At 43.9% G+C, this 278,095-nt stretch overlaps 1 protein-coding gene, 3 long non-coding RNA genes and 1 other non-coding gene across 18 annotated transcripts; 3 read left to right on the top strand and 2 right to left on the bottom strand.

The window, feature by feature from the left end:
• The first annotated feature begins 87,336 nt into the window (after positions 1-87,336).
• Positions 87,337-215,991, top strand: MRTFB (myocardin related transcription factor B). 11 transcript variants are annotated; one of them, XM_045047723.1, is made up of 16 exons: positions 87,337-87,552; positions 93,803-93,865; positions 152,176-152,241; positions 154,276-154,331; positions 155,503-155,578; positions 159,205-159,366; positions 161,353-161,531; positions 173,935-174,069; positions 176,778-177,025; positions 182,214-182,346; positions 183,293-184,189; positions 186,006-186,149; positions 188,738-188,896; positions 189,220-189,357; positions 207,779-207,839; positions 210,273-215,991. In XM_045047723.1, exons 1-16 carry the CDS (start codon positions 87,399-87,401, stop codon positions 210,803-210,805), a joined length of 3,204 nt encoding a protein of 1,067 aa, XP_044903658.1. In that variant the 5' UTR covers positions 87,337-87,398; the 3' UTR covers positions 210,806-215,991. The 11 variants fall into 11 exon arrangements, with proteins under 11 accessions (XP_044903658.1, XP_019676491.1, XP_019676494.1 ...); XM_019820932.3 differs by having other exon boundaries at positions 183,293-184,339; XM_019820935.3 differs by having other exon boundaries at positions 173,932-174,069.
• LOC109495275 lies at positions 124,594-132,769 on the bottom strand. Its single transcript, XR_002150603.3, has 2 exons — positions 132,153-132,769; positions 124,594-125,034 (listed from the first exon to the last, which is right to left on the bottom strand). It is a non-coding gene; the product is annotated as an uncharacterized LOC109495275 (long non-coding RNA).
• Positions 215,992-244,013: 28,022 nt separating the features above from the next.
• On the top strand, positions 244,014-244,085 carry TRNAT-CGU. Its single transcript has one exon. It is a non-coding gene; the product is annotated as a tRNA-Thr (tRNA).
• A 2,265-nt stretch (positions 244,086-246,350) lies between these two features.
• LOC109495055 lies at positions 246,351-249,406 on the bottom strand. Its single transcript, XR_002738924.2, has 3 exons — positions 248,889-249,406; positions 247,106-247,190; positions 246,351-246,807 (listed from the first exon to the last, which is right to left on the bottom strand). It is a non-coding gene; the product is annotated as an uncharacterized LOC109495055 (long non-coding RNA).
• A 10,322-nt stretch (positions 249,407-259,728) lies between these two features.
• On the top strand, positions 259,729-276,370 carry LOC102900900. 4 transcript variants are annotated; one of them, XR_006591084.1, is made up of 3 exons: positions 271,803-272,515; positions 274,357-275,448; positions 275,853-276,370. It is a non-coding gene; the product is annotated as an uncharacterized LOC102900900 (long non-coding RNA). The 4 variants fall into 4 exon arrangements; XR_006591082.1 differs by lacking the exon at positions 271,803-272,515 and adding an exon at positions 259,729-260,029 and having other exon boundaries at positions 274,357-276,370; XR_006591083.1 differs by lacking the exon at positions 271,803-272,515 and adding an exon at positions 268,990-271,796 and having other exon boundaries at positions 274,357-276,370.
• The last annotated feature ends 1,725 nt before the right edge of the window (positions 276,371-278,095 follow it).

The following is a 278,095-nucleotide window of genomic DNA, read 5'->3' as shown; positions in this document are numbered from 1 at the left end:
ACACTCACGGACACGCGCACAGATGCAGAGGCACGCCAGTCCCGAGCGTGCGGTAGAGCTCGGCCGGGGGCCGGGGTTCTGGAAGGGACTTCCAACACAGACAACTTACAAACGGTCGTCAGGTATCTTGGGAGTCCCCTTGCACATCGTCCCCTCCGTCCTTGCTTTTACTTTCCCTCCCAAGTATTCTTCTCCACTAGTTTTCCCTCTCTGGACAGTTCGTTACTTCTCAACTCTCGAATTGCAAACCGCTTTGGACGTGGCGCGCAGGGGCCTCTCCTCTCAGGAGTGTGCTCTGCTGAGAAACAGTCCTCCCCTTTGGGCTCTTCCTCTCACGGCGGGTTTTGCCAGGGGAGAAGAACAGCACAGACATTGATTTCCCCGCCGCTGTGACTTAAGCCACGCGCCTTCACACGACCTTAAAATCCTGGTGAGGTGTCTGGGTCCCTCCAGGCTGTTCACGGAAATACCATAAACTTGGTGGCTCCCAAACAACCCGCATTTATTTCTCCCGCTTCTGGAGGCGGGGAAACCCAAGGTCAAGGCGCCGCCGGCAGATCCGGTGTCCGGAGGGAACCACTTCCGGGTTCGGAGTCGGCCATCTTCTCTCTGTGTCCTCACGTGGCGGAAGGGGCGAGGGAGCCCGTGGGGGTCCTTTTAGAAGGGCACTGATTCCACTCCTGGGAATGGAGTGTCATGGGAATGGAGTGTCATGACCGAACCACCTCCCAAAGACCCCACCTCCTAACACTTTCACCTTGGGGGTTAGGTTTCAATGTATGAATTGGGGGGGGGGCGGAGAGGGGGCACAAACATTGAGACCACAGCCCATGATTACACCCCATTTGTTATTGCCGTTCAGAGAGGGTTTGTAGGTAATGGTGACGGTTTCATTCATCCCTACCCAGTAGGGTAGGATTTGGGGGAGGACCCTGTGACACAGGATGGGTGGCAGAGGTGGTGGTGTCTACTGTGGATTTAGGATTTCCTTTGAAGTCAAAGGATGACCTAGTATTCTTGGTGATCTGTGCCCCATCTCTTCTAACACGCCAAGATCTTTCCTGGTTCCAGGCTTTGCCCGTCTTTTTCTCTCTGCTTGGGGCTCTTCTTCTCCTGTTCTTGGTAGGTTCAGCTCCTTATTCCTTAGGTGTCAGTCATGGAGTCATTACCTTAGAAATGCTTTTCCCAGACCCCCCTGACTGACTTCCTTCACAGCATTTGGCACAGCTTGCCGTTACTTTCTTTCTTTCTTTTTCTTTCTTTCTTTCTTTCTTTTTTTTTTTTTTTTGTACTTATCTGGAGTCTGCTCTCCTCCCCTAGGGAGTAAGCTCTCTGAGGTTGGGAATCTTGTCTTGTTGTCAAATGAAACTCCCCCTCAAATCTCTCCCCCAAGAAACAGCTCTTTTTTTTTTTTTAATTTTTTTAAACGTTTATTTATTTTTGAGAGACAGATCATAAGTGGCACAGGGACAGAGAAAGAGGGAGACACAGAATCCGAAGCAGGCTCCAGGCTCCAGGCTGTTGGCACAGAGCCCGATGCGGGGATTGAACCCACAACCCGTGAGATCATGACCTGAGCTGAAGTTGGATACCCAACCCACTGAGTCACCCAGACACCCCCTCCCCCGCCCCTTTTTTTTTTTAATTTTTGAAACAGATAGCTCTTAAGGGCCTTTCTTTCTTTCTTTCTTTCTTTCTTTCTTTCTTTCTTTCAGTGTTTATTTATTTTGAGAGAGGGAGTGCAGGGAAGGGCAGAAAGAGAGGGAAAGGGAGAATCCCAAACAGGCTCCACATCGTCAGCACAGAGCCTGATGTGAGGCTTGATCTCACAAACTGTGAGATCATGACCTGAGCCGAAATCAGGAGTCAGACACTTCACTGACTGAGCTACCCAGAAGCCCCCAAAACTTTTTATTTTCAAACAATTTTAGACTTATGGAAATTTTCAAGAACAGCAGGGTATTCCCCTATACCCTTCACCCAGCACCTCCGAATGTTAGTATCTTTTAAACTATAGCATTATTATCGAAACTAAGAAATTAACATGGGTACAATATTATTAATTAACCTATAGACTTTGTTCAGATTTCACTAGTTTTTTCCTCTGAGGTCCTATTTCTGTCCAGGGTCTCCCACCGCAGTCATGTCTCTTTAGTCCCCTCCAGTCTGTGACAATTCCTTAGGCTTTCCTCATCTCTTATGACTTTGACACTTTTTATTTTGTTTTATTTTGTTTTGCTTTGTTTTGTTTTGTGTGTATAGTTAACATGCAGTGTTATGTTAGTGTCATGACTTTAACACTTTAAAGAAAATGCATGCCAAGTACTTTGTAGGATGTCCCTCAGTTTGGGTGCATCTGATGTTTTCTTCCGTATATGACAGGGGTTACGAGTTCTGGGTGAGGATGCCACAGAGGTGAAGTGCCCTTTTTGTCAAACTGTATCAGGCGTACATAAAAACATAACTTAGTACTAGTGACGTTAACCTCAATCGCTTGATTCATGTGGTGTTTGTAGGATTTCTTCGCCGTGAGGTTACTAGCGTTCCCGTTATAATTAATAAACATCTTGGAAGGGATACTTCAAGATTACCCTGTTTCTCCTCAAACTTTGGCCTACTTAAATTTTAGCATCCCGTGGGTGGATCTTACTGTAGCAATTATTTCCTGTGCTTTTCTCATGGTGATTTTTTATTTATTTCCTTCCTTCACTCTCCATTTATTGTCATTCTTCTTTAAGGAGACCCCCTCCCATCCTGCCTTCCTCCCTTCCATATTTCCTTCCTTCCATCAATATGACCTCAAGGGTATTTATTTCCCTTCAAGGTTTATAATCCAATACTACTGGCTTTTGTTGTTTTTGTTGCTTAAATTGCTTTCTGGCACTGCATGGTGTTCCTGGCTCATCTTGTATTTTCCTTGCCCCGGCTCTGGAAGCAACCGCTTCTGCCCAGAGCCCTGGTTCCTTTGATTGGAGTATGGTGCTTAGAAACTAAGATACGAGTGTTAAGGGTGCTCACTGCTACTGAGGCATCCTTGCTTCTAGGACCTCTCAGTGTTCAGAGCCTGGAAATATGTGTATCGGTCCGTGCAAATACACACCTCTGTATTTATATCTTTATCTGTCTATTTATTTAAAAACTTCAGTTTATAACCAGACTACTGATTTCAACTCATCACCACAGCCTCTCTCTATCTTTGTATTTTTCTTTATTCGCAACTTTTTTTTTTCGTTCGAGGGCTGATCCTTCAATCTGGATAAATGGTAAAACATGCTTCCGTCCCATCCCTTCCTCCCTCCTTTCTCCCCTGGGAACGACTGACATGAGAACACAGCCCTGAATGCCGAAAGCTGCTGTCGGAAGCGAGACGGAAGAGAACCCAGCAGATTTCACGGTCCTTCTTAGTGCAAAAAGCACTAATTACATAGTTAATATTTTACGGGCAGTGGGGTGCATGAGGTCAGCCCAGGCTCTGGAATGTAAGCTTATTGTTCCAGCCAAATGAGTCAGCTGAAATGAGAATACAAATTTGTTTGAGCAGCTATCTGTCAACAAAGTCTTGGGGAGCTGGCGAGGAGGAAGGAAGTTTTCCTGTTTTCCGCTCTAGCCCTCTAGAGAAAAATCTCACCTAGTGGTCCTCTTACCTTGACCGCTGCCCTGGCTGCAAGCATCTTGCCTCTTGTGGCTGCCTTCTTATCGCCTCCTTGATCTCGGCCCTTCCTGCTCCCAACATGTGAGCTTCTCTCTTTTCCTCTGACTTCCCGTCTTTCTTTCCCTCTTCACAGAACTTGTCGCCTTTCGCCTGAAAGGGGATCCTAGCAGAAACCTTGCGTGGCCGGCCGGGTCCGCAGAAACTCTTCGGTCGGAAAAACCTAGCTGACCTCTTCCCTGATTTTGCCGTCGGAGGTTTGGTTTTTATTCGGTCGCTTCCCTGCTCTTGTAACACTTCGGGTGTGGGGGGATTTTGTTTCTCCCTTCCTTTCCATACCAGCTTGGACAGTTGTTCAGCATGAAACCTCAGGAATGTTTTCTTCAAAACCCGACTTCTGCCCACTATGCTCCGGATGTATGAAAGATAAGGAAGGAAGGCAGGGGTTGTTTACTCTCATGGCATAAGGAGCATTTATGATCGGAAACTCAAAAGCCTGCCTCTTTTAGCTCTCCCTGGGAAGAAAGAAGTAAGCCCGTTTCAGGTGTTCTTATTGTTATGATTAGTTTTAGTGTTATCGGTGCTTCCAGAAGTCCACAGGCCTATTTGACTGGGATCCTGCCACTCCCGTAGCAAGGGGTGGGGGCCAGCTTCACAGTGGCTGGGCCAACCAGGAATGAACCCAGAGTGTCCCAGAGCCGGAGGAAGGCAAGTCCGTGAGGGAGGGAGTCTCAGGAGAGCCTGTATTTTCTTAGCTGTATCCACGCAGCCTGGATAGAAAGGTATTGACAGCCACCAACTTCCTGAGGTTGGCCAACTTCCCCGGGGGGAACTAGGGATGCTAAACCGTTGTGGGCACTGAACCATCAATGAAGACAATGAAGAACTCATTTCGAGAATTCCAAGAATACTCTCCATTCTTGGAGGAATGCTTAGCACAGGCGCTCAGGGTTGGCGGGAAGGGAGGGAAAATGTGGTGAGTAATTATATTAATAATGACAGCTATGGGGGCATGCTCAGTAGCGGTAGGAGGTAATAATAAGAAGGAGACAGTGACAGTAATGGTAACAGTGATGAAGGTGGCTGGAATTTAATTCGGTTCTTGTAGTTCACTGAATTCTCACAACAGCTGTGTGAGGCAGGTACTGTGATTCGTCCCCTTTGACGTCTAAGAGACTGAGGCTCAGAAGGGATTCACTATGGTGCTTGTGGTCACAAAGCTACAAAGCGGCAGGGGCTGGATTAGAATCCCGAACGTGCTTTCGAAAATGCTTTGCTGGTAGTCTTTTTGGGAGGGTCTCTCTCGTCAGCTGTAGGGCTTTGGTTTTGGTGAGCCCTGTAATAAGGTGGCTATGGCTGATGTTTTAGCACAGGTCCCTCCCCACCTCCACAGTGCGAGACAGATGGCCCAGAGAAAGGAAGCCAAGGCCCCACCCTCCACAAGGCTGCAATCTAAGGGAGGAGACACATGCCAGGCTGTTTGTAGGCCCACGCTGTGGGGAATGGCCACAGCCGCTAGGATGGGGTCATCAAACTGCGTGTCTGAAGGCTTGGCTGGTGTTTGGAGGCATGGTGGTAGGCGTGGAGGGAAGGCATGCCAGGCAGAGGGACCGGCATGAGTCAAAGCACAGAGGTGTGAGATAGCAGTCTGTGTGGCCCTCGGTGGTAGGGACCCTGTCCCACTCTCCCATCACATGATGAGCCAGTAGCAAGGCAAAGACCTCAGGCTTGCCAGTGCATCAGAATCGCCCGGAAGCCCCACCTAACTGCAGAGGCCCGGGCTCCACCCCAGACATCTTGAGCCAGAATCTTCAGGACCGCAGCCTGACCTTTCTTGAGTGTCTAGCTGGGGCTTGGACCATGGCAGGTGAATAAATGAGCCAATGGCCACACCGTATGCATCAGTCACGATAGGCTAGCGCACGCGAGGACAACCATCCACCCCCAATCCGCAGTGGCTTCCAACTGTAAAGTTTTGGGTTTTGCTCACATTATATGGCCCCAGTGGATTGGCGGGGGGGGGGGGGGGGCTCTGCTCAACAGAGCAGACATATAATCCCTCTGAAAACACTCTTTGGCCAGGACTCGTCACATGACCCTACCAGGAAGTACCCATCTTGCAGGAGCCCGGAAGGTGGGAAGCCAGAAGTCACCGGTGAATGGCACAGCTGACTGCCAGACTCTATGAAGCTGGCATCATTAACTTCATTTTCATTTCAAAGTGAGACTTCACAAGCTTGCTCAAGGCCAGAGAGAGGAGCTGGATTTGAGTTTTTATTTTTTTATTTCCTGCTAAAGGCTATATATATACACACACACACACACACACACACACACACACACACATACATGTATATATACACACATATATGTTGGAGTGTTATATATAACATTCCAAGCTAAAGTAATATCCCATGTATATATACACACACATATATATATATATATATACACATCCCAAGTGTATATATATATATATATATATACATCCCAAGTATATATATATATATATATATACACATCCCAAGTAATATATATATATATATATATATATATATATATATACATACACACACACACACACACACACACACACACATATATATATTAGTATATTAGCCAGGAATATATATTAGAAATATAAATATATATTTAGCCAGGAAGCACATATATCTATGTGGTAATGAGGGTGGATGGGTGCATGATATTAAACTTAGTGGTTAAAAATCTGGATCCTCCAGAACTTCAGCTCTGTCTTACCAGCTGTAGGATCTGGGCAAGGATCAGAACCACTTTGCGCCCATGAAAGAGATAGTTAAAGGATGTTAAGGGTTGAAGGAAGGATGTGTCTCTTGGAATAAAGTGTTCGGAATCGTGTAGCGCTTGCCTGAGTGGGATTGTAACTGCACAGGGGTGGGAGGGATAGATGTTAAAAGTCGCTCAGGACTTGGGATGGCTCCTGACACAGCCAGGGAAGAGGTATGCCCGTTCCCCATAAGCTGCTCCTCTCCTCCTTGCCCCAGTGTGAATGTTTGGGCTGTGGGGAACAGAGAAGCCAACTCAGGTTGATTTAACCACACGCTTTAGCTCAGGGAAGGGGACATCCAGGGCCTTGTAAGTCTGGGGTCGGTCCAGCAGCTTGGTGATGTAGTCAAGGACCCAAGATCTTTGGCGTCTCTGTTCCTCTGCCCTGTAAGTCCTACTTATCCACCCTAGCTGTGGGGAGAGCCATGGGTGGCAATGGAAAGCAGGGAGAGTGAACTGGCTTCCTGATGCTTTCTCACTGCTCACTGCTGCCCTAGTGTGTCTCTTTCCAAGTCTCTTTGGCTCCACTTGGCTTTGGCTTGTGAGGGGTCAGCGTTCCTGGTGGGAACACTGGCTGGTTTAAGCAGAAAGGGGAACGTAATAAAGGAAGTTAGGTATCCCACAGAATCATAGCAAGGGCGGGAGAAAAGACATTGAGGCTAAGCTTCTAGGAAAAATGCCCCAAACCACACTGCAGGCCTGGCCCCAGGAGCTAACGCTGTCACCACAACTACCACTGCCGTCAGCTTCTCCATCGGGAGTCCAACCCTGCAGCTGCCCTGCCCAAACCTGGCTGCTTTGGCCATCAGTCACTTGAACAGAACCGAAGCTCATGAGCGGATTCCATCTCACGTGATGCATCTGGCCACCCGGGCCTGCGTCATATCCCCTGTCCTAATTGCAGGGAGGCAGGAGATTTGCATCCTGCTTCCACTCTGGGGTGCCAGGGCTTATAATACAGATTGGCTAGCGATATGACAGCTGTGTCACTACAGTCTGCCCATCCTTGACCAAGCACTGGGTGGGGGTCAGGGCAGGGTGATAGGATTCCATAAAGAGTTTGAATTGACCAACGGGGCAGGATGTGTATGTGGGGACCAATGTCATAGCTCACCACACTCTTCCACCTCCACTTGGGTTCTCTCCTCTCCATTGTCCCCATGTGCTCACAGTATGTACAGGTCCGGGATGCCTCCTAAATCCCCAGTCCCCCCCTGCCTTCCCAGCTACCAACACTTACCTACCTACTCTTTGCTGATCCATGCTGTCCCTGTCTCTGGAATGATTTCCCCTCTCCTTACCTCGTTCACTCGGATAGATCCTTGAGAACTCCATTCAAGCCAGTTCTTTCCTATCCTTCCATCCATCCTGCCTTTTCTCCTTTTTCTTTCTTTCTTTCTTTCTTTCTTTCTTTCTTTCTTTCTTTCTTTCTTTCTTTCTTTCTTTCTTTCCTCCTTCCTTCCTCCTTCTCTCTGTCTCTCTCTTTCTTTCTTTCTTTCTTTTTCTTTCTTTCTTTCTTTCTTTCTTTCTTTCTTTCTTTCTTCTTCTTTGTTTCTCACTTTCTTTCCTCTTTCCTTCCTCCCTCCCTCTCTCCCTTTCTTCCTCTTTCTTTTTTTCTTTCTTTCCTCTTCCTTCCCTCCTTCCTCTTTCTTTCTCTCTTTCTTTCCTCTTTCCTCCTTTCTTCCTCCTTCCCTCCCTCTCTCCCTTTCTTTCTTTCTTTCTTTCTTTCTTTCTTTCTTTCTTTCTTTCTTTCTTTCTTTCTTCCTCTTTCTTTCTCTCTTTCTTTCCTCTTTCCTCCTTCCTTCCTTCCTCCTTCCTTCCCTCTCTCCCTTCCTTCCTTCCTCTCTTTCTTTTTCTTTCTTTCCTTCTTCCTTCCTTCATCCCTCCCTCCCTCCCTCTCTCCCTTCCTTCCTTCCTTCTTCTTTCTTTCTTTCTTTCTTTCTTTCTTTCTTTCTTTCTTTCTTTCTTTCTTTCCTCTTTCTTCCTTCTTCTTTCTTTCTTTCTTCTCTTCTTTTGGTCATTTGCTCTTCTTTCTCATTCTATTTATCACACAATGTTTCAACACCTATTGGTTGAATTATTTAATTAAAACCTGTCTCTTCCTCTATGCCATCGATGTGACATGGGCATGGGCTGTGCCTGTCTTGCTGACAGCTACTAACACAGTAACTGATACTTAAGTGCTTAATACATTTTTATCAAATGAATGAGCATTAAATAAATCGCATTATAAAATTTCTCCTGGCTCAAAAGGCATTTTATTTTTTTTAAGTTTTATTTATTTATTTCCACCATTTTGAGAGAGACAGAGAGAGTGCAAGTGGGGAAAGGGCAGAGAGGAAAAGAGAGTATCCCAAGCAGGCTTTCACCACCAGCATGGAGCCGGATGCAGGGCCCGAACTCATAAAACCATGAGATCATGACCTGAGCTGAAAGCAACAGTCAGACACTTAACAGAGTGAGCCACCCAGGTGCTCTCAAAAGGCGTTTTAATAGTGCTTTTTGAAAATTATACCTCAGAGGTGTGCATATTAGAATCACCCCAGGGTTTTTTAAAAAAAAATGTTTGTTTATTTTTGAGAGAGACAGAGGGCGAGTGGGAAAGGGGCAGAGAGAGAGAGAGAGAGGGAGACACAGAATCCGAAGCAGGCTCCAGGCTATGAGCTGTCAGCACAGAGCCCGATGCGGGGCTTGAACCCACAGACTGTGAGATCATTACCTGAGCTGAAGTCAGATTTCTTTTTGTTTTTGCCAACAACTTAAAAATATTTGGGTAGCTTTTCCTAATGAGGGAACCTGTTATAAGACTGGCCCCCAGCCCCCCAGGAAACAGGGAAGAGAGAGCACATCAGAGCTTCAGAAAAGTCTGGTTTCTTTCCACCATCAAGAGGAAGTGTGGGGGTAATTTTGTCCATTAAAGAGCATTTATTGTTGCTAGAAACTAATTTTCTTCCCATGCCTGAGCAAATAAGGTCATATCCTCCATCTCGATTGGGAGTTTATATTGGGAAATGGGGAAAGAATAAAACATCACAGATATGGCACCTATGGTAATAATAGCTACAATTTGCTGAGAGCTTAATCTGTGCAAGGTACTTTTCTACGTGCTTCGTATATAACTTGGCTAGTCCTCCCAACAACCTCTTTATATCCTTTTTTTTTTAACTTTTAAAGTTATTTATTTATTTGAGAGAGAGAGAGAACACGAGCAGGGGAGGGGCAGAGAGAGAAAGAGAGAGGGAAAGAGAGCATCCCAAGCAGGCTCTGCACTGTCAGCACAGAGCCCAGTGCAGGGCTCAAACTCACAAGCCATGAGATCATGGCCTGAGCTGAAACCAAGAGTTGGACGCTTAACAGCCCAAGCCACCCGGGCGCCCCTATATCCTTATTTTAGATGAGAATATTCTATCTCACACAGTATCTTCTACTGGAGCCCTGAGCTCAGGAGATTTCTAGGTTTTTAGCTTCGTGAGAATGCAGGCATTTGGGGGTCATGAAGAATGTTGTTAGTCATGGAGGCCAAAGTTTGTGGGTCTGGGGACAGACCCACCTAAGGTACAACCCCAGCCCTCCCACTTACTAACTGTATATCCTTGGGCAGTTTCACTCCCCTCTTAGCTCCTTGATTTTTTTATCTACAGTGGGGACCAACCATACCTTCCACATGGGGTTTGGGGGAGGACTAAATGAGTTAATGAATGGATAGTCCCTGGAGCAGGACTTGGCACCTTGTAGCTTCCCAGGAGGCGATTTCCCTGCCTTTCTCACTTCTTCCTCCATCAGGTGGATTGGGTTATTTGGGCACACGGAGGGGCACCCATAACATCTGGCCTGTAGAGAATGGCATTGTTGCTAGAGTGGGTGGACAGGCTTGGAGAATGGGCAGGCCAATGTTTGCCAATGTGGATGTGACTGTCAGGTCGGCTGGGTAAGCCCGTGTGGCCCCTTATGCGACGTGCAGGAGCTTCTAGAACCTCCAAGGCTCTTGCTTTCCCAGCAGCCTGCTGGCCCAGATAAGCCAGCCTGTGTTCACTCACGGGACTTTGGTTCAAGGCAGTACTGGGTTCTGGACTCGGGATTAGGTTTACATCTTGTCTCACTACGGAGCCTCAGGCCAGTTTCTCCATTTCCCCAGTCTCCATTTTCCTAGGACTTAACTTGGAAGAATATTGGTGGCGCCCTTGAAATGTCCTCAATAAATCCTAGCCCCTTTGCTTTAGAAACAATTATACGTGAAGAGTTTACCCCTAGGAAAGAGACACACCTTTCTCTGTGCCCCCTAACATCATGTACATTCTAGGCCTGTGTCCTGTGTCCCACTCCACGGTGCTCTCTACAATCAAAATGCCACCAGTCTAAAAAGGAGACCACTGAATATAAGAATATAAATAGTCACATAGTTTTCAGGGCCCTATACTGAGTCTGGCACGGGGAGGCCTTAGGGAGTTCGTGTAATGAGAAGAAGCATTTTCTGGATAGCAGCTCAAAGATTGTAGCAACTGGCCACCTAGGAGCGCCCCTCTCCCCTTGGTGAACCCGGGGAGGTAAGTAAAGACCGGGCGATGAGATTCGTCGCCCTCAGCCAAAGGATGGCCAAGGCCAGCGCCTGGGTTTGTCACGGAGGCAGAAAAATAGGGCTTTGGCTTGGGTGTCAGGCTCCTCGCAGTGTGAGCTGGCGCTAGTCACTTAGTCGTTTTTTCCTCTCTGGAGTGGGGAGGATGGTAATGCCCACTTCGTGGGGTTGTTGTGAGAACCCATGGGGACTTGCATAAGTACCCGGGGCACAGTAAGCACCCCAAGACCGGTGGTTAGGATTACTGCTGTCGCCGTGGTCGAGACTCTGCAAAAGCTCGCAGGTCCAGGGCCCCGGGCATGCGCATGCGCAAGCGCACCAGGCCGGCCAGGTGAGGGGAGTCGACCGTCGCGCACCTGGCTTTTAACCCTTCGCGGTCACGGACCTAGGGGAACGGCTGCAGGAGCCGGGGCGGGGGATCGCGAGCACTGCTACGCCTGACCCCCGCGGCAGGGGGCGGCTTCTGGAGAGCCGCGCCGTGTCGGTTCCAGGCCGGGGTCCGCGCTTGCGGCGCGGCGCCGCGGGGAGGGCGGGGGAGCGCCGAAGGGAGCGAAGTCTCGCGAGATCGTGCGCGGTGGCGGCAGCGGCGGCGGCGGCGGCGGCGGCCCTGGAGGTGAGCTGCGGCCGGCAGTGGCGGCCGTTGGGGACTGAGAAGGGGGTGAGAGCGGCGGAGGCCGAGGCCGGGCGGGGGAGCGGGCCCGGCGAGCGGCCCGCGTCCTGGGCGGCCGCTACGGGGTGCCCGGCGGCCGCAGCGGAGCCGCCCGGTCCGCGCCGTCCCGGGACTCGCGCGGGCGAGGCGGGGCGGGGCGGCCGGGCCGGGGCCGCGGAGCCGCCAGGGCCAGTCCCCTTCGCAGCCGGTCCCCGCGCTCGGGTGCGACCCCGGGGCCCGCCTCGGTGCCCTCCGGCGGCGGGGTTGACGCCAGGACGCGGTGCCGCTGGCCGCGGCAGCACGATTTATTGAGCGTTTACAGTATGCCGGGCACTTAACTTGCGCTGCTCCGCGCCGGGGCTGCACAGCGAGGCGAAGCGCCCTGCCCAGAGTCACCCTGCGGGAAGCGCCGGAGTGGGGGGTTCACACCCAGACACACCGATTCCAGCCCCCACGTCCCGTCCTTGCCTCCCATCCTTGTCTCCACCCCCACTCTCAGGGTTTTAGGGCTTGAAGTCTTCCTGGGGTCCGAGTTGGGCTGCAGTAGGTGTGTGGAGCCCCCCACCCCCACCCCCCGGAACTGGCTGCAGCATGGTATAGCAGTGTCTTGGGAGAGGGTCTTTGGTTTTGGTCATATTCCCAGAAGGGTCCCTGACCCCCAGATGGTCAAGAACTCATGTATGGCCCTGCACGACCCCAGAAGAGGTCTTAGAGCAGCGAGTATGTGCCAGGGATGGGTTGTCAGGCTGAATGGAAGTGGACTTTTGGAGCCCAGGGCTTGCTGTAAGCAAAGGAAACTTTGAAGTTTGATTGCCGATGAGCACATGATTACAGTCTTCGGAAGCTGTGGTGCTCTCAGCCTTGTTAGAACCAAGACCCCTCCCCTTTGCAGCACACTTTCGCAAAGCCCGCTTTACCTCCCTACCGTGAAACTCATCAACGGTGTAACCTACCTGCACACGTAGTTGAACATCACTGTGATGCCCCGATTTAAGTGTAAGGGAGAAATAAAAGAACCATCTATGACACACATTGCCGTTATCGTTTACATCTCGCACACACTGCTGTGCTGGAAGAGAGCTTGTACCGGGTGCTTGCAGCTGCTTCCAGTGAAGATGTTTAGATTGAACAGCAGTAAAAATATCAGGGGCGATTTCACACAAGAAAAGGAAAGAGGGAAGCTATAGATGGAGCCTGGCATGGGCGGGGAAGGGGTGGCGGGTAGACACCTAAGTGTTGGGATAACCTGTTTATGATAATAAAGGGAGAAAGAGCCTAGGTTGCAGTAAGGATAACGTGTCAAGGTAAATTACAGATTCAGCCAACACGCAAATAATATTTATATAAGCCCTCCATGGATGCTGTGTTTTCAGTCCACACTGAATGGCACCTTTTGTGTCACAAGCTTTGAGGCACGGTGCTGGATTCCTGCCGCTTATCACTGATAACGAATAAAATATTAGATCGAAATTTTTCGATTCAGTGCTGATATCGCATTAGTTAATATGCTCAGTATTGTGACCTTGTAACTATATGTTAGCAGTGTGTGATGTCAGGCTATGGCCACTAATTTCAGACATATTTTATCTCAACTTTTCTCATTTTAGCTACCTTCTCCTAAATCACTGGGGTTTCCCCATAATTCCTTATTCAAAACTTTTCGGTAGTATGTTCTAAAGTAATGCCTGTTTATAGTGATTAATCTGGCTGGACATTTAAAAGATTTTCAGGGCCAGGATGGATTTCCATTATCTGTTGCATGCATTGTGTGAAGTCAGTCCAGCATCCTGGTCCCCAAATATTAAATGCCAGTGGTGTCCCCCAGTTACTTCTATATCTAAACATGTCTCTTAAGGGACACTAACAACCCCACCCTGAGATCCACTCTAAACAGCAGTCCATGATCTACTCAGTTATAACAGGAAAGGGGGCAGATTTTAACTGACAACTTTTGTGGGGAAAAAAATTTTCCCCCTATTCTTTCTGAGGCATCTGACGTATCAGAAGGGCAGGCTCTTGGCTAGTAACGCTCTCATTGATTATTCTAGAATCTCAGACGGGAGAGAGGTTCATACCTATATCCCTTTGCCTAAAAACTTGCTTTATTTAATTGTGATTCTTGTTAGAAATGCTGACACCAAACACCTGAATCAGTGAGCAGTGTGAGGTAGGATGGATTTGGGAAGTGACAATGACAATGTGTAGAATAACTAAAGAGGTCTGAGTTAAAGTAAAATATAAATTGGTGTAACCACTTACTAAATAACTTTTTTCTTGCTAATATCCATAATAGAGAATTTAGAAGATGTAGGTGGATTCAGAGGTGCAAATTCAAAGGTGTAGAATGTCCTGTAATCACATAGGTCCTCAGTCCTCCGAGTGTGATTTGTTAGAAACTGTCTTTTCGTTTGAAGCTGTTCATCTTGTTGTCAGGAGGAAAATGCAACTGAGTCACAGAGTTCAAGTCAGAGTCACATATAGCTACAGTGTAACACCGTACATTTCTTCAACTCTTGTTAACTCTGCAAAACCAATTTATTTTTCTTATTGTTGAATGGAGAAGATGCTGTACGATGCATATTGTTCATTGCTTCTTACTTTTGAAAGGTGGAAACAAACATGTAAGTAAAGGCTCTTGTCAGAATAGGATGATAATGTATTTCAAATTGACTAGAGATAGATAAATTGAATACTTACAGATGGGAAAATCCTCCAGATTGAGAGTAATTAACTTTTATTACTTTGAGCAAGCCGTATCATGTTGCAGGGTAAAAAGAGGTCATCCCTCTTTTTTTTTTTTTCCTCACTACTTTTTTTTATCACTACTTAAAAAAAATATATGTACAAAAATGGAACAAATAATATGAATTGCATAGATATTGAAATTTCCACTTTTTAGGTGTAGGGATACATTGTTGAATGGGCAAAAATCATGCCTTTGTAGATGAAAAAGAGTGACTTACTATGCACATATCTTTGGGTTTTATAATTAAGCTATTTCATTATTTTTTAAGATGCATCTCTAAAATGAAATGGTATCTTAAAATTGGCATGTCATGATTTGGCAACTTTTCTTAGTGGCACATGAAATAATAGTATGTCTCAGAATTGATGGTGTCTTCCTTCAGTGACATAGGGAATGTGTACAAATTTCAGCACCTTGATTAATGTTTAACGCCGAAAAATTTACCCAAGCATGACTTGCAAAATGAAAGGACACATTTCTAGATACTTCCATCTGAACTAGAATCCTTTACTCAGAAGATTCCTATTTAAAAAAAAAAAAAAAAGTACCCCCCCCATGTAATGCAAATGAAAAATCAGTACTTATAAATATAAGAACAACTTTTCTTAAAAATTTTTAAATGTTTATTTTTGAGAGAGAGACAGAGACAGAGACATAGCATGAGTGGGGGAGGGGCAGAGAGAGAGGGAGACACAGACTCCCAAGCAGGCTCCAGTCCAATGCGGGACTCAAACCCATGAACCATGAGATCATGACCTGAGCCAAAGTTGGAGGCTCAACCGACTGAGCCACCCAGGTGTCCCCAGAACAAATTTATATAAGATTTTTAGAAAGAAACATGCTGGGTGATTTTTCATGGAGAGCCGATGGTGTGGTTAATGGATTTGCGGTAAAGTTAATCAGACAGTGTAACCCAACAGATATAAGAATATGGTTTTGTTTTGTTTTTGTTTTTTTCCATTTTGGAATGGTCATAAGTACACTCATAATTGACAGTTTCTTCGGATGGGACATCCTTAAAGTGGATTTCAACAGTTCATAGTTATTATTGTCTTAATAAGAAATATTTTTGAAAATATATTTACTCCACGTTAGGTACAGCTTTTTTATGGGAGGCTGCACGGTTTCTCTTAGCCAGAAATCCTGTGTAAGGACTTTTTCCATCTGATGTTGAGGGCAGGTTCCATAGGACCCTCAGTCACAATGAAGTCTGCTTGCCTCTCTCCTCCCCCAGGTGGACCTCACCTATTCTAAGTGTGGTTCTCCAAACCAGCAGCATCCTGGAGCTTGTTTGAAATGCAGACTCTGGGGCCCGTCCTAGACCCTACTGAACTGGGATCTTCCTTTTAACAAAATCCTACTCCAAGTGATGCACATGAATGTGTGGGAAGCGCTGGACCAGATCAGTTGCTCTCAGACTTGGGTGTACATTATAGGAATTGCTATGTTCGTCCACTACTCCCAGGGTTTTCCTGTTCAGTAACTCGGTGCCGGGGCCGGGGCCTTCTCCCCAGGTTCTTAGGTGATGCTGATGCTGATGGGCCAGGGCCATACTATGAGAACCATTAGACGAAGGCATCCTTTTCATTGCCCCTTCCTTTTCTCTCCTTTGTAACTCCTCGCCCCTTTAAATAGCTCTTTTTATGGATTATTATAATTGTAGGCTTCAGACTGGTTGGAGAAAAAGATTACGTTGTCTTTTATAGCTTTTAGTGATGGCCACACTAAAATTGCTTGTCGATATCTAATTTCAGAGAAAATTCTCTTTTTTAATGCTTGTTGGGTTTTGACTCTGGCTAATGAGTAGTTCTCTTTCTCTTCTATGAGTTACCCTTAAAAAAAAAAAAAAACAGGTAGATACAATCTATTTTATTTATTTATTTATTTATTTATTTATTTTAATGTTTATTTTTAAGAGAGAGTGCGTGTGAGAGAGTCGGGTTGAGGCAGAGAGAGAGAGGGAGACGGAGAATACCAAGCAGGCTTTGCTCTAACAGCATGAGGCTATCAGCTCAGGGCTTGAACTCAAAAACCATGAGATCATGACCTGAGCCAAAAACCAAGTTGAATGCTTAACCGACTGAGCCACCCATGTGCCCCAGGTTACACTTGTAATGCTTTAAAATTATTTTTGTATAGGTAAAATATTCGTGTAGTTCAAAAATTAAAACAGCTTATTTGGAGGAGTCTGGTTTCCAACTCTTGTGGTCTAATCTGTCCTCTCTTCCCATAAATAACCTCTTTTATTTGTATCGTTACAGATCTTCCTTTGTGTAGACACAAGCAAATACCAGCAGAGTATACATACCTCCTTCTTTGTATATAAAATATAGCATACCTTGTAAATTATTCAGCCCCTTGCTTTTTGGCCAGTTCACATACCTTTGGGATCTTTCCATATTAATGTGTAGAAAACACTTCATTAATAGCTTCAGAATATTCCAGTGTATGCCTGTGCCGTAGTTTATTGAACTAGCCCCTGTGCATCAACTGTTGATGCCTATTTGAGTTTTGTTCAGCCCCTTAACCATCACAATGTCATGGTGAATAAACTTGTACACATTTCGCATATGTGAGGTATATTTGTGGGATATCTTTCCAAAGTGAGACTACTGGTTCGTTGAGCAATGCATTGATAATTTTGATAAATTCTGCCCTTCTTTAGGGTTGTACATTTTGAACTCCTGCAAGTAATGCATTTATGGTACCCGTTCCTCCAGGGGCTCTCCAGCAGTGTTTCCCAACCTTTAGATTTGTATTATTCTGATACGTGAAATATGATAACACTGTAGTCTTAATGTGCCTTACTTTGATTATGAATAAGGCTGAGCATCTTTTCATATGCTTAAAGGCAATTTCTATTTCCTTTTCTATGAACTACCTGTTCATACCCTTGGTAATTTTTCTTTTGGGTTGCCTTTTTCTTACCGGTTTCTAGGAATGTATAAATCAGAGAGATTAGCCCTTTGGGACATGAGTTGCGCTTTCCCCCAGTTTATTTGTTTTTTAATTTATGTCCATAGATTTTGGCATAGAGAAAGGTTAAAAGATTTTTCTTTAAATTTTAGGTAGTTTTTTCTAATCTTTTACGGTGTCTGGATTTTGCGTCACAGAAAGGCCGCCAAGAATTTGAAATTTGTTCGTGTTTTCCTTCAGTGCTTGTATGATTTCATTTTTACTCCTTTTTTTAAAATGTTTATTTATTTACTTTTGTGAGAGAGAATGCACGCAAGTCAGGGAAGGGGCAGAGAGAGAAAGGGAAACAGAGAATCTGAAGCAGGTCCCAGAGACTCCTAGCTGTCAGTGCAGAGCCTGAAGGGGGTGGGGGGAGTGTGTCGAACTCACAACCGGTGAGATCATGACCTGAGCCAAAGTTGCACGCTTAACTGACTGAGCCACCCAGGTCACCTCATTTTTACTCTTAAATCTTTGATATACAGTATATGGGATTTATTCTGGTGTTCAGGGATGGTATATAGATTAAACTTTATCTTTTTTCATGTAGCTGCCAGCTATCTTTACCCATTTGTTTCAGAATACAATAAATACACCGTTATTGTATTTAGAACTTCCATGTGTATTGGGGCCCATCTGTGGACTCCCTGTTCTATTCCATTAGTCTTTGTATTCAGACACCAGTTCACGTTATTGGTTTTATAAACTGTTTTAGTTTCCCCCGTTGCCCTTCATTTTCCTGGAAATTCTTGCTTTTTCACTTTTCCATGTTAACTTTATAATCATTTTGTCTAGTTCCAGAAAAAAAAAAGCTTTAAAAAATTGAGATCATGTTAAAATTATAAACTAATTTTATGGAGAGAATTTGTATGTCCTTGATATTGAATTTTCCCATCCAAGAACCTTGTGTAGTTTTTTCATTTGTTTGGTTTTACTTTTGAGTCCTTCTGGAGCATTTAAAATTTTTTCTTACATACGTTTTGCCAATTTTTTTAAAATTTATTTTACGTATTTTACCTTTTGTGTTGCTTTTGTGAGATCTTCTCTTTATCTTTTCTAAGTGGTTTTGCCTGTATGTATGGAGGTTGTTTTTCTGTATGAGTACAGAAATTGACAGACCCTGAAGTTACAAGTAGTTTTTAAGAGACTTCAAATTCTGCAAATTCCCTTGTACATTTTCGCCCAAGAGAAAGAAAGCTTTGAAGGTCAAGCTTGCAGTTGAAATCCGTGTCTGCATTTATTAGCCCTTGGACTTGAGGAGGTCTGTTTGACTTCTCTCAGCCTCACTTCCTGAACCTGTACAAGGAAGCATTCTATGTAAGGATGTTGGAGGAATTAAACAAGAACGCAAGAGACTCATCACTTACTGCTGCTTCCACCACCAAGGCCAACATGGGTTGAGGCCACTGGGTTTTTTCTTTTTCCCACTCTTACCCCTTTCATCATTGAAAGAGGAAAAAAAGAAACCATGGAGAAAAACAGTAAAGTGTTGGGATTGAAGTTAAAAGTAAGCTCTGATTCAATGCCAACGGGATAATCAGTGTGCTTGAGATAGGAAACAAACCCAGCTCCGCACTTGAGGCCCCTCCTACTTTCTGGCATTACTACTTACTGCCCTGTAGATGCACCCTGACAGCAAGGCTACTTAGCTTTCCCTGAAGGCCCTGTGTATCCTGTAACACCATCCCTTCCACCCAGAATGTTCTGCTACCTGTGTCTGCCGGTTCGGATACGTACTGCCCCTCAGCCAGTGAAGAACAGTATCCGTCTCCTTGTGCAGTTCATCTGCCCTATAGCTTGGCCTGTGATCGACTGGAAACCGAAGAGAGAAACCATATCTGTCCATTCATCCAAAGATGCCCACAAAATACCTGGCAAAGGATGGACACTCAGGTATTTGTTAAATAAGTGAATGAATAATTGACTTTGATCTTTCTTTAGCCTTATAGTATCTGGGTAACTCTTATACTCTATACTGTAAGCCCCTTGAGAACAAGGATTATATCATCTCTTAATAACAACAGTAATAATGGTGGTGAGAGGCAAACAGACTTATTATGTAAGAACATATAATAGTAAAAACAGGGACACCTGGGTGGCTCAGTCGCTTAAGCGTCTAACTTTGGTTCAGGTCATGATCTCATGGTCTGTCAGTTTGAGCCCCGTGTCAGGCTCTGTGCTGACAGCTCGGAGCCTGAAGCCTGTTTCAGATTCTGTGTCTCCCTCTCTCTCTGCTCCTTCCCGCGCGTGCTGTGTCTCTGTCTCTCAAAAATAAATAATAAGCGTTAAAAAAAAGAGTAAAAACCCAAATTAACATTTATTGAACATTTATTATGTTCCAGGAACTGTTGTACAGTCCCTCATGTGGATTATCTCCTATAATCCTCAGCAGTCCTAGAATTGGGTGCTATTTATCTCTGTTCAGGAACCAGGGCTCATGAGCTAGGAAGTGCTACAGCTGAGATTCAAATACAGACGTTCCGAGTCTAGCAGCCCAACCCTTAACCTTTTACAGTGTTCTCCACCTGTTTGTTGAGTATGCCATTTATAGGTTCTTGAACAATTTAGGAAAAGTTACTTAATCACACTTGCAACATGCCGTTTTCCTTCCCAGCCATCCCATTTTAGTAACTTCTGTTTTGTTCTTTCCAATTTATCTCAGACTTCATGCTTTCCAGGAGGCTTTCTCTGACTGCCCCTGCCAGGCATGTAGTAGGTGGTCAGGAAAAAGTAATTTTTACTTTCTCCGCAACCCCCCCCCCCCCCCCCCCCCCCCGGCCGCAGGTTCACAGTAAAGGTGCTAAGAAAGAGGATGTAAGACAGGAAGATAATTAAATATTTTTACTGAGGTAAGTTTTTTATGATTTAATTTTTTTCAAAAGGAAACCTCCCCCTCCTCCAACCTCCCAGCCTCCCTCCCCCCTCCCCAGCACCTTTTTTTTTTTTAATTTCTCTCCACAGCCTGCTTTCAAGGGAGATAGTGGCACACAGAAATGCCTGCCATTAATATTTTGCTGAACGTACTTTAAGAAATGTATCAGTGGATTTAGAAGTACTCGTATACAAATCATTAAATAAATTGGTTTACGCTGTAGATGGTAGTCTTTTTTTAATGCAACAATGTAGTTTATATCATTCTCTACCCACGAGTTGTACAAGGCGTGCATAACCATACATGATGATTATACTGTGTGATATTTCATTGTTGGGAGGCGCCATACTTTAATCATTCCTTTGATGACCATTTAGACCGTTTCTAGCGGATAGTGGTATGTTGATCAGCCTTGTACTCACATCGCTGTGTCCTTGTTCATTTGTCTCCCCGGAGGTATAAGTGCTGAGTCAGACATGACGCACATTTTCAGCGTTGGTCCATTTGGCCAAACTACCCTCTGTAAAGACTACCAGTTGATCACCTGCCCTCCAGCCCCGCAGAGTTGATGAGAGTCCTGTTTTCCATACGCCTGCCCACACCGAGTTCTGTTAACCTTTTTAATCTTCGCCAATCCAATAGGAGAAAAAAATAGTATCTTTGAGATAGCAAGGTTTTGACCTAAATAAGCCTTTTATGTTTTCAAAGACCTCTTTCATCTGATACTCTCACTTACATGAAGAATTTCTTTACATGAGAACAGACCTGTGATTCTCCTGTGTGAGTGAGACACTCTCTTGGACTTGAATATGAGGAAAATGTTCAAATATGTTGAGTCCTTTGTTTTTAGTTCTGTTTCCCTGATTACCTCATTACAAATATTTTTCAATTATTGGCAACTAACTAATTGTTTTGGATACTGGACGTTTTCCTCTGTAGGGAGCAGTACTTTGTTTTTTATTCATTCATAGTGGAGCTTGAAGAAGCTTTAAAAACTGACTCGTTAACATCTTTCAAACACAGATCCCAGTTGCAGACTAGCATAGAGAATGTGATTCGCAAACTTGGGGGACAGTGGAATCTGTATTGAACTTGTCAGTTACACGAATACTTGTTCAACAGTAAACCTGTGAATATCGATGCGGAGTCTCATCTGTCCAGAGTATTTTGTCAGTTTCTGATGTGAATGTGAGCTCTGATTTTATGTTTGTTTTAGATTTTATTTCAATCAAATGAGAGTTCTTAAGGAAGGTCTCCCATGAAACAGACCCCAGCCATGTCATTGTCCTACTGTTTGTTCTTTGTATAAAAAGCGTATTAAAATTCATCTTTTTTTCTTATGTATAAAATGGATCTTCTTATAATATAGATTGTGTTTCATGTGGGTCCTTTTCTTTTCATTCCAAGTTAACATTATTGAGGCTGCAGCCAAGTGTGTTTTATCTACCAGCTTATAACTGGCAACTAATGTGACACCTGGCACATATGTGGCAGACGCTCAAGTTGTTTTTGAGGGAATTAATGATTGGTGTGTATTGGCATCGTTGAGTTAGAACTAAGATGTAAGTGAGGAGTCCCTTAGGTTTTAATGAAGACATTTAATTCCTTGGAGAAGAAAGCTAGTGTCTGTGACTCTTAAATGCACCTAAATCTAGACATGCATAATTATAGTGACACTTACTACAGTAACATTTTGTGACATTTTGTTTGGACTGTTGGTTTGGATTATATCCCATTTCGTTGTTGTTGTTGTTGTTGTTGTTGTTGTTGTTGCTGTTAAGGCCATAGTAAGTATCTAAACTAGGTAAGATGCTAGATCTTAATTCAAGAATCCTATGATGTTTGGTATTATAGACATGGGATGATTTTTCAGTTGTTATTTGTAGACAAGGCTAAAGAGAATACCCCAGAATATATTTTAAATTATGATGGAGAGGGGCACTGGGTGGCTTAGTCGATTAAGTGTCCGACTTCAGCTTAGGTCATGATGTCACAATTCGTGAGTTTGAGCCCCGCGTCGGGCTCTGTGCTGACAGCTCAGAACCTGGAGCCTGCTTCGGATTCTCTGTCTCCCTCCCTCTCCGCCCCTCCCCCACTTGGGCTTGTCTCTCTCTTTCCAAAAAAAAATAAAAGATTAAAAAAATTAAAAAAAAAAACTATGATGGAAAGACATTGAGTTATATTTTAATTGTGTGGTTCAGCATTTGTTAAAAATAGAAGTAGAGAAACAGATTGCCAGCCATTGAGAAGACTGTATAAATCTTTGTCCAGTATCCTGCCTTTTAAGCTTTTCTGACTCCTAAACTAGTTCTTCACGGCCAAAATAAACACAGCAGATGGAACAAGCATTTAATAGATTTAAGCAGTGTTGGGGACTTTTGTTTCATACATTTTGTTTCCACTGGATTATGGGGTTTTAGAGAATGCATGAGCTAGTTTTAATTAGCATTTTAGCAGCAGTTATTTGCATGTAAAAAATTTTAAATCGATTAAATAACCCCCTAGCAATTTTTATTTGTACTTTAATTTCCTTAGCAACCCCTTACTAAATGAATAGTCCAAAGTGAAATCTAGGCAGACCTGAAAGGACATTATTGAGTCTTCATTAGTGGGGTCGAAATTGATGAGATTTCCTGGAGTTTTTCCTTGGATATTTTAGTGTGGCTAATGGTATAACCTTGTAATTGTCTTCTGAAATCACCAAAGTTCTGGGTTCTTGAAACTTTTTCTGTGGTAGTATAGGAATTTGCTTACATGGTAGCTTTCATTTCACTGAGGAGCTAATTTCTGTAATTGCATGCTTTAAAACCTTAAATCTAAAAATACTCCTGAAAAGTGAGGAATTACCAGTAGTACTTAAACCAAAGTCTTAATTAGAATTAAGACTTTATCTTTTATTTCTGCTCTTAGCTGTATTTGTAAAAATTGTTCTGCATTTCAACAGATTTTAAGACATTCTTGTGTATTAATGGGTTGGATTTTGTGCATTTGTAACAATTTCCTATTTTAGGCGTACCGCTTAAAGTTTAGACTGGCAGTATAAGTGGCTTTTTGATTGGAAAGTTGGAAAGAGGAGAAGTTCTGTCTTCATGTCCGGAATTTGTGGTGGTAGACTATTCACATGAAATGGTTTCATGGTCAGGGTGAGGGTATGGAAGAGTGGAAAGCGATTTTTCAGTGCTTCTGTGCGGCTGAATCCCTAGTAAGCACCCTGGGCTTACTTCTGCAGTGTGCATACCTGAGTTGGTCTCTCACAAAGGCATTATTATCACCCCAGAGAGGCAGAGAGCAGTGGAGAGCGGTAGCTTTGGGCTTCAAGTTCCACGATGAGCACAGGGCTTAGAGAAACTCCCTCGGGGAATCTCCAGCCTCTGAACGGTCCATCCTCCTCCAGAAGTCTTCCTTGCTAACGCCGGAAGGTTGGCCTCGTGTTGGGCTTGATAGAAATTTGTCTGGAGCGGGGCAGAGGGAGTCTGACTCTTGTCTGTTACTGCAGGGTCCAGAGACTCTCTTTAAATAGACTTCCAGCACGAGAGTATGGCTAGTCCTGTCCTACCGGTGTGGTGACCAGTACGGGAGCTACACGCACGCTTCGTGCCTTTGTGCCCGTTTGGTTTGTTCAGAGAGGATGCCCACTTCGTGGCGAGGGTCGTGTTTGTGTTTGTTAAACCCACTAAGTTTTGTTTTAAGTAGATTTTGGTCTGTTCTAATGTGACAAAGTTTTTCAATCTGAATGTTCTAGCAGCCATCACTCAAACATTAATTGCTGTCACTGGGAAAGGATATCCTCCTACATCTTTTCTGGAGTGCTTGAAACCATCCCACTTCCTTTTTCTTTTACCTTAAGAACTGATTACTGCCACTTGGGAATTATAATCAGATGGCGTCAATCTTTACAGAAAGGTTACCAATTATTGCACTGAAAAATAGGCATTTCTCCCTAATAGTACGTGTTTCTCTTGGTATGTCTCACTCGGTTCAGTACTTTTAAATACCTTTTAGGTGAATGAATGCTTTGTGCCATGCCCTGATTTAATACATTTAAAGCAGACGTTATTGATGGCTTTCTTCCTTTCAGTTCTGTGGAAGGGGGTAATTTATTTAATATGAAATCTTCACAGGATCTTTTGGTTGTTTAGGTGTCCTCAGGGTAGAAAAGGATGGCTGATGTCAGTTACTTATACTGTGATAGAAGCTCTAAAATGAGCATTTGCTGTGAAGAGTTGAGAGCGGTAGGGATTGGCATACTGAGCATTGGCCGTTCTCACGTTTTGACCTTAACAACACTCGGAGGATAGATATAATCACCCGGTTTTAGAGCACAGAATGCCTTCATTATGAAAGTTGTCCTTGGGCACTCAGCTAGTGTGTTAAAAAACAAAGCAAAACAATGACTTGAATTCATACGTCTCTGGCTCCAAAGTGTGCTCTCTTCTTCTCTGCACTAGCAGAGAAAGGGGTCTCAGAGTTGTTGGAGTGCTTCATCATTGTAGATAATTGTTATGTTGGACAGAGCGAAGAGGAGGCTACTTTATCACCACCATCGCCATCCTCTTTATTTTGAATGTTCTTCAGCATCAACGGATGAAGTTAGGAGCCTGCCAGGGTGTCTGGCTCGCTGTGTTCAATACAACATAGGCTTGTTTAATTTAGCAGTGCTTGGAGATGAAAGGTTCATGACGGCCAAGTACAAACAGACCTTCTGTGGGATGTTAATTTTGTTACAGGAGGGAATGCTTGTTTTTCATTTTTTCATGAGTTAAAAAGGACTTGGACTTGTTTAAATCTGTGTAATCAAAGGGAAGCAAGCAGTGCTGCTGAACTTTTTTTGTTGTTGTTGTTCAGTCTTTGCTAATTCCGTTTCGTACCTGCCAGCAGATTGCAAATTGTGTGCTGTTTTGTTCTTTCCTCTTTTTCCTTTGGATTGGATTTTATAGTTGGTCGCTGTGGGGATCTAGTGGTAGGAAAATAAATCATTTCCTCCTCTGGACAGATTGTGTGTTTTTTACAACAGGTTATCCTTAGCAGGCAGAGTGGTTCAGCCAGGCCTTTGCACAGAGGTGTCACTATATGATTTTGTGCAGTCACTTTTTCTAACAGTAGCTCTATTGACATATAATTCACATAACATACATTTCAGCCCGTACGTTTAAGGCACACGGTTTCGTGGACTTTAGTATACCTAGAGCTGTGCACCGATCCTCCCTCTCTAATTCCAGAACACTTTGATCACCCCAGAAGGAATGCCCATCCCCGTTGGCAGTCTCTCATCATTCTTCCCGCCTTCCAGCCCCTGGCAACCACGGAGCTGCTTTCTCTGCGGATTTGCCTGTTTGGGATTTGTCATAGGAATGGAGTCCTACATTATGTGGCCTTTCTTGCTGGCTTCTTTCACTTAGCATGTTTTTGAGGTTCACCTATGCTGTAGCATGCATCAGAATTGTATTCTGTTGTGTAATTACATAATATTCTATTGCATAGATATGCCATATTTTGTTTATTCATCCAGTGATGGGCATTTGGGTGTTTTCCATGTTTTGGTTGTTAGGAATAATTGCCGTGACCATTCATGTACAAGTTTTTGGGCAGATGTATGTTTTCATTTCTTTTGGTTATAGACCTAGGAGTAGAGTTGTTGGGTCTTATGATAACTCTATGTTCAACTCTTTTCCAAGCTGTTTTCCAAAGTGGCTGCACCATTTTACATTCTTACCGGCTGTATTGATTCCAAATATTGGCAGGATTCCAAATTCTTCACATCCTGGCCCGTATTTGTCATTTTCTCGTTGTTGTTGTTGTTGTTGTTGTTGTTGTTGTTGTTGTTGTTTTCACAGTAGGCATCCCAAAGAGTGTGACGTGGTATCTTGTAGTTGTGGTTTGCATTGCCTTAATGACTGATGATGCTGAACATCTTTTCATGTGCTTGTTGGCCACATGTGTATCTTTTTTTTAGAGAAATGCCTATTCAGATTCTTTTCCCATTGAAATAATCAGGTTGTCTTTATTGTTGAGTTGTAAGAGTTCTTTATGTATTCTGGATACACACACGCACACTCACGTGTCCTTATCAAAAATACAAATTGTACAATTTTCCTCCCATTCTGTGAATTGTCTTTTCACTTTCTTATTCTTTGAGGCAAAAAGTTTTACATTTGGATGAAATCCAATTTATTTATTTATTTTAATAAGTTATTTATTTTAATAAATTAATTATTTTGGTTGCTTGTGTGGTCTTCTCTCTGAAATTTTCTAGAAGTTAAAAAGTCATAACTTATTTCTAGACCTCTCCCGTGTAAAACATCGGTGCAAAATTAAGTGGCTCACCAGTTAACTGTGTATAGTGAGTCAGAGACATTAAACATCAAGTGTTCTCAAATTCCGTGTGAGAAGACCAAATTTCCTAGCCTAATACCAAAGTGCTCCCCCCTTTTTAATTAGAAAATTGCCTTTCAGGGTTCTGTATAGCTCAGAATGGGCACATCATTCTGTGAATGTTTATAAGTGTGTCATATGCACTGAGGACTTGACTGAATTGGGGGAGCCAGAGGTAAATGGAATGTGGCTCCGTCCTCCAGGAACAAGCACACAGGTGCCGTGTGAGGAGTGTTCACAGCGGACAGTGAAAGAATACAGAAAGGAGGAGGGAGGACCTCCCTCTGTCTGGGTGAGGATGGGTCTTGGAGGAGTAGACACTTGAGCTCCACCTGCAAAGATGGTTCGGCGGTGAGGACTTTCCTCTTAGGGTTGCTTGGTGCTGTGCGTGCCGTGTGCCCCAGTGCCAGACATTGTGCAGCAGCCATGTTTACGATTATCGACCTGATGAGATATAGATGTACATGTGATGCCTTAATGACTGGAACTGAACCTGAAGAAAACGACTTTTCTCTAATGTCTTCAGATTTTCAAAGTTTTCAGAAATGTCCTACTTACCAATTAGTTCAGCATGGTGTGTGTGTGTGTGTGTGTGTGCGCGTGTGTGTGTGTGTGTCTTTGTCTCTTTGTCTAAGCTGAAGCCCACATAGTTCCACATAATCAGCGTAAAATATGAGGGGAGGGAGTAATAGTTGGCTTGGCTGTAGAGGAAATTGATTATAGAGAGTTGGATGTATCCTTTGAGGAATTTCGATTTTGTCCATGTTAAGGAGAGCCATTGACGTGTCCAGCACAGGGAAGGTGATACGATCACGCTGGTGACTGTACTGGGAATGCTGGATGCAAAGGGTAGGACTGGGGACAGAAGACCCCATTAAGCTGTTAAGCGGGTCCAGGTGGGAGTTTATGGGGACCTGAACGAGGGCATTCTTGGCAGAGTTGGGTAAGTCACAGGGTGGAAATGTTTAGAAGCTCTTAGGAATCCTGGCTACAGGTAACAGAAACCATGCTCACACTATATTAATTAGAAGATTCCTGGAGAAGGTCCAAAAGGAATGAAATGCTGTAGAAGCCAGGACAACCTCAGGGGCCTGAAGGGTTGGAAGTGGCACTCATTATCACAGGGACTCTTGCCCCCCTGTGTCTCTTGCCTCCAGCTTCTCCACAGGACGGGGGCCATCTTCACACTCTTCAACTAAAAGGAAAAAAGAACTTCTCCCTCTCAGATTTAGTTGTTAAAATCCCAGGGGCTCTCTTGGCCTTGGGTTTTGTGCCTTTATCAGAAGGGGTCTCTGTTGAAACTTTTACCACCATCACATTGGAATTTCCCAGAAGAAGTAGGGAAAGGCTATGCTGGGCAGAGCCAATCATGTACATCAACTCTGGAAATACAGGCAGGACCCAGAGATTGGGAAGGAAGATCTGAACAGGAAGGGTGGGTCAAGAATGCTTCCCAAATGTGTGGCTTTGGTAACCTGTGAAGACACCATTTCTATCCTATAATAAGGGCTCAGTTCAGTTTTAGACTAGCTTCGACTGGTCCATAGGGCTAATCCCAACTTGTATGTTATGTATTTTTGTGATTATTTGATTGGTGTGGCCTTCACAATTAGAAGCCCCGTGAAGACAGGACTGTCTCTTTTCTTTGCTATGATTCTCCAGAGCTTACTATAATGTGCTTGGCATGTAGTAGGCATTCAGCAAGTATCTACATGAATGAATGCATTCACGTGAACAAGTCCAGCAGGCAGCTGGATGGACAGCTTGGATCTCAGATGAGGACAGGGAATACAGATTTGGGGGTATCAGTGTAGGGCTGGATTGTAGACGAGCCGTGAGAGTTATCCTTATTGGCTAAGGGACTTTTATGAAAGTTCAGATACTTTGTAGACCTGTAATTTCCATGTCCGCATAATGATATTGTGCCTTTTTTTTTTCCTTTGCCCTGCCTAGTATTTAATGCCAGTAATTTCTACTGATAACCCTACCAATGATTTTTTTCCAAATTCCAAGATAGATTAGAATTAGATTTGTGATAGATCAGGAAATAAAGGTGATAAAGATGGAGATTCCATTTCCTTTTAAGAATAACTGACTCATAGGATGAAACCTTGGATATGATTTCAGATCACTCCTGTAAACTCTCACAAAAGATGTTTATAAAACACTTGGAACAATACAGATTGTACTAAGAAAATGTGCTTTGATCAACTCGAGATACAAAGCAGGGAACTTAATAAATCAAGTCCCATTTGTGAATGGAAAAGGACTCGAAGTTCACCTTAAAAGTAAGAATTCGGTTCACATCAAGACTTTAAATTTTATATTCTGGATAGCAGATGTTAACTTAGTTTCCTCTTCTGTATAAAAATAAAATGAATTGCAGATTTCAAATCTTGGCATCTTGAAATCTGACTCCTGATTCCTATCTCTTAATAACCATTGGAACACTAGGCTAAAAATGGAATTTGACTTTGGTTTTTTACCCTTTAATTTTGAGATGAGTATGCTTCCACAACTCTGTCTTCCCTCTGTATTCAGGAAAACCATGCCACTGTAGCTTGAATATGTCGTATTTTTTATTATTTAAATATTAGAAAAACATAGGCATGTTTATATAAAATAGTAATATTATGTTCACACTTGGGAGAGGTGGTTTGTTTCATTTTAAGGCATAAATACATTGTATTACTTTTGTAGGCTGAACACCCTCTTAGCACCCTGCCATATGAGAAGATACTATAGTAAGTTGCATATATTTTTAAGTATCTTTATTTTCTAGATTCCTCTTCCCCACACCTGCCTCAGTAGAGAGAGGAGCATTTTTACTTACTTAATTTTTCATTAAAGAACTTTGACTAAATTCACCATACAACGAATGCATGCCAGTGTCTCTCTTTTTTTTTTTTTAAAGCTTATTTATTTTGAGAGAGAGAGAGAGAGAGAGAGAGAGAGAGAGAGAGAGAGAGCGAGCGAGCAGGGGAGGGGCAGAGAGGGAGGGAGAGAGAGAATCCCAAGCAGGCTCTGTGCTGTGAGCTCAGAGCCCAGCACAGAGCTTGATCCTGTGAACTGTGAGATCGTGACCTGAGCCGAAATCAGGAGTCAGATGCTTAACTGGCTTAGCCACCCAGGCACCCCAGGCCAGTGTCTTTTAAGCAAAGTTGTAATTTAATAGAGTATTTCTAAGAGCTCACATTGAGTAGCTTATAGCATCTCGGTTTTTAAAATTACTGTAGTGTGCATATATACATATGTATGTGTGTGTGTGTGTGTGTATGCATATATATACACACACACACATATATACACACACATATATATATATACACAAACACACATATATATGTGTATGTATATATGTATATATATGTATGTTTATGTATATATATACATAACTCAGATGATTTTCTTTTGGCTTATAGATTAATGCTTATTATTTCACATTAGAGTTTCAACAAATACCTAATATGCTAAGAATTCGTGTATTTTGAATTTTACCAAAACTGTTCAAAGGCTGGGAAAGAAATGTTTTGGATTTTAATGATAATGAGATCAATATTATAGGTTTAATTTCCTGCATAAGTTATTAACTGCATCGAAAGTTATTAATTACATGGAAAAAAATCTCTGTATTGAGACCATAGATCCCTGCAAATTGTATAACCCTTTTGAAATCAGTTTATAGAGCCGAAATGAAAGAATGTTGATTTCTGGAGGCACCCCTTACCACCTCCTGGAGAAAAAAAATGGTTAAAATGCATCTGATATAGTACAGCTTATTCTGTATTCTGAAATGATTTTATTCTTTATGAGGTAGTTAGCTTCCTTCTTTACTAATGAATTCTTGGAAGGTAGCATCATTCAGAATAGAAAAGCTCACAGCCTAGATGTCCAGCAGAGAGTAAGCAGCTCTTACAGACAGTGGCAAACGGGAGACCCTGCAGAGAGAGGCCTGCATCCCTCATGCTGTTGTCTCTGGGCTTGTGAGGCTCACTCCTCTACTGCATCCCCTAAAATGACAACATCACTTTCCCAGACACAGGATTTCCACTCTTTTAATTTTGGCTTTTCTGATCACTGATAAATATAATTCAACAGGTAGCATTAAATAATGGGGGTGGGGTGGATGCAAATGTCCTGTTTCTACCTAGATTCAGTGTAACGAGGGGACAAATTTGAGTTATGGAAGGTGTAAAACAATTGAAATGCCCTTCTCAGCAGATGGGTGTAGGGTTTAGGCTGATAAGGTGCCTCGCAGTTGTAAATAATCTGTGAAGTGATTCTAAGTAATTTATATGTATTGTGTATGTAAATAGACTTTTCTAATGTGCTTCAGCTGTAGCTTCTGTCGTTTAAGTAGAGAAGTCTTGCTTATTATTTTTCTACTGAATCGTAATGCAGAAGCTATTCAGTCAGCTCTTGCTCCTGTGTCAGTGAAGTCTGAACTTCAGTAAGTTTTACTCAACATCTCAAAGGTAGCAAAATCGTAAACAAATTCTGTAAGGGTGGGAGTATGTGTTTCGCAGACTTCTTTTATGAATGTATTATCCATGAAACCCCGATGATAAAATAGGTTATTTTCAGAGGGCTGTGGAAGGCTGGACGAGTGCCTCACAGGCACTCCAGGATCACCATTTGAAATCACTGTTCCATGCTGTCATTAATGAAATGTTGAATCCTAGGAGGAAGGAGGGATGAATTACTCATTTATGCGTCTTATTTGTTATAACGTTATACTGTATCACTTGCTCGCATGATAAACACCAATAGGATTTGAAATCAGGATTGTTGTGAATATTTAACACCACGTTACACGTCGTCAGAAGCAATAATCACACTCCTTGTGGGGCTGGTCCGTCGTGGTACAACAGTCTTGTCTTCTGACAAAAGAGACCTGCCTGCCTTTGCAAGATTATGGAGCCAAGGGTAACGAGAGCCAAAGCGTGGAGGACAAACCGGCACCTGCACCTCGCCCATTCGCAGCGAAGTTTCTTTTCCTTGTTAGGGCGTCCAGTCCAATACGGCTTGATGGGTAGGAGTCCGCATCCTCAGGCAAGTGTGGTCCTGCTGGGAGCCTCGCCTGGGAGACTTGCTCCTCAAGGGGGAAAGACCTTCGAGCTGGTAGTATTAGGAATTAGCTCTGTGACATGGAGCAAGCACTTAAGGCTCCTCACCCTGCACCTCGCTGTAAAGTGCTCCAGCCGAGCACTGTTGGGAGGGCGCGTGGAGATGGGGCATGATGGGACGTGTTCCTCCAAGAGGAAATGTGATAATAGGGCAGCCGTTGACGGTGGAGCTGTCCTGCAAAAACACACATTTGGTCAACAGGTGTCATTTCCACCTTTTATTGAAAGTAGGTATGTAGGTACTGGAAGAGCCCTTGATGGGGACCTGTTGTTACTGACCAGCACTTGAATGTGTCTGCTTTTGGGTGCTTCTTACAATTTTACCTAAAATGGAACCATTTTGTGCTTAAAATCCTGAAAAACAAAAACCAGAAGGTGAAATGACCAAATACTGGTTTGTTTTTTCATCTTTTGTTTTAATGGTTACTGCTTCTCTGTGGGAATGAGAATATTTACAAACTATGCTCGCAGAACCTGGTCTGGAATGCTATGATAACAGAGTGTTTGGGAGATTAGCAGTGTTTAATGTGGATATAAATCTGGGTATGATGTGTTTAGGACATGTGACAAGGAATCATTATGTCAGTCAAAATTCACTAAAAGCTTATCATTTAGTAAAATTGTTCCTTTGAGAATAAAAACATGACAGTTCAGAGGCAACCTGAAAATTTTGGGAAAGGAATAACAGTTTCTAAGGGAAGGTGAAGCATAATGTCATCAACAATTATCCCTAACAAGGGATATTCGTTGATTTTATGGCCCTTGCATGAGTTTATTGGATAAGCTTGAAAGAGAAGTACCACTGCAGGGGGGAAAAAGAGAGTGAAAGGTTTTCAAATGGATAGCCTTGATAAGCTGTAAAATATCCTGTATTTGTGGCAGGAGATGTGGACCCATTGAGTTGTATTTGTGATGAGTAAATGAGTTTACATCTTCTGTCAGCTGCAATTACCATCCTTGCTGCAGCTAGCTTAGAATTCTCTATAATTGACTGTAGAGTATACACTATTGTATAGTGTGTGTGTTGTCTTTGATGTGAGCAGTTAGAGAATTTACTTAAAGGTTTCTAGTTATGATTTTAGTTTAAATCACTTTGGATCTGTTTACCTAAGTTTTATTATTATTGAGGAATAATTGACATACAGTGTTGTATTAGCTTCAGGGGTACAGCCTATTGATTGAGCAATTCACTGCATTACTCAGGACTCACCAGAGAAGTGTAGTCACCATGTGTCCTCATACAGTATTATTGGCCATATTCCCTATGCTGTCCTTTTTATCTCCGTGACTTATTTTACGACTGGAAGCTTGTCTCTCTTAATCCCTTGCCCCTATTTCACCATCCCCTACCTCCCTCCTCCCTGGCAAGCACCAGTTCTCTTTATTTAAGAGGCTGTTTTGTTCGTTTGTTTTTAGATTCTGCATGTAAGTGAAATCATATGGTATTTGTCTTCCTCTGTCTCTAAGTTTTTCGCATCTTTTTTATTTCCAAGCAGGCAGGACCTCTTATAGCTGACAGGCTCTGCTCTTCCAGCTATGTGTGAGAGTACTTTGTGCATATTTGTCTTGAATTCACTTAGGTTTCAAGAGATACCTTTATCTGGATTTCTAAACTGTCAGTGTACAACTCTTTAATAATCTTATCACTAGCATTTATTATCTTAACTTTGTGTTAGAAGGATCAGCCTGTTTCTGTCGATTTTCTTTAGTTGTGTTATTTAAATGCATTGACTTACCGAGCATTTCCAGGGTAGGTACAGAATGGGTTTGTAATTTGGTACTGACCATTCTGCATGAAATCCAGCACTTAAAACGATGCCAGACAGAGTACATGTGCAGTAAATGCCAATTTGAATTCATGAATTGCTCTAGGGTGGCTCGTGGTTATAATATTTTCACTATTAAGTGAGCAACATTCTGTACTGGTAGTTGAGCTAAACATTCAGGCTTCATTTGAAGCCAGTAAACAGACCACTGTGCAATCCAGGGAGACCAGTTGGTTCACTTTTCCATCCAATAGTAATTTGCTTTTACAGTGCTGTTTATATAGAGGAAAGGTCAAAGGAAAGCAGTTAAATCAGTTGCTTTGCTACAGTGAAAGAGGTTTAGTATGCCGATGAAAAAAGGACAATTCAAAATGGGTATTATAAAGTTTAGGCAGTTACTTTCCCCCCATCTTTATGGAGGCATAATTGACACAAATAAATGGCACAGGTTCAAAGGGTACAGTGCCATCACTCCTGACACGTTTGCATCTTTGAAACCATCGTCACAATGAGGATAATGGGAATGTCCGTAACTACAAAAGTATCTTTGTATCCCTTTGGAACTCTACCCTCACACCTTTTCGCCCCTGTCTCCAGGCAACCACTGATCTGCTTTCTGTCACTATGGATTAGTTTGTCTATCGTGGGCTTTTATAGAAGTGGATTTTTCTTAGGATGTCTTCTTTCACTCAGCATAATCGTGCTGAGATTTGTTCATATTGTTGAGTGTATCAGTAGTTTATGCCTTTTTTATCGCTGAGGGATGCAGATACTCTGCAATTTATATATCTCTTCACTGTCGATGGCCATTTGGGTCTTTCCAATTTCTGGCTATTACAAATAAAACCTATCTGAACATTTTATATGCAAGTCTTTGTATGGACATACGCTTTCTTTCCCCTTAGGCATGTACCTAGCCGTGGGATGGCTGGATCATATGGTAGGTATATGTTTAACTTCTTAAGAACTGCCAAATTATTTTTCATGTTGTTGTGTCCTTTGACATTCCTTGCCGACATTGCATGGCAGTTCCATTTGCTCCACATCTCTGTCAGTAGTTGGTGTGGTCAGTCTTTTTAATTTTAGCCATTCTAATAAGCATGTCGTGGTTTCTTATTGTGCTTTTAATTTGCATTTTCCAGATGACTAATGCGTTGAGCATATTTTCCGGTGCTTATTTGCCATTTTTCTGTGAAATGCCAAATCTTTTACTCATTTATTGGATTGTATGTTTTCTTATTATTGAGTTTTGAGAGTTCTTCTTATATTCAAATCTTTTACTCATTTATTGGATTGTATGTTTTCTTATTATTGAGTTTTGAGAGTTCTTATATTCTGGGTATGGATTCTTTTTCAGATATATCATCTGTTAATATTTTCTTTCAGTCTGACTTGTCTTTTAATTCTGTTAACAATGCCTTTCAAAGAGCAGATGTTTTTGGTTTTTGTGAAGTTCAGTTTATCAGTTTGTTCTTTTATGGGTTATGCTTTTGGTATCCTATTTAAAAAATCTTTACCTAACCCTAGGTCATCAAGATTATCTTGTAGGTGTCTTATAGTTTTAGATTTTACATTTAGATATCTGATCCATTTTGACTTAATTTTTGCATGCGGTGCAAGGTGCAGATCAGAGTTCATGCTGTCTGCGTGTGGATGTCTCGTTGGTCTAGCACCGTTTGTTGAACTGACCACTCTCTTTCCTGAATTGCCTTTGCACCTTTTCCAAAATCAGTTGGTTGTCCATAAGTGTTGTGTCCATTTGAGACCCTCTGTTCCATTGATCTATTTGTCTCCCTTTACGCTAGTCTCACACTGTATTACTATGGCTTTATAATAAGTCTTGAAATTTGGTATTGTCATTCCTCCAACTTTTCCTCAGAGTTGTTTTGACTCTTCAGATTTTTTGCGTATGCATATGAAGTTTGGAATCACCTTAGCAGTTTATACAAAACAGCCTGCCCAGGTTTTGTTTGGGATTGTACTGAATCTGTATTATCAGTTTGGAGACAATTGACTTTTTAACAATACCGGGTCTTCCAACCTATGAACATGTTATTTCTCTGTTTGTTTAGGTCTTTAATTTTTCTCAGCAACATTTTAAAGTACAGAACTTGCACATCTTTTGTCAAGTTTTATCCCCAAGTATTTCATATTTGTGGCGTTATTTATTGTAAGTGGTGGTCTTAAAAATTTCAACATAAAATTGTTCATTACTAGGATAGAAATACAGTTTTGTATATGAATTCAGTTTTGTATATAAACCTTACATCCTGCAACTTTGTTAAACTCACTTATCCTGGCTTTTTTGTGAAGTCCATTGGCTTTTTTCACATAAAGAATGTCGTATTTGAATGAAGACAGTTTCATTTTTTCTTTTCTAGTATGAATGCCTTTTGTTTCTTTTTCTTGTCTTACTGCACTAATCGGAACCTCTAGTATAATATTAGATAGAAGAGGTGAGAGCGGACATCCTTGTCTCAGCAGTCATTCAGTCTTTCACCATCAAGTGTGATGTTAGCGGTAATTTTTTGTGGATTCCCTTTATCAGGTTGAGGAAATTCTCTTCTAAGTTTGCTAAGTTTTTTTTTTTTTTTTAAATCAGGAATGGTTTTTGGATTTTGTTAGATACTTTCCTGGCTTTATTGGGATGATCACATGGCTTTAATTTATTAGTTTGCTAATATGGTAAATTACATTGAGTATATTTCGAACAGTAAACCAGCCTTACATTCTTGGGATAAACCCCACTTGGTCATGATATATTATCCTTCCTTTGTATTGTTGAATTTGATTTGCTAAGATTTTGTTTAGAATTTTTACATGTGTGTTCATGAGGGATGTAATAGCTTCTTGTAATGTGTTTGTCTGGCTTTAGTGCCAAGTTGATGCTGGTCTCATAAAAGAAGTTGGGAAGTATTTCCTCCTGTTCAGTTTTCAGAAAGAATTTGTGTAGAGTTGGTACTGTTTTTTCCTTAATTGTTAGAATTCACCAATAAAGCCATCTAGATCCAGACTTTTCTTTGAGGGAAGATTTTAAAGTACAAAATCAGTTATTTAAAATAGATCTGTGGCTATTCCAGGTATTTATGTCTTTTTGAGTGCGTTTTGGTACTTTGTATCTTTCACAGACTTCATTTCACGTGCATTGTTGAATTTACTGCCATAAAGTTTTTCATAATAGTTCCTTATTATTGTCTTCATGTCTATGGGATCTGTATGGTGATGTCACCTCTCTTGAACTAATACTGGCGATTTGTATCTTCTCTTTTTTCCTGAGCTGTTCAGCTGGAAGTTTCTCAATTTTTTTTCCACCCTCTCAAAGAACCAACTTTTGGTTTCCTTCATTTTTATTTTTTTGAAAATTTCATTGATTTTCTGCTCTGCTCTTCATTATTTCCTTTCTTCTGCTTACTCTGTGTGTGTTTGTAACTTTAATTAGTTTTTCTTTTGTTAAATTTTTCTAATTTTATACAGTATGGTTCCATTAAGGTCTTCCTTTAAACGTTCCTCCCCAAGGCAGTGAAGATATCAAGGCTCTGAGAAGTTAAGAGAGTCAACAGTGAATATGCAGAGCCTTGTATCTGTTATCTTACAGGGTCATAAATGCTGTGACACAGGCAAGTAAGAGTGCAAAGAGATTTAGCCTGTAAAGAGTGGGATAAGAGGGCCTTTTTGGAGAATTTGATGACTTAGTCATCTTACTTTGTTGAAGTCTAAGATAAAATTTATGACATCAGGGCGCCTGGGTAGCTCATTCGGTTAAGCGTCCGACTTCGGCTCAGGCCATGATATCACGGTCCGTGAGTTTGAGCCCCACGTCTGGCTCTGTGCTGACGGCCCATAGCCTGGAGCCTGCTTCAGATTCTGTGTCTCCATCTCTCTCTGACCCTCCCTTGTTCATGCTGTCTGCCTCTCTCTGTCTCAAAAATAAATAAGCATTAAAAAAAAATTAAAAAAAAAATAAAATTGATGACATCAAATCCAAAGTAGTAGTTCCTAAAATTTATTTTGCGTTGGTTGCAGACCTCCTCCTTGGTTGCTTTATTCAGAAAAATGAGTTAGAATATTCTAGGAGAAGTCTGCGTATAGCAAATGTTCCCTTGGGTTTAATTGACAAACCTGCTTTTTGTTTCTATTAAGACTGTTGGCAGTGGTCATGGTAACGAGCTGTAACAGTAGCGGCAGGTGTTGCTGACAAGATTACTGTTGAATAGGAGGAAAATCTGGCGGCAGGAAGTGGGGGCATTGTTATAAAGATATCAATATCTCGCTGCAAACTTAGTCTCATTGAGGAGTATTTCTTCTTTAACACATTATAACTTTAAATAAAAAACTTTAAACAGAATTTGAGAGTTTTTATCATTAAAAAGCTTAATTGTATAATTATTTTATAAATGGAGTGAAGCCAGCATATTGTAATAATATCTTCTCAGTGTCCATATAAGGTTGAATCTGAATCAAGGTACTGTATTTAGGATATTGAAAAATATGTAATAGCTGTTTGCTGGGGCAGCAGTAGCATGGCTGGTGGTCAACTATAGGGAAGAAACAGAAGGGAAAGAAATGGAGTTATTTTCAAATGGCCATGAGGGCAGAGAGTTATTATGTGCATTATTTTAGTTTCTCTTACAAGGAGAGGGTGGGCACTGTGAACCTGAGCATTTTAAAATAATTTATGGTTGAAAGAGCAAGCTATTCCTTTAACAGTTTGTTTCTCAAAATTAGTTTTTTAGAGGAGAAAACAGCGATGAGATTAACAGCGATGAGTAAGGGTGCCCAGACTTTGAGTCAGAAAAACTGGATTCTAATCCTGCCTCCCTACTTTATACTCTGTAACTGGGACCGTAGCCTGAAGACACTTTTCCTCTGGTTGTGGTTTAAATGAGAAAATATATGAGTTAGCACTTAGTAAATGTTTAAAACTCTTTGACAAGGGAACCGTTTTTCCTTTCTCAATGACTCAAGGAAATAATTAAGAGTCACATGGACATAAGAATCTACTTAGAGTTTTTGTTTTCCAGAGTGACTCCAACCTCATCATCCACTTCATCTGTTTTTAGGATATATATATATATATATATATATATATATATATATATATATATGTGTGTGTGTGTGTGTATGTATATATATATATTTCTAATTAAACAAATGCACCTGATTTTCATACATTTATAATTGCTTTAAAACCTGTTAAAACTTGGTGGCTCAGGAGTTAAGTGTCGACTTCAGCTCGGGTCATGATCCCATGGCTAGTGGGTTCAAGCCCTGTGTCGGGCTCTGTGCTGACAGCTCAGAGCCTGGAGCCTGCTTTGGATTCTGTGTCTCCCTCTCTCTTTGCCCCTCCCCCACTCGTGTGTGTGTGTGTGTGTGTGTGTGTGTGTGTGTGCGCGCGCGCGCGCTCTCTCTCTCCCTCCCTCCCTCTCCTATCCTCCCTCTCCCCTCCCTCAAAGATAAATAAACACTAAAAATTTTTTTTTAACCTGTTAGCGCTTCTGTTTGGTCTCAAACTTTGTAACAAGGTGTCCAACAAACAATATGTGCAAAAACAAGTGTTGCTTCTTGTCATTACAAGTTTTCGTGTTTATAAAACATTCCCACAGCATGCATGTGTGCAATTTTTCCTCTCGTGATACGTACTCCGGAATGTCCATTTTCTTCAGGTTAAAGGAAGATAGTGAGGTGGAGATTATTCGGTGATAAAAAGTATTGGAGTAGAGGGATCATTTGCATATCCCTCTGTTTGCTGGAATGCCTCTGCCCTCCTTCCCCACCTTCCTATCCTTTCCCTATCTATTCTCTTAAGATTTAGCTTCTTTGCCAATCCTCCTGCCCAGTTGTGTTAAAGACCCCCTCCCTTTTCCCATAACACCTTGCTCTCATCTAATGTTCCTTACCACACTATGTTGTGACTGTATGGTTTCTTGTCTGTCTTCCTAACAAACCTTAAAGGCAGGGAATTGGTCTTATTCATCTCTGTTTCCCAGCGCCCAGCAGAACTCCTGACTTAAAAGGTGCTCGGGGAAGGGTACCTGGGTGGCTCAGTGGGTTAAGCCTCTGACTTCAGCTCACATCATTAATCTCAGTTCGTGAGTTCAAGCCTTGTGTCAGGCTCTGTGCTGACAGCACTAAGCCTGGAGCCTGCTTTGAGTTCTGAGTCTCCCTCTCTCTCTACCCCTCCCCTGCTTGCTTTCTCTCTCTCAGAAATAAATAAACATTAAAAAAAAAAGTGCTCAGGGAGATGGCGTTATATAGGAAACATTGAGTTTGATGCATAATGTTCAGAGAGTAAGGATATACTGTTTATCTAATAAATGTATTCATATCCCCTTCTCTTCTCTCATCTCTCTCTTTGAATCTTTCCCTCTTCGTCTTCGTCTCTCTTTTTCCACTCCGGGAACATTTGAGCGAGAAGAATGAGCTGAGGTGTTTTCTTAGTGTTATTGACAGCCTTTGTGGTATTACCTTGTGCTTATTAGGTCCACGGACTTGTTTGGATCCCTGGGATACCTCCATGGAGTCCCATTTTCACCGCTGCGATCAGAATGGGATGTCACTGTGATGTAGCTACCCTTTTACGTTAGGTACACAGGCCAGTTGGCTACAAACACAGTCCGCTTTTAATGCCTTCACAAAGCCAGTCCAGCAGAGCCACAGCAAATTAGGTGCTGAAATTGAAATTATTGGAACTGAAGGAGCACTTTTAAAGAGGCGACTGGCCCCTGCTTCGTCTTTCTGTACTGTAGGGTACTACACAGAATTAAAGCTGTGCTGAGTCAGTCGTGTGGTACTGAACCTCCCTGTGGGCTAAGTTCTGCCTGGTTTCTGGATGCTGAGGCACAGAGACTACGATATGCTACTGGAAAAAAAAATAACAAAATTACCTGATGATGTTACGTATTCATACATAGTGTACCTGATGAATGGATGACCATTTCTTTTCAAAGGGTGCTCTTGAGCCAGAATAAAAAAAAAAAAAAAAAAAAAAAAAACTGACAAGCACAAATTACAAGTGAACTCTGACGTGGTATGTAGCATGGAGAATGTTGGGGTGTGAGGTCCTGAACCATAGTTCAGCCCAAAAGACTGAACATTACTTATTCAGGTGGGAGGGACCTATAAAAGGATAAATTGTTTGAATGTGTGGGCCAAGTTTATTTGCTCATTCTTCTCACCATTTTTTAGAGTTTCTGATAGAGACTTCTGGAAGCCAGGTGACCTGGTCTCCTAAGTTACTGCTGAAATTCATGTTCCTCGGATGCTGCTCAAAAGCAGCAGAAACAGTCATGAGTAAACATGATAAATGAGGCTCATGCAGTGGATTGATGTCTGTGTATTCTGCACTCACCAGGACAGCGCGGTGAATTTCTGTTCGTGTATTCCTGCAGCTGAATCTTGCCTTTTAAGCGTATCAGTGAGTCTCCGCATTATCGGAGGCCTTCATTATCTAAATTGTTGAGCTTTCACCCATAAAGCGGAGCATCCTATTTGTCATAAAAAAACAAAACCAAAAAATGAGTATTGTTTCTGTTAATATACCATTATTTCCGGGAGTAAAATCTGAGAAGGACGGGCTTTTCAACGTAAGCTTTGAAAGATACTAAATTTCGGATAAGATCTTTTCCGTTAGGGTTTAATAACTCCCCTTCCCTAGATAGCTTTTCCAGGTAGGATGTGTGGTCATCATCTATGTTTCTTTGGCATCTGTAGTAAAGAAATAGGAGTGTATAGTTAGTAGAGTTAGCCTATCCATGAGGTATATTTACATTTCTGCTTTGTTACCCTTACAAGAACTTAGGGCCGTCAGGGTACCACCAGTCGTTTTTAGAGGTCTAATACTTAGGGGTGGAGGGAGCGGCTGGAAGGAAGGAAGGGAACCAACCAAGTATTAAGGGGGGGAAAAAAGTGAACAAATGCCCAGAACTTGAAATTTAATATCCTGGAAATCAGCAAACTTTCAGAAAGCACGCAGCCATTATAATGAAAGATGAAAAGTCGAGTTCATTTTACCTTGCCTTTGAGTTAAAATTACTGAACTGATAGAGGTCTTGAGTTGTTTTATGTCACCCCCTTGCCTAACTTGGGCCATGTTTTACATTCGCCCGTAGAAGTCTCTCCTCTAATCTCTTCTAGAATTGTCCATGACATCTTTTATAAAAGGTCAACTGTCAGAAAGAAGTGATGTTTACTTTAAAAATAGAGTGTCACAATTTATATCTTTTGGTCTGTCAGAGTCTGAAATACAGCTATGGCCCTCATTAGATGTATTGTTCTCTTACAGACACTTTCAATTTGGGAAGTAATAAGATGCTGTCTCTTTATTAATGGAGGTGACAGTCTAGTTATGTTAGAAAAAAATAAGTTTTGATTTATTGTTAATGGTGAAGTTAGAGTGTTCTTAGAAGTTACAGAGAGTTAAATGCTGTCATTCTGTCTCTTCCTGCTAAGAACAAAAGCAAATGATTGTGAAGTATTTCAGTGCGTTGAACCTGAAGTTAGAGCCTGCCTTTCTCAGTATTGTAAGAAGCACTTTGCCGAGTTGCTATGGAGACAGATTTAAATTATTGAGTTGAAAGTTATGATGTTGATCTTGATACAGATCTTCTGTGAGACATAGGCGTTGCAAACTAAAAATTGTAAAGCTACTCTTACAACTATTTCGAAGACCAACAGTGACCGTGCACTTGTTGTGCGGTAGATGGTGTGCTAGAGACCTGGGTGCCCAGATGGAAAGACAAGGTTCTCTGCCGCCAGGAGCTCAGATTCTCCTGGGGAAATAATCAGACACAGGGACCAGATCAGGGCCGCTGGTAGAATGTGGACGTGTGCGAGGTGCCGTGGGAGCACTGCAGGAGCTGGGCGATGCTTGAGCGGACTTTCAGTGTGTGCGAGATTTGTCTGACAGACAGGGAGGTGGGACAGAGGTGTTGTGCCCACAAAGGAAACTGCATGGGTTTGGGCTCAGAGATGAAAAGGTATTTTAAAGCAGTTCTTTTAAATCGCTTTACATCTTCTTAGCCATACTGTTAGGAAATATTTGGGGGATGCTAAATATTTGAATTCATGAGCCATTTGAATGTTCTCTGCAGTCAGTCTGCCGACTGCCCCAGTTCACAGTGTAACTGAGGTGTTGGACATCTCCAAACATCATGAGGATTAAATGAGAGACTGTCTTGTGGAGGGTGTAGCTCAGAGTCTGACATTTAGTAAAGCTTGTAAGGAAACGTGCGTTGCTTTTTTAACGGCATCAATATTATCATTGCTCATTCCAGATTTCTGGTTATTTTGGATGCTTTTGTAACAGTGAGGGTAGTCTGTTTGTAAAACATTTCCCATGCTTGCTGGATTGCAAATCTTGTGTGTAACGCCCTGTTGCATGCCTACTGTGTGCTCAGCATTGGCTAGGACCCAGTGTAGAGAAGTACACGTGGCTCCTGCCCTCAGGCAGCTCCTGCCTTTGCCGAGAATGTAAGGGGACAGATAGGAAGTGAAGGGTACTGTATGGCTGTCATGCAGTTGTTCAGTATGTTATTTAAAGTTGTGTCATGTTTTCCGGTGGGTGTAGGGCACCAGGGACAGAGATGGCAGAGCCAGCGGTGCCGAAGACGCAGGGAAAAAACGGACCTGAGAACTTCAGGCAGTGGTCTGGCTGTGTGTAGGAGGGAAGCAGTTGCCCGCGGTGTGCCTCTGGGCTGCCACCGGGAGTCTCTTCCATTCACATCTAGGTAATTGACATGCCGTCGTTCTGTAGGGTCACTAGGAGAGGTCAACCACATATCTGTCTTTTTCCTTTCACGTTGAAGGGATTTATTATATCCTTCCCCGATAGTAGTTTTCATCAGATATGAGGAATAAGCACCAGGCACAGAGTGGGAGGTAGGCATGGTTGGGGGCAGGGCTAGGAGGTGAACGTACTAGAAAATAGACTTCATTTCGGTCTCTGACAACTCGCCAACAAAAAGTTCAGTAACAAATACTGAAGGACTGCCCCGTGCCAATTACTGTGCTGGAAACCAAGGATAAACACAGAGACGAGCAGATGACCTTCCTCACCCTGCTGACCTGAGACCCTAGTGGACGCATGAAAAGATAGAGTGAACCAGTGAATAAGGTGCACGTGGGGTGGCGGTCACCGGCCAGGAGGGTGCAGAAGGGCCGGGGGCAGTACGGCACAGGGTGCTCCAGGGAGAGGACATGGTAAGGGTTATTGGGAACTGTGAAGGCGCACCTTCCTTCGTCGTCTTTTCCAGGTGTCTGATGCCAGGTAGGGACAGGGAACCCTGAGCGCTCGTTCCAGACATTGGCCACCACAGCTTCTCCTCCAGGCACCCCTCTCCTTGGCGGAGTTTGGGCCGTAGCAGTGGACTGTGGTGCTGGCCGTGTTGGAGCTTCCTGTGAGTCGGGCTGCTGTCCGCCTGGCTTTGGTCTCCTAGACAGGGGCCGTATGCTTCCGCGGGGCCGTGGATTTGTGAACCAGCTGCTAGGTCGGCTGCTGGATGCTGTGGGATCAGGGCAGGTTAAATAACATCCAGGAAATTGTTCTAGAGCTTTCTACATCTGTGTTGCTCTTTCCTGAGTGGCCCAGGGGAATGACGTTCTCTCCCGCACTTGAATCTCGAATGCGTGAATAAGACGAAGCGCCAGCATGCAGGCAAGAATACGGGGAGAACAAGAGGCTGGATTTTGTTATGAGCTTCCGTTCGTTTAACAACCCTTGGTAGGAAACTTCTAAATGCATGGTAGTAACATACTGAATTATGCGTGCAGAGAACCCAGAGTGACGAACAGCAGAAGCTGCTTTCTGGCGGTGCACGTGTTAGCTGTTGAAACCCGTGTGTGAGGGGTGACCGTGGAAGCCGACTGCCGGGCCTGTGGCTGTGCTGTGGCACAGAGGCCCGCGAGAGCCTGCCCCGAGAAGGCGTCTTCTCTCTCCCCTCGGATCCCAGGTTCCGGGGGCATTCGAATTCTGTTTTTAAACAGAATACTCAATTATCTCTGCTTCACTTAGAGACTGAAAAGCTGTGTTTAATAATAAATGTGGAGTGTGTGTGTGTGTGTGTGTGTGTGTGTGCGCGCGCGCGTGCGCCCGTGTCTGTGTTTATGTGTTTGAATCAAAACAGTTTCACAACAACGGTCGCATCCCCTGCACTGACAAAGAAAACCTTTCCCCCGTCATCTCTACTAAATGCAATAGCTTGATATTTGGGATTTTTAAAGCTGAAAGTCTTAATGCCTGTCATTCAGTGAGAGAAAATGTGAGCTCCTTATAGTAATCCGAAAATTGTATAATCCACTTTAAGATTTGTACCACATTTCTATTTATTCATCTCTTTTCCTGTTCTTTGCTTGATTTAAATATCTAAATTACTGGAAGAAATTGTTTGCTCTTTAAGGGATTTGAGGCTTAACTATCTAAAGGCTTGATTATAATTTCTTCATTGTTTCTTAGCAATTACTATAAAAATACAACATTATTTTCATACAGGAAGCTGAAAATGCAGGCTGTTCTAAAGGAAGCTGTTGTGTAGTTCCTTCCTTTCCAAACTTTGAGCCCAATGCTTTTCCTCACCCCAAGTTCAAGGGCTTAGTTTACGTGTGTGAAAATAAACTGAACACTTAGTCACAAAGGAGAATCTTGAGGCTGCAAAGCAAACAGAGGTTCAGTATAAGCTTTTGAGGTGCTCACAGCATGTGGTAAAAAATAATAAATTTCAGAGTGGATAGTATGAGGAAATAAAGGTGGAAGAAAACAAACTGAGGGGTCAAGTTCAGCACCTAAATTGTGTACCTTTTAATCGCATTACTGTCGTTTCTGTGGGGGCTGGTCTTTGAAAACTGTTCTTTGAAAACACAGAATTGTCAGTTTTTTCCAAGGAAGGATTTGGCAGATTTTATAATTTTTTCTTCAAAAAAATTTTTTTGTCATTGCAGCTCTTTGAAATAGCAAGAAGAGAAAAAAAAAATAATACTAAATTCCTCTGTGATAAAATTATTCCGGATTGTCTACTGACTTCATTCAGGTAGCTGTTAATAAGTTCAAGTAGTTCAGGATAGTCCGCTCCAAATATCTCTTTCAATATGGATGGCTTGCTGAAGTCTGTGTTAGCTTGTTGAAGTCTTTTTTTTTTTTTGACACTGACAGAGGAAATGAGACAAGTAAGTTGTCCGTATTTATTTAGTGTAAATAATTGTGCTTGTTTCCCATAAGACACTGGAAGCTATACTCATGTTAACCTCTGTCGAGGCTCAAAGTTCACCGGGAAATTACCTAGAAACTTCTGTCTTGCTAATCAACATCGTCTGGGAAAAAGAAAATGTAGAAGCCTTGCTAGTAATATTATGGATGACTTTTTGTTATCAGCGGAGGTCTGTGAGCTGCCACTGTGAAGAATACCAAGCACCACTGCAGTCTTTGCCAGGAAAGCATACGCACGGTTTAAGATTGCCGACACAGAAGGGGCGAACGGTATCCGAACTTCTGTCACCGAGTAGGAACAGGAGGGGAGAAGGAAACAATAAGGGTCAATAGTTTGCCCTTTAGTTTCCAAATCACGTTAATGATCCCTGGAGTAGGGTTATGTCGTGTTTACTGTCTCACCTTGGTACTTGGTAGAAACTGCAAAACCATCCAAAGACGTGACACAGTCTGAGCTGGGCAAGCCATGCAAGGGCAAGGCAGGCTCATCTTCAGGAACGTCCTGGGGTAGAGTCAGCCCAGCAGCTATCTGCCTGATGGTCAGGAGCTGACTCTCCTGGATCAGGTAAGTGCGGAGGCCACGGTCGGCCACAGGCGGCCGCTTCCATCGGGCGAATTGCATCAGCAGTGGTGGGGCCCCCAGGGGTTTCAGTGGGCAAATCGGAAGCGCAGCATTGTTTCTAGGGGAGGCAGCAAGGTGGAGTAGACGGAGGCAGGGGTCAGGGCTCCAGTTCCAGCCCTTGGCAACTTGCTTGGAGGCTTTGGACAAATCATTGCGCTTTTTTAGGCTCTGCTTCCTCATGTGTAAAGTGAGGGGGCTGAATCACATGGTCTCAGAGGCCCTGGCCCCGTTCGGCCTCTGAGTGCAGTGACCTTAACGAGGTCACCAGTGGAGCACCGTTCCTTCCATCCCCAAGCGCTCGTACCCCTCTCTCATGGGACTCGGGCTGCCGTGTATCCACGGTGTGCTGTCAGTCACCAGGTGCTGTCTGCTTCTTCCTGGGAAATGCCTTTGTTTTTTGCTTTTTTTTTTTAAGTTTATGTATTTATTGAGAGAGAGAGAGAGAGCGAATCCCAAGTCCACTCGTTGTTGTCAGTGCAGAGCCCCATGTAAGGGCTCGAACCCACGAACCTGTGAGATCATGACCGGAGCCAAAACCAAGAGTCAGACGCTTAAGTGACTGAACCACCCAGGCGCCCCAAAGGGAAATGCCTTTTGTCTTTTCTTCCTTCTCACCGCCTCTGCATTTGACCGGACTCTCAGTATACTTGTCAGGATGATTGCCTCACCCTCTTGCCTTCCACCCTCCCTGCCCCCAACCCCCTCATCCTGTTCCTGTTTTCAGTGCGAGTCCCTCCTTTCCCGTCCCATCCTGTGCGGAGTCTCATCTCCCTTAAACACTGTTTCCATCAGGAGTGTTTCCCTGTTCAGAAATGATCAGCCTGCACTGTGATCTGTCCCACCCTCCCCATCTACCTTTGTTTTCTGTCACTCTCCAGCACACCCTGCTGTGTGGTGAGACCAGTTTATAGCTGTTTTCGCGCATCTTCCATATTCCTTCCTGCTCATGTCATTTGTTGATGTTGGTTCTTTTATCTGGAATACCTTTTTCTCTTCATAACCTGTACATGTAACAAATTCAAGAGGCAGGAAGGGTAGGATGACTGAATAAAGCTCTGTAGGTTGGGGCCGAAAGAAGTAGCGAGAGAGGTGGGGTTAGCCGGACAACAAAGAGAAGAGCGTTTGTGAGCCAAGAGGAAAGGACAGTCGATGTTAAACGCGCAGGGGGTTTGAACCCTAGAGAAAGGAAGTTGTGAAGAAGCTCGCTCACATCAAGTGACCTTTGCCCTCGATAAAACAGAAGCCACGTTCAGCTGCTCAGTGTGAAGGGGTGTTGCCGGGAACCTAAAGAAAGTAGGGATCCTCACGTGCTGCGGGCTCTGGCATTGGCATTAAGCAGCGGTGAGTAAAGGATTTACTGAGGAGCATTGGGAGTCCACCTGAAATGAACTAACCTGCGGGCGTCGGGGACAGAATCCTCTCTGTTTTCAGACTGTGTCCAGCAGTGCTTGGCCTTAGGGATCTGGATGGGGGAGCGGAGTTAAATACTGGTATCGGTGAAGCGGCCGTCTCCCCTCCGCCGCCCCTGCCCGGTTCCAGGCTGGCAGAGAGGAGTGAGGGCAGAGGAGGGCTGGGTAACCCAAGACGGGCCGTGCACGGTCATTCGCTGGCCTGCTCTGCTGCTCTCTCCTTTCCTCCATCCTCCCTCCACTGTCGTTCCCTCACTCTCACTGCATGGCCTGGCTCCCGCCCACTGGGAACGTAGAAGCAACCAGAAGGCAGCTTCTGCCAAACGCTGCCGCCCAGCAGAACCTGTGCCCTGCGCTCAGCTTTCCCTCCCCCACCCCCCGCAGGCCCCGTCTGCGGCGCCCCTTCTGTGCTGGATACCAGCCCCTCTCACCTACTCAGGAGCTGTCCTCTGCTCTTGAAGTCTTTGGACTTACTTCCACGCCATCAGCTGTTCCCTGGGCAGGGGCAGAGTGGGATTTCATATAATCGTCATCGACCGTCTGCCAAGCAGGCACAAAGCAGCAGTGCAGTTGAAGGGACTGGCTGTTAAGTGGAAGAGGGAAGTGACCATATCAAGGAATGACGGACAGTAAAAGGGTGGTAGGATCAGTGGCGTGGACGCCCCGGGAGGGTGAATGGATTGTCGGATCCAGGTTATGGGCGAAAGTGAGCTGGAAATCTAGGAGGTGGTGGTCGGAGGGTACGTGCATGAAAGTGATGACCGAGGAGTATTCTTGGTTTGGCAGGCGGTCATGGGGGTGAGGGGTGTTGGATAGCAGCCACAGGAGTGGGGGCGGTCTGATGACAGGACGTTCGAAGCCAGGGGCCTCTGGGGAGGTGGGGGAGTGATGGTGGATAGCAGGGATGATACCTACCCCCTCTCCAAGTCCAGTAGCTCGAGGGCTGTGGGGCGGAGAAGTACCCTGATGGGGCTTCAGGGGAAGCAAGGTGAGAGCGAGCCAGGGTTTCTCTCCACTGCGGCCTGTGCTTCACGCAGCAGCCAGAGGGGTCAGTCTGTAGCAGAAGTCTGACTGTTTCTGTCCCCCATCGTACTCCGGGTACTCTTTGTTTTTTAAATTAGTTTATTTATTTTGAGAGACAGCAAGCACAGGGTAGTGGCAGAAAGAGAGGGAGAGAGAGAATCCCAAACAGGCACGAACCGTGAGATCATGGCCTGAGCCTAAAAAAAGAGTCAGACTCATGGGGGCGCCTATGCGGTGAAGCATCCGACTTTGGCTGAGGTCACGATCTCCCAGTTTGCGAGTTGGAGCCTCGCGTCGGGCTCTGTGCTGACAGCTCAGAGCCTGGAGCCTGCTTCCGATTCTGTGTCTCCCTGACTCTCTGCCCCTCCCCCGCTCACACAATGTGTGTGTCTCTCAAAAATAAACATAAAAAAAAATTAAAAAAAAAAAAAAAGAGACACATAACTAACTGATCCACCCAGGCGCCCCCACGAGTATTCTTTACAGCTTGATCCCTCACCTCCTTCAGGGTTAGGGTTATTCAGGTGTCTTCCTCCCAGGGATTTTCTGGCCACCCTCTCTGAAATGGGGCTTCTCTTGCCAAGTACTAACATCCCCATTCTCTGCCTTTCTGTTTGTCTCTATAGTACTTATCACTCTTTGACGGTATACATTTTATTTCCTTATTCGTGTATTTGTGAGTTATTATGTCTTAATTTTTAAGTGCTGTGTTCCCCCCATACCCAGAACAGAACTTGGCAAAAGGCAAGTATTTGGTGAATATTAGTTGAAGGTAGAATTGGTGGAGGGAGAGAGGGAGGGAGTGCAGGTGGGCTGAACAAAGAGGTACAAGGGACATCAAGAACGAGGAGACAGTGTCGTCGCAGAGTTCGGGTTCTAGGGTGCGTCTGGCATGGGATTGTTTCGTGGGGGGTTGGAGAGGATGGGAAGGTTCCCGTTGTCGAGGAAGCTGAATTTCTGGGACCCTGGAAAGCGAGAGGGAAGTCCAACTTCTCCAGCCGACGGCAAGGGCTCATGCAGAGAGGAGAGTCCACACGAGGCCCAGTCGCTGAGGCCTTCAGGAGGGGCTGCGTGGTCAGTACGGGACTCTAGCAGAGGCTGAGGAGGAGAGGAGTTAACACAAGACAGAAAGAAAGAAAAGCCTATTCACAGAGAAACTAAGTAACACCTGTGAGGTTGTGAGGCGCCTCCCCGTGCAGCAGGCTTCATTTCCCCCAGATTCTCCTGGGTGTACTGAGTTAGCTGAGAGTTCTTTTGGTTTGGAAGGTCTCTTGAATTACAGGATAAAAAGTATTACACAGATAGAACTAAAATGGCTAACGCTAGTTCTTTAAAAAAAATTTTTTTTAAAACTTTTATTCATTTTTGAGAGACAGAGTGTGAGTGGGGGAGGGGGAGAGAGAGAGGGAGACACAGAATCCAAAGCAGGCTCCAGGCTCTGAGCTGTCAGCACAGAGCCGGACGAGGAGCTCGACGTGGAGCTCGAACTCACAAACCGTGCGGTCATGACCTGAGCTGAAGTCGGATGTTTAACCGACTGAGCCACCCAGGCGCCCAACTAACACTAGTTTTTAAAAGTCTGCTACTCTGGCGTGGGATGACAAGGGCCTCTGAATAAACATGGTGGCCGTGAATGGCTGGTTCCTTGGGGTCGTTGGGGTAGAACACTAGCGTTTGCTTTTCTGGCTGTCATAGGTTCAAAATACAGAGTATGATTTACACGGGTATATTTGTGGTTGGAAACTTTAATGTGCCCAAGTCGTCTCCATTGACATCCGAATATCTCAGTTACGTTTCTGGTAAATTTAGGATTTTCTTATACCCTGCCAGAGACCATAGTGCTTTACAAGGTTGGCAGCATACTGCTGACCTAATTTACCATTCCGACTCACTCTCAGTGTTCTCAGTGTTTCAGTACACAACTATTTATTTTGTCCACTTGAAGTGCATTTTAGGTGTACTTTATTACATTCGAAGGGTCGTCTTCCCCTCACTCACATAAGCATAAAATAAGTGTTTGAGTATTTTAAAAACACTTCTCACATTTGTTTGGTGTTTTTTTTTAAGTGCAAAGTACCTTCAGAACATGAGCAAGCGTCGTCCCATTTCCAGGAGGATGAATAGACGATATCTCGTGTCCAGCCTGCACTGGAGGCTGTGTTCCTCCGTGTTTCTGCTGGCTCGGGCCTTCTCTGGCTTTCCCCTCCCACCCTTAGTTTTCAACCACTGTTTTCTCCTCTTGTCTGGTTTACTTCAGTTCAACTTCTTCCTCTCTTTCTAGTACCTTCAGATCAAAATTTCTAACTATACATTAGGTCTCCGTTTCAGTATCACTTTCTCAAAGAGGTCTTTCTAGAGTCTTCCCTTCCGACTTCGTTGGGTCCCTGTGCTGCATGTTGTCATCATTATGCTTTCCCATCCTAACTTCTTACACCTGGTTGTAATTACATGTGTCATCTCCTTGTGCCCTGGTAAAATTCATAACCTCTGAGGGACCACGTCTGTCTCACGAAGTGTTAGATGCTGAGCACCTAGAATACACAGTCCCTGGGACACAGATACGTGTGGAGGGAAGGAGGGAACGAATGAGAGCGGGACCCAGGCTCGCCCTCCTCGCCACTGCCGCTGTGCCCAGTGACCACCTGGCACAAGTACAAAGGGGTACCTCAGGCTCTTGCAACTCCTAACTGGCTTTACTTGGAATTACTCTACTAAGGTGAAGGTCTGGTTCACTGTGACTGAGTGTACCTACTCTGCCTTCTGTGTGGCGGTCCTGGGGAGGATGGAGAATGACGAAGTCAACAGATAAATTTTGGTGAAATGATTTTAGTTCTTTCCCTATATCCTGCTGCTGTGTCTGTTAGGATCGTATGCCAAAGTTCTAGGTTTTTAAGGGAAAGTTACATAAAATAAATCATGTGGTATGTATATATGTGGTATCTGGAAGTGTCATGCTGTTGATAGTAAGGGTAGTGACTTAGAAAAATGTTCTGCACAAATAATCATCCAGAAAACTGCTTTGCCCAGTTCACTGGAGTTTGGCAACGGTTTACTTGGCACCTTGTGTAAGTCCACGGTCCCTGATCGTAAACCCTGGGGCCCAGCTGCATTCTGGAATACGGACTTCTTTGAATCTTAAAAAGTTAATATGCTACCCAATGAGGTCTGGGACATCACCCCATAATCAAGCATTTGTCCTGTCTTGAAATATTCACATTAAATAGGATAAGTGTGCTATTAATAGCCTCAAGTAAGTTCAGGTTCTGGGTTTGCTGCCACATAATTCTGGTTAGGCTAGGCCACAGATGAATTGTGTAAAAACTTTAAGGTTTTGGAGTCTGGGGGCTTGGAATTACTCGGCAGAGAACTGGAGTGGTGCTTAATACCTGAGCGTCTCTTGAATGGCTCCCCTCCGTTCCAAGGGGCAGCGTTAGGTCAGGCCACGACCGTTGTCTGGATGTCAGGAGCTCCCTCCCACTCAGTTCCTTAGCAGTCCTTTGTCCTAAAACAAGCTTGTTCGTGTCACTCCTCTGTGTAAATTCTTTCGGTGGCTTCTTACTGCCTTAAAGATAACGTCTGTGTTTTGTTTTTTTTTTAATTTTTTTTTTCAATGTTTGTTTATTTTTGGGACAGAGAGAGACAGAGCATGAACGGGGGAGGGGCAGAGAGAGAGGGAGACACAGATTCGGAAACAGGTTCCAGGCTCCGAGCCATCAGCCCAGAGCCCGACGCGGGGCTCGCGAGCCATCAGCCCAGAGCCCGACGCGGGGCTCGAACTCACGGACCGCAAGATGGTGACCTGGCTGAAGTCGGACGCTTAACCGACTGCGCCACCCAGGCGCCCCACGTCTGTGTTTCTTAAGCCATCACACAAGCCCGTTATGATCGGGCCGGCCACCTCTCCAGCCCCGGAGCCCCTCCCACTTTCCGCCGTACAGATGTGTTCCTCCGTTCAGTAGTCCCGCTTGGCCGCCGGCTGTGCCTTCTGTCTGGAATGGCCCCTTTACCCTGCCTTCGTCTCCACATCCCTTTCGAACTCATCTGGTTTTCAGGTTTTGAATTAGATGTCACTTCCGAGGGCACCTTTGCACCCCTGATTCTAGATTAGATGCTGCACCTCGTATTTGGACGGCATTTTATCCTCTTCTGGCATTGTGGTGTGATTACGTTGCTCATTGTCCAGAGCAAGTTCCTCAACCTCAGCACTCTTGACGTTGTTTCTTTGCTTATCCAATGACCTGGTGTTTACCACTCTCCTACACCTCTGACATTTGACTTCCTTGGCTTCTGGCTTTTGACCCCTGACATTTGCCCTGCTTTAGCAGTCAACTTCTACACGGTTCTAAACATCTCCCCCAGGTTTTCCTGCCTTGGCATTGCTGACATTTGGCTGTGGGAGACTGTCGCTGCAAGAGTCATCATAGAATGCTTAGCCGCATCCCTGGACCCTACGTGCTAGATGGCAGTAGCACACCTCCTGTCCTGCTGCATTGTGACAACCAAACATGTCTCCAGACATTGTTCCCTGGGTGACACAGTCACCCTTGGTTGTGCTCCACTGGTCTAGAAGGAAAACTCTTGGTGGCAGAGGCTATGCTTATGTGGGTCTTAATGCCCCTAGCTTGGCACACATAGATCCCCTTAAAAGTATTGAATTGAATTGATGAATAGGGTAGGGGGGAGGGTACTGTACAAGGAAGGAGGTGGATAAACGATGGGCACATGAAGAAAAAGGCTCAGCTCTGTCACGATGTGGAGCATGATGTGTGTGAGTTTATACACGGTGGGTTCAGACTCTGTTCCGCCTGTTTCTCTGTCACTCCTTTCACCTCCTGGGCCATCCCCAAGGGACTGCTTTCCTGCCTTAGAGCTACAGGCACAGAATCTCCTGATTGCTCAGAGGCTGCCTTAGAATCAGCCAGAGAGCATTTGTTCAAGCACCAACGAAGTCAGGGGCACAGATAAGAATCAGAAGCAGTCCTTGCCCTTGAGTTGCGCCAGCCTAGTGAGAACGACACTCGGCTGGTTTCTGTCTCCGTCCGGAACGCCCCTCCATCCTTTCCTTCCTGGCATTTGCGTATGCCTCCTATGCAACCTAGGTTAAACTGGGCCATTCTATTATATGGGCCCAGAGCACCTGTTCTTTTCCTTCATAACGTTCCCACAATTTTCATTGTATAGTTTTTTCCATGTTTATTTAACGTTCCTGTTCCTTGAGGCTAACCTCTGTGGAGGAAGAGACAGTGTATGTTTCTCCAGGTCCTGGCACAGGAACTGGCACATTGTAGGCATTTAATGCATAATTTATAGACAAGTGAGAATGCATCTAGTAGGCCCTCCAAGAACCCAAAAGAGCAAGAAAATACAGGGTTGGTTTTGGGAGTAAGATAGGAGAAGAAATTGGACTAGAAGTATCTGGGTTGACTTTCTGGGGGAAAAAAAATATATGTATACATATAGAAGGCAAGAAAAAAGAAAAGCTGTCCATAACCATAGGCTTGATGTTAGGAGACAGCCACTTTGTAGACGTCAGCCTCTGCTGCCTTTTCTTTTTTTTTTAATTTTTTTTTTCAACGTTTATTTATTTTTGGGACAGAGAGAGACAGAGCATGAACGGGGCAGGGGCAGAGAGAGAGGGAGACACAGAATCGGAAACAGGCTCCAGGCTCCGAGCCATCAGCCCAGAGCGTGACGCGGGGCTCGAACTCATGGACCGCGAGATCGTGACCTGGCTGAAGTCGGACACTTAACTGACTGCGCCACCCAGGCGCCCCTGCTGCCTTTTCTTTAAAATTCAGGTTCCTTGAAGCTTTGAAATATATGAATTTAGAAAAATATGGAGAATAATATAATCTCTGCTTAGCTTAAGTGGAATCTTAACATTTTGCTACCTTTGCTTTACGTTAAAGTGATACAAAACGTCTTGCAAATAGTTGACGCCCCCTCTGTAGCCCTGCCAGATGCTTCCCCCCCCCCACCCTCTTCCTTTTGCAGAAGAACCATCATCCTGAAGTGAGAGTGTGTTACTCCCTTACATGGGTTTCGATACATGCGTGTATATTTATAAACAGTGTATTTACTCTGTGCATCTTGAACTTTGTGCAGTATGGTATCATAGTCTGTGTATATTTCTGCAACTTGTTCATTTTAACTGTTGTGTGTGAGATATATCTGTACAGATGTGTGTAGCAATAATTCCTGTCATTCGCTACTGTTAACCATTTTTGCTTCTGGTATTCTAGGATTATGATAGTTTGTTCATTTGCTGTCAGTGGAAGTTTTGGTTATTTCCATGCTTTGCTATTAAACAGTGTTGCTATGAGCATGTGGTACTGTCTTCTTGTGCATGTTTAACATCTTCTTTAGAGTTTCCTAGAGGTAGAATTGCTGGTCCATAGGGCATGTGCATCCTTGACTTCACGAAATGTGGCCAAATCATTCTCCAGAGCAGGTGTACCAAGTACAGCTCCTGATAACAATGTCTGAGAGTTACTCGTGTTCCATATCCTTGCCAAGCCTTGGTATTGTCAAATTTCCGGTTTTTTTTTTGTTTTTTTTTTTTGTTTTTGCTAATTTGTAGTACATTTTTTTGTTTTCTAGTGTGAGCATCTTTTCTCTATGTTTATTGGGCTATTTCAGTTTCCTCTTCAGCGAGTTGTTTTTCTTCTGTGTGTTTTCCTATTGGATTGCTTCCCCCGCTTATGTATCTTTAGTTCTTTATATATTCTGGCTACTTATCTTTTGTTGATATTTTGCATTTCAAGTATGTTCTCCCAGTGGCTTATCTTTTATGATGTGCTTTGTTGTGTGCAAGTTTGCATTTTAATCAAGTCACATTTATTAGTCTGTTCATTTATGGTTGGCTTTTTGCATCATGTTTAATAAATCCCACCGTACTCTGAGTACTTTGGGGTCATAAAGAGATCCTACCATATTTTCTTGTAAAAGTTTGTTCTGCTCTTTAGCATGAGTCTAATCCACATGGAATTTATTTGTGTGTGTGGTATGAGATAGGGAATAATTTTCCATGTGAATAAACCAGTGGCACGAACCAGCATCTCTGATTGCATAGTCCCATCTTTTTCTCCACTGATATGTGTTGCCACTTTGTCTTGTATTCAGATTGCTCAATGTGCAAGAGTTCTGCTCCACTGTTCTACAGTATATTCTTGTGTCATTTTATACCATCTTAATTACTGGGACTTTGTATATTTTTGTATTATGCAAAGCCCCATGGTAGGAACCTTGGACACATGGTTGTGATTGGACTTAGGGTCCGGCAGTAGAGTAGCAGGTAGCTACCTAGGAAGGAAGGTGGATGTGATACTGTGCAGGGTTTTCAGGAGAACTTTGAGGGCCCAGATTAGATCTGCCCTTAGACCCAGTGGGTGAGTGGATGCTGCTGGGGACAGCAGGAGGGACTGGGACTGTAATCTTTCAGCAGCAGTCGGTGGTTTTTTTTGGAGGGGACAGAGGGTCTCAAAATGTTATTTGTGCATTTCCCATAAACGTATATGTGCCTTATGTTTTTCTGGACTTTAACTTTTCTTTAGGAAAGTGTTATTTTCTTAAAACCCCACCAGATGATCCAAACTTCTATTACATGAGAAAGTCTTTAGAAACTGTTGTTTTGGTGTTACAGCTTTCATTTGAAAACTGGTTCTTAGGGGCGCCTGGGTGGCGCAGTCGGTTAAGCGTCCGACTTCAGCTCAGGTCACGATCTTGCGGTCCGTGAGTTCGAGCCCCGCGTCGGGCTCTGGGCTGATGGCTCAGAGCCTGGAGCCTGTTTCCGATTCTGTGTCTCCCTCTCTCTGCCCCTCCCCTGTTCATGCTCTGTCTCTCTCCCAAAAATAAATAAATGTTAAAAAAAAAATTAAAAAAAAAAAGAAAACTGGTTCTTAGCATTGCCATTTTCTTTTACAGTTAATGTGGCACTTTTTCTTTGTTAACTTTTGGCTTTATTTTTTCTTCTCTACTTTGTACTGAATTGAATCAGAAAAAAATGAATACTATTTTTAAATGCTATCATTCTTTTGAAGAAAAGCTTCAATTTAAAATGTTGGTCTAAAGTGTAAGAGGTTTCTCTCAACTGTGCTTGCTTTACTAAGAATGAGTAACATGACCTTTTTTTTTTTTTAGATTTTAGAGAATAAGAGCGATGTCACGACGTTCCAAATATATGTTGTTGTCTTCCTTATTTTGGTGGCATCTGAACTCTTGTTAAGTAGTTAACTGACTTAGTAACAATCAACGAACTTTGAGAAATTGGCAGCATCCAGATCATTAAGCCCTTATGAACTCCCTTTTGAACTTCCTTCTGTGCTGTTTGAAAAAGAACTATTAGAGAGATGCAGAATGGGACAGCGGGACCAAAACCCTGTGTGTTTCTTTTTCAGATTGGAAATGTCTTTATTCTCCTTGCGGACTCCAAAAGTATAACACGCTCACTATAAAAAGTTTACACGATACCAAAGGGTACAGAGCAGCACTACCCAGGAGATGTCTGTGTAGTGCCAGAGACGCTCTGTTCCGTGCTGCCAGGGTGGTGGCCATTACCACATGTGGTTGTTGAGCCCTTGAAATGTGACTAGGATGATTGCAGAACTGAATTTTTAATTTAATTTAATTTAAGTCTAAGCAGACATCTGTGGCCCGTGGCTCCTGCCTCAGGCGCTCAGAGCAATAACCATTGTGATTAAGTCCCTGTGTGTCTGTGGGTCTCTGTGTCTGCCCTCCCGTTTCTTCTCTTCTTTGTCTCTTGCCCCGTCTCTCTTCCTCTCACCACCTCCCTCTTTCTTTAGCCTGCCTCGCACAGACTGTCCTTGCCTTCTCTTGCCTGCCAGCCTCCCTGCTCCTCTCTGTACCTGCCCCAGTCTCTTCGCCCGGTCTTCCCATGTGTCGTCTGTATACGCGATCCTTGCTGTTCACTAGAGCCAAGTTTTCCTGCTTAAATCTGTGTCATGGACTTTTTCCCCTCTGAGTATACCAAGGTCTGTCTTTTTCCCTCACTTACACCAGCATTTCAGTGAAATGCACGTACCAGTATTTATTTAACCTACTGATGGGCAATGGGTTGTTCTCATTTTTCTCTATAAATATTTGTTTGTAACTACTGTACTTTCTCCTGTTATAGTTTTTCCTGTATGTTCTTTGAGTACTTTGCTGTTGTGCATAGGGCTGGATTGTTCAAAACTGTGAAATTTGTCCTTTGTTTTGTTCTGCGGTACCTGTTGGATTTGCCTTAGCACTTCAAATAAAGACACCCCCCTCCCCCCCCCACCCCCCGCCGGCCCCAGACCACTTGCCTGCAGCTTCAAAGACCATACTAAGGTTCATAGCCTTTAATAGTGCGATACGCTGGGAAGAAAGCGACTTGGAACGTTACACTGACCTGAGCGTCTGCCCACCGTTGCCTGTCTCAGAGAAGTCGGCTGGGGGCAACTGCCTTTACCCTCCTTGAGCCATCTTGGCAAGGGGGCATGTCACGGCGGCACCAGCCCCCCTTCTGCCCAGCCCGTCCAGAAAGGCCATCACTGCCCACTGCCTCATGGTCAGAATTCCACTGGGGATAAATCCTTGCGGATCCAGGTCTCTCTGGGATTCACAAGGAAATCTTAATGGTTTAACGGAAAGCTTGGCCCAGCAGACAGTGGTCATGTCAGCCAGAGGCTTCTTTTTGGAAAGGAGGCCTCAGAGAGGGGGCAGTGGCAGCATGGATGGCTGAGGGTGAGCAGAAGCCCTCCCTGGCTAACAACTCACTTCTGTCCGGTTGGCTTTTTTTTTTTTCACCATATCCCAGAATTTTCTAAAAATATTCTGTTGCCACAAATAAAAGATAAAAACTCTTAAGTCTTTTAAAAATAACTTGTTTAATGAAATTCCATGTAATAGTTACTTTTATTTGGCAAATGGGTTTTATGCACTAAATCTGTTTCAGAAGGTTTATAATATGCTGAGGTCATTTCCAAGTGAGGATCCAAGTTCTGTGTTCCAAGTGATGATTAAAGATTTTTTTTAATCTTTATCTGAAAAATATTTTTCTTAAGGACAATGATGTGTTTATAGGAAATAATTAAAGTAATGTTGATTGAAAAACAAAGGGCTTGTGGCACACAGCAATCTGAGCTGCCTTCCCCTTCAGTAGTCAGTCATTTCCAGTACAGATGTTGTAACCCTAAATAATTACTTTCAAGGACTAAATTCAAAATCCTGAACTTCTCTGCCTACTTTAAGAAAACACCAAAGAGGTAACAATGTTACAAGGAATAAAAAGGTACCCAGAGACCTTTTACTGATAGTACTTAAAAAAAAAAAAAACAAAAAAAACAAAAAACAACTTTTGGATTCTTGTAATCCATTGAGATTAGTTTGGGTACCTAGATGTCAGAAGTGATGTAAGAACAATGCCTTTTCTTTAAAAATGAGCTTGTTCTTTTCTTTCAGAAAACTTTAGTTTATACATATAGCCGTGTTCTACTGCCAGATCTCTAGAAACGGAAAACCTGTTAAGTCTCCCAAATGTCAGAGAAGACAATACGACGTATACATGTTGATTTCAACTTCTGTTCGTTTTAGAGCCCATAAGCCTGTGTTAGGGAGATTTGAAAACCCTCTTATCATTTATTCATCAGAATATTTCTGTGTGTCTGCACAGTTGGTAGGAATAAACTTTTTTTGGAAGTTTGAAGTATAATTAGAAAGTTACGACAAGCTAGAAATGAAGTTTAGCATGAGGTTTTTACCAAATTCAGATAAGGATTGCGATACTCTTTATGTTACTTCATGTACTAGGGAAGCAGGAGTGTGGTAGACAAAATCATACCGCCAGTTGCTAATGTTTATTGACTACATCCTGTGTGCTCACAGCCCTGCTGTGCACCTGACATCTCTAATATCTCCACTTCCAATCCTGTACAGTAAGTCTTTGTCACTTCCGTTTATACCTCAAGATCCAGTGGCTTTGAAAGTTCTTGCCCACCAGTTAGACAATCCCAGAGCTGGAACTGGAACCCAAGCAGCCCAACAAAGAGAGAAGAAAGCCTTCACTAATGCAGGTCTTATGTGACAAGATCACGTGAAATATGGACTGAATTTGGTGACAGTGAGGTGAATACACCGGCTAGGATACAGCTGTAACTAAAGATGAAGCCAGTGAGCGATTACTGAATGCCTACTCAGTCAGTGCCAAGCATGGCTCCAAGCACGCAACATATATTGTCCCACATACGTTGAAGGGTAATTTGCACCCTTCAAGGGAGATAATATTTACAGCCATTTTACAAAGAGGCTTAGGGAGTTTAGGTAACTTGCCCTTAGTTTTCCTTCTTGTAACTCGTGCATTTGAAACGGTGTGGAGTAATGGATTAGCATCAGGTTAAGAAAGATTTCTATTACTTTATTGCAAGGATTGCCTTAGCTCTGTTCAGCTCAATATTTTCATCATTGACTCAGATGAAGATGCAAAAGACAAATTTCACAGGACACAAAGAGAGTATATGCGTATATTGGAGGATGAAACAGTATTCAGTGAGTTCTATTTGTTATGTTTCCTTTAAAAGAATTTTTTTTTAACATTGATTTATTTTGGAGAGACAGAACATGAGCAGTGGAGGGGCAGAGAGAGAGGGAGACACAGAATCGGAAACAGGCTCCAGGCTCCGAGCCATCAGCCCAGAGCCCGACGCGGGGCTCGAACTCACGGACCGCAAGATCGTGACCTGAGCTGAAGTCGGACGCTTAACCGACTGCGCCACCAGGCGCCCCTGAAAGAATTTTCTTTAACATTGATTTATTTTGGAGAGACAGGGAGAGACAGAACATGAGCAGCGGAGGGGCAGAGAGAGAGGGAGACGCAGAATTGGAACCAGGCTCCAGGCTCCGAGCTCTCGGCACAAAACCCGATGTGGGGCTCGAACCCATGAACTATGAAATCATGAGCTGAGCTGAAGTCAGACGCTTAACCCACTGAGCCACGCAGGTGCCCCTGTTATGTTCCTTTTTAAACGTAAGTGATCTGTCCACATGTTCAGGGACGGTAGTAACACGATACTAAATCTGCTCTCCCTCCGCCAGCAGCCACTCCGTCGCACCACCCGCTCACTCACACAGGGGAGAAGTGCTCTACTGCTTTCTCATGTCTGCATCTAGAGTTTCATTTTAGCAAAAATGGATATATTTATGTTCTTCTTCTTTTTTTCTAGTTTTCTGTCTGACATCTTTCCCTATCACTGTCACCTGGAGAGCTTTCTCATTCTTTCTTATTATATGAAAAATATTACAGTATTATTATATTTAAAATAATCTTTTATAATATCATTTTTAAAACTTTATTTTTAATATACCTGTGGTAATAGTCACTGCTTTGGGCATACGTTTCTAGTTTCTGACCAACATAGAGTCGTGTAACCACAGTCAAGATCTGTAACCATTCCGGGGTGCCGGGATGGCTCGGGTGGCTAAGCGCCAACTTTGGCTGAGGTCATGATCTCTCAGTTCTGGGTTCGAGCCCCACATCGGGCTCCGTGCTGACAGCCCAGAGCCTGGAGCCTGCTTGGGATTCTGTGTCTCCTTCTCTCTCTCTGCCCCTCCCCTGCTCACACTCTGTCTCTTTATCTCCAAAATAAAGAAACATGACAACAATTTCAAAAAAGATATATAACCGTTCTATAGATTTCCCCAACATTTCCTTGGCTTCCCTTTTATTATCAGCCCCACCCCTGGCAGCCGCTGGTGCTTTCGCTTTTCCACAAAACTGGCTTCCCGGTAAGTGAAGCCCTCAAGGATGGTTTCCTTTCCTGTCGCAGCGTGCATTGGTGATGCAGCCATACCGTCGCAGGTATCAGGAATCAGCCCTGTTACTGACCACTGGTGTTCCCTTGTATGGATGCACCACGGCTTCCTCTTGCATTCGAATCAAAGGACATTTGAGTTTCCAGTTTTTGACAATTAGGAGTAACGCTGCTATAAACATTTACCTACAGATGATATTATTTTTCACAAGTAGCATCATTGAGGTGTCATTTCTGTATCCTAGCTTTCACTTATTTGAAAGTGTAGGGGCGCCTGGGTGGCGCAGTCGGTTAAGCGTCCGACTTCAGCCAGGTCACAATCTCGCGGTCTGTGAGTTCGAGCCCCGCGTCAGGCTCTGGGCTGATGGCTCGGAGCCTGGAGCCTGTTTCCGATTCTGTGTCTCCCTCTCTCTCTGCCCCTCCCCCGTTCATGCTCTGTCTCTCTCTGTCCCAAAAATAAATAAAAAACGTTGAAAAACAAATAAATAAAAGTGTAAACTTCAGTGGTTTATAGTGAATTTACAGAGCCAGGCAGCCATCACTGCATTCTACTTTTACAACATGTTCATCACCCCAAAAAGAAGCCTTACGCCCATCCCATGTACATGTAATTTCGATTCCTACCTCAACCTCAGAAAACCATTGTTTTCTTCCTAGATAGATTTGCTTTTTCTGGAAATCTCACATAAATGGAATCATACCATATGTGGTCTTCTTTCAGTGAGCATAATTTTTTTTTTGTTTCATCCATGTCGTATCATATTTCTTTTTTGTTGCTGAATAATATTCCACTAGGATATACCACTTTTTGCTAATTGATTCACTAGTTGATGATCATTTAAATTGTTGACAGTTTGGGGCTATTATGAATAATGCTGCTGTCAACATGTGTTTGTAAGTCTTTGTGCAGATCCAGGTTTTCCTTTTCCTTTGAAAAGACATCTGGGAGTGGAATTGCTGGACCATAGGGTAAAATTACATTTAACACTTCAGAAAATACCAAACCACTTTCCAAAGTAGTCGTATCATTTTACATTCTCACCAGCAGTGTGTCACGTCTCTTCTCAAGCACACATAGTGACAGAATTGTTCAAACTCAACAGTAAAGAAGACAAATGACCCAACTTTTACATGGGCATTTCTCCAAAGAAGATACATACGTAGCCAATAAAAACACATAAAGATGCTCAATATCATTAGTCATTAGGGAAATGCAGATCAGAACAACAGTGAGATCCCACTGCATATCCACTGGGATAACTGTGACAAAAAAAAAAAAAAAAAGAAAGAAAGAAAGAAAAAAGAAAAGAAAAGAAAGAAAGAGAAAGAAAGAAAAGATTTAGACAAATTGGAACCGTTCTCTTTTGCTGGTGGGAATGGAAGATGATGCATGCAGACTTGTGGACAGCAGGTGGATAGTTAGTTCTTCAAACAGTTAAGCACACAGTTACTCTGTGGTATTCCCGCTCCTATGTATATGCCCAGGAGAACTGAAAACATGTTCACACAAAACTTGAACATGGTGTTCATAGCAACATTATTCATAACGGCCAAAAGGTGGAAATATTCAAAGTCCATCATCACTGATGAGAGGATAAACAAAATATGGTAGATCCATATAGTGGAATATTATTTACCCATCAAAAGGAATGGAATGTGGACACCTGGTACAGCCCGGATGAATCTTGAAAACATTATGTTAGGTGAGAGGAGCTACACACCAAGTCCACACATTCTGTTTATCTGAAATGTCTAGAACAGGCAAATCCTTAGAGACAGAAAGTAGATGAGTGGTGGCTGGGGGAAGGGAGGCGAGGAAGTAATTGCTGATGGGCATGGGATTTAAATGTGGTGAAAATGCTCTAGAATTAGTGATGGCTGGATACCTTGTGAATATACTAAAAATCACTGAACTGCCCACTTTGGAACAGTGAATTTCATGGCAGGTGAATTATATCGCAATTAACAAAAAAGACTCCTTATCTATAACCATTGTAAAACTAATAAAATTTTGGCAGATGTTTGAAATTGCTGATTGATGATATGTGCCAACGTGTGTTTAAGGCAGAGAAGAATTCACAAGTATTTTGAAGGACTATGATACAAGGAGAATAGATTTCATATTTAATCATGGCATTAGAAACTTATTTATAGTGGTACTAGCTGCTAAGGTGCTCTTACAATTCTCTGAATATGAACTTTTATTTGGCATGTACTCTGAATGCTTGTCTCAAAGTATAGTCTGACCATATTTTGCATAAAGTGAGATGGTAATGAAATAATATCTCAGTAGTAATTTGTATTAACAGACTCCAGAAAACATAGACCCAGGTTTCCAATTTGAGATGCCTTTTGGTAGCAACGTAAATCTTTAATATTCTTTCTGGTAGAACCTCTCTTTATCCATTCTCTACTTGTCCAGTTTGCTGGTTTACCAACCTTTTCTAGTCCGTTTGTCTTGGGACGTAAGAGGTGACAATAAAGTCTGGTGATACATTTCTGTTCTCACTAGTTAAGTTCTATGCTAACCACAAGTCAGCTGTGTTTACTCCCAAAGCTGTTGATGCCAATAGCACAATAGCAGTAGTAATCATAATTATATAGTTCAACTAAATATTATATAAACTGATGAAATATGAGTGCAAAAAAAGTTAAATGTTTGGAAACACAAAGTCATGTTACTGAATGCTGTTGAATTGGGTGTGAATGAGAAGCTAAAAAAATTGGGTTAAAAGTTGTAAAAATGTGGAAGCCTTCTATGCTTCAAATCCTTTCAATTTGGGTTCCACTCTAAAGCAATCGAAACTTGAAATCGTAGACAGTCGTGGCTTATGCCAGACAGCTGATACATGTGCAAAGAGAAGGCCTTGACCCTGTGGTGGAAGACTGGCAAAATGAAAGGCCACATATGCCCTTTGATTTGAAAGAGAACGTGTGAAGATTTATGTGGATCACGTTTAAGGACCCTTTAAAAAAGTTTTTTTTTCAGTAGAGACACAACGTTACGTCACTTCGAGGTGTGCAACGTAGTGATTCAACAAGTCTGTACTCTGTACAACTCTCTGTGCGCCACAAGCGTAGCTCTCCTGTCACCGCACAATGCGCCACCACCGAAGCGTCGACTGTATTTCCCTCTCTGTGCCCTTCATCCCCATGACTTACTCATTCTAGAACTGGAAGCCTGTCCTTCCCACGCCCTTCCACCCATTTGGACCAGCCCCCCACTCCTCTTCCTTCCGGCAACCATTGGTTTGTCCTCTGTGTTGATAGGTAATGACTCCTCTTTTACCTGAGTTTTTCAATTTACCACCTACCCACCTCACAACCACCTGCCTGGTTGCCTCAGGCAAGAGAACTGGGTTATGAATGAGGGGACTCGTGGCCCCGCCTGGTGCTTAACTAGTCCCGATACCTTAGACAAGTAAACTAAACTTCAGGCTTTGTTTTCGTAGTTAGCGATACTTTTGAATTTAGTAAAATATCCGTGTTTAAGTTTAAATTCTGCTGATTCCTACCATCACAAAGAGTGAAGAGCTAGGAAAAAAAAAAGAGAGAGAGAGACTTCCCTCTTCTTGGTGCTCTTTTCTCCCCTTCCCCTTTCTTTTTCTTCCACCTTCCCTCTCTGCCTTACCGAACCTAGAAGTAGGAGTCCAGTATATTTTTTTTCTGTTAAATAAAACATTTGTTTAATCTGTTTACAAATATTTAGTTTGTAGCATGTAAACCTACCGTGCTAATTTATGATCCAACAAAATCAGAGTGCTAATTTATGATTCAACAAAATTAGAGTTTGTTTTTAACCCAGTGTTTGCTAAATATGGAAATCATCTCAGTTTAAAATTAATCTTCCAATCAGTTCTTATTCTCTGAGAATCATTCATTTTGAATAAACTTGGAAAGTGAAGTTGTTCAAACTGAAAAAAAAACATGAATTTTGGTCATTTTGCTTGAAGAACAAATAATATTTTCTAGCTCTTCATGTCTTTTTATGTAGTAATTTAAAAGCCACATGTGTTTTAGACTTATGCTAATTCAAATTTTTATTTATAAATGGATGGCAATGAATATTTCAGAAACGCTGTTCATTTAAGTATTAGTTATAGTACTTAAGAATGCATTATCTTGGAGGGTGTTAAGTATGCAGTTTGCTCCATGTTTTATGGTCAGTTGAAGCAAATCTATAGTAAACATGTCAAAAAATAAATCACATTGGCTCGTGTAGAACTTTCACAGCCACTTCAAGCATAGGAAACAGTTCTATAACTTTTCCGATACAGTGTATTGTCAGTATTTGGTATATTTATAGTACCTTTTTTGCTAGGTGTTTAGTGGCTACACATAAAAATCCAACTGCTACAAATAAAAACCATGCCTAGAGGTTGTTTATTTGAAAGAATTGTAGGCTGATGTCAAAAACATGTCCTATTTATGTGCAGTACATCTACGACTCTAGACTTCATTTTCTTCTGGTCTGGAGTTAATTCCACTCACACTCTCAGTGTTTGCTGTAAACTGGAACAATAAGAGGAGAGTGTTTCCTTCATCTGCCACAAAGTAGGCGTGTTGTGCTTTCTCCTGGTAAGTATCAATGTTGTGGTATCATTGCCTGATTGACAAGGTCTTTGCCTCCAGGAGCTAGGGGGCTTATGCCTAGGTTGTCACTAGAACCCCAATGCCCAGCACAGGGCCTGATGTTCTGGGCCCTCGGTATGTATTTTTTTTTTTTTTTTTTTATGTTCATTTATTTTTGAGAGACAGCGAGCAAGCCTGGGAGGGGCAGAGAGAGGGAGACAGAGGATCCCAGGCGGGCTCTGCGCTGACAGCGGGGCCCAATGCAGGGCTCGACCTTGTGAACTGTGAGATCACAACCTCAGCTGAAGTCCGACGCTCAAGAGACTGACCCCCCTTCAGTATGTCTGTTAAAGATTTGTACACGTGGCTCTTCTCACAGCGACATCTCCCTCGTCCTCGCCATTCCCCCCGCCCCAACAGTAGAGTGTCTCCCAGTTATTTGCTCTAATTTATTTGCATTTTGGCACATAAACGTCACGTTACTGGGGAAGGAATATGGCCTCTGAAATTGAAATCTTGGTCTAGTTGACATTAGTCCCTCAGGTATGCTTCATATTGCCAAGCTTTGATATTCTCATCTGTGAAAGGAGAACACTGCCTGCCTACAGAGTGGTCATTAGGATAACATTAAGGAAAGCAAAGAACAGATTTCGTGCCAAGCTGAGCAGAAATGTAAATATTCTTCCATTTTCTTCTTTTCACCTGTCATTTTTAAATAAGGGAACAGGATCCCCAAGAAGTGAAGTGATTTGCCTACAATTCAGTAGCTATCTCTTTAGACACACCATTTCCCCTTCCCCCCGGGTTCCCTCCTAAAGGCCTGTGTTTCTCAGCGTGAGCGCTCTGCTTCACCACTACTCACCCCTGCCTTTTGATGACACCACCAGCTTTCCTGCCTGCCCGAATCTGGACGTCTCAGCCACCCTCAACTCTTTTTATTCTCCTTTACCTTTCAAATGAGCCCATCACCAAGCCTGGACGTTTTACCTCTTACATATTTTTTGAACTTCTTCCCTGTTCTGCATTTCCACTGCCTTAACTTGGTTCCTCCCCATTTCAGCCTGAGATTTTATCAGTAAGCAGCCTCTGCCAGAATTATCTTTCTAAAATACAAATCGGATTGGGGCGCCTGGGTGGCTCGGTCGGTTAAGCTTCCGACTTCGGCTCAGGTCATGATCTCAGGTCCGTGAGTTCGAGCCCCGCGTCAGGCTCTGTGCTGACGGCTCAGAGCCTGGAGCCTGTTTCAGATTCTGTGTTTCCCTCTCTCTCTGCCCCTCCCCTGTTCATGCTCTGTCTCTCTCTGTCTCAAAAATAAATAAACGTTAAAAAAAAAATACAAATCGGATCGTATCACTGTCCTTTACGGTGCACACTCCTTCACAGTTGTGCTCTAACTAGCCACACCAGCCTGACCTCCTGTCACCACGACACGCCCTCTCTGTCCTGCACCATCAAGCTGTGCGCTTAGGCGAGAACTGTTCCAGCCGCAGTGCTCTGACCGCTGAGAAAACATCGGTGCCTGCAAACTCCTGTTCATCCTTGAAGACTTTGCTCTCTTGCCCGGCTGCAGTTGCACATTGGATTCTTCAGTTTCTTGCAGCACCTTCTACCTACTTAGAGTCTCATTTTAGGAATTCGCTCCTGGTGTCCCTTCCCATTCACTGAGCAAATGATTTCTTCTCTCTTTAAAGGGTTCCCCTAGATCAGTGACTCTCCACCCTGGCTGTACATTAGAGTCACTCTATTGAAGACCACTTACATCAAAATCTCTGGAGAGCCTTCCCTTGTACCCCATCCACCCAGGATTTTCCTTTTTTTCTTTTTTCTTTTTTTTTTTTTAATTCCTCAAGGGACTATCATATTGTGAGGAAGGTTGAGAAGTACTTCACTAGACATCATATCTAAGGTACCTTTCAAGTAAAATACTCTTAGTCTAGAACTTAAACAGTCTTTTTACATATAAGAGCATTCAAGTAATCAAACCACAGATTAGAAAACACATACAGAAACAAAAATAATTCATGGTAAGAGTCAGTGAGAGTAATATGTTGTGAAATACTATTTGTATAGAAACTCATTTTCTGGTTCTATCCTAATTGTTAAACCTGAATACAGACAAATAGGGTAAAATGTTTCTTTCTGTAATTTTCCCCTAATTATAAAACAGGGAGGTGAATGTTATTTATATAAAAATGTAAACAGATTTGACTGAATTCTTGGTATCCTTAAGAAATTTCATTTAGAAGATAATACAGAAACAGCAATATATTATTAAGGAAGTATTTTCTTATATGCGCTTGGTGAGAGTGTGTTCTTAAATTATTAAATAAATTTTAAACCCTAACATTAGGTTTTTAACAGATTGCCATCAGGAACTTTGGAGGAAGAATAGATAACAAGATAATCTTGTGCTGATATCACTAATTTACCCAACCCCAAATAAGATTGTTTCTCAAAAGTGCATTTGATTTGAAATTTTCAACTTGTTTGATCATAGGACTTCATAGTAAATAATGCTTCTAACGTAGGGAATTTGTGTGTGTGATTAACTTTGTCTTTGAATTTCTTGATTCAAGTTTTATCTTGTTTGAATTTAGAAATTTATTTTTCCTGGCTGTTTGCCAGGTGTTTTCCTAATGTTTGTAATTCAGGGATGCTTTAAAGGGCAGGGATGACAGTTATGCTGTTGCTGAATCATTTCTGGTTGAGTATATTTGAATATTCTGTCTGCATTTGGTTGGTTATATATTAAACTTCTTAATTTTGATATTGATATTCTTTGGACTCCTTTATTATTTACTTCCTTTCTTATAGCATTGATTATAAAATCAATACACACTTTATTTACTAATAGTTCATGTGAGTTAGTCATTGGGAACAATAAGGTACAGTAGGAAAAGTTTCGGCTTTGGACTTCACTCTTTTTTTTTTTTTTTTTAATTTTTTTTCAACGTTTATTTATTTTTGGGACAGAGAGAGACAGAGCATGAACGGGCAAGGGGCAGAGAGAGAGGGAGACACAGAATCGGAAACAGGCTCCAGGCTCTGAGCCATCAGCCCAGAGCCCGACGCGGGGCTCAAACTCACGGACCGCGAGATCGTGACCTGGCTGAAGTCGGACGCCCAACCGACTGCGCCACCCAGGCGCCCCTGGACTTCACTCTTTTTAGAACAGATGTTAGCATTGGTTTTGAGACTACCTTAGCCCAAGAGCCCAGCATCTTTTAAAATACAAGATTATTATTGATGTTATCTTGACTTCATTCAGGAAAAAAGATAGCAGTGAATCAATAGATGAACAAGAGGTCTCTTGGTTTTTGAGTTTTTGTTTTTTGTTTATTTTGTTTTCTGTCTCTGGTAGAGTATCTGACAATGAAATGGTTTGTTTTTGAGAGCAGAAGCCACATCCCAGGTTGATCTTACTAGTGTTGTGTTGTGCTTTTTTTTTTTTTTATGAAGTTTATTGTCAAATTGGTTTCCATACAACACCCAGTGCTCATCCCAACAGTTGCCCTCCTCAATATCCGTCACCCACCCACCTGTCCCTCCCACCCCCCCATAAACCCTCAGTTTGTTCTCAGTTTTTACGAATCTCTTATGTTTTGGCATCCTCCCTCTCTAACCATTTTTTTTCTTCCCCTCCCCTGTGGTCTTCTGTTAAGTTTCTCAGGTTCCGCATAGGAGTGGAAACATATGAAATCTGTCCTTCTCTGTATAACTTATTTCACTTAGCATAACACTCTCGAGTTCCATCCATGTTGCTACAAAAGGCCATATTTCGTTCTTTCTCATTGCCATGTAGTATTCCATTGTGTATATAAACCACAATTTCTTTATCCATTCGTCAGTTGATGGGCATTTAGGCTCTTTCCATAATTTAGCTATTGTTGAGAGTGCTGCTGTAAACATTGGGGTACAAGTGCCCCTATGCATCAGCACTCCTGTATCCCTTGGGTAAATTCCTAGCAGTGCTACTGCTGGGTCATAGGGTAGGTCTATTTTTAATTTTTTGAGGAATCTCCACACTGTTTTCCAGAGCGGCTACACCAGTTTGCATTCCCACCAATGGTGCAAGAGGGTTCCCATTTCTCCACATCCTCTCCAGCGTCTATAGTCTCCTGTTTTGTTCATTTTAGCCACTCTGACTGGCGTGAGGTGATATCTGAGTGTGGTTTTGATGTGTATTTCCCTGATGAGGAGCGATACTGAACATCTTTTCATGTGCCTGTTGGCCATCTGGATGTCTTCTTTAGAGAAGTGTCTATTCATGTTTTCTGCCCATTTCTTCACTGGATTATTTGTTTTTTGGGTGTGAAGTGTGGTGAGCTCTTTATAGATTTGGGATACTAGCCCTTTGTCCGATATGTCATTTGCAGATATCTTTTCCCATTCCGTTGGTTGCCTTTTAGTTTTTTTTTTTTTTCAACGTTTATTTTTTTTTGGGGACAGAGAGAGACAGAGCATGAACGGGGGAGGGGCAGAGAGAGAGGGAGACACAGAATCGGAAACAGGCTCCAGGCTCTGAGCCATCAGCCCAGAGCCTGACGCGGGGCTCGAACTCACGGACCGCGAGATCGTGACCTGGCTGAAGTTGGACGCTTAACCGACTGCGCCACCCAGGCGCCCCTGGTTGCATTTTAGTTTTGTTGGTTGTTTCCTTTGCAGTGCAGAAGCTTTTTATCTTCATGAGGTCCCAATAGTTCGTTTTTGCTTTTAATTCCATTGCCCTTGGGGATGTGTCAAGTAAGAAATTGCTGCGGCTGAGGTCACAGAGGTTTTTCCCTGCTTTCTCCTCTAGGATATTGATGGTTTCCTGTCTCACATTCAGGTCCTTTATCCATTTTGAGTTTGTTTTTGTGAATGGTGTAAGAATGTGGTCTAGTTTCATCCTTCTGCAAGTTGCTGTCCAGTTCTCCCAGCACCATTTGTTAAAGAGACTGTCTTTTTTCCATTGGATGTTCTGTCCTGCTTTGTCAAAGATTAGTTGGCCATACGTTTGTGGGTCTAGTTCTGCAGTTTCTATTTTATTCCATTGGTGTATGTGTCTGTTTTTGTGCCAATACCATGCTGTCTTGATGATTACAGCTTTGTAGTAGAGGCTGGGATTGTGATGCTTCCCGCTTTGGTCTTCTTCAAAATTACTTTGGCTATTCGGGGCCTTTTGTGGTTCCGTACAAATTTTAGGATTGCTTGCTCTGGCTTCGAGAAGAATGCTGGTGCAATTTTGAGTGGGATTGCATTGAATGTGTAGATAGCTTTGGGTAGTACTGACATTTTGACAATATTTATTCTTCCAACCCATGAGCACGGAATGTTTTTCCATTTCTTTATATCTTCTTCAATTTCCTTCATAAGCTTTCTATAGTTTTCAGCATACAGATCTTTTACATCTTTGGTCAGGTTTATTCCTAGGTATTTTATGATTCTTGGTGCAATTGTGAATGGGATCAGTTTCTTTGTCTTTCTGTTGCTTCATTATTAGTGTATAAGAATGCAACTGATTTCTGTACGTTGATTTTGTATCCTGCGATTTTGCTGAATTCATGTCTCAGTTCTAGCAGACTTTTGGTGGAGTCTATCAGGTTTTCCATGTATAATATCGTGTCATCTGCAAAAAGTGAAAGCTTAACTTCATCTTTGCCAATTTTGATGCTTTTGATTTCCTTTTGTTGTCTGTTTGCTGATGCTAGAACTTCCAACACTATGTGAACAGCGGTGAGAGTGGACATCCCTGTCGTGTTCCTGATCTCAGGGAGAAGGCTGTCAGTTTTTCCCCATTGAGGATGATATTAGCTGTGGGCTTTTCATAAATGGCTTTTATGATGTTTAAGTATGTTCCTTCTATCCCGACTTTCTCAAGGGTTTTTATTAAGAAAGGATGCTGAATTTTGTCAAATGCTTTTTCTGCATTGATTGACAGGATCATGTGGTTCTTATCTTTTCTTTTATTAATGCAATGTATCACATTGATTGATTTGCGAATGTTGAACCAGCCCTGCATCCCAGGAATGAGTCCCACTTGATCATGGTGAATAATTCTTTTTATATGCTGTTGAATTCGATTTGCTAGTATCTTATTGAGAATTTTTGCATCCATATTCATCAGGGATATTGGCCTGTAGTTCTCTTTTTTTACTGGGTCTCTGTCTGGTTTAGGAATCAAAGTAATGCTGGCTTCATAGAATGAGTCTGGAAGTTTTCCTTCCCTTTCTATTTTTTGGAATAGCTTGAGAAGGATAGGTATTATCTCTGCTTTAAACGTCTGGTAGAACTCCCCTGGGAAGCCATCTGGTCCTGGACTCTTATTTGTTGGGAGATTTTTGATAACCGATTCAATTTCTTTGCTGGTTATGGGTCCGTTCAAGCTTTCTATTTCTTCCTGTTTGAGTTTTGGAAGTGTGTGGTTGTTTAGGAATTTGTCCTTTTCTTCCAGGTTGTCCAGTTTGTTGGCATATAGTTTTTCCTAGTATTCCCTGATAATTGCTTGTATCTCTGAGGGATTGGTTGTAATAATTCCATTTTCATTCATGATTTTATCTATTTGGGTCATCTCCCTTTTCTTTTTGAGAAACCTGGCTAAAGGTTTATCAATTTGTTTATTTTTTCAAAAAACCAACTCTTGGTTTCATTGATCTGCTCTACAGTTTTTATAGATTCTATATTGTTTATTTCTGCTCTGATCTTTATTATTTCTCTTCTTCTGCTGGATTTGGGGTGTCTTTGCTGTTCTTCTTCTATTTCCTTAGATTTTTGTATTTGGGATTTTTCTTGTTTCTTGAGATAGGCCTGGATTGCAATGTATTTTCCTCTCAGGACTGCCTTTGCTGCATCCCAAAGCGTTTGGATTGTTGTATTTTCATTTTCATTTGTTTCCATATATTTTTAAATTTCTTCTCTAATTGCCTGGTTGACCCATTCATTCTTTACTAGGGTGTTCTTTAACCTCCATGCTTTTGGAGGTTTTCCAGACTTTTTCTTGTGGTTGATTTCAAGCTTCTTCGCAGTGTGGTCTGAAAGTATGCATGGTATGATCTCAATTCTTGTATCCTTATGAAGGGCTGTTTTGTGACCCAGTATGTGATCTATCTTAGAGAAGGTTCCATGTGCACTCGAGAAGAAAGTATATTCTGTTGCTTTGGGATGCAGAGTTCTAAATATATCTATCAAGTCCATCTGATCCAATGTATCATTCAGGGCCCTTATTTCTTTATTGGTCCTGTGTCTCGATGATCTATCCAATGTTGTAAGTGGAGTATTAAAGTCCCCTGCAATTACCACATTCTTAACAATAAGATTGCTTTTGTTTGTGATTGTTTTATATATTTGGGAGCTCCCATATTCGGTGCATAGATATTTATAATTGTTAGCTCTTCCTGATGGATAGATCCTGTAATTATTATATAATGTCCTTCTTCATCTCTTGTTACAGCCTTTAATTTGAAGTCTAGTTTGTCTGATATAAGTATGGCTACTCCAGCTTTCTTTTGAGTTCCAGTAGCATGATAGATGGTTCTCCATCCCCTCACTCTCAATCTGAAGGTGTCCTCAGGTCTAAAATGAGTCTCTTGTAGACAGCAAATAGATGGGTCTTGTTTTTTTATCCATTCTGATACCCTCTGTCTTTTGGTTGGAGCATTTAGTTCATTTACATTCAGTGTTATTATTGAAAGATACTGGTTTAGAGTCATTGTGATGTCTCTAGGTTTCATGCTTGCAGTGATGTCTCTGGTACTTTGTCTCATAGGATCCCCCTTAGGATCTCTTGTAGGGCTGGTTTAGTGGTGATGAATTCCTTCAGTTTTTGTTTTTTTGGGAAGACCTTTATCTCTCCTTCTATTCTAAATGACAGACTTGCTGGATAAAGGATTCTCGGCTGCATATTTTTTCTGTTCATCACATTGAAGATTTCCTGCCATTCCTTTCTGGCCTGCCAAGTTTCAGTAGACACATAGTCACGAGTCTTATCAGTCTCCCTTTGTATGTTAAAGCATGTCTATCCCTAGCTGCTTTCAGAATTCTCTCTTTATTCTTGTATTTTGCCAGTTTCACTATGATATGTCGTGCTGAAGATCAATTCAAGTTACACCTGAAGGGAGTTCTCTGTGTCTCTTGGATTTCAGTGCCTTTTTCCTTCCCCAGATCAGGGAAGTTCTCCGCTATTATTTCTTCAAGTACACCTTCAGCACCTTTCCCTTTCTCTTCCTCCTCTGGAATCCTAATTATGCGTACATTATTTCGTTTAATTATGTCACTTAGTTCTCTAAGTCTCCCCTCATACTCCTGGATTTTTTCTCTCTCTTTTTCTCAGCTTCTTCTTTTTCCATAATTTTATCTTCTAATTCACCTCTTCTCTCCTCTGCCTCTTCAATCCGAGCTGTGGTCGCCTCCATTTTATTTTGTAGCTCATTTATAGCATTTTTTTAGCTCCTCCTAACTGTTTCTTAGTCCCTTGATCTCTGTAGTAATAGATTCTCTGCTGTCCTCTATACTTTTTTCAAGCCCAGCGATTAATTTCATGACTGTTATTTTAAATTCATTTTCTGCTATATTGCCTAAATCGTTTTTGATCAGATCGTTAGCTGTCGCTACTTCCTGGAGTTTCTTTTGAGGAGAATTCCTCCGTTTCATCATTTTGGATAGTCCCTGGAATGGCAGGGAACTGCAGGGGTCTTTCTGTGTGCTGTCTAGAGTAACTTGCGTTGGTGGGCGGGGCCGCAGTCAGACCTGTTGTCTGTCCCCAGCCCACCACTGGGGCCACAGTCCGACTGGTGTGTACCTTATCTTCCCCTCTCCCAGGGGCAGGACTCACTGTGGAGTGGTGTGGCCTCTGTCTGGGCTACTTGCACACTGCCAGGCTTGTGGTGCTGCTTCAATGGGATCTGGCGTATTAGCCAAGGTGGATCCGCAAGGTGCACAGGGGTGGGAGGGGTAGGCTCAGCTGGCTTTGCCTTAGGTGGTCTGCTTTGGGAGTGGCCCTGCAGCACCGGGAGGGAGGCAGACCCTTCAGAGGGATGGATCCGTAGAAGCACAGCGTTGTGTGTTTGCGCCATGCAAGCAAGTTCCGTGATGGGAACTGGTTCCTTTTGGGATTTTGGCTAGGGGACGGGCAAGGGAGAAGGCCCTTCCCAGCGCCTTTGTTCCCCACCAAGCTGAGCTCTGTCCTCTGGGGCTCAACAACTCTCCCTCCTGCTCTCCGAGCAGAGCTGTTGACTTATAACATTCCAGATGTTAAGTCCCACTGGCTGTCAGAACACACTCCATCCGGCCCCTCTGCTTTTGCAAGTCAGACTCGGGGGCTCTGCCTTGCCGGGCTGGCTGCCCCTCCATCACCCCCGCTCCCTCCTGCCAGTCTGTGTAGGGCGCACGGCCTCTCCACCCTTCCTACCCTCTTCCGTGGGCCTCTCGTCTACGCTTGGCTCCGGAGAGTCCGTTCTGCTCCTCTTCTGGTGGTTATCTGGGTAAATTAGGCAGATGTGGGTGGAACCTAAGCAATCAGCAGGACGTGGTGAGCCCAGCGTCCTCCTATGCCACCATCTTCTCCGGGGTTATCTGTTGTGTTGTGCTTTGACCTGGTGCCAGATAATTGTTGGGTTAGTTTCATTTTGGAATGAAGTTCCACTATAATATGGGTATTAACTCCATATTCATTCATTCTGTCAGTTATAGACACATTAATCTTTTATCACACTTTCTCTAGTTAGAGCTAAATGAGAGCTTTACTTTCACAACTAAATTATGACCCAGTGAAAGAATCCATTCTAATGCTGTTTCTTTAACATCTCAGAGACTTCTGGACGGAGAATGCTTTTTTATGTTTGATGTTAGATTTCAGTTTCAAAAGAAAATTAAGCAGTTAAGTGGATATTGGGTGACAGCTTACAAATTTGGTAGTAGGTTGTGGGAATAGTCTATACTCCATCAAAAATTTTCATGGATATTAACTTAACAATTTTTGAACACTTATTCTTCTCCTTTTGCTACATTTTCTAAAGATTTTTCTTAGCTTATAATTTTCTTAATTTGGAGGCATGTGTGGGAGTTTAAGGTGATCATAATGTCAAGGAATAATAGGTTGAAAAAAATTCTTCCACATGAAGAAAAAATAATATTGCATGAAAATATTTTAAAATCTTGTGCCTAAAGGATCCTCCAAATCATTAGCACTAATGTTCAGAGTTTGTACTTCTTGCCCTTATAAGGACAGTATGTTACCCCAGTATCTTCGAATTAGTTTACTGTGAACATATTTTATTTTATATGAATAAATAATTTGAAATGAAATTCATAGTGTTGAAAGAAACTTGGGAGCCGTGTTTTAATATTCTGTAGTGAAACAAGTCATTTTCAATGCAAATGTACCTACCTAACACATCTTTTTGGAGGTTTATTTTATTTGATGTTTATGTAGCCTTTTCAGCCTTCTCAGGCTTCTTGTTTGCATGATCTGCCTTTTTCTAGCTACTTACCTCCATCCTATTTATATTTTCGTATTTAAAGTATGTCACTTATAGGCATATGTTTTTACACTTTTATAATCCATTCTGTCAGTCTCTGTCTTTTATTCATAATGTTTAGTCCATGTACATTTAATATAACTGTTGATAACATAGGATTTTGTTCTACTATTTTACTATTCTTGTTTGTCCCATCTCTCTCTCTCTCTCTCTCTCTCTCTCTCTCCCTCTCTCTCTTTCTCTTTTTTCCCCTCTACTACTTCTGTTTAGGATAATTGAGTATTTTGGGAATTCCTTTTTAATTTCCCTATTCGCATATTTTTATGGTTGCTCTGGGAATTACCATAAATAACCTTAACTTCTCAGGTTACTTCAAGTTAAAATTGTACATCTTTCTTATAATGTATAGAAATGTAATAATGTTGTCATAGTTATCCTTCCCCATCTTTTGTGCTATCATTGTCATATACAGTAAAACCTTGGATTACAAGTAACTTGTTCTGAGAGTGTTGTGCAAGATGAGCAAACATAATAAATTTTAACTTGATAAACCACAGTGTCTTGCATTTCGAGTTGTATATGATGCTGAACATCACATGATCACAACTGGGCCAGTGGTTCTTGAAATATGCTTTGATATATGAGTGCTTTGGATTACATGTTTCCAAAACAAATTATGCTTGCAAACCGAGGTTTTACTGTATGGTACAAATACATACATTATAGTTCCCATAACATAGTGTTATATAAATGCTACTTTGATTAGTAATAGTTAAGAAAGCAAGAGGAAAAACTAGTCTTAGGTTTTTATCTACATGTTTACTATTTCTAATGCTTTTCATTCCTCAGATCCAAGTTTCTATCTGGCATCACTTTCCTAAGGCCTGAAGAAATTCTTAGCATTTCTTGTAGTGTGTGTTTGCTGACAATTTTGCCTTTATTATTAAAGGATATTTTTGTTGGATATGGAATTCTGGATGGACAGTTGTAGACTCTGGATTCTGTGAGGTTCCATCTTAACAATATTGTTTTATTTTAGCAATTAACTTTGGTGAACTTATTTTTGCAAACTCCCTTTCCTGTGGTGAGCAGCAACTGAAATCTCAATTCTGTTGTTTGTTTGTTTGTTTGTTTTTTATTTGTTTTTTTCCTTAGCTGGACTTTTGGGAGTCTGTCTGCATGTGCATCATTTAGGGGTCACCCAGAGACTTGAGCAGAGTTTATACACAGGATTTAGGGACTTCTCTTTTGAGGCTCTTTCTTTTTGGGGAACTAAATACAGAGTCAAGAAGTAGATCCACATATACATGGTCAGTTGATTTGCAGTAAAGGTGCAAAGGCAATTTAGTGGAGAAAAGATAACCTTTTCAACAAATGGTATTTGAACAGTCATATATCTTTATGCCAAGAACAAAAAACTTTGATTCATATCTCATAGCATATACAAAAATTAATTCAGAATGAATTGTAGACTTTAAAACAGAAAACTATGAAATGTCTATAAGAAAACATAGGCGATAATCTTTGTAACCTTGGATTAATCATAGGTTTCTTGGCAACAACACTAAAACACTAAAACATGATTCAGAAAAGAAAAAAATGATAGGTCAGACTTAATCAAATTAAAAAAAATTGCTTTTTACAAACCACTGTTAAGAAAATAAAACAATAAGCTGTAGACTGGGAGAAAATATTTGCAAATCACATATCCAATAAAAGACTTTTGTCCAGAATATATAAAGAGCTCTCAAAACAATAATAAGAAAATAAGCCACCTCATTTTAAAAATGAACAAAAGATGGGGCATCTGGGTGGCTCATTCAGTTAAGCGTCCAACTCTTGATTTTAGCTCAGGTCATGGTCTTATGATTTATGAGTTCAAGTCCCCCATTGGGCTCCATGTTGACAGTACAGAGCCTGCTTGTGATTCTCTCTCTCTGTCCCTTCCCTGTGTGTTCTCTCTCTCTCTCTCTTTCTCAAAATATATAAATAAGTTTTTTTTTAATGAACAAAATATTTAATCAGATACTTAACCAAAGAAGATATGCAGATGGCAAATAAACACATTAAAAGATGCTCAACATCACTAGGGAAATACAAATGAAAACCACACTGATAAAGAGGGTTCAAGATGGTAGCATAGGAAGATTCTAAACTTCCCTCTTCGCACAGACACAACAGATTTACGTGTGGAGTAATTTTCCTCTGAAAAGGACCTGAGAATAAGATAGACAGTGGCCTGTACAACAAAAGGTAAAAGAGACGCATCAACAAGGGAAGGAGAGGCAGTCAGACAGGGTGACCTCACCGCAGGAGGGATTTCCTCAAATATGGAATACTCCCTCAAAGAATTGAAGGATTGTGCCTCACACTGGATATGCCAACCCTGGGAACTAGTACCAGAAAGATGAGCCCCCAAAATGTCTGTGTTTGAAAATCAATGGGAATTAAGACCAGGAGAATCATAGAACTATAGGGAATGGAGATCCCTTTCTTAAAGGGCTTGTATACAAACCCATTCACTCTGAGATCCAGCACAAGAGCAACAGGTTGAAAAGCATCTAGACCTTAAATGAGGGACACCCCTTTACTAATTTAAAAGCAGCTGTTGGGGGCGCCTGGTGGCGCAGTCGGTTAAGCGTCTGACTTCAGCCAGGTCACGATCTCGCGGTCTGGGAGTTCGAGCCCCGCGTCAGGCTCTGGGCTGATGGCTCAGAGCCTGGAGCCTGTTTCCGATTCTGTGTCTCCCTCTCTCTCTGCCCCTCCCCTGTTCATGCTCTGTCTCTCTCTGTCCCAAAAATAAATAAACGTTGAAAAAAAATTAAAAAATAATAATAATAAAAATAAAAGCAGCTGTTGGAGAGGCAGGAATTTGCAGGAACTTTATCTGGGGACAGAAGTACTGGTAGATGCCATTTTTGTAATCTCATCCTAACTTGCTGGTGACTGAGCTGACTGGTGCTATTTTTGGTGCCCTCTCTCTAGCTTCCTAGCACCAGAGGGTGTGCTCTTCGCCACCCCATGTTGTAACTGGCCTGGGCAAGTGCCCCGTGCCCCACCCACCCTGCTCAGCATCTTAGCAGCAACAGGATTGGGTGAGCTCCCTGAGCCCCCACCCACCTCACACAATGACCAAAGCCACAACCAGGAAGAACAAGCAACTCAAACCCCTCTTTCCCTGTGCAGTGCTAGGACCACAATTGGGACAACCAGGGCAACCAGGCCGGGTGAGTGCCCTGAGCCCCACCCTTCACACACAGCAGCCACATCCCTAAAACAATGGCAGGCACTCACAACCCATGCAAGAGACACACACAGAGTGCCTGATTCTGGTAGCCAGGGGAGATTGTGCATCTGGGCCACACAGGAAAGCTCCTGCACAAGACCAATCTTTGAGTACTCAGGAAGGTAACTGTTTGGCTTAATGCGTATAGACAGAGAGACAGGCAAAATAAGGAAACAGAGGGATATGTTCCAAACCAAAGAACAAGGCAAATCCCCAGAAAGAGACCTTAATAGAACAGAGATAGAGATAAGTAACCTGCCTGAGAAAGAGTTCAAAGTAATGGTCATAGAGATGCTCACTGATCTCAGAAGAGGGTATGAACACAGAGAAAACGTCAACAAATAAATAGAAAATACAAGAAACTACCAAACAGAAGTTATAGTAGAACTGAAAAAATATACCAGAGTTGTTCAACATCAGAGTAGGTGAAATAGAAGTACGACTGTGTGAACTGGAAGACAAAGCGTTGGAAAACATCCAGACAGAGCAGCAAAATTAAGAAAAGAATTTTAAAAAGTGAGGATACCTTAATGGATCTCTGAGACAACCTCATGCCTACTAACATTCACACTATAAGGGTTCTAGAGGGAGAAGAAAAAGACTAAACAAATTATTTGAAGAAATAATGGGTGAAAACGTCCTTAATCTGGGGATGGAAACAAATAGCTAGGTCCAGGAATTCCACAGGGTTCCAGGTAAGATGAAACCAAAAAGAAAAATAACTGGCGCACATTATAATTAACGTGGTAAAAGTTAAGGATAGAGAGAACCTTAAAGACAGCAAGAGAAAAAGCAACATCTTACATCCAAGGGAAACCCCATAAGGCTATCAGCAGATTTTTCACCAGAAACTTGACAGGCCCTAAGCGAGTGACATGAGACATTCAAAGTACTGAAAAGAAAAAACTGCCAACCAAGAAGGAGCGATTGGGAGTATTGCAGAAAAGGGAAATCTAAAGGAATTCATCACCACTAAACCAAGCTTGTAGGAAATGTTAAAGGGACTTCTCTAAATTCTGAAGCAAAGTCACTAATTAATAATAAGAAAATGTATAAAAGTAAAAATCCTACCAGAAAAGGTAAATAAATAATAAAGGTAGTAGATCAGCCACTTAGAAAAGCAAGTATGAAAGGTAAAAGACAACAGTGTAATTAAAATTACAATAATTAGTTAAGGAATATGTAAAATAAAAATGTAAAATGTGATATCAAATATATAAAACATGGAGTGCGAACTAAAATTACAAAGCTTTGGAATGCAATTAAAATTAAGTTATTATCAACTTAAGAGAGACTGCGTATACATAAGATGTGTGTAAATCTTGTAACCACAAAGAAGAAACATAAATACACAAAAGGATAAAGGAATAGAACCACATAAAGAAAATAAAGCACAGGGAGGAGGGAGAGAAGACAAAAAGAACAGAGAGGAACTTCAGAAACAACCAGAAAACAATGAACAAAATGACAGTAAGAACATACTTAGTAATAATTGCTTTAAATGTAAGTGGTCTGAATGCACCAGTCAAAAGACATAGGGTGGCTGAATGGATAAGAAAGAACAGGAATTTTCTATATATTGCCAATAGGAGACTCGCTTCAAATGTAAAGACGTACACAGACTGAAAATAAAGGATTACAAAAAGATGTATACCATGCAAATGGAAATGAAATGGAGTAGCTATAGTTATATCAGACAAAACAGACTTTAAAACAAAGACTGTAAGAAAAGACAAAGAAGGGTATCACATAGTGATAAAGAAGTAAATCCAACAAGAGGATATTACATTTGTAAAAATGTATGGACCCAATATAGGAGGACCTAAATATATAAATCAAATATTAACAGAAATAAAAGAAGAAATAGCAATACAGTAATAGTAGAGAACTTTATTTTTTTCTTTTTAATTTTTTATTTTATTTCTAGTTAAAATGCAGTGTTGTATTAGTTCAGGTATACAATATAGTGATGCAGCAATTCCATACATCACTCAGTGCTCATCACAAATGCATTCTGTAATCAGTAGTAGGGGTCTTTAATACCTCTTTTATCAGTGGATAGATCATCCAGACAGAAAAGCATTAAGGAAAAAGTGGCCCTGAGTGACGCATTAGACCAGATGGGCTTAATAGATACATGCAAAACATTCCTTCCAAAACCTAAATACACATTCTTTTGAAGTACACATGGAACATTCTCCAGGATAGATCACATGTTAAGCTACAAAACAAGTCTCAGTAAAGTTAAGAAGATTGAAATCCTATCAAGTATCTTTTCCAACCACAGTGGCATGAAACTAGAAGTCAGTTATGTGAAGAAAACTGGAAAAAAACCACAAACACATGGAGACTAAACAACATGCTGTTAGATAACCAATAGGTCAATGAGGAAATCAAAAAAATACCTGTAGACAAATGAAAATGGGAACACAGTATTCCAAACTCTTTGGGGTGCAGCAAAAACAGTTCTAAGAGGGACTTTTATAGTGATACAAGCCTACCTCAAGAAACAAGAAAGGGGCGCCTGGGTGGCTCAGTCGGTTGAGCGTCCGACTTCAGCTCAGGTCACGATCTTGTGGTCCGTGAGTTTGAGCCCCGCATCAGGCTCTGGGCCATCAGCCCAGAGCCTGGAGCCTGCTTCCGATTCTGTGTCTCCCTCTCTCTCTGCCCCTCCCCCGTTCATGCTCTGTCTCTCTCTGTCTCAAAAATAAATAAATGTTAAAAAAAAAGTTTTTTTAAAAGAAACAAGAAAAATATCAAATAAACAATCTAACTTTACATTTAAAGGAACTAGAAAACGAAGCCCAAAGTTAATAGAAGGAAGGAAATAATACTGATCAGAGTGATAGTGGGGGAATGAAATACATCCACACGCGTGTGAAAAGTTTAATGAAACTAAGAGCTAGTTCTTTGAAAAGATAAACAAAATCAACAAACCTTTAGCCAGACTCCTCAAGAAAAAATAGAGGATGGCCCGAATAAATAAAATCAGAAATGAAAAAGAAGAAATTACAACCTATACCACAGAAATACTAGGGATCATAAGTAAATACTGTGTACAGTTATATGCTGACAGATTAGTCTAGAAGAAATGGATAAATTCCTGGAAACATGGAGTCTTCTAAGATTGAATCATGAAGATACAGAAAATCTGAATAGACCAGTTATTAAAATGAAATTTGAATCAGTAATCAAAACACTACAAACAAACAAAAGTCCAAGTGCAGATGGCTTCACAGGTGAATTCTACCAAACATTTAAACTATCCCAGAAATTATAATGAAAAATTGAAGATGAAATACTTCCAAATTTATTTTACAAGGCCAGCATTACTCTGATACCAAAACCAGACAAAGACACCATCATAAAAAAGAAAATTACAGGCCAACACCCCTAATAAACACAGATGCCAAAATTATCAGCAAAATATTAGCAAACTGAACTCATCAAAAACATTGAAAGAGATCATACACTGGAATCAAATGGAATTCATTCCAGGGATATAAAGATGGTTTAACATCTGCAAATTAATCAACATGATACAACACATTAATAAAATGAAGAATAAAAATTATATAATCTCAGGGCGCCTGGATGGCTCAGTCAGTTAAACGTCCACCTCTTGATTTCGGCTCAGGTCATGATCTCATGATTCGTGGGAGTGAGCCTCACATTGGGCTCTGCACTCACAGCACAGACTTTGCTTGGGTTTCTCTTTCTGCTCTTCCCCTGCTTGTGCTAGCACTCTCTCTCTCTCTCTCAGAATAAATAAATAAACATTAAAAATATATATTATCATCTCAATAGGTACAGCAAAAATATTTGACAAAATTCAATATCCATTTATGATAAAAACTCTCTAGTGGGTAGGGAGGGCCTGTACTCAATAAAGGTCATTTATGACAAACAGCTAACTCAGTGGATGAAAAGATGCAAAGTTTTTCTCTAAGATCAGAAACGAGACAAGGATTCCCACTCTTGACAGTTTTATCCATCGGAGTATTCAAAATCCTAGCCACAGCCATCAGACAAGAAAAAGAAATAAAAACATCCAAATTGGAAAAGAAGAAGTAAAGCTGTTACTATTTGCAGGCAACATGATACCATATACAGAAAACCTTAAAGAGTCCACCAAAAACCTACTAGAGCTAATAAATGAATTCAGTAAAGTTACAGGATACAAAATTAATACACAGAAATTTGTTGCATTTCTGCATACTAGTAATGAATTGTTGGAAAGAGAAATTAAGACAATCTCAATTACACTTGCATCAAAAACAATAAAATACCGAGAAATAAATTTAACCAAGAAAGTGAAAGACCTATATTCTGAAAACTATAAAACACTGATGAAAGAAATTGAAGCTAACATAAATAAATGAAAAGATATGCTGTGCTTTTGGGTTGGTAGAGTTAATGTTTTTTTACAGAAGTGGAACAAATCCTAAAATTTGCACAGAAGCACAAAAGACCCAAAATAGCCAAAGCAGGCTTGGGAAAGAAGAACAAAGTTTGAGGTATCATGCTCTGAAATTTGAAACTGTACTGAAAAGCTATAGTAATCAAAACAATATGGTACTTGCACGAAAACAGACACATAGATCAGTGGAACAGAATGGAGAGCCCAGAAATAAACCCACACCTATGAGGTCAAGTAACTTATGACAAATGAGGCAAGAACATACAATGGGGAGACGACCATCTTTTCAATAAGTGGTGTTAGGAAAATTGGACAGCTACATGCAAAAGAATGAAATTGTGGACTGCTTTCTTACACCATGCACAAAAATAAACTCAAAATGGATTAAGACCTGAAACCTTAAAACTCCTAGACAAAGCAAAGGCAGTAAGACATCATTCTTAGCAATGTTTTTTTGGATACGTCTCCTCAAGCACGGGTATCAAAACCAGAAATAAACAACTGGGACCACATCAGCTAAAAAGCTTTGGCAGGGTGAAGGAAACCATTAACAAAATGAAAATGCAGCCTACTGAATGCAAGAAGATGATTGCAAACCATATATCTGATAAGGAGTTGATATCCAAAATACATCAACAACCATATGTCACAAATCATAACAACAACAGCAAAACAACCCAATTAAAAAACCGACAGAGGACTTGAATAGATATTTTTCCAAAGACAGCATACAGATGGCCAACAAGCACATGAAAACATGCTGAACATCACTAATCATCACAGATACGTAAATCAAAAGCAGTGAGGTGCTACCTCATACCAGTCAGAATGGCTATTATGAAAAAGACAAGAAATAACACGTGTTGCTGAGGATGTGAGGAAAAGGAAACCCTTGTGCGCTCTTAGTAGGAATGTAAATTAGTGCAGCCACTATGGAAACAATTTGGAGGTTCCTCAAAAAATTATAAATAGAATTACTATGTGATCTAGGAATTCCACTTCTGGCTATTTGAAGAAAACGAAAAGAACAGTTCAAAAAGCTGTACTACCTTTATGCTTATTTACAATAGCCAGGACATAGATGTAACCCAAGTGTCCATCAATAGATAATAAATGGACAGAGAAGCTGTGGCGGGTGTGTGTGTGTGTGTGTGTGTGTGTGTGTGTGTACACAGTGGAATATTACTGGAATATTACACACACTGTAATATTACTCAGCTACAAAAAGAATGAAATCTTGCCATTTGTGACAACATGGTTGGACTTCGAGGATATCATGCTAAGTGAAATAAGTCAGAGAAAAGCAAGCACTGTATGATTTGACTTATATGGGAAATCTAAAAAAACCAAAATGAACAAACAAAACAGAAACAGACTCATAGATAAAAAGAGCAAACTGGTGGTTGGGAGAGGGAACCGACAAAATAGGTGAAGGGAATTAAGAGGTAAAGAATTATAAAATAAGTCTCATGTCGTATACAGCACAGGAGATATAGTCAGTAATATCGTAATGATTTTGTATGGTGACAGATGGTATCTAGACCTATTATGGTGATCGTTTTGCGATATATAAAAATATCAGGGCACCTGTGTGGCTCAGTCTGATTCTTGACTTTGGCTCAGGTCGTGATCTCACAGTTGGTGGGTTTGAGCTCCGTGTTGGGCCCTGTTTATTAAAAAAGGACCGGAGCACTTGGATGCCTCAGTCGGTTAAGCATCTGACTCTGATTTCAGCTCAGGTCATGATCTCATGGTTTGTGAGATTGATCCGTGCATTGGGCTCTGTGCTGACAGTGGGGAACCTGCTCCAGATTCTCTCTCTGCCTCTATCTCTGCGCCTCCCGCACTCACTCTTCCTCTGTCTCTTCTCTCAGAATAAATAAACATAAAAAAATAAAATAAAAATATCAAATCACTATCTTATTCACCTGAAACTAATATAATATCTCAAGTATAATTTAATAAAACAAATAAATGAGACCACACTAAGTTACCATTTCACACCCACTAAAATAATTAAAATTAAAAAGATTGACCATAAGTGTTGGTGAGGTTGTAGAACACCTGGAATTCTCATTCACTGCTAATAAGAATGGTGGAACCACTTTGGAAAATCCTTTGTTCGTTTCTTTAAAATTTAAACACGCCGTTGCCTTATGGTCCACTTACTCCTAGGTATTTACCCAAGAGAAGTGAAAGCTTATATTCCTATATATACTTGGACAAGAATGTTCATAGCATTTTTATTTCTGACAAAAGCTGGAAACAACTCAGATGTCCATCAGGAGGCGAAGGCATCAACGAACTGTGGTCCAGAATGTTGCTAAGCAGATAGCAGTCTTATGAAATGCTTCTCCCCTGCCCCATGTGGACCGCCATCCTTTTAGCTTTTGGCTTTCTGTAACCGTTTTCTTGTTGCCCACTGTTCAGCTCCTAAGCCTGTGTCACGTATTTATGGTGTGGTTATGTCTTTGGTATTTCTCTTGCTGATTTCTGTGTCAATCAGAATGGACCAGTTATGCTGTGATAATAAATAGTCCTAAATCCCAGTGGCTTGAAGTAAAGGTTGGTTTCTTTGTCGTGAACTGCATGTGCATTTTGGTGCAGCTAAGAGTTCTATTCCCTGCCGAGGGAGGAGCCCTCCTCCGAGACATTGCTGGTTGCTGTGAATGTTGACTTAATGTAAAGTTTTAATTCGTAGGAGTTAAGACATATTTTCAAGCTAGACTGCTTTTTTGTCCCATCATCATTAGTTGACTTTTATCTTATTGTAGGGTGCATTAAAATCTTTAATGACATCAGTAACTGTAACTTTTAATCCACAGCACAAAAAATTAAAATACTTTTCAACTTGTATTTACCTGGTAAATGCTATTTTTAGTCTTTTATTCCTGTGTGTTGGACAAAGAACCAAGATCCAGAGAGAGTAAACGAATTGGCACTTGCTACACAGCAGTGAAGCTGAACTAGAACCCAGGGTTTCCATTTTAATATTTTTGTGTAAATTGAGCAAAATAAATGTACTACCTACTTACACGTTTTTAATTTGACAGTCTCTTCAGCAGGCCGCATTTAAGAGAGGTCTCGTACACCTTTTGCCGGTGGCTGGAGCACGATGGATCCCCCAGGGGCACTGGACGCGGAGGATGAAGTGGGGCCATTAGCCCATCTTGCCCCAAGTCCTCAAAGCGAAGCTGTTGCCCATGAATTCCAGGAGCTGTCCCTGCAGCCCAGCCAGCACCTGCCCCCGCTGAACGAGAGGAAGAACGGTGAGCTCTTCAGCATGTGTGGTGGGAGCTGGATTTAAAGATTCACCCCTTCATGAGTCCAATTGATTCCTGTTTGGTAGTAATTTTTCTTTTTCTTTTCCTTTTTTCTTTTTTTTTTGTCAGTTACCCTGGGCAGGCTGTCATGGCGGGGAGAGCCTTGTGGGTTATTGGCTGGTTTTGAGTAACAGGCAGAATTTCACTTTCCAACCAGTTCTTTCCTTTATTTCCCCAATAAGTGTCTGGTAGCAGTATTCTCCTTGGAAACAAGCTTTAGATTCAACCGTTTTAGTACCAGCAGATTTCATGCTAGAAGATACTGGAGAGTAGCTTCCTGCGCTGATCCTAGGGAAGGTTGACTGTGGATTTGACTAGATTCTCCTCCCATTTTTCCCGTCTCCAGTGTGTTGCACCTTAATTTCAAGATTGATAAAATTTAAGCTATCCTAATGATTACTAAGAAAGCAAGAATTTTTTGTTGGAGTGTTTTTCTATTAATCGTTACAGGATATAACCATATTGTCATTCTCTGCCTATCGTTGTATACAAAATGAGTATTTTCTATCCATTTGGTATCTGTTCAGGAAATTTTCATTGATCACAAAGGCTTCCCATCCTCTCTGGAAAACATAATACTGTCCATTTTTAATGTAAATGAGTAAGGATAGATGATAGACACTTATTTTTAATACTTAAAACATAAAAACTAACAAAATGTTAAAATTTATAAACATATCAAGCACTTATATTAAAAGGGCCACATTAAGAATTACAGCTGAATTTCTTATGCTTTCCACCGTTCTGATGAGTTTTACATTTACAAATAATAGTTTTTAAAAATTGTAGATTTAAAAGCCTGAGGAAATAAAACCGTTCCCTTGTAAAACACTTCCTAGTGTACCTGGTTACTGTTTTTCTGGGTTCTGAGTCCTAACCAGGCCTTTTCATTATTGGCCTCACCTTCTTCAGGAAAGTGGAGAAAAGATGTATGTTATGATTCTTAGTTCTTTAGTACATGTGTTTGGAGTGTATTTGTTCTCCCTTCAAATAAGGCTTCTGGTACTTGTTCTTGGGCATAACCCTTGTCCGCTGTGAGTGGTGAAAAGCAGCATTCTGGCTCAGGTGCTGTCAGGCCCTTCAGGAGGCTGTCGTAGAGCAGTGGCTTTAGAATCTTCCATTTTTCTTAGACAGTGGCTTGGAGAGTATGACCACATTTACTGAAGCATGACCAAATGCGATCAGGTTCACACTGCACATTTGGGCCTGTATAGTGTTCAGATTCTTACCCTCAAAAAATGAGTTGCACTGGTATGAAATTGCAATAACACACAATTAGTCAGGAAAATGGTAGGGAAATGTATCGGGCAAATCTGTACTTCGTGATCGGCTTGACACAGCGCACCATGTTCTCTTGCAAGAATGTTGCCTTGAATATGTATGCCTGAATGTAAGCTAAGCCCAAATATTAAGTAGCCTCCCCTTATAAACTTTTGGGAAGTGGCGTAAATGGTAAGAATTTTAATTTTTTAATTTAGTTACATGTCCATAATTAAAATCACATTTTTATGATGCAGTGCAATAATATAGGATTCCTTCATTCACACTAATATTTCATAGAACCATCTGGCTCAGACTCTATCCATGAATCTTTGGGGGAAATGCTTTTTTTTTTCCTCATCATCAGCAGAACCCCTTGGCATCATGCACCTAGTGCTAAAATCCACAGTGCGTCTTCACTACTGTCTCTTTCGTCTGAGTTACAGCAGCTTTTGAGTATATGTATGACCTGATACCACAGATTTTCTGTCTAAACCACAAGTACCATTGACAAAATGGTGTGTGTGTGTGTGTGTGGTGTATTGTCATATACTCATAATCTCTATAGCATAATCACTCTTGTGATTTGTGATTGGTTATAACATTTTATGGGGCTGCAGTTCCTGTTTTAGAATGTAATTATCTGTTTTCTGTGAGTACGTAACGTATTCACTGGCTTAAAATGTACAGGGTACCAATGGGTACACAGTGAAAAGAAAGTCACTTCCCAGTCTTTCCCCTGAGCTACATGATTCCTTTCCTGGAGTTCACTATTGTCATTTGTATCCTTTCTGACAGAATTGTATTTGACTACTTTTTTAAAATGAGTTTTTGAAACTGTTCTTTGCAACGACACTTAGTACTTCCGATTTTAAGGTTATAACCTAGGAATAATTAATGTGTTGGCCTTCTCCGCCCCCTCCTCCCCCCGTTTATGATTCTACTAAGATATTTTTATAAACATCCTAAAACTAGCTTTAAATGAAGTTAATTTTTAAGCAAATGTTTTCCTCAAGTACTTTTTTTGTTCAATATTGAGTAAATGAAAGAATATCTTATGAAATGCTATGTAAAGACTCAAATAGCAGACAGTCTCTTCTTTTTTTTTTTTAATATGAAATTTATTGTCAAATTGGTTTCCATACAAAACCCAGTGCTCATCCCAACAGGTGCCCTCCTCAGTGCCCATCACCCACTTTCCCCTCCCTCCCACCCCCCAATCTCTTCTTTTTTAATAAATGACTTCAGGCAGTTAAAAAGCTTACCTTATATTCAGGCATATACTCTAATGTCAGGCTTATGATATATTAGCTTGATTTACATATATATTCCAAGGCATACATGGAATCCTTTGTATAGCTATCAGAAATCTACATTTTTGATAGTTATATGAGTCAAGTGGAATCACATCAAGCAATTATGGAATTAGAAGAAGCATAACTTTCTTACCCTACTGAATTTTTCATGTTTATGCTTCATTTTTAAGTCTTCTTAATGCCCTGTTTAGATTATATCATATACAAAATGTGAATCTTAGCCTCGAAATTAATTAATACAAAAAACTCTTCAGAGTATTATGAAATAGTCCGATTTAGGTATTTTCTTGTGATTGTGTTTCATTGTTAGCCCTAAGCATTTGAATTTCACTTGTTTGAATTATTTCCCTTTCTAGTTGCGGGGAAAATGAAGACACTTCAGTTTGGATCAGTGTGTAGAAGGATCATGTCACCAAATAGTTTATAAATAAACTTAATGAGAGAGAAGTTGACATCTAAGTAATGACTCCAGGATCCTCCCTTAGTTTTGACTGATACTTATGTTGGCAATGTAGTGGCATAGCAGAACATTGCTACTACTGTAGCACATGTGAAAGATAAGCTGGGGCTGTTCTTTACCCCTGAACATGTGGCCGGTGGCACCTCCAAAGTAAGACCACCAATTAGGCCATTAATTCTTCCCAAGAAGTGAGTTCTTCCTAAAAGAAATGTGGATATACAGAAGACATAAATGACAGACTTTTACTGAAACAGCACACACACAGAGGACTTGAGCTTTGTTTTGATGTTTTACACAGTATTAACGTTCCTTCAGATGGTAAACACTGGCAGTAAAGGGGAAATCAGTCCGAGGGACAGTTAGTTGTTTTTTATTGTTCACGTGGGAAAAGCTCAGATGCTGTAAGTTGAATACAGCTTCGTAAAGGCAGGGAAAGGCGAAGTAGATGGAACCGACACGCCTCCAAGAGCTCCAGCCCTCTGTGTTGTGCCCGCACTAGGGGAGACCACAGCAGGAAGGCTTTGGTTCCCGAGGTCATTTGCAAGACCGAGAAGTGTGCTGGTTGGTGAATGTAAGCTTTTGAGTCACTCCCAGCATTGACGATAAAGCAGATAAATTGACATAGATTCCCCTTTTGCACAACAGTTTGGTATTTTAACACTTGGGACAGCTCTGAAAATGAGGCACAGTCCAGTCGTGTTCACATGGCCACAGGTAACACCCCAGGCCGGCTGTCAGTAGTATGGAGTAGGTGGAAAAATAGTGTCTGCTACTTTCTCTTCCGTTTATTAGCAGACTTTTTGAAACTGTATTGACTTGGGAACAGCGTGTTTTAGGCCTCAGTGAAAAGGAGACTTTGTCATTCTTATTTTAAACTTTGACGCTTCTAGTTACCGTACTCGGGTTTTTGATTTCATGGTCCCATTTTGAATTTTTTTCCCTAAGATTTTCCATCCATTAAATTTATCACAATGGACAGTTTTAGACCATCTCTTGTTCTGCTCTTGAATGATTATACTAAAGAGAAAATAGTCCATTCAAAAGTTTGTTGCACACGAGGGAACACAAGGTAGTTCTTTGCATTAGATTCAATACAGGTATCAATACATTTGCACACAGATAACTTTGCCTTGCCGTGGAACTCGGCTAAAGAAAATTGCTTGCCTTGTACTATAGAAAATAAGTGGTATTTGTTCAAAGCTGATCTTTTCTTCATGCAACATTTCCTCATTCCTCATTAACCTGTTAGGTTTACTGTCACTCTAGGTGTTTGGAAATGCACAAAGGTGGTAAGCATTTGTCTGGACCAGAACCCTGTTCCTTAAGAGTATACATGAGATGGGGTGGCCATCTGGAGATTGGTGAGGAAAAGGGAGAATATTTCTATTTTTCTCTGGAGCAGACAGCCAGACATAAGATTCTCAGAGTGTCGTAAGTGGGAAGGAAATAAATAGATGCTAAATAACCAAAACATGTAACTCTAGGATTCTTGCTTTCCCTTTCTTTAACTGGAGGTAATCGAAACAAGTAAGATTCTGTAAAATTCTCTTGTCCTTGGCTTTACTGTTAACATCTTTAGGACCTTAAATATTTAAAATTCTGAGTGATATTAATAAACAGTCTGATACATTTAGATAATTTCCTTTTCTGCTTTGGATGTTACTTAAGAGTATTTAGACTGAGAACAGAAATAGGTATAATTTCCTTAATTAATTTTCCTTAGTTTCTAATAGATTTCTGAGATTAGCCTTTACAGGTAAATACTTAACACAGTTATAAAGTTTAAAAGCCAATTGTGAGCCCCCTGACCACTGTAAAAGAAATTCTTGATTAATTAAGGTGGTTTTCGTATGTTTTGTCTATGACAATGTCTTGAACCTTTCACCATGAAAACAAAGTCATATAAGTAGCTTAAAGGTGAGGTACTCTCTTTCGCAATGCTCTTTACAAAGTCTCCTATTAAACAGCATGCTTTGTTTCACAGTGTAAATGAGCACCTATAACCCTGTCCGTCACCTTTTTTTCTACTCTGGGCTTCTTGTTACTGAGGACTTAGCTGGCTTTAGCGCATTGCCTAACACACCCAAGCAGTGTGCGGGTGGAGGGAGGGGGCTGGGCCTTAATCTCACACACGCCCATCTGCAGCTGGCAGGGTCAGAGCATTACCAGAGGCCTACTGAGTCATTGCTGACCGGGTGGATGAAGCTTACGGTTTCAGAAGTGCATCAGCAAGATGGCAGGCCCCAGTTCAGCACGAGCGAAGCCCCACTTTGAGTTATTTATCCAGTCTTTATATTGTGTCCTCTTGCAAACATGCCCTTTGAGTGTTGACAGTTAATGTATTTATTAAAAGTAAGATTTAGAACTTAATAGTAATTATCAGTTTAATCTAGCATTATCTTAAAATTATTAAAATGTTTGCCTGAAATTTTTATAAGGATTTTCTAAAGTTACGAGAGTCCTAAAAGTGCATTGTTTCATATATAGATTATTTGAGATAATTTTCATAAAACTAGAGTCTACCATATGACTTATATTAAGCACTGGATCAGCAAATAAACTGACACTAATTTATTAAGAAACGGGCTTTCCTGTCCGTCAGAGGGTAATTTTAATTACCTATACAATGTAAAAGATTAGTTAATAAAGATTACTCAACTACAGTACCCTAGTTACTTAGACCTTTCAGGGTACTTGGAATTAAATAGTTGGTTTATAATCAGACCCTGTGCGAGGCCAAAAGACTTCATTAAAATTAAGTAGGGGCTCTTTGTGCCTGTGTGCTCCCCCTAAGCCAACTACAGTGTGACCTCTTTTAGCTAAAAAGGAAGAGAGAGGATAGATACTGGATACCTGCTGTCTACTGTGACTCTTTTGAAAGAGCTGTTAAGTATAGGGAATAGAGTGGGGAAAAGTGGTCGTGATTTTTTTTCAGCCTTTGTTATTTTATTTTAAGATATCAGTAATAAAGCACTTTTGAGACAGAAACCAGCAAGACAAATATGTTGGAATACCAGACATATTGGAATTTTCTCCTTGGGTTTTAGTTAATTATCACCCTGACTAATTAGCAAATATCATACCCAGTGTTTTTCTAACTCCTTTAAATTAACCCCTGCTGTTGGCTACCCTCACCTGCTGCCCTCACTGTTATTAACAGGAAGTGTAGTCTTTTGGGAGTCAGGACTCCAGTGTCCTCTGCTGACTCAGTCTGTGAGCATGGGTAAGTCTCAGAAGCGCTCTGTGTCACGGTGTGCCCGTTGTAGTACCTGTATGGTAGCTTTCAGCCCATGTGTCCTTCTCTGGCTGCCCTTCCTCATTGCATCATGTGCTCTTATATCTCATTGTCACTCTTGCCTGTGCTGTTCATTGGGCAGCAGAACCAGGAAGAATGGAAGATGACTTCCGTCTCAGCAGGTGGAATTTTCCATAGATACAAGTTAATGATGTCGCTGTGTATCCCATTCCTCAAGGTGTATTATTAAGCATACATGCCAGCTCGCCCAATTAGTCAGACTTTCCCCCATATTGAGAAATTGACTCAATTGTGTTGTCCTAAAAAAAATTTTTTTTAATCTAATTTAGGACATGCAGTATCTTCCTATTCATGGTATTTAAGGGTTGGCAGGTATGTGTTAACATTTTTATAGTAAGCATCAGACTATCCAAAGACAATTTTTTAGCTTTGTTTAAAGTCCAAATTATTCATGTTCTATTCTGGTCATCTTTGTGGTTGTTTGCATCAGGGAAATGCTAATAGTTGGGTGTCTGTTTCACAAAACTTAAATTTTTGATACATGATCTCTATGTTTAATGAAGATATAACAAGAAAAGCAGAAAGTCTGATCAACAACTTGCCTTTGGTTCTTGTGGGCTAGTTAAAAAAGTAACATACTAGAATTTGTCAGTACTGTCTGAAGATTTGAGGTTCATAGCTTCAAGATAAGAAACCCTCTTTGACAGAAGTCATGATCCCAACATAGCAGTGAGGAAGTGTGTTGACTGACCGTTTAACGAAAGCACCAGCATGCAGTATATGCAAGGGAAAGTTTGTCATACGGGATACTCAGCTCTCCAAAATAGCCTAAAAGTCAGCATTTCAGGAGTGGAAGTAGGGACTCTTTTACTATTAGAAAACATTTACTGAATGACCACTGTGTCTCCTACCCTAGAATAGTTCTTAGATTTTAATCCTCTAGTACAACGTTGGCAGTTCACAGCGTAGTGTAGTGTATCCTCATAAAACTGTTGGACACGTAGATCTTTGAAAGCCGTATCTTCAACTATATACAGAAAAGTAACTCGGTGATGATTCTTGCAGATAACAGAGAGGAAGAAGAACCTAGTTTTAAGGAAGAGGGCTGTGAAAAAATAAAAAGTAAAGAGGGCTGTGGAGCCAAGCATAGAGCCCGCTCTCTTGTACTTGCTGTGTGGTGTCAGACACAAAGTCTGTGTCTTTCGTCCGTGAATAGGAATCATGTTAGATGTACCTCATAAATCGCTTCAAATACTAGAGCTCTTGTACAAACTGGCGTGTACATGGGACATCATAAAATACAGTACATGGTATAGGTACCCAGCACTGCCTGCCTGACGTAAAAATACCACGAAAGAGGAAGTATGCATGGTGGTTAAGAGCACCAACTCTGGAGCCAGCCTGTCTGAGCCTAGATCCTGGCCACACCACCACTGGCTGTGTGAACTTAGGCAAATTAGTTATCCTCCCCTTGCCTCGGTCTCCTCATTTGCACAATGGGGACCCTACTATGACCTGCTTCACAGAGTTTCTAGGAAGATTAAATGAGTTCATGTAAGTGAAGTGTTTAGAACAACAAGGGCAAGTAAGTAGCACTTCACAACTGTTTGTTATTGTTACGTATGTTTTGAGCATGTAGTACAGTTGGTCCTTCAACAACATGGGTTTGAACTGCACAGGTCCCCACATAGGCAGGCGGTTTCTGGTAGCTAGTATAGTGCCGTAAGTGTATTTTCTCCTCTTCGTGATTTTCTCAATCACATTTTTTCCTCTAGATTTATTGTAAGAGTACGGCATGTAACACATATAACATATGAATGTGTGTTACCTGTTGATGTCTTAGGTCAACGGTAGGCCCTTAAGTTTTGGGGGAGTCGAACGTTATTTGTGAATTTTCAACTGCCATGCTGTATTCCACTTCATATTAAGTGAATATAGTTTTCAGGATTCCACCATGGGTTTGTTTTTTTTTTGTTTTTTTGGTTTTTTTTTTATAGCTTTTAGTGTCTCTTTCAATAGTCCCAGTCATTTCTGTGCCCGTTTTCCACAAGTATGTCTTTTTAAAGATACCAAAATGACATGCAGTTTCTTAATGTCTCTCCATGCACCTTCACAACACTTGAAGAGCAGCTTATCTGATGAGAGCTCAGAGGGCAAGTGCAGTAGGCACTGATTTCCCATGGAGTTTGTCTGTCTTGTTGGTACTGCCAGTTCCCACAATCCTAGCATTCCCTGGGCATCAGTCAGTGTCTGCAAGGAATGATTTTCAAATATTAAAGCATGTGAAAAGACAAACAGGCCAAAACTCAGAGCTCTCTAGGGACCATGACCTCCAAAACAGACTCCGTTCTGACATTTTCACAGGCTGCTTGAAGGAATTCCAGCAGGGCCATTCCAGTTGGTAAACTCCTAAACAAACCCTCTGTCATCAAGGACTGATTTATAGATCTTTCTCCTTCTTATGTACTTACTCTGAAGAGATTAGGATAGTAGATATGGTTGCTCAGACGCTTTTAAGGCATTTGATGTATATGATAAGTATTATACAGAAGACTTGTGGTATTTTGAGGTAGTAAAACAGTCATTTGTTTAAAGAGATTTCTTGCTCTGAGTTGACTTTTAAATTTTTTCTTTTTCCTTTTGATTCCTGGAAATCTATGTTGTAATCACATCTCGCAACTAATTTTTTTTCATTAAGAACCCAATTATTTAGCAAAGAAATTGACTAAATTCGGGAATGACCTTTTAAAAAATAAACATGTATGTATACAATGACATGTTTCATAATGACCTTTGGCATATGTGCGAACAAACAGTTTTAGTGTTGTAGAATATTCTTCTGTGAAATCTTGGTGTGATGGCAGTTGTTTAGATGATGCTTTAAGGTCATTTAGAAGGGGGGCGGGTCTAGAAGTTTTTCAACTAATCTGAATTCTCTTAAATATTCTATTGTGTAGTATTATACACTTCTTACAAAAAGCAACGTAGTGCAAAAAATAAATGAGAGGGCCAGAAGCCAAGAGATTTAGAGTCTGAGCAACCTAAGGAAATGGGTAGTTGGGATTTATTTGGTTTACAGTTGGCCTTAAATGCTACCAGCCTCATGGTTCTCCAATCTGGAGCCTGTATGAAATTCCAGGGCAGAACAGCGTTCTGCATTTGAAGGGTCAGGTTTGTTGGAGGTGGTGGGGGGCGGGGGTTGTGTGGTTTGTTTCCTTCTTTGCATGTTTCTTTCTATTGAGTTAATCCTTTGGGTGAAAGTACAAAGTTTTCAGTATTTAACAAATGAATCCTACACAATGAGAACTTTGTTGTAATTTGGTATCTGATTATGGTGTAGGATTGTAATATGTTTTAAACAAATTTTAAAATGGGACGCAGGAAATAATTGGTATATGATTTCAACCAAGCCTCTTAATATTAGTGGTACAAATAAACCTCATTTTTATCACATTATAGGAAGCTTTTAGAAACCCAGCATATTTTAGAGGTCTCCTTGGTAAAAGAAAATGGAAACAAAAGCGACGTAACAAGGTGCTTAGTAACTGGTCACAGGTAGTTACTGAATGTACTAAAGTATTTTGTGGCTCTTGACTGATGTATAAAATGTATATGATGAAAAAGATCTATGTGCTTATATTACTGTTTTTCTCAAGCCGAGAATAACAAAGTGATATTTAACTAGACATACTCTTAATATGACAAAGTAGTACTTTTCTAATATATTTTTCTAACATGGATGTTTCTGTCTCTCACTGTCAGTTTCAGTTAGGTAGTCTCTTCATCTTTCAAAACAATGGAACTTGATTCAATAACTTGCTGATAAACTAGTGAAATTTCTGCCTGTATAATTGTGTGCTTGTTTGCTTGCGTGTAGAGTTAGAGTAGCTGCTTGATTGCTTGCTGAATGCTTTTTGAACCCTCAACAGAAACAAAGTTTACAACCTTCAAGAATTTGAAGATTTTATTTGGACACCCAAGTATAATTTGGAGGATTTTCCAGATAAAAGAATTTACACTTAAACCAAGCAGATTGAGCAAGGATTGAAAAAAATTGAAATTTAAAGAAATCCAAGAACTTAGTCCTAAACTGTGAATTTCAGAATCCAGTGGGTTTAGACATAATTTGGTTTTTGTTCTATTACATTGAAACTATGTAACATGTGCTCTGTCATAAAAATGTATACATCTCTTAAGTGACCAGGAATGTTTCATGTATCCTTGAGGGCGAAATGTTCTGTAAATGTCAGGTCCTGTTGGTTTGTAAGATTGTTCAAGTCATATATCCTTACTGATTTTCTTACCTCTTGTTCTGTCAGTTGCCCAGAGAGGTATGTTGAAAACCCCAACTAATATTGTGGAATTGTTTATTTTTCCTTTCAGTAATGTTTTCCTTTTCATATTTTGAGGGTCTATTATGTGTTCTTGTTGGATTGATCCCTTTATATTATGAAATACCTGCATCCTTAGTAATGATCCTTTTCCCAAAGTCTACTTTGGTACTAATATAGGCCCCCTGAGTTTCTTACGGATTGCACGATACATCTTTACCCAGCTTTTACCTTTAACTCATCTGCACCTTTAGATTTAAAGTAGATTTCTTTCAGATAGCATAGAGCTGGATCTTTCTTTTTTTAGTCTAGTCTGACAGTCTCTGTCTTTCAGTTGCAGTGTTTAGATAGATTACATTCAAGGTCATTATTGATTTATGTGGCATATTAGTTATCTATAGCTGTGGAACAAAGTACTTCATATCTGAGCAACTTAACACAAGACGCATTGATTATCTCCTAGTTTGTTTAGGTCAGGAATTCAGGCACAGTTTAGCTGGATACCTCTGTCTCTCATAAGCCTGCAGTCAGGTGTCAGCCAAGGCTGGGGTTTCATCTGAAGGTTCCACTGGTGAAGGATCTGCTTGTAACCTTAGTTATATTGTTGTTGGCAAGATTCAGTTCATTGAGGACTATTGGACCAAGGGCCTCAGTTCCTCTCTGGATGCTGGATGCTGCCTGGAGCCTTGTTCTTTGCCACATGGGCCTCTCCTGTATGGCATCTTACTTTCTCAAAGCCAGTAAGAGAGATGTGTGCTAGCAAGACTAAAGTGATCTTTTTTTTTCCCCCCCAACATTTTCTCAACATTGTCCTATTCTTTTGTTTAGAAGCAGATTACTCAAGGGGAAAGGATTATAGAAGACCATAAATACCAGAAGGCAGGGATCATTAGAGGCCACCTGCCACAATTGAATTTAAAATCTATTATTTTGCTATATATTGTATTTGTCTAGTCAGTTCACTCTTCCTTTATTCCTTTTTTTTTTTGCCTTTAAAAAATTTTTTTTTAGTATTTTGTGTATTATTATTTTTACAACATCCTATTAGCTTTACTTTTTTTTCAAATGTTCACTGATCTTTTCGAATGAAGGTCTAATATGCTGCTAATCCTATCCAATAAAACGTTAATCTTAATTTATTTTTATCTCTGGAAGTTCCATTTTGTTCTTTTTTACATTGTCTTTTTCTCTCATCATTATATTCATGTTTTCCTTTAAATACTTGTACATAGTGGGGCACCTGGGTGGCTCAGTCGGTTAAGCGTCTGACTTTTGGTTTTGGCTCAGGTCATGATCTGACGGTTTCATGAGTTCATGCCCCTAATGGGGCTCTGCACTGGCAGGACGAAGCCTGTTTGGAATTCATATTCTCCCTCCCTCTCTCTCTCTCTCTCTCTCTCTCTCTCTCTCTCTCTCTGCCCCTTTGCCCCTCCCCCACTCGCACTGTCTCTGTCTCTCTCGAAATGAAGAAGCTTAAAGATTTTAAATACTTATACATAGTTATGGCTGTTAATTCTATTTTTTCAGTAATTTTTGAGTCTGTTTTTACTGAGAAATTTTCCTACCTCTTAGCACAGAGTCCGGTAATCCTTTCATTGGGTGGAACGTTGTGAGTACTACACTGCTGAGTGGCTGCATTTTGCGTTGTCTTCCTTAAGTGCTGGGACTTTGCTCTGGTAAGAGTGCTGAGCTTTCGGGTCACTCTCAAGGCCTTTTTAAAGCATTGTTAGGAAAGATGTAAGGTAGCATTCCCACCAGGGATGGTGCGTTGACTATCAGGCCTTGACCCCCTTTGGGATCTCTGCCAAATGCCCCCGTAAATGCCCCAGGGAGATCGTGTCGCTCAGGCTCGTTTTGAGCTCGAACACCCCAACCTTGTGTGCACTTTGACACATGTTGAGCATACGGCTCCCGGTCGTTGCTTGCCCGGCCCTGTGTAGCTGTGCGCCCTGCTCATCCAGCTCAGGCCTCAGCCAAGACTCAGGGCGCTCCTGTGCAGCTCGCTCTCCGGAGCTGTTGCTCGGCACGGGTCCCTCCCGTTCGGAAATCTGCACGGCGGCTCCCAGCTGTCTCAACTTCCCCTTCAGCTCTCCTCTCTGGCTCGTCGATTCCACAAGCCTGACCAGCTCTGTTTGAGGGCTGTGCCCCCGGTCTGGAAGTCACCTGCAGGCCGAAAGCTCTGGCGGCTGTAAGACTCACTGCCGTCGTTGCCTTTACCATAGGAGGAGTTCTGTACGGCCTGTGTCCCAGTGTAGGAGAGAGTTCTGTCCAGTTGTGTGGTTTCCTGCGGTGACAGGTGAAGGGCAGTGCGCGTTCTTCCAGCACAGCTGCAAACCGGAGTCTGGACCTGGGGACGCGGCACAAGGCCCATGCTTTTCCACGAAGACGTGTTCCTCTCCGAACGCCTGCACCTTGGCCTTCTGACAGGGCCGCAGCCGTGCCGCTCTGCGTTAGGAGCCCCCCCAGACACTCAGACGGTGCTGGGCACGCGGGCTGCTCCCCTCTTGTGGGTCGCTGAATGAAGGAAACCAAATTGTGGATTAAAGGCCGAGGCTGATCGTTAGTGGGGTTCCCACGCCAACCAGCTTTCCAGCTTTTGTTGTGGGCGCAGAATGGCGAGCAAGATTATGGGGAAAGGTGCCATGCTAGGCCTTCTTGGCTCGCTCAGAGCCAGCGGCATAGGTACTCGGGGGTTCATGGGGCCATCGGGCTTCGACCGCAAGGAGGGAAGGATTCGCGGGTTGGCAGAAGCCATCCTTCGTTAATAAAGACATGATTACATATTACTTTCTCTGCACAGGAATGTTGAAGTTAAGAAAACTTCTCCTTGCATCAGTATTTGAATTTGACTCAGTTTGGCAAAAGAGTCAGCCTATAGAAGATTTAGAAAATACAACTAAAGATGACATTTTTCTTCTTACGTGTGAATTAATGGGAATTTTCTCCTCAAGAACTTCTCGGTTATATCGAATGGCAAAGCACAGAATTAAGTGGTCCTCATGGTAATTCACCGTGAGTGCAGCCCACCCTCCTCTTCACTTGTCCCACCAAGAAAAGAGAGCCTGTGCAGAGGGAAAACACCCTGCAGAGAATTATATCCAGTTATCTACACACACTACTGTCACCTGCTTGCTTTTCTGTGGTGTGCTTTCTTCGTAATGCACGTGTGCTGCTTGGATGCCAAGGAAGGAGAAAACCTTTTTTAAAAAATATGCCACATTATGTAATGGGAAGTATTAGAGTAATTTGTAGCTCATGATTATGTTATGGTATTGGGGGTTCCCCCTTAGAATCAGATTCTACTCTGGGGTACCTGGGTGGCTCAGTCGGTTAAGCGTCCGACTTCGGCTCAGGTCATGATCTCACGGTCTGTGAGTTTGAGCCCCACGTCGGGCTCTGTGCTGACAGCTCAGAGCCTGCAGTCTGCTTCACATTCTGTGCCTCCCTCTCTCTCTGCCCTAACTCACTCGCATTCTGTCTCTGTCTCTCTCAAAAATAAATAAACATCAAAAAAAAATTAAAAAAAAAAATCAGATTCTACTTAGAATCAGATTCTGCTCGGAGCTGGGTTGAATGTTCACAGCACATCACAGATTCTCATCCTTTGTGGACAGAGCTTTAAAGGAGAATTTATGTTGATAAAGAGTTGTGCGTGCTATAATCGAAGTGAAGTCGAATATTACTGGGGTCACCTGAGGATCACAGAAACGCGATTTGATCAGTCTCCGTAATCTGGGTCCCATGGTCTATACTCCTGCTTCAACCTGAAGCCCAGAGGTCAAAAGCTGCCACCTTGGTTCACACGGCCACCCTGGCTGTCCCTGTGTGCCCTCATGTGGTTGTCTTACAGTTGCTGAGAAGCCCAAGTGGGTTAGGAGAGAAAGAACAGATACCCGGGGTGTCACTAGTCATGGGCGGGGTGAAGGAGGCTTGTGTGTCAGAGCTGGCCCCCGAGACCCAGAAGAACAGAGCCCGGGGCAGGTCTGCAGCTCCACTAAGTGGCCATCAGGACTGGTTCTCAGTCTTGTTTCGTCCAGGTGATACATAAACAATAAGATGTGGAAACCCAAAAAATAAGACACCATTGAATAAATGAAATGTGAAAAGACTATTTCTGAAAATTAGAATCATCAATATATACTCAAACTGTGCATTTTAGAATATATTTGTTTTTTGTCAAATGTTTCATATATACAATTCCATTTGATTAGCCCAAATGTTTGAAAACATATTCGAATTATGTGTGAGTGGTCTCAGTACGCGAATGCAGAATCTTTTCCAATAGAATTTTTATTTTTAAGCTCTATGCTTTTTATAAGGTGCTGTTCCTGCCTTTGCTTTTTTAAGGATTATAATCATGTAAATTAAATACATAACACTTATATTCTGACCTTCTTAGCTACTCTGTCTTCTCACAAAAACAAAACAGTTCATTTTTTACTTCCTTCTATGCTATGATGAATCAATGTATGTTTTTTAAAAATCCACCTGCAAATAAGGCACCGTGTTAGGTTTTTCTGTGTGTTTCTGCCTATGATTACATTCTTCCCTGTTGTCTGTACCATAGGCCTGGAACCCAACCTGGCAAATAGCCAAGTTAAAATACTAAATTCTACCAGTAGAGAGAGGGTTTCTTCCTGAAATAGGTCAAGGCATTTTACCTTATGAGGTGGGTTTCAGGTGTTTTCATTTTATAGGACTATAAACTGAAAGAGAGATTAAATAATGCAAGGACAAGCAGCTAAAAAGGAACAGAGTGAAGTTTTAAAGATACAGTTGGTTCTTAGGCTACCTCTCCAGTTATAAAGGGTACTGTTAGAACAGGAAAGATACCTTTATTTTGACTCTCTTTCTTCTAAATAAAATGTATTTCTAAAATAGACTATTCCAACTTTTATATACAGAAAATAGTTGCAAAGGTATAAATATAATCACATATAAAGCTAAAATTCTAATTAGGATTTTACTTCAGTGGAATAGTGCCCTTTAAAAGCCTGTTGGAGATTAAGTCCTTGTGCAGTCGCCGTCACCCTCTCGGCGTGTGCCGGACAGCCCCGTTGGAGTTTACCCAGCACGAGTGATGGGTGTGGAGGGAGTTTGTGCCCACGGTCCCTCCCACAGATAGGGGCCCCGGGACGTGGTCAGCCCCCTCTTCCACATCACAGCTCACCGCACCCTCTTGTCAGACGCTTGCGTGCTAGGAGCCAGCCACACAACCGGGCACCGTGGTCACCCGGAGCAGAGACCTCGGGCAGTTTTGTGTGTGTCTCTTCATTCCTGCCTCGTGCTTTTGAAGGTACTCAGCTGAATGAATGAAGAAATGTTCAAGATTCCTCTAGTGGTAGATGCCCAACTAGTCATTTTGTTGTTTTTAACCTTCTAAACAAATGTATTTTCGGATTTACCAATAAGATTGAGAGCCTGATAATAGAGCGTGCTGTTCGTGGCAATTTATGTCATATTAAACTGTATGACATTTAAAGACTAGAATAAAAATCTCCTTTTACTCATTCTGTAAATCAATTGTATCTTTGCTGTGGAAAAATATAAAGGGACATTTTTCTGATTTCCTATAGTAGATAATAATCTTTCTACATGTTCTTTTTAACTTCTAAACTTAGAGCAGTTTATCAACTCTTTATTTAAGAACAGTGTATGGTAAGTTGGAGGCATGCCCGAACGTGTCAGTATGACGTGCATCTTCTAACAGTACGTATTTTCTCTTGTGTACTGCATTTGTTAAAAACTTAACATCGATACAGCGTATACTTAATATATTCCCCATATTCATATTTCTCCACTTCTCCCAGTAATGAACGTCCTTTATTGTTTTTTTAAACCAGGATCTAATCTTGTATCATTTTGTGCATTTAGCTGTCATAACCCCTTAATCCCCCCTAATCTAGAACACTTTCTCTGCTTTTTCAAGACTTAATTTTTTCAGAGCAGTTTGAGGTTCACAACAGAAGTGAGAGGAAGGTACAGTGATTTCCCATATGCCCCACACATGCATAGCCTCCCCCATGACGAACGTCACTCACCAGAAGGATTTTACCAAGGCTGACCCTCCATGGACACAGCATAATCACCAAACGTCCATCGTTTACCTTAGGGTTGATTCTTACTGTATATTTCCTGGGTTTGGACAAAAGTATCACGCCATGCATTCACCTTATAATATCACACACAGTATTTTCACAGCCCTGAATGTCCTCTGTGCTCTGTCTATTCATGTCTTCATGCCCGCCCAACCCCCAGCCTTGCAACCACTGATCTTTTTATTATCTCCATAGTTTGCCTTTCCCATAATGCCATATAATTAGAATCATACAATAGGTAGCATTTTCAGACTGGCTTCTTTCACTTAATAATATGTATTTAAATGTTCCTCCGTGTCTTTCCACGGCTCGATAGCTCATTTCCTTTTAGTGCTGAGTAATATTCCGTTGTCTGGGTATACCTCACTTTGTTTATCCATTCAGTAGTTGACCTACTGAAGGACATCTCAGTTGCTTCCAAATTTTGGCATTTATGGTGAAGGCTGCTGTAAACATTTGTGTGCAGGTTTTCGTGTAAACGTAAGTTTTCAATTCCTCAGGGTAAAAACCAAAGAGCATAATTGTTGGAATGTATGGTAAGAGTATATTTAGGTTCATAAGAAGCCACCAAACTATTTTCCAAAGTGGCTATACCATTTTGCATTCATGACCACTTTTTGTTTTTTTTAATGTTTCACAGACTTGGCATTTTTTAAAAGTTGAGGCCATTTATTTTGCAGAATGACCCTCAGGTTGAATTTGTCTGTTTAGGTCCTTCCAATCAGCTCAAGTTACACATTTCAGTGGGAATATTACATAGGTAAAATTATGTCCTCAGTGAATCACATCAGAAGATACATGACATTTGTTCCATTACTGTGATGCTCATTTTGATCACTTGTTTAAGGTAGTGTTCACCTTCTACTTCTCCTATGTAAATGCCCTGTTTCCTTTTTGTAAATATTATCAGTTACAGTATGATTAGTTATAAAGTAGTATGTGAGATAGTACCTTGAGACTTTCTGTTCTCTTTCACAAGCATCTTTCACCCATGCTTTTAATGACAATTTTTGTTTAAATAAATTATTATAAAGGTACTTGATGGTTTTCTAATTCTGACATTCCTTTTCTATTAGCTGGCATTCTTCTAGAACCTTCTTTTCTAAGGGAAGTATCACTATGGACTCATAGATTATTTTGTATATTGGGAAAGGTATTATCCATTTCTGTCATCATTCCTGATACACACATTGTCCCAAATTTGGCCAATGAGAGCCTTGTTCATGGGGCTTTTGTGTCCCTTTGACCCATCCCCCTTAATTTTTGAGCCCTTACCTACTTCCTGGAAAAGAATATTTCAGGATCTCCTTATACTTTCATGCCCCAGTCCTGAAATTAGCCCTTTCTCTAAGGATCCCTCGTTCCTTTTATTAAGGTATAGTTTTTAGAAACCAAGATCTGAGAGCTAAGCACATTCATTGTTACTTGGGTGTCGTTGCTTCTTAGCCTTTTCAGTGGACGGAGCTAGCACATTTTTTTTCCCCTTTTAATCATTAGTTACAGCTGGAGAAGCCATGCAGTCTGAAGAATATGAATGAAACCAGAGGATTTACATTTCCACATATCAAGACCTGCTATAACACTAGACAGATAAACAGTCTGAGTAGTGGAATAGAATAGAGAAATCAGAAATAGATAGTATTTAGTCACTTAACTCACTACAAAGGTAACACGTACATGCAGTGGGAAAGGGTGGTCTTTTTAAATAAGTGGTTCTGGATTAAATATTCATTGGATATTTAAATCATACATACATGCAAAAAAATCCAACTCTGAGAGGTAAAGCAAGAAAGCTCTTAGGGAAAAACATCTCCATAACCTTGAAATGAACAAAAATTTCTTAAACAGCATACAGAAAGCATTACTCATAAAAGAAAAACGTGATTGATTGCATTATATTTAAATTAATAACTCTTGTGCACCAAAGGCATCTTTGAGAGAGAAACAGCAACCCAGAAGAGTGGGAAGAGAGCATTTTTAATGGATGTGGTTAACAAAAGATTCGTTTCCAGAACATAAAAAGGACTCCTACAAGCCAATATAAAGAACCAGACAAAAGCCTTGACGCACACGTCACAAAAGAGGGAATCAAACGGTGTGCATATATACAGATGTGTGTCCATGGGTCATCAAAGCAGCACGGGTGCAAATCTCAGTGAGGCATTACCACATGCCTACTAGGACAGCAAAAAGGGAGAGGAACACACTAGGCGTACCAAGGAGCATGGTGTACGGAACAGGTGGTGGATGTGTAAACTGGGGTAACTATTTTAGAAAACTTCTGCGTGTGGGGTGCCTGGATGGCTTAGTCAGTTAAGTGTCCAACTCTCGATTTCGGCTCAGGTCATGATCTCGCGGTTTGTGGGATCGAGCCCTGTGTCAGGCTTGCCACTGACAGCACAGAGCCTGCTTGGGATTCTCTCCCTCTCTCTGGCCCTCCCCCACGCCTGCTCTTTCTGTCCCTCCCCCTTTCTCTCAGAGTACGTAAATAAACTTTAAAAAGTAAAATCTAAACGACAGAAGGAAGTTTGGATAGGGAACCTGTGCATAATTCTAAGTATCAGCAAGTCCACTCCTAGATTTTACTCAGGGGACATCTCTAGCTGTGTTCATCAGAAGCTGATGTATTAATCTGAGTGATGTGGAGGTGTCATCTTCTGTAGGTTCTCTGAGCCATTTCACGTGGCTCAGTCTACGGGGATGCTCACCGCCACGCTGCCTGTTAGAGGGAAGGCCTGGAGGCTGCCAGATGCCCGCCCGCAGAAGCCAGTTCATTAGTGACGTACCACACGGTGGCGTAGAGCGCTGGGGATGCGTACACCGCACCTACATGTGACAATATGTGTGACTCTCGCAAAAATGACACGGAGTAAAGGCAGCTAGTCACAAAAGACTGTATATGCTACGATTCTGCTAACGAAGTCCCAAACCAGGTAACACTATGCCGTGGTGTTAGAAACCAGGACAGCAGCCACCCCTATCAGGAGAGAAGTGACTGGAAAGGAAGCACAGCGCAAGAGCTCTTAGGGTACAGGAGATGTTGGGTTCCCTGCGGCCGGTTGCGTGAGCGTGTCCAGTTCGTGAACATCCAGCGAGTAATACACTTACGACATGTGGCTTGTTAGTATGTATGTTAAAATTAAAAGTTAAAAAATTAAAAAATAATAATTTTTAAAGTAATACAAACATTACCTGAGAAACGACAGGAAGATGACGTCTCATTTGTTCCCCCTCCCACCTCCGCTCTCCCATTATTACTTCTTCGTGCTTGTTTGATCTCAGGCGTAATCATCGCCCTCCCTCCAATCATCAGTCTGTCTTTTTTTTTTTTTTTTTTTTTTTTTTTTGGCGATTCAAAAAGCATCTGTGCACGTTTCCCTGCAGATGTCAACGTGTGTACCATCAGGGTTCAGTATTTCTATAAAATGAGCCTATTTTGAGAGCACGTCACCTGCGCTCTCCTTCTTGAGTTTCTCCACCCCAGTCCATCGCCTGTGCTTCTGCCCAGGCGCTCTCTGAGATGACAGTCTCGCTCAGGTCCCATTCAGACAATTTCTTGTAATAGTACTGTCTAAGACACTTTGGCCTAATTTTAAGCCAGCTTTCTTATGAAATGGTTGCAGTTCTTTATATACCCTTGATACTTGTCAAGTAAGCATTTCATGCATGTTCTCATAGTGTGCAGCTTCCTTATTCATTTTCACAAAGTGTCTTTTGATGAGGAAAGGTTTCGTTTTTGGTCAAGTCTAATTTATCAATTTGTTATGATTTTTGCTCCCCACCCCCCGCCACGAAACTTTTGCCTACCCCCGTGCCATGAAAGTATTCTCCTTTATGTTCTTCTAAAGGCTTTTTTAGTTTTTGATTTTACATGTATGTCTGTGATATATTTCAGATTAGCTTTTATGTCTGGTGTGAGGTAGGGGTTGAAGATGATCTTCCATACAGATTTCTGATTGTTTTCAGCACCATTTGTTAAAGTCTCCCTTTCCCCATTGGATTGCTTTGGCACCTTTGTCTGAAATCCAAAGACCATTTAAGTGTGGATGTGTGTCTGCTTCTCATTCTGTTCCATCGATCTGTTTCTTAATTCTTATTCCAGTACTATATAGTCTCGATTACTGCAGTTTTATAGTCACTCTTGAAATCGAGTAGGATAAACCCCCCAATTGCGTTCTCCTTTTGTAAGAATGCTCTGGATATTCTAGATCCATTGCATTTCCATGTCTATTTTAGAGTCATATTCTGAAAAAAAAAAAAAAAACTAGATGGAATATGATTGGGACTGTGCTGAATCTGTAGATCACTTTGGGGTAAACTGACATCTAAATTCCAGCTGGTCAGTATGATCTCTCTCCATTTATATGGGCCTTCCTTAATTTCTCTCAGCAGTGCTTTCTAGCTTTTCATATAGAATCTTGTATATACATCTATTTTTGACGGTGTTGTAAATAAAATTGATTTTTAAATCTCATTTTACATACTCTGATTTCATGACCTAAACATAGCTTTCTGCTCTGCTTTGTTGATAACTTGGTAGACTTTTAATAACCCTTTGCTACTTGTTACATACTAATCTGTTTCTGTGAAATTTGAGGTGAAAATCCCTTTAAAAGACGTTTCATTCTGGGGACGCCCGGGTGGCTCAATTGGTTGAGCATCCGACTTCGGCTCAGGTCAGGATCTCGCAGTTCTTGAGTTCCAGTCCCACGTCAGGCTCTGTACTGACAGCTCAGACTCTGGAGCTTGCTTCAGATTTTGTGTCTCCCTCTCCCTCTGCCCCTCCTCCGTTCACACCCTGTCTCTCTCAAAAATAAACATTTAAAAGTTTAAAAAAAAAAAAAAAGACATTTCATTCTGCATCAATTCAGATAAGGATTTATTTATGCCAAAACTGCTAGAAACGCCCCCGAGTGAGTTTATTTGTGTATGTTACATTAGGGTCTTGTGTAAGTATGTGTGTACACATGTGTATTTTAAAGAAAGCGACAATAGGTGGCGGTTATGTTGCCATTGTTGATGGATGCATTGTGACCTCACTGGTTTTGTGATCATTGTTTATTGATGCAGTGTGTTTTTGTTAAGTGTTGGACTCTGTGCCAAATGCTAGGGCTGTACAGGGGGAGCCACAGTCTGTTCTCTCAGGGAATAATCCAGAAGTTCAGCTCATTCCACAGTCACTGATGAGTGTTTATTGGTGTTGTATTTGCTATAGAAACAGAGCAGCCAGATTTAAGGAAACCCAAGAAAAACCCATGTTTTTGAAAATATTCCTTATCTGAAAAAAATAGGGCTTCTAGGGAAGCGAAGATAATACAAAACCAGAAAGACAAACCGCAAGAGACTCTTAAATACAGAGAACAAACTGAGGGCTGCAGGCAGGGTGTTGGGCGGGGAGTGGACTAAATGGTCGATGGGCACTGAGGAGGGCACTTGTTGGGACGAGCACGGGGTATTGTACGCAGGTGATGAATCACTGAGTTCTACTCTAGAAACCAAGACTACAGTGTATGTTAACTAACTTGAATCTAAATTTTTAAAACATGGGGCTTCTATGTGATTGCTGACATTATACTGTTTTTTCTTGTTTCATTGCGTATGTGTGACCTAGTATACCGTAAGTGAGCATCTTCTTCCAGCAGCCTTGCCCTTTGTGACTGAAAACTCCTGTCACTCAACTGGCACATACTTGAGGAAATCTCCTTTTTTGCCCGCTCTGATTTATAGTACCAGCACCAGCCTCTGGAAATTACGAGACCCTGCTTAGGGCCGAGAGGGCCCATCCATTTTTTAGGCTCTCTGATGCTCACGAAGTTCCATGCTATGACAGAATGTTGTGAAGTGGTAATAAACCTGACCTTGAAAGGAATTGATGGTTGCTGGTGACGCCGATGTTATTGTCAGCTGCATTTAATTTAGCTATATGCAGTTCCGTGCTTTACAGATCTCTGTGTCCAAGAATTTGCCCGTTATTTTAAGACTATTCCTAGAATATTCTGGTTTCCCAGCCTTTTTTTCGTGGTTCGCTTGAAATTGTCATCTCATAGATGCAGCAGAGATGTGCGTTGTCGTGTTACTTCCCAAGGTTTGGTGTCCTTCCTTAATAAATTTTACTTACGAAAATGTGTTATGTATTAAATCTGAATACAACGGATATCCCACTTCGCATTTTCTTTCTGGATTTCTTTCCTTCACATTTGTTTTCTGTGTATCGTCTCTAGTGTTATGACTAAGAAAAGGTTTCTCCTCGACAACGCTTGAGATAAATTCACCTTTCTGCTTCCTATCTTCTTTCCTGTTTCTCTTCCTGGTGAGGCGTTCTCACCCTCCCCTTTGACGCTTCCTAACTCCTCGTAAGCCAACATGTTAGCACTGTTCTCCGAGGTTTAAAGAAGATCTTCATGTTTCCAAAAATAATGTTTAGGGGAAAAATTGAAACTCCAGCAAACACAGTAGCCTGGAAAAGAAAGCATTGTGATCATAAATAAAGAGCCGATACCAGTTTGTACGAGAAGTGTGTTTATTGCAAGTCATTGTTGACACTCCTCATGCTTGTTTTTGTGTTTTCTTTGGTCTTTTTGTGCGGCTTAGACACGTAGCCTATTAGCGCTTTTGAAGATAGCTGGACTGTCCTAAAAATGGCAGTAACATATACTTATGGCAAATTGATGAGAAAGAAGAAAAGGAAAGACAAAAAGGTTAATACATTTTCCCACTTCTCAGGTAACAGGTAACCACAGTTAAATTGTGTAGTGCCGTCTTAATCTTTCTTAGGTGCAGTCGTTTTGGTTTTAAAACGTCACTTAGGTAGAGTTGTTTCCTGAGTTGTATTGTTTTGTTTTGTTTCCAATTTAATATACTTTTTTGTAGTTTTTAAAAAATTTTTTGCTTTATAAGCAACAATTTAATTATTGCATACTGCCTCAAGTGAGTACATCAGGTATAGTTTAACCAAATCTTTACTCTTGGACACTTAAATCGTTTTTAGCTATGTATTTATTTTCCCGTAGACTAAAATCTTTCTTTAAAATACACTACCATTTTTGTGACTATTCAAACACATCTTAATTCCATTTGTTAAAGTGTCCCTTATTTAGTTAGCGCATGGAGTCTTAAGATGTCTCCTGGCTAAGAGCATGGACTTTGGACTCTATGGACAGCTAGTTCTAGTTTCAGAATCGCAGCCAGTTACCTCACCACCCTTTTGGTTTCTTCATCGGGGACCTGGGATGAAAGTACAGTAACTGTGCCTGTCGTTAGGGTGGTTGAGGGAGGTAAATGGAACGAGACGAACAAAGTTCTTAGCAGTGTCTTAGACACAGTGAGCGCTCAGTAAATAGCTACAGCGATTGTTATTGAATTGGTTGTGTTTTATTGGATTCGAAGAGTTAAAATGTAATTCTCATTTCTATGTTATACCTAAAATGCCATCCCCCCTTATTGTGTGCTTCATGGAAAGATGTGTACAGGGTAAATGAGAGAATGCCAGTTGGTGAGATGGCAGAATTATTATAAATGAATTTTATAGTTCGAAATTCTGGAATGGTTGTTACTCGTACGCCATAAACTCTTCATGAAAATGGTCTTGTCTCATTAGCGTTATGAGGTTGCTCTACCAGAATGTGGCTTTGCGGCTGGGAGCACGTTATGTCATCTGTTCCGCAGACGTTCAAACTAGATGGGATGTTTGTTAGGTAGAAAAGGTTTTTTATTTGATGTTTATTTGTTTTTGAGCGAGAGACAGAGACCGAGAGAGAGGGAGAGAGGGAGAGAGAGAACAAGCAGGGGAGGGGCAGAGAGAGAAGGCCACAGAGGATCCTGAGGCAGGCTCCATGCTGACAGCTCAGAGCCTGATATGAGGCTCAAACTCACCAGCCACGAGATCATGATCTGAGCCGAAGTCAGACTCTCGACGGACTGAGCCACCCAGGCGCCCCAAAAAGTTTTTTGTTTTTTGTTTTTTTTAATTTTGTTAGTTCTTTTCAAGTGACTTTACTCTTAATGTTTTAAAAGAAATGTCAGGCACATTTATTGTATTATTGTATTGTATTGTATTATTATACAAATAATAAACAAAGAATGACAATAGTGTGTAATATGTCAGAGTCATTTCCTAGAACAGTATCAGAATCATAAGATAAGGAAATATTTATTTTGCAAAGTGTCAGAATATAATGATTTGCTGACAGTTCTGATGAAATAAATTACTCATTTATTCTCAATTTTAAATTTGTAGAAATGCTTTAAAACTGTTAATTGCTTTCTCAAATGGCTGTCTTGCTTCTTTTCGTGGAGTTATGTATTTGCTTATCTAGAATTCTAATAGCTTAGAATTTGTTTAAATGAATGACATATAGACTATTACTGTGGCAAGATAGTTTGGATTGTCAATTCAGGATATTTTACTACAGAAAACATTTTATTAAGGTTTAGCATTTTTTTCATCATAAATACAATGTATGCTCTATTTAGATCATTTTTAACATTTGGAGAGATAAATAGCAAAAGCATGTAAGTAAACTGTAAGTCCTGTCATTCACAGTATTTTGTCCTGATCTTTTCTCCATTCATATAATTTTTAGAAAGAAAATGGAGACTATACTGAGCATGCATTTTTATGGCAGCCTTTTCTCCTTTCATCTTACAGTAAATATTTTCCATGTTCTTTTAAAAAAAAAATTAACGTTTATTCATTTTTGAGAGACAGAGCATGAGCAGGGAAGGGGCAGAGAGAGAGGGAGACACAGAATCCAAAGCAGGCTCCCGGGTCTGAGCTGTCAGCACAGAGCCCGACACGGGGCTCGAACTCACAAACCGCGAGATCATGACCTGAGCTGAAGCCGGACGCTTAACCGACTGAGCCACCCAGGCGCCCCAATATTTTCCACGTTGTTAAATATTCCTGTGGAAAAAAGAAATCCCTCTTACTTCTTTGGCTCATTGTGAGCACCTAGTAATTATTTTCCAGTTTTGAAGCCATTACTTCAGTGGCTGTACAAGATGTCATTATATATATGTCCCAATTTATGTACTCCCTTGTTGATTAACAGTTGGATCGTGTCTTTACCACTGTGGTTAGTACTGGGATGAATAGCACCGCACACACATGGTTTTGTTCATACAGATATATGTATATTTGTGTGTGTGTGTGTATTCCAGAATATTTCTTTAGAATGAAAGGCTCAAACTGAATTGCAGGCTCAAACATCTCAGACCTCTTTCTGCATTCTTTAGCATAGTTCCAGTGGCTTTCTAAAATATACCACTTTATGCATTTATTGGCAGCGTATTCACAGCATTCTTACCTACTTGAAGAATTTTTGTTACTAAAATTTTTAAAGGTTGAGGGATACTTTACATTCACTGTAATGCACGCAGGTCCATCATGTCCAGTTTGATTCATTTTCTGAAACTTTATTTTGAAATGATTTCTGACTTCCAGGAAAGTTGCAAAAATAGTACCAAGAATTCCCGTATAGCCTATATCCAGATTCCCCAGATGATCACACTTGCTTTACCCTGCTCTTTCCATTTCTATACATAATGTTTTTTCCCAGAACTATTTGAGAGTAAGTTGCAGACAGGATGCCTTTTTTTACCCCTAAACACTTGCCTGGGTGGCTCAGTCGGTTGAGAGCCCGACTTTGGCTCAGGTCACAATCTCACGGTTCGTGGGTTCGAGCCCCACATGGGGCTCTGTGCTGGTAGCTCAGAGCCTGGAGTCTACTTTGGATTCTGTGTCTCCCTCTCTCTCTGCCCTTCCCCTGCTCGTGCTCTGTCTGTCTCTCTCTCAAAAATAAATAAACATAGAAAAAATTTTTTAAACACTTGGTTGTGTGTTTCCTAAAAATAACGACAGTCTTATGTAACCACAGTATAATTATTTAAATCAGTAATTAACATCAATACAATACTAACCCCAGACCTTATTCAAATTATGCCAGTTTTCCCACTAATAATATCCTTTATAGCAAAAGAAATAAAAATATGTTTTCCATGTTTCATGTTCCAGTCCCAGATCACAGGTTACATTTGTCAGGTTTCTCCGTCTTCTTTAGAATGGAACAGTTCTGTAGGCTTATTCCTCTCTTTTTCTTTTCTTTTTTTTTTTTTTTTTTAAGTCTTTTATCACATTTTGTGGAATGACAGTCAGTAACTTGGGTTCGTCTCTTGGCTCCTCATGATTAGATTAGGCCGGGCCCCTTGGGCAGGAAGAGCACAGAAGTGGTGTTGTGGCTTCTCGGTGGCAAAGGATATCATTTTGACCTGTTAACTGGTGGTGTTAATTTCGGGCATATGGTTAAGGTAGTATCTATCTTCCAGGTTCCTCCACGGCAAAGTTAGTGTTTTTCTCTTTGTAATTTTGTAAGTAATAAGTATATTGTGAGGAAATGCTTTGCCATTATATGAAAATCTTGCCCCTTTCAAACTCTCACCTATACTGAATTGTTTTAGTACCCATTGGTAATTCTTGCCTAGAACTATTATGCTGGTAATTGCTAAGCAGTGATTTTCTAATTCCATCATTCCTTACATTTATTCGATGACATTCTGCTTTAAAGACAAGCTTTCCTTTGTGCCCCCTTTATTTATGAATTTATATCAGCATGGAATCATGGAGTCTTAGTCTATTTATTAGCAAATCATGCTATTTCTTAATAGTTCTCTTATTATTAATTTTGATGTTCAGATTGTCTTAGGTTTGGCCAGGTGGTGCTCCCTCAAGCTGGCTTCCGTGTCCTTTTGACAGGTTCCCATCGTCTTTGACTACACACAGCAATGTGCTCCCGGCTCAGCTTTTGCTCATCTTTCCCTGGCGTCAGCCATTTCTCTTAGGAAGTCTGGTTGATTTCACTGCAGTATTTATAGACCAAGACCTGGGAGCCGGGGGTGTCCATCGCTACTGTTTGTTCATTGCTTCTTGATCTTCTCAGGAGAGAAGGAATTCAATATGAAATGCATGTTTTTATTCACACACACACACACACACCTGTGTATCTATTCTTGTCCACCTGCATCACTACGTATATTGAAAATCAGGCATCTTTACTGACACCTCTGCTTTTATCCACTGCCTCCTCCTTCCCATATTTGTAACCCCCTCATCTGACCCGGGTGCAGGGGGGACTACTCCCATCCTGCTCCCATGGTACACATAGAATTTTCTTCTGTGTTTAATTCCAGAATACACATGGTACCAAAATTGCTAACCCATGCCACTGGGAAAAGTAAATCCGCTACATCAGAAACAGGCAAACCTTAAGGTTTCTAAGTTATATTTCAGTAAACCTGTTCAAAAAATATTTGCTGGGACACCTGGGTGGCTCAGTTGGTTAAGCGCCTGACTTCACTTAGCTTGGGTCATGATCTCACGGTTCGTGAATTCAAGCCCCACGTCAGGCTCTATGCTGACAGCTCAGGGCCTGGAGCCTGCTTCGGATTATATGTCCCTCTCTCTCTGTGCCCCTCCCACCCACCAAAAAAACGAATAAACATTTAAAAAAAAAATTGTTAACTGGAGTCGAATATTTCTTTACCTTCTTTTTGTCTTTAGCCCAAAGGTGTACAGTCAAAATATTATATTCAGAGGTTCCCGAGATTGGTTCTGTCTCCTCTTTAGCGTATTCATGTTATTTATTTGAAATACAGCTGGGTTCATTTACTGTGTTTGTATTCAAATTTGGATGTTCCTCCATCTTTGCCGATTTTATTAATATAGTTTTGGGAATGTGATGTATTAACCAGTTTCTCAAAGTTAAAATTACATTTAAAAAAAGATGTCCTTGGGGCGCCTGGGTGGCGCAGTCGGTTAAGCGTCCGACTTCAGCCAGGTCACGATCTCGCGGTCCGTGAGTTCGAGCCCCGCGTCGGGCTCTGGGCTGATGGCTCAGAGCCTGGAGCCTGTTTCCGATTCTGTGTCTCCCTCTCTCTCTGCCCCTCCCCCGTTCATGCTCTGTCTCTCTCTGTCCCAAAAATAAATAAACGTTGAAAAAAATATTTTTTTTAAATAAAATAAAGTAAAAAAAGATGTCCTTGGGTAAGTGTCACTACCTGCCCCTCTCGCCTGTCCCTTTCCCATCCCCCATCCATTCCACCCTGATTCCCCACCCACCGAAGGTAATCAGCCTCCATAGTTTCTGGTTTCTCCTTCCTTTCATTTTTTTCCCCCTCATATAAGCAGCTGTAAATATATTGTCTTGCTTCCCCTTCTTTCTTACACAAGAGGTAATGTTGTTACAGTTTTGTAGTCTGCTTTTTTCATTTAATATTTTCTGAAGACTGCTTCATTCCAGTTTATAAGAGATGGTCCTCCTTTTCACAACTGTGTAGTATTTCATGGCGCGGATGCACCATGATTTATTCAACCAATCCTGTTTGGAGGGGAGAGGCATTTAAGTTGTGGACAGCATTTTGCGGTTACAAATGGTGCTGCAGTAAATACCTTGGACCCATACCATTTTATACTGTTGGAGGCTTATCCTACAGGTACATTCCTAAATAGAGAGAGGATTGCTGGCTCAGAAGGTGAATGTGGGGTGCCTGGGTGGCTCAGTCAGTTAAGCATCGAGCTCTTGGTTTCAGCTCAGGTCATGATCTCACGGTTTGTGGGTTCGAGCTCCGTGTCAGGCTCTGTGCTAACAGCTCAGAGCTTGCTTGAGATTCTCTTTCCCCCTCTTTCTCTGCCCCTCCCCTGCTCTCATGCTTGCTAGTGTGCACTCTCTCTCTCTCTCTCTCAAGAAATAAATAAACGTGAATGCATTTGTAGTTTTGTTACATATTGCGAATTCTTTTCCCAGAGGGCTGTACCGGTTTGCATTCTGATCATCACTGTATGAGAATGTTTATTTTAGCCTCACAACAGAGCATGTTATATATTTTTGCCATCAGGTATTCTGATGTAATTTTAATTGCCTTTCTCTAACTATGAGTAAGGTTGAACATCCTTTGATATCTGTAAGCACTATTTCTGAATCATTTTGGGGGGAGAGTGTAAATTATCTGCTCATTTCTCAGTCTCATTTTTAAATAACTAATTTATGTGTCAGAGAGATCAGCCCCTCCTCTTCAGTGTGTTTGTTTTGTTTTCTTTTAATGTGGCCAAAATTTATCAGTCTTTCCTTTTACTGCTTTTGGATTTGGGGTCACAATTAGAAAGCTTTTCCCTATATCTTAGTTACAGAAGGGTCCCATCAGTGTTTACGTGAAGTACTCATATGGTTGGATGTTTTTGTTTAACTGCTTATCTCTGATCTACTTTGAGTCTGTTTTAATCTAATAAGGCTCCCCTACATGGAGCTTTGTTTTCTCTGTGTTTCTCTGTTTTCTCAGTTTGCCTTGGGTGTTTTCATTTTTTTCCAAATGAGCTTACATATCAACTTGTCTTTAGCCCCATTAAAGTGAAAGCTCGTTGCTGTTTTTATTGACATTGCATTAAATGTGTAAAATGGCATTTTTATGATGTGATGTTATCCTATCCAGGAACAGGGACTGTCTTTCTATTTGTTCAAGCCGACTTTCAGGTTTTTCAGGAGTTTTACACATTTCTTTAATTTACTCCTGAGTATTTTTACCTTCTTTGTTGCTATTATTGGTGGGTTTTTGTCTACATTTGTAGTCTCTGGCTTATTTTTTGTGTATCTGAAGACTGTATGTGTTTGAATGTATGCTGCTGGCAGTTTGCCAGGTTTCTTGAATCTGTAAATTTATGTATTTGATCAAAGTTGGGGAATTTTCAGGCATCATCTTTGCAGGTATGTTTCGTGGCTTACTCTCTCGCCACCCTCCTCCTGGAACTCACGTTGCTCATAAGGTAGACTCTCTGATCTCATCCGTGTGCCACGGTGGCTCTGTTCTTTGTCTTTTGAATCTGTTTTTCTCTGAGGCACGTAGTTTATTTTCATTCATTTTTATATTTTTTAAATTGTTTTTGTTTATTTAAATTCAAGGTAGTGAACACGCAGTGTGGTATTGGTGTCAGGAGTAGAACCTGGTGATTCATCCCTTACATACAACACCCAGTGCTCATCCCAACAAGTGCCCTCCTCAGCGCCCATCATCTCTTTAGCCCACCCTTCACCTACCTCTCCGCCAGCAACCCTCAGTTTGTTCTCTGTAACAGTCTCTTATGATTTGCCTCCCTTTCTGTTTTTATCTTATTTTTCTTTCCCTACCCCTGTGTTCATCTGTTGTGTTTCTTAAATTCCACATGAGTGAAATCAAATGATATTTGTCTTTCTCTGACTTATTCGCTTAGCATAACACACTCTAGTTCCTTCCACGTTGTTGCAAGTGGCAAGATTTCATTCTTTTTGATCGCTGACTAGTATTCGATTGTGTGTGTGTGTGTGTGTGTGTGTGTGTATATCTCACGTCTTTTTTTTTTAATGTTTGTTTATTTTTGAGAAAGAAAGAGAGACCATGAGCAGCAGAGAGGCAGAGAGAGGGGGAGACAAAGAATTTGAAGCAGGCTCCAGGCTCTGAGCTGTCAGCACAGAGCCTGACGTGGGGCTCGAACTCCCAAACCATGAGATCATGCCCTGAGCGGAAGTTGGACACCTAACTGACTGAGCCCCCCAAGCATCCCTGTATGTACCACTTATTCTTTATCCACTTGTCAGTTGATGGACATTTAGGTTCTTTCCATAATTTGGCTTATTGTTGATAGTGCCGCTATAAACATTGGGGTGCATATGCCCCTTCGAATCACCATTTTTGTATCCTTTGGATAAATTCCTGGTAGTGTAATTTCTGGGTTGTAGAGGAACCTCCATATTGTTTTCCAGAGTAGCTGTACCAGTTTGCGGTCCCACCAATAGTGCAAAAGTTTTCCCCTTTCTCCGCATCCTCGCCAATATCTGTCGTTGCCTGAGTTGTTCATTTTAGCCATTCTGACAGGTGTGAAGTGGTATCTTATCATGGTTTTGATATGTATTTCTCTGCTGATGAGTGAGTGATGTTGAGCATCTTCTCGTGTGCTGTTAGCCATCTGGATGTCTTCTTTAGAAGAGTGTCTATTCATGTCTTCTGCCCATTTCTTCAGTGGATTATTTGGTTTTTAGGTGTTGAGTTTGAGAAGCTCTTTATAGATGTTGGATACTAACCCTTTATCAGATATGTTATTTGCAAATATCTCCTCCCATTCCATCGGTTGCCTTTTAGTTTTGTTGTTTGTTTCCTCCGCTGTGCAGAAGCTTTTATCTTGTTGAGGTCCCAATAGTTCATTTTTGCTTTTATTTCCCTTGCCTTTGGGGACATGTCTAGTAAGAAGTTGCTGCAGCTGAGGTCAAAGAGGTTGTTGCCTGTTTTCTCCTAGGATTTTGATGGTTTTATTTTTATAGACATTTTTAAATGTTTTTCTGATCACTACTTTGTACAAATGCCATAGATTCTGGCGAGAAGTTCCTTCATTTCAGTCTGGGTTTTTCCTCTTCTCTACGAGTTAATAGGAGATGTTATTAATTTCTGGGTAGGCAGGCTACTAAAAAGTTTTTTTTTTCTATTTTATTAATAATTTCTAGTACTACATTGAGATTGGAGTGTTCTTTATATTCTTTATTTTATGAAACTTCCTCGGGTTTTCTTTGTGCCCTAATAGGTGATTTTTTTTTTTAAATATTCCATGTGTAGTTGAGAATGTGTCTTCTATGTCATCAAGGTATAAAGTTCACTGCATAGTAATAAGATCTCCTTATTGGTTATGCTGGTTTGGCCTTGTATATACTTTCTTATCCTGTCTACTTCATCTGTCTTGTATTGAGACAGACAGATTAACGTCTGCTATTCTTTGTGCATTTCTGTCAGCGTCCCGTTGTGCCTCCTGGGCTTTGTATTGTATGAGAGTAGTTACGTTGTTTTGTGCTTCGTCATAGCTGTTACAGTCTTGTTGATTATGGCTTTTCACATTAAGAGGTGTCCTCTTTGTCACATGCAGTGTTTCTAACTTGAATTCTGTGTTTTGTGTTCAGGATCACTGCCTCTCCACATCCTGGTCTGTTACATGTGCCGGTTCACCAGACTCACACGTGCCCGTTAGTCACAGCGCGCCAGGCTGCACTTCCGGCAGGCGTGTGAAACCTCATTCAGTTATCATATCCCACGTGGGATTCATTTTATTTTACTTATTTTAATGGATGAATGGGTTTGTTGGTTGGAGTGGGTTTGTTGTTGTTGTTGTTGTTGTTGTTGTTTTTAAGATTCTCTAGAGCAATCTTGGCTCAGTTGTTTTAGAGTTTAGACACCCACATAAATCCTCAGTTGTATTCAAGTTTTGTAAATAGGCTGTTTCACAATTATCATATTACATAAAGGAATTTCTCTGTTCCCATAAGTATCAGTGTGGGGTTTTTTTTACTTTATCAAAATATAATTGACATACAATAAACTGCACATATTTTAAGTATTCAACTTGAGGAATTTTGACCGCACCACAATCAAGATGACATGTTCATCACCCGTAACAATTTCCTCATGCCCCTTTGTAAACCATTCCTCTCTCCACCAGTCTCCAATCAAACAGTGATCTGCTTTCTGTCACTATAGATTAGTTTGCGTTTTCTAGCATTTTTTCAAAAATAGAGTCATATATACATGTGTTCCTTTTTGTTTGGCCTCTTCCATTCAGCATAATTATTTTGATATTTACCCATATTGTTGTATGTTATTCTTTTTTATTGTCGCATAGTACTTCATTGTGGATATACCACAATTTACTTGTTCAGTCACCTGCATATGGATGGTTGTTTGTAGTTTTGGGCTTTTAAAAATAAAGCTGCCAATAAAGTTTCTTCAAAAGCTAAGCATCCACCTACTATCTGAGCAAGCCTTTATACAAAAAAAGATAAACATCTACACAAAGATTTATACCATAAATGTTCATAACAGATTTATCCATAGTAGCTCAAAACTGGAAACTATGCACATGTCCATCAGCAGGTGAATGGATGAACAAAATGTGATGTCTTCATACACTAGATTCCTACTTTGGAGTAGAAAGGAACCACCTGCTGATACATGCAGCATGGATGGATCTCAGAGTCCTGTCTTAGTGAAAGGATTCAAACACAAAGGCCTGTGCATTATATGGTACCATTCACTTGAAATTGTAGAACAGGCAAACTGATCTCTAGTGATAGAAAGCAGATCAGTGATTACCTGGGGCTACATGTGGCAGAAGGATGGACTCTAGAGGGGCAAGAAGAAACTTCTAGGAATGTCAAAAATGTTCTGTATCTCAAACGTGACCATGACTTCATAGCCGTATACCTCCATCAAAACTTGCCACACATATACACTTTAAATTGATCTATCTGGGGGCGCCTGGGTGGCTCAGTCGGTTAAGCGTCCGACTTCGGCCCGGGTCACGATCTCGCGGTCCATGAGTTCGAGCCCCGCGTCGCGCTCTATGCTGACCGCTCAGAGCCTGCAGCCTGCCTCAGATTCTGTGTCTCCCTCTCTCTCTGCCCCTCCCCCGTTCATGCCCTGTCTCTCTCTGTCTCAAAAATAAATAAACGTTAAAAAAAATAAAAATAAATAAATAAATTGATGTATCTGATTGTCTTTATACCTTAGTAATAGTGATTTTTTTTAAGTGTCTGTCAGATACAACCAAAACAAACAAACAAACAAACAAACAAACTAGCAGGTAGTTTTAGTTTAAGGAAGATACTTACTGTCCAGCCTGGACTACTAAATGTCAGAACTGAGTCATTTAAGGAGAAATTGACCCTGTGAACATGATTAAAATACTGGAACAGATCTCACAGGAAATACAAAGGTGAATGAGGTGAAGTTCCAGCTTTTGAAGACCGTAAAATTTACTAAAATGGTGAAGGGGTATCAGGAATGTGCAAACTATCTAGACAGGCATTGAGAAAAACCATTCAGTAGCTAAAAGCATCCTGTCTTTCTCAGCCAAGTTTCGTGACAAAATGGATTCCTACCAATGTGCTTAGTCTTCTCACTTATCCCAAGGAAGACCTAGCTAGTGTCATTTTCGATACATAGGAGAGAATTTAATACAGTAGGTGCTTTTGGGCATTAGGGCTTAATTTGTTCCCAGAACCCATGGAGAAAAGCTAGTGGCCAGAAGCCTGCCACCTACATCAAAAGTGTCTCTTCTGCTCCTTAAAAGCTGTATCACTGGACAGGTTATTTCACCTCCTGGTGCCTTGTGGTAAAACGGAGATGGTGTTATTGAGGGTTGTTGACATGACGTCACCACGCGTGACGTCTGTGCTCAGGACACAGTAAGCAACAGATCCCTGTTAGTGACCAGAGTCGGCATCATGTCATCATCGTTCCCAGAATGCTAAGTCCTCCCGTGGCCCGTACCAGGAGTGGTCACGGTGAGCAGAGGAAAGAGATCGGACTCCTTGGGAGCGTTGAGACACATCCTGGAAAGTTTCTGAAAGTGACTGATGCGGCACATGGTTCTTGAAGAGTGCCTGAGTGCTGTTTCCAGCAGAGATGGAGAGTTTCAAGGAGAAGAAAAAGCTTGAATAAAGACCAGGAAAACTCAGAGCGTATTCGGGGATATGAAGCAGTTTGATTTAGCTGAAGTGTAAGGACCGTTGTCAGGGTTAGTAATGCTGCTCAGGAAATCAGGAGACAAAACGCTGGTGGTTTTAATGCCAAGCTAACAAATGTGAGCAGAATCAGGTGGGTAGAGAGGCCCGAAGGAGTTTTGGTCCAGTGGCATTGACTTATTCATTCAGGCAGCATTAATCTTTGTTTCTCCATTAAAGTCGAGCACAGAGGGGCGCTTGGACGGCTCAGTCAGTTAAGCGTCTGGCTCTTGGTTTTGGCTCAGGGCATGATCTCACCGTTTGGTGGGCTCGAGCCCCACTTCGGGCTCTGTGCTGACAGTGGGGAGCCTGCATGGGATTCCCCTATGCTCTCTGCCCCTCCACGCTCGCTCTGTCTCTGTTTCTTTCAAAATAAACAAGCTTTAAAAAAATATAAAGTCAGGCAAAGACTATGTTATAAAATTATAGATGATGTTGTCCTCAGTACATAGCATGTAATCCTAAAATCAAGGATACCTTAACTGCGGAAGGAAAACTCATTTAGAAACTGCCATTTAGAAAGTCAGTGCATGATGATCCGGAGGCAGGGTTTGTGTTGATCTGTGTGTTGGTGGACGTTTGGAGTTAATGGTTGGTACCAGTGCAAAGGATAAGATTGCTAAGGAAGAACATTCAGAAATAGTCAAAATCTTAGGAAATGTGGGGAAAAGGGGGAAATGCGGGTATCTTGGTAAGTACGAAGGATCCTGGTGGAGAAGTATAATTTCTTGATCACAGTTTGGTAAGTAGGTGGGAAGGAACTACAGCCCTAAACAAAGTGTCTGGATTCCCCTGGGCAAGAAGAAAGATTATTTCTTCATCAAATTCTGCTCAGGTCATGATCTCAGCGTTCGTGAGTTTGAGCCCCACATCAGCGCAGAGCCTGCTTGGGATTCTGTCTGTCTCTGTCTGTCTCTCTCTCTGCCCCTTTCCAGCTTGCTCGCTCTCTCTCTCTCAAAATAAATAAACTTAAAAAAAAAAAAAACTTCTCCATAAAGACAGGTGACAGAACGGGAGTGGGAAGGCAGAGTGGGGCTCGTGTGTGAAGACCTCAGTATTAGGAAATCTAGGGGCCACGCTACTTGCTGAGAAGGGTGTGAGGATGGTGATGTAGTGTGGTCTTGAAGAAAATGGAAATGATTTGAAGCAGTGGCACAGTTAACTCAGAATAAACTTGAGAAGAGACCCAGGAAACGTTTTGGAACACGTGTGACAGTGTGACATGGTTTCATGTTAGATTTGGACAGTCTTCTAGAACTCTTTTACCTCCACCTGTGTCAGGACCCCCGAGATGGCCAGGTTGGATATCCAGGCAGATTGTGTAATGGCAAATGTTTAATTCCTCAGGGTAACTGTGTGGAAGCCAAGCAGCAGAGTAAATGGGTCCCCTCTCCCCGTTTGAGTTGTATGGTGAAGCAGTATTTCACAAACTCAAGAAAGGTACTGACCCTTTAAAAACAATTACTAGAGGGGCGACTGGGTGGCTCAGTCAGTCAAGCATCCACCTCTTGATTTCAGCTCAGGTCATGATCTCGAGATCTGTGAGTTTGAGCCGCACGTCGGGCCCTGCACTGACGGCGTGGCGCCTGCTTGGGATTCTCTGTCTCCCTCTCTCTGCCCCCTCCCTGCTCACATTCTCTCTAAACAAACAAACAAACAAAGAAACAAACAAACGTTTAAAAAATAAAGAAAAATAAAAACAATTACTAGAATTAATTTTTACTAGTCTCATGTTGCTAAATTGTGTACAACCATAAACGTATAAAAGCATACAGAAAAGTATACACTTAGGTTTAGTAGCACTTAACACAACCACAAAACGGAAACACTTTTACATATCAGTTGTAAAATCTGTGAAGCTCTCGAAATTCGCATCAGTGTCAGTTGGCTGTGACACGATGCGTGTTTGCCCCAGAGTGGCTGCTGCTGGACCCGACCGCGGTGCTCGCTGCCGTCCTGTGGCTCCGAGCCTGGGCTGCCTGGCGCGCTGTCGGCGCGCTTCCCCGCGACCTGTGCTCTGTTCGGACCGCTGCTGGCCCGGCACCGTTTTGCCTTCTGTGGGCTTCCGCGTGTGTTGTCACCACGATGTCCAGCTCTCTTTACTCTTCACTCTTACATGGCGACTCAGGATCGTTTTTTCAAGGCTAACAAAACAAAACCACAGAATTTAAAAATTTCCACGAAGAGCTCAGCGGAGAATACATCCTTGGATTCCTGAGACCGTGTCTGAGTGTTTGTTCTACTCAGTTCTCAGACCCTATGGCTCACGGCGTGACCGTGGTCAGTCACCTGGGGGCGTTTTTTCTATTTCGTTATTCCAATGAAGTGAAGAAGAATCGGCAGGGTTTTTTCCGCATGTATAAAAATTTCAAATTTAAACTAATAAATGAAATCTAAAGTGGGAGGAAGACACCAGAGGATATTAAGCGCCAAATCAAAACCCTGTGAACTTTCCCCAGACCCAGGGGCAGCCCGATCGGGTGTGGTGGGACCCGGAGAACACGTGTGTGGTTAGCGTGCTGCTCCCCACGGACATCTGTGTGCGCCTCCTGCTAGAGAAACCCCTAACCTAGCAAACGTGCAGCCACGGACGATAGCCAATGAGGGGGATCATGCCAGAAAGGAGTCCTCACGGACTGCACTGTTTGGGGAATGCCCGTCATGCTTCTGCTGGGTACTTTATATGCATTTTCCCCCTGATTTTCATAACCACAGAAAACACCCATTGTCATCCTTGTTGTCACTGCCTTTCTGTAGACGAGGTGGCCGTGGCACAGAGATGGTGGCGCTTTTCCAGGGTCTCCGAGCCCTCAGAGCCCAGTTGTGTTCACCTCCGAAGTCATGTTCTTTCCACAAAGCCATCCTGCCTGTACCCTTCATAAATCCATATGGGATGTTGTCACCCCCTGAAATTAAATTACCCACTTTCCTTAATTACATGCCTTTGAAAATCATATGTAGATTTAGCAAAAAGAAAAAAAAAAAAAAACCCATACAGGTTTTTGCTTTTGGTGAAAATAATGTTGGAGTCAGAAAACCAGGATTAAAGACAGGCGTTCACCAGCAGGCCAGCTTTAAAACACAGTATTTCATAGCTGAACTGCAGTTTCTTTTCTTTGCTTTCTAAAACAAATGTCAGTGCGTGTGTCCCCTACCTCAGAGCTGCTAAGGATCGAAAGATCTTTAAGACCCTCAAAGGTATGTTAAATTTACTTGTGACCTAAAAATCATTATCACGGGTGGGGGACATTTGTTATTTTCCCGTTGAGGGTTTCCTACATAGAGCTCACTCTTATTTTCTTACTATTTTTTCCCTCACCAGAACAGGGGACGTTGGTTTTTCCCTCTTGTGGGTTGAGCATTCCCAATAGGGGCACAGATTGGTTCTTGAGGGATGGGCGGAAAAAAAAAAAAATCACTTCTCTTATGTGTAAGGCACAGATACACATAAAGTACGTAAACAGATACGTAGTAAATCTGTGGTATTAAAATTTCATGGAAAATGATTAGGACCAGGCGATGGGAACAATGATGCAAAAAAGGTGAAGAGACACTCCGGTAGACAGGGTTGTTACTACAAGTGCTGACCTCAGCATCACGCTGCTCGTAGCTTGATGATGCGTCTTCCCGCCTTTGCTGGGCTTTGACCCTCTCACTCTTCCCTCCTCCCTTCTGTCTGTGCCAAACCTTCGAAGGTGCGGCCGTTTCATTCTCCCTTCTATTCTGTAACTCCGAATTCATGGAACACTACTCTGAAGATATATGATCTAAGGAAAGCTTTGTTGTAAATCTTCACATGTTCATAAGTAATGGTCCAGCTTAGAGATAGAACAGGGCGGGGGGGAGGGGTGCCTGGGTGGCTCAGTTGGTTAGGCGACAGACTTCAACTCAGGTCATGATCTTGCAGTTTGTGAGTTCGAGTCCCGCATCGGGCTTTTTGCTGACAGCTCAGAGCCTGGAGCCTGCTTTGGATTCTGTGTCTTCCTCTCTCTGCCCCTCGCCTGCTCACACTCTGTGTCTCTCTGTCTCCCAGTAATAAATAAACGTTAAAAAAAATGGAAATGGAGCAGGGATTTGGATGACTTTTTTTAAAGCTGATAAAGTGTATTCTGTCATCTCTTCATCATCCATACTGCAGCTTTGGGCAGGAGGAGACCCGTGGCACTGGTCACTTGTGTGCACCCAACACTGCTCTTGACTGATGCCATCATTACGTAACGGGGACTTAGAAGGAGCTAGGAATCGCATTCCTCGGCCTCCCCTGCCATTCGCCCATCCCTGGCGAAGTTCCTGCCTCTCCCGTAAGCGGAGGTTAATCAGTGGTCACCGATGGTGAGATGGTCACATTCCAGTCCCGAACACCCCTGCCGAGGTTCCTGTCCTCAGGAGCGTGAACACACTTTACAAGCCAAGTTATCAGGCTCTTTTACCCAATCGTAGTATTCGTTTACACCCGTACTTAATTGTTCAGACTCTTGACGGTCCTTCGTCTGAGAAATAACAGGAAAACTTGTCCCTCCTTATAAAATAGTGGTTTCCATAGGGCTTATTTGTTAATCTCTTTATATCTGAAGTACTACACATTTGATATCCGTGTATTTAAAATGTAAAAAAAAAGGAAGGACTTTTGGGATATGTCCTCTGATTTCAGAGATGGCATTCTGTCCTTTTTTTTTTTTTTAACAAAAATATATCATTTTAATTACCAGGATCATTAAATTGGGTTTAATAATTATAAAATTATTAGAATTTATCATAACCATTTAGTTATTTATCTAAAGATACTATATATTTTTTTCTTTTTTTTTAGAGTATGAGCTGGGGAGAGGGACAGAGAGACAGAGAGAGAGAATCCTAAGCAGGCTTCACACTCAGCCTGGAGCCTGATGTGGGCTCGATCCCATGACCCTGGGATCATTACTGGAGCCGGAATCAAGAGTCTGGTGCTCATCCAGCTGAGCCACCCAGGCACCCTTAAAAGATACAATATTTTTATATTGGTCTTATAATTTTAAAAGAAGGAAAATTAAGGATCATATCTGTATTTTACTAAAAATACGGTACCCTTGGGGAAAAAATTAGGCGTAACCTAGACTGCCATTTTTCCCTCTACATGCATCCAGTCTAGTTGTCCACCTGTGCCTGACTTGTGCCACACCGTGGCTCAGGCCTTGTGGAGGCCAGCCCCAGGATGCACCTTCATCCTGCTCCAGTGACAGGCTCCTTGAGGCCCTGTTTCAAAGTCCCAGGATGCTGGAGGTGAAAAGGAAAGGCATCTTCTCTTAGTCCGTTGTCAGAAGGGCTACAGGAGAAGCACAACACAGTATTTAGCAACCTGTTTCCGTTCTGCTTCTAATTACAGCGTTCATCACCCTCGGCCTCTTAGGTTGCGGAAGAGTTGCCCGATCGGTGGTACTGTCCAGTCTGTCTTTATCGAAGCGCGGTGTCTTCCACAGCGATCTCTTTTTTATCAGCAGCTTTATGAGCATACGTTGACTCTGCCAATTTTTTGTGGAGGTCCCTTGAGCCGCATTTGTTTCTGTTTTGAGTCCCTGAAGCCTTTCCTGGATTATTCCTGGTCTCCAAGCCACACAGTTTTTCTCACGCTTATTAAATATCTATGCTTGGAGTAGTGGGAAAATGACTTGATTTACGGTACCGTCTTTCGTACTGAAACAGCTCTCTTTTACGTGTGTGTACACACAAAGACTCTGGAAGCAGATTTATCACAACCAAAGTGACTCTAATCACCTGTCATTTGAAGTTAAATGCCCCCCACGACAGTAGAGCCAAATGACACTGAAGATGATGCAGTACATGTAGTAACGAACAAGGACAGACCTACTGAAAGCAGTTCACTTGATAACTGTGGGCTTCTTTTACTCAGAGAGAATGCAAACATCCTTCGTCCCTTTGTCCCTGATTGAATCCAAAAGACATTTTGTGGGGCTGAGCTACGTGGGGGCAGCAGTCCAGGGTAGGGTTCGAGCCCACATGGGGTGAGGAGACACCTGCGTCGGGTCTGGTCATCATTGATAGTAAGGAGGTGACCAGGATATCTGCGAACGGAGTGCACAGACCGTGGGAGACCAGAGCCTCGCTGTCAGAGAAGGGGGTTACAAATGTATAAAAGAGAGAAACTGAGAAAGAACCTTTGGCATTGGATCAGAATTGGAGGCATCAGGGCAAACTCGTGGTTTTCAACATATATAAATAAATACAGACATACATGCTTAAATATAGAGAGAAGTAAGTGTGTGTACATTCACACACATAATCTCACAGACATATTCCCTAACTTCCTCCAAAGGAGGCCTGGGAACACTGTCACCCCAAAAGCAACGAGCGCACCTGGTACACAGCCCTTGCTTTCTCAGCGGGGTGGGACAAGTAAAAGAGTCCGGGATGCCTTGTACCGGGAAGTAATAAAGTACGCAGAGGATGGGCCGTGACAGCCAGGAGCTGAAGCCAGCCTGAAGCGGCCCCCGCTGGCCGAATCTGCAAGAATCTGAGCCTCAGAATAAATGAAAGGAACATGCTCTCCCCCACTAAATAAAATAGGAGCCCAGGAGTCCATGGTGATAGAAACAGGTAACATAAACGAGATACAGGGAATTCTTATTCTTACAGTAGGATGTGCTGCTAATAAACGTAGAAGGAATGATAGACTTTTCAAAATCACCATTTGGCGACCATCATAGTAATAAATAATTCAGCCCCACACAATAATTTGTTACAAAGAGAAAAACTAACTTTACCATGAAGAAACATGCCCGGTACCGTCTTAATCAGTTCATCAAAATAACTCTTACCATTTATGAGACAAATTGAATTTGCGTACCACTTGACAGGACGCAGAGAACGCATCACTGCTTCTGTGATGTTCCTGCCCAAGATACTCCTGCCATAGCCTGATCGTGAGTCTGATGATGAAGACACACCAGATAACCCAAACCGAGGGTGATTCTACAAAATAACTGGTCTGTAATCTTCAAAATTTAAGGAAAGAAGAGTTAAGAGAGACTGAGGAACTATTCACAATGGAAGAATGCTAAAGACACTTGAAATAACTCAGGGCCACGCATGATCCTTGTTTGGATCCTTTTGTTGGGACAGTTAGTGGAACTGAGTCTGTGGATTAGATGGTGATAAACCAGTGTTAATTTTCTGATATTGATGGTAATATTGGGGCTTTCTAGGAAAATGTCCTTGTTGTAGGAATTACACACCATAGTGCTTAGGGTAAAGAGGCATCGCGTCAGAGCCTTGTCACAGATGGTTCAGGAAAAAAATGTTCTGTGAATTTGAAATTATTTCAGATTTTTAAAAATAACAAAATAAACGTTCTTTCAGGCATATTTACCAATAAGGAAATTATTATTTTCTCTCAAGACTACAGAAGCAAGACTTGAGATAGAAACCTACAGCAGGACAATGTGTTCCCTTATTGAGATTTTTTTATCTTTATCAGATACAAAAATAATAAGTTTAGAGAAGATCCTTAAAAGAGAACTGTTTCAGTTTTTAACCCACTCAGCACACATAGGCAGGCACACACAGCCAGTAAAGAATTTTGACGTGGCTGATCGAGCTCCGTATCTACTCAGATTTCTAAACTTACGGCCTGAACACAGTTGAGCGGGATTTCAAAAGCAGCTTTATGAGAAAGAGAATATTAGGATCTATTGTTGTTGTTCTTTTTAGAAAAGTAATTAAGAATACAGTCTCTGCAGCCAAGCAACCTGTCACAGATCCCGGTCACCACGTAGAAGACATGCGAGCTCCGACAAAATAGTCAATTTTTCTAGGCCCCAGTTTCCTCATCTGTAAATTGCGATAGTGTTGAACTCCCAGGCTGGCAGCAGGACAGATGAGATGACGTATGGAAAGCACTTGGACTGGGGCACACCGTAAGCACTCAACAGACTTGGCTCCTGCTCTTATTATTTCAGGAAATAGTAATTTCAGGAAAGTTGAAATGCTTTCACGAAAACATTCTGATATGGTTATGTCGACTTCCTTCTCCCTCACCAGGAGTAGAATTGCTAGGACGCCATAAAAGTTATGGCCTCTGCTGTTAAAACCTGTCTCAAGATCAAAGACTCAGGCTTTGGAGAGCTAAGATTGGTTAAATTTCCGACCTGCCCCTTAGAAGCTTTGTAACTTGGGGCTGCGTCTGTAAAAATGTCTGCAATGAACCAAAAATCATAGTGGTCAGAAAGGGCTTTTGGGGGTTAGAGGAGATAAACTTCACCAAACTGCTAAAAAGGCGACTGACCTAAAGAATGTCCTCAAAAAACTATGGTTACTTTTTTTGCTCCTTTAAAGATGCAGACACAGTCAACGTAGATGAACAGAGGCCTCAGAATCGGAAATAGTAGTGGAGCCTTTGAGCACATTTTTGCGAACTGTGTGTGATAAGCTCAGCGTTGTCTGTGCTGTGGGGGTTTAGACTCCCAGCACCGGGCTTACGGTGCTTCAGAAGGAATTTGACTTGACAAGAAGCATGTCATGTGTTGTGTAATCCCATTCTCGAGAGACGCTGGAGGAGAGTAGATCACTATCTTTCTAGAACACCACGGGGTTTAGTGCATGCCAGCCCTGGACCCAGGGACAAAGGACAGAATCCTCATCCAGTCCCCATTTGTGTTTCAGTGGTGAAGACGATAGCGATTTTTCTGGCTTCAAAAACGTAATCCTTTCTTTATCCCACAGAAGGATCATGTCAGATGCACATTCAAAATGTATGTGTATATTCTAAAGAGAGAATGTGCTTCTTTTAGAGAACATTTCATCTCAAATCAGTGACTAATAGTCATTGATCTAGGACTGATTTAGAATTTTGAGTATTATCAAAACAAGTTTTCCTGTTGGAGCTTCTTCAGCTTTCATTCGTTCCCTCAATCATGCAACAAGTTTTATTGAAAACTAATAGTTAGTTTAGCAGTTTGCTGGATGTTGGTTATAAAAAAAAGTGAGCAAAATATAGCCCTCATGGAAGAGGATCCCATCCACTGCTCTTACATAAAAAGGGTTTTATGGGAACCCTTTGCAAAGGAGCATACTTTGAACCTGTAAAAAAAAAAAAAAATCAGACTGGTTTGGCTGTAGCTATGGGTAGATATGTATTTGATATGTATGAAAACAGGCTCCTCTCCACGTTTGCCTGGAAGTGCCATACCTAGTGGTTCCCTCCAAGCGGCACCCACAGCCAGCAGTCTGTGACTCACGGGAGGGGTGCCCGTGAGATTAAATGACTCACGTGAGATTAAACTCGGGCCGCTGGCCGGCCGAATCTGCTCCACTCCGCTCCGCTCCGTAGGAGACAGAAGCTCTCCCGCTGCGTCTGCTTCTCATCCATGGGAGGAGACCTTCCCTTCGCACAATCATGGCGATGTTAACTCTCTCGGCCGACTAGCGGCACAAAGGGAAAGTGCTGCCCGGGTCTGAGTTGGTGACGGCCGAGAGCTGCAGTTCCAGCGCCTTTCCCCGATACCAAGAGCCCCGCTCTGCCCGGAAGAGCGGGACTCGGGGCAAAGCCCCCGGCCAAAGACCCCTGGGAGCGGGATGCGTGCGCTGGTAGCCGGTTATGCTGGTAGCGCGTTTCTGGAGTGTGGTGCCTGCGCTGAGATAAGACCCGCTTCCTTCTGATGCCCTAGACCGCCGTTTGTCTAGCTGGAGAACTTAATGAGTAATGAATGTGCCTGTCTGGCCGGTAGAAAGTGTTCCCCCAGCCTGCGGGTGTGTTGAGAGAGCCGGGGAGAGACCGCAGGCAACACTTTGTCTTCTTAGGTATCAGCAAAGTCTTCTCTTCTAACAACTACAGGATTTATTTTTAACCGCTTGACTCAGTGTTTGTCAGATGATTCGGACCATCGAACTGCAGATGGAAGGACCCGGCGCGCGGGGGAGGCGGGGGGGGGAGGGGGCAGCCGGAATGGCAGGGGAGAGGGGGCTGGCTGGGAAAAGGGGTGGGATTTCAGCATCGTGCCTGCGGGTGTCTCTGGTGGGAGGTGGAGAGAGTTGAGGGCTTCCTGCCGCGCAGCGCGGGTGTGTGTGTGCGCGGGTCGGGCTGGGAGCTAGAGGGGAATGGCTGCCTCCGGCTGCTTAGAGACCTGATCAGCCGGTGCCTGGGGCGTTGCGAGGAGGGACCCGGGACCCGGGGAGCGGACCGGAGCGTGCTCTGCACCTTGCGCTTTTCTCCCGCTTGATGCTGCCCGTCTCCAGGAGCCTCTCACCATGATCGATAGCTCCAAGAAGCAGCAACAGGGCTTCCCGGAGATTTTAACTGCTGGGGATTTCGAACCAGTCAAAGAGAAGGAATGCCTTGAGGGGAGCAACCAGAAAAGTCTCAAGGAAGGTCAGTGTGTCTGTGGCCGGGGGCACAAGTGCCGGGTCTCTGTTGCCCGTAGGCCAGGCTGTGCACGTCCGTGTGCCCGTCTGCCTACCGTGCGGTGTGTCTTCTCTCTGTGCTCACTCCTGTACCTCACACGCTCCGAGTTCCTGGAAATGAAAGCGCAGTGCTGTCCTCGGTGGCTCTCTGCAACCATTCCCTAGCTCACAGACCTCTAGGCGTGTTGCAGGGTTTCACGCCGAAAGGGGACTTTAGCAGGCCAGCCCTGATTTCAGTGAAATCCTGCCAGGTCCATTTCGTGCATTTTCTCATGCCCCCCGCCCCCACCCCTTTAGGAGAGGCCATTTCCCTTTCGATAGTCTTTAGCACACTATTTGCTTTAGGCTTAAACACATAATTCCAGGAAAATTAATTTTTTCCAGTTGACACGTTCATGGTTTTTATTGTTTAAAGCCAGGAAGGTAGCTACTGCTTTCTTAAGCATGTCTTTAAATGATTGGTTTGTTTGGTTGTAATGCTCAGTGCATCATTCTGTGTTGTTTTGTTTTTTAAAAATGCATTGCTTAGTTTCGTGGGGGTTTTTAACAAGGCATAAGATAAGCTTGTGAATGCCGGCGATCACTGTTGATGGCCACTGCACAGCACCTCAGTGACTGACGTGAGAAGATGGCCAAAGGTGTGAGCACTGCTGTCCCCCGTCCCGGCATATACTGAAGTGTGGCAAGACTGGTGCCATCTGTGCTCCGCTGCAGCAGCTGGAGAGCAAGGGCCATGGTTCAGGAAATAGAGGACCTACTGACATGAAGTTTTTCCTGAATTTGGGATCCTGAAGGCCACCCCTCGCCATGCTTGTTGACTTCGAAGTTTGATTTTCTAGTGTTCTTTGGGAGAAAAAAAACCCCACAATATCCTCTTTTCGTTTTATCTGCTTTCAGCTCCGGCCATCTGCCACCCCCTCACCTCTCCACTCGCTCTTGCTCACCTCCTAGACCCAGAGAGTAAATGTAGACTTACCTGCCTGAGCAGGAGTCTGAGCTTCTTCCAAAAGCATATTGCCCCCTTTTTTGCTCACTTAGAATATGAGAATGTGATGGTAGGGATTGTTACAGAATTGAAAGATAGTAAGAAGAAACAACAGTGGGACTTTTTAAAGTTGAACTACTTTTAAGTACGGGTAGAAAAAAACCTCTCGATCAAAACAAACACAATCATGTATAAATAGCTGTTACCAGGAATCAAACAATGGGGTCGCCTCTGCTTGTGCGCAGCAAGCCTTACTGTGGATTCTTCTAAAATCGATACCAGTGGGATTTTTAGGACACATTCTAGAGATTCCCTGAGGGAACTTAAGGTTTTTAAATTGTAACTTAAAAAAAAGTTAAGAATTAGCTGTGTGTGTATCATTTAAGTCAAGTTCGTGTGTTAGGCTCCTATTAATATCTGAAATTTAAAAACAATTTTTGTGCTACTTGAAAACTGAGGAAGTGGAGGAAAATGGAGATGTCACAACCGCAGAGCTTGATAAAGGAGCCTGGAAACAAGGATTAAAAATATGAAAACCGGGTAGAATTACCAACAAGCACAGCAAAGCAGAGTTGACATGATTACATAAGGTACAGGTTGTTTCCCTAACGATTGTGACCGTGCCTTCCATTTAAACTTGTGTGACAGCGTAATGTCACATGAGCAAGAACATGGACTCTCAAGTGAGATATACTTGGGATCAGGTCCCAGGCACACCATTTCCTAGCTTTGTGACCCTGGACAAGTTCACTGCTCTGAGCCTTAATTTCTGTCCTCATTTGTACAAGGAGGAAAAGCAGTACGTACCTGATACTGTTTTTTATGAGATGTCCAATTTGATGCCATTCTGTCATCCCTCTTGTCTTTTTTGCAGCCCTTTGTTACTTTTTCCTTCTATTTAAATTTTAGTTTTTAAAATTCCATATATATATATATATATTTATCACATAGAGAAATATTACTGTCATATAAGCTCACAGGTATAAAGAGGTAAAGGGAGAGAACTTTCATATTTTAAAACACTCCACAGATGTGTTTGGATCAAATTAGTCTCTCTCATCACAGCTGCATTGAACAGGGTTTTCTTCATACCTCAAGAGATTGCATTTCTACTCATTTTCTGCCAGAGATAGGGCTGGGTGGTGGCGGGGGAGGGGGAGGGACAAGCAAACCCGTAGATATCAAGGATAATCTGTTACCTCCAAGTTAGCGACAGTGAAAGAGAGATTAGACCTGGGTTTGATTAGAACAGGAAAAAATAGGAGAAATTTTGCAGAGAGCCCTTTTTGTTTGGAGTAGTATGAAAATAACGTTCCTGTGCAAGATCGAACTCCTGGAATTCACGGTGTCACGGTCCCTGCCCGCCGATGAGTACCGGTGGTCAGCTCATCGGACTCCAGAGGACGACGTTGGGACAGCCCTTTGCTGAGTTTCCTCTGCTTTTCGGCCTCGGACCATATGTTAGTTGTATTGATCCGTGAAAGTTGAGTGACACAGCAGCAGTTGTGGAAACACGAAAATGCCCTGGAGTCTCATTAGATCCTACGCCGTTCTGTCAAAAGAGACACATAGACAAGTGACTATTAGTGTCTGAAGGTTTCTGCCTCACGTGTGAAGGGCACTAAAAATACTTAGGATATTTCACATCAGTAGCGTTTCATTTTCCACTCCTTTTTGGCAAAGTTGGTTTATTTGAAAGAACGGCTGCTGGTGGTTTTTTTTTTTTTTTTCTTTCGAGACCGCGAGTTTCCAGGTAATGAGGAACGATGGATTTTGGTCCATTTAGTTCTAACGGCATGGACACTGCTCGGTCTCTGTGGTGTTTCTGACGTGTGTCGACTGTAAGGGCTTGGGAGTCCAGTGTTGCCCTCTTTCTTACTTACATTAGGATATCGCAGAATTCCTGTTACCATTGACAGTGCTGGTTAGCCATAATTATTGTTATGGGGAAAAGCAGACGTATTAGCAAATAGTGTCGGGCTTCAGGGAGTCTCTGCAGCTCCTGAACAAGAAAAGGTAGTAATACCTACTGAAAAGTTAAGAGGAAGATGTTCCAAGTACCATCAGCCTACGAGGAGTCGTCATCACATACCAAAGAACTGCTGGGATAACGAAGCCTATGACCTCGCAGCTTTGTGAATGCTTATATAAAGTTCCTGGTAAATACCAGTCCGTGTGCGTAGTGGGGAGTTTCATTATCAGTTGCTTTAGGTGAGGCTGGCCGTAAGCATCGTGGATTCTCCTGGTGAAATTCAAAACAGAACACTCTCCTTAGACTAGTTTGTTTTGTCAAAGCAGCAGCAGGGAGCCTCGGCCTTTGACTTGTCCACAGAAGGCTTTGAACATTTTCTGTTTGTGTGCAACATGGATGAGATTTAAATTTCATTTCTGGTTCTAGAACCAAAGGACGTTACAAATCACTGACTTGACAACTGAAGAAGTAATAATTACAGATTTTGAAGAAAAATCAAATAAGTTGAGGTGTTTTAATTCAATTGAGTGGTTTAATCTGAGTCATTATTAAGGTAACGAACCATAATGCCGGTGCTACCAGCTAGTTACAATTAAACAGGAAAATGGATGTCCAGTTTCCAGAGCTCTCTAATGGTGAGAATAAAAACCACAGAAAGAAAACGGGGCTGTCTATTAATTTCCTTTGACCAAAACGGACTGCTCTGACAGCCCCAAGACTCAGCGTTTGAACCAAAGTGCATTTCTCGCTCAGCACTGCCCAAGGTGGATCAGACTGCCACCCTGGTCCTCTCGGTGACTGGGGCATCTAGGCTCCTGTCGCGTTGTCCAGCCCGTGGGTGTGGGCGGGGGGAAGGCTTCCAGACTGGGGGGCCACGTTCCCACTTCTGTCACAGGCCAGTGAATCCCAGTAGAGATGAAGGGTGTGAAAGTTCATGGTAGGTGGCATAGTAAACCGTGGGGGGATCGACACGGTGTGCTGGGTCGTGGCTGTGTAAGAAGATAGTGCACCTTTGTCTGAAGTCCTCTAAGCAGGCCATGCTGGGGAGGAGAGATGAAACAAATACCTTTCCCTAAACGCCAGAACTTTTCTGAATGTTGGAAATCATCTCATACGTGCTGTACCTGCGCTGCCCATTAGCTGTGTGTGGCTCTTTAAATTTAAAGTAATTAAAATGAAACACTTTGTTTAAAATCCAGCTCCTTCATCACATTAGGCACAGGTGGTTAGAGCCAGCTGTATGGAGCTGCGCAGATGATAAAAGATTGCCCCCGGTGTTGAAAGTTCTGTGAAAGATGGTGTTGCTCTCCCCTCGCCACTCCACGCCCCTGCTCACCATGTTCCTCTCACCTCAACTCTGCAGGCTGAGTCTGGGAAAACCCAATCCCGATGTCATTTCCTAAAGAAAGTCACTTGACCCTATCAGCTAAGAATAATTTCCTCCCTCTGTATGTTCCCGATAACTTGATCTGCGTCTGTCTATGGCATTTTACGTCTTGCTGGTCTTGTTTTTTTTTTTAATGTTTATTCTTGAGGGCAAGAGAGAGCGAGCAGCGAGCATGAGCGGGGGAGGGGCAGAGTGAGAGAGGGACACAGAATCAGACGCAGGCTCCAGGCTCCGAGCTGGCAGCACAGAGCCCGATGCAGGGTTCGAACCCACGAACTGTGAGATCATGACCTGAGCCGAAGTCAGATGCTTCACTGGCTGAGCCACCTAGGCACCCCTTACCTTTTGCTATTGTATCTTTATTATCTTCACTGTTAGGCTGTAATGATTTTGGGGGATAGAATCCTTATTTGGATCATTTTCATACCTCACCCCCAGTGTCCTGCATCTATCTCATAGACACATTATTATGCAACAAGGATTTAAAGAGTATTATCTGCCTCCCTGCCTTCTTAAGCAGAATACCATTTGAACTATTCCCATCAGATAGAATTTATAATTAGCTATAAACTAATAACCCCCAAATGGAATGCATTGGTTCCTTAAGGCACTGTGGAGATATACAGAGTGATCCCTGGACCATCACTAGATTGCTAGCATTGTTATTTATTGTTTGATTTTTGCCAAAATCTGGCCGCTCTCCCTTTTCAGATAGGCTTTGTCTAAGCTCCTTCAAAGTAAGCAAAAATTAACAAAATGTAATAGTGCAATCTTGATTCTGTTGTTGACCTAAATAAAATACATTTATTGAGCCATGGTGGGAGAGACAAATAGGCAGTTGAAATAAAGAATGCTACAAAGCTTTACAGTAAAAGCACTTGAGTTTTACAACTATTTTGATTTCTCTGGGAATGTCTCCTTTCTTTGTTTTCTGTCAGTGTTCTACAAAATTGAAAGTGTTGTACAGTGAGATATCACTAAGTTAACATTAAAAAAGTAATTTCAAAGAGTGTAGGATATTGTCCTTTTCAGAAATTGAAATAACATACAGGTGTGATGGAAAAGGTAAAAGGTCCCTCTTCCCAGACATGAGTCAGTGTTTTTAAAAAGAAAATGGGTGCGTGCTCTTTTTGAGATGAAATTATTTAATTTTTTTATTAGAAATAATTCCGTTTTGCAGAAATTTGAGCATGCATAGTATTATGCCAGCATGCAAGGAGCTCACAGCCCAAAAAGTGAGAAAGTAAATGATAATATAGGAGTAAAAATGAGCACACATGCGTAAAAGATAAAGAAGAAACCCATGTGTACTTTGGTCCAGTGAGGGATGGTCAAGCCTCTCTCACGGGTTCCAGGCAGGCCTGTGCAGTCCTTGACCTGGCGACACCAGCCGGCTTCTCCTTCCCATGAGACCCACTCCTCCAGTGTCCTGTCGCACTTGAGGGCACCTCTGTCCACCTGTTGACTCATGGCGGACACCTGAATAGGGCTGATCCCTGACCTCCTCCTCATAACCTGTCACCGAGTCCTGTCACCAGATCTGTCACTTCTACCTCAACAGTATTTCTTTCTCCTATCCACAGCATTATTGCACCACAGCCACACCCTTGTCGTCGAGGTCCCTTTCCTCAAATACAGTCTTTATAGGGGTCTTGACTCCAGTAGACCAAAAGCTGCCTCCTCATCTCGTCCCACCCAGTCGGACCTCTCCATCAAGTGAGGCCCCCTCCCCTGTGTCCAGAAGCGGGTCACATTTTTCTGTCCCTCCATCACTCTTTTCTCCCAGAATGCCTCTCCTCCCCACCCCACCCTACTCTATTGGCCTGACGGGCCGCAGCTCACCCCTTCGTCTGCACCATCACATACAGTCGCTGGGGTGCTAGGAGAGCACACAGGTTAGCCCACTTCTCAGTTCTCTTGTTTTCCTGGGCAGATTGGCGTGTGTGTGTGTGCGGCCCATTTCTAAATCCACAAAGTAGGCAGAAAAACCAAGCCATTGAGCCAGGATCAAGTGACCTCAAAAGAGTGGCATGTGCTTTCTAGTCCGGGAAAAATCGGAGGTACCTAATATGCCACAGTTTTCCTGTTTCATTGTCACTTGTCCTTTTACTCAGAGAACCTGCCTCAGGCATTTACGTTAAGACATTTCAGAATGTTTTATGCCACGTACATCTTCCCAGCTTAGAGCAGTTAGGAAGATGCTTTTACTCAACGGCACCTCTAGCGAGAGCTGCCCACTGGAATTCTGATGTGGTGGTGGTGGAATAGAGAAGTTCTGATTGCCCCCAAAATAAGAAAAATATTATCTTCTCTGGGAACCATGTAGGGTAAGAAATGTGGAAGTTCGGGGGCGCCTGGGTGGCGCAGTCGGTTAAGCGTCCGACTTCAGCCAGGTCACTATCTCGCGGTCCGTGAGTTCGAGCCCCGCGTCAGGCTCTGGGCTGATGGCTCAGAGCCTGGAGCCTGTTTCCGATTCTGTGTCTCCCTCTCTCTCTGCCCCTCCCCCGTTCATGCTCTGTCTCTCTCTGTCCCAAAAATAAATAAACGTTGAAAAAAAAAAAAAAGAAATGTGGAAGTTCGGGGATAGAGCCTGTAGGGTCCTACAGGTTAAAAATCCGTTGTCAACAAGAAAGAAATCAAGTATTGTTTTAACCTCTTTACGTTGCTGGTGATGAGGCAGTTAAGTGGATGATGTTGCTTTCAAAGTGCCTGATATTTGCGTTATACTTCCTTTTATGCCACTAGGTACTTCATTTCCACCACTCCTTAACCAAATGAGATGTTTTAAAACGCGTATGTGTGTAATATCCTTCTGTATGCGTGCCACAGACTGATGTTACCCCTGCTGTTCTGTACCAGGCCCCCCAGCTTGACATCACGTTGTCATACCACGAGAGGCATACTTTAAATTCATTCCAACTTTTGACAAAAAGGAGAAGGGAATTTGTGTGAAGGTATGATCAGTTTAAAGAAACATGCCCCATTTTTAGCAGTCTGTTTCCATGGTAACAGAAGCAGCAGCCAACCACGGAGTTATCAAAGTGCCTGTAAATTTCCAAAGCTGCATGTTGAAAACATGGTCTTCCTGACCTCATGCTGCAGAATAATTCAGGAAACCTATCGCATGTTAGCCTGGACTGTTCGCATTTTCGTTTCTACTTCATTTTTGCTTTTAATTCCTAATAGAGGCTAAATGGTGCATTTTAGACTGTGACCTCCTTACCAGCAAGTTTAGAATTCCAAAGTTTGTCTCACCTGCCCCTTCCCGTATCCCCCACCCCCGGGGAGTTCATAGGCTACAGTAGGCTTTCTGACATTGGAAAGAAAGGCAATATTTCCTATGTCGTCTAAGAACTTTTTCAAACACTAATATGTGCAGTTTTTTTTTTAATTTTTTAAAGTTAATTTATTTTTGAGAGACAGAGAGAGACACAGTGCGAGTGGGGGAAGGGCAGAGAGAGGGGGAGACACAGAATCCGAAATCGGTGCCGGGCTCTGAGCTTTCAGCACAGAGCCCAGAGCCTGACGTGGGGCTCGAACTCACAGACCGCAAGATCATGAGCTGAGCCGAAGTCAGTCACTTAACCAACTGAGGCACCCAGGCACCCCTGTACAGTTTTTGTTTTTAGTTAATTTGATGTTGTCTCCCTTTCTTCAGTGGAAAATAATCATAATATAAAAATTTCTGATCACAGTGCTGCTTGCCCTTCGTCATGTCGGAGTGTCGATTTACATACACTCCGTACGTAACTGCGTTGCTCCAGAAAGGAAGCCGTGGTCCGGGAAGCCTGCGCGTCAGTGCAGATGGCATGGCTCTTAGAAGACAAGCCACCACTTTATTTGGGGCCTCTTTGTGCTTTCTAGTTTGTAGCATCACTTAAAGAAGAGGCTTACTTTGTAATTAGCAAGTTAGAGCCCTGAAAATAAAGCCAGAGGTCTGTGATCTTTGGTTGCTCCCTTTTGTCATGTGTGAGAGTCCTTGAGTGCTTTTTTTCTTCCTTAATGCATCATGAATTTTACAGTCATTGTAAGTGGAGATGAAAACAAACTGGTATCTGCCAGGTTTTCATGGTTTTCTTGACTCCTTTGCCTTCACCTTCCCTTATTAGTCGTCTTGTATTAAATTTTATTTCCTGTTCTACCACCCACAGTAATTCAAAAATACCCAAGCCTCAGATTCCTACAACAAACTGAAATAATCTTGGTTCTGCCCATGATAAGCCCTTGCCCCTCGAAAATTCTTCTGTTGATCTCTTCTTAAATTTGGCCTAGTATTAAAAAAAAAAATTGGCAGAGCTTTCTTTCCTTAGAAACTCTAACTCCGTTACATACTGTTAAGTCTACCATGCAAAGTTAAGTAAAACGTGTTGATTGAAACTTCTATACTGTGAGCATTGCAGAAGATGCTAGAATATAGGGATGTGGTCTAGAAGGGGAAATAAGGGCCAGAACAGCCCCAGGACAACCTAGAATTCAGTGTGACAGCAGTGTAAAATGTAGCTGTGACTATAGTTATCACATTATTAAAAGATGGAGTCAGCGTTAGTGGTTAACGGAGTTGTGGTGAGGGCTAGCTAGGAGTGGGTGAGAAATGAGAAATTTGGTTATTGAGTTATTCGTGTCTTAAGGTCTCTTGTTCTGCTGACATGTTTGGTTTTTTTTTAATTGAGCTAAAATTCATATAACAAAAACTTAACCATTTTAGAGTGAACGATTCAGAGGCATTTAGTACTATTCACCAGGTTGCTCAGACACACCTCTGGTTCCAAAACATTTTCATCACCCCAAAGAAAACCTCGCAGCTGTTAAGCAGTTGCTCCCACACCCCCCTCCCACCCCCCAACCCCCACCCCAGTTCGTAGCAGTCACCACTCTGAACTCTGTCTCAGGTGGCTATTTCACACGCGGCACAGGTCCACCAGGTGGCCTTTGTGTCTGACGTCTTTCACTGAGCATCGTGTTTTCCAGGTTCGTCCGTGTGGCAGCACCTGTCCGTGCTACATTCTTTTTTATGGCTGGATTCTGTTCCGTTGTGTGGACGGACCGCAGCGCGTTCATCCATTGATGCGCTGCTGACTTGGGGACCGTCCCCAACTTCTGCGGACTGTCAGCGGTGCCGCCGCGCACACGGATGCACCCGTGTGTCTGAGCCCCCGCCGTCCGTTCTTTCCGGTTCACCCAGACGGGGAATTGCTGGGCTACAACTGCTTGTGACAAAAACTTGGTTTGCTGAGCTTTAGGGAGAACTGCCAGACGTCGTGATTTTGTATCTCGTGGTCTCTTTCTCTGATCACAGGGATAACGTTCAGAGCTGACGAGCAACCTGCCAGTTTCCTGAGTGACTTCTGTCCCCCAGGCTGTTGCCACCATTAGCGGAGCATCTCGGGAACAAATAACCTGTTTCTCTTTTCACCCTGCTCTTCACCGTCTGCAGCGACTGTTTCGTACCTCCTGCACTGGCCTCAGACTGACCTTTTGCTCCCTCGCCTCACTTTCAGCGCGTCGCCTGGCTTCCTCCTCCTTCGAGGAAATAGAAGGCGTCATTGGCAAGTCCCTGGACAGCCCAGTCCAGATCTGTATACCTACCTGCAGCTCTGCCCCGTTCTGTTTGCCCTCCTGTTGCGCCAGAAGGAGCGGCTCTTAGCAGAAGCTGTCTCTGTGTGCTCGGACGCCCTTCCCTTGAAGGGACCTGCCGCCTCCTACTCTCCTGTTCATTCTCCTTCCTGTTCATTCAGCCCCGTTCTCCCCTTTCCCTCCCCTCCCCTCCCCATTCCTCTCTCTTGCTCTTCATCTGTTATAGACTTGCCCCAGTATGTTCCAGCCTGAAGCTTTGCACCTTCTCTCCTGCCTTCATGGGCACCATCTTGAAAGCATTGCTTCCGTTGACGTCATTCACACCCTTGCCCCTCCTTTACTCCGTACGCCTCCTCTGGTCTGACTTACATCCATCCCTCCGAGCAGTAGCTCCTCATGACCCCCTTATAGAAAATACTTTTACACCACTCTCCAGGCTCCTCTTCCTTCACAGATGGCTTCCTCGACTTCCTTTGCTGGGTCTTCTTCATCCCCTCGCTGACCCATAAGTGGGCTTTTAATTGTTAACGTTCCTTGTTCCTGGTTGCTGAGTCCCGGGCTTCCTTTGCCTTCTCTTTCTGTATTCTCCAGCTCGGCGGACTCTCAGGGCTTTAAATGCCACATAAGTGACGACTTTCTTTTCTTTTTTTTTTTTTTTTCAACGTTTATTTATTTTTGGGACAGAGAGAGACAGAGCATGAACGGGGGAGGGACAGAGAGAGAGGGAGACACAGAATCGGAAACAGGCTCCAGGCTCTGAGCCATCAGCCCAGAGCCCGACGCGGGGCTCGAACTCACGGACCGCGAGATCGTGACCTGGCTGAAGTCGGACACTTAACCGACTGCGCCACCCAGGCGCCCCCTGTTTTATTCATTTTTGAGACAGAGAGAGACAGAGCATGAACGGGGGAGGGGCAGAGAGAGAGGGAGACACAGAATCGGAAACAGGCTCCAGGCTCTGAGCCATCAGCCCAGAGCCTGACGCAGGGCTCAAACTCACGGACCGCGAGATCGTGACCTGGCTGAAGTCGGACGCTTAACCGACTGCGCCACCCAGGCGCCCCTAAGTGACGACTTTCAAATTTCAGTCTCCTTCCAAGACCTGCCTTCTGAAATCTGGACCCCCAGAGCCATCGTCACTTTGACATCTGCACTTCTAATTCACACACGTCTGAGACCGAGCTCCCAAATGGCCAACTTGCATTGTTCGTCTCAGTCACCGGTCTACCCAGGTGCTTAAGCCAGAAACCCAGGAGCCATCTTGGTTGTGTCTTCCCCCTTCAAGCCCAGCATCCAGTCTCTTACCACGTACTGGTTGATTTTATTCTAAATATATCTTAAATATGTCTAGTACATCTCTCAGCTGTGTTGAAGGGGAAAAAAATGAGATGTCTTGTGCTTGAGGTTTCTACCCAGGAACATCAGAAAATTCTTCCAGGTTTATGAATAAATACGAGGTTTGCGACAGAAAGCTTAACTAGAGCTTCTGACAACCGTAAATGTCTCCACATTCAGTCAAAAACCTGCCCCATCACCCTCCCTAATTCTTTTGATGTCTTTTGGTCCCTTACTCCTTATTAGTTATATCAAATTTTACTATTATTTTTGGCATGATATTTGCCAGTGGTCTGGGGTGAGTGGAAGTGATCTTTGTTTCTGAATTTAAACTTCTCTTAAGACACGATGACGCACATACTGGGGAAGGGACGAACAGAAGTGTCCCCTCCTACGTCGTAAGTGGGACTACAGAGTGCTGAAACCATTTGGATTGCAAAGCACCCCTATCAGAATTTGAAGTGCATATTCTGTTATCATACATTTTATATAATCATCATCATCATGAAAGGATACCAAAAAAATGAATAGGACAGTCACCGCAGCCTGGTTTATAATAGCAAAAAACCTGGAGACTTAACGTGTATACAGTTGAGACCTCCACACGTTAGATACTGCCATTAACACAGCTGGTAAGAATGAGCTAGATTTCGTGGGGTGTTTTAAAGCACGTCACCAAACTACATGAATAGTAAGATCTCACCCCATACATCTCCTTTGCATATTTTATATTTAATATTCTGGGAATATTCACAGAACACCCTCTGGAGCCATGGAAGCTTCCCAGTGCTTTCCTTTATGGTGGAGGACTAGAGGTGGGGAGCGGGATGGACCAACATTCACTGTTCTTTTTAATGCCTTTTTTATGTGTGTGTGTCACTTTTATTTCAACAAATAAATAGAAAAGATTCTCCTAAAACATGGATTTTGAATAGAGGCATTGGTGGTACATATAATGGTGTATTTGTGAGACCCGGGCCCAGATGGAATTCTCAGGATGTGACCTTCTGACTACAGAGTACCCGTCCACACCAAGAACATATGAATCTTGGTGGGATTAAATTTTTTAAAACCTTGCTGATAATGGGGGAGACTGTATGTGTGGGGGCAGGGGTATGTGGGAAATCTGTCCTTCCCTCTCAGTTTTGTTATAAATCTAAAACTGCTTTAAAAAAAAATAAAGTTTTTTAAACAATCCTTATGGTTTTATATTTGGGGAAAAAAATGGTAATTTTTCCCAAGCATCTGGAGTAATAGTGGTCATAGTACAGTATTAATAACTACCACCTTTTTAAACATTTATTTTTAAGGACAAGGAAAAGTTCATCAATCTTTTGCTATTTCAGTATCACATTTTTCCAAGACTTCAAATTTTCGGCCTTACCTGTAAGCAAATGTAGTTGTACATTTTACCACTCAACTGCCACTTTAATAAACCACTGCATCCAGGACTGAATGGGGCCCTCAGGCTTCACTGTCCTAAGATGTGACTTAGGGGCCCGTCACTCCCTCCCATATCTGTTGAAAAGATGTTATGATGATAACATTGTCTTGTTTTCATAGCATCAGGCCCCTAATTTTTTTTAAATGTTAATTTATTTTTGAGAGAGAGTCCAAGTGGGGGAAGGGCAGAGAGAGAGGGAGCCAGAGGATACAAAGTGGGCTGCTGACAGCAGTGAGCCCAACGCAGAGCTCAGAGCCACCAACTGTGAGATCATGACCTGAGCCGTAGTTGGACGCCTAACAAACTGAGCCACCCAGGCACCCCAGGCCCCTAAGTTAATGCAGTTTAAACGGTCCGTAATAGATTTTTGCCAAACCCCAATTACTTTATTCCCTTTACTCAAACATCTGTTTGAAAAAATAAAATTAAATTGAAAAACTGAAACCAGGGCCTGGTTTTTGCCTGGTATTGACTTCAGAGTCGATACATCGTCAATTCCAGAGTATTCTTTGGTTTTCCATCTTTGCTTTGGCCTCTGGTTAGCCGGCCTTCCCTTGACTGCTCAGGATTTTGGGCTTTTCATTCTCCTTGGTTCTGCGGTTTATCCTGCCCGATGTCCCGCAGTCGGGTTCTCTGACGCACTGACAGCTGCTTATGTCCCCTCCCCTTCTTGTCCCACCCTCCTTCGTACCCCATAAGTGAAACTGGCTATTCATTGAGAATTTCCAAGATCATGGCCCACTGCCACACCGCTTCCCAGAAAGGGTCATTTCTGCCCTGTTTTTGTAGTATACCGTCCCCAGATGTCCCCTCGCAAGCCCTTTGCGCCAAAACTGCGCATTGCTCTGGCTTATCCAGTTCATGCTAAACTGTCGTATGTTATTAAAATGCTGCATAATATGGGGCTTTTTTCCTTTAGAGTGAAAAAGCACTTTAGGTCATATTATAGAAGCACTTCAAACGTTCTACTTACAGAGAAAAAAAGAGAACAGACAAATCGCCTTGGTTCATAAAGCAGCTGAAAATTTTGAAGTGGGGTGTAAGTATTATGTGAAAGACTTTATTGCATATTATGTTTCTTTTTTTTTTTTTCTATTAGAAACTAACCTGGAAATTTTGTTCCAAAAGCATTTTAATCCATTTAAGAAAAAGCAGGGGAAAGGAACTAAAAGAAAATATTCTCCAATGTGTAGAGTATCTGTGATGCCGTGTAACAGAGACATTTCCTCTTTAACATTGAATAAGCTCCCTTTCATTTTTTGGAATGGTGCTTAAAAATCCAAGTTTTACATTTCTTTAAAAAAAAAAAAAAAGAAAGAAAAAAAAAAACAAGCCTCCAGCACTTCCCTTGACACATTTATTGTTTTCATCTGTTGTAGTAAAGAATAGCACAAAATAGAATTTTTTAAATTGTTTGTATTTTTTTTCTCTCTGCTGAAATATAAGAGTAAGCCCTGAAGGTTAGCCTTAAAAAGTATTAAGACCTGTCCACCTTGGGAAAATTCAATAATTAAGAATTTTTTTCTCTACATGAAATAGATGTAAAGTGGTCTGTATTCATGCCCTCCCCCATCTGCTATTATTTCCAAAGATGCTGGTTTGCCCCCCGAAGAAATGCATCTCACTACTTCACAGCCATACCTTCTATGGACCACTAGAGGTATTACTCCTTCTAGGAATTAGGGAAATACCTGGAAATAAGGAACAAACTTTATACACAAAAATTCCACCATAGCATCATTGTATATAGTAGCATAAATCGGAAACGACCTCCGTGCTAAATGACAGGCAGATATTTAGTACACCGTGGAGTGTGCACGCCAAAGAATGTGTAGTCATTAAAAAAAGAGTATTTTTCATTACATGTACGGTATGATGTGTGGAAGCAGAGGGTCCAAACTTAGGCCTAGAAAAGAGACAGAGGAAATACACCAGTAGGGTTACAGTAGTTGTGTGTCTATGGGTGATATACTCAGGGATTTTGTTGCTTAGTTTCTTCCTCCTCCTTTGGTATATTTCCTTAGCCTGTGTAATGAACATAGCTGACTCTTAGATGCAAAGTTTTTCTTCTAATAAAAAATAAAAGACTTGGCTAATTAAGAAAGACATGCCACATACAGTATGCAAATGGCTCTGTCACTTCCTCTCCCTTCGTTGATGGAGGTCCTTTGAGCACCTCTTGTGAGTTTTGTCATCAGGAAACAGAGCTGTCGTAGAATTCTCAACTTGAGGTATTTGCTTTTACGCAGAGAGTACAGTGCTAGCTGTATAATGAGATACGTATCTTTTATATCTAACTCCCCCCCCCGTTGTTGAGAAAATCAAATGAGTTTAAACTCAACAATTTTAAACTGAAGGACTTAGCAGGATCATGTGTTGGATTGTTTTCATTTCTACATTTTTCAAAGACCAAGGCATTCTTTGAAAATGTTCAAATAAGAGCAATGGTAACGTGAATTCTATTTTGCTCTGTTATTACCGTGTCCTTTGTTTTCTGAAACGATGTCGCCGCTCGCTGTTTGGAACTATGGTTTTTTCTCCCTCAGAATTCTCTAGATTTACATGTTTTCTTCTCTTGCATGTCGTATTTGCACAATGGCCTTGGAGAGACCTCAGTTTTAGTTAATCTCCTCATAGGATGGAGGCTGTGGTGTCAGCCCAGTAGCTCAGTTGATCCGCCCATCTCGGCACCAGGGAGGACGCTGTGAGGTTCAGTTTTCAGACGCAAGGCCATTGCCCGGGACGTTGGCTTCTTAGGCAACTGTTCGGCCACCCGCCGCCACCCCAAGAAAGCACTCGCCGGACCAGCCTCTAGTCTTGCCTTCGTGGCTACAGAAGTGCAGTCTTACCGACACATGCAGAGTGTGTCACTTTTCCAGAGACCAGCCGGGATAGCAGTTTACTCCTTTGTCTTAAGAACGACAACCGTGCGGCAGGCCCGGCAGAGGTCAGCGGGCCGGGCCTTCCCTGTGTCCACAGGAGCACGAGTGTGGAGCCTACAAGGGAGGAAAATGGTCTCCGGGCCGGATTCATAAGGGCCCCGGAGAAAGTCGAGAAAGCATCTTGATCCCACAACCACGAGTGGTGCTCTGATTACTAACAGAGTCAGGTCCTCTGTCTCCAGGACCCCTCGCGCCTTTGCTGACCTGGCTCAGCTTCTGGTTCTGCCAGCTCCGGTTGTCCAGTGCCGAGGGACAGCCACACTGTGTGCATCGTTCCATCCTCGCCTCTCCTGGGCTGGACGTTCTGCCTTTGGGGTGCGGACTGGTTGTCGCTTATGATACGTGAACTTTTTTACTGATGGGCTGAGTGGGAAGTACCCAAAGGAGTTTTGCTGTTTCCCAGAATCATGAGCCTGTACCTGTTTGTACTTTTCATAAATTCTCAGAAGAGCTTCCATCAGGTTGTGAGTGACTGGTTATATTTAATGTGGGCAAATCCTGTAATTGTGTTTTAACACTGACCCAAAGTGGCAACGTACCCGAGGCTCTCCACGGGGCGTTGTGCCTGACAGTCCGTGCAGTGTGTCCAGGGCCGCCCCCCTCCTGTTAGAGGTGAAAACTAAGCCAGACTGGGTCATCAGGCTTACACCCTGACTGTCATCTGTACCTCTGCCTCTTCCATTCATGTTCTTCCTCACATCTTTGCTTCGACACACACCCTCCATTCCTGGCCATTGCTGCTCCTGCCGCCCTTGGCCGTGCATCCCACACTTGTTCCGTGCAGTCACGAACAGACACCCAGTACATGGCTCTTAGGAGACGAAGGCTGCCCGCCTCCCCTGCTTTGAGTAGCGCTGTAGTGCGATGATGTTGCTTCTTGGGAAGGTTACAGAGGCAACGAGAAGGGAATAGATGGGCAAGATGATTCCCCTCCCTGAAAGCAGTATGGCATAAGAAAGGTGCTTTGTTTTGCCACGTAGGAACCTGGATGGAAAACACACGTGGTTTGTGTTTGGTGTTTGCTTCGTCTTCACCGTCGCTGACGTGCGTCCATGTTGTGTGGTACCCTCCTGGTAGCACACACGCTTTGCATGTCAGCATGAGAATGTGATGTCTAGTCAATGACCTGATGGCGGGCAGGGCTGCCAGCAAAGTGCATGAGGGCCGCTGACCCGCGTGCAGTCAGGAGACGCTTCACGGCTTACTGTGGCTTACTGTCTTCACTGTGGTTTGCAGATGAAGCTGTTGCAAATGTGTCCATCATCCCGAGATGCCACGCACCCTAAAGATCTGTATCGTGTTTGATAACGTGTGTCTCACAATGTCTCACAAGTACGGTGCTTTGCTTGTTTGTTTTAAACCAAAGAAGGGGGCTGTTGATGTTTTCATTACTCTTTCTATTTTACACCTTTCTTTGAGGACCCCCTTGTGAGAAAGGAAGGCTGCCACTGCTAGAGATTCATCAGCAGACATGGACCACCGTGTTCCAGAAGTGTCAGCCTTTGAACTGGAGATGGTTCTGACCCTTTTCTCCCCTCAGTGTTCCTCTTCTTGGGATTCGGCCTCTTGAATATGACCGTCTCAAGTTCAGACAAGTGTTAGCTTTAGCATTCACAGAAGAACGTTAGAGGATGCAGCCGTTTGGGTGCTATCCTGTTCATAGGTCATCTCTTTGGCTGTTTTTGTTCCTAGTGAAGTACCTTGGTGGGAACATACTGTCCTCAGGAAACTGTAAGTTATCAGGGAAACGATCTTTGTGTTAGAGCATAATTGATTCAAAGTATCACAAGCCATTTTACTGGGAGAAACATGTGCCTGTATTTTTTTGACTCATCAAATTTTTTTTTGGCTTTATGTGATAGAATCTTAGGTCAGTTGCTTCGGTTCTAAATGGGAGGTCATTGATGCTTTGTGATCCCTACGGCCCCCAAAAGAAGCAAAAAAAATTTTTCAGCATTTAGTAAAGGATGACATTCATATCTAGCATTGAATAAGAAAATGTGTTTACAAGCCATTTTGCAGTCTAGACTGTTTCGGAACTGCCTCTAGGACTGTGCTGTGCACCCAGCACAAGGGCAAGCAAAAAGCAAAGGATATAAGGGCCCTGGGCCCTGTGCCTTTGGATCTCAGGGGGTCGTTACAACTAGGAGCCATCATTTGCATATTGTTTGAGCCTGGGTGCGTGACTGGCCTGAGCTAGCCTCTCGGGCCAGCCATCACCCCCTTGCTAGAAAATTCTCTCTCTTTCTTCCAGAAGTACATAGAGGTAAATTTTTTTTTTAGCATATTGGCAAACCTTACTCAGACCCTTAATAATCCTAACCTTGGTTTTCATCCATAGATGAAACCACAAAAATCAAAATAGAAACTTAAAATTGAACATAAGGTAAACCAAGGAAAGTATTTTTCAAAGTTACTTCACGTAATTCTTTTGTGAAGATCGGCTCGTTTTCCAGACAAAAATAGATGCTAGGAAAGGAAGCTGCTGGAGAAATACAGGGGAAACTTTTTTTTTAATTAAATGTGGCAAACTGGATTTTCACATTTTGTGACGTATACTTCATTCTCTACAAGTTCTAATGATTTATTCTTTCTTGTCTTCATTAAAAAGATAAGATACCGATTGATTTTGGCTTTTTTTAGAACTTGTAGAGTGAGACATGGTGTGATGTTTGTGCAAAGATTATTAAACTGTAAGTTCTTAATTTAGAAATTTTCCTTTGGGTCATTAGTAATACCTCACAGGTCTAATTTTTGTTATATACTTGGCCTTCATTAAAGCTATTTAAAACTCGTTCCAGATGGAGCAAATCTCTCCGAATAAGTCAATCTTAAAATAAATTTTTGTTGCTTTAAAAAAAAAAAGCCAATTAATGTCAGGGAATCTCACATTTCTATTTCTACAAGTTAAAATTTTTTATTCCCAAGTCTCAACTTAGGTATAAGCCAACTATTTTTGTTTATTTGCAGAGTATGTTGTGATTGTATTTAAACAACAAATACTTAGCTATATTCATCAATAAGATTATGAACTAACTAAACAAAAAAGAAGCCAAGGGAACTTCCGAGCTCACTAAACTGGCAGAAACTACAAATCGGTTTTCTTTTTACAAGTTGGACGGTGCCAGGTAGTATCCTCACTCGCTTATGAAGTAGAAGGGGTTTAATAAAGCGTAGTTGTATCTCCTCCGGGATCCGCTTGTTGGCACCTGCAGTTGCCGATAAACTCAGTGGTGATCCTTTCCTTTTCACAGTGCTCCAGCTGAGGCTCCAACAGAGGAGGACGAGAGAACAGCTGGTGGACCAGGGCATCATGCCACGTAAGATTTCAGTGTCACTGTCGCCTCCAGTGTGATGTAACAGAGCGCACCTGTCCGGGAAGAACCTGGACCGCGCTCTGCTTTCAGTTGTGTCCACGTAGTCCGTATACGGCGTCCACGTGAGCTGATACGGAAAACCGGGCCTCAGCGCTGCCAGCCTAAGAGAATCCTCTCAAAGAACGTTTTGAAAACCAGATGCACTGTAAAAGATGGGCTTGAATTAATTCTGTATTACACAAAGAACACCTTGAAAACGGGGTAGTTAGGTTGAAATCAGTTCTCACTTCCAACATGAGCCCTCGTTTTAGTTTTGAAATCATCAGACTCCTCTCTGCCTAACAGGTCCAGTGTTACTTTGACTTGCGAAAGTAACGTGATAAAATTAATTTTAAAACTTGTTCTACTTTATTTAATTCAAGTTAGTTATCCTTGATACAGTACAGTCTGGTCTGTAATTAAGTGCATCTCGGTTACAGGACTAATACACATTCTGTTTATAATTAATAAAATCTTTCTTGCCCAAGTAGATAATTTGGAGGTATTTCGAGGCCTTCATTTTTTAGAGTTGATTAATTTTAGAATATTCGCCTGTTGCCTTCTTACCTTTGCTCACCAAGTTTGGAGGTAATTTCATGTTTTAGAGGTGGAAGAGTGGCTGCTTTGGTGTTATGATTATTTGTATGGATATTTGTCTAAAAATTGATCTCTCGAAGAAGTAATTTATATGGCTTTAAAAGACTAAGAAGAAATTACAAAATGAATTTATGCATCCCTACCTTTTTTTGGCTTATGAGAACAGTTGTTCTCTGCAGTAGACTTTTTTCCCAGTAAAACTTTTCTGGACTACTATTAATTGAGTATCTAAATATTTTGAATCTAGTATTATGATAGACTCAAAAGGTGGTTTGACGATCTGCCAGATTTCTCTACCACCTTCCCAATGATGAACCAATCAATTAAATAGTATCAGTGATATTTAAAACACCACTGCCAAGCCAGCTCTAGTCTGATTTTGGGAGCTGCTCCCTAGACAGAAACCTGTATGGGCTTGTCTCCTGGGAGTCTTTGCAGTGCTTCAAGTACCAGAGCTGAAAATAATCCTACCCAGAGAGTCAAGTTTTAGAGGTGACGGCCCAAGTAAACCTAGCCCAAATCCTGTGCACAGCGTCTGACTGCCTGTAGTTCTTACAGGTGGACATACACACAAAAGATTTTGCAAAGACAGTCGATAGAAATACTGTAGTAAGTGATGTTTTAGTAAAACACTGCTTATCCTCCCTCTGGGATTCTGGAATATTTAAAGTACTAGTAGTTAACATATTAAAGAATCATTAGGCCTTTAGGGTGAGTTGCACTGTGGTACAATAGAAAGAGCATGACACCTTCTAATTCACAAGGCTAGACTTAGATTCCACTTTGATCACAATTTAGCTATATGGCTTCGAGAATTTGGGTAACCACTTTGAGCCTTTCGTCTGTACTTGGCCTGATACCTACCTTGCGAGGTGGTGACGATCAGCCACGATATAACTGTGATTGACCACAGGGCGTAGGACTATGTCCAATGTGGGGTCTCAGTGAATGGTAACTCAGCTCTGCTAGACAGAAAGTGTAGCATGTCCTCGTGTTCAAGGTTAGACCACTCCTAGGCTAAACGTCCTCTGGACATTTGGGCTTTTTCTGGTATCTTTTATGGCCACTAAGAGCAAAGACCCATCAGGGAGTCATCACACGGTTCCCTTGGTGATGGTAATTTGGCCCAACTGTTGGCTCCAAGTAGTCTGACCTGGTACTTGTATTGTCATTATGTGTACAACTCTATCCTCAATGTTCACTTGTTTTATTTGTGAATATATGATTTTAATTCTGAAACGTCTAAGGTTTCAAATTTTGCAGATCTCCTAAAGGAACTAGTAATAAATGGAACTGTAGATGCAAACTAGTAAGATTAAGAAGGAACATCAACATAATGTACCCTAACGTTTGGCTGAAATATTAACTCGTCTGTCTACATGGTTCTTATTCTTCTCACAGCTTTGAAGAGCCCAGCTGCATTCCATGAGCAGATAAAAAGCTTGGAACGAGCCAGGGTAAGAAATTTCAGTTTCAGAGGTTCTGCTTCTCTGCTTCTCTCTTGTATTTTAAAGTACCTGTGGGCAAGTAGCAATCTTACTCCTAAATATATCCATAGAGAAAATGCAGCGTATTTTCAGGACAGGTGGCTTCCAGAGTTATATATTCTGGGGTAGTTGAATCTTGGAAGTTTGTAGAAAATGCATGATGTTCAAATTTTGTTCTTTTAAAGCCAGTAACTGGTTTTGTACATAAAGGACAAATCGCATTTCTTCATTTCAGTGCTGGGGCATACCAACAGGTTTTAGAATAACCATGGAGTGTTTCTGCCGCTTGTTACCCCAGCAGACCGACAGACAGCCCAAGTGGTGTCCCGACAACCACACATCTTTAGGTGGTTTCCTTACTGGGTCTGCGTCCGCTGTACGTTTGACCAAGGGCAGGAGAATCTGGCTGAATTAAAGAAGTTGCTGTGTTTCAACTCCGCTCTATTCTTGGAGAGTTTTCCATGCCATTTGCACATCGAATTCATGTTCATTACTTTTGTTTAAAAGTACCATTATGCACATTCATTCTTTTTGCTTTAGGGAATACTTCTATCATGCAATATGAAAATAAGCATGTTCCAAAAATTCCGTAGGAATTTTCCCAGAAGGCGATAATGATCTCTTAGAATCTTGTAAAATATAAAACCCATTTGAAAGCCTTATTGTTTCAGTTGAGAACCTTTCTGAGTAAGAAAGTATGATCAAGGATATGAATTCATCAATGAAAACACATTAGGATTTTAAAGAAATTTGTTATTTAGGTGGATTTTTACTTGACCTGAAGTGTAGCTATTAGATATTTAAATGATCAAAATCCTATGTCTGTGCAAATTATGAGCCTTTTGCCTTTTCCAAGTTTTAAAATAAAAGTCTGTAAAGTGCTTACTTTATGCCAGCATGCATTTCAAGTGCCTGTGCAGTTTTGAAGGCTGCAGTTTAAATTATGTATTGGATAATAGCTCTTCAAAGTACTAATTGCTACTCTTTTCTTCTCAAAATCATGACCAAAGAGTGTACAATTTATTTAAATGGAGTACCTTGAGAGAAAAATGCAAAACCACAATAAGTCATAAACAATTTATAGTAAGACTCACTCTCTCTTCTCTCTTCTCTCTCTCTCTCTCTCTCTCTCTCTCTCAAGACTGAAAACTTTTTGAAGCATAAGATTCGGAGCCGACCAGATCGTTCTGAACTTGTCAGGATGCACATTTTAGAAGGTAAAAATGTTTATTTCTGCTTATTTTGCTGCATTTTCTCAAGAAAAGAAGTGAGAATTCCACCATTGCTGTTTATTCCCATCTTAATAACTTTTTACCCCACAGGCTGACATCCTCCAAATTGGATAGCCAACATGAAGACCCAAAGCTAAAATGTTATGTTAGATACATGGGGAAGGTTTGATTCTCCAAATAACCAATTGATGAACTGACTCTGCCCCACCAACTGGTGCTGTAGATGTCTCTACCATCTGTTCTGGAAAAACATTTTTGGTCCAGAGGATTTCTTCATCAGTGAGGAATATTTTCCCATTAAGTCATAAAGGGTACAGTGGCCACAAGTATAACCCTAGATTTTCACCTATCTGGATGGACCCTGTTATATCTACCTGGTGCACTGCCCACACCTAACATCTTTTGTTTGTCGTTACGTACCCACAACAGTCCAGCTTGATCTGACCATTAATATAAATACTCTCCACTTAGCCCACCGGATTTCCTCAGTGGTCTAGCTTCATCACTTGTGAAGCTGGTAGGGACAGTTCTGTTCTGTCTCTAGTGAGACACATGACTCAGACCAGAATGTTTTTCTGTCTAAAGACAGAGCATTCTTGAAAGTATCCCCCCTCCCCCATAAGCTCCTGAGTACGTTTTCTTTCATTGTTTTGTTCCTCAGACTGATTTATTAAGCAAGGACTAGGAGCTTGACCCCGTGATAGTCTTGAGTGTGTTAAACCCTGAGATGATACAGAAAGAATCTGGAAATTTCTCACAAAGATTCAGAGACTCTTCTCAAGTAGGAATATTACATTTATTCCTCTGGTCTAATGATAGAGTTAGTATTAGAATTAGGTTGATATTACAAAGTATTAGATTGTCGCTCATCATAAGGAGTAATATCCTGAAGGTCAGACATGTTTAAAACTCTTCCAGAAGCAATAAGGTTATGCTCATTTGAGGTGGTCATTCATTGGCCAGTGAACTAGACCCCAGAGACCCAGGAAATGAGCCAGATCCATGCCTGCTTTCATGAAGCTTACAATCTAGTAGCAGAGACAGATAATAAACAGGCAAAACAAATGAATTACAGATTGTGAAAAGGGCTTGATGGCAGTAAACAGGCTGTTGTGGTGGGGACGAAGCACAGGATGACACCACAGTAGGATGTTGTAAACAAATCCCAAGTAGCAAGTTGGTATCTGCATCCCCAAGTAGGGTCTCTTCTAATCCAAAGAATCTGTGATTATGTGACTATCTCCATATCTGGGGTGGGAAGTGACGGGTATATGCCTTCCACTACTCTTAGTGTGTTCTCAGAAGTCCATTGGGCTAAAAAAGCTTTTCCAGAACTCAAGTGGTAGGGTAGAAACAGCTCCCAAAAAATTTCAGGGTTAAGTGAATCTTCAAGAAGCAATTGTGGTGGTAAGTAACTGGGGACGGGGCTCCTTCCGCACCCAAAAATACCTCGACCTATAAAGGACATTTTTGAAGGAACAATGCTATCTGTTTCAACTTGCCTTCTAATTGTAACAGGCTTTATTAATATAATTAAAACCAAAGCAAATACATTTAACTATCAAAAAGAATCATATTTGCTTTAAAAAAAGAAGAAGAAGAAGAAAAGATTACCCAATGGTTAAAAACCCAACTATGTGCATGAGCGGCCCGTAAGTGATGTTTTTTTAGTATCTGTTCTCAAGTTGGGATTTTTAAAGTAAGAAAGAATATATATTGTTTGTAATTTTAAAAAATAACTTCAAACCCCCCAACTTATTTTAACATTACCCCAATTTTGATTGAATTGGATGTTTGGCAGGCAAAAGTCTAAATTATTTTTCTGAAGTTCAGCTAAAATCTAACCTCAGCATCGTGGAGATGAGGAGATCACAGGACCAAAAACAGAAACATACCAAAATCCCAGCGTCTAATTATTTACTTTCGGGATATTTTCATTCCAGACATATTCCTGATATGGAAATGTTGATGGGAGAAAGGAGAAAGGCAGAAGACTGTCCTACCTAGATCTTAACAACAGCATTTAAAATCACCCTAAGAGTGATTGGCATGGTCTCATTCTCTCTACCTGTCATCTTCCTCTGTGGTTAGAAGTGGTTTATGTAATAAGATGGGGGCCACAGCCTAAGGTTATACAGGAAAATGTTAAAAATAAGAGGTCACCCATGTTATCTTCACTTACAGAAATGTGCATTTATTAGCCAATACTCTGATTTAGGACCAGGGCCCTCATTAGGGAAGTGAATGGAGTTTACATCATCTTTCTTGCATGAAGCACAGCTATCATACGTCATCTACAATTTCCATTTAGGGTGCAAAAACAACATAAAGACACTTGAAAAGCAATCTGAGTTGGAAAATCCTAGATTTTATAATTTTTCCCAAATATTTTAGTTGTTAATTGCCCTAATTTGACAGTGACTTATTCTGTAATAACCCACCTTTATCAAATCATTCCAAAGGATTTAACTTAGGTTCCCAAGAAATAGTCTTATTTTTGAAGTTTATCATTTTCCTATAAGATGTAGTTAAACTATGTATTGACAGCAGATATGAAATGATAGGAACTGTTTTGTGGACCATCAAGGTTGAGTTGTGGTAAGCATGTAATTCAGCTGGTGGAAGGAGAAGCACTCGGATATGCTGGGGAGTAATTCACGGGCCGTGGGCTTTTGGTGTGCTTTGGGCTGCAGCCAGGACATTGTACCCACTAAAAAGAGAACATCAGTTAATCCTGAGATTACTTATGGGGATTTTCATTAAAAGACCTTCTGCTATATAATTTAAGTGGCAGGCAACTGTCAACTCAGAATTTGGGGTTAACACCTCACCATATTTTTAATCACTTCTAAACATTATTTAGAACAATATAATAAAATGTTAATGAGAGGTACCAGAAGCCATCATTGACACAGTTACCCAGATGAATGAGTTAGGATACTTAACGTTACTTTTGCATTTGTTGTACAACTTCCTGTTTGCAAGTAGATGAGCCGAGCCTTCTTTATGACCATTGACATCTATCTTTATGACATATGACTATGTAATTGAATGTTCCAAGGTTATATACCCAGAAATAAACCCAGATTCTTAGTGAGGATGATTGACTGAGACACACAAGGATCAACCCAAGAATTTGATTCTGGCTCTTCCTTTGGCTCCTGCAGAGAAGCTTTAGGACCTAACTAAGTAAGAGAACAGTGCCACGTCTCACAGTTGACTTTGCAGTGAAGCCAGATCACACCTGGACACTTCTTGGGCCACGGATGGACCACATCCCTCGTGTTCATCCTCCAGACCTCCCAATACCTAACAAATGTGACTGTGATCCTCCCACCATAAATGAACAAGAGCAGTACCACATTTTTGGCTTGAGTTCATGTTAATTTGCGTCTAAGGGCATTATATAGACAGTATAAAGTATCCAGGACTAAAAATATACAGAGTACACTACAGCATTCTTAAACAGCCTACTTCTCTTTCCATCAGTGTATTGAGAACACATAAATATGTTTAACCCAGTTTAAATTAAATTAGATTCAGTTGGCCAGAAGTAACGTTATGGAACCGAGTAATTCAAGTAATGGTTAAAACTATGTTTCCTCTTTTAGAAACATTTGCAGAACCATCCCTGCAGGCTACTCAGATGAAGTTGAAAAGAGCTCGACTAGCGGATGATCTGAATGAAAAGATTGCTCAAAGACCTGGTCCTATGGAGCTGGTAGAGAAAAACATCCTTCCTGTAGACTCCAGTGTTAAGGAAGCAATTATAGGCAAGACTCTAAAAATTTATTATTTCTGGGAGAAAGAGAAACTTGGAAGTTTCAAACAAATTTAATTTAAAAAGCCAGCACCAGGGGCACCTGGGTGGCTCAGTCACTTAAGAGTCCGACTCTTGATTTTGGCTCAGGTAATGATCTCCTGGTTCATGAGATCGAACCCCACGTCAGGCTCTGTGCTGTCGGTGTGGAGTCGGCTTGGGATTCTCTCTCTCTCTCTTTCCCCCTCTCTCTCTCTGCCCCTCCCCCTCTCGTGCACATGCTCTCTCTCTCTCTCTTAAAATAAATAAACATTAAAATAAAAAAGCCAGCACCGATCATGAGTATTGTTTTCTGGGTGAATTAGAAATCGATTAATACTTGCACCAATTCCCGTTATTCTTGGGATTTTTTTTTGTTTTTTATGTAATAAGGTAGATGAAGCATCTCTTACCAGTTAACACAGAAGTTCCTCTTGTCACGTCTGAGGTTTCTGTCCTTAAGTTCCAATTTCATTCTGACATCTTTTTTTTTTAATTTTTTTTAATGTTTATTCATTTTCAGTAGAGACAGAGCACAGGTGGGGAGGGGCAGAGAGAGAGGGAGACACAGAATCCCAAGGGGCTCCAGGCTCTGAGCTGTCAGCACAGAGCCCGACGTGGGGCTTGAACTCACGGACCGTGAGATCATGACCTGAGCTGAAGTTGGACACTCAACCAACTGAGCCACCCATGCACCCCTCATTCTGACATTTTCTTAATTCAACTTACTCATTATACTATTTAATTTCTGTTGTGTTGTTTAAGATCCTTACAGATTTTTCATTACTTAATTCTGTGTACTTCTAGGAAAGATGAATATCTTGTTCAGTGTTAGTTCAACAACGTAAATAGCACATGAGGACAGATGTATTTATTAAGAATGGTAAAATTTGTCCATTTTATCCTGATCTTATCATAGTTACTAATGTTTCCTCACCACGCATACTTTATATTCTGGCACAAGTTTTAGCAGAAAAAATAATAATAATACCGCTTGTTCAGCAAGCAATTTTGAAAAGTTAATATCCTGCTATAAAAACTAGTCTTGTTTCCATTACTCTAGGGACTTCATATTTTGCATGAGTATGGGTTTAAATCTCAGGCAATTTGTACTCAGTAATTCTAAGTAGTACATTCAATGATGATTACATTCAGTCCCAAAGAAATGGGCCCCAAAAGGCAAGGCATCAGCATAACTGGGCCTCTCCATGAAATAGGACTCATCCACAGATACCAAACCATAGCTCCATTTTCTTCCATGCCTCTTAATGTTTTTAACACTTGTCTTCCACATCAGGGTCCAAGCAAGGTTCACACCTTGTCTTTGCTGATATAGCTCTTAAATCTTAATCTCCTGGGTGGGTCTTCTAACTTTTCTTACTTCGTTGGTGAAAAAGCCTTCTGTTTTCTGGCCATGCCCACATACTGGATTTTACTGAATGCATTTGCATTCCCAGTGTCATTAAAAACTTTTTTTGTCTTCTGTATTTCCTGAAACTGGTAGTTGGATCCAAAGGCTTGATCTGATTCAGACTGATCTGATCTGACTTTCTTCCCCAAGTATTCATCATAGGTAGTGACTGGTGTGTCCTTCCTCTGGGAAGTACATTATGTTTGATTTTTCTTAATGTTTTACTATTTATTTTTGAGAGAGGGAGAGAAAGAGCATGAATCAGGGAGGGGCAGAGAGAGAGGGAAACACAGAATCCGAGGCAGGCCCCAGGCTCTGAGCTGTGAGCACAGAGCCCAGTGCAGGGCTCGAACTCCCGAGCAGTGAGATCATGACCTGAGCCGAAGTCGGACGCTCAACCGACTGAGCCACCCAGGAGCCCCATCATTTTTTTTTTTTTTTTTTAACCAGCTTCTTAAGTTCTTGTACTAAACAGTGTTTCTCCTTCTTTATCATTGTAAGCTTGGTGTTCCAAGGTCAAGTTAAGTTGAAAATCATTTCTTTCTTTAGGCGTTGGGAAGGAGGACTATCCTCAAACTCAGGGCGATTTCTCATTTGACGAAGACAGCAGTGATGCTCTGTCTCCAGACCAGCCAGCCAGCCAGGACTCGCAGGGGTCCGCCGCTTCCCCGACTGAGCCAAAAGTTAGTGAATCGCCGTCTCCCGTGACTACAAGCACTCCAGCCCAGGTATCAGCTTTCTTGTTTCTGCCCCTTAATAGAGACCATGCCCTGTTTTTTGTATATCAAGGTAATTACATTTTCTCCAGAAGAAAAGTCTGAAAGTGTGGGAAACTACAGACTTCTTTTTCACCTGTAATACAAACACTGTTAACATTTTTCAGTAGATTCTTACATTTCATTTCTATTCTATACACACACTTTTATTTTACAAATGGTTGTGTAACTTGCTTTTTAAAATGTTTCACATAACTTTTGTTGGGGGTATAATTCGCACACTATAACATATAACCCTCCCCCCCTTTTTTTGCCATCTTAACCATTTTAAAATCTGCAGCTCAGTAGTGTTAAGTACACTTGTGTTGTGCAACAAATACCCAGAACTTTTTGTCTTAAAAAACTGAAACTGTGGCCATTAAACAGTAACGCCCCATCCCCCTTCCTTCCAGACCCTGATGATTGCCCATGGTTGCATTTCTGTCTCTAAGAATCTGACTCCTTTAGGGTGGGGGATGGGTGAAATAGGTGAAGGCTGTTAAGAGCACACTTTCCATGATGAGCATGGAGTAATGTATAGAATTGTTGAATCATTATATTGTACACCTGAAACGAATATGACGTGTGTTAACTATACTGGAATTTAAATAAATATGTACATACGTACATATGAATTTGACTCCTTTAGATGCCTCGTATAAATGGAATCATGCAGTATTTGCCTTTTTATGTCACTTAACATAATACCTTCAAGGTTTGTTGATGTTGTAGCCTGTGTCAGAATCTCCTTCATTTTTAAGGCTGAATGACAGTGCATTGTATGGATGTATACCATACTCTGTGTATCCACTCATCGGCAGTCATTGACTTCCATCTCTGGCTATTGTGAATAACGCCCTAGGTACATGAGTTTGGAAATATCTCTTTGAGACCCTGCTTTCAGTTCCTTGGGGCATATACCCAAAAGTGGGATTGATGGACCACATGGTAATTCTATGTTTAGTTTATTAAGGAACCTCCGTGCCGTTCTCCATAGCGGTTGTACCGTTTCACACTCCCGCATGCACGGGTTTCAGTTTCTCCACGTCCTCACCAACACTTACTAGTTTATGCTCTTTTGATAGTAGCCATTCTGGTGTTATGAAGTGGTATCTCACTGTGGTTTTGATTTGCCTTTCTCTAATGAGTAGTGCTGTTAAGCATCTTTTCATATGCTTGTTGGCCATTTGTATGTCATCTTTGGAGATATGTCTGTTTGAGTCCTTTGTCCATTTTTAATCAGATTATTTGTTTTTCTGCTATTATAGGAGTTTTTTGTATATTATCAGATATATGGTTAGCAAATATTTCTCCCATTCTTTGTGTTGGTCCTCACCTTTTACTGATAGTGTCCTTTGATGCACAGAAGGTTTTCTTTTTTTAACGTTTATTTATTTTTGAGAAAGAGAGCATGAACAGGGGAGGGGCAGAGAGAGGGAGACACAGAATCCAAAGCAGGTTCCAGGCTCTGAGCTGTCCGCCCAGAGCCCAACGCGGGGCTCGAACTCAGGGACCGCGAGATCATGACCTGAGCCAAAGTCGGACGCCCAACCGACTGAGCCACCCGGGCGCCCCCTCCATAGTTTTTTATGCATACGTTGTTGGACACTTGTCCGATTATTTCTTTGGATAGTTACCAGGTTTTGAAATGGATTTGGACCTTTTTAGGTAAAAGGTGGGCATTTCAGCTGCCTTCCAAGAAGGTAATATGGTTCCCACAGTCATTGTGTCTTTACCACAGGTAGGTAATGTCTTCACTGTAAACCTCGCACACTGTTTGGAGAGTTCAGTGTTGTAACTGGCTTCTTGATTTGGGTTAGATTGAACTTCTTTGTTTCTTTGTTCGACAAATATTTACTGAGCACGTATTATGTGTCACATTGTTTTGGGAACTGAAAATCTAGTGCATGCAAAGGAATCTAACAAATAGTTTTTTGAAAATTTTTTTTTTCTAACGTTTATTTATTTTTGGGACAGAGAGAGACAGAGCATGAACGGGGAAGGGGCAGAGAGAGAGGGAGACACAGAATCGGAAGCAGGCTCCAGGCTCTGAGCCATCAGCCCAGAGCCCGACGCGGGGCTCGAACTCACGGACCGCGAGATCGTGACCTGGCTGAAGTCGGACGCTTAACCGACTGCGCCACCCAGGCACCCCAGACAAATAGTTTTTAATAATTGCATTGGAAATTCCCATTTCTTACTTTCCAATGGGTGTTCATGTTTCGTTTGGTTATGTAAGAAGTCTTATGCTGCACATAAGTTAGTTGTTCATCTCCTTATAGTCTTTTTTTGCCTTACTGAAATTTTAATGCTATTTAGTTATCTTTAAGCCAGAGCTATTGAACTACTTAATGGAACTGGTTAAGTTCAGTAGAAAATGTTCTTGTTAAAGCCAAGTATCATAGCATTTTTGAGCTGGGAAGGAATTTAGCAATTACCTGCCTTAACCCTTACACCAGGGGAGGCGTGGGTTCAGAGGGGTATGGAAATTTGGTGATTAAAAATGTTTGCATATTTTCTTTCAGCATTTCTTCTCATTCCTGAATGTCTGTTTGTTAGGGACTAGGTCTTCCCGCAGGATTTTTCTTACTGACCTTATCACCATGATCTGAAATACATTCATGCATTTGCATATTGTGTCGATGCCTCCAACTAAACTGTGAGCCCTTGAGGAGAGGGACTTTGACTCTGAGAGAGGGACGAGAGCTACTTTAGTGTGTGTGTGTGTGTGCGCGTGCGTGTCTGTCTGTCTGTGTGTGTCTGTGTGTGTGTGATGTGTCTGTGCGTCTGCAACGTCCAGCACTGGGCCTGGTACAGAAGAAGCGCTCAGTGAATGTTGAACTGAATTCAGCACAAGCGCTGACTGATGCCAGGCTTGTAGAAGCAGTCAGTGTTTGTGTTCTTCTGTTTGAGAGCAGAGCCTCTCCGGCTCGGATTCATCCGAGGTAGTGCAGGCAGCTGGGTTCAGATTGTCCTATCAGAGTTTCAGGGCGAGAGCCACTGGCCTCTCTGCTTGGCTAGAACCTGGTCTGGAAGGAGGTGGGGTCAGCGACCAGACCCACGGCCTGAGGTCTGAGCAGGCAGACAGGGAGACCAAGGGAGCCCAGCCCCTACTGTATTCTCACATATTTGCTGTGCCCTGGGTTTGAGCTTTAAAAATAGGGCTAAAAAGAATGTCAGGTATGCAAGTCAATACCATTAAAAAACAGTTCTACTTACCCATCTTGGTGGTTTGTTCTCAGCTTAGGTCAGGATATCAGACAGCTATCAGAGTGGGCTTGGCTTTAGTGACATGGAATTTTTGTCCTGTCAGCCATCTGCCTGGTGATGGCCTTATGACAGCCCCCCTGTGTTGTAGGAGATTAGCGTTTTCCCATCTCTGCACTGCTTGTATTAAGTCTTCTGCTTTGCTCTTGAAACTTGGTCTCCAGCTAAGTTTCTAAGTGAGAACCTTTAACCAGAGAGAGTCCCGCCCCGTGGGCTGACATTCCTGAATTCCTTGAAGGAAAAAAGGAATAGCAGTGTTTCCTGAAGAATCAGTCTGGTCAGTTTATTGCCAGTGCAATACACATGAAGCCCTGGGGTCATCGGGAGCTTAAACACTGGCTTTTAGAACACTGATGTTGCTGCAGCCCCAGCTCTGCCTGCTACGTGCAGACCCTTAACAGTCTGCTTTTTATCTGTCGGCTCGGCCTGCGCCGGAAGCCCCACTTCAGAGAGGGGTATGCTGCCTGCATAGACATCCAAGTAGAAGAACCTAGAACCTCAGGCTGGCCTGCCGCACGTTTACCTGTCACATAATTTCTGCACCACAAACCTTGAGACCTTCTTACGTGGCATGTCCTTCATAAAATTCCCTTGTAGTAAGTGTGTTAGTATTTATAAGGAAAGAATCTCACAAAGATTCTCATTATTATATCACACCTCGATTCACTCGATTAAAGAAGCATCTCCCTGTTAACTGTGCTCTACTGATGTTGAAGAAAAATAATCCTTGAGGAGGATTCTAAGTATATTGTAGGTTTGGGGGGGTTGTTTTTCAATCAACTGCACAGGGAACTTTGTGATGCCTATAACGTCTTCGGGATTTTTGTGTCATCTAGAAATGATAATTAGGGTCTGTTTTGGCACATTTTGTACTTTAATTATTTTCACTGTTCTCTAGTGTTGGTTTATGAATTTGTCCAGGCATCTCACTTCATATATATATAAAATATATTTGTTTCCCTAAACATGATTACTTTCACATCCGTAGCTCAAGGGAAAAGTAGCTGAAAACACTGCTTCTCATTAGACATCGAGTTTCCAAAGGGCTGGGATGTCCCCTCATTCTGTCTTGGTGATATCATCCTGAACATGCAGGGTCCAGCACACGGCAAGTGCTTATTGCTTGAGTGAATGAAAAACTTGGGAGATTATCTCTGTAATTTCTTTTTTCCTGCTTTAGAATTATCACTGTACTTCCCCAAAGTCAGTCTCCTCCCTGTTGTGGAAACCGTATAAAGACAGGACAACAAAACAACATTAGACAGCTTATAACTTGGGTGTCTTAGTTTTCAGTCTTTAAAATGGAAACTCAGGGCAGGAGTTCGGATGGCGAATTTTGTTACTATAGACCAGTGGTCCTCAGGTTGCCTGGAGTGAAAGACTAGTATGTGTTTTTTACATAGCTTGTTTTCCAGATCATGGTGGACCAGTCTTCTTGCACAACACAGTGAAAGTAGTAGGGTAGCACCAGATTTCTGTGGGACTTCCCGTACTTGTAGGAGGCAGGTAACAAAAGTCCATAGACCCCACTTAGAGTAACTGTCATAGATTTCGCTTTCTTCTTGTTTGCCGGAACCAGGGTTTTTTTATATGTTAATTAGTCATCACTTCGCGCTACACATTTAATCACATGATTAAAACACATTTTTCTAATTTTCCTATTCAATTGTTTTTTTATTTGGCCTAATATAAATCTCAGGGCCAGTGTAGGGAATTTCTTTCTAGTTCTTTAAAAGTTATATTTACAGATAATTACTTTAGAGAAAATTAGGCTTAAGATTGTTTTATGGCTTGCTTAACTCCAAAATGTGTTACAGCATGTTGTCTCCTGACTTCTTTCTCAAAACACACGGAGAGATACCAGAGGATTGAGTCCTACAGGAAAATATTCAGATAAAAGATAGATTCCTTACAAAACAAAAATAATAAAACACATAATATCCAGCATATCCTTCCTTCAAAATGTACATTCCACCAAAAAAAATTCTTCTTTGAAATATGTAATTCTGTGTGGTCTGTAAGAGACTAGCACTGCCCTTCCTTGGATGATTCTCTTTTCTTTTCAATTCCGATCAAAGTACACATGGAAAGGAACTTGCCACAACATTAATGGAGCAGACATCACACATTGGTGGAGCTCAGTTTATTTTATGCCTAAGAAATTTTTGAACAATGGAAAGCTGTAGAAAATTAAGAACAGCTAGTTACATGTGAGCACCAGGAGCTGTTGCACTGGTGCTTTTAATCTGAAGACCTTTACTCCCTCAGCGATTTCTTAAGCCATTTAATTAATCGTTTATTATAAGCGCCCACATGCTTAACTGTACGTGTGACCTGACATTTTCCAAGTCTGTGCTTCGGGGACAACTCCTGTGCTGAATTGGAAGTAGGGCTGAGAAGGAACCTCGTGGGTCGGATCCTCTGTGTACTTTCATGAAGACGGGATTAGAGGAGCTTGGTACGTTTTTTTCCCATTGTATCAAGCAACTTTTAGCTAGACGACCTTTCCCACATAATATAGACACCTTAGGTTTAAGCTCACAAAATGAGCAAGGTCATGTACACATACATTAAATAATTACAACAGAACTAACTTTTATTACAAATGCTTATCAATAAAGGCCTAAATTAGGGCATCAAAGATATTGGTGGTAATTTCTATTGTTACCCTTCCAATCTCATTGTATGTAACTTACATGTCGAGAGGACTTAGATTTGGAGCTGGTTTCCAGCATTAACTGTGAAGTTGTGTACCAGCCCAGCTCCTAACTCTGTTCTCCTGTGACCAATAGGAAAGTATACTTTCTACAGAATAGGCCTTTCCTCTGTATTCATAAATCAGTTAGGGTTTATCAAATATAATTGAGATGAGGATGAAAAAGAATGGCCAACATTTGCTGGGCACTTATTTGGGCCAGGCGCTGAGCTACTTACATTACACGTATTACAGGTGTCATTAAGAGAGCATCTCTCTGACCTGCACAGGATTTAAAGTAATAACTTTGTTCTCATTATGCCATCAGTTTGAGATTCTTCTTAAGACCCTTTTCCAGCACATTGTCCCGTATCACCCTGTTATAACTCATAATGACAGCTGTTCTTTGTGTTACTTCTAAGAAATACAGGGGCACCTGGATGGCTCAGTCGGTTGAGCGTCCGACTTCAGCTCAGGTCATGATCTCGTGCTTCGTGAGTTTGAGCCCCGCGTTGGGCTCTGTGCTGACAGCTCAGAGCCTGGAGCCTGCTTCGGATTCTGTGTCTCCCTCTTTCTCTGCCCTTCCCCTGTTCGCACTCTGTGTCTCTCTCAAAAATAAACACTAAAAAAAATAAAATGTGCAAAGGACCAGAATAGGGATTTCTCTAAAGATGATCAACAAATGGTGAATAAACACATGAAAAGATGCTCAACATCACCAATCACTAGACAAATGCAAATCAAAACCACCATGAGGTATCACCTCACACCACTAGAATGGCTGCTATCCAAAGAAGATAAATTAACAGGCGTCGGTAAGGATGTGGAGAAATTGGAATCCCTGTGCCCTCTAGGTGGGATTGTGAAATGGTACAGTCACTACAGAAAATGGTACGGCAGTTCTCTCAAAAAGCTAAAAATAGAATTACCGTATGATCCAGAAATTCCATTTCTGGGTAAATGCCTCAAAGGGTTGAAAGCAGGGACTTGAGCAGGTATTTGTACAGCCGTGTTCATAGCATTGTGGACAATAGCCAAAGGTAGAAGCAACCCTTGTGGCCACTGACAAATGAATGCAGTGTGTATGTGCAATAGAATGTTGTGGAGGCTTAAAAGAGAAGGGAGATTCTGAGCGACCCACGCTATATAACATGGATGAACCTTCAGGACATTATGCTAAACGAAATAAGCCGATCACAAAAGGAAAAATGTTGTATGATTCCACTTTATTAAGAGCTAGAATAGTCAAAATCATATAGACATTAAGTAGATGGTGGTTGTCAGAGGCTGGTGGGAGGGGAGAATGGGGAGTCGTTCGATGGAAAGAGAGTTTCCGTTTTTCTGGAGGTGGATGGTACTGATGGTTACAGAACAGTGGGAATATACTTCATGCCATAGGACCATACACTTTAAAATGCTTTAGGGGCGCCTGGGTGGCTCAGTCAGTTAGGCATCCAGCTTCAGCTCCAGTAATGATCTCGCCGTTTGTGCCTTCAAGCCCCACATCAGGCTCTGTGCTGACAGCTCGGAGCCTGGAGCCTGCATCAGATTCTGTGTCTCCCTCTCTCTCTCTGCCTTTCCCCTGCACATGCTCTCTCTCTCTCGCTCTCTCTCTCTCGCTCTCTCAAAAATAAACATTAAAAAAAATTTTTTAATACATCAGATGGTTTAAATGGTAACTTAAAAAAAAATTTTGTTTAATGTTTATTCATTTTTGAGAGAGAGAGCGCGAGCAGGAGAGGGGCAGAGAGAGAGAGACAGAATCCAAAGCAGGCTCCAGGCTCCAAGCTATCAGCACAGAGTCCAATGCGGAGCTGGGACTCACAAACTGCATGATCATTACTGGGGCTGAAGTTGGAAGCTTAACCGACTGAGCCACCCAGGTGCCCCTAAATGGTAACTTATATGTATTTTACCACAATCTTTTTAAATAATAGATTTTTTAAATGAGGGATACATGCAGATCCTCTTTACTAACCAGGTCAAATGTACCAACCAAATGTTCACTAGATATTGTGCCAAAATATTAATGTTCAACTCCTTGTTCTAAAAATAAAAGGCCTAGGGGCACCCAGGTGGCTCAGTCAGTTAAGCGTCCGACTCTTAATTTTGGCTCATGTCATGATTTCACTGTTCATGAGATCGAGCCCCAAGTCAGGCTCTGTGCTGACAGCACAGAACCCGCTTGGGATTCTCTCTGCCCTTCCCAGCTCACGCTTTCTCTTTCTCTCAAAACAAATAAATAAAAACTTAAAAAAATGAAATATCTTAACTTGTAACTGTGTATTACATAAAGTGGTCAGTGCTGTGATATATTTTAGCAAAACTAGAATTTACATTAAATATCCATCTATTAAATATACAAAGCATGTGTTTTTGATTTGTATTCAGCCCATTCATTGACTAGCATTTGTTTTATTTGTCTGGGGATCAGAGTATGGAAACAATATTTAAAGAATAATTGCATTTTGAATTTCTTATTTGCATATTCCCATCTTAATTAAGATCTGTGCTGTATCCTAAATTAAAAACACATGTATTTTAGACTTAAAATCTCCAGTCCAAAAAAACTTTGTTTTTAAATATCTAGTTTCTGCCCCTCTGGATCGCATAAAGAAATCTAATAAAAAAGGAACTTACCAGAGAACAGTGATTGGTCCTTGACAAGTGTATCATCTTTTCGGAAGGAACCAGTGCAGACACCTGATACATTATAAAATTTTAATCAACTTAAACATTTACCTTGACTTATTTTTTTCTTTGGTAGCAGAACTTACCCTTAGCAATTTCTAAGAAGAGAAAAGTCAGTCTTGAGGATTCAAAGACTGAATCTTTTCGGTTTTGTTTAAAGCCTAAGTATCCCTCATTAGACAACAGTGTTTTCCTGACACTGTCTGTCACGGTGTCATGATGACAGTTGAAGAATTGGCGGTCATGAGACCTGTAGCTTGGGAACGGCACTCAGATCGAATAAAACAGAGCAAAGCTTGCAGCTCTTTTGTTTCCTTGGAGAAAAGATTCCGAATCATTTGAGATTAAATTTTGAAAGTACAAAAGGTGACCTTAGGTGCCAGTGGAAATTTAAACATTTGAAGTATTCTTTTTAAGATTTTAACATACTGCTTACTTTATGATGGGGTAAAATAAGTGTGGTGTCCTTTATGGCTTGAATATGGTTTTCATCTTTTTTGGAATACTGTCATTTCAGAAGTACTGATAGCTCGATTTTTGGGGAACTCTAGTCACTAGGATCCTAACGTCTAGCTAGGATGTAAGGTTATTTAAGGGGTCATTTCTAAGGCACATAACAAAGACTGGCAAATATAAAGAAGAGTTTAGACGTTTCTCCCATTTTAACCAGAATTTATCATCAGATAAGGTAATGTGAATAATCACCGTATCTCAGTTGGGTCATTCTTGTGTTAATGCTGGGGTGGGGGGTGGGAGGGCCTCTGGTTTTCTGGGTAGCAGAGTCACACTGAAAAGAGCTAGTAAGATGAGAGTATCTGTAATCAAGGCTGAAGTCAGTTAGACAAGGTCTTAGAAATACAGGAGAGGGGCACCTGGGTGGCGCAGTCGGTTAAGCGTCCGACTTCAGCCAGGTCACGATCTCGCGGTCTGTGAGTTCGAGCCCCGCATCGGGCTCTGGGCTGATGGCTCAGAGCCTGGAGCCTGTTTCTGATTCTGTGTCTCCCTCTCTCTCTCTGCCCCTCCCCCGTTCATGCTCTGTCTCTCTCTGTCCCAAAAATAAATAAACATTGAAAAAAAAAATTAAAAAAAAATACAGGAGAAACATTTTCATAAATATTATAATTGATAGCACATTATGCTACTGGATTATTTTCCAGATTATTAACACTGACAGCTGTCAAATGCATCACTGCAATCGCATTAGTCATTGGGGGGATGGGGGGAAAATAGCTTGCCAGGTTAGTAGAATTTTTTTTTTCAACGTTTATTTATTTTTGGGACAGAGAGAGACAGAGCATGAACGGGGGAGGGGCAGAGAGAGAGGGAGACACAGAATCGGAAACAGGCTCCAGGCTCTGAGCCATCAGTCCAGAGCCCGACGCGGGGCTCGAACTCATGGACCGCGAGATCGTGACCTGGCTGAAGTCGGGACGCTTAACCGACTGCGCCACCCAGGTGCCCCTGGGTTAGTAGAATTTATCTGCAAGGAACAAAACACACACACACCCATATGAATATACACACCTATGTATATACAATTTTTAAATATACTATATATATACATATATACATATACATATATATTATACACACACACACACAAATATGTGATTCTACTTCATATGCCAATTATTTAACAGCCAAGGAATGTTTTTCCCTATGGGAAAATTGACCCAGAGATAAATATCCTCACTTCCAAAAAATGTGCAAAGGGAGAGGAAAACAAATAATTTAAAACCATATCCTTAAAGCAGTGACTTAGCTGGCCATCATCTTCCCTTCATGTCAGAGGTTCGTTAAGGAAGCGGCTGTCTCAGGGCCATTTGGGGGCAGAAGTCAGCCTGGAGTACAGGTGTCGAGACTCCTGGAGAAGTTCGTTTCTTTCACTTCTCTTTGAATGAAATCAAGTGCAGTGTTCTCCCCTTACCCACAGGGGATGCATTCCCAGAGCCCAGGGGGTGTCTGAAACCGCTGACAGCACAGAACACTGTATACCCTGGTTTTTTCCTATATGTACATACCAATGTAAAGTTTAATTTATAAAGGAGGCACAGTAAGAGATTAACGACTGTAAAAATAGGACAGTTATAAGTGTAATAAAAGTTATGTGAATGTGGGCTTCCACTCTCAAAATATCTCATGATTGTACACTCCCTTCTTCCTCTGATGATGTGAGATGATAAAAATGCCTCCATGAGGAGATGAAGTGAGGTGAATGACAAAGGCCTGCAATGTAGGGTTAAGCTGTCATTGACCTTGTGACCCTATGTCAGAGGCGATCGTCTCCTTCAGGACCACAGTTGCCCATGGGTCACTGAAGCTGCAAAAAGATAAACCGTGGGTAAGGGGGTTACCGTATAGCCATCTTTCAAAAGTCACGTCTTTTTATTGTCAACCCTCACTGTTAGTAGTAATTATTTACAAGTGGAAATCAGTGGCGAAAGGAAAACCATGCTTAGGGAGAGAGCCGTCATGGGCACGCACAGTTCATTGCACACTCACACACATCCTCACGGTCTCAGCCGGCCTTGAGAGTGTGACCCAGCATGAGTAAAGCCACAAGGAATTTCCATTCACCCATTAAACAAATATTTATTGAATAACTAGTATGTGCCAAGCTTCATATTTCTTGCTGCTGAATAGCCTCTGAGCTCTCAGGTCATTTATTTTAAGGAAGGAAAATACAGTCTGCTATTCTTAAACCCAAGTACATCAGCAAAAGAACTGATTTTGATTCTTGTAATGAATTTGAGAGTTGTGGGCAGGGCAGCAGAGTGATAAAGGAAGAGATTTTTTTTCTTAAATTAAGGCTGATAATAGTTAAGTCCATGTAGTAATTGCTGTGCAACATTTAACTGATTTGTGAGAGTAGTAATTAATATCTCTTCCTAGTAAGTGAATACTTAAAATCTACTTAAAGTAGAGTGTCAGCAGAAATAGGCTCTTAGGCTGTTGATAAAAGCTATGAAAGCCTTTGGTAGCTTCCTCTGTTAGTATATGACACCACACCCAGGTTTAGTGGTTATTACTTGTTTGACCTCGGTAATAAATTAGCTTCTTGCTTTGGGTGTGAGAGTGCCCTCAGTCAAACAAGGCCGTCTTAGAATAATACATTGTTCAGATGCCCAACTGTTGTGGGAAATGGGGGAAATGGTTAAAGAGAGTGCTAGTTGGGCTCGGACCCTGGGACATAAGCTGTAAAGCACATGTGTGTGGAGGGGCCTCCAGGGAGTGGCAGCTTGCTTACTGAATGCTGCCAGGCCGTGGATCTGGGGTATGCTGGAGGGGACTGATGGGGCCTGTAAGGGAAAGTAAATGCCACGTTTAAATCAGCCGGCATTACTGTGATCTATACAGCAAGAAAACTTCACAAGTATCACGTACCGTTCTGATCATTTCTGCAAGAGTCTTGGACTTCGCTTCTGCCAAAAAAAGGGCGGTTCTGACCGTATTTCTGAGAAAACACTACTAGGGTGTAGTCAATCGAATTACCTTATTTAGCGTTTGCTTTTCATTGCCATTGGGGCAAAGACTAAATACTTGGGTCCGTTGACGTAAAGCCTGTTATTCTGCCATCTGGGTCTCAGACACAATAGTATATTTTTCTTTTGTTTCTTTCCTAGGGGACGTTCAGAAAATGAGGTCATTCCCTTATAATTCTGGTTTTTCTAATTTTATGCCATCGAGTTCACACGCTTGTTCTCTTTCCGCCTTTTCCAGCAGTTTACTTCAGTGTCCCCAGCAGTTCCTGAATTCTTGAAAACTCCTGCTCCGGATCAGCCCCCGACCAGGTCCCCCGCTCCTGTCCTCCCCACAAACACCGTGTCCTCAGCAAAGCCTGGCCCGTCGCTGGTGAAGGTGGGTTCCCGGCACACGCCGGTGTGAGGTTGGTTTACTCGCGGCGCGTCTGTGGCCCATGCGGGGAACACAAAGGCACGTTTCTGCACCTCCTAGCCTGCCTTTCAGCCTGAATGAAGCCTTGAAGACAAAACCCACCGGCAGACTTGCTAGGTCAGGCCTTAATATTGGAAATCACTGGGGCGCCTGGGTGGCTCAGTCAGTTAAGCATTCGACTTCGGCTCAGGTCACGATCTCACGGTCCGTGAGTTCGAGCCCCGCGTCGGGCTCTGTGCTGACTGCTCAGAGCCTGGAGCCTGTTTCAGATTCTGTCTCCCTCTCTCTCTGACCCTCCCCCGTTCATGCTCTGTCTCTCTCTGTCTCAAAAATAAATAAACGTTAAAAAAAAAAATTGAAAAAAAAAATATTGGAAACCACCACCTTCAGCAGATGCTCTGTTGTTCTGTAGTCACCAAAGAACTGCACAAAATTTGGTCTCTAGAAAACTCCCAGAGCCACACGGAAAGGCTTGAGGGTACATTTTGTCGGCGGTTCCCAATCCTGCTTCCATCCAGGCTGCTGACATGAAAGACACACTGGGAGGAGAGTAGGATAGAGAGTAGGATACAGCACTGGGGAGTCACGCCCCTCACGAACAGACATCTTTAATGGCAACGTAATTTTGGAGTTTATACACAAGGTCAAGCTCACTGGTACTCCAGATGTATCACATGACAGGTCAGAGGCTTCAGACAGGAGGCTGCGTTTTTTGCTTTAGCAGATTTGGCCCGCTGAAGCTCGTTTTGTTCTTCCGAGAAGCTGCACGTTGGTGGCACTGTTCCCTAAATTTTACTTGGTGAAACAATTCAGTTAGAATAGGCCCCAAGGAAGATTAAAAATTTTAATATATAGTAGGCTTAAAAAAATTTTTTTAAGTCCATTTAGAGCTGCTAAATAAAGGGGGGGATAAACAGAGGAATAGTCTAAACAGTTCCAATACAGCTTTTGCCAAAAGCAGCAGAACCCTGATCTCAAACTTTTAGAACTAAAAAAGGACATCAGAGAGCTAGCTGACCCTCTCTGCACCTACCAGATGAGGAAGTGAGGCCCGAAGAAGTCACAAGGCCAGGAAGGACCCTGAAGGGTTGGGGAGCCTTCTTTCTGCCTCCGGGTGAACACAGGGCTGCGCTCTCCCGGGGGAGGTACCTGGGGCGGATTCCTCGCTTCTTCCGGCTACCCTCTGGCACTCTCCTGGTCCTCAGCCCTCCTGCAGAGAAGGCTCTGTTTCTATTCCAGCCTCTCTTTGTCAGGGTGGCCCAGCGTTTGTGGCTTCAGGGCACAGATCAGTGCATCTCAGCACCTTCCATCACTTCTTCTTGGAGCCCGAAATTCCAGAGTGTGGCAAGCGGCAGCTGAGCTAATGCCTGCTCGCACCCCTCTGCCCACGTCCGCAAACACGTACCACTGATGGCACAAAGACTGTTTGAATGCCAGTGCGTCTTTCCCTGTGGATCCTAAGAGGTCTCTGCCTCGCCTCTCCTCTGAATTTCTCCTCTTCACTAGTGAGTGCCTCTTTAAGGAGGGCTTTGATTCTGGGGCAAAAGGCATCCTTTAAGAATGTGACATTCAGAGGCTGGGTAGGCGATCCTAGGACTCTGCTAGTAGAGGAGAAGACAGGTACGTACTGGGAAAGAGACCACAGTTCTTTGGGTTTTTGTGAAGAAAGCTGTTTCCCGCCCTCCCTTCCTGAGAGCATGTGCCAGTGAAGAAATAAGAGCAGATTTCGTCTGAGGAACAGTGGTTCTTACGTGCCTGCCCCCCTCCCTTACCAACAGGTGCCTTCCTGATTGGCCGAGTCACTTGTATCATTACATAACAATTAGAGTCCAGCCTCCTTAACTCACACCCCGTTCATTGGTACAATCACTTGGAAATGGCCAGAAGTAAAATCTGTTGTCGATAACACGATAAGCAGATGACAGTGAATTGATGAATATTGTGAGACTGCAGTATTTTTTGTGTGTGTTTGTGTTTTCCTTAGAAACACACAACTTTATAGTCTGCTTTGTTCCATTAGAAGCACTCTTCTGTTTTTACATAGTCTCTGTAGAGTATATTTTTAATGACTGCAAGACAGGACACAGGGGGAAGCATACCTAATCCTTTCCCATTTGTATGTTTGGCGTACAGCCTCTTTTTCACTAGGAGACAATAGACACAAGTGTGTCTAAACAAGAAACCCAAAGTAACTTTGTTGAACTTGAATAGATAATGCTCAGTGGAGTATATCCTTCCCCTACTGTAAGAAAACAAGGAACAGGAGAAAGTAAGTTCTTAGGAGCCAGATTTTTTTTTTTAAGTTTATTTATTTTGAGAGAGAAGGTGTGAGCAAGGGAGAGGCAGAGAGTCCCAAACAGGCCCTGCGCTGTCCGCTCAGCGTCTGACGCGGGCTCGAACCCACAAACCGTGAGATCATGACCTGGGGCGAAATCGAGAGTCGGAAGCTCAACCGGCTGAGCCCCAGGCGCCGGATTGCTCGGCCCAGGGAGGTAGACCCACGCTTCCGTAGCTCTGGCAGCGTATTCGGCGGACTGCTTTCAGAAGCGGCTACGCCAATTTCTGAGGCACCTTGCTCTTTGACGTCACCGTCAGAGCATTCAGGCACACGGTAGAACAGGCCGCGTGTGATGGCGCCTCTTAAAATGCTCCTGTCTCTCTCTTGAAAACAGCAAAGCCATCCCAAGAACCCTAACGACAAACACCGGGGCAAGAAGTGCAAAGATCCCAAGCCGCGGGTGAAGAAGCTCAAGTACCACCAGTACATCCCGCCCGATCAGAAGGGGGAGAAGAGCGAGCCCCAGATGGACTCCAACTACGCCCGCCTGCTCCAGCAGCAGCAGCTGTTCCTGCAGCTCCAGATCCTGAGCCAGCAGCAGCAGCACTACAACTACCAGACCATCCTGCCCGCGCCGCTCAAGTACGGGGCCGGGGGCGGCGCGGGCCACGTCCCTGGTTCCTAGGGGGTGGATGTCGTGGGGCGCTTGCGCTCAGCGATCGGTCTCACTGCCTGGTCCTCGAAGCCCGTCCCGCGGCGTCTTGCCCTCGTGCCAGTGAGTCCAGGGTTTGTCCTCCAAGATAGGTTCCGAACCTTGACCTTTCACGGTAGCGGTGCCTCGTCACAATTACTCGCCCAGGAGAGATCTGCCTGTTGTTTGCCATGTAGTATTAGGCGCCGCGAGAAAAGCGTAAGGAGCGAGAGTCTTGTTATAAACAGCTTAAAGAAGGCGGGGTGCGGGGGGATGAGTGGAGAAGCCGGAGTGGTCAAGGAAAGCTTTATGAAAGCAGGCAGGATACCTCTGTGGGAAAGAGCCCGAAACTTGGGCGGGGCCCTTTCACGCAAAGGAGAGTGACCCCCCCCCCCCCCCCCCCGTGCGAGAACAGAGGAAGGAGCGGGCCATGCCTGTTGATGGGATGACGGGGAGAATAGCCTGAATAAGGAACGGGATGAAAAGTGGAAGACAAAACTGAGTAGAGCCGCTGTCCAGAGGAATCTGAAGCCGGGCAGCCTTGAATCTTGACGTGGTAGGTGATTCAGAGGGCTGTAGTGGTGACGCCACAGTGCACGAAAGGACAGTGAGATGCTGGTCACGGAGGGGAGTCTGGCAGCAGGCAAGACAGACATTTCACAATAAAGGAGATGTGAGAAGATGAGGGCATTGATAAGGGGAAGGAAAGAACAGATGAGAGATGTTTCCAAGACACTTAAAGGTCTTGGTGACCAACAACTGTGGAGAAGGAACATGTTTCCAAAGTCTGAGCCCAGTTGAGAGAGACAGAAGGAAGTGACTTCTGACAGCTTCTGAGACTGAATCCACAGCAAGACATCCATAGTGAACTTTAATTATGTACACAAGGAAACTTCTAGATCTCCATCCTCAGTATGCATTTTCCAGGAAACATGGGTAAAAATGAAAATACCTCGTCTCTCATTTCCCTCAGTTATCAGGAGAAAGGGACATTTACATTGGCCTCACAAGACAAACTGTAAAAAAAGGTGCGAAGTTTATTCGAGTTGAAAGTTTCTCTCAGTGAGCAGGCCACTCAATTCATGATCCGTGTGGTGTGTGGAAATTCGACTCGGATATTCTCCGCATACGCTGAGCATGCCACTACAGGGAGCCCTGTTTCCTAGGAGCAGACAAGGAGTGAGATCCGCTAAAAAGCTCCTCTGTTAAGAACCGTCTCCTCATATGCTAGTGATTATCAATGCACTTTTTTCTTTTAAGATCCTGGTATCTCGAGGAAGATTAGACCTATTAGTCATTTGGACCTTACTGTGAAGTACGTAAATCTAAAACATCAGGGCACAGAGAGGAAGAAAGAAAGAATTTTTGTAGCATGTTATTATTTTAAGAGCAAGCAGGCCTGAGTGAGATGTTGACATTGGAAGGGAACCAGGGAAGACCAAAGAGGATTGGAAGCGCATCAGACGCAGACCACCGCCGCTTTGCAGCTCTGTCCAGGCCCGAGGGAGGCGTCCTCCCCTGCCGCCTCCCTCCTCTGGCATCGGGCAGCAGGGACACGAGCGGTGACTGGCTCCCCTGTGCGCGCTCCTTACGATGCACCCAGCAGTGTGCTCGACGTTGACATCCCTGTGCCCCTCACCGTAACTCCAGGAGGAGGTGACGTTACTGACCTCACTCCCGGGTGAGGAAACCCGGACAACTGAAAATCCCATAAAAGGATTTTTGTAGTATCTATGAAACAGTCTTTTCTGTAATGAAAGAAATTGACTGTGTGGGGCCAGTTTGTAGATGGGAAGAGTACATCTGAGGAGCTGAGTATCTGGTCTCTAATGTTTCTTTGTCTTTCCACTAAGGCTGCCGGTCCCCTGTCCTCCACAAACACCCCCACCACCGTAGCAGCCACGCCACCCAGCCCCGGAGAGCATCACACACAAAGATCCGGGGACACAGAGGGGGAAAGGTCACTTACTTTTGTGTATTATTGCACCACGCAAAGACTGAACGTCACTTCTGTTTAATTTCCGGGTCCTGGCAGTGGAGGTGTTGTTTTCTAAAACAGTGTTTCTTTTCACCGAAATTCCAGTACAGGAAGCTGAATGCAGAAGTCTGTAGCTCCACAGCAGTGAGATTTGACCTGATAACACAGCCCCTGGTACCTTGGGAGATGGGGCTGTAGCCACACACTGACGGGGGCTCCTGGAGGGTCCTTTCAAGTGTCTGGACTTCAGGTTTCTCATCCACACAGACATCACATTTGTCAGGGTCCCCCCACAGCATGTTTTCTGTCTTTGTGGATCTGGACAAAAAAAATCTAGGTCCAACTTACTCTCGTTATTTCGAAGGTTGAAGCAAGCACTGAACTGTTAATCGTAGTAACAAGTAAAGCATTATAGAATCTCAACCAAACGCACCAATAGAATAATTTATTGTTCACAAGGGAGCAGAAATTGGTTCGGGGGAGTGCTGCAACTTGTGATTGAAGAGAGCACAGACACATATACGGTACGTAGGTGATTACACAGTGCATCCCTGAGCGTATTAAGATTTCACTGGAAGGTCGATTAGGGAAAAAAAATTCGTAGAAAGTCTCCTTGTGGAGACAGTAATGAAAATAAGTGAGGTTGAGAAGTTCTGATTTACATAAAATGTTTTCATAATTCTAATAGAAGATTTTAAAACTGGATTTTTAGAAAGGAAATAAATGATACATAAAATATTTGTCATTCCACCCAAATTTCAAGAAACTTCGTTGCAAATACTTAAAGTATTTAACTTCCATAAAATTTAGGCAGGTTTTCAAAGACCCCAGATGAATGTCAAGAGTTAGCTGTTTACAGGGCCAGAAATGGCTTCAAACACAGTCTTCCAAAAACCCACTGGACAAAGCTCATCTAAGCAGGGACCTCTCCCCATAAGCAACATCAGGTCCCTGTTTCAGAACATGGAAGTCAGAGTCTCCATGCTTCAGCACCAAGGCTCATATAAGGATAAAGCGTGAGGCTCTAATGGAATTGGCTGTACAGTGTCAACCACCCAGGGGAGGAAATGTCATTGTTGCCAAGAGTATCCTAGGGGGAAGAAGCTAGATGGGGACCTGGTTCTGCTGGGAAGATGAGTACAGAAATAAAACACATTTTTTAAATCACCTTTTTAAATGAAGTGTTAAGTGATAGAGAAGTCCATAAATCATAACTGAAAATCAATGCTAAGTAAACACACCTCCATAACCACCACCTAAATCCAGAAATAGAATATCAGTACCCCAAGAAGCCCCCTGGCATCCCCCCTCAGGGACTACCTGACTTCTCTCCCATTGATTAGTTTTGCCTTTTTTTGAACATTATATAAATGCAGTCTTACGGTATACATACGCACGTGAGTTCTTCTGCTCAACATTGTGTCCGTGAGATGCATCTTTACTGGTGCAGATAGAAGTAGTTAATTTTTATTCCTGTCTAGTATTTTATCATTTATCCACCCATCATCCTCTTGGTGGACAGTTGGGTTGTTTCCGGTTGGGACTGTTATGAATAATGCCATACTAAGCATTCTGACCTGTGTGTTTTGGTTCATGTATGTAGATTTTTGTCAGGTGTCCCTCGAGGAATGGAATTGGGTCAGAGGATAGGCACAGGTTTGTCTTTAGTAGATAACATAAAACACTTCTGCGAAGTGGTTGTACCAATTCACACTTCTCCCAGCCGTGATTGAGCGCTCTCGATGTTCCGAGTGCTTCGTATTGGCGTCTTATTCGTTATAGCAGCAGTTCTGCCGGATGTGCAGTGCTGTTTTGTTGTGCCTTTTTCCATTTTCCTCGTGTCTGATGAGGTGTTAAGCCCTTGTTCACACGTTTAAGGACCGTTGGGATAGATTTTCTTGTGATATGCTTGTTCAGGATTTTCCCATTGCGTTTTGTCTTTTTCTTACTGATTTGTGAGACTTTTTTTTGTATATTCTAGATATGATGCCTTGTCAGAAATACGTATTAGAGGGGCACCTGGGTGGCTCAGTCGGTTGAGTGTCCAAGTTCGGCCCAGGTCATGATCTTGCGGTTTGTGGTTTGAGCCCCACATCAGGCTCTGTGCTAACAGCTCAGAGCCTGGAGCCTGCTTCAGATTCTGTGTCTCCTTCTCTTTCTGCTCCTTCCCCGCTCACACTCTGTCTCTCCCAAAAGTAAATAAATACTGAAAAGTTAAATAAAATAAAAAAAGAAATATGTATTACAAGTACCTTCTCCTATGATTTGACTTTTCACTCTTAAAGCTGTCTGTCTCCCTTAGTGTGTTTTGTGTCCTGTTTAAGAAATCTTTCCCTACCCAAAGGCCATGAAGATATTATCCTAAGTTTTCTTTTTTTTTTTTTTTTTTTTTTTTTTTTTTTGAGAGAAAAAGAGCACAAGTCAGGGAGAGGCAGAGAGAGAGGGAGAGAGCGAGCCAGTGCAGAGCCTGACGCATGGCTCAAACCCACGAACCACCAGATCGCAACCTGAGCTGAAGTCAAACATTCGACCAACCGAGCCACCCAGGCACCCTGAAATATTACCCTAAGTTTTCTAAAAGTTTACTGCTTTCATAACTCACGTTTAGGTTTCTGAGATGGTGTGAGGTGTAGGGGTCAGTTAAGGGCCTTATTTTTATCTGTGTGAATATCCAGGGTGGCCCAGCACCATTTATTGTAAGGACCACCCTCTTGCTAGTGCACTTCAGTGCCATCTTGGCGATAACTCAAGAGGCTCTATATGTGAGGGTCTGTTTCTGGATTCTCTGTTCTCTTCCATTTGTTGTTCTGCCCTTGTACCAGCACCACACCATCTTAATAACTGGCTTTATAATGAGTTTTGATAAGGGGTATGGCTCTTCCAGCTTTGCTTTCCTTCAGTGATGCCATGGCCATTCTTGGTCCTTTGTGTTTCCATATATAGCTCAGAATCACCTTCAGAATTTCTACCAAGCAAGCAAGCAAGCAAGCAAAACTTGCAGGGGGGGTCTCATTTGATTGATATCTTTATACTATTGAGTCTTCCAATCCACGACCATGATGATTTTGTCTTCACACATTAACAGTCAAGTCGTTAGCAGAAGCAGGATCAAATTCAGACATGATTTTATTATCAAGTCTAATTTTCTTTTCCTTTTGAAGGCCACTCAATGACAAAAATAACAACAGTGGGAATTCGGCTCTGAACAGCACCACGCCTAATACACCAAGACAGAATCCATCTGCTTCCGTGAGAAAGCCGGGGCCCCTGCCTTCTAGCCTGGATGACTTAAAGGTAATACTTCAAAGTAGAGTTTATTCACCCGTAATTACCACAAAAACAGAAATGATTGGCCACATTTGTCTGAGGTGTAGGTAAGTTTTCACTAGACCTTCAGCTTTACCAACAGTAAGATAACCTTTTCAGGGGTACTGTCTGTTTACGTCCAGTAAGTTTCTTTGAAGACGATCAGTAATAACTCTGATTTGTTGAGCATAGACCGTGTGTGGGCACCAGAACACTTGTGACTGCAGAGGGAGATTTTCTTCTTCCCCGCTCCTTGCTGAGTTGGGAGAAGCAGGAAAATGTTAACAGTCAAGAATCTCCTCTCTGAGGCCAGACTGCATAGGCTTCCTCCCTCAGCTCAGCTTCTGGTTATCCATGGTAGGTCAGACATAACGGTCTGCCTTTCACTGCCCCAATCTCCTCATCTGTGCACTAGGAATAATAATAATAACACCCACACCTCATGTGAAGATTAATTGTAAGAATAGGGGCATCCGAGTGGCTCAGTCACTTAAGCGTTCAGCTCTGGATCTCCCCTCAGGTCTTGATCTTAGGGTCGTGAGTTCGAGCCCCGAGTTGGGCTCTACGCTGGGCATGGAGTCTGCTTTAAAAAAAAGAAAAGAAAAGAAGAGAAAAGACAAAGTATAAAGCACTTCCATCAGTGTGTGGCACGTGGTAATTACTCAATGAATGTGACTGTCCTCGTCACGATTTCTGATTGTAAATCCTCAGACAGAACAGGAATTACCCTCTAAAAGCCCTTGCTTTACCTCCAGCCTTCCCAGTGCCACAGGTCCGTAGCTGTGTGTGCATCGGGAAGAGAAACCGTCCCCTTTGCCCATACATGGTAACGTGGAGCTGACAGGCGGTAGGCACGTTTTGCGTCTGGGCGTCCTGTAGATCTGTCGGGAGTTGCGGTACCGAGAGAAGAGACGTGATTTGTTTGTACTTGCAGGTGTCGGAACTGAAGACGGAGCTGAAGTTACGGGGTCTTCCGGTGTCGGGCACCAAACCGGACCTCATCGAACGCCTGAAGCCCTACCAGGAAGTGAACAGCAGCGCTGTTGCTGCCGGCGGCGTCCTGGCGGTGCCAGCGTCTGCCATCGTCGCCAGCAACCCAGAAGTCACCGTGGCACTGCCGGTGACAACGCTGCACAACTCCGTGACGAGCTCAGGCCCCTCTTTCAAGGCAGAGTTGCCGCCTGCCGGAAGCAGCAACGTCGCCCACGCCGAGAGCGTCAGCTCCCCCCTGCCCATCTCGCCTTCCCCCTCCGAGCAGTCCAGTCTCGGGACCGAGGACACAAGCATGGCAGACACGTTCACCGAGATCATGACCATGATGTCTCCCGCGCAGTTCCTGTGCTCGTCGCCGCTGAGAGTGACGGGCAGCGAGGACAGCCCGAGTCCCGCCAGCAGCACGCTGTCGAGTCTGGAACTGGACGCGGCCGAGAAGGACCGCAAGCTGCAGGAGAAAGAGAAGCAGATCGAGGAGCTAAAGAGGAAACTGGAACAGGAGCAGAAGCTCGTGGAAGTTCTGAAAATGCAGCTTGAGGTTGAAAAGCGAGGGCAGCGGCAGCAGCAGCAGCAGCCGCTGGAACCCCAGCCCGGCGCCGCGGCCAGCTCGGCCGGCAAGTTAGATCCGAAGCATGGCGGCGTGGGCTCCCCCGTCAAGGACGAGACCGCGCTGCCCGACTGCTCCAGCCCCAGGCGGCCTGGCCCGCTGGCCAGCCATCCTGTGGGCCAGCCTGTCTCGGCGGGCGGCCAGACCCTGGTTGCCAAAAAGGCCGTAGTGATCAAGCAGGAGGTCCCCGTGGCCCAGGCCGAGCAGCAGAGCGTCGTCCCACAGTTTTACGTGAGTTCCCAGGGACAGCCGCCGCCTGCCGTTGTCGCTCAGCCTCAGGCTTTACTGACCACACAAACCGCTCAGCTGCTGCTGCCGCTGTCCATCCAGGGCTCCAATGTCACCTCAGTGCAACTCCCAGTAGGCAGCCTCAGACTCCAGGTGTGAAGTGTGTCTTCTAACTCCTTTGCCTTACAGCCTGCATGGAACGGAAACTTGCCTTATGGCGAGCGCCCCAGCCTTCTCATACATGCACCCCAGCCGGGCCTCAGAGGTGCAGAAAATGTGTGCGTGGGGGGCGGGGACCTGGAATTTAATTCAGAAATGTTAATAGCTAGCATTGTCTCCACATAGTTAAAACAAGCAAGCGGTGCTTTCCTGCTTTTGATCGCTTTTATCTTTAGTGAACACGGTATCGTTAGTGAACGTGCAGACATTTTGAGATACCGGTTACAGTATCGTGAGAATAGCTGGTGTCGCTGAGTGCTTTTTGTGTGCAAGGCACAGGATCACGTACTTTATTTTCTTATTTATTTAAGTCATCTCTACACCCAGCATGGGGCTCCAACTCACGGCCCCGAGATCGAGAGTCACATGCTCCTCCGTGTATTTTAAATGGCTCACTCCCTTCAGCTCTCCCTTCCCCCCAGAAGATCTAAGTGATGGCACCCATTTTGAGGTAGAGAAACTGAGGCCTTGAAACGTTGGGTAAGTTGCTCTAGGACAGAGCCGGGTTTTCTAACTGCCCGGCCTTTACTTTTACGCCCACTCGTGTGTTCTGCCTCCTAAACGCGATTCTCGAAAGACACCATTGAAGTCAAGATGCCTAAGGCATGTGGGGCATCTGAGGAAAATGTGACCACAAACTTAGGAGTGAAGGTGTTGAGGGAGTTGATAAAACACTGGTAAGCATGAAACCTCCTTTTATGCCTCCTCCATAACCTGTGTATTGACCTTGTTTTTATGCAGTGCATTTGGTAGGTTTTCACACAGTGGGTGGGCGACAGGTGAACAGAAACCACCTGGGACAGTGCTCCTCAGCTTTGACCACCCGCCCCCCCACCCACATACTCTTCATGGCAGAGACCAGTGGGTTGTGCCCCTGAGGTTAGGAAGCATGACCCAGAGGCCCTTGGCATGTGCAAGCATTCTAATTTTCCTGTTTGATCTTTAGACTGTCTGTGAAATTCAAAGTCTACTCTGTGACACAGCTTTTCTAAACATGTATTTTTCCATCCAAATCTTCCATTAGAGTTGACATTCTCCATTCTGGGCCCGTGTGTGCCCCAGCACATAGCTGACTGTCTCCAGAGGGAGCACATACTGTTTGGGCAGTTAGGCCTCAGATTTTTCTTGCTGCTGTTAAAATTATTGTCACACCTGGCCTGTTGTGTGTAGAGCCACTATAGGTTTTTATTTCAGTTTTCCGTTTTCTCAAAATTTCCCAATGAGAATCTTAGCCACTTAAGAAATAATAAGAGCGTGAAAAAAACTGGTCTGGTGTTAGGTCTCTGGTTTAGAATTAAGGTTCAAACTGTGTTGTCGATGAAGTGTGTATCTATCTGTATTTTATCACTTCATTTCAGATATGTTCCCCACATGATCGCATGTTGCACATGTAAACTCTTTTTTTTTTTCAGTTTATGTATGTATTTTTTAAGTAACCTCTACGCCCAAACTCAACCCAAACTTTGCAGCTCCCACTCACAACCCCGAGATCCAGAGTCCCATGCTCTTCTGACCGAACCATCCAGGTGCCCCCAACACCTACACTCTTGATTCTGAGTTTGATTTTGATAATTAAATCAATATTTTGTTTGCTTCCTAGACTCCACCACAAGCAGGAATCCAGACTCAGACTCAGCCGCAGACAGCAGCCACCACCCTGTCCTCAGGCTTAGCCCAGACCGTACCTCAGAAGCAAGAAGCTTTCACGCCACATGTGCTCAGTCAGCCTCAGCAAGTTAGAAAGGTTGGTGAATGCTAACGAGTGACAGGCCGTCGCCGATGGTGACTGTCATCTGCTCAGCCATTCTGCAAGTGTCCTCATAGCGGTCTCTTCCGTGGGAAGCACCTGTTTGTTCTTTTGTATCACGCACCTCCCACTGGATGGGCCTCAGGCCACCTGCCATCCGGCTGCAGATTATGCAGTTATTAGGGAAAAAGGGTTCTTTTTTACTGAAAGACCGGTCATCTTAACAGTTAAAGCCCTTTTCCAAGTAAAAGTTTCAAAAGTTTGTTTTTAATCCTCATGTAGGATTTTTTGAGTTTTAAAATAAATTCCTTTTCAAATTAATCATCTTGTGGGGGAGGGGGAAGTGCTGTTCCCTGGGTAGAAATATTTGAAGTTGAAAAAGATACTTTTTCAGTGTCTACCTTGAATAAGATCTTTATATATTTAAGGGTTTGCCATCTTGCGGGCTAAGAGCCAGAGGGCCCAGGTGTGCGGATTCTGGTTCCCCACTTCCTACAGGTTTGGCCTTATGCAAAATTCACTTACTTCCTCTGAGCGTCATTTTCCTCATCTTTCAGATGACCGTGTTGGTCTAGGACTCAGTAACCCCTCCATGTGTTCCTACCAAAAAATTGTGATGTTGAATAGCCCAGAAGTTACAAAAATTCCCTCTTACCCAGCAGGTGGAGCTGTGTGCACATCTCCTTGACAGAAAACTCTTAAGGCCTCAAAAATAGGTCTTATTTTTAACCTTGAGAATTATTAGTCCCAGAATGTTAATCTTCAACATAAAAGAACTTGGATAATTAGGTGTACCTGTAGACATGCCCCAAGGTAGCGTGAACCGTCTGGGCTAAGACCACTTGAGCAGCAGACAGAAATTGACGCCTGAGGTCATCAGTAGTCACATTATCATGTGCTCTCTTCTGGAATCTCCTCTGGGAAATGCAGTGAGTTACAGCAGCATATTACTGACTTTGGGCTCACAATAACATTCTAGGGTGGTGATCGCCTCAGTGAACGTTCCAATGTTAAGACAGTTTTCTTTAAGAGAAGAGAGAGAAAAACAGGATATAGCCAGGAGAAATAAGGGTTTATTCACTAAGTCTCAATATTAGAATCAGGGATCATTAATTCCAGCTTTTTCAAAGAGGAGTATGCTTCCAGAACTCCTCGCCCAGAGCAGCTGTACCTTTTGAAGGGGTGTACACACACACACACACACACACACACACACACACACACACACACACACACACACTTGCCCACTTAAGAAATACGTATGTATGTTTACAATAGAAACGCAGAGGTAAGTTTTTCTCTTTCAGAATACTAGTGGTATAAAGTACATAAAATATTTTTATGAGTAAATCAGCTCTGTGAAATACAATCACAAAATCACACAGTGACCATACATTTGTAAAAGGCCCTAAGACCTTTGGCTCGTGATGGGGGCTAAACAGACACTTGTTAGTTCCACAGGAGGGAATCCTCACCGTTCCCTGACAGAGCGGAGGCCAGCTTCTCAGAAGGGGGCAGATTTTAAATGGGGCCCTGCAAGGATTTGGAGACACTTTCAACAAACTGAAAACCTGAGTGTGGCCGCAGCCTGTGTGGCCTTTCCGGTCGGACAGAAATGGGGCCGGGTGGTGGAAGCTTTTTGTGCCAGCCAGAGAGGAGGGTTTTACCGTAAGGACAGAGGAGCCAGGGATTGTGGGGGCTCCATCAGGTGTGTGCTGAGGCTGCAACTGTAGCCAGAGGGTCGACAGGGAGGGAGGCACAGTGAAGAGGATGCCACGGTACTCCCGTGATCAGGAGCAAGGACCTGGATTAGGACAGCGGAGGACAGAGGCCTGATTCAGGAGGCATTCGTAAGGCGTGTGAGCACTGAAGGGAGACAGCAGAGGAGACCGATGGCTCCGTTTACCAAAGTTTTAAAAATAAATGAAGGGAAAACCAAGAAGTACTTTTCCTCCGAGGCTGGTGGTGGTGGAAGGAAAGGGGAAAGTTTCGTTTGGAATATATTACATTTGAGATGTCCTGAATTTATGTTTGTAAATAAAGGTTATAAATATGGCTTTGGCACTTGGAAGCAAGGTGGAAAAGAGGTGGGTTTGGGGATTATTAGCTTAATCGTGGACATGAAAGCTGTGAAAGTAGATGAGACCACCCTGGTGAGGAATATGAGAAATTCAGCTATCGCCTAAGACAGAAATCATACTGAGCAAGCGCTGATTTCCCAGAAGGTACAGTCCACACCGCCATCAAAGACAGGCCACTGAGTAAAGGGACCACGGATGCTGGAGAATCAGGGTCGGCAGACCACGGCCTGAGGGCCACCTCCAGCGCCCCACCTGTTTCTGTAGATAAAGTTATTGGAAGCCAGCCCCACCCATTGATTTATGCGTTGTCCAAACTGCTGCTGGGCCAGAGTGGCAGAGGTGAACAGTTCCAACAGACACCCCGTGGCCTGCAGACCCTAAACTGCACACGTGGTGGCTCCTTACAGGGCAAGTCTGCCGACCCTCGTCCTAAAACATGGTTTTCTTCGGTAGGAAGAGCCAAAGAACAGATTGGATTGAATGGAAAATATTTGTCCGTTACAGGTTTTCACGAACTCGGCATCAAATTCAGTTCTTCCGTATGAGAGACCACCTGCTCCAGCGGTCCAGCAGCCCTTTGTGAACAAGACCTCCACCAGTGTTCTTCAGTCCAGAAGCGCACCACTTGCCTCCCTGCAGAATGGACCTACCGCTTCCAACAAGGTAGTGCTGTGCACACGGGGCAGCAGTAACAGTGCTTGCTCATGGGGCCCTAAAGCACTGCAGAACCCAGTGCTTCGGGCGTGGAGGGACTGAGTATCAATATTAATGGGACAAAATAGCCAAAGACCGTGGTGACGGTTGTTAAGGGGCAGCTTGGCTGTTACCGCGGAACAGATGACCCTTCCCTCACAGGATGGTGCCCCGGTGCCATCAGCCACACAGGCTGGAGGTGAGAAGGCTCCTGAGTTCAGGAGCGCCGTGACTCGGCCGCCCTCTGAGCTCACTGCCCAGACCTGACATGTGCCCTCCTCTTTTTGCCTCAGCCTAGTTCGCCCCCTCCACCCCAGCAGTGCGTCGTCCAGCACTCCCTGTTTGGGAGCCCGGTCCCCAAGACAAAAGACCCTCCCCGCTACGAGGAGGCCATCAAGCAGACACGTGGTGCCCCGTCCTCCCTTCCAGAGGTAAGTAAGCGAGACCAGCGGCCACGGTCTGTGGGCTGGTATCTGGGGTGTCGTCCTCACACTGAATCCCTTGTTTAAAACGCGCTTGCCGCTGTACGAACACAAATTTCAGAGCCAAGAACCTCATTTGCATTTGAAATGCTATTTTTTTTTAATTGAAGTATACTTGACATACAATATTATAGTGGCTTCAGGTGTTCAGCAGTCATTTGACACTCTTATACGTTATGAAATGTTCCCCAGGTAAGTGCAGTTACCATCTGTCACCATACAGTGTTATTACGAGATCACGGACTGTGTCCCCTGTGCTATACTGTACATCCCTGTGACTTGTTCTGTACCTGGAGACTCGTACTGTTAATAACCTCCACTTACTGTACCCATCCCCCCGCCCCATCTCCCCTCTGGCAGCCACCGGTGTGTTTGGATTTATGAGTGTTTCTGTTTTGTTTGTTCATTTATTCTGTTCTTTAGATTCCATAGAGAAGTGAAATCGTTTGGTATCTGCTTTTCTCTGTCCACCTTCTTTCACTTCACATAAACCCCTCGTAGTCCATCCCTACTGTCACAAATAGGAAAAATACTTTCTGTAGCTTGTTTTTAATGTTTTATTTTTGAGAGACAGAGAGATACTGAGCATGAGCAGGGTAGAGGCCAAGAGAGAGAGAGAAAGAATCAGAAGCAGGCTCCTGGCTCTGAGCTGTCAGCACAGAGCCCGATGTGGGGCTTGAACTCACAAGCTATGAGATCATCGCCTGAACCAAAGTTGGACACTTAACAGACTGAGCCACCCAGGCGCCCCAGAAAAATACTCTTTTTTTATAGCTGAGTAATAATCCTCTGTGTGTGTGTGTGTCACATCTTCTTTACCCAGTCATCTATCCGTGGACACTTAGGTTGCTTCCATATTTGGCTAGTGTAAGTCATGCTGCAGTAAACATAAGGGTACAGATATCTTTTCAAATTAATGGTTTTTGCTTTCTTTGGAAAAATACCCAGAGGGGCGCCTGGGTGGCGCAGTCGGTTAAGCATCCGACTTCAGCCAGGTCACGATCTCGCAGTCCGTGAGTTCGAGCCCCGCGTCGGGCTCTGGGCTGACGGCTCAGAGCCTGGAACCTGTTTCCAATTCTGTGTCTCCCTCTCTCTCTGCCCCTCGCCCGTTCATGCTCTGTCTCTCTCTGTCCCAAAAACAAATAAACGTTGAAAAAAAAAAAATTTAAAAAAAAAAAAAAAAAAAAAAAAAAAAAAAGAAAAATACCCAGAAGTGGAATTGCTGCATCATAGGGTAGTTCTATTTTTTAATTTTTTGAGGAATCTCCATACTGTTTTTCACAGTGGCTGCACCAGTTTGCATTCCCACCAGTAGTGAAAGAGGGTCCCCTTTTCTCCACATTCTTCCCAACACTTGTTACTTCTTGTCTTTTTGAGAGTGGCCATCCTGAACTGGTGTAAGTTGTTATCTCGTGGTTTTGATTTGCATTTCCCTGATGACTCTTTTCCATGTTGGCCATCTGGATGTCTTCTTTGGAAAAATGTGTATTCTGCTATTTGGGGGTGGAGGGATGGAATGTTCTGTATATATCTATTAAGTCTGTCTGGTCTTATGCATCATTCAGAGCCACGATTTCCTTACTGATTTTCTGCCTGGATGATCTATTCATTGATGTTAGTGAGGTGTTAAAATTCCCTACTATTATTTTATTACTGACAATTTTCCCCCTTTAGTCCATTAATATTTACTGTATCTGCAAAATATAGGGGCTCTTTTGTTGGGTGCATGGGTATTTACAGTTGTTATGTCCTCTTTTTGGATTGATCGCTTTAACGTTATGCGGTGCCCTTCTATGTCTCATTACAGCCTTTACTTTAAAGTCTGTTTTTGTCTGTTGTAAATTTTTAAATATTTGCTACCTTGGCTTTTTTGCTTCCATTTGTATGGAATATCTTCTCCTATCCCTTCACTTTAAGTCTGTATATGTCTTTAGGTCTGAAGTGAGTCTCTTATAGGCAGCACATAGATAGCTCTTGGGTTTTTTTGTATCCATTAGGTAACCCTGTGTCTTTTGACTGGACCATTTAGTCTGTTTATATTTAAAATGAAAGGTATGTACTTATTGGTGTTTTTTGTTTTCTGGTTGTTTTCAGAGTTCCTCTCATAGCTCTTCTCTTGCTTTCTTTGTGATTAGATGACTTTCTTTGATATTGTGCTTGGATTCCTTTCTCTTTATTTGTTGTGTGTCTTTTACAGGTTTTTTGATTTGTGGTTACCTTGAGGTTCATAAATAACATCCTAGGTATATAGTATTCTAAGTTGGCAGTTTGCTTAAGTCCAACACATTCTGAAAGTACTACATTTTTTCCCCCTTTTATGTATATAATGTCATAGTTTACATTTTTTTAATTTTGTGAATCCCTTAAGTAGTTATTGTAGATACAGTTGATTTTACTTCTTTGTCTTTCACCCCTCATACTAGTTTTATAAGTGAATGATCTACTATCTTTAACTGTTTTACCAGTGACACTTCTTCCTTTCATAATTTTCTTACTTCTAGTTAAGGCCTTTTCTTTTCTGCTTCAGGAAGTTCCTTTAACATTTCTTGTAAGGCCAGTTCAGTGGTGATGCACTCCTTTGACTTTTTTTGGCCTGGGCAACTCTTTATAAATTTCCCTCAATTCTGAATGCTGAGTAGAGTGTTCTTCGTTGTAGATTTTTTTTTCCTTTCACCACTTTGTATATATTACGCTGCTACCTTCTGTGAAGGTTTCTCCTGAGAAATCAGTGTATAGCTTCATGGTGTTTCCTTTATATGTAATTAGTTGCCTTTCTCTGTATCTTTAATTTTTGACGTTTTATTTTTTTTTTTTCAACGTTTATTTATTTTTGGGACAGAGAGAGACAGAGCATGAACGGGGGAGGGGCAGAGAGAGAGGGAGACACAGAATCAGAAACAGGATCCAGGCTCTGAGCCATCAGCCCAGAGCCTGACGCAGGGCTCGAACTCACGGACCGCGAGATCGTGACCTGGCTGAAGTTGGACGCTTAACCGACTGCGCCACCCAGGCGCCCCAATTTTTGACATGTTTTAAATGTGTACTTACTTTTGAGAGAGAGAGAGAGAGTGAGAGCAGGGGAGGGACAGAATCTGAAACAGGCTCCAGGCTCTGAGCTGTCAGCACAGAGCCTGATGCGGGGATTGAACCCACAAACCATGAGATCATGACCTGAGATGAGGTCCTACACTTAACGACTGAGCCATGCAGGCACCCCTAAGTTTTGACATTTTAGTTATTATGTGGACTTCCTTAGGTTCATCTTGTTTGGAACTCTCCACCTTCCTGTACCTGGCTATCTGTTTCCTTCTCCAGGTTAGAGAAGTTTTCACCTATTTTTTCTTCAAAGTTTTCTGGCCCTTTTTTTCTCTCTTCTCCTTCAAGGAATTTATAAGGCAAATGTCAGTATAGTTGTTGACCCAGAGGTCTCTTAACCTAACCTCATTTTTTTTTCTATTCTTCTTTTTGCTATTCAGTTTGGATGATTTCCACAGCGCTGTCTTCCAGATAACTCACCTGTTCTTCTGCGTCCTCATCTGCTGCTGATTCCCTCTTGTGTATTTTTCAGTTCTGTTATTTTGTTCTTCAGCTTTGATTGGTTCTTTTTTTATATTTTCTGTCTCTTTGTTGAAGTTCTGAGTTCATCCATTCTTCTCTCAGATCCAGTGAACATCTTTTATGACCATTACTTTGAATTCTTTATCAGGTAGATTGCTTATCTCTGTTTCATGTAGTCCTTTTTCTGAGGTTTTATGTTGTTCTTTCATTTGGAACATATTACTCTGTCTCCTCATTTTGTCTGACTCTGTGTTTGTTTCTATGTATTAGGTAGCTTGGCTCCATCTCCTGGTCTTAAAAGTGGTGGCTTTGTGTAGAAGGCGTCCCTTACGGCCCAGTGACACAATCCAATCAGGTGATGCTCACCAGAACCATGCACTCGAGGGTGATGTCTGTGTGGGCTGTTGTGACTGGGCCAAGACTTCTGTGGGTACGCTGGTGGGCAGGGCTGGCCCCACCCTTCTACAGAACAAGCTGCCCACTTGGTGGGGCAGGGCAAGCGTCGTTAGCAAGACTGATGGACAATGTCAGAGCTGGCTCCCACCAGTATTTACATTCATAGACAAATATCCCACAGATCTGTGCTCTTCCAGCACATGCCCTAAAAAGTAAATCTCCTTCGCATATACCCCAGACGCTTTCCAAACTGCTACTTCTGTGCTGGGTCTTAGACTAAGTGATATAATGCACTGGCCCTTTAAAAGCAGAATCTCAGTTCCCTATAGCCTTCTGGCTCCTGCCCCACTAATTTTCAAAGCCAAAGATTATGGGGGTTCATGTCCCCATTGGAGATCCCCAAGGTTGGGGGTGCCCACTGTGGGGCTTGATCTCACTCCCACTTATGGGTGATAGGGATCACAGTGACTGGGATTTGGTTTCTGACCACACCCCACCCCTCCTTCCCTTCTCCATGTGGCTTTCTTTTTATCTTTAGCTGTGGGAGAGGTTCTGTTAGTCTTCAGGTCATTTTCAGAAGGAGTTTCACTATATTTAGTTACACACTTCATGTGTCCATGGGAAGTGAGCTCAGGATCCACCTACTCTGCCATTTCCCATGCTTCTCCTTTAAATGCTACTTTAAATCAAAATACCACTCACTGTGAAGACTGCCAAACAATTTCGGCAGCTGTGTAACCTGCAATTCCTACTTACTCACAAATTCAGGGTTTGTCTTTTAACTTCTCCTTGGGGGGTGGGTCATGTTAAGGATAGATGTGATGGTAGCCAGGGCATGTATTTTATACACGTTTCTCTTTTCTTCTCTTCTTATTTTTTTAAAGCCAAGTATAATTAACATATAGGTGTACAATATAGTGATCCAGTAAACCAGGTTCTCTGGTTGCTTTTTTTAAAAATTTACATCCATGTTAGTTAGCTTACAGTGCAATTTACGAGTCTAGTTGTTGTGTTTTTCTTTTTTAATTTACATCCAAGTTACATTTACATCCAGTTAGCATATGGTGCAATAATGATTTCAGGAGTAGAATCCAATGATTTATCCCCTACATGTTAACACCCAGTGCTCATCCCACAAGTGTCCTCCTTAATGCCCCTTGCTCATTTAGCCCATCCCCCCCAACACCTCCAGCAACCCTCAGTTTGTTCTCTGTATTTAGGAGTATTATGTTTTGTCCCCCTCCCTGTTTTTATATTATTTTTACTTCCCTTCTGTTATGTTCATCTATATGAGTTACGTCATATGAGTTTGTCTTTCTCTGAATGACTAATTTTGCTTAGCATAATACCCTCTAGTTGCATCCATGTTGTTGCAAATGGCAAGATTTCTTTCTTTTTGATTGCCTAGTAATACTCCATTGTATATATATATACACCACATCTTCTTTATCCATTCATCCATCAATGGACATTTGGGCTCTTTGCATACTTGGGCTATTTTTGATAGTGCTGCTATAAACATGGGGGGTGCACTTGCCCCTTCGAAACAGCACACCTGTATCCTTTAGATAAATACCTAATAGTGCAATTGCTGGGTCATAGGGTAGTTTTATTTTTAATTTTTTGAGGAACCTCCATACTGTTTTCCAGAATGGCTGCACCAGTTTGCATTCCTACCAGCAGTGCAAGAGGGTTTCTTTTTCTCCATCCACAGCAACATCTGTTGTTGCCTGAGTTGTTAGTGTTAGCCTTTCTGACAGGTGTGAGGAGGTATCTCATTGTGGTTTCGATTTGTATTTCCTTGATGATGAGTGATGTGGAACATTTTTTTCTTGTGTAGGTTGGCCATCTAGATGTCTTCTTTGGAAAAGGGTCTGTTCGTGTCTTTTGCCCTTTCTTCACTGGATTCTTTGTTTTTTACGTGTTGAGTTTGATAAGTTCTTTATAGATTTTGGATACTAACTCTTTATCTGATACGTCATTTGGAAATATCTTCTCACATTCTGTTGCTTGCCTTTTGGTTTTGCTGATTGTTTCTTTCGCCATGCAGAAGCTTTTTATCTTGATGAGGTCCCAGTAGTTCAAGAGGCTGGTTTTTATTGTCTCTTTTTCCTTTGTTTGTTTTATTTCTTAAATTCCACATATGAATGAAATTATTTGGTATTTTTCTCTGACTGACTTACTTCACTTAGCATTAGGCCTGCCAAATCCACCCATGTTGTATATGGCAAGGTCTCATTCTTTTTTTGTGTGTGGCTGAGTAATATTCCATTGTGTATAATATACTCCATCTTCTTTATCCATTCATCTATCACTGGACACTTAGATTGCTTCCATCATTTGGCTGTTGTAACTAATACTGCAGTAAACATAGGGGCGCCTATCTCTTTTCAAATTAGTGTTTTGTTTTCTTTGGGTAAATACCCAGTGCTGAGATTACTGGATCATATGGTAATTATGTTTTTAATTTTTTAAGGAACTTCCATACTGTTTTCCACAGTTGCTGTACCAGTTTGCATTCCCATCAACAGTGCACAAGGGTTCCTCTTTCTTCACATCTTCGTCAATACTTGTTGTCTTGTGTTTTTGATTTCAGCCATCTCACAGGTGTAAAGTGGTGGCTCATTGTGGTTTTGATTTGCATTTCCCTGATGATGAGGGATGTTGAGCATCTTTGTATGTGTTTGTTACCTATCTGTATGTTTTCTTTGGAAAAATGCCTGTTCATGTCTTCTGCCCATTTTTAACTGGATTGGGTTTTTCTTGGTGTTGAATTATAGAAGTTCTTTGTATATTTTGGATATTAACCCCTTGTCAGTTAGATCATTTGCAAACATCTTCTCTCATTCAGTAGGCTGCCTTTTTGTTTTGTTAATGGTTTCCTTTACTGTGCAAAAGCTTTTTATCTTGGTGTAGTACCAAGAGCTTAATTTTGCTTTTGTTTCTCTTGGCAGAGGAGACATATATACAAAAATGTTTCTGTGGCTGATATCCCAAGAAATTATTACCTAAGTTTTCTTCTAGGACTTTGATGGTTTCAGGCCTCACATTTAAGTCACTAATCAATTTTGAGTTTATTTTTGTACCTGGTGTAAAAAAAGTGCTCCAGTTTCACTCTTTTGCATGTAGCTGTCCAGTTTTCCCAACACCGTCTGTTGAAGAGACTATGTTTTCTTCTTTGTATATTCTCTTTTCCTTTGTTATAGATTAATTGGCCATAAAGGCATGTTTATTTCTGGACTGTTCTGTTCCATTGATCTATGTGTCTGTTTTTCTGCCAGTACAGTACCGTTCTGATTACTCTAGTTTTGTATCTTGAAAACTGGGATTGTGCTACCTCCAACTTTGTTCTTCCTCTTCCAGATTGCTTTGGCTATTTAGGGTCTTTTGTGGTTCCATACAGCTTGTAGGATTGTTTGTTCTAGTTCTGTGGGAAATGTTGGTATTTTGATAGAGATTGCATGAAATATGTAGATTGCTTTGGGTAGTGTGAACATTTTCACAATACTGGTTCTTCCAATCCATGGGCATGGGATGTTTTTCCATTTGTTTATGTCATTTTCAGTTTCTTTCATCAGTGTTTCATAGTTTCTAGACCACAGGTCTTTCACCTCCTTGGTTAAGTTTATTCGTGAGCATTCTATTCTTTTTGATACAGTTGTAAATGGGATTGTTTTCTTAATGCCTTTTTCTGTTACTTCATTATTAATATATAGAAATGCAATAGATTTCTATATATTAACTTTGTGTCTTGTGACTGCACTGAATTCATTATCAGTTCTAGTATTTTCTTTATATAGTATCATGCTCTCTGCAAATAGTAGAAGTTTTACTTCTTCCTTGCCACTTTGGACACCTTTTACTTCTTTTTCTTATCTCATTGCTATGTATTCACATCCAGTACTGTGTTGAATAAACACCGTGAGAGTGGACATCCTTCACTTGCTCCTGATCTTAGAGGAAAAGCTGTTTCTCACTATCAAGTATGAGGTTACCTGTGGGTTTTTCCCATATACGGCCATTATGATGTTGATGTATGTTCCCTCTAAACTTACTTTGTTGAGAAGTTTTATCCTAAATGGATGTGACACTTCATCAAATGCTTTTCCTCCATCTATTGAGAAGATCATATGGTTTTTATTCTTTATCTTGTTAATGTGATGTATCATTCTTGATTGATTCATAAGTATTGAACCATCTTTGCATCTCAGGAATAAAAACCATTTGATCATGGTGAATGATCTTTTTAATGTATTGTTGAATTAGGTTTGCTAATATTTTGGTGAGGATTTTTGCATCTATGTTTATCAGACATCATACTAACTTATAGTTTTATTTTCTTTTTTTGTAGTGTCTTTATCTGGCTTTGGTATCAGGGTAATGCTGGACTTATAGAATGAATTTAGAAGCTTTCCTTCCTCTTCTATTTTGGATTAGTTTGAGAATAGATATTAACTCTTCTTTAAATGTTTGGTAGAATTCACTTGTGAAGCCATCTGGTCCTGGACTTCTGTTTGTTGGGAGTGTTTAGATTACTGATTCAATTTCTTTACTAGTAATCAGTCTGTTCCAATTTTCTATTTCTTTCTGATTCACTTAGGGAAAATGATATGTTTCTAGAAATTCATCCATTTCTTCTAGGCTGTCCAATTTGTTGGCATATAATCTTTCATAGTATTTCTTATATTTTTTTGTGTCTCTGTGGTGTTGGTTATTTCTCCTTCATTTCTGATTTTATTTTTTTGAGTCTTATTGTTTCTTTTTTGAGGAGTTTGGCTAAAAGTTCATCAATTTTGTTGGTCTTTTCAAAGAACCAGCTCCTGGCTTCATTGCTCCATCTGTTATTTGGGGGGGGGGGGGGGTTATTTTGTTTGTTTAGTCTATTTCATTGATTTCTGCTCTAATGTTTATTATTTCCTTCCTTATACTGGCCTGGGGCTTTTTTTTCTAGCTCCTTTAGGTTTAAGACTAGGTTGTTTGAGATTTTTCCTACTTCTTGAGGTAGGCCTGTATTGCCATAATCTTCCCTCTTAGAACAGCTTCTGCTGCATCCCAGAGATTTTGGACCGTTAGGTTTTCATTTTCATTTGTCTCCATTTATATTTTGTTTCCTTTTTGATTTCTTCTTTGATTTGTTGGTTGACCCATTCATTAAGTAGCATGTTCTTTCCATATTTTTTTCTTGTAATTTTTAGTTTTATACCATTGTGGTTGGAAAAGATGCATGATAGGATTTCAGTCTTTTTTAATTTATTGAGACTTGTTTTGTCTAATATGTGATCTGTTCTGGAGAGTGTTCCATATGTACTTGAAAAGAATGTGTATTCTTTTGGTTTTGAATGAAATGGTCTGAATATATGTTAGGTCCATCTGGTCCAATGTGTCATTCAAAGCCACTGTTTCCATGTTTTTTGTCTGGATGATCTATCCATTGATGTAAGCGGGGTGTTAAAGTCCCCTAGCCTTAGGTACTACTGTCAGTTTCTTCCTTTATGTCTAGTAATAGATGCTTTATGTATTTAGATTCTTCCATGATGGGTACGTAACTATATGTAATTGTTATATCCTCTTATTGGACTGTTCCCATTTCATTCTGTAGGGTCTTTTGTTTTAAAGTCTGTTTTATCTGATGTAAGTATTGCTGTGTCAGCTTGCTTTTTGCTTCCATTTGCATAATTATTTTTCTATCCCTGTACTTTTCAAAATGTGTCTTTAGTCTACAGTCAGTCTCTGGTAGGCAGCATATATTTCTTATCCATTCTGTCACCCTATGTCTTTTGATTGGAACATTTAATCCATTTACATTCAAGTAATTATTGATGGGTATATCTGCTTATTGCCATTTTGTTATTTGTTTTATGGTTCGTTTTCTAGTTCCTCTCTGTTCTTTTCCCCTTTTGCTGTCTTCCCTTGTGGTTTGGTGTCTTTCTTGAATCATATGCTTGGATTCCTTTCACTTTACCTTTTGCGTATCTATTACCGGTTTTTGATTTGTGGTTACCATTAGGTTGATATATAACATCCTATGCATATGGCGTAGGCATATATTAAGTTGATGGTTAAGTGTGCACCCAATCTAAAAGCACTAAATTTTTACTCTTTGCCTCTGCATGTTTTATGTATATGCTGTCATACTTTACATCCTTTTATTTTGTGAATTACCTTGACTGATTTTTGTAGATATAATTGATTCTACTGCTTTTGTGCTTTAACCTCCAAATTGGGTTTTTATAAGTGACTAATCTATGACTTTTCTTATGTTTGCATTTACCTGTGAAATTTTTTCCTTTCCTAATTTTCTTATTCCTGAACCTGGCCTTTTCTTTCCAAAGAATCCCCTTGAACATTTCTTGTAAGGCTGTTTTGGTGGTGATGAAGTCCTTTAAATTTTGTTTGACAAACTTCATCTCCTATTCTGAATGATACTGTTTGCTGGGTAGAGTATTCTTGGAGGTTTTTTTTCCTTTCCACCCTTTGAATATATCATCCCACTCCCTTCTGGCCTGCAAGGTTTATGCTGGACAATGAGCCAATAGCTATATGGGGTTTCCTTTGTACGTAACCATTTTCCTTTGCTGCTTTTATAATTCTTTGTCACTACTTTTTGCCATTTGAAATGTGTCTCAGTGTTTACCTTCTTGGGTCATCTTCTTTAGGGCGCACTATGCCTCCTAGATCTGGTTGTCTGTTTCCTTTTCCAGATTAGAGAAGTTTTTGGCTATTAATTTTTCAGATAAATTTGGGATCACAATAATTTGAATATTGTTATGGTTTGTTGTGTTGCTGATTCCCTTAACCTATTCTCATTTTTTATTTTGTTGTTGTTCAGCTTGGTTGCTTTCCATTACTCTGTCTTCCAGGTGACTGATCCATTCTTCTGCTTCCTCTGTGATTAAAAATACACAAGAGGGAATCAATTTCACTTATTGAGCTCTTAATCTCTGGTTCTTTTTTATATTTTGGGATACAGTCCACTGTCTCTTTATTTTGTCTAAACCTGTTTGTTTCTTTGTACTAGGAAAATCAGCTATGTCTCCTGCTTTTGAAAGTGGGGTCCTCATGAAGAAGAGGTCCTGTCGTACCCTGTAGTGCCATGTGCCTCGCTCACCAGAAGTAGTTGCTTCAGGGGGTCTCCTACGTGTGTTGCATGCACCCCACTGTTGTGGCTGAGCCACATTTGCCTTCAGTCCAGTTGGCTGCAGTGACCCAACTTTGCCTACTGTGGCAGGATTTCGTCTTTGTGCTGTTAAAGGGCCAGTCTGGGGCTGCCTTGGGCTTGTAGTTGGATCAGACCAGATCCCTGCCTTCAGCCCAAGTTGACAGGGCTATGGTTATACCAGCCTGCAGGGCACTCTCCCTGCTTTGTCCCTGAGAGCCTTTGACTGCCGGCCCTGCCCACTAATAAGAGCACCTGTCTGCTCCAAGCCTTCGTGTGTGCGGTTATCTTCCCGTCTGCCCAGGGCAGGTTGGATGGTGTGAGTCCCCGAGAGAATGACAATCAGTATGTGGGGTTACCAAGGCAGGTGGAGAGTATTTGTGCTGGTTCCTACAAGTGTCGGGTGTCTAAACTTGGCAGGCGGGGGAAGAATGGTGCCCACCAGCTCTTTGGCTCTTGCAGAAGTCTGCCAAAGATCCCTGCCTCTCCAGCACATGTTCTGAGATTAGTAAATACAAAATTAATCTGCTTCCCTTATACCCCAGGCGCTTTTCAAACTGCTCCTTCTATGCTGTATCTCAGTGGGGTTGTTCGTTATGCTGGGTCTTTAAGGGTGGGGACTCGGTTTCCCATTGCCATCCTGCTCTCCCAGAGCTAAGCCCACCGATTGTTAAAGGACCCAGAGTTAAGGCCCACTGGTTTTCAACGTTTCCCAGTTCAGGTCCCCGATGTTTGGGGTGCCTTATGTGGGTGGGGTCTGCTCCCCTCCCTTCTCTGTGCTTGTGGTATCCCTCTCCTTTGTGGTCTGTCTCACCAGGAACTTGATTCCCTACTGCGTCTCTGCCCCCCCCTCCTCTTTTCCATGTCTCTTTTCCATGTATTCTCCTACCATTACCCGTGCGAAGTCTGCTATGTCACTCTTGTACCCATGTGGCTGTCATCTGGCTTTGTCCATGGGATCAGGTGAGCCGAGGGTCCTGGATTCCACCATCCTCCCAGAAGTCCTCTATGGGGCCCTCTTTCCTAAAGCTGCCATTCGTCGGGGGCATTCAGCTGATGGTCTTCCACCTGGCTGGCCATCGGGACTGCCCAGCCCCTACCTTACCCTGCTTCATCTTCCACGCGTCTCCAGAACCCTCTGCTCCAGTTGACCAGCTTGTGCAAACCATTTTGCTAGTGTTTTGAGCAAGAGCACTCTGGAGGAGACCGACCTCCTCCTGACTTCACTGGGCGCTGATCCGCAGCCCAACCAGGTGCTCCTAGGCACGGTGCACCAGGCGTCCCCCTGTCCGCCGATCCTTCCTCATTGCTCCCTATTGCAAGCCATGGGAAGAGAGTTCCTGTTGGTAAAGGCGTCCGGCCCGCAGTGGGTGCCCAACAACATTCTTGTCATACCTTCCCCTAAACTTTGTCCTGGTCTCCTGGTCTCCCTCCCCCTCTAAACTAAACGGTAAGTCTCGAGAAAGAACCCCTGCCTCACAGAGGATCCACACTTTGTGTAGCAAGCACTGAACAAGCCCGTCCCCTCAACCAGGCAGTGAGCGGTCACCATAACCTACCCAGCTGCCTCAGCGGACAGCTGCAGAAATTGCTCGGTCCCAGGCCGCAGCATACAGTTCGGCATGCTCCCAGGGTGGCCTGCCTCCCGGGAAGTGCAATTTCCATGTGCTTCGGACTGCTTAGAGCCAAAGGAACACAGTCCCTGTCGTTGAAGTTTTCTTCAGTTCCATAGTCAGCAGGGGCCCTTATCTGTGAGGGGAGAACCAAATTTCAGAAATAGTTTTAAACATTTACAAAAAGAATGGGAACACACGGTGCTAGACTAGATGGTCCTCCCCATTAGTCCGTAAGAAGTGACACCTGTTCTCTCCACAGGAGAGCAGAGATGAAATGAAAGGCAAAGAGCTTAACTGCAATTGGTGAGAAAATTAATAGGTAGGACGCATCCTTCCAAACCTGGTTCTCATGTGTAGGTTCATATGTGCTGCTCACTTGATGCATGGAACGGCAGAGAAGGAACCTCACCTCCCTTTAACCAAAGACAGCTGACCGGAATCCCTGCCATGTTTGTGTCTGGTTGTTGTTCACAGGCCAAGGGAGCTCAGCTCTACATCACTGTCTGGTGTTCTTTATACACCGTTAAGCACCGAACTCCAGGCATGCTGAGGTTTTTAAAATACCTTCCCTCAGACTTCCAATTTCACTATTGGCTAAGCAAGTCTTCCACAGATAACAGCTGTAAAGCCTGGTCTTAATACAAAGAGCACTAACATGAGGGCATTGAAGAGTGAATCGATGCAGCATATTCTGATGAGGAGTCCAGACTCGGAGGAAGGGAGATAAAAGGCATGAATTCCCTCTTTTTGCTGCTTTTACTCTGGGATCAAGCTAAGTGGTGAGGTTACCGGTCGAAAAACCATAGCCTTTATGCCCTGGGAAGTCCGAGGGCTGAGTTGAGAGCAACCTAAAAGGAAAGGAACAAGTGGGGAAGATCCCCAAATTCTGTCTGTATCTCGAGCTGACTCCTAAGCCACAGAGACATTGGGTGGTCATGGGAGCAGGCTAAAGCTAAGATGTGAGCTGTGACTGACCTTCCAAATGTTTCTTGGGCAGAAGTTCCAAGTCCAGCCAAGTTGACTGCATGCTAAAACAAAAGAAACCACTCATCTGAGAAAAGTAACAGAATAGAGTCTCCACTATGTGATATTCATAGCCATTCACCACATGCAGTATAGAAATAAGAAAATGCAACCCTTTCTGAACGGCAAAAGGCAGTGAATTAAGAGCAACTCCAGCTAATCCAAGTATTAGAATTTGCAAATAAGGGTGTTAAAATAGCTATTATAGCCATCAGTGATGTAAAGGAAAATGTACTTGCAATGAATGAAAAAACAGAAAATACAGAAATGATTTTTTTAATGAAATGGAAATAATAAAACTAAAAAATATGGGGCACCTGGGTAGCTCAGTCAGTTAATCTTCTGACTTCAGCTCAGCTCACCATCTAGCAGATCATGAGTTTGAGCCCTGCATCAGGCTCTCTGCTGTGAGCACAGAGCCCATGGTGGATCTCTCTCTTTGTCCCTTCCCCACTCCTTCTCTCACTCTCTCTCTCAAAAATAAACATCTTAAAAATAAATAAAACTAAAAAATACATGATCTAGAATGAAAGAGGTGCCTGAGTGGCTCAGTTAAGTGTCCGACTCTTGATTTTTGCTCAGGTCATGATCTCAGTTTGTCGGATTGAGCTGACAGCACAGAGCCTGCTTGGGATTCTCCTCCTCTCTCTGTGCCCCTCCCCCTGCTTCTGCACGTGCTCTCTCTTTCACAAAATAAACACTGAAAAAATAATAAAGTGAAAAAAGTTAGAGATGGCCTTAACAGAATGGAGATGACAGGTAAAAAGACAGTGAACTTGAAGACAGCTGAATAGAATTTATCCAAATGTGAGTAAGAGAGAAAAGATTTTATTTTTAAGGCGAACAGAACCTCAGAGACCTGTTGTTTAATATCAGACAGTCTGAGATGGGTATGATAGGATTCCGAGAAGAGAATGAAGCAGGCCAAATATTTTAAGAAATAATAGTCAAGGGGCACCTGGGTGGCTCAGTCCCTTAAGTGTCTTTGGTTCAGGTCATGATCTCAAGGTTCCTGAGTTTGAGCCCTGAGTTGGGCTCTGCACTAACAGTGTGGAGCCTGTTTGCAATTCTCTCTCTCTCTCCCCCAGTCTCTCTCTCAAAATAAATATATAGGGGCACCTGGGTGGTTCAGTCCGGTGAGCATCCAACTTCGGCTCAGGTCATGATCTCATGGTTCATGGGTTCAAGCCCCGCGTCAGGCTCTGTGCTGATAGCTCGGAGCCTGGAGCCTGCTTCAGATTCTGTGTCTTCCTCTGTCTCTGCCCCTCCCCCGCTCACACTCTCTCTCCCTCTCAAAAATAAATAAACATAAAAAAATTTTTTTTAAAAAAAGAAAGAATCCAGTTTTTCACAAATGTGATGAAAGACAAGTTTGTAACTTTCAGATGCTAACTGAACATCAAGCAGGGTAAATAGAAGGCCTCATCATATCATAGTCAAATTACTGAAAGCCAGAGTTAAAGAGCAAATCTTGAAAGTGCCAAAAAAAAAAAGCCGTACAGTGCACACAGGGTAACAACTGTAACAACTATTTGTTTTATGATCGAGTTTTCATCAGAAACTGCTGAAGAAAATACCCAAGAAATGTCTTTAAAGTTCTTAGTGGGGAACAGGAGGGAGAGAGTGACTGTCAAACTAGAATTCTGTATCAAGTAGAAATACTCTTTAAGAATAAAAGTGAACTAAAGATATTTTCAGATAAAAATTAAGAATTCATCACCAGAAAACCTGCACTATAAAAAATAACATTGTAAAGGGGTTTATAAAATATATAGATGTAACACTTAAAAATATCAATAACGGATGGTGGAAGTGGATCTAGATGTTGACCAGGGTTTTATATCTTGTGTACAATGCTACAGCATTAAGTAACCTACAAAACATGAAGGCTGTATATTGCATGCCCATACAACTAAAGAAGTACAGCTATTACAAAATAGAAACATTTAGTTAGAATTCCAAAAATAAATGAATATGTATTTTTAAAACATAACAAAGGAGGAACACTACCACCACCAAGAAAAACAGGTCAAATCAAAACAAAATGGTAAACCCACACTTAATCCTATCACAGATTATGCAAGACACAGAAAATGGAGTAAACAAGACAATTAAAATGCAGAAATTATCAGAATGACTAAAAAACAGACCCAACCTAACCAAACGCCCTGCAGTGGTTTCAAGAGATTTCTGTGGGTTTTTGTTTTTTTTTTTTTTTTTGACATTTCTCCCTAAGTGACTCACTTCTAATACAAGTGGTTGAAGCCATGGTGTTTGACTTCTGATACTAGTTCATAAAAGGCATCCTCCTCCTGCCTTGCCTGCTCTCTTTTGGATGCTGGCTCTGGGGAAAGCCAGCTGTCATGTGGACAGTCCTGCAGCACTCTGGAGAGGCCCGTGCAATGGGAAACTGAGCACCTTCCCCCCCCCCCCCCCCCCCCCCCCCCCCCCCCCCCCCCCCCCCCCCCCCCCCCCCCCCCGTCAACAACCAGCACCAACCTGCTAGTCATATAGTGAACCATCTTTACAATAGTACTCTCCAGCCAAGCTGGAAGATGGCTGTAGCCTGGCCAGCATGTTGACTGCACACCCATGGAGGTGCCCTCACCAGAACTGCCCACCTCAACTATTCCTAAATTCCTGACCCACAGAAAATGGGAGATAACAACTCTATAGCATCTGAAGCCAGTAAACTTGGAAGAATGTGTAATACAGCAATGCGTAACTAATGTATACATCAGTGAGAGGCATACTTTTTTTTTTTGGTTGATAAAAATAAGATAATAACTAAAATTTCTTAGTTTTTGTTTAAATTCCAGTTAGCGGGGCACCTCGGTGGTGGCTCAGTTGGTTAAGTCACTGACTTCTGCTCAGTCATGATCTCACAGTTCATGAGTTTGAGCCCCACATCCTGTCACTGCAGAGCCTGCTTCAGACTCTGTCTCCCTGTCTCTCTCTCAGAAACAAATCAACATTAAAAAAAAAAATAAGGGGCGCCTGGGTGGCTCAGTCGGTTACACGTCTGACTTCGGTTCAGGTCATGATCTCGTGGTCCGTGAGTTCAAGCCCCATGTCAGGCTCTGTTGCTGACAGCTCAGAGCCTGGAGCCTGCTTTGGATTCTGTGTCTCCTTCTCTCTGTGCCCCTCCCCTGCTCACACTCTGTCTGTCTCGAAAATAAATAAACATTAAAAAACAAAAACAAACAAAAAAAAAGTTCCAGTTAACATACAGTGAAATACAGTTTCAGGTGTACAGTATAGTAATTCAGCACTTCGTACATTACCCTGTGCTCATCACAAGTGCCCTCCTTCATCCCCATCACCTATTTAATCTATCATCCACCCACCTCTCTTCTGGTAACTATCAGTTTTTGTTTTCTATAGTTCAGAGTCTGTTTCTTGGTGTGAAGAGGCATACTTTTTTTTTTTTAATAATTTATTATCACTTTAGCTAACTTACAGGGTAACAGTGTATGTTACAGTGTAGGTTGGCCTCAAGAGTAGAGTCCCATGATTCATCACTTACATACAACACCCAGTGCTCATCCCAACAAGTGCCCTCCTCAATGCCCATCACCCATTTTCCCCACCCTCCCCAACTCCCCACCCCCATCAACCCTCAGTTTCTTCTCTGTATTTAAGAGTCTCTTATGGTTTGCCACCCTGTCTGTTTTTCTTATTTTTCCTTCCCTTCCCCTATGGTCTCCTATTAAGTTTCTCAAATTCCACCTAGGAGTGAAAACATAGGATATTTTTCTTTCTCTAACTTACTGCACTTAGCATAGTACCCCCTCAAGTTCCATCCATGTTGTTGCAAATGGCAAGAGTTCATTCTTTTTGAACGCCAAGCGGCATTCCATTGTAAATATATACCACATCTTCTTGATCCATTCATCAGCTGATGGACATCTGCATTTTTTCCATAACTGAGCTATTGTTGATAGTACACCTTTCAACATTGGGGTACATGTGCCCCTGTGAGTCAGCACTCCTGTATCCTTTGGATAAATTCCTGGTGGTGATATTGCTGGGTCACAGAGTAATGCTATTTTTAATTTGCTGAGGAACTTCCACACTGTTTTCCACAGTGGCTACACCAGTTTGCATTTCCACCAATAGTGCAAGAGGGTTCCCCTTTTTCCGCATCCTCGCCAACATCCGTTGTTTCCTGAGTTGTTACTGTTAGCCACTCTCACTGGTGTGGAATGGCATCTCAATGTGGTTTTGATTTGTATTTTCCTGATGATGAGTGATGTTGAGCATCCTTTCATGTGTCTCTTGGCCATGTGGACATCTACTTTGGAAAAGTGTCTATTCATGTCTTCTGCCCATTTCTTCACTGGATTGTTTTTCGGGTGTTGAGTTGGTAGGTTCTTTATAGATTTTTGATAATAACCCTTTGTCCAGTATGTCATTTGCAAATATCTTTTCCCATTCTGTCTATTGCCTTTTAGTTTTGTTGATTGTTTCCTTAGCTGTGCAGAAGCTGTTTATTTTTTTTTTTCAATCTATATTTTTGAGAGAGAAAGCCTGAATGGGGGAAAGGGGTCCCTTAATGCTCCCAACTGTTAATGCTTCTGGGTCCGCATGAAAGAAAGCTAATTTATATTCTTTGTTGTAGATTTCCAGTGCACACAGTCAGCAGATGGACGACCTCTTTGATATACTTATCAAGAGTGGAGGTAGGTTACAAGTCACCTCAGAACCCGCCAGAGTCACCTTTTATGACAAGGTTGTGAATATTTTCCTTTAGAGCTCATGGCATATCTTTGAGTAGCGAGAAACATATTTTTCTAATTCCAACTATATTTACTGTTTTAAATCTGTTAAATTAGGACACTAAAACTTATAAAATGGAGGAAAAACCATTGTTTCAGCTTAAAACAATAACGTAATGTTAGTTTTATCCATAGATCTCTGCCTTTTGAAAATAACAGACCATCTCAAAAATAGCAAAAGAGAGCCGAATTTAAATTCCACACTGAAAAACTTTAAAACATGTTCCCTATGTATGTCACTGTGATGGGATAAAAGTGCTCTACTTACTTCACACATGAATTCTGTAACAACCACGGGTTACCTAGCTCAGACTGTAGTGACTTTATTAGAATTCAAAGGCAATTTTGAAGCACTTTCTACATATAATTGAAAATCTTAGACTTTATAGTGTATCATCTTAAAAGGAGATAAGGGGGGCCACCTAGGTGACTCAGTTGGTTAAGCGTCCAACTCTTGGCTTCGGCTCAGGTTGTGATCTCACAGTTTGTGAGTCTGAGCCCTGCATCAGGCTCTGCGCTGACAGCTCCAAGCCTGCTTGGCATCTCTCTCTCCCCCTCCCCCACTCATGCTGTCTCTGTCTCTCTCAAAATAAACTTAAAAAAAATTTTTTTTAAAAAGAGACAAGGGATATTAACCACACACAAAAGAAATCAAGGGTATCTCAACCTCCGCAAACCTATCTTTCAAAACAAATATAAAAAACAGTATTTTAAAAATTCAACAAATACTGTTTGGGAATAAAGTATTCTTAAATTACCTTGGTGAAAGGAGTTTTAATCACTTTTTTAAACAGGGATCAAAATTTCCCCATTCATAGCAGCTTACATCCCTAAATAGCATAACTATTTGGTTTTGAAGACACAGGAAATTCTTGATGTTTGACTATAGTTCTACTTGTGCAAATAGATTTTTTTCTTTTCCTAAGAACTATACTGGCATCACAAAGTAATTTAAACTCACTGTATATCTACACCATGGAGATAAAAGAAATAGACATTTCATGGCCATGATTTTAGGATATTTTTAATGGTTTGTTGTTTGGGTTTTTTTTGCCAAATCTGGTGAAAATATTTTTTTATATGATTAGAAAGAATAATTTTTACAGCCTAAATTTGGAAATTAAGATGTGACAAAGTCATCAAATGAGTTATTTCCTACAAGGCATGATTTTTTTTTTTTTAAATGGCAAAGAATCCAATGAGTATGTTATTTTATCCTGTTGTAAACCACGGCCAGTAATCATGAGAACAGAGATTTAAATAGTTGATTATGAGCCTGGTTACTGAGATCGCACTGTCAGCTTTCAGAACAATTCTAGGGACGACTACAGGAAGTGAGAAACCACAGACCGTCCTAGAGTTGCACAGTCAGCACACACGGTTGACAGTCCCCAAGCAGGAGTCAGCCTGTGGGTTCTTTCCCTTATTAAGCATCCCGGCCTTTGAGCTCTCACAGCTGTTACTAAATCCACCCTTCCTGGCGTGTCTGCATACGAACAAAACCAATCAGATACCCTAAGAAAGTAAAAAAAGATACTTTATTCAAGTAAATGTATCTATAGCAACACTGCAATCTAATGCAAATGGTGTTAATTTTCTACTTGATCCAGCAAGGAGGAACACATATTTAGTGCTTATTAAGACATTTGCCAGATCTTCAAGATTTTGTATAAATTCAGAAAACAAGACAAAAAAGGCAGAAAAGGTGACCCATCTTAAAGAAGAGGGTCCAAGGAGCCGTGTGTTAGCTATAATTCAGAAATAAAAGATGGTGGGCATCGCATCTCTTTCGAACTTTATACAGAACGTATATAGTTCAACTATAATGACAGTAGGAAAAAGAATATAGTTAGAGCTTTCAGGATATTAAGAATGTACTTCATGGCTGCACAAACTGGGAACACAGTTGTGACATTAAGGTTCACTTTAAGGGTGGTTGCTGCTGTGACGGCAGATCCATGGTATCGGACAAGACATGAACCCTGTCCGAAGCCTGAAGTACCTGGGAACCAGGACCCAAAGATCAAATTATCAAATAAATGTAACCATCAGCTCCTCCCTGGTGCCATATCACTGCTTGTCATGCTTACTGCTCTTAAGTAACAAGACTAGAAAGCATATCAGAATGTTATAACCTGAAAATGTTTATTCAGCTAAAAAGAGCCATCATCCTACAGGTGATCAAGGACTCTATCTGACCAATAGCATTCTCTTCCTACCCCTAAGACGGACTGTGTAGAAGTCCTCACAAAATAGCAAAAGAACTGTCCTAATTCATAAAAATGTTTGAATAGTATCACGTCCTTACTTACTAATCACTTCAATTATTTTACACAGAGATTTCCCTCCCTATAAAAGAAGAGCCTTCTCCCATTTCCAAAATGAGACCAGTGACAGCCAGCATCACCACAATGCCAGTCAACACGGTGGTGTCCCGGCCCCCGCCCCAAGTCCAAATGGCACCACCCGTCTCCTTAGAACCCCTGAGCAGTTTATCTGCCAGCTTAGAGAACCAGCTAGAAGCTTTCTTGGATGGAACTTTACCTTCGGCCAACGAAATTGTTCCCCTGCAAAGCAGCAGTGAAGACAGAGAGCCCTTCTCTCTGATCGAGGACCTCCAAAATGACTTGCTGAGTCACTCAAGTGTGCTGGACCATTCACACTCACCCATGGAGACTTCTGAAGCCCAGTTTGCTGCAAGTACCCCCTGTCTGTCACTTGACCTCTCTGACTCAAACTTAGACAACATGGAGTGGCTGGACATTACCATGCCCAACACGTCGGGACTCACTCCCCTCAGCGCCACCGCTCCCAGCATGTTCTCCACTGACTTTCTAGATCCACAAGACCTGCCGTTGCCATGGGACTAACATCACAGATTTCTCGTCCGAGTTCCTGACGTCTAAGAAGATGAAGATCGTTCTGAAGAGGGCAGTTTTTAGAGACAGATCCATAGTGGCGTTGTTGCAATTAAAATATGTTGTCATAGAAAGGGTGGCTAGATGGTCACAGCCTGGAAACCAAGTGTGAAAACATGTCATTGCATCCGGCGGTGAATTTCTACAATTTAACATAGCACGGGGCCTTCTGAAAAAATCGCTGGTCAAAGAAGACTCATTCGTTTTTCCAGACTTCAGTAAAGAATGCAGAGTACCTTTAGATAAAGACATGACAGAGAGTGACGTGTGCAGGATAACTACATGAGGGTTCTCCGTCAACTACATTTAAATCTCTGTGGTCACTTTAAGACCCCAAATAGAAGGCAGACGGCTCCACTCACAAGAGGATGCCAGTTGAGGGAGGTGAGAGGTCACTGCACGTGGTGTTTCCTAGAAATGGCCTGAGCCTGGTCAGGCAGCACAGGCAGTGGAGAGAGAGCGGCAGCCAGTTCCGGGACAGCTTCCAGCTGAAGATTTTCGGTTCCATTCAGAAACCAACATAATTTTTTGTGTGTTGTAGTTTATTTTGTGGTTTGGGGAATCTTACTTTAGATTCCCAAATTTCAATTCAAATGGATGATCTTTCACCATCACCAGACAATGTAAAACAAAAAACAAAAAACAAAAAAACGGTCATAAACCACTGTACAAAGTCCACATATAATGAATGATAACACTGAAAATTCTATTAGCAGCCCTCAGGGTTGATCAGATTGATTTTCATGTGTATATTAGACACTTGTATGTACACTCTCACATGTGGTATGTACAGCCTACACTGGGGTAAGGGAGTGGGCAGCCAGCGGTTCTACTTGTTTTAATAACTCGAATATTTCTAGAGTACTTGAGCCATGTGTATTTCTGTATTTAAAGAAAAGCTGACTGATTTCAGGTAACCAGACCCATCTCAAAGAACCCAGGAGGCTCCAGTGTGAACGGTCCTCCTGAGCTGGTGAGTTGCAAAGAGAGGGCAGGGGAGAAGGCTGTGGTCAGCCGGGACATTCCTGCCGCGGCTCCGAGTTACACTCTCACCAGGCTGGCCGCCAGGCCCCAGCTCTGGCCGCCTCTCCTGTCGCTTTTCCCTGCCTGTCATTTTATAGGCTTGTAACTGGATGTCATACCCGAGTTCTCGCTATATTATCAGGCCGAAGATTGAAAAACTGGAGGTTTTAGTAGTTTTTTTTTACGTAGAAGTTGTCACGTTTGTTGAGTAGTTTCCGAAGAGTTTTCTAAAATGCCAACGATCACAGGACTTCCAAAATTAGGTCAAGCTAGTCATTTAAGTAGACGATAAAATGTAAATAACTGAAGAAAAACCCTGCAATCTACCAAAAAGCGTGAAGGTGTTTGTTAAATACCATTGTCATGCTCTACGCCTCGCTTTGTGTGAACCCGAGGGTCAGGTTGATCTCTCTGGGTCGTGAGGTGGTGATATCCCCACAGTGACGGGGGAAGAGCCAGCCTGACCCACTGTCTGGAAAGAACTGGGGAGTCACTGCCGGGTTTGCGTTCTGCCGCAGAGCCGACCTCCTTTCAGATTTTTATTTTGGTTTCTCGATCTTACTACCTGCAAGGAAAGTTTGTTTTTCCCGTATCCGGTCGCCCCGCACACTGCAGCCCTCTGTGAGGTGGCACTTCCCAAGTTGAAAGCACTTCTGAGTGGTTCGAGGCAGAAACGGTTATGCTCAGTGTGGTCTGAGTGAGTAGTTGAGATGGCGAGGAACTGGCAGGCCGGCGCATGCAATCTAGAAACTTCGAAGCAGGATGTACCCGTGAGCAAGGGCGAGGGCGCCAGCCGCCCTCTGGGGACGGAGGGCCCGTTCGCTCGGGCAGGCGCTTCCTCCTCTCAGGGGAGGTAATGGCTCGGGGCTTCACTCAGATTGAAACGAGGCTTACGAGGTTGGCACCCGGCATCGTGGGACTGCAGGGGACGGTGGCGCCGCCTCGTGCCGCGGCGCCACCTTGTGCCCCGGCCCCGCCGCCCGCCCCCCGCTTCCGTCACCCTGAGCCGCGCGCACACGGGGTGTCCCAGCCCTCAGCAGCCTCTTCGCTCTCCTCAAACAGGGTTTGAAACACGCCCCAGGAAGGCCGCTCTCCGAAATACAGCCGCGGCGGCGCGGAGAAGGCCGTCTCCCCAGCCTGCTCTCTGCCCGCCACGCACCGCGAAGGTGCCCGCTTCACACGTGCGTTCTCGCCGTCACGTGCAGGGCTTCCTCGGAAGGGAAGGCGAGGAGGCTCCCGTTCGGGGCTCCGCCGGCCTCCCGCTCGCACCATTCCTTCGGGGCCCGGCCAGGGCGGCGAGCCCGGCGTCCGTGCCGTGGGGGCGGCCGCCCGGGGTCCCCGCTCCACGTTCTACGTTAGAGGGAGGACACGGAACGTGGGCCGCGTGTGAGGAGACCAAAGAGGACACGGAAACGAGGCCCCTGACCTGAGTCTGTGGACGCGATGCGAAGCGCGACGGGAAGGCTGTGCAGTCCAGAGGACTACTGTTACTGGACTACTACTGGGGGGGGGGGGGGGGAGTCTCACGGCCATCGAAGCCCAGGGCAGGGGGGCGGCGGACGTTCGGTGTGAACGCCTGTAGCGTAGACGTCGTGCGCAGCGTCGTGCGTCATGCGTCGTCCTGCAGACTGCCATTGGCCAAGGAAACGGCCGGCTCCGGGACGTACGCGTTTCCTCACATCCACGCTTCCTTCCCTAAATGTTCCTGAAACACGACAGAACCAAGCTTGCCTTTCTAGTGTACGCAGTTCTTTCTTGGTCACGTCACTGGGCGGCCGGACGAACAGAAAGTGACACCGAAGCGTCTCCAGCCTTTGGAAGCCCAGGGGCACGTGGGCACCTTGTCCATCTCCGCAAAGCGCGTCTAGGGAGCCGCTGCAGGCGGGTCGTTGGTGGTTCACGTTCTAGCATTCTCCTGAATCGTGCAATCTACTGTACAGTATTTGCCACCTATTTGGACAAAGACACGGTCTCAATTCGTGGGATTTCTTGCTCGGATGCTTGGTGTTTCATAGGACTATTTTTATAGCACTAGAGAGATCTCATTTCAGTTCCCTTTCTAAACTGCACGGTTCTGTGACCCACGTAACTGAGGCTGGAGGAGGTGCGGTTTTGGAACAGGGGCGAAGGTAGCCTGGTGTTGCCTCCCAGCTGCCGCCTCCTGAAAGCAAAGTCATGGTAATAAGATAGCGCCACGGAACTGTGCAGTCAGCGTATCGGCGGCGTGTTGCCCATCCTGTCACCAAAGTCGACTCAGGCTTCCTCTGCCCTTTCAACCCCAATCATTCCAGGCCACACGGCTCTCTTCAGAGCCCTTTCAGAATTCCCAGGCGGAAAGCAGCCACAGGAGCTGGCCAAGCAGCCGTCCCCGCAAGTGATGGGACAGTCCCTCTAGTCTGCCAACACACTGGGCCACAGAGAAGCGGTGAGGGCAGTGGGCCCGCCTGGCCTCATCGGGCTCCTGCCTGCGGTGGGGCAGGGGGAGGCTGGGGCGGGCGGGGGCGGGGGGAGCCTGTGGCACCACCAGGGACTTGTTAAGAGAAGTTCGGGGAGAACAGCTGTCCAGTGTCTACCAACAGAGCAACACAGGCCGTTTATCCAGATCCACAAGTAACCCTCCATTTTCCGCCATCCGGCCCTGCCGACGTGTGCAGGCTGGCTCCTGGCGCCAGAGCCGGCTACCACACAAACTGTCCACCACCCTGGAGGCCACGCAGCCCACACCGTCAAAGAACATTAAGTGGAAGGTCAGGTTTATCAGGGAGCACAGCTTACAAGGGCAGAGATGCGGATTGGGAGAGCATCCTACCTGCGCATCAGCTCATCCTCTGAGTGGTTTCAGTCAAAACTGGAAAATCACCAGAAGCAGTAATTCTCTGTCCTGGTCCCCACCCTCGCTCACTCACCGTCCGTCCGGGCTGCCTTTCTCATGTGTGAAGTGACTGCCCGCATGACACCCAAGAGGGGTCTGTGTCTTCCCCACTCACTCCCCCTGGCCAACCTGCCTGCAGAGCTGATTCGAAGCCCACGCTTCATAAAGCTGCACGTTTACAGAGTGCTCATCGCCCCCCCCCCCGCCCCCCCACTACACACTGCTCTGCTAGTTACCAGCCAGAAAGGTCACAATTCTGTGACACGAGGATGGCGGTCTCAGACCAAAGGTGCTGTCTGGAATCAAAACAGGCCACTGGCGATTATCAGCACAGCTGTTGTGTTGAACAGAGCTTTGTGCCAACTACTAAGACAAAGCTTTAACCCAGTTCACAGAATCACCGAGACTTGTAACAGTTACCTCTCTTCATGATGCTGTAAGGAGACTTGCTAACTTGGTAGGAAGAGGGAGCATTTAGGGAAGGGTTTAGTATCTACCAAAAGTACTTAACCTCAAGTAACCAGTAGTAATGCAAACTCGCTTTAAAGGAACCAAAGGCATTGCCAAGTATTTGCCAAAAGGAGGCACTTTTTATTTAAAATTTGAGACTAACGAGCTCTCAAGAATCAGTCCCAAAAAGGTATTATCCATTTAAGGTTATAGTTTTCACAAAGATGTAGATATTTCTCTGTTGTTTTCATGTAAAATAGTATAGATTTGTTTTGTTGGTTTCAGAAGAATGCATATTTAGTAGTAATACAGAGTTTCTTCCTAAGTACAGGTTAGTTTCCTTTTTTTCTTGCTTGCAGTAGAAACACAGCGTGATAGGTGTTTCTCTTCTTATTTTCATTGTCACATCATGTCTTAGCATCTCACTTTATGAAAACAAGGAGAAAGATACCCATCTACAGAGCCCCGCTTACTAAAGCACTAGCCTAATAAAAAAATTATGGCAATCGGGGGGTCCATTCATGTACTGCCTTTATGTTGTTTTTTAAAAGAAAAACCATGATGCCTTTGTATTTGCTGTTTGCACCCCTGAAATCAATTCCGTATCATGTCTGAACGCCATACATTTTGCACATGTCCTGTACATAGGCAACGCATACTGTATTTTTATATGTGTGCACACTGATCGTCAGATCTTTTGTACATAGTGGCAGTATTGTAGCCGATCGGGAAACGTTTGATATCTCAGCAATTTTGCATTTTTTGTGTCTCAAATAAAAAACATTTTGATGTACTGTGGTTCTTGCTGTGCAGAGGGAGGGCCACACCCTACGGGTCGGGAGAGCCACCGCAGAGCTGGGTGCGGGCACGGAGTTTGGAGGAGACCCCACCTTCAAACACACACCTCACAGCACCTGGCCGCAGACGAAACCAGTAGCCTCACCGAGGTGAACTCTAGCTCACAGGCCAAGTGGGCCACCCTCCCCCAAGTCCAGGAACATGGGAGACAAGACAGAAATCAGGACTGGCCGAACCTGAACATGGCAAGATTTACACCAAAGCCATGTTTATTCTTCTAAGGAAACATTGACGGGAAGATAGGATCAAGTACCTGGATCCCCCCAGGGAGGTTGATGTGGACATCCGTGGACAGTGAAAACGCGCACACTTTGATCGCAGGAAATGCACCAACAAAATTCCTGAAAGACCCAGATAATCCTTCAATTTGACCAAGTTTAAAAAAAACAAAACAAAACAAAACACTACAAGGTGTTTTTATAGACCATACAAAATGTCTTTAGGATTAGGTATTCTTTTAGTAAGATGGCATTTAATTTTTAACCCAAAAGCCCATGGTTAAAATCAAGTTTTGAGGAAAACAGCATTATATTTTCCTCCTTGCTTTGGAAATAAAATGGTGATGAGCAAATGTGATGGAAACCGTAATGTCCATTTCGATACCTGATTATGAAATAGGCCCCGTGTCAATAGCCACAGAAGGGAAAAAGCAAGATCACTGATTCCCTCAATGCAACAAGATGGTCATTAACTGTGAGGGTGAGGGACCAAGACAGCCACCTCAACAGATCAGTAAGTACATGATGCTTCCAAGGGGTTAAAACATTGTCACTTCCCATGTTACCAGCCAAGGTCCCCCCAGCCCCCCACACTGCGGGGAGAGACAACACGGTATGAGAGCGTGCGAAAGTGCCCCGGCCTTTGAGGAGAGGCCACGGGACAGAGCAGGGAGCTTTAGGTACACACAAGACACGGTGTTTACACACGGAAAGGACACTCCGGGCAGAGAGCGCAGGCTGGGTGAGGTCAGGGTTAACAAGCGATTTGGGCTGAGACCCTCCTCTGCACCCGGCCACAGGCTAGATGCTGGAGTCTGGCCGCAGGACACACTCCACACAGGAAGTCTGAGAAACAAGGTCTGGAAAGGTAGGAGGCAGCTGTGCCCTCCAGGCTCCCAGGCCTTAGGGGCTTCAGCATCTTCTGTGGACCACTCTGTCGGGGATGGGTCCTACAGGGCCTTGGAAAGCTGTTCAGATCCTGGACACGGCTCTCCCTGAGCATCTTTCAAACGCTGTACGCACATTTGCTCTAGAATCAAGGTGAGTACCAAATCTCTCAGCGCAGACACACAGGCTTAGCGATGGCTGGAAGTGCGCTGAGCCACACTGAGCCAAGGCAAGCCCAACTTGGTGACAGATGTCAGCTTCATGCCACCAACCCTTTCGTGTGGCCACACGATCCTCTCCAGCGTTTCTGGTCACCTAATGACCATTCCCCCTCCACTCTTCCCACACGTAGCTTAGCTTCTGAGGAGTCTGATGGCTGCTAATTTGAACCAAATTCAGCTTCCAGAAAGAAACCTCACTTTGATATCCTGGCCATCTTTTCTGCTAGTTTTTATGGCAAGTTACTGAAACCATACACATACTGTGTCATGAGACAAAAAACAAAAGATGCTCATCAACTTTCTGAATACCCTCTTATCGGGCAGGACTGTGTCACAGGTCATTCCAGGAAGGGACCACGGAAGATGGCCCGGCAGGCGGTCACCCCAGTGGACTCACCCTATGCTACACGTAGTAGACTCGAAAGCATCTAAAACCCCAAGGAAGCAAATGCCAGTGTCGTCGTGTCCAAAGCTGAAATTTAACTGATGAGGAGGAGGGGCCTTTATTCAGGTTGATAGTTAAGAATTTAAAGTGCTTCTAGGGCACCTGGGTGGCTCAGTGGGTTAAGCACCTGACTCAATTTCAGCTCAGGTCATGATCTCCCAATCCATGACTTGGATCGAGCCCCAGGTGAGGCTCGGGGCTGACAGCGTGGAACCTGCTTGGGATTCTCTGGCTCTGGCTCTCTCTGCCCCTCTCATGTTCATTCTCTCTCTCAAAAATAAACTTAAACACACACACACACACACACACACACACACACACAAGAATTTAAAGCAATTCCCATCAGACACTCCAGTATAGGCCTTCGAAGGCTTTTCTGTGCTCCTTGTCTCACGGCTGCAAGGAAGTCAAGTCACGCTAAACAGAACGGCCAACAAAGCTGTCTGCCGGTGAGGTTCTCCAGACCAAGAGTGCAGTTACAGTGGTTTTGTTACAACAAAAAAGCACTAGGAAAGGTCTGCGGAGCTGTTGAGACACAGTAGCTTTATATGCTTTACTTAAATTATGTCAAGCAACTTGGAAGGCTGACCAGGACATCACATTCACTGGAGATACAGAAGCCACAATGGGCAGACCAAAAAAAGGTACTACGACGGAAAGCTACTTAATCCTTCTGTGCACGCTCCTCGTACGCAGCACTGGTGAATGGGAATGCAACCATGGACAGAAACCTAGTCAGTGCTGCAAGATCCCAGACCCGGTGCCAAACACTTTGTGCGTATTACCTCATTTAGCCACAAGTCTGTGAGCTACGAACTGTGATTACCCCCATTTTACAGATGTGGCAACTGAGGACCGGGAGGGGAATGACTTCCCCAAAATTACAAAGAAAGCAGAGCGTGGATCTGAGACTACGCTTCTGATACCCCAGAACCCAGACTATTTCTGCAGACTTGGTGCCCACAACGCTTCATCTCCATTAGGATATATTACAGATTCAGTTGATCACAGCTGACTTCATTTACGTCAAAGGGTTCACCCCAACTGGCTGTCTCTCAAGTCTCAGTCTCACACATTTTATGAAGTAGCTACTCCTAGGAATAGTGTGTGGCATTCACGGCACAGCTTTTACCTGGCCAGCCAGCTACAACCTGGATTACACGACTGGGGCGTGGTAAATGAACCTGCTGGCCAAGCCACACGCAATGAGTGACTCCCTGTCCAACACTGCCTATCACGGCTGGGACTTCTGTAGCCACTTAAAGCACATCCCAAAGCCCAAGAGTTTCAGAACAATTTTACAACACCTAGTCAAGTTGGAGATACAAACTCTGTGACTTAACTTTGTTGGTCTACCTCCTTGAGAAACACCCATGCCCCCAGACAGGTGCCAGAATCAACACTAAAGCGTCGTTTACAGAGCCAATGAGAAAAACAACCCATATGCCTTTCAATTGGAGAACTTTTAAACAAAGCAGTTTACATCAAATGTGTCCATGTAAGAGAATCTCAAAATGCTTAGGAGAAAAAAGTGCAGGATGAAGCAGGCCTAAGTAACATTTTTTGTTGTTTTTTGCAGGGGAGAGGGGTAAAGGGACAGGGGGAGAGAGAATCTTAAGCAGGTTCCACGCCCAGCACAGAGCCTGGCATGGGGCTTGATCTCACAACCATGAGATCATGACCTGAGCCAAAATCAAGAGTCACACGCCCAATCAAGCCACCCAGGTGCCCGTCAAGTAACATATTTTTATGTTTATTTATTTGGGGGGCGAGGGGACAGAGAATCCTAAGCAGGCTCTGTGTGGGGCTCGAACCCACAAACTGTGAGATCATGACCGAGCCAAAATGAAGAATCAGACACTTAACTGACTGAGCCGTGCAGGCACCTGCAAGTAACATTTTAAAACAAGAATGCTGTGTGCAGTTTTCTGTATACAAAGATACTAAATACAAAAACATGGCTGGTAAAGATTCAAGATTTCAATTTTTCAATTTCTAAGATCAATTTCAACATTCAGGATACATCTAGAAAGAAAAGGAATTAGGTAGTAGTAGGTATAAAGTAAGTTTCAATTAATACTGAATATTTTATTTCTTCACTGTTCTTTTTAAGAATTCTATAGCCATAGGGGCACCTGGGTGGCGCAGTCGGTTAAGCGTTCCACTTCAGCCAGGTCACGATCTCGCGGTCCGTGAGTTCGAGCCCCGCGTCAGGCTCTGGGCTGATGGCTCGGAGCCTGGAGCCTGTCTCCGATTCTGTGTCTCCCTCTCTCTCTGTCCCTCCTCCATTCATGCTCTGTCTCTCTCTGTCCCAAAAATAAAAATAAAAACGTTGAAAAAAAAAAAAAAAGAATTCTATAGCCATATAGAAAACCATTAACATTTGCTTACTGGCAGTTGGTTTCTTTATTCTCCCCCATTCTTTTCTGTGAATTGGAAATATTTTATGTAAAAAAAGGTTTAAAATAAAGAAAGTTATTAGGGAATACTATATACAACTGTATACCAATAAATTAATTTAGATAAAACAAATTCCTAGAAAGAGACAACTATCAAAAATTAAGAAATCAGAAATATGAATCGACTATAACAAATACAGAAAACTAATTATTTTTTTTAATTTTTTAATGTTTATTATTTTTGAGAGAGAGAGAGAGACATATTGCGAATGGGGGAGGGGCAGAGAGAGGGAGACAGAGAATCCAAAGCAGGCTCCAGGCTCTGAGCTGTCGGAACAGAGCCCGACTTGGGGCTCCAACTCACGAACCGTGAGATCATGACCTGGGCCGAAGTTGGACGCTTAAACTGAGCCATCCAGGAGCCCGTGAATTAGTTTTTAAAAACTACTAATGAGTTGGCTTCACAGTGGTAAATTCTACCAGAAATTCAAAGAATACCGACCTTTCACAAACATCTTTGAAAAAAATAACTCATTCTATTAGGTATCACCCTGACACCAACACCAAATAAAGACGTCATCAGAAAAGAAAAGAAACAGACCAATACTGCTTAGGAGTATACACACAAACAACCTTAAAAAAAAAGACTAGCAAACCAAGTCCAACAACGTATAGAAAGTATTATACACCAGGACCCAGTGGGGCATATCTCAGGAATCTAAAGTTGGTCTAACATCTGAAAATGATTAACGTAATGCTCAGTATCAACAGAATAAGGTACAAAAGCTATATAATCATACCAGATGAAAAATGCATCTGACAAAATTCAATATACCCTCGTGATAAAAATACATAATGAACTAGTACTAGAAGTGAATTTTCTCAAACTGATAAAGGTCATCTAAACGAAACCCACAGCTAACATGATGCTTAACTGTGAAAGACTGGATACTTGTCCCCAGTGATCACGGAAAAAACAAGGATGACCACTTTGACCACCTCTATTTGAAACTGTGCCAGAGGTTCTAACCAGGACAATTGTGCAAGAAAGAGAAGAAAACTCATCAGACTGGAAAGGAAGAAGTAAAACTATGTTAATTTATACTAGATGATAGGATCTTGTATATAAACGATCCTAAGGAACCCACTAAAAATCTAACATTTCTTTTTTCAAATTTTTTTAAATGTTTATTTTTTGAGAGAGAGGGACAGAGAGACAGAGTGTGAGTGGGGGAGGGGCAGAGAGGGAGGGTCACACAAAGAATCTGAAGCAGGCTCCAGGCTGTCAGCACAGAGCCTGACGTGGGGCTCCAACTCACGAACCGTGAGGTCATGACCTGAGCCGAAGTCAGACGCTTAACCAGCTGAGCCATCCAGGTGCCCCTGTTGTATTTCTAAACAGTAACAGTGAACAAACCAAAAATGAAGAAAGCAATTCCACTTACATTAGCATCAAAAAGAATAAAATACTTATGAGTAAATTTAATAACGTAAGTGCAAGACATACTCTGAAAACTATAAAATGGTGCAGAAAACAACTGAAGGAGACACAAATAAATGAAAAAACATCCCATGTTCATGAATCAGAAGATTTAGTATTTTTACAATGGCAATATTCCAAAAATTGATCTCCAGATTAAATATACTCCCTACCCAAATCCCAGCTGACTCTTTGCTGGAATGTATGAGCTGATCATAAAATTCATATGGAAATTCAAGGTACCCAGAATAGCCAAAACAATATCGAGAAAGAAAAATAAAGTTGGAGGACTCACACTTCCTGACTTTAAAACTTACTACAAAGCTACATTAATCCAAACTTTGGTATATGAGCATAAGGCTAGATATGTATGGGGCACCTGGATGGCTCAGGTGGTTAAGCATCTGAGTTGTGCTCAGGTCATGATCTCATGGCTCGTGGGTTCAAGCTCCGCGTCGGGCTCTGTGCTGACAGCTCAGAGCCTGGAGCCTGCTTTGGATTCTGTGTGTCCCTCTCTCTCTCTGCCCCTCCCCTGCACACGCTTGCGTGCTCTCTCTCTCTCTCAAAAATGAACAAACATTAAAAACAAAAAGGATAGACACATAAATCAATGGAACAGGATTGAGAGTCCAGAAATAAACTCTCATATTTATGACCAATTAAAAAAAAATTATTCTCTTAGAGCAGTTTTAGGCTTACAGCAAAATTAAGAGGGAGGTATAGAGAGTTCTATACACCCTCTGCACCATTACCGACATCCCCACTGGAGTGGTGCATTTGTTACAGTTGATGACCCTACACTGACACACCATTATCACCCAAAGTTCATAGTTTACACTAGGGTTCACTCTTGGTGGTGTACATTCTATGGGTTTGGAAATAAGTACCATGACATGTATTGATCACCATGCTATCATATGGAGTATTTTCACTGCCCTAAATATCCCCTGTGTCTTCCTATTCATCTCTCCCCACAACCCAACCTCTGGCAACCACTTTTTTTTTTTTTTTTTTTTTTACTGTCTCCATGGTTTCCCTTTTCGAAAGTGTCATATAGTTGAGATCACACAATATGAGGCCTTTCTTGGATTGACTGCTTTCACTTCAGAATATGCATTTAAGGTTCTTCCATGTCTTCTCGGGGCTTGACAGCTCGTCTCCTTTCAGCACTGAATAACATTCTACTGTCTGGATGTACCAGTTTATTAATCAATTCATCTCCTGGTGGGCGGTTCCCAAGCTCTGCCAAGCGTGAATAAAGATGCTGTAAATAGCTGTGTGCAAGTTTTTATGTGAATAAGTTTTTGTGGAAAATTGTTCCAATCACTAATCATCAGGGAAATGCAAATCAAAACCATACTGAGATACCCCCTCATACCTGTTGGAAGGACTATTATCACAAAGTCAAAAGATAACAGCTATCGGCAACGATGTAGAGAAATCAGAACCCTTATACAATGGGAACGTAAGTTGGTACAATTATGGAGAAGAGCATCAAGTTTTCTCAAAACACTAAAAATACAACTATGTATTAGAACTAGCAATAGGTCCAGCAATCCCACTGTAGGAAAACATCCAGGAGAATTAAAATCACTACTCAAAATAGAGACCTGCACTCCAGCGTTCATTGCATTATTATTCACAGTCGCTAAGATAAGGAAACAACCTAAGTGTCCATCGACAGATGAATGGAAAAAGCAAATGTGGTGTGTATACACAACAGAATAGGATTCAACCTTTAAAAAGAAGGAAATCCTGACATTTGCAAAACCATACATGAACGGGAGGACATCAAGCTAAGTGAAATAAGCCAGACACCGACAAATCCACATGAGCTCATGTACATGTGGAATGTAAAAAAGCCAAACTCACAGAAGGAGAGTAGAATAATGGTTGCCAGGGGCAGCAAGGGAGGAGAAACAGGGAGATGTTGGTCAAGGTATAAGATGAACTTTCAGGCATAAGATGAATAGCTTATGGGGATCTAATGTACAACACAGTGACTGTGTTTAATCATACTGTACTATGTACCTGAAATTTGCTAAAAGAGTAAAATTTTTTTTTTAGTAGGTCTTGGTTTTCTCACCACATACACACAAATATGGGAACGTTGTGAGGTAATGAGTCTGTTAATTAGCTTGATTGTGCTAATCATTTCACAATATATATCAAATCATCACAATGTATACCTTTAAATATACATGATTTTAATTTGTCCACAATACCTCAATTAAGCTGGCGGGTGGATTTAAATGATGAAAGAAAAAAAACAACTGAAGGGTGCCTGGGTGCTCAGTCAAGTTACGCCTCTGACTCTTGATTTTGGCTCAGGTCCTGATCTCAAGGCTCATGAGTTAGAGCCCTGCATCAGGCCCCGAGCTAATGGCACAGAAGCCCGCTTGGGATTCTCTCTCCCCCTCTGCCCCTCCTCCACTCATGCTCACGCACTCTCAAAATAAATAAGCCTTGGGGCGCTTGGGTGGCGCAGTCGGTTAAGCGCCCGACTTCAGCCAGGTCACGATCTCGCGGTCCGGGAGTTCGAGCCCCGCGTCGGGCTCTGGGCTGATGGCTCAGAGCCTGGAGCCTGTTTCTGATTCTGTGTCTCCCTCTCTCTCTGCCCCTCCCCCGTTCATGCTCTGTCTCTCTCTGTCCCAAAAATAAATAAAAACCTTGAAAAAAAATTTAAAAAAAATAAATAAATAAGCCTTAAAAAAAAACACAACCGAGTATTTTATTATACAACAAACTGTCCTTCAGAAATGAGGGAGAAATTAAGACAGCCCCAGATTAGCAAAAGCTGAAGGACTACATCACTAGTCCTGCCCTTCAAGAAATGCTAAAGGGAGTCCTTGAAGTTGAAATGGAAGAACAGACCGTAATAACCCAAAGTCATGTGAAAATACAAAATTCTCCAGCAAAGGTATATATATGACAAATAAAAAATTGTAATGTTGTCATTTTGGTTCTTATCTGCACTTTTTACTCCTCCATAGGATATCAAGGACAAAATCATGCAAATAATTCTACATCTACATTAGTGGGTTCATAACATATGATGGAACCTGTGACATCAATAATCTAAGGGGGGGAAGTGAGGTAAAGATACAGGATTTTTACATGTAAGTGAAGTGAAGTAACCAATTTAGATACATTGTTATAACTTTAGGATGTTATATGTGATCCTCATTGTAACCACAAAGAAAATATATACGGAATATACATAGAAGGAAATGAGAAGGGACTCAAAACTAGTCATGACTAGAAAAAAATCATCTGAAGACAAAGGCAGGAAGGAAGGATAGAAATGAAGAAGAAGCCACAGGAAGTACAGAAAATAAATAAAATGGCAATATTAAGTGCTCCCCTGTCAGTAATTAACTGCAAATGGATGAAACTCCTCATTTAAAAATCACAACTTGACAGAATGGATTAAAAAAACAGGACTGACCCAGTTATATGCTGTCTGTAAGGGACTCACCACAGACACAAGACCATGCATAGACCGAAAGTGCAAGGATGGAAAAACTTATTCCATGCCAGTAGTAAACCCAAAAGAGAACAGGAACAGCTACACTATTATCAGACAAAATAGACTCTAAATCAAAAACTTTTACAAGTGCTAAAGAAGGACACTAAATAATTATAAAGGGGTCAATTCACAAGTATATAATGACTATACACATATGCACACATCACAGATGAAATATATAAAGCAAACATTGACAGAATATACCAATAACTCCTATAATTCATCAACAATCAAAAAAAGCCACCAATTTTAAGATAAACAAGCAACTTGAATAGACTTTTCTCCAAAGAAAGTATATAATGGTCAATGAGCACATGACAAGATGTTCAGCATTAATAATCATTAGGGAAATGCAAATCAAAATCCCATGAGGTATACTCTCACACCCATTAGGATAAATACTAAAAAGAAAGAAAGGAAAGAAGGAAAGGAGGGAGAGAGGAAGGGGGAGAAAGAAAGGAAGGAAGGAAGGAAGGAAGGAAGGAAGGAAGGAAGGAAGGAAGGAAGGAAGGAAGGAAGGAAGGAAGGAAGAAAGAGAGAAAGAAGAAAGGGAGGGATGGATAAAATAACAGTTACTGCTGGGTGCAGATTTGGAGACATTGCAACCCTTGTGTAGTTGATAAGAATGTACAATGGTGTAGCCACTATGGAAAACAACCTGACTGTTCCCTCAAAAAAATTAACAGAATTACCATATGATCCAGCAATTCTACTCTGCATATCTACTCAGGAGAGCAGGATCTTAAAGAGATATTTGCATACACCCTTGTCCATAAGAGAATTATTCATGGTAGCCAAAAAAAGGTAAAAGAAACGCATTTCCATTGATGAATGAATGGATAAACAAAATGTGGTATATACATACAAGGGAATATTATTCAGCCTTAAAAGTTCAAAGAAAGACAATTCAGATCCACAGCTAGACAGCAGAATGGTACTCAGCAGGGGTTGTCATAGGGGACAATGGAGACTTATTGTTTTGTGGGTACAGAGCTGCAGTTTTGCAAGATGAAAGTATTTCTGGAGATGGACAATAATTATGGTGACACAACTGAATGTACTTAAGACTACTGACCTATACATCTAAGATGGTAAAATTTATGTTATGTGTGTTTTACCACTATTTAAACGTTGTTTAAGCAGCCGGGAGGAGGGGGTACACATTATTTATAATGGAGCAAAGATATGGATTATGGCAGATTTCTTGTTGCAAATAATATAAGCTAGAAGGTAATGGAGTACCATCTTTAAAATACTGGAAGAAAAGAAAGCTGTTAGCCTATGGTTCTATTACCTGCAAAACTATCTTTCAAAAATGAAGGCAAGATTTCCTCAGACATGCAAAAGCTGGAACAATTCATCACCTACAGATTCTTACAACAAGAAATATTAAAGGAAGTTCTTCAGAACAAAGGAAAATGATTCCAGATGCATCTCTGGATCTACACAAAGAAATGAAGCGCACCAGAAACAGTAACTATACAAGTATATCACAACTTTTCTTAGTATTTAAATCTCCTGAAGGATCATTAACTGGAATAGAAAACAAACAGGAATATGATAAACATATCCATATCAACTGTCTTATTAAATGTAAACGGTCTAAATAATCCAATTAAAAGGCAGCGATTTTCAGAATGGCTAAAAAAGCCAAACCTAACTCTATGCTGCCTACAAGAAATACTCTTCAATTATAAAGACACAGGTATAGCTTAAAAGTAAACATATAGAAAAAGGTACACTAGGATAATACTACTCAATTATTGAAATGGCTATATTTATTTTTTTTGAAATGGCTGTATTTTTATGAGACAAAATTTCAAAGATTTTCAGAGCAAAGAACAGGACCAGAGATAAACAAGATCATATCATAATGATAAATTCATCAAAAGTCAAAACAATTCTGTTTATGTACTTAACAGATTGAAACAACATGAAACAAAAAATTACAGAATTTCGAAGAGATACTGGCAAACCCACAATTACAGAGATTTTAATATCCTCTCAGCAACTGATAGAACAAGTCAAAAGAAATTGAGTAGGGATTTTTTTAAGATTTTAAAATTCTAGCCACCAATTTGATACATATGAAACATTTTACCCAACAACAGAATATGCGTTTTTTACAAAGGCACATCTTCCCCTCCCACAATGGAATTAAATAAGGAATCGATAAAAGGAAGATCCTTTTGAAAATCCCCAAATATTTGGAAACTATAAACTGTGGGTCAAAAAAATAAGTCAAAAGAGAAAATAAGTATTTTTAACTGAAAGAAAATAAAAACAATATATCAAAGGGTATGCTATGCTGCTAAAGCAGTACATGAAGGGAAATGAATGGTAATAAAAGCCTTTAATAAAAAAGAAGGGTCTCGCAGGCCAGAAAGGAGAGGCAGGATATATTCAATGTGTTGAATTGGAAAAATATGCAGCCAAAAATTCTTTGTCTAGCAAGGATGTCATTTAAAATAGAAGGAGAGATCAAAAGTTTCCCAAACAAAAATTAAAGGAGTTCGTGACCACCAAACCAGCCCTGCAAGAAATTTTAAGGGGGACTCTCTGAGTGGAGAAAAGACAAAATACATATACATATACACACACACACACACACACACACACACACACACACACACACACGTGTGTGTGTGTGTGTGTGTGTGTGTGTGTGTGTGTGTATGTATATATATAAACAAAGACCAAAAGCAACTAAGACTAGAAAGGACGAGAGAACACCACCAGAAACTCCAACTCTACAAGCAACATAATGACAATAAATTCGTGTCTTTCAGTACTCACTCTAAACATCAATGGACTAAATGCTCCAATCAAAAGACAAAAGGTAACAGAATGGATAATAAAACATGATCCATCTATATGCTGTTTACAAGAGACCCACTTTAGACCTAAAGACAACCTTCATTGAAAATAAGGGGATGGAGAACCATCTATCATGCTAATGGTCAACAAAAGAAAGCCAGAGTAGCCATACTTGTATCAGACAATCTAGACTTTAAAATACAGACTGTAAAAGATGAAGAAGGGCATTATATCACAAAATTAAGGGGTCTATCCACCAAGAAAACCTAACAATTGTAAACATTTATGCTCCAAATGTGAAAGCACCCAAATATATAAATCAATTAATCACAAACATAAAGAAACTCATTGATAATAATACCATAATAGAAGGGGACTTCAACACCCCGCTTACAGCAATAGAGAGATCATATAATCAGAAATTCAACAAGGAAACAATGGCTTTGAATGACACACTGGACCAGATGGACTTAACAGATATATTCACAACATTTTATCCTACAGCAGCGGAATATACATTCTTTTGCAGTGCACATGGAACATTCTCCAGAATAGATCACATACTGGGACACAAATCAGCTCTCAAGAAGTACAAAAAGGTAGAGATCATACAGTACATATTTTCAGACCACAATGCTATGAAACTCAAAATCAACCACAAGAAAAAAAAATGGAAAGATAGCCAATACTTGAAGACTAAAGAACATCCTACTAAAGAATGAATGGGCTAACCAAGAAGTTAAAGAGGAAATTAAAAAGTACATGGAAGCCAATGAAAATGGTAACATTAAAACCTCCAGGACACAGCCAAGGTGGTCATCAGAGGGAGGTATAAAACAATCCAGACCTTCCTAAAGAAGGAAGAAAGGTCTCAGGTACACAACCTAACGATACACCTTAAAGAGCTGGAAAAAGAACAGCAAATAAAACCCAAAACCAGCAGATGACGGGAAAAATAATGATTAGAGCAGAAATCAATGCTATCAAAACAAACATAAACAAACAAAAAACAAAACAGTAGAACAGATCAATGAAACCAGAAGATGGTTCTTTGAAAGAACTAACAAAAATGATAAACCTCTAGCCAATTGGATCAAAAAGAAAAAGGAAAGGACCCAAATAAATAAAATCAAGAAGGAAAGAGGAGAGATCACAACCAACACTGCAGAAATACAAACAATAGTAAGAAAATATATGAGCAATTATACGCCAAAAAAATGGGCAATCTGGACGAAATGGACAAATTCCTAGAAACATATACACTACCAAAACTGAAACAGGAAGAAACAGAAAATTTGAACAGACCCATCCATAACCAGTAAAGAAATCGAATTAGTAATCAAAAATCTGCCAAAAAACAAGAGTCCAGGGCCAGATGACTTTCCAGGGGAATTCTACCAAACATTTAAGGAAGAGTTAACACCTATTCTCTTGAAGCTGTTCCAAAAAATAGAAATGGAAAGAAAACTTCCAAACTCTTTCTATGAAGCCAGCATTACCTTGATTCCAAAACCAGGCAAAGACCCCATTAAAAAGGAGAACTATAGACCAATTTCCCTGATGAACATAGATGCAAAAATCCTCAAAAAAATATTAGCCAACCAGATACAACAATACATGAAAAAAATTATTCACCACGACCAAGTGGGATTTATACCTGGGATGCGAGGCTGGTTCAATATCTGCAAAACAATCAGTGTGATTCATCACATTAATAAAAGAAAGGACAAGAACCACATGATCCTCTCAATAGATGGAGAGAAAGCATTAGACAAAATACAGCATCCTTTCTTGATAAATACCCTCAAAGTAGGGCTAGAAGGATCATACCTTGAGATCATAAAAGCCATATATGAAAAACCAAATGCTAATATCATCCTCAATGGGGAAAAGTGGAGAGCTTTCCCCCCTAAGGTCAGGAACGAGACAGGGATGTCCACTCTCGCCACTGTTATTCAACATAGTATTGGAAGTCTTAGCCTCAGCAATCAGATAACACAAAGAAATAAAAGGCATTCAAATCATCCAGGGGGAAGTCAAACTTTCACTCTTTGCAGATGACATGATACTCTACATGGAAAACCCAAAAGGTTCCACCAAAAAACTGCTAGAACTGATCTGTGAATTCAGCAACGTTACAGCATACAAAATCAATGCACAGAAATTGGTCGCATTCCTATACACCAATAATGAAGCAACAGAAAAACAAGGAATCAATCCCATTTACAATTGCCCCAAAACCCATAAAATACCTAGGAATAAATCTAACCAAAGAGGTGAAAAATCTATACACTGAAAACTATAGAAAGCTTATGAAAGAAATTGAAGAAGACACACACACAAAAATGGAAAAATATTTCATGGTCCTGGATAGGAAGAACAAATATTGTTAAAATATCAATACTACCCAGAGCAATCTACATATTCAATGCAATCCCTATCAAAATAACACCAGTATTCTTCACAGAGCTACAACAAACCATCCTAAAATTTGTATGGAACCAGAAAAGACCCCAAATAGCCAAAGCAACTTTGAAAAAGAAACCGAAAGCAGGACGCATCACAATCCCAGACTTCAAGCTGTATTACAAAGCTGTAATCATCAAGACAGTATGGTAGTGGAACAAAAACAGACACTCAGATCAGTGCAACAGAATAGAGAACCCAGAAATGGACCCACAAACGTATGGCCAACTAATCTTTGACAAAGCAGGAAAGAATCAACAGTCAGCAAGTGGTTCTGGGAAAACTGGACACTGACATGCAGAAAAATGAACATGGACCACTTTCTTACACCATACACAAAAACTCAAAACGGATGAAAGACCTAAACGAAAGACAGGAAGCCATCAAAATCCTCGAGGAGTAAGCAGGCAAAAACCTCTTTGATCTCGGCCACACCAACTTTTTCTCAACATGACTCCGGAGGCAAGGGAAACAAACGCAAAAATGAACTATTGGGATCTCATCAAAATAAAAAGCTTCTGCACAGCAAAGGAAACAATCAGCAAAACTAAAAAGCAACCAACAGAATGGGAGCAGGTAATTGCAAACGACTTATCAGATAAAGAGTTAATATCCAAAATCTATAAAGAACTTACAAACTCAACATCCAAAATAACAATCCAGTGAAGAAAAGGGCGAAAGACATGAATAGACACTTCTCCAAAGAAGACATCCAGATGGCCAACCGACACATGAAAAAATGCTCCACATATCACTCATCATCCAGGAAATACAAATTAAAACCATAATGAGATACCACCTCACACCAGTCAGAATGGCTAAAATGAACAACTCAGACAACAACAGATGTTGGCAATGATGCAGAGAGAGAGGATTTCTTTTGCATTGTTGGTGGGAATGAAAACTGGTGCAGCCACTCTGGAAAACAGTGTGGAGGTTCCCCAAAAAACTAAAAATAGAAGTACCCTACAACCCAGCAATTGCACTATTAGGTGTTTATCCAAGGGACACAGGTGTGTTGTTTCGAAAGGGCACATACACCCCAATGTTTATAGCAGCACTATCAACAACAGCCAAAGTACGGAAAGAGCCCAAATGTCCATCGACGGATGAATGCATAAAGAAGATGTGGTATATATATGCAATGGAGTATTACTCGGCAATCAAAAAGAATGAAATCTTGCTATTTGCAACTACGTGGATGGAACTGGAGGGTATTATGCTAAGTCAAATTAGAGAAAGACAAATATCGTATGACTTCACTCATACGAGGACTTTAAGAGACAAAACAGATGAACATAAGGGAAGGGAAGCAAAAATAATATAAAAACAGGAAGGGGGACAAAACATAAGAGACTTTTAAATATGGAGAACAAACTGAGGGTTGCTGGAGGGGTTGTGGGAGGGGCGATGGGCTAATGGGTAAGTGGCACTAAAGTATCTACTCCTGAAATCATTGTTGGACTATATGCTAAGTAACTTGAATGTAAATTAAAAAAAAAAAATTAAAATTTTTTTAAATAAAAAAAAAGAAGGGTCTCAAATCAATGGCTTCAGTGTCCATCTTAAAAAACTGGAAAAATAAAAGCAGATTAAACCTAAATTAAGTAGAAGAAAGTAAATAATAAAGGTCAAAACCAAAATACACAAAATAGAAACACAGGAAAGCAATAACAAAGAAAATGGAAGTAGAAGCTGGTCCCTGGAGAACATCAATAAAATGGATAAACCTCTACCAAATTACCGATATCAGGAATGAGGGAGGTGACATCAGACCGATTCCACAAACAGGAAGTGGATAATAAGGCATTATCATGAAAAACTTTATGTTGGTATTTCAACAACTTAGATGGAACAATTTCCTTGAAAGATGCCAACTGCAAAAGCTAACTTAAGAAGAAATATATAACAACTAAGGGGCGCCTGGAAGGCTCAGTCGGTTAAGCATCCAACTTTGGCTCAGGTCATGATATCATGGTTCGTGGGTTCAAGCCCTGCATCGGGCTCTGTGCTGACAGCTCAGAGCCCGGAGGCTGCTTAAGGTTCTGTCTCCTTCTCTCTCTGCCCTTCCTCTGCTTGCACTGTCTCGCACGCACTCTCAAAAATAAAATAAAAACAGTAAAAAAAAAAAAAAAAAGGGGCCCTGGCTCCAAGTATAGATACAACTGGGGTTAGGGTTTAAAAAAAAAAAAAAAGAAGGAGAAGGAGAAGGAGAAGAAGAAGAAAAAGAAATAGATAACCTGATTAGACCGGTATCTAAGAAAGAAATGAAATTAATAGTGAGTGAAAAACCTTTTCACAAGGGAAACCCCAGGCCCAGAGACCTTTCCTGGTGACTTCTACCAGTCGTTTATGGAAGAAATAATACTAGTTCCATACAAACTCTCCTAGAAAATTGAAAAGGAGGGAATACTTCCTGTACTGTAAGAATACTTCTTTATTCTACATGTCAGTATCACCCTGACACCAAAGCTTGAAAGAGACATTACTAGAAAAGTCAATTACTGACCAGTATCTTTATGAACATGCACAATTTCTAAATAAATTTTTAGGAAATTGGATGCAACAATATATAAAAACATAATGCATCATGAGATAAGTGGAGTTTACCTGAGGAATGTGGGGATGGTTGAACATTTGAAAAACATGTAATTCAGCATATTAAGAAACTAAAAAAAATTTAAAGCCATGGTCATCTCAATAGGCAGAAGAAAACATGATGAAATCTGACATTCATTCCTGATTTTTTTTAAAAAATCACCCAACAAAGTGGCAAAAGAAGGAAACTTTCTCCGCCTAATAAAGGGCAAACCCACAGCGGCTAACATCACACTTAAATTTGAAATACTGAATGGTTTCTCTTCAACATCAGAAATTAGCCAAGCCTGTCTCTCGCCACTTCTACTCAACATTGTACTGAAAGTTTTAGCCAATAAAGAAAAATAAAGATTAAAAAGGAAGACATAAAATGCAGGATTCACAGATGACATGACTATCTGTGTAGAAATCTGGAGGAATGTACCACAATACAACTAATACGTGAGTTTGACAAGATGGCAGAATGTCAGGTTGGTGCAAGAAACTTAAGTGTATTTCTAGCTACCAGTAATGAACAATCAGGAATTGAAATTTTTAAAATAATATCATTTATAATAGCATCATAAATATGAACTACATATGGATAAATCTGACAAAAGATGTAACAGATGTGGACACTGAAAACTACAAAACACTGTTCACATTAAAGAACACCAACAAAAATCAAGAGATGTATCATGTTCATGAACTGGGAAACTCAGTACTGACAACATGTCAGTTTTCTCCAAAATGACCTACAGTTTCAATGGAATCCCAGCAGGCTCTTTGGAGAAACTGTTACCGGGTTCCCAGATCCACAAGAAAATGCAAAGGAACTAAAATAATCAAAAAGAACAAAGTTGGGATACCAACACTACCCTGACTGCAAGACTTACAAAGCTATGGTAATTAAGACAGTGTGGAATTGGTATAAAAACAGACAAAGAGATCAAGGGAACAAAATAGAGCCCAGAAGTAGGAATATGAACAACTTATTTTCAACACAGGTACAAAGGAAATCAGTGGAGAAAAGACAGGATTTACAACAAAAGATACCGGAACGATTTTATCTCTATATACAAAAAAGTGAACTTCAGTTCATAACTTATATCATATACCAAATTAACTCTTAAAGGGATCATTTTTGCTAAACTTGAAATTACAAAACTTTCTATAGGAAAATACCTTTGTGATTTTGAGTTGGGCAAAGATTTCTTTTATATATACATCAAGAAAAGAATGATGCGTGGGGCACCTGGGTGGTTCTGTCGGTTGAACTTCCCACTTCAGCACAGGAGTTCAAGCCCCACACTGGGCTCGCTGCTGTCAGCACAGGGCCTGTCTCGGATCCTCTGTGCCCCTCTCTCTGCCCCTTTCCTGCTTGTGCTCATTCTCTCTCTCAAAAATAAATAAACAAACAACAAAAAAAAGAATGATGAGCATAAGAACAGACACAGTGGATGTCATCAAAAGTTAAAACTTCTGCTCCTAAAAGGACACTGTTAAGGGAATGAAAAGAGCCACAGGAGAAAATATTGAAAATCAAATTTCTGATGACGTAATGGTATCCAGAATAGATCAAGAACTTGCTCAATTCGATAAGAAAAGAAACCACCCAATAAAACAATGCAGAAGGGATTTTTTTTTTTAATGTCCTGGCAGGAGCATGCCTTTTCTTTTTATAATTATTTGTTTTTGGGGGGGGGGGGAGGAGGGAGGGGGAGAGAACAAGCAGGGGAGAGGCAGAGAGAGGGAGAGTAAGAGAATCCCAAGCAGGCTCCTTGCTGTCAGTGCAGAGCCTGACTCGGGGCTCAAATTCATGAATGGTGCAATCATAACCTGGGCTGAAATCAAGAATCAGACGCTCAATGGACCGAGACACCCAGACACCCCAGGGCAGAAGAGATTTGAACAGACACTTCTCCAAAGACCAATGAGTAGTAACACATGAAGAAATGCTCAACATCATTAGTCACTAGAGAAACACAGATTAAAACCACCATGAGATTCCATCCCACACCTGTTAGGATGGCTAAATTTAAAAGACTGACTCTACCAAGCACTGGTGAGAACTGGAACTTTCTTACCCAGCTGGTGGGAATGTGAAAGGCACAACCACCTTGGGAAACAGTTTACCAATTTTTTAAAAAGATAAACATACAGGGGCGCCTGGGTGGCTCAGTAGGTAAATGAATGACTCATGATCTCAGCTCAGGTCTTGATCTCAGGGTCGTGAGTTCAAGCCCTGCACTGGAGTCTACACTGGGCATGACGCCTTCTTAAAAAAAAAAAGAAAAAAGAAAAAAAGATAAACACATGATCCAGCTATCTCACTCCTTTCTATTTACCCAAGATGAATGAAAGCCTTTCAATGTCCTTTCAAAAGCCTGTACATGAAATGTTCATGGGTTCATGGTAGCATTATCCGTAATCGCTCTCAACTGGAAACAACGTAAATGTCCATGCCACTCAGCAGTAACAAGGAATGGATTCTTGCACATGAAATCATGCATGATATGGATGAATCTTAAAAATAAGTATATTGAGTGAAAGAAACCAGGAGGAAAAAAAAATACATGCTGTTTGATTCCATTTATGTAAAACTCCAGGATATGGAAACTAACATAGAGACAGGAAGCAGAATAGTAGTTGCTGAAAGATGGGAGGGAAAGATTCTAAGACGACAATAACAACCAACCCCCCAAAAAACCAAACAGCCCAACTCAAAAGAAAGAAGCCACTCTCACTTTCCACAGGTGTTTTTACCTGACTGGAACTAGTGGCTTCTATTTGAGATAAGCTGAGGTCTGGATGTAGTGTTTGTACTTTCTCCAAATATTTGCCCCTCTGTTATTTTTAGAGAGAGCAGAAGATTACACAGCACTCACTAATATACCAAGACAACCAGCAAAACACAGAGGCAAACACCAGAGCAACCATTCACACTTCCAGCACCGAAGTGCCCAGAGAGCAGCTACGGACTCAAAGCATCACAAGAAAACACAGCGACAGCTTTTTAAGAACGGTGAGGGACAGAACCATGAGAAAGAGCAACCCTACAAGGTTTCCCGTAAAGTCTTATTCAACGTTTCCCTAGGAGAAATTCGCCCATGTCCATAATGGAATGGGGGGAAAGTCACGTTTCACGTTCGACATCTTTGCCCCCAAGTTTTACATACGTATTTATGTTTTCACAGCACTAAAGTAAAACCACCAGGGGAGAACGCAAAAGGTATGTTCTGCTCTGTAGGTAGATGTCTCTTCACATTTGTTCTCATTTCCTTCCGCCCGTTTATCTTTTCCAGTTGCCAAGAACAGCCCTGGGAATAATCACCTCCCACACCCAAATCTGGGGATATGATAATTGGCGTCGGATGACAGGAGATGACATTTTTAAAGTCACTTTGAACTTCATAACATACGTGTAATCTTTAAGCATGTAAACACTGCTTCTGCTCCTACATTTAAGGGAAGGGGGTGTATATGGAAGGTGGCCCAATTACAAGCATAAATTCACCAAAACTCTGTATTGGTTAAAAAAAAAAAAAATTGCAACCCAGATCAAGTGTCATTTATGTAACAGTCATCTTCAAACACAAGGCCCAGAAAATGGTCTCTATCAATCAAAATGACTTCATGGTTAATATGAATCAAGATGTGAGTTTTTGAAAACCCATATAATATTAATAAAGCTAAGGGAAAATAAATTCTTTGCTGCATTGAGAAACACACCCCATGTATCATTCATAGGAGACGCTGGTACTACTTCACACAAAGTGCAGTATTTGCAAAAGAACCATTTTGGGACATTCACATATTGTCTCTTACAAGCTTAAAATACTGAAAAGAACCAAAGATGTTTGTTCACTTTGCACCAACACACCCGTACCCAAAACGCAGGTCCCAACCAGCTGAGAGGACCTCGGCCATGCGGCACACAGAGCTTGTGACTGATTGTCTCCGCTTCTTCACAACCAACTCCACACAAACTTAAACATGAGAGACTCAGGGTGCCTGGGTGGCTCAGTCGGTTAAACGTCTACTTCAGCTCAGGTCATGATCTCGTGATTCGTGGGTTCGAGTCCTGCATCGGGCTCTGTGCTGACAGCTCAGAGCCTGGAGCCTGCTTCGGATTCTGTGTCTCCTTGTCTCTCTGCCCCTCCCTGGCTCACACTCTGTCTCTCTCTCTCTCAAAAATAAATAAACATTAAAAAAAAAAAAAAAAAAGACTTTAAAAATCAGAGACTCAAGGGGCACCTGGGTGGCTCAGGTGGCTGAGCATCTGACTCTTTGTTTCAGCTCAGGTCACAATCTCACCATTTGTGGGTTCAAGCCTCACATCGGGCTCTGCTGCTGGCAACGCGGGGCCTGCTTAGGATTCTGTCTCCCTCTCTCTCTTCCCCTCCATGGCTCGTTCTCTCTGTCCCTCTCAAAACAATATTTAGATAATTTTTTAATACATTTATTTTTTATTTATTTTTTTCTTTTTAATGTTTATTTGTTTTTGAGAGAGAGAGTGTGCGAGCATGAGCAGGGGAAAGGCAGAGAGAAGGATACAAAGAATCTGAAGCAGGCTCCAGGCTCTGAGCTGTCAGCACAGAGCCCGACATGGAGTTCAAACCCACAAAATATGAGATCATGACCTGAGCCGAAGTCAGACGCTTAACCAGCTGAGCCATCCAGGCACTGCTAAAAAAATTTTTTTAATGAGAGCCTCAAACAGAGCCAGTATTGTTCCTGTAGCCTGGTAGCACAGACAGCAGCTCACTCGCCACCAAACGGATGTTTGCTCAAGGCTGCTAAAAAGCAAAAGAAAAGTTATGTTAGGAAAGCAATGACCCTGACATCTCTGTTAAAGAACCCTCACATGCATAAGGAGGCCCAAGCAAAGATACAAGGGCAGCACTGTGTGTAATGAAGAAAAATTCGAAACAACCCCAGCCAGAGGGGAATTAATAAAACCGCTACAGTCACCCAGCACACTAGAGCACGGCAGTTAAAAGGAATTAGAGCCATAGGGAATGATACCGCTGGACATCTGATGCTTTGTGGAGCTTTTAAAAAGGCAAGCTACATAACATGTACAACAGGAGGGATACATAACATGTATCACTGGAGGGAAAATCAATCCCACCCCAAACACTATACTTCCCATGTATAAATACACATCAACACAAAACAAAACAAAAAGATACAGAATGACCCAAAATAAACTCCTAGTAAGACGAGGGGAAGCAGGGGAAGGGAGAGCTGGGAGCGTAGGGCCCCCTGCTACACAAAGAACAAATAATAAGAGAAACAGCAATTTTCTTCTCCATTACTTTCTGCCTTTTTTACATATACATAAAAGCACCATCAATGCTACATGCTAATGTCTGTACCTCAGATAATCTGACCTTTTTAGAGCTTATCCGAAAAACCAAAAAAGAAAAAGAACAAAACTTATTATTCACAGCTGCCAACTCGAGCTTATTCTAGTTCTGGAATGAACCTACTGAAACATGACTTCCCGAGGTTAGAGGTTCTAAGATTGATCTGATGAGATGATACCAGGGCATTCTGTACAACTCTAATGTCTCTGCAGAAAATTTTAATTTACATCTTTGTAACCTTTGGTGTACGGTTGGCATTATTTGTGGAAGGGTGTTGAAGCAATGATCCCCTTTCTGAACCAGGAGACCATTGCTTCTTCTGAATGTTGTCACCGAGATTACACTGACAACACATCCTCCTTCAACTCTCCTCCAGATGTGTCCTGCTGGGGCCCCCACCATTCCTTCACATGGATGGCATGCCAAAAGGAGGTCAACATGGTTACCACAAGCATCCCACCTACTCCTCCACTGAAAATCACAGGAAATTCACATAATGAAATGCAAAGGAAATGAGTTTAGACTCCAAGACCCAGAGGCACCAGCAAGAAGCAACGGTGAAATGAAATATTCAACTTCCTCCATACTGACCTACAGATTCTATGCACTCCCCATCAAAATCCCGGCAGGCATGTGTCGAAACTGATGAGCGGTGTCTACTAATCATACGGAAACGCAAAGGACTAGAATGCAAGAAACAATTCTGGAAAAGAAGAATGAAGATGGAGGGTTTATAACATTTGATTTCAGCACTCACCGGAAAACACAAGCATCAGGACTGGGGGGTAACTGGCCTGCAAATAAGCATTCTCATCAACAAAACACAGCACACACTCCAGAAACAGACCACAAATACAAAGGAAACTGAATTTTTTTTTTTGCAACGTTTATTTTTATTTTGGGGACAGAGAGAGACAGAGCATGAACAGGGGAGGGGCAGAGAGAGAGGGAGACACAGAATCGGAAACAGGCTCCAGGCTCTGAGCCATCAGCCCAGAGCCTGACGCGGGGCTCCAACTCCCGGACCGCGAGATCGTGACCTGGCTGAAGTCGGACGCTTAACCGACTGCACCACCCAGGCGCCCCAGGAAACTGAATTTTAACACAGGTACCGCCACAATTCCATGGGGAGAGGATAATCATTTCAACCGATGGTGCTGTAACAATTTGATAGTCATCTGGGAAAAGCATGAACATCAAGCCGTACCTCACACCATACAGATAAATGGACTCAAAACGGATCACAGGCCTAAATGTAAAACGTCAAACGATAAAATTCCAGAAAACCTTGGTGACCTAGGTACACATGACCTACCTCGACATGACCTGGGGAGTCCTTTCTTAGAAAGGACGTAACAAGCACAAAACATAAAAAAAAAAAAAAAAAAAAAGGATAAAGTGGATTACATTGAAACTAAAAGTTCCTGCCCTTTGAAAGACATCTTTAAGACTTGAAAAGGCAAGCCCCAGACTTGGTGAAAATAGTCACAACCTAGGCGTCTGACAAAAGACTTGTATCCAGATTATACAACCGACTCTAGGGATTCTGTAATAGAAAGACAAACAAGCTATAAAAACAGGCAGAAGATTTGAGCAGCCACTTCACAGAAGATGTATGCAGCAGCTAATGGGCCCAGGAAGAGGCGCTTGCCAGGGAAATGCACATCACAATGAGATACAACCACGTACCCACCAGAAGAGCTAAAATTAAAAAGCCCAGGTCCCTTACTCGGGTGTCCTATGCCTGCTCCATTCACAGACTGGCCCCTACCTAGCATTTGAGGTGCTCAGCCCGCTGGGAAACATGGACTTTCTCCCAGAAAGTAATGAAGGCAGGCTGTGTTCTCTGGCTCCAGCCTTGGGCTCTAACCCACCAAGACTAACAGCGCGGTCGCTGGCACGCCGGGAGGAGCTAGGAAGCTTTTGTTTAGGCTCGATTTAGGTTATCAGTAAAAACCTGATGTCATTAACTCAGGTGACCTAAGTATCCAAGCTTAAGGGTTTCCCTTCCATCTTCTTCATGCAAATGAATCTCTCCAAGATCTTTTTTTTTTTTTTTTTTTTTTTTTTGAGAGACAGCAAGCTGGGGAGGGACAGAGAAACAGAGGGGGACTGAGGATCCAAAGCAGGCTCTGCACTGCCAGCAGTGAGCCCAACGTGGGGCTCAAACTCGGGAACCATGAGATCGTGACCTGAGCTGAAGTCGGACGCTCAACCGAATGAGACACCCAGACGCCCCCAAGATCCTTTAAAGGAGGGGTTCTCAAAGTGAGGGCCAGGACCAGCAGCATCAGCATAACATGGGAGTTTGTCGGAAAGGCTGCCCCACGGTCCCCATATGGGTCTGCGTCTTCCCAAGATGTGGGGGTCCCAGTAAGATGTGCGGCTAAGGTTGCAACGAAGGCTCCCGTTAAAAGGTGTGGGTGGAGGCCCTCCTGGACTATCAAATGCCGCTAAAATGGGGGCAGAACACATGAGCCAGGGCAGCCAGGACCCAGGCACGGGCTGTATCAGGAGTTTGGCCTGCAAGGAGAGAGGGTCCCAGAGAGAACTCCAGTGTTTCAAGCCACATCAACCTGCGGGACGGGCACAGAGAAACAGAAAAAGTACGGGAAAAAAAGAGAAAGATTTAAAACTAGGTATTTTTTTTCTAAAATGGAAAAAAAAAAGTGACATTTCAACACAAAAGAAATGCAAATGCTCATGAATTATTCAGATCCAGGTGCCTTGAATATACAGACGGAACAAAAAGATCAAGAGTATTCCATCCTATCACCTGGCTTGGTCACCAGATCAGCAGACCCTGGTTTCTCACCCAGCATGCATGCGGGAGGCCTGGGGTTGGGGTCACATTGATTCTGTGCCATCATCTGCCCCAGGGCCTTTGTTAGGACGCAGAAAAGAGGAAACGTTCACTGGATTTAAGCTCTTTCTGCAAGAGTGAACAATGAACAACTCCCATCACCAAGGAATTCAAAGTTTCTGCTTCCCCTGAAAAGGAGTCCAGACAAGTTCAGTGTCAGGACAATCCTGGAACTGTGGTTGGAGGGCACTGGCCAAGGAGGTTCCCCAGAACCACGAGGAGGACCGCACTGAAATAAACCCTGAATGTTAATTCCTTCCATAATACGTTTTGAGGACCTACCTTGTGCAGGTACCGCTCTGGGACACTGGAACCAGGACAGACCCTCCGTCCACGCATACAAGCTCTATGGCCTCTTGCGCGTCTTCTGCCTGGCAGATTAAGTCAAGTCAGACCACCCAGCTCACGGAAGGTGGGAGGGCCAGCCTCTCTCAGGGCCCCTCGGATCCTGGACACCTGGGGCATCCCACCTGCCCAACAAGCTACAGATGCCCCTCTATTATTCTGCTCCCTCCCTTCCCTCACAAGACAAAACTGAAAAACAGCACCTGTTAAGGAGACTGATCCCTGCTCCACCTGCCCCGTTAGTTCTGGGCTCTGCTCCCATGTGAATTTCCTTCATTGGCTAATTTCTTTTAACTTTGGCTAAGCCTCTGCCACTTCTGCACAATCATCCCAACTGCTCAACCCAAAAAAGGAGGGAGACACTGGCACCAATTTTATCCTCAACTAGTCAGAGGCATTGCTCAGTAAGAAATGTTTTAATTCTGAAAATGTTCTTGAGTTTTCTATTTTAAAATGCTTATAAAATTTTGTAAATTATTATTAATTTTTTGGACATGTATTCATTGTTGAGAGACAGAGCACGAGCAGGGGAGGGGCAGAGAGAGAGGGAGACACAGAATCGGAATCAGGCTCCAGGCTCCGAGCTGTCAGCACAGAGCCCCACGTGGGGCTGAGATCACAAACCTTGAGATCATGACCTGAGCCGAAGTCAAACATTTAACCGACTGAGTCACTCAAGTGCCCCAAATTTGATAATTTTTATTTATTTATTTTGAGACAGAGAGAGAGAGGGAGGGAGGGAGAGAGAAAGAGAGGGAGAGATAGAGAGAATAAGCAGGGGAGGGGCAGAGAGAGAGGGAGATAGAGAATCCCAGCACAGGGCTCCATCCCACTAACCTTGAGATCATGACCTGAGCCAAACTTGGACGTTTACCAACTGACCCACCCAGGTGCCCCAATTTTTTTTTTAATTAGGGAGCTGCGGTGAGGTTTGCAGAAAGATCTCACACACTGGGTGCAGTGTCTCAGGGTTCCTGTCCCAGTGTCTGAGGGTAAGTGTTGGTGCCTTTTCCACTCACAGTCCCAAACCATGACATTTAAAGCAACTTGGTGAACACAACTTCCCGGTATTTAAGTTTCCTATTTGCCTATACAGTTGAGTAGTTGAGTGGTGTCCTAATGTATGTCTTCATATGCCCTACAAGCATCACTGGTACCAGACGGGAAAGATGCATATAGCAGAACGTTCTGTGCAGCAAAAGAGCTGCGGACAACATAAAGCTACTGCCCAGAAATTGATTAAATCAACTGCGATAGAGCCACTCAAAAGGAAACCACTATTAGCTAATTAACCACTAATAGCTATTAAAGAGAATAAGGTAACCCCTCCTTGTAGAATGGTCACATTACCGTATATACTGTAGTATATATAATTTACAATATTGGGTTATGCATAATATTAACGAAACACAGATTAGTGTTTGTTAAATAATCCACTGTCACTTGTGATTATTTTCTATGACTACAAGCCGCTGTATTAATACATCATACATCCATTCATGAAAAATCCAAGAGAACTGCAGAGTCGGTCCATGTGTATAAAAATAAGTTTGAATACGTACATACATTTGAGTATATAAATATGAATGTGTCTATCAGTTGTCTGGCGCAGCGGGCTCAGCCTTTCCGGCGCATCAGCATCGCCTGGAGCGCTAGTGAAAGCCCACGTTGCCTGGCTCCACCATCGGGTGTGATTTGACAGGTGCCGGTGAAACCGCCAAGTCGCAGGGCGGCAAGTTCCCAGGTGATGGCGCTGCTCCGGGACGAGGCAGACACCCTGGGCTTCACCGCGGCAATCGGGGGAAAGGAGCTTTGAGCTTATTTCTTAAACACTTACTCATTCATTCAACAACCGTCGCCGAGCGTGTGCTCCGCGCAGGGCAGCCGGAGACCGCCCGGGGAATCCGGCTGGCAACGAGCACTGCCATCCCTTCTCCCGCTTCGCCCCAGAGGGGAAACTGAGGCTCCGAGGAGCGCCCTCCAAGGTCTCAGACTGTCTCTGGAGGAGCTGGGATTCGAACACAAGGCACTGAGTACCCGACAACTGCCCCGCCGACTCCGGAGCTCCAGACACGCCTCCTGCCGTGGCCGTGGGGACTCCGGGGCCGCCACCCCACCACACGCGGGGACCGGGTTACCCTCCAAGACCAGCGGGTCGGCCGCCGGGAGTCTGCGGAGAGCGTCCGGCGCGCGCCCGCTGGAGCCCCGCCCCTCCCGCCGCAGGGAGGGGGCGGGGCCCCGCGGGGGCCGAGCGGGCGCGCTCGCGCTCGTGCCCGCGGGGCGAGCTCACGGGAGCGACGCCAGGATAGAGGCTCGCGGAGCCGCCATTCCAACGCAGGCGCGGTGGCCAAGTGGTAAGGCGTCGGTCTCGTAAACCGAAGATCACGGGTTCGAACCCCGTCCGTGCCTGGCGTGAGCCTCCCTAGTGGCGAGACTTTTTAGGGCTGGGACCACTTTTCAAGAGCTGGCCCCCGGAGAGGCCCCCGCCCGCCTGCCGCGCCGAGAACCTCGCCCCTGGGTGCAGATGGGTGCGGAGCCGGCCAACTGTTTTCACCTCGTGTGGCTCCAAGCTCTGCTCCCGCCCTCGCAGGAGGTGAGAGCGTCTGGGTGGTCCGGCCTCGGCGAGTCCGCAAACTCTGCCCGCTCCGGGCGGCGCTCCCCGCGGACGGCGCCCCCTGCCGCCCCCCGCGGGAAGCGGAGGGGCCCCCAGAAACCGTGGCCCCCGGCAAAAACCCCACAGCTGCTGGCACTCGACTCGAGAGCCGCTAAGCTTTTCCCCTGAACTTGAAAGTCCAATTTTATCCTCTCTAATGAGAGGACTGCCGTTGCCTGATGCCGGGCCCACACCCAGAGGCAGCTGCTGGCTGGCTTGCTATTTTTAAAAAGAAATCCGTTGCAGGCACTGCATGAAGAGAGGAAATCCTGCCCAGGACTAGAGCCGTTCTGACGTGACGACCTAGACCCGCCTGAGCCTCCGTTTGCCCTTCTGTGAAATGGACGTCTGGCCAGCTGTAGGCGTTTGTGTGCTGCCAGACGGACTGGCCGTGGAAGCGGCCCCGGGAAACGGAGCTGGGGTCACAGGGAACCCGTTTTCTTCGCATCACGAAAGGATGCACCGCGGGGCTGCTCGAGTGCGTTTAACCACGCGTGCAGTGGCCTCGACCCGCGGGGGTTTTGTGCCCTCTGAAAACCAGCTTGACCTCCTCGGGGAAACCCGGATCGGCCCGAGATTCCTAATCGAAGGGCGCGTTAACGGAGCTCCTGGTGGATACGTGGTGGAGCTGGACTCTGGGGGTCCCTCGGTGACCGAGCCACATCATCGGGGCGGATTGGAGGGAGGGCGCCTGGGGGATGCGATGGGGAGCGAGGAGCCTAGCTGCAGCGGCCAGGGGCTAAGAGACCCCGACTCCACAGCAGCGGCTGTCACAGTCGTCGGCCTTCCTCAGCATCCCCTGGCTTGTTAAGCACCGATCGCTGGGCCCCACCTGCGGGGCTTCTGCATAAATCCGAGATGCGGCCTGACTACCCCCCACGTGGCCCTGATGCTGCCAGACCACACCGAGAAGCTCTCTTCGCCCCGGGGGGGTCGCCTTGAAAGACAAGTTCTCGTTCATTAGTGGCGCCGAGACCCTGCATTTCTAACTTGCGGCTGGGTGACGCTCGTGTGGCTGGGCCCCGCCCTCCCTGACTGGGCAGAGGGTAGAAGGATCCACATCAAACTAACAGCTGGCCAGTCGGAGATCTGTGCACAGGATTCCTTCACTTCTTATCCTGAAAACTTTCACATTGTTTAGATTTAATAGGAGATGATTGTATCACGTGCAGAATTTTTTTTTTTTTTTTCCAGAATCTCTCCAGAGCCCACAAACCCAGAGATAACCTATTAGGAGGCAGGCGAGTTAGAATGATCCAGAATTAAGACAGATAATGATTGAGTGTTGTCTTCTCTCCCCTGGAGCAGTCATTCATTTCTTTTTAAAGAAGCGCCACAGGGGTGTCTGGGTGGCTCAGTGGGTTAAGCATCTGGCTTCTGCTCAAGTCATGATCTTGTGGTTTGTGGGTTCGAGCCCTGAGTCAGGCTCTGTGCTGACTGCTCAGAGCCTGGAGCCTACTTCAGATTCTGTGTCTTCCTTTCACTCTGCCCCTCCCCTGCATTCTGTCTCTTTCTCAAAAAAAAAAAAAAAAAAAAAGTGTCACAAAGGAACACTTAGGTTCCTTCCATTAAACAACAACAACAACAAAAAACCACACTCCCCCCCCTGCCCCGCCCCCCTCAGTTAGGCCAGTATGGGTGGGAGGACGTTAGTAGTCCACACATATTTCCTGTCCTTCTCTCCAAAGAGTAAAGCCTCACTCAGTGCCATCATCCTAGGAAAACACCCATTCTCACCACCCCCCAAAACTGTCCCCACCCTCCTTTGCCCCACATGATGAATGGGCTTCAGGAAAAGGCAAGTTACAAAATGTGCTGTAGGTACCATTTTTCAAAAAAAAAAAAAAATTGAACAAAACTAAGGGTATATATTTATGTGTGGGGAAGTGCTTGCTGTTTTTCGTTTGTTTGTTTTTAAGTTTATTTATTTATTTTGAGAGAGAGGGCACGCACAAGTGGGGGAGGGACAGAGAGAGAAGGAAAAAGAGAGAATCCCAAGCAGGCTCCCCACCGTCAGCACAGAGCCCAATGTGGGGCTCGAATTCATGAAAGGTGAGATCGTGACCTGAGCTGAGATCAGGAGTCCGACCGTTAACTGACTGAGCCACCCAGGTGCCCCGGTTTTTTGTTTTTAAGCCTGGAAGACTACACATGAATCTCAAACTCATCACCTCTGCTGGCAATCTGGGGATACCACGGAGCTGTGAAACCAGCTGGGTGCAGGCTGCCGAATCAGACACTAGTGAGCCAAATTCTGAGTTTGGGTCCTCTTTTCACGGAAGTGGGTAAAGCTGACGGTGGGTCTGAATAAGCAAGCCATTGTATGTCGGTTTGAACCACTTGCGCTCCCGAATCTGTAAAGCCATGTTTGGGTTCCCGTAACTTGTCTGTGAATTTCTGAAAGTCCGCTTGAAGTCCGCTGTGTTTGTTCTGTGACAACTTGACCACTGGGGAAAAGGTGGGTTTGCACAGGGAGCTCTGTAAGGAGAGATCACGATGGTCAGTGACAGAAGAAGGTGAAATAAGAATTCTGAAGGCAAAGAGGAAGCCCAGGTTCCTGGGTGGTAGCTAGGAGGGGCTGTTTGTTAGCAGAGGCTGCACGGGGAGCAAGCTTCAACAGTGACACCGTGTGGCAGCAGCATGCAATAGCAGGGCCGCCATGGTTTCTCTCCGCTAGGGGAATCTACCAGAACCTGGAGGGGAGCCATGGACCCTCCACTTAATCTCTGTGGGCCTCAGTTTCTCCCATTCTATAATTGGACTGGCACACACTCACTTGGTTCTCATGCGATGGAGGCTTTCTGACGACAACATTGTAAACATCCACCAACCAGGACGTGAAAGGGCAATCCATCCATCCCCTGGCGTCATGGGCCGCCATGAAAAGGAAGGATTGATTTATGGATCTGGAGATTCATTTAGTAAGAAAAGCTGTGCCCCGTTTGGGGGAGGTGGTTTTACAGCTTTATTGAGGTATAACTGATAACCAAATAAACCCCCGCACATATTGAAATGTATACAATTTGATGAGTTTGGACATAGGCACACACCTGGGAAACCATCAGCACATTCAAGGTGAGAGACATACCATCACTTTCAAGTTTCCTGTGTCCTTTTGCTCTTTTGTGTGTCTGAGAACACAACGTGAGATCTGGCCCCTTAAGAGAGTTGTTAACAATAGGCGCTAGGTTGTACAGATCTCTAGAATTTGTCCATCTTGTATAGCTGTAACGTTAGCCGATATGCTTATAAATAAGCATATTTATCCATACACATAGATTTAAAAAAATTTTTTTTAATGTTTATTTTTGAGACAGAGAGTGAGCGGGGGAGGGGCAGAGAGAGAGAGAGAGCGGGAGACTCAGAATCCAAAGCAGGCTCCAGGCTCTGAGCCGTCAGCACAGAGCCCGACGCGGGGCTCAAACTCCCGGGCCGTGAGATCATGACATGAGCCCAAGTCAGACGCTTAACCGACTGAGCCGCCCAGGCGCCCCATACACAGAGATTTTTATGTTGGCTTCTCAGAATGTTCCAGAACATCCACATCCCATGCAGAAGGCTCCATGTCCTGCTGTTGATCATGAAGATGTGCAGGTGGGGTGAGGGGTACAGAGGGATTACAGAGCAAAGGACCAATTTTTTTTTTCCTATTATCATGGCCTCAGGAAGGGAAGCTGTGTTACTTCCGGATGCACTGTTTTGGCAGCAAAAACTTACAAACTTAACAACAGGGGGGAGAAAATATAAAGAGTAAACAGATGCCAAGGGCTCTGGAGAGCACAGGCGTTCACACAGGGCTGGCCCTGCATGGATGAGATGCCAAGTTTGCAGGGAAAAAGCTCCCTCTTGGGGCACCTGGGTGGCTCAGTCGATTGAGCTTCTGACTTCGGCTCAGGTCATGATCTCACGGTTCCTGGGTTCGAGCCCCACGTCGGGCTCTGTGCTGACGGCTCAGAGCCTGGAGCCTGCTTGGGATTCTGTGTCTCCCTCGCTCTGCCCCTCCCCCCACTCGTGTTCTGTCTTTCCCTCTGTAAAATAAATAACATTAAAACAAGAAAAAGCTCACTCTTGTCTTCCAAACTGACCCCCTCCAAGGAGAGGCCTCCAGCCCACTGCCCTGGCGTGTCTCCCATCTGGAATGACGTCATGTGCTTTGCAAACTTCCAGTAAAGAATAAAAAACGGCGCTCTTAATAAGAGAGTCAGTGATTTGTAGCCGTGCACGAGTGGAGAACCACATTTCAAAACCAGAAGCGTATTTCAGGCACGAGTAGCACTTAAAAGAAAATATTGTGGCAGGCCCCTGGAGGCAGCAGACGTTGTTTATGTCATATCAACTTGAGTTTTGCTTAGCAAACCACCAGGCCGGCCCACAAAGAACGCTGCCCGTGAGTCTGTTCCCTCCCGTCCCCGCCCGGCCCTTCGAACCCAGGTGAGCAGACCTGGGTTTTGGCTTACCGTGGGTAAAAAAAAAAAAAAAAGAACCCTTGAACTCCAGGCCGGGCAGGCTGCAAAATCCCTCACAATTCTTGAAACACCCCCAGAAAAGAAACCCCGTACCTTCCTTTGAGAAGCGTTGGCGGACAGACTCTGACAATATCCTGAGCGATTCTTGCCTTCTGCTGTTCACACCCCGTGTCTTCCCTTCTTCTTAAGTGGGACGACTGTGCCCTGCGGGATACGGCACAGGTGACGTGATGTCACTTCTCTGATTATGTTGCATAAGACGGCAGCACCCATCTGGATAGCAGACGCTCTCTGGCTGCTTCAAGGACACGCGCGGCCGTGCTGGGGAAGCCCACACGGCAAGGAACGGAAGCCGGCCAACAACATGGCAAGAAATCGAAGCCCTCAGTCCAACAGGCCACGAGGGACTGAATTGTCAGCAGCCGTGGGGACTCGGAAGGGAGTCCCGGGGCTCCTGGGTGGCTCAGTCGGTGAAGCATCTGCCTTTGGCTCAGGTCATGATCTCACGGTTCGTGGGTTCGGGCCCCACGCCGGGCCCTCTGCTATCTGTGCAGAGCCGGCTTTGGATCCTGTTTCCCCTCTCTCTCTCTGTGCCCCTCCCCTGCTTGGGCTCTCTCTCTGAAAAATAAATGCATGAACAAATAAATACATACATACATATGGGCGCCTGGATGTCTCAGTTGGTTAAGTGTCCGACTTCGGCTCAGGTCATGATCTCGCGGTTCGTGAGTTCGAGCCCCGCGTCGGGCTCTGGGCTGACAGCTCAGAGCCTGGAGCCTGCTTCCGATTCTGTGTCTCCCTCTCTCTCTGCTCCTCCCCCGCTCATGCTCTGTCTCTCTCTCTCTGTCTCTCTCTCTCTCTCAAAAAATAAACATTAAAACAATGTTTTTTTAATATATAAATAAACAAAACTTAAAAAAAAAAGGGAAGAAAATGAGTCCTTCCAGTTGCTCTGGGCTTGAAGGTTTGTAGCTCACGCCTACTCCCCGCCTCCCCCAGTCCGTATGTCGAAGCCCTAATCCCCAGTGTGATGGTATTACTCCTAAGAGGCCTTTTGGGGGGTAATTGGGGCAGGATGAGGTCTTGAGGTTGAGGCCCTTGCGGTGGAATTAATGCCTTATAAAAGATAAAAAAAGGACAGGGCACGAGGGCTCGGTCTCTCTCCACCCTGTGAGGACAAGAAGGCCGTCGGCAAGCCAGGAGATGAGCCCTCACCCGACACCAAATCTCCCAGCACCCTGATCTTGGACTTCCCGGCCAGAAGAGTGAGAGATAAAAGTGTGCTGTTTAAGCACCCCCTGCCCCCAGTCTGTGGTCTCCTGTTACAGCAGCCCCAACCGAGGAAGCCGCCGGCTGAGCACCGAGAAGAGAGCCCAGCCTGGACTGCAGCCTCGCAGAGGACCCAGCGGAGCCGCGTGCAGACTGGGAGACAATAAATGCCTGTGGCCTCAAGTTGCCAAGTTCCTGGTAATCTTGCTGCTGCAGGAACAGATAATTAACACAGGAAGAGTCTGATGAGGAACACGGAGATCTAGTTTCCATCCAAGTCCCCACAAGGTCCACGGGGACAGCTGCCCGCAGCCCAGCGACAAACCCAGAACCCATGCTCGCGACCCTTTCCTCCGGCCTCTGTACCACCTAACCGCAACCCTAGCGACCTAAAACCGCCCCGTTTGCTAATCTTTCCGTTTCTGCAGGTCCGAAGCCCAGGTTGGTTCTGGGTCTCCCACAAGTCTAAAGTCAAGGTGCTGCCCGGCTGGGCTATTATCAGGAGGCTCCGGATGAATCAGCTTCCACGCTTACTCAGCTTGGTGGCCACATTCAGTTCCTCGCGTGGGTAGGACGGGGCTCTGTTTCCGTGGCGCCTCGAGGCCCCTCTCCAGTCCCTGCACGTGTGTGTCCTGACATCCGCACATTTCAAATCTTACTTCGCCTTCTGCCTCTTTCTCATGCAAGCCAAAGAAAGTTCTCTGCTTGGAAGGGGCTCCTGGACTGAGACTGGGCACGCCTCAATCTCAATAGAAAACCCAGTCTAATCCTCCTATTTAAACGTCTATGACTCTAGGGGGCGCCTGGGTGGCTCAGTCTCTTAAGTATCTGACTTCAGCTCAGGTCATGATCTCATGGTCTGCGAGTTCGAGCCCCGCGTCGGGCTCTGTGCTGACAACTCAGAGCCTGGAGCCTGCTTTGGATTCTGTGTCTCCCTCTCTCTCTGCCCCTCCCCTGCTCATGCTCTGTCTCTCTCTATCTCAAAAATAAACATTAAATAAAAGTCTATGATATTAATTACATCCTCAAAGTCCTTTTTGCCACAAAACACAACATATTCATAGGTTCTAGGGATTAAAGAGTGGGCATATTTGGGAGACCATTATTCTGCCTACCCCAACCCTTGACTCACCTCTCCTTCCTCCTCTGCTCATCCAGTTGGTCAGTGCCTAAACTCTCGCCAGTCACCTCCTGTGTGTTGCTTTAGACCTTCACGGTTCCATTTCTTCTTTGATGACTGGTGCTTGGACTATTGCAGTAGACTCCCACCTGGTTTCCTTTGCTTTCAGTCTTGTCTCTCTTCCACGCTTCTTCCACTGTCACCTGACCTCTCTCGAAAACACCAGTGAACGTGCCACTCTTATCGTTCCATCCTTCACCATATGCCCACCACCACCAGGATAAATCCCACCTCCTTAGCATGGCATTCTGGGCCCCAAGTGTCCTACCGATCTCCCCCGTGCTCTTCAGTGTTTTACAGCAGCCTCTCTTATTCCTTCAATTCGACTTGTTCCTCAGTCCTCTGGGCCTGCACTTAGGCTGTTCCCTCTACCTATCATGGCCTTTCTCCACCTCCAGCTTCCTGGAAAACTCCTACTCATACCACAAAACTTCGCCTAACTTAACTATGATTTTGAATCATTCCTGAACTCGTCAGTTGGAGTTGCTATTTCCTCGATGCAGCACCAGTGCCTGGGGTCTCTTGCTTTCACAGCACCTAGCACAAATCATTACAATTACCGCCTTGCATGCCCAATGCATTTCCCACGAGACCAGAGGTCGAAAGCTCGGAAGCCCAGGGGAGCCAGACAGGGTGTGTGAATGTGTGAGACCTTCTGGGTCTAAGACAACAAGGACTCCGAGAGGCCACGCCGGGCTAACAGCCACCACGTTTCCGAAAATCTCGCGTTCAGTGAGATCCAGCCTCTCTGCTCTGGCCCGTAAACCGTGCGGAAATTCGTCTACACTAGGCTGTTCATAGCAGCGTTGCTGGGAAGGGCGAAGTGTCCGTCCAGGAAAAGAGAAAAGCAAACTGTGGAGTGCGCACAGAAGAGAATTAAGCTCAGCCAGTTCAAATAAATAAACCCTAACTCCATCCAACTCCGTGGATTAGGCACACAAAACGTGGAGCAAAACACAAGGCAGGCAGGGAACGAGGAGGCATCTCGATACCATTTATACAGAGCAAACATCTTGCAAGTTGCACAGAGCAAACATCTTGTAGTTGTTTCTGGCTACATAGGCGGTAAAAGCATACAGACAGGCCTGCAAGTGATGACGTCTACATTCAGGACGGCGTTGTCTGTGGGGATGTCCGAGGTGGCCGAGAGGGAGAAAGGGCACACGAGGGGTATTGAGTGAATCTCGATTTGATTTATTTGACTTACGTATTAATTAAGCCACCATAGGTGGTAGTCTGTGGGTGTCTATTGACTTATCCTCTATTGTTTTGGGGCACCCGGGTGGCTCAGTCGGTTAAGCATCAGACTCTTGGTTTCGGCTCGGGTCATGAACTCATGGGTCATGAGTTCGAGCCCCGCGTCTGGCTCAGCACTGCTGGTATGGAGCCTGTTTGGGATTCTCTCTCTCTCCCTCTCTGCCCCTCCCCTTCTCTCTCTCTCTCTTTCTCAAAATAAATAAATAAACTTAAAAAAATTATTCTCTATTGTTTTGGGTCAGCCTGAAATACCTCCCAATTACAGGCAAAAAAAAAAAAAAAAAAAAAAGGGTGGGCGGGCGCCTGGGTGGTTCAGTCGGTTGAGCATCTGACTTCGGCTCAGGTCATGATCTCACGGCTCCTGAGCTCGAGCCCCGAGACGGGCTCTGTGCTGACAGCTCAGAGCCTGGAGCCTGCTTCCGATTCTGTGTCTCCCTCTCTCTCTGCCCCTAACCCGCTCACATTCTGTGTCTGTCTCTCTCAAAAATAAATAAACTTTTTTTTTTAATTTAAAAAAAAAAAGTGGGTCTAGTGTGGTCTAACCCACATCAGGCCACCTGGCTCAGAGCCTGGCACATAAATGATGAGGAAAATACTACTTGCACTTTATAGATGGCATAATTGAGAAGAAGAGAGAGGAGGTACTGTCCCCAGGGTCCAGAGGATGGAATGGCATGGGGTAGGGTTAGAGACACGTGGGCAGAGGCAGAAATGGCCCATCCCTGGGCCTTTTCCTGAACCAGCCTTCTCTGACTCAGATTTATGCAGACATTTGCGGAATGTGGCATTCCAAGGTCACACTCCAGAGGGACTGAACAGCCCTTTAAAGCCCCCCTGTGGGCCTCCAGAAGATACCAGAGCCAGCATGAGTGGGGAGAGACTCCAACAACCCAACTCCATGGCTTTAAAAATTCTACCTTCTCTTTGCTGGCCCATCTCATAGGAAGCTGCCTCTGGCCTCTCCCCAGACGCTGTCCCAAACCAGCTGGGGTGACTCTCCTCTGACCAGCTCTCCCCTTGTCACCTACACGATCCGTTCTCTTTCTCAGACTCTCTGTCCCTTTCTAATGTATCCCTCCCCTGTCTAGGTTCCCCGGTCCCCTCACCCATTACCCTGACGGGCATATCAAGGCCTTACTCCCAAGGCTGCAGGTGGAGATTCAGGCCCTGGATGGGACCCTGTTGTCCCAGGCAGCACTGAAAGTTGCACATCGCATTCTCCAGTGGTAGACACTCAGAAATTTTTATTTCAGGCCATAAAGCTTGGCGCTGGCCAAGCTTTGCATTAAAAAAGAAAGAATTTTAAGTCAAGGGGTCAAAACCCAAATATCTATATGGCCAGGCAGCTGACCTAAGTGAATCCAGCCAGGCAAAAACTATATGGCCTTAGCACTTTGCGTACTTTTTTCTGCAAGGAACAGCAGCTCCCCTGGCTTAAACTGCCTTTAAAAATAAGGAAATTTATTATGCATTTACCAGGGGGTACTACTACGAGAGGCAGGGTGGGTTTCTCAGCTGATTTCTTGAGCACTCGGGACACAGGTTCCTTCCACTATCTCTCTTCTCTGCCAGCAGCATGTCGGTTTCACCCCAACGCTGGCCCAAAATGGCTGCTGCGGTTCCAGGCATCACATCCAAATCCATCTTGTCTCATTGGTGGGGATTGTATCACATGATTATTCTCTGACCAAAAACTGGTTGTTTCCTCTGAGCCAAAGAGCTGAGCGGCAGAGGGGTGAGGAAAGACAATGAGAAGAGAATTTCCATGACTGAGCTGAGGAAGCATCGGGGACGGTCACCTGAAACAGAGATGCTGGCGTTCATAAGCCGCCTCTTCCTCCTGGTCTCTGAGCCAGGCACCACAACTCATAGCCCCCTTAGGTTCCTGCTGGGCCTCTTGATTGGTTCCCACCGGGTGGGACACTTCCTAGCCGATGCACTTAGTTGGTTTGCTTTCCCTGGAGGCTCCCTCACCGTCTTCCCAGTTCACAGAGAAAGAAGGAAGTCCTAGAAGATACGAGAGCCATGAAAGAAAAGGTGCCCCGGTTCCTCGAGAACTTGTGGATCTCTGTGCTCCCCACTTCTTGGGCTGTGATAATATGACCAAGAAATGAAACTGTATTGTGGTCAGCCACTGAAAGTTTGGGCTCGTCACACAGCAAGCCTCCCCTGACTGATACTGGGTCCCACTGTCCTGCTCCAGCCGACTGTTGCCCCGTGGGAATGCGGCCCCGCGTTGCCCAGTCTTTTGATCATCTGATTTTTTTTTTTTTAAAGAGAAGCCAGAAATCTGGATTTTTTAAATATGAAATTTCCTGATTTAAAAATGTTGGCCACCAAGTCAAATTTATTATTATTATTTTAAATGGTCTGCGGGCCAAACGAAACACATCCGCGGGCTCTACTTGGCCTGTGGGCTGCCCGTCACCACCTCTGGTCAAATACTTCAAATCCAACAGCATTTCTTTTTAAGTTGGTGCCGGCCCGAGAGGCGTCGCGAGGTCCGTTGTCACGCGGTTTCCAGACAGGTCTATGCGGACGCAGGCGCCCCCTCCACTCCTTCATCTTCCAGTTTCTTGACACAGCTTGGCCCCTCTGCTGAAATTCCAAGGAGCCGACTCTGCATTTCTAGGGGACCAGGTCCCACGTGGGCCAGGCTGACCCACCCACCCCAGTCCCTGGTGCCTGGGACCCCAACCACAACTTAGAGTAGACAAGGGAGAAACCCTCAGGCGTTTGAATCTATTCCTAGCCCGTTTAATAGCGACTGATCGTTGCTACAATTTATTGAGTGCTCACCGCTCCAGACCCCAGCAAGCACTTTGTGAATCAGGCGATTTAATCCTTTTAACAACCCCATTGTTGGCGATCAGGAAACTAACTGAAACTCAACTCCAGAGGGCCAAGGACTTGTCCCAGGTCACAGCCTGATTGATCTCTGGCTTTCTCTCTGTTGCAAATGTTTATTTATTTTTGAGACAGAGGCAGGGGAGGGGCAGAGAGAGGGGGACAGAGGCTCCCAAGCGGGCTGCACGCTGACAGCCGAGAGAGCCCGATGTGCGGCTCGAACTCACGAACCGTGAGCTCATGACTTGAGCCGAAGTCAGCCGCTTAACCCACTGAGCCACCCAGGAGCCCTGCAAAGGCTTTCTTAACCGGTCTTTCTCACACATCTGTGTCATGATGCCTCTAGCAGGCGAGGGGCTTGTCGCCAGCAGACCGGGAACCACAGACCCCTGGGTCTCACCAAATGGCAGCTTATCTTTCGGTCTACACAGGGCCTGTTGTTCTCCCCCTCTTGGGAGTCTCAACATTTTCACAGATGGGACGTCACTATGGCCCCAGCCCGGCTGCTTCCTTTCCAGTACTTTTCATTCTTTCTTTAATTCATTCTCTAACAAAACTTGATTTCGCCCCACCTACCATGGGGGCTAGACAGGGCAGGGTAGCAGGAATCCAGGCCTTTTCCCTGAGGCTCCTACTGCCTGGTGTGGCCACCTTGCACTTCCGGCCTGGGCCTTGGCATCTGCTCCGGGCCAGAAACTCGGGTGCGGGTGAGGCTCCTTCCTGGGAGAAGGGCCGGAGCGGGCCCCTGGGGCTTCCGGCTGGAGAGTGGGGTGTTTTCCGGAGTCTGGCGGCTCTTCCAGAGCTGAACTGGATTTCAGCTTGGCCACCAGCTTGAGTCCCAGGCAGCTGAGCCAGAACAGGCAAGAGCAGGCCTCAAAGGGATTGGGGGAACATCTTTTAGGGGGCTTTTAAAGTCCAAGGTAAAGGCAGGGCCCTGGCTGCCTTCGGGGGGGTCTTGCCCCCAGGCCCTGCTGGTCCCAACACAGCGTGCGTTTTCTTTCTGCACCCAGCTCCAAGGGCCTGGACCGGGGGTGATGAGTGAGCTTCCAGAATCCTGTGGCCCTGTGCACAGACGTGGGTGGGGGTCAGCCCCTCCAGGCCCCTGAGCCTGTGCCGCCGTGGCACCAGGAAGCTATTTCCACTCCCCAGCAGTCCGGCCTTTGCACAGGCCATACCTGCTGCCCAGACTCCACGCCCACACCCCACACCCCGCCCCCAGCTCTTTCCTCTTTCCTCCAATAGCCCCTCCTCCAGGTAATAATCCCACGCACAACCAACCATCTCGCAGACTCACTCAGAGGCCCTTCTTTGGTCAAATGTGGCTAAAATTCTGGGCGAAACCCCATTCTCAGTGTGGAGCTACCTATGAACTTGGCAAGCGGGTTCCCTGCCCCTAAGAATGAGCGCAAAAACAGAGGAAATCTGTTTTGGATTTCCAAAACCTCGTTCTGACGCTGTGGGGAGGTGAGAGCAAAGAGAAGGGGGAAGCGCAAGAACGCCGCCTCCCTGGAAACATCTTTAGGTGAAGGAACAGAGCAACGTCCGCAGCGCCTCAGATGGACCGTCTCCCGAGCTCCCAGGTATTGCCTTCAGAAGCCGGGGACTCTCAGCTTTGGGTGAGAGACCGTGATGAACTGGAGCGCGCAGCGCCATCCGGAAATGCTTGTATAAATGTCACAGAACCAATTTGCAGCAGAGGAAATACTCAGTAAAAGTCTGAAAATATGTGAACGGGGCCAACTTTTGCGGCATTTCTGATTATTATTTTTTCCACTTGTTAGGAGGTTTTTGTGACGGATTTTCTGTTAGTGGTACTTCACCCTGCAACTTTTAAACACAAAATAAATAAAAAGAAGAAACTTAGAAGAAGAAATGAAAAAAAAAAAAAAAAAAAAAGCCAAATACCCCTACCAGGGTATTTGTCTCACTGAATCCCTGTGAAAGTCCTAGAAGACAGGTTCTATAACTCCCACTTGACAGGGGCACCTGGGCGGCTCAGTCAGTTAAGCATCTGACGACTCTGGATTTCCGCTCAGGTCATGATCTCACAGTTCGTGAGTTCGAGCCCCTTGTCAGGCTCCGTGCTGGCAATGTGGAGCTTGCGTGGGAGTCTCTCTCTACCCCTCCCCAGCTTGTGTTTTTTCTCTCTCTCTCTACGTAAATAAACTTTAAAAAATAATAATAACTCCCACTTTGCAGATGAGGAAGCTGAGGCCCAGGCAGAGTCACCTAGCTGATGAGAAGCACCAGCAGGGAGAGTCCAGCCTCTCCCGTGTCCTACCCCATGGCAGTATCCAGTCATGGAGACTACATGCCAGTGGGACCAGGGGCGGGGGGGGGGGTCCCAGTGGACACCCTCAGCCCAGCTTTGGTCTCTCATGGTGTCCTGACCCAAGGCAGCTGGGCTCCAGAGCTCGTGCCCGGGACCACAGGGGTCAGCATGGTAACTGGCTGCTGGCTCAGGTCTCTCCCGGAGACGATGCCTTCCTTGGGGTCAGGGACCCGTCCTGTTGGCCACAGTGGCTGCAGTGTCAGCTCTGGGCCTGGCACAAAGAGGGCAAGCAAGCTTTAGATCAAGGAACAACTGACCTCAAAGCCTCAGTGTTTTCCTCTGGAAAATGGGAAGAGCTCAGTGAGTTAGTATATGTCACATGCTTGGCACACAGTAGGGCCTCAGGAGGAAATGGGGACTGATGATTATCAGTGATCAGCCCTTTGCCTTAAGAGGCATTTGACCTATCCTCTTCTGTCACATTCCCCTCCAAGTTGCTATGAGAAATACTATCCCCTAGGGGTCCCTCGGCCCAGAGTAAACCCAGAGAACCCCTACGCCAACACACACACACACACACACACACACACACACACAGCCTGTCTGGCCTCTTCTTGAGCACTGTCCTCCAGGCTTCTGGAATTAGAGCCCAGTGAGGGAGAAGGGACTTCAGTCACAAACCAGTGGGTCAAAGTCCTGTGCAGTGGCTGCAGATGAGGACCCCTTCCTCCCTTCCTCCCTGCAAAGTGGGGGCAGGAGATAGGGGTGCACCTGGGAGAGAAGGAATAGAGGATTCTGCCTGGCTCACTCCCTCTGGTTGGGGTCCCTGGGACCCCCTTGATGGCATGAGGAGGGCCCACTGGGTTCGGTGATATATTTTCTGAGTGTGACACATGTCGGCCAACAGAGGACAGCAAATACATTTTTTATGATCCTGGGAGGCTCTCGATCCCGTCACAGCTACTCGAAAAGAGGCTGGGCAGTGGAAGGGGACAAGTCATGTCTCAGTTATTTGGATCCTGTCTGGGCGAGAGGGGACACTTGCATGATGATCAGGGGGTTCCTGTGCAAGGGCTGCAGGTAGGGAAGATTTCAGGAGGGGCTGAGCTGTAGGGGAGGGTCCCCCCTTACGGCTGGAACCTTATGTAGCTTATGGAGTGGGGTGTCACCCCAGGGGCCAGATCTTTGCAGGGTGGAGAGGGGACCCTCAATGCCCCACCTCCAATTTCCAGAACATCTCCCAGAGCTGGTGGCCAGCGGCTGTGAAAACAGCAACAGAGTGCATTGGAACAGGGAGGGCGGAAAACACAACTTTATTTTTTGGCCTGAAAGTGGGTTGGTATTTGGGGAGTTCTTGGGAACAGAGCTTGTCTGTCCAGTTTCAAACCTGGGGCTTCCAAGGGACTCCGGTCATCCCCAAGCAGGTTCGGGGCCACCAGTCTGGACGCTGCTCCTACTTGTACAGTTTGCGCATGGGGGGGGGGGGGGATGAAGAAAATTGGGAGGACCGGCTAAAAGCGCCTGCTGGCGCTGTCACTGAGTGTTCCCAAAAGAGGCTAGCAGATCTGGGGGCGAGTCTGAATCTCAAGTAGATGTGTCCCCATTCAGGCACCCTGCACCCCAGCTGAGGGATCCCTGGAGCGCATGTGGAGGACGCCTGCCCGCCCCCAGGAGGGAGGCCCAGCCCAGGCTCCCTCCTCCGGCCCACGGGGTGTTGGAAGTGGGGATCTCCCCCTCCCCCGAGCCCCCCCCCCCCCAGTTTGGAGAACCCCAGGCTCTGCCCCCACAGGTCGAGGTTGACGTCGCCGCCGCATTTCTAGGAATGCCCCTATCCGCTGACTATATTTGGCGAGGGTTTCTAGGAAGGCACCCCCCCACCACCACCCCGGCCCCCGCCCCAGCCCCCACCCGGGCAGGCGGGCGCGCGCCGCTTCCAGGCTCTCGCCCTCTCTCCCGGGCCGGGGAGGAGCCGCCCCGCCTGGGCCGCCGCCGCCTCCCCAGCGCCGCCAACCCCGGGCCGGCCCAGCCCCCGCCCCGGGCCGGCCATAGGGCGTGGGGGGGGGGGAGCGGGGGAGGGGGGGGCCGGGCCGGGGGGGGGGGGGCGGGGGCGCGGCTTTGTGGCGGCAGCGGACCGTGGAGGCCGGGTGCAGCCCCGTCGGCTCCGTGCTCTCGGCAGAAAAGGATTTTCTACGCCCCCCGCCCATCACTTGGATCTTGTCTGGGGAGGGGTGGGATCTTTTTCTGGAAGTCTCCCCCCCCACCCCCCGCGGTGAAGGATTTGAGGCTGGGCTCCAATCGAGGCGGAGGCTGCAGGGCCCGCGGGCGCCCCCCGCCCCGCGCACGCCTCCCGGGAGCCCAGGAAGGCGCAGCCCCGGGGGGCCCCCTGCGCCCCCGGAGGAGGTAGCGGCGGTGAGTCTACCCTCTTGCCTGCACGGCACCCTCCCCCGCGCCAGGGCAGGGGCCGCGGCAGGTGGGTGCCCAGGCCCCCGGGCCGGAGGGGTGCGGGGCGGCCGCCTGGCGGTGGGGGGGGGGGGTGCGGAGGGGGGACGCGAGCGGGGAGGTGGTGGCGGGGGCAGCGCCGGGCTCTCCGGGGACCCGGCGCTAGACGCTCGTCTGGGCTGCGATCCGCCGCCGCTGCCGCCCCCCGAGGCGGCGGAGCTGGGCCACCTCCCCCAGCCCCCTCCCCGGCTCCCGAGAGGGGCGTGTTAGGAGAGAAGGTGGGATGGGGCGAGGCAGCCCCCCGCTCCCCCGATGCCGGGGCTGGGAAATTAATGGGCGTTTGGAGAGGCGGCCACCCCGCCCCCACCCCGGAAAGCCCGTGCGGGAAACTGACTCGCTGCGTGACCCCGATATCAATGCCGCGCGGAGAGCAGGCCGCCCGCCCGCCGGTCCGCGCCCGCCGCGCCCTGCCACTCCACGTGCGCCCCGGGCCGCGCGGGCTCGGGCCGGGCCCTGGGGACCAACGGAGAAGCAGGGAGGACAGTCCCCAGAGAGTTACCACCTCCCCGAAGTAAAGTTGGCGGCTCCCCCCTTCCTTCCGAGGAGCAGGCGGCCATAGCACGTTGGCTTAGCTTCTGATGGGCAGGCGCGAGGGGAGGGGGGGGGAGGGTTAGGGGAAAACTAGGTTCCGGGGTGCAGATCCGGGTGCCGGGGCCCGAGACCACACCGTGTTGCTCTGGCAAAAGTTAGGGGGGAAAAAAGGCATTTTGATTTGGGGATGGGGGGGGGGGGAGTGGCCTTTCTGCTTTCTCTCGCTTCCAATCCCCACCGTGGGGAGCGTTGGAATGTGCCGCTCAGATCCTCTGAGGACACATCCATATTTATAATTTATTTTTAGGAGAAGTTGTGAAAAAGGAGGGGGGTGCAAGTGGGGAGAAAAGGTGGGGGGGGGGGTGGCCTTGTCAGAACCCGGAGGCTAATTGAGCTATTAAGGTGGAAATAATTTCCCCCAATCCGGGCAAGCAGCAAATTTGACTTTAATGAAGGACAATTAGGAGCATAAATAACTAAACTTTAGCTGGATATGGGGGGTGGGGTGGGGACCGTATGCGGCACCAGGGGCACTTGCGCTTCGCTGAGGGACATTTTGGGCGCCCAGCGTCTTTCCTGGGAAGCTTTCAGGCCTTACAGGGGGGCTGGGAAGCAGAAGAAGGAGAAGATACCCCCAAGGGGCAGGCAGATACCCTCCCCCATCCCTCCCACCACGGTGCTGGCTTTTCCAGGAGATCAACTGTCATCCCTGCAGGAAAACCCAGGTTTCCTTTAATTATCCAGGATTCTCCAAAATCCTGCCTCAGAGGCAGCCTGCCCCAGTGCTGTGAGCTGTGGAGGGGAACACATTTCTTTGGAACCGTTTCGGAGGCTGTGGTCCCAGAATCGGGGTTTTGAGGGCGAGATGAGTTTATGTTTTATCCAACTGGCCCACAAAGTCCCGCTTTTGGGGTCATTCTAAACATCGAGGGATTCGGGCCCAGCAGCCCGTGGAGAGAGCCAGCCAAGAGCTAACACCTCCAAGCTGCACGTCTAAAAGCTGATTGGAGAAAAGGGGGGAGGTTTGCTACTTTTGGTAAAAGTGAAAGGCTGTACGGTGGGGGTGGGTTGAATATTCTGTGTGTGCGTGTGTGTGTTCTCAGTTTGTTGAACCTGCTATGTTTTTAAGGGCCTCTTGCCTTGCGAGGCCAGAGAGATAAGGGAATCGTACAGTTGTTGTTTTTTTCTCCCCCCTGTGGTTTAGCGAGATGTCGTAGGATTTGAAGGGACTGAGTGGCATACCCGTCATGTCAAAGTGTTTGTTTGACACCCCAGAATCACACTGGGAATGGTAATTACATTAGATTTGTCTTCAAATTTGTCAAAGGAGCAACCTTCTGCTCGCTGCCACCGGCAGTCACAGGATTTCTTTGCCACCTCGCTCTAAGCCATTTTATAAGAAACTCAGGACACTGGGTTCCCAGGAGCTCTGCAAGGCGGGGGAGGTGGGGGCACCCATACCCTTCCCAGAACGCTGACCTTATTACGTCGTATTAATTTACACACACAGCCCTGCCCTCCAGCCGTGCCCTATACAGACACCCACCTACCTTAAGTTTATTTACTTGCAAACCTGGGTTTCAATCAGGTGTCCACCGCACAGAATAGCCAAGTGAGCTGTTCCTGAAGAACTTTGGAACACAAGGTTCTTGCTAGAGGATTCTGTGTTTAATAGACACGACACATGTACACACAGATGACATTTGCGTTGCTGGGGGCCTTGGCAAAAACTGTCCTTTACTCCCCGGGCTCTTTCTCTTTGTTATGGGACACGATGAAACAGCACAAAATCCAGGAGCCCAGAATTGCAGCGTGGCTCAATGATGGGCAGTTGTCACGTTGTGACATAAATTGTGTTTGTGCTTTGCTGAATTGTCACCGCCCTGGCCGCACCAGAGAGCTGTCAGATCCTATTTGCTTTGCTAAATAAGGATCTCTCGCCAAATTAGCCTTTAATGATACTTCCACAAATAGGGTGTTTTACGTGAATTAACGAGGCCGGAATCGGGAACGTGGCCCCAAGATACTGAGCCACAGAACCGGGCGGGGAAGCCGTATGTTAACATTGCTGGATTGCGAAGTGCGGGGAGCCAGGCGGAGTCGCGAGCTGCGTGTGGAGCTGGTCGGCTGTCAGGCGAGCACTTGCGAGAGAGAGCACAGCCCTTGCTTCCACGAAGCCCTCTGAAACCGAGCCTGTAACGCTGAATACATTTAGCGAACTCTGCCCCCCCCACCCCCCCACCCCCCGCACCGAGTCTGGAAACAGGCAAAGTAGTATGGTGGAGAGATTATAAATCAGGACTTTGCAGTGAGAGGTCTTCAGTGATTCGGCAGAGAATCACAGCTTCTTTTCATATTCCCACCACCCTCCCCTCTCCCTGCCCTCCCTGCAGCAGTAAGAAAAAAAAAAAAAAAAAAAAAGGAACGTGTAACCACTGAATATGCTGAATGCATTTTGGCTTTTCTCCTTTGGCCCGTCTGTGTGAAATTTCATGAAGCGGCTGCTATCCCCCCCCCCCACCCCACCAAGAAGTGTGGGTTTAGAAGGAAAAAAAAATAGCAACTTTGAAATTAGTTCTTCGCAATATACAAGCAGAGCCCATCTCCTAGGGACAAAAAGTTTTCGAAGGGGGTGGAAATGTAGAGCCAGTTAGGGGTGAGGAAGAGGGGGTAATGTGACGAATATTTCCTTAAGAATGAAACGCGTTTGTGATGCCAACCAGTGAAAAATGGGAAAGTCCCTGTGAGGGACCACTCCCTCTATTTCTCCCTTCCCAGTACCCCAGTACCGCTCCCCAAAAACTCACGCGTGCACGCACACACACACACATACACACACACACACTTTATATTAAGAACAGAAAGAAGAATCTTGCCCGCTAAAGGTATGGCTTTCTAGAAGTGGATCGGTGTGCCCTCTTTTCATTGGGATCGGAGAATAAATACAGCTCTTAGGGGCATGAGGATAAAAATGAGCCTGATGAAAGTTGAGGCAAACTCAGGTCCTTAGACTCGTTTGCCAGCCCCGAGGTGCCCACGCCAACAAAAGGAAATGGTGTTGATCAGAATTCACGTAAGCCGGAATTTTCTCTCTTGCCCGGCATCGGGATGATGTAAAAGGCTTCTTTGCGGCTTGTGCATGGAACGGGGTGCAAAGAAACCCTGAAACACGACGCAAACGTGAGCTAAACAACCAGAGACTCTTCGGGCCCCGTAGCCGCGCGGGCTTTTACAAGCAAAAGGGTGGATGTGGTGGAGAGTTTGGAAGGACTGAACTTTGGGGGCCCTCCCGTCACCCTGAGCACCCCCTGGGGCTCTCTTCAGAGCAGCCTTACCTCGCATCTTCAGTTACAGGGGGCACGTCAGTGTTTACAGAACCCTCAGGTTTCTGATTTTACATCATCTTCCTTTTATAACACATCTGCATTTAAGGAACCACAAGGCCAGTTTGTGTCCCTGAATGGCCACGCCACTCCACAAAAGGGAGACAGACCTACAAAATGTGTACGTCGCTGTCACAAGAAAGCCACGGGGAAAAGAGCCACGGGAAGAGGGGGGCGGGAGGGAGGGGGGCAAACTGAGCCTCTTCTCCAGGATCTGGCCTCCGCAGGGAAGGGAGTCGGCGTCCACCTTCGGTCTTCAGCCAGCCGGGCAGCGCGGTGTTCTCAGAGGCGTGTGGAAAACTAGGCTCTCTTGTTGGAATCGTGCGTGAGATCAGTGCTCAGGCCTGTTGGCATCTCTGCCCAAGACAGCGTGGACCGCTGCCAGCCCAGGCCTGAACGTGGCCCTAGAGGCACCGCTGGAGCCCACACGAGCCCCAAGACAGGTGTCCGGGGGTCTCTGCTCCCGGGACCCAGCCGGCAGCATTTCTTGGCTACAAGAGGGGTGTGTGGCTCCTGAGGGACTCCCCAGAGACTCTCAGGGCTCACCGGCCGTTACCGCGTGGCCCGTGCTGAGGGCAGTACCTAACTTTGCTAAGCCCAGCCTCCCAGATGCTCAAAGGGAAACAGAGGAGGCCGCCCTGTGGGCTTGGGGCAAATCCGCCTGGGCGAGAGCGGAGAGAGCGGACGTGAGTCTAGAAGGTTCAGGGGCGGAGCTGTGCTTCTGCAGGCCAGCAGGAAGTCTTCTCCACTCTCCACTTGGGATGGGCCCGGGGGGGCACGGCAACGGGGCCAGCAGCCCAGAGAGAACTGGGTGGGCATCCCAGGGAGAACGCACTGAAAGGAAGCCCGCTCAGGCAAGCTGCACCCAGCCCTGAGTCACCAGTCCCACGGGACTCCCATTTGGCCCCAGCAACCGGACTCCAGGCCACCAGAAGGCCTCGTGGGCTCCTGATTGTCTCTTAGGATGGCATTAAAAGGTCCAGACCAGGCACTTGTAGGCCAGGCCATATTTAGCCGCGGGTTCACCCAGAGAATATTTTAGGTGCTGCTTGAAAGAAGAGATCCGGCCGGGTTGCCAGCTGTCACATGGCGAGTGTAGAATCGCGCCCTTGCAGGCCTGGCCCAGACGGCTGGGTGCTCACCAGCACAGATGCCCAGGGTCCCCGCCAGGGCTCCGGGGCCACGCGGCAGGTGCCAAGGAGACAGTGAGCGCCCAGGGAGCTGGTTCTGTGTCAGGAAGGCTTTGCGTCCCGTTTTCGTTCCGATGGCGATAAGGTGGCCTCCATTGACAGAGCTCCGAGAGGCTGTTTTCAGCCCCTCTCTTGTCTCGATGGCCCAGTGTGATATGCCAGCCTGCTGTGAGAGCAGCCTTCTCCTCCTTGGGTGTCAGCCACTGTGGAGAGCTTAACCCTTTCAGGGTTAACCCTTTCAGCCAGGCGTGCTGGCTGGAATGGGGGGGGGGGCGGCCCACCTGCAGAGACCTTGAAGGCCACAGGCCCCAGGGGAGCCACTGCCCTGGACTTCCCAGTCCTCAATCACTAGCGGCCAGACCTGAGAGGTGGCATCCCGGATCTTAGCAGGCATTCTCCCCTCCTTGCGCCCCATCAGTGATGACCAGCAGGCTCCCCTCCCCAAGCCTTCAACCTGCAGTTGGTTGCAAACAGCTGCTCCCTTCCCACATGTTTCCTCACAGGTTCCCAAGTTGACCACCTTTCCCACAGTCCCCGCGAGGAGGTATCGACGGATCCGTGGTTTCCTTAGATCAGTAACGACAGTGGGGAGTAATCAACCATTCGGGGTCTTGGAGAGACGTCACGGGCGAGTCCTGGGAGTCACCTGGTGTCAGGGGACGAGCCTCATGACCCGCGCTGGGATTCCAGATCTTGGTTTTCCGGGCACAGAGGAGGCGCGTCGGTCTTGAAGCCGCCGCACACAGACACATGTAGCCAATTACCAGCCAATAATCGTCAGCCTTTGGGGGAGCCTGGGTGGAGCCGCCGCATACCGTGAAAGCTTTGGCTTGTTTAAAATTTGCTCTAACTTTGTACGTTTCTTCCTTTTTAGTTTTGGCTCTTGGTGCTCCGGGAGCCACCACTTCCTGCCCAGCTGGTTCGTTACCGCAGGGAAAATGAGGGACTTTTGGGGGCAGATGTGTTTCTATTCCACTATCATAATGCCCCTAAAAATCCTTATTGCTCTTGCAGTATTCCTCGGGGCCCCTGGGCCGGCTGGGAAGACGGCAGCTCTGAGTTCCTCCAGCACCCAAAGGAAGAGAGAAAGATGCCCCCCGCCCCATTCTCCCCAGACACCTCCTTCTCCACTCACAGCGCTCTGAACTGGTCACTGCCAAGAGCGAGAAAAAGGCGCCACGCACAGACATTGGTTGCTAAACGTGCTTTTTGTCTCCACGGGCAGAGGGCTGGAAGTCAGACCCGGGAAACAGGGCAGCCGTGGGGACTGTCGGCCTTGGCCTTTGCTCTGGGGGTTCCTGGCGGGGAGGTGGGGAAAGTGGAAAAGAAACAGGCATTACCTGTTTGACCAGGCGAATGAGGCGAAAATTTCACGTTCAGCCTGGCCCTGGGCCTCTGGGATCTTCACCTTGGCACGGGGCCCTGGCCGGTCCCGGCTTTCTCCCCAGCTCCCCGGGACACGTCACTTTCCCACTCTCTGCCTCGGTTTCCCCATCCGCCAAGGGAGGGCAACACCCCAGGATCTGGCCTCAAGGGGTTCTTGGTTGTACCCAGTGCTGTGCGCTCACGTGCAGTACAAGCCCCGAAGGTGCTTTGAAAATGGGGGAGTTGAGGCATTAACCATGGAAGGTGTTAGTACTAATATTTACTGAACACACGCCTTATATGCTGAGACGACCCAGACATGGAGGAGAGACCACAGCCCAACAGTGAGCACAGGTTTCTGGAATCAGCCTGCCTGCACTTTGTGACCCCCGCTGTGTCCCCCCCCCCCCCCACCCAGGCAAATGACTCAACCTCTCCGCGCTGCCATTTCCTCCCACATGAAACCCACCCCTCGGAATAGCGATCTCCCGAGTCTGATGCACAGATCTACTCAATAACTTTAAGTGGCACCCGGCTAAGGATGTACGTTTCTCTCATAGGTATTTCTTTGTACAGCTCATTTCTATTTACAGCAAGCAGTTGGTTTGCAATTGGGGGCACGGGGAGAAGGGCCCTTTGTGGTACACGGTTGACTGAGCCTGGGGCAGAAATCAAGATGGAGCGGGGTGGGTTCCCAATTCAAATCTGGGGAGGGGTCCGCCTGTGACAGCCTGGATGTCACATGTCTTCCCTTCTCGGGGGTGCCCGACCCCTTCCCTGCTCGCCAACACAGAGCCCTCCGCCCCTACACCCACTCTGATGTGTCTCTCATCTTGGGGTCGTGACGACCCATGACCTCACCAGGGAACCTGTCGGCCTCAGTTTCTCAGCGACATGGGGACAATAATGAACCCTCCGTCCCAGATCAAGGAGTTCACAGGGCTCCATGGGGCAGCTACGATGGTTCACCAACAGCCCCATGAGACAGGCAGGGGCCACAGCAGTGCCTTCAGCCTGGAGGGACACTCCTTCGACAGGCCACCCCATGCCAGGCCTGGGCGCCAGCTCCCTGCCTCCCCCCGCACCCCGGGCTGGTGGCTTTACAGGGAAACGGCGGGCGCTCGGCCCCAGCCGGCAGGGGCGGACTCTGGTTTCACTTTCTGCTGTGTCATGGGGTGGGGGGTGGCATCGGGGCCCAGCTGGCCAGCTGGGGCAGGCACCGAGAGCCTGGCGGCCAGCTGCCGGCCCAGCTGCCAGAGCACAGCCCACGCCCCTGCCCTGCAGGCTGCCAGGATGGGGGCTGGGCCCGCAGGCACCCCTTCTGTGCCTCTCTCCCGCTCAGGGGGGAGACCCCCAGGTGAGAAAAGCCAGGAGTGCCTTTAGGTAGGGATCTCCCCCAAACAAGTTCTTGAGCCACTCAGTAGGAGGTTCTGAGAACTGCAGCTGCTCATTCTGGATCAGAGCGCCCCGGCTGGACACGGGCTTCCTGCCTCCTGTCACTGGGCACGTGTCTATTGAGGGCCTACTGTGTGCTAAGCACTGTGCTGGGTCCCAGAGGCACAGCCGGGAGCCCGACAGCCCCTGTCCCCATGGGGCTCCCAGCTGAGTTGGGAGGCACAGGTGGGAGAGTAAGCAAAGAAATTATCCCATATGGGGGGGGGAACGTTTCGCACTGTGTGCGTGGCGTCAGCATCTGAGAGAAGGGGCGTGTGTACACGCGTGTGTACTCCGATGTGTGTGTGTCAGTAATGTGCGGGCTCCTGGGACACAAAAGCAAGATTATGACCCGAGCCGAAGTCAGAAAATTGACTGCCTGAGCCACCCAGGTGCCCCTGATCCAAACCTATTTAAATGACACCTTCCAGGAAAGCAGGTCGTGGGTGGTGCGGGGCCAGCCCTGACGGCCCCTGAAGGGGGTGCGGATGTGCTTCTGGTTGCTCCCCTCCCCGTCCCAAACCCGTGTGCCAACGCTCTGTAGCAGAGCGCCTTCAACAGCTTCTGGTGGGGAGCTCAGCCACGGCACAAATATTTAGAGACACGCGGGGGGCCTGGGCTCCTGAGCATCTGTTACTGGGGAAGACGCAGAGTTCAGTTGAAAAAAATACTCAGGTTCTAGTTCTGGGCAGGTTCAAGTCCCAGCTGGGGACCAGGGGGCACCGTTTCCTGGATTGTTAAATGAGAGGGTTTGGATGTGTGGATTAAAGGTCCTTTTTCCTCTGTTATTACAGGTCTTTTATACCCTCAAAGCTCAAATTATAAATATTACTAAGAAGCAAGGAATCATCTCAAAACCCTTTTTAAAATGGTTTTTTTTTTTTTTTCAGTATTTATTTATTTTTGAGAGAGAGAGCGAGCGAGCGAGCAAGCGAGCAGGGGAGGGTCAGAGAGGGAGACACAGGATCCGAAGCAGGCTCTGGGCTCCGATCTGTCAGCACAGAGCCCGACGCCGGGCTCAAACTCACCAACCGTGAGATCATGACCTGAGCCCAAGTCCGACGCTTAACCGACGGAGCCACCCAGACGCATCTCAAAAGCCTTTAAGATATTTATGACAATGATAAACATGTTTTCGCCAACTGTTTTCACAGGCATTATCTCCATTGCTGCAGATAACCCTGTAAAGGAGGAGTTAGCAGCTTCCTTTTCTAAATAACATAACCACCCATGTATATGGGCTTTATATATACGAGGCGCTTTACACATATGAAGTCATTTTAGTTGCCCAAGCAACATGAAAAGGAGGCACAACTGTCCACAGCTTGCCGATGAGGAAATGCTTAGAGGAACTGACCTGTCCGAGGTCACACACCCAGCAGGTGATGAGCTGGGGTTCAAGCCTGGCTCTCCCATCCCCGGGACCCGCAAACTTTGTCTCTAAAGGGCCAGACACTAAATATTTTCAGCTTTGCAGGCCTCGTGGTCTGTGTCCCAGCTACTCCACTCAGCCATTAGGACAAAAAAACCAGACACGGACGATACAGAACAGACATGGCTGGGTGTTCCAATAAAACTTCATTTACAAAAACAGACATGAGCTGAATTGGTCCACAGGCTGCGATCGGCCCGTGTCTGTTTCAGACTCGAAACCTGCCTTCGGGTTCGGCCCTGGCAACATTTCTTTCCCACCCTCTCTCCCTACCTGTGCCGCTACTAAGAGTTACGTTTTCGGTCAGAGACCCCTGGCTCTGGAGAGACTGGGTCGGCCTCTCGTTTCTTGAGGGAATCACAAAGCTCTTGGAATTTACAACTGCTAGGAATTATTAGTGACTGCCATAACAGAACACGGGGGGGGGGGTGCTTTTAAAATTGTGATTTTAGTAGCTGTGACTGGGGAACTTTTGAAGAGGAAAGTGTTAGAGTTTTAGAAAGACACCTCAGCGGGGCACTGTGGCTGTGGAAGGAACTTCTCCTCAGAGAAGATCGTTTTCTGAAGTCTGTACGACTGGGAAATAGAATGAAAAACATCTTAAGGCACGAGAAGGTGACTGAAAGGAAGACGGCCACTTGTGCGTGCGCAGGGAGAGGGTGCAGGAGAGAGAGAGTTCCTTCTTACCACCCAAAAATTTAGCATCTGCCACCACCCCCACCCCACCCCCCGCCACCCCACCCCCGGCATCCTGAGCAATCACTCGTGTGCTTTCTTCTCTGTCGATGCGCCTGTTCTGGACATTTCCTATCAATCACACGCGGCGTGACGCTTTGCGACTGGCTTCTTTCGTTTAGCATCGCGCTCTCAAGGTCCGTCCACGCGGCAGCACGTGGCAGCACTTCATTCCTTTTTGTGGCCCAGTGCTGTCCACGTTTTATTCACCCACCTGCCAGGTGACGGGCATCTGGATCGTTCATACGTTTTGGCTGTTAGGGATAACGCAGCTTTCCACACGTGCGTGGGTGTGCCCTGTCACGGTCACTTCTCTTCTGCGTTATACCTACAGGTGGCATTTTCCAGGTTATGTGGAAGATGCGTGGTTAGCCTTTTAAGGAGTATATACTCAAAGGAGGGAAAATGCTGTTAGGAGCACCCCGGGCCCACCATCCAGGGCCACCAAGTACCAACCTTCGCCAGTTCTGATTCATCTGCCTCCCGTCCTGCCCCCCACACCCCCGCCCCGTGACTCTCTGAAGAGTTCCAAAGCCAATTCAAGCGCTGACTTGAGGTTGCTCCCTTGGCTGAGAGGTCGGCGCTTGTCTTTTGTCCCAGACCAACAGAGCCTCCTACACCCACATCCTTGTGTGGACGGAAGTGGGGAGAATGGGCGAACTGGGGCACGGTCCCGAGTGGATCGACGTGGGGTGGAAAGGAAACAGCTCCTGAGAAAATCAGGACTGGCTACATAGTTGGCACAGGGAAAATGTGGAGCCCTTGGTTCACAAAGTATTAAGGAGTTCAAGATGACAACATCGGAGCATTAAAGCAAACATAGGCCTTGTGCAACCGTCCGTGTCACGTCCCCAGGAGGCCAGCGAAAAGGGTGCCCAGGCAGAACGAGTTCATCAGACACGGGAAGTTAGAGCCTTGGTGCCTAGGAGAGACCTAAGCACCCCTCACCTCCAAGGCTTGGGACGTTTCCAAGGAAAGTTGGGTCTCCCATGTGGGAGACAGTGGCACGTGGGACAGAGTTCAAGCCTATTCCATTGGAATCTCCAAAAATAAGATGACCCCAGTTGACTTGTGGGTTATGAGTACTTAAAAAAAAAGAATCAGCCATTGGCCTTAAGCCTTCCTCCCTAAGAGCCTGCAGTTGTTTTATTTAAGCCATGCCATTTTGTCCTGGACCCTGAGTGTCCCCTGATCTCACAGCGGGTCACGGGGCTTCAGGCTGAAGAACAGAGGCCCCCTGGTTAGCAAACAGTCCAGCGCAGCGGCAGGACCCGGGATGCCCTTTCGAGGTAGGTGGCCATGGCGGACACCGGCGACCCATCATGGCGCCCCAAACGCTCTCAGCTCCAAAGAGCTCCACCAATCAAATGAACCGGATTTCCCGCGCTCGCGTCTCAACCTAGGAACGTATCAGCTTTACTCAAGACCGCGAGAGACTCGAAGCCCCCAAGTGTGTGTTTGGATGATGCCCAGCGAGGCCCTCATGCCACCAGGGCCCTGTCACGGAGGGCATACGACACGGCTGGGAAGGGGTCCAGGGGACGAGAGAGGGACTCCTTGAAGAAAGAACAGCTAAGGACCTTGCACCTCCTACGGTGGCATGTGCAGTAAGTGAACATTCACCCACGCACTCCGTTCTCCACCTACACCTTCACCTGTGGGTCAAGCAATGCCCCGCTCAACACAGGGGCAGACCTATAGGGGCAGGAGAGGCCATCGCAAACCAAAGGTGAAAAAAAAAAATTTTTTTTTTAATTTGATCAGAGTAACATAATGGCAGTAGCCAAAAAGAACTACGCCAGGTCTGAGTAAATCCCGCAGGCAGCTTTGGGGCTGGGGGACAGAGGAGTGGATCTCAAAGCGTCTGGCCCAGGATTGCGGCAATTCTCGGCAGAGTCAAGGTAGAAGCAGCACAGCCAGCAGATGTCTCCGGAGGGGTTGGGTGCCTCTGGGTTCTTGTTGTTGTTGTTATTGTTATTTGTGGGTCTTGTGTTTCGTGGGGGGGAGGGGGGGGTTGTTTTTTATTTTTTGTTTTCTGCAAGCACCTGCTTCCCGCCTTCTGCCAACAGACCGGACGCCATGTGCAAATATGGCCGAAGGTGGCCGTCACCCATCCTTCAGCTATAGTAATTGGGCCAAACATGGGCACGTGACCAAATATGGCCAATCACGGCCGCCCACTTCTGTGCCCGACCACAAGCGGTCCGCGTGGGGTCATGGGACCCTAGCAAGGCCAGACAAGGCTCGTCCTACCTGGACCTGGAGGGAAAGTTGCCTCATCCCCACTCTCTGGCGTCCAGAGACACCCGCGATCTCAGAGACTGAGGTTAATAAGCTGCAAGAGGGAGACATGAGCGAGGGGGTGGGGTGGGGAGGACGGAAAGGGTCCGGCGCTAATTTCTGACCCCAGAGCCTGACGGGTCCCGGATCCGGGAGCAGCTCAGCGTTGCCCTTTTTCCATCGCAGCTGCCAGAGTAGCGAATCCCTGATTGTACTTCAGATCAGTTCCGGTGTTTGTGTGACCCAGAGCATCCCCACTCAGGACGTGGGGACTGTTCCCTTGGTGGATTGTGTGAAACCGACAGGGGTGGGTTATCCTCGGAACTCATTCAACCCCCCCAGGTGTGCCTGCTGTACTTGAGAATACGACAACCCCCAGGCACGTCTCGAGGCACCGCCGCAACGCACCGTTAGTTTCGCACTGGATCAGAGCTACGTCCTTGGACTTGAAGTCACACCCTTTTCCTGCTTGCCTCGGTCTCCCCAACCTCGCCTCCAACACACACCCACTTCTCCTCCCCACCCTGCCCTGCTCTCCGCCATGGGCTGGGCAGGCAGCTTATCCTGGCCAAGCTCCGATGCCTGCCATGTTGTTTGTGGTGATCTGTTTAGGGCTGTCCCCTCCCCCCACCTCTTGAGCCTGGGGACCCTGGACATCTTTGGGCCCCCAGCTGCGGGCACACAGTAGGCAGGCAGCAAGCGTGGGAGGAAGGGAGGTGGGGAAGGAAACTTGAGGGGAGAAAGGGCAGTTCATTCCTATTTGTTGTGGTCCAACCACTGGGTCACTGGCAGGGTCAAGTTCCGTGCTTCTTCCCTCTGCCGGATACTCTCCCTTCAGGTGGACACACAGCTCCTGCCCACATCACCTTCAGGGCTCTACTCCAGTGTCACCTCCCCATGCCCCAGCCCCCTTCTGGACACTTGTCTTCCTCCCATGTTTTCTTGTTCTCCTTGGCCCCCTCCACCACCCGCGGGTCTTTCTCTATGTTCCATTTATCTTACATACTATCCCTCCCACCTCAGGGATGTGTACCGGCTCCAGGAGGTCAGGCATCTTTGTTCTCCGCTGTCCCCTCAGCACCTAGACCCGGGCCTGTCACCAAGGACATGCTCAAGAAATACCTGTGCTGTGAATGAACGAATCTTTTGTGTTTCCCCCAAACACACAGGCCAGCCAATCTGTCTTTCTTTTTCTTTCTTTCTTTCTTTCTTTCTTTCTTTCTTTCTTTCTTTCTTTCTTTCTTTCTTTCTTTCTTTCTTTCTCTTCCTTCCTTCCTTCCTTCCTTCCTTCCTTCCTTCCTTCCTTTCTTTCTTTCTTTCTTTCTTTCTTTCTAAGTTTATTTATGTATTTTGAGAGAGAGAGAAAGAAAGAAAGAGAGAACATGAACAGGGGAGGCAGAGAGAGAGAGAATCCCAAGCAGGCTCTACACGGCCAGCGCAGAGCCCGACGCAGGGCTCGAACCCATGAACCCTGAAAGCATGACCAGAGCCGAAATCAAGAGTCAGACACTTAACCTACTGAGCCACCCAGGCGCCCCCAAACTTGTTTCTTAAAATACCTCTGGGCTTCCTTCATGCATTTTAGAGGCGTTAGAAAAGCAGGCGTGGTGTTAGTTCCCTAGGGCTGCCGTAACAAATGACCACAAACCAAGAGGCTTACAATGACAGAAATGGAGTCTTTCACAGTCCTGGAGGCTAGGAGTCCAAAGTCTGGCAGGGTCACATGCCCCCCCCCCCCCCCCCGGAGCTTCAGGGGAAAATCTGTACCTTGCCTCTCCCAGCTTCTAGTGGCTCCCATCGTCCTCGGCCGATGGCCCCATCGTTCCAATCTCTGCCTCCGTCTTCCTGCTTTCTAACTCTGTGTCTGTCTCTGCTTCTTTCTTTAAGGAGGCACATAGTACTCATCTGGATAATCCAGCATAAACTCATCTCCAGATCCTTGACTTAAACACCTCTTTTGCCACACAAGGTAATGTTCATAGGTTCCGGTGACTGGGAGGGTAGACGTATCCGGTATCTCTCTGGGACCCACCATGCAGCCCACCACAGATTATTTGCATTAAGAAGCCAGAGAAGCAAGGATCCCCACCACTACTCCATTGGCCTGCCAGAAATGTAAGCAAAGAGTATTGCCCTTTTATATTGTTCCTGAGGGTGGACATTATCTTATTTAGTTTTTTAATGTTTGCTTATTCTTGAGAGAGAGAAAGAGGGCAAGCAGCGGAGGGGCAGCGAGAGAGGGAGATGCAGAATCCGAAGCAGGCTCCACGCTCTGAGCTGTCCACGCAGAGCCCGACGTGGGACTTGAACTCACAAACTGCGAGATCATGACCTGAGCGGAAGTCTGACGCTTAACTGACTGAGCCACCCAGGCGCCCCTGGACATCGTTTTAAATACACTATGTCATGTCATTGCCCCAAATTGTAAAAATAATACCATGTTCATGGCAAGAAAAATAGTACAGAAGAGAAAAATGTGGGAAATGAAGGACCCCCTTGGCCATTTCTCTTTAATTTTGCTTTCTGAAAAGTAGCCACTGTATGCAGTTTGCATAATCTCCATACATTTTCAAGGCACGTTCAAGTGCATTTTTTTTTTTTTTTTTTTTTTGCTCATAACGTCAAGAGAGCCGGGGGCGTTCCTATGTATCTTGAAGACGTGACAGCCCAGACCCACCCCATTCTTTCTAATGACTTCTAGCATTGCACCATACATAACCTGTCCCCTACCGGCCAGCATTTCACTTAACGGCAGGATTTCGCCACTATAACATACACTCTCTTTGGCACGGGTCTAAGTACACTCCTAGGATACATTCCTAGAAGCGGGATTTCTCAGTCCAGAGCATATGTGCATTTCTCATTCCGACAGCCTCTGTCCGGTGCCCATCCACAGCGCATGCGCGGGGTGCCTGTTTCCGCACCCTCACCCACCCCATCAAGGGCACAGTCCGTCAGGGGAAGCAAGTCCCAAGTGAGGTACGCGGGCTTCCCACGTGGCCCCAGGTGAGGTGGACGTGGCCCCTGAGCTTTCAGGGATGATAACCTGTTCAGAGTTCTCATCAGCTTGGGTTTTATAAACAAAGGCAGAGTCTGGGGAGGGGAGCCAGAACCGTGCAGGGAGAAGCGTTGTGCAGCTCAGTATTTATTTCTTTAGTGCAGTTAGAACTTAAATATGGTCAAAACATATTCTTCTTTTAATTTACACAAACAAATATGTTCCCTGGCTGACACCTCCGGTGCCAAGTTTCTAGGAGAAATGAAATTCTGCTGTGAGATTATAAACCAACCACTCGGGAGAAGATGGGAACAGAAAAGCCCCTGCAAGTTTGCTTTTCACGTCCAGAACTGGCTGCTGAGAGGTGTCTCTGTGTTCGCTGCAGATAAGCCCGCCAGTAATTTTAGCGAATGAGCCGTGGCACACATAAAGGCCAGAGGATGGAAACGCTCCGGGTTTTGATAAAAAAGCAGTTCTGGCTCGGCTCCCTCCTGCTAGTCGCGCAAAGACCTATCCGGAGAAGGGCTGATGAATTGAGGAACAAGAAACGAGGCCAACGTGAGTCTCCTTTCAAGCGCTGTGCTAATATGAAACCAAACAACTTGAAATTGTTCCAAGAGGGGATTAAAGCAACATGTTATTTTGAGTGATTGCTTAATTTATTGAGCTGCGGCTAGATCTGTAATGAAATACAGCCCTTGCAACTGATAACGTCCTGTTGCAATTGAACTTCTACAATTAAGGAATATTTTCCAGGAGGTCCTGTGGAACCGCTTAGAACTTTTCGTCTCGGTGGCGGGGTGCTTCTGAGCGCTCACTTGCACGGCAAGTTTGTTTCGTTTTGTTTTTTTAAAGAGCGACAGGCCGATGTTAACAAGGAAAATAAACGGGCATTTTACTGAATGCCTTGTGTGCACCGTGAGCTTAATATACGTGATCTCTAGGGGCGCCCGGGTGGCTTAGTCGATTAAGCGTCTGACTCCTGATTTCGGCTGAGGTCATGATCTCATGTTTTGTGAAATTGAGCCCCGTGTCGGGCTCTGCACTGAGAGTGTGGAGCCTGCCTGAGATTCTCCCTCCTCCTCTCTACCCCTCCCCTGCTCGCTTGCGTGCACACGCGCTCTCTCTCAAAATAAATAAACTTTTTTTTTTTTTTTAAGTTTAAAAATCCACACATTCCCAGCCTGGGTTGCATCAGCAATTAGTTCAATGTGGCTCGCGGCTGCCACATTGGACAGCATCGATAGAGACCATTCTGAGTACTGCAGAAAGCTCTAGTGGCGGGTGTTCTTCGCAAGATTCCAAGGGCAGAAGCTGGGAGTGCCACGGTTCAGACCCAAGCTAATGATCTTCGAAGGCAGCACTATTCCATCATTGCCCCTGACTTCCTCCTTCTCTTCCTTTGGCCAAGGAGGGTGAGCTAAAGCAGTGATTTGAATCTTGGCTGCACGTTAAGATTACCTGCACTAGGGGTGGCTAGGTGTTTGAGCGTCTGACCCTGGATTTTGGCTCAGGCCATGATTCCAGGGTCGTGAGATCGAGCCCCGTGTCGGGCTCCAAGCTGAGTGTGGATCCTGCTTGGGATTCTTTCTCTCTCTCTCTCTCTCTCTCTCTCTGCCCCTCCCCTGCTCTCTTTCTAAAAAATAAACAAATATATTATTTTTTTAATTACCTGGACTGGTTTATGGATCAGAGGTTTCCAGCCCCAAGTATTCCGACTTAAATGTGACCGGGAGGCGTTTTTGTAAGTCTCCAAGCGATTCAAGTGTGCAGGCAGGACTGAAAGCAGCTAGGTGAGGGGATCCACACACAAGGGATGGTGGACGGAGCTCGTTCATCTCCCGTGAGAACGTGGCCCCTGGTGGACTTGGACGTGGGCTCCCCCCAAACCACCTCTAAACACCCTCCTCAAAGAGAGCTCGGGTTCATGTCTGAGGGGAAAGATTTCAGCATCCTGCTCAAGGGGAGACCCAAAAGAGATCTCCACTTTTAGAAGCAGGCTCTGTCACACTGTCATGAAAGAAAGGAGTGGTGAATGTAAGATCAGAGAGACAGAGTAAAACTCCTGTAGCCCCAGATTTGAGTTGGAAGTGTCAATATGGGGGCGCCTGGGGGGCTTAGTTAAGTGTCCGACCCTTGGTTTCAGCTCAGGTCACGATCTCGTGGTTTTGTGGGTTCGAGCCCTGCACTGGGCTTGGGTTTCTCTGTCTCTCCCTCTCTCTCTGCCCCTCCCCAACTTGTGAGCTTTCTCCCTCCCTTTCTCTCTCAAAATAAACATTAAAAAAAATTTTTTTTTAAGTAACGACCAGTTCAGTAGCTATCAGCACTCCTGGCACCCACATTATGGTCTCTAAACACCACTTCTCACCGGAGATCAGGGCTCTGTGGAAATATGGCCGACTGCAGGTGTGAGGCAGGAAGTGTGCACAATGAGCCTGGAAACATCCTGTCACCCAGATCGCGTGGAGCTGTCAGAGACTTCTGGGGTCGCGTCAGAAAGGATGCAGGGGACAGTGTGAAGAGGCTCCCACTGGCCACAGATGGGACCATTTGATATCAATAGGAATAGTAACTCCAACGGGTTAAAACATGCCACTTGCATCGAAATCTCTGGGTTCACAAAGATAC

Source organism: Felis catus, chromosome E3, assembly GCF_018350175.1.
Source record: "Felis catus isolate Fca126 chromosome E3, F.catus_Fca126_mat1.0, whole genome shotgun sequence".
Taxonomy (NCBI): Eukaryota; Metazoa; Chordata; class Mammalia; order Carnivora; family Felidae; genus Felis; species Felis catus.
Note: the sequence above shows the minus strand (reverse complement) of the source record. Positions and strands in the feature narration are given on the sequence as shown.

What these genes read in the sequence shown, in the direction of transcription:
- MRTFB (XM_019820931.3), top strand. Translation starts at nt 87,399, where the DNA reads ATGGATCCCCCAGGGGCACTGGACGCGGAGGATGAAGTGGGGCCATTA. An exon ending in GCTGAACGAGAGGAAGAACG is followed by an intron (nt 87,553 to 93,802) that starts GTGAGCTCTTCA and finishes TGTTATTAACAG; the next exon opens with GAAGTGTAGTCTTTTGGGAG. An exon ending in TGTTAAGGAAGCAATTATAG is followed by an intron (nt 159,367 to 161,352) that starts GCAAGACTCTAA and finishes TTCTTTCTTTAG; the next exon opens with GCGTTGGGAAGGAGGACTAT.